At 50.1% G+C, this 280,806-nt stretch overlaps 11 protein-coding genes, 1 long non-coding RNA gene and 2 pseudogenes across 31 annotated transcripts in view; 6 read left to right on the top strand and 8 right to left on the bottom strand.

The window, feature by feature from the left end:
- Window positions 1-33,502: 33,502 nt before the first annotated feature.
- TSPAN17 (tetraspanin 17) lies at window positions 33,503-44,852 on the bottom strand. 3 transcript variants are annotated; one of them, XM_069473918.1, is made up of 9 exons: window positions 44,632-44,852; window positions 41,145-41,195; window positions 40,908-41,054; window positions 39,892-40,062; window positions 37,988-38,113; window positions 36,467-36,514; window positions 35,721-35,837; window positions 35,579-35,641; window positions 33,503-34,907 (listed from the first exon to the last, which is right to left on the bottom strand). In XM_069473918.1, the coding sequence occupies exons 1-9, from the start codon at window positions 44,716-44,718 to the stop codon at window positions 34,806-34,808; spliced, it is 912 nt and encodes a 303-aa protein (XP_069330019.1). In that variant the 5' UTR covers window positions 44,719-44,852; the 3' UTR covers window positions 33,503-34,805. The 3 variants fall into 3 exon arrangements, with proteins under 3 accessions (XP_069330019.1, XP_069330020.1, XP_069330021.1); XM_069473919.1 differs by having other exon boundaries at window positions 34,859-35,641; XM_069473920.1 differs by having other exon boundaries at window positions 34,859-35,641; window positions 39,892-39,993.
- Window positions 44,853-46,587: 1,735 nt separating this feature from the next.
- On the bottom strand, window positions 46,588-49,479 carry EIF4E1B (eukaryotic translation initiation factor 4E family member 1B). Its single transcript, XM_069472065.1, has 7 exons — window positions 49,462-49,479; window positions 49,193-49,395; window positions 48,756-48,851; window positions 48,068-48,131; window positions 47,270-47,383; window positions 47,016-47,155; window positions 46,588-46,702 (listed from the first exon to the last, which is right to left on the bottom strand). The coding sequence occupies exons 1-7, from the start codon at window positions 49,477-49,479 to the stop codon at window positions 46,588-46,590; spliced, it is 750 nt and encodes a 249-aa protein (XP_069328166.1).
- A 10,250-nt stretch (window positions 49,480-59,729) lies between these two features.
- Window positions 59,730-69,380, top strand: SNCB (synuclein beta). 5 transcript variants are annotated; one of them, XM_069473913.1, is made up of 6 exons: window positions 59,730-59,974; window positions 60,566-60,695; window positions 63,552-63,593; window positions 63,801-63,919; window positions 68,179-68,268; window positions 68,643-69,380. In XM_069473913.1, the coding sequence occupies exons 2-6, from the start codon at window positions 60,575-60,577 to the stop codon at window positions 68,673-68,675; spliced, it is 405 nt and encodes a 134-aa protein (XP_069330014.1). In that variant the 5' UTR covers window positions 59,730-59,974; window positions 60,566-60,574; the 3' UTR covers window positions 68,676-69,380. The 5 variants fall into 5 exon arrangements, with proteins under 5 accessions (XP_069330014.1, XP_069330016.1, XP_069330018.1 ...); XM_069473915.1 differs by lacking the exon at window positions 63,552-63,593; XM_069473917.1 differs by lacking the exon at window positions 68,179-68,268.
- Window positions 69,381-86,914: 17,534 nt separating this feature from the next.
- On the top strand, window positions 86,915-90,089 carry GPRIN1 (G protein regulated inducer of neurite outgrowth 1). Its single transcript, XM_069473912.1, has one exon. It carries the CDS (start codon window positions 87,078-87,080, stop codon window positions 90,087-90,089), a length of 3,012 nt encoding a protein of 1,003 aa, XP_069330013.1. The 5' UTR covers window positions 86,915-87,077.
- A 1,054-nt stretch (window positions 90,090-91,143) lies between these two features.
- CDHR2 (cadherin related family member 2) lies at window positions 91,144-126,490 on the bottom strand. Of its 3 annotated transcripts, none has more exons than XM_069476155.1 (32): window positions 126,424-126,490; window positions 115,080-115,146; window positions 114,772-114,843; window positions 111,908-112,047; window positions 111,754-111,804; window positions 110,594-110,683; window positions 108,845-108,934; window positions 108,001-108,126; window positions 107,781-107,927; window positions 107,630-107,705; window positions 107,418-107,533; window positions 107,022-107,255; window positions 106,180-106,335; window positions 105,936-106,097; window positions 105,626-105,687; window positions 105,119-105,362; window positions 102,415-102,654; window positions 100,613-100,682; window positions 99,871-100,476; window positions 99,018-99,089; window positions 98,551-98,600; window positions 96,932-97,083; window positions 96,671-96,779; window positions 96,492-96,580; window positions 96,010-96,078; window positions 95,832-95,909; window positions 95,684-95,744; window positions 95,475-95,599; window positions 94,842-94,955; window positions 94,683-94,760; window positions 94,021-94,083; window positions 91,144-91,393 (listed from the first exon to the last, which is right to left on the bottom strand). In XM_069476155.1, exons 2-32 carry the CDS (start codon window positions 115,129-115,131, stop codon window positions 91,234-91,236), a joined length of 3,954 nt encoding a protein of 1,317 aa, XP_069332256.1. In that variant the 5' UTR covers window positions 115,132-115,146; window positions 126,424-126,490; the 3' UTR covers window positions 91,144-91,233. The 3 variants fall into 3 exon arrangements, with proteins under 3 accessions (XP_069332256.1, XP_069332258.1, XP_069332259.1); XM_069476157.1 differs by having other exon boundaries at window positions 91,144-91,371; window positions 94,026-94,083; XM_069476158.1 differs by lacking the exon at window positions 94,021-94,083 and having other exon boundaries at window positions 91,256-91,371.
- Window positions 126,491-133,492: 7,002 nt separating this feature from the next.
- Window positions 133,493-150,586, top strand: RNF44 (ring finger protein 44). 6 transcript variants are annotated; one of them, XM_069476149.1, is made up of 11 exons: window positions 133,493-133,661; window positions 144,728-144,878; window positions 145,043-145,262; window positions 145,665-145,832; window positions 146,331-146,504; window positions 146,598-146,759; window positions 146,854-146,978; window positions 147,412-147,499; window positions 147,587-147,708; window positions 147,852-147,951; window positions 148,160-150,173. In XM_069476149.1, the coding sequence occupies exons 2-11, from the start codon at window positions 144,772-144,774 to the stop codon at window positions 148,220-148,222; spliced, it is 1,329 nt and encodes a 442-aa protein (XP_069332250.1). In that variant the 5' UTR covers window positions 133,493-133,661; window positions 144,728-144,771; the 3' UTR covers window positions 148,223-150,173. The 6 variants fall into 6 exon arrangements, with proteins under 6 accessions (XP_069332250.1, XP_069332251.1, XP_069332252.1 ...); XM_069476150.1 differs by lacking the exon at window positions 133,493-133,661 and adding an exon at window positions 133,680-134,416; XM_069476151.1 differs by lacking the exon at window positions 133,493-133,661 and adding an exon at window positions 139,077-140,446 and having other exon boundaries at window positions 145,073-145,262; window positions 148,160-150,586.
- Window positions 150,587-160,854: 10,268 nt separating this feature from the next.
- FAF2 (Fas associated factor family member 2) lies at window positions 160,855-211,979 on the bottom strand. The gene is made up of 11 exons (XM_069476148.1): window positions 211,894-211,979; window positions 187,897-187,965; window positions 180,363-180,497; window positions 178,414-178,490; window positions 175,788-175,926; window positions 174,119-174,204; window positions 173,938-174,029; window positions 172,374-172,551; window positions 169,774-169,945; window positions 169,070-169,213; window positions 160,855-164,078 (listed from the first exon to the last, which is right to left on the bottom strand). The coding sequence occupies exons 1-11, from the start codon at window positions 211,954-211,956 to the stop codon at window positions 163,896-163,898; spliced, it is 1,338 nt and encodes a 445-aa protein (XP_069332249.1). The 5' UTR covers window positions 211,957-211,979; the 3' UTR covers window positions 160,855-163,895.
- A 142-nt stretch (window positions 211,980-212,121) lies between these two features.
- On the top strand, window positions 212,122-220,387 carry LOC138388289 (uncharacterized). Its single transcript, XR_011234108.1, has 3 exons — window positions 212,122-212,435; window positions 216,212-217,546; window positions 220,030-220,387. It is a non-coding gene; the product is annotated as an uncharacterized lncRNA (long non-coding RNA).
- A 527-nt stretch (window positions 220,388-220,914) lies between these two features.
- Window positions 220,915-221,932, bottom strand: LOC138387051 (palmitoyltransferase ZDHHC6-like; annotated as a pseudogene).
- Window positions 221,933-223,919: 1,987 nt separating this feature from the next.
- Window positions 223,920-224,848, bottom strand: LOC138387050 (glutaredoxin-3 pseudogene; annotated as a pseudogene).
- Window positions 224,849-235,306: 10,458 nt separating this feature from the next.
- Window positions 235,307-255,079, top strand: CLTB (clathrin light chain B). Of its 4 annotated transcripts, XM_069476144.1 has the most exons (6): window positions 235,311-235,947; window positions 241,109-241,155; window positions 249,100-249,217; window positions 249,438-249,549; window positions 251,733-251,786; window positions 254,601-255,073. In XM_069476144.1, the coding sequence occupies exons 1-6, from the start codon at window positions 235,761-235,763 to the stop codon at window positions 254,770-254,772; spliced, it is 690 nt and encodes a 229-aa protein (XP_069332245.1). In that variant the 5' UTR covers window positions 235,311-235,760; the 3' UTR covers window positions 254,773-255,073. The 4 variants fall into 4 exon arrangements, with proteins under 4 accessions (XP_069332247.1, XP_069332245.1, XP_069332248.1 ...); XM_069476146.1 differs by lacking the exons at window positions 241,109-241,155; window positions 249,100-249,217 and adding an exon at window positions 240,583-240,596 and having other exon boundaries at window positions 235,307-235,951; window positions 251,733-251,828; window positions 254,601-255,079; XM_069476145.1 differs by lacking the exon at window positions 251,733-251,786 and having other exon boundaries at window positions 235,317-235,947; window positions 254,601-255,069.
- Window positions 255,080-257,305: 2,226 nt separating this feature from the next.
- HIGD2A (HIG1 hypoxia inducible domain family member 2A) lies at window positions 257,306-258,232 on the bottom strand. Its single transcript, XM_069473911.1, has 2 exons — window positions 258,048-258,232; window positions 257,306-257,709 (listed from the first exon to the last, which is right to left on the bottom strand). The coding sequence occupies exons 1-2, from the start codon at window positions 258,199-258,201 to the stop codon at window positions 257,543-257,545; spliced, it is 321 nt and encodes a 106-aa protein (XP_069330012.1). The 5' UTR covers window positions 258,202-258,232; the 3' UTR covers window positions 257,306-257,542.
- Window positions 258,233-258,407: 175 nt separating this feature from the next.
- On the top strand, window positions 258,408-263,138 carry NOP16 (NOP16 nucleolar protein). 4 transcript variants are annotated; one of them, XM_069473909.1, is made up of 5 exons: window positions 258,408-258,589; window positions 258,677-258,785; window positions 260,173-260,242; window positions 262,036-262,142; window positions 262,823-263,138. In XM_069473909.1, exons 1-5 carry the CDS (start codon window positions 258,483-258,485, stop codon window positions 262,844-262,846), a joined length of 417 nt encoding a protein of 138 aa, XP_069330010.1. In that variant the 5' UTR covers window positions 258,408-258,482; the 3' UTR covers window positions 262,847-263,138. The 4 variants fall into 4 exon arrangements, with proteins under 4 accessions (XP_069330010.1, XP_069330008.1, XP_069330009.1 ...); XM_069473907.1 differs by having other exon boundaries at window positions 262,794-263,138; XM_069473908.1 differs by having other exon boundaries at window positions 262,703-263,138.
- Window positions 263,139-277,808: 14,670 nt separating this feature from the next.
- The window catches only part of ARL10 (ARF like GTPase 10), a 6,766-nt gene continuing 3,768 nt past the window's right edge, over window positions 277,809-280,806 (bottom strand). The window contains exons 3-4 of the mRNA XM_069473906.1: window positions 280,413-280,588; window positions 277,809-278,682 (exon numbers count right to left, since the gene is read on the bottom strand). Of these exons, the coding sequence (XP_069330007.1) occupies window positions 278,512-278,682; window positions 280,413-280,588 (347 nt within the window). The 3' untranslated portion in view covers window positions 277,809-278,511. The remainder of the gene's footprint in view (window positions 278,683-280,412; window positions 280,589-280,806) is intronic.

Raw genomic sequence — 280,806 nt, 5'->3', positions numbered from 1 at the left:
GAGTTGGAGACCAGCCTGAGCAAGAGTGAGACTCCGTCTCTACTAAAAATAGAAAAAATTAGCCGGGCTTGGTGGCATGTGCCTGTAGTCCCAGTTGCTGGGAAGGTTGAGGCAGGAGGATCACTTGAGCCCAGGAGTTTGAGGTTGCAGTGAGCTATAATGATGCCACAGCACTCTACCCAGGATGGCAGAGTGAGACTCGAAGGAAGGAAGGAAGAGAGAAGGGAAAAGAAAACTTGCCTTCTTCCCCTCTCTGTCGAGGATCAGACCCTGGCCTGTGTGCCATTCCCCAGTCCCTTCCCCAGGCTGGAGGGGACCTTTAAATGCCTGAATCCTTGTTGCCTCTAGACTCTCCCATGATGCCAGCTGTTGCTGCCCATCCACCTGCCCAGGGGATGCCCATGTTCTCCGTGGTTGGGCATCATCAGGGCCTCCCAGCTCCTGCCTGTCCCATAAGTGAGCAGGTGACATTCCAGATTGAAGCACCATCCCACCCCATCCCAATTCCCACCACTCCACGCCCCCAGAACAGCCCCTCCCAGGGCCCAGGCAATTATCATTTAGTGGCACCATGGGCTTGTGCAGCCGCTTCCCCGGAGTCCCTCAGAGCACATTCCCCACATTATTTTTCACTTGCTATCCATTGAGGAACCCTTGAGAGCGCTGAAGGACATGGCTTAGCCCTAGTTTACAGATGGGCTGTGCAAACAGAAAGGATTGCGCATTTTTCAAGAGCACCAAGGAACAGAGCCCATGTTTACTGGATCCTAAACCAGCATTAATCACACATGGGCACGGTTAGGGGAAGACTTGCAAGCCTTGTAGGGAAATGAGGATTGGGGCCTTGCTGCCTGCCTGTGCTGGGGAACAGGCGCCGCAGAGCCCCGGGCATGCCCGTGGGGGATAAGAAGAGAGCTTTCTCTGGTCCCTCAGCGTGGCCCAGGACCCACAGACAAAACAGTAAAGACCCTGCTCCTTAAGTATAACTTAAGGATAACCGGGAACTATGTTCTGGTTCCAGGGCAGGAGCAAGGACAGAGTTAACACAAGAAGGAGAGAAAGAGAACAGAGGGCATGTGGGGTTAATCTTTCCACCTCCCTCTGCCTCAACTTCCCCATCTGTAAAACAGGAAAATATGTTAATAATTCCCCCCTCCCAGGGAAATAGGTGAACTCATAGATATGGCACATTTAGGGAGCCTGGGCGAGAGCCTGCAAGTTACCCCCATATCTATTCTCTCCTCCCTCTGAGCTTTAGCTGGGCCCATGGCTCCTGGATCAAGACTCTTTCCAGCCTCCCTTGGGCCATTTTGGCCACATGACTGAGCTCTGACTGTAACGCTGTCAGCACCAGTGTAGCGTGCAGTTCTGGGAAGTGTCCTCAAAGGGAGGACATGTCCTTCTTAGTGCCTGTCTCCTTCGGGCAGCTGGAACTCAGCAGCCACCTAGGCCTGTGAGGTGGAAGCCGCAGAGACGAAAGCTGAGCAGGCGGTGGCCCTGGGCTCCGAGAAGGCTGTCTTCCAGTCCCAGACTCCTGCTTGTAGGTCTGATTGTTCTAGAAAGAAATCAACTTGTATCTTGTTTATGGCACTGTTTTTCTCTTTGGGGTGGTTTCCATCACTGTAGATGAACCTACAGACTAGAACCTCGCTCAGTCTGTCCCCAAAGCCCGGGCCCATCCCCTAGCCACTGCTTCCCACGTGCCGAGGCACCGCTGCGGAGCACGCATGAGCGGCCCTGGCTCGGGCTCACCTCCCAGGCTGAGGTCCACCGGAAGGTGCAGGTTGTGGGCCCGCACGGGCTGGACAAGTGTGGTTTTTGAGGATATGGAAAGAGCGTGAAGAACGGGGAGGCTGGGGATGGCGTGGGGGTTGGATGGGGGCGCTGACTGGAAATTGCTTGCTGGCTGGCTCCATCCAGCCTCCCGCAAGCAAAGAGGAAACTCCCTGCCGGCCTGCGAACAAGCAGCAGAGCACGGTAGTGAGGTCTCGGACCCTCCCTCGCCCCAGAGAGCCTGGTGACTCGCTCCCGTGCCCCTCACGTGGGAAGTGACCAAGGGGCTCCCCTGCCACCGCCCACGGTGGACCACACAGTGGGCATCATCTGTGCTTCCTTCCTCAGCCCGCATCCCTGCACCACTTCACTGCTCACGGCCAGCCGCCATTTTCTCTCTGGGAATCCCACCCTTGCTTCCCTTTCCGCCTCGAGCTGACTCCGTCCCAGGGGCGTGGCTCCGGCCTGGCCAATCGGAGTGCTCAAATGCCCCCGGCCAGCCTGATTGGCCAGGGAGGGACATGTGACCCAGGAAGCCTCAAGGAGACTTGAGGAGACTTTCTCTTTCCCTGGATTTGAACCTGGGAGGGTGTAACCCTTTTGCTACCACACGGAGCCTCAGAATTAAGCTAACGGGGAAATGAGCGGAGCCAAGAGACAGAGGAGGCATCCTGGTTCTAGAAGGCTCCGAGCCTGAAGCTCTTCAGCGCCGGACACGTGTCTGTGGATAGACTGCTTCCCCGTCACATCTGGAACGCTTAGCCTGCGAGCCTGTGCACATCCCGGCCTCTCTGGCTGGGACGTCGTTTCTTCCCCAGCTGGCAAAAGCCCCTCCAGCGTATCCAGGCAAATGTAAACTGCCCCTGCCCTGAAGACGCCAGCTCTCCTCCCCTGCACCAGTTGAGCAGCGGTCACCCTGAATGTGAACCGTTTCCGAGTGTGCTGCACCTCCCGCATGGGGATCTCTCAAAGGCGGGACCTACAGCTCCTTTAACTCTGTATCCCGCGCCCAGCATCCAGCAGGCGCCCACTAACTACTGGTTGAATAAATAAATGAATGACTGCAGAGAAGCAAGCTAAATCGTTCATCAAGGTTATGGATGACATGAAATTGGGAGCAGTTTCTAGCCAGAGGTTAGAATCGTAAAGCAGATTGGCTTTCGCAAATGAGACTATGGCAAGACAGGCTCGGAATTGGATGACGTTCATTAAGTAACTAGTTTGAGGAAGTCGTCGTGGGGAGTGTGGGAGCGCTGGGGAGATAATGGTTTCTGTGCATGTTCCAAGACAAGCTGTGGGTAGCAGGCTGGACATGGAGGGGAAGAAGTTGGCCCTCGAGGGCTGGGATTAAAATGGGGTCGAGGTCGATTCATAGGCTTGACAAGCAAGAGCCTGGCAAGCCCTTCTGCTACCAGAAGCCACCCCTAGCTCCGTATTCTGGAAAACACAGAAGACGCAGGGGAAGCAAGAAAAAAGCATTTAAAATAGTGAAAGGGAGGGCACATTGGTTTCTGAAGTCAGGTTAAAGAATCTGGGGTTACTGCTTCTGAAAAGAAAAAGAGGAAAAATCACTTCCCGAAGTGTGCTTTAATGAGGGGCGCCACTCCCCAGAGTGAGAAAAGCATCTCTCCTCCCTCCTGGAAGGGCCCTGTGCCCCAGAAGGAGGTGAGAGACAGGAAGGGGGTGATGGGCAGGGAGGCAGTAGCAGCCTGCCCCACCCCCACTGCAGCCTCCCAAGCTGCTGCCACCCCTGCTGTTTACGCTTTTATCGTTTGCAATGAAAGACGATGATGTGTGTGCACTGTATTGATTGTGCCTCTTAGATTTTTATGACATTGTGGAAAGCAGCAATTATACTCCCTGCTCTGGAGGGAGCAAATGGCCCCCGGGGGGGAGGACGACGCAAGGCAAGGAGGACTTAAAAGGTAGCCCAAGGGGTCCCTGCTCAGGAGCTGGGGGCATGAGGCAGGTGAGACAGGGAAGGGACTGGCTGAGGCTGAGAAAGACAGGATGGACGCACCCTCTACTCTAAGCTATAGACATTTATCAAGCACCTGCAGTCTGCCAGGTACTCAAGTCATTTCCCCACACTGCTCTGAAAGACCCGAGTGGCTTCTCTTCTGGGTTTAGAATATTACAAAACATAATGTCACTTTGCTTACCAAGACATGTCATCTGACCCCAACCACCTCTCTGGTTTCACCTCCATCCTCACTCTCTGCCCTCCAGCCACCTGGCCTTCTTCCTGACCTGTCCACTCACCACACTTTACCCTGCCTCAGGGCCCTGGTCCTTGCTATTCCCTCTGCCTGGAATGCTGTTCCCCACATTCTATCTCTGTCCTCTTCAGATTCAGGTCTCAGCTCAGGTATCACCTTCTCTCAGAGCTCTGTCATGAAGACCCTGTGTCAGGTCTGCCCCAGTCTCTGTCTATCATTTCACGTTTTTTCTTTTCTTTCTGGGACTTTTTACTCTCAGATGTATTCTTGTCTGTTTGTGGGTTCATTGTCTGTCTCTCCCACCTAAATGTAAAATGCAAAAAGAATAGGGGCCTTATCTCTTGTTCACTGCTTTGCCACCAGCACCTAGAGGCATTCCTGGCACACAACATGAGTAAAATAAATATCTATAGATCTTATTAGCTCCAGTTAATGGTAGAGAAAACTGAGGCTTAGCGAGTATATCAATTAGGACTGTGTAAGTAACAGAATGCCCAACTGGTACTGAGATGTGAGTGATTGCTGACACTGGTCCAATTGATCAGTGATATCCCCTCAAGCCGAGGGTCTTCCCAGCCTTCTGCCTAGCCTTTCCCAGATCATTACTCTTAGCTTCCCCTCATGGTCACAAGGTGGCTGCTGCTGCTCCTGACATCATTTGGCATTCAAAGCAGGAAGAGGAGGAGAAGACCAAATTTTGATCTAGCCAAGCCTGTCCCTCTTTTTATTGGGCCTTTCCCGTTCCCAGAACACCCCTCACAGAGATTGTACTTCTAGCTCATTGGCCAGATCTGTGCCACTTGCTTCAAGGCAAACTGAGAAACTGAGCTCTCTGCAGGCTCCATAGTAAAGGAAAGCAAAGGAGAAGTGGGTTGGGCAGGAGTGTTGAGTAAGCCAACCTCAGTGACAGCCACAAAGAGGTGAGGTGACTTGCTCATGGCCACAATTATGAACAGCAGAACTGGGATTTGAGCCCAAGGCTGTCTGACTCCAGGGCCTATGCTCTGCTTGTCACACCCTGGTGCTTTCCTCCTGGCACCTGGATTAAAATAGAAGGCACTAGAGCAGATAGCAGAAGCACCATGACATCCATGGTTTGGCCATGCGCAGTTGTGTCTAAGCTGGCCTTTCTTGATCAGCTCCCAACATCCCCCTCCCTCCCATGATACACCCCAGTGCTCCAGCCACAACAAGCCACGCAGGGCCACCTAAACCCACCCAGTCCCGACACCCTCTTCTGTCCCTTTATACATGCTGTTCTTTGCCCAGCATACCTGCCGACCCTGCACCACTCTGCTCATCCACCAAGGACCAGCTCAGATGTCACCTCCTCCAACTGTTCCTCTTTCTCGCTCAGTGATTTGACACCCACAGCATACCCTAGACAGTTCAGGGTGCTCCAACATACCCTTATATAGCTGACGGTCCAAGGAGGGAGACGCAATAAACAACAAAATAAGTAAGACTATTTTATAGAGGCATCAGTGTTGTGATGAAAACAAAACAGGGTACTTGTGTTAGGGAGCCACTGAGGAGTTGTGCCCAGCAGAATAATGACCCCCAAAGATGTCCACATCCTAATCCCTGGAACCTGTGACTATATTAGGTTACAAAGCAAAGGAGAACTAAAGTTGAAGATGGAATTAAAGCTGTGTGTAATAAGGAATTTGGCTGGCCTTTGTCCCCAGTTTCTGGGAGGGAACTTCTGACTCCTTGGAATTTCCCAAGTGATAAGTGTCCTTGTGATTTGTGGTGGGTCCCTCTGACCACACCTGATAGTTTATGCTAATGAAGTGACTCAGGATGGGGACCGGACATGCCAGGAAGACCAGCCATGTGACTGGAGGGTGGCACTGTGCGCCACATGGTATCAGCCCAACCTCCATGGAGGAGGTGGGGCTAGAGGGTTCAAACTTGTGGCCACAGATTCAGTCAGTTCCATAAATCCTGCCTACATGGTGAAACTCCAATGAAAACCCTGGACACCAAAGCTTGAATGATCCTCCCTGGCTGGCAATACCCCAGGAGGGTCCTGACTCCACAGGGAGAGGACAATGGAAGCTTCATGCCGAAACCCTCTGAGACCTCACCCTATGCGTCTCTCCCTTTGGCTAACTCAGATTTGTAACCTTTTATAGTCAGAAGTCTAGCACTTTCCTGAGTTCCATGAGTCATTCTAACAAATTATCGAACCTGAGTGGGTGGTGAGAACCCTGAGTTTGTAGCCAGCTGGTCAGAAGTGAGAGTGGCCTGAGGACCGCTGACCCCGTGCCCTGTGTCTGAAGGCAGAGTAGTCTTGTGGGGGACTGTGCCCTCAACGATGAAGTCTGGCCTCATTCCGGGTAGTAAGGGTCAGAAGTCATTGCAGGTTGCTCATCAGCCGGCCTTGAGTTGGGGGAGGTTATCCTGAATTATCTGATGGGCCCAGTATAATCACAGGGGCCCTTAGAAATGGAAGAGGGAGACAGAAGAGAGAGCGAGAGAGACAGCATGTGGGAGGGACTCAGGCCGGCACTGCTGGCCCTGCAGATGGAGGAGGGGCCGCAGTGTAGGGGAAGAAGGGCGCCTCTAGGCGCTGGAATGGCAAGGAACAGTCCCCCCGGGGCCTCCAAGAGAAACACCGTTCTGACACCTGATCTTAGCCCAGTAAGACCCAGTTTGGACTTCTGACCCCCAGAACTGTAAGATGGCACTTGTATTGTTTTAAAAGTCCAAGTTTGTGGTGATTTGTCACCGTGGCAGTGGGAAACTAATACGAGGGTATTATTTTGTGGGGGGAGGGTCAGAGAAGGCCTCTCTGAGAAGGTGGCAATGGCCATGAAATCTGCAACTTTTTACACCCCCATACTGTCACATCGTGACTGGCTTTGTGTGTGCGACCCTCACAAGTGCAAACCTCACCTGAGGAAGCTTTGTACACCCACCACTTACCAGAGACCCCACAGGGACTCAGTCCTCAGTAATTTTTTTCCTCACAGCATTTTTGTTTTGTTTTGTTTATCTTTCAAATACTGTAAAATTGAGCCAGGCGCGGTGGCTCACGCCTGTAATCCTAGCACTCTGGGAGGCCGAGGTGGGCGGATCGTTTGAGCTCAGGAGTTCGAGACCAGCCTGAGCAAGAGCGAGACCCCATCTCTACTAAAAATAGAAAGAAATTATATGGACAACTAAAATATATATAGAAAAAATTAGCCGGGCATGGCGGTGCATGCCTGTAGTCCCAGCTACTCGGGAGGCCGAGACAGGAGGATCGCTTGAGCTCAGGAGTTTGAGGTTGCTGTGAGCTAGGCTGACGCCACGGCACTCACTCTAGCCTGGGCAATAGAGTGAGACTCTGTCTCAAAAAAAAAAAAAACCAAATACTGTAAAATTGTCTTTTTGTGTGTACATGTATGGCCTATGAATTTTTGCACACATGTAACCACAACAGTGAGAGTACAGAATAGTTCCGTCGCCCCATAAAAAACTCCCATGTGATCCCCTAATAGTCACACACTCCCCACAGCCCTGACAACCACCGACCCATTCTCCATCACTGTAGCTTTGGGGGTGGTGAGAATGTCACATAAATGGAATCCCATAGTATTTAACCTTTTGAGACTGGCTTCCTCACTTTGCATAATGCCTTTGAAATTTCATTCAAGTTGTTGGGTGTACCGATAGTTTGTTCCTCCCTTGTGCAGAGTGGTATTCCACTGGGTGGAGGTACCACAGTTCATCCGTTCATCCATTGAAGGACGTTCCAGTTATTGGCAATTACCAACAGAACTGCTGTGAATCTTCATGTACCAGTTTTCATGGGAACATAGTTTTTTTTTTTTTTAGAGTAAATACCCAGCAGTGGGATTGCTGGGTCATATGCCATGTATATGTTTACCTTTATGAGAAACTGACAACTGTTTTCCAGACTAGTTGTGCCATTTTGAACTCCCACCAGCAATATATGAGCATTCCCATTGCTCTGCCGCCTTGTTAGCACTTGTTATTGTATTTTTTAATTTTTTAATTATAATTGTTGCCCTAATGGCTAATGATGTTGAACTTCTTTCCATGTGCTTGTTAGCCATCCTTATATCCTCTTTGGTAAAGTATCTGTTCAAATCTTTCAACAAGTTTTTAATTGTTTGTTGTTGTTGTTGTTTGCTTGCTTGTTTTCTTACTGTTGGGTTTTGAGAATTCTTTATATAGTCTGCACAGAAATCTTTTGTGGGATATGTGCCTTGCAAATATTTTTTCTAAGTCTAAACATGTCTTTTCACTCTCTTAACAGGCTCCTCTCATAGCAGAAGTTTTAATTTTGATGAAATCCAATTTATCCTTTTATGGATTATGTTTATAAAGTCATGTCTAAGAACTGTTTGTCTACTCCCACGTCATAAAGATTTGCTCCTATGCTTTCTTCCAAAAGTTTTATCTACAATCAATTCAGAGTTAATTTTTGTATAAAATATAAGGTTTAAGTCAGGACTTATTTTTTTTGCCTATAAATGTATTCTATTTTAATTTATTTATTTTGTTTTTCTACTATATCTTTTTGAATAGTTTTTTTCAGTGGTTGCTCTAGGAATTACAATAGATACACTTAATTTTTCTCAGTCTACTTATAGTTAATATTATTGAAGAACAGAAATTGATAGTAGGAAAATGTGTGCTCTCTTTGATTCTAACTGATGCTATTCGCTTCTGTGACTATGCTTGCTTTTAGTTGTTTAATAAATATAGTTAATCAGAATGAAAAACAGAGATAAGAACAAAGGTAACTCCATGATAGGCTAGGCTTCCTGGATGTGAGAAGCCTAGTTCTGCTTCTGTATATATGGCTTGCTGGCTTGGTGCTTAGCGTACGGCAGGCTTCACTAAAGTAAAGGAAAACAAAGCCCCCAGGGAGATAACCGTAAGTTATTTCCTGATAAAGGGCTGGAGAGTCCAGGGGCCCTCCAACCAACTAAGTAGATAAGAAGAGCAAGACATGATCAGCACATGAACGGCTTGTGCAGGGCGTGTGTTCCCAGTATCGCTTGTAACCAAAAACTAGAAGGTATGCAACAACAGATCCCCCTCCCCCGTCGGAGACCCTCCTCTTCCCCTGGATGACGTTAACTACAACTGGCACCAGCTCGAAAAGCCCGAAGCTTAGAGTCAACAAACCAGAAGCCAACGCGATCAGCCACTTCTAAAAAAGAACAAATAAACTGAAGGGGGATGATGTGCCGACTAGTGTTGTGTGCAGACTAGTGTGTCGTGTACAGACTAACGTGTCGTGTGCAGACTAATGTGTCCTGTGAAAACTAGCATACAGAAAAGTATAAAAGCTTAACCTTTACCTCAGGGTGGGGTCCTAGTTCCTGGAGAGGCCACTGCGTTGGTGCTCTGGAATTTGGACCCTGGCCCGGGCTAGTTAATAAACTCCTTTGCCTTTTTGCAGCCTCAGTGACTCTGCCTCTCTGTTCCTGGGGCCAAGGGGAACCGGATCTAACATTATACCACTTCATGTGAAATGTAGAAAACTCTTCACTATACAGATCCCTTTATCCTCCGCCTTTTATGTTATATTTGTCTTCTATGTTACATCTATATCCATTGAAAACCCTATCAGACAACATTATATTTTTTTGTTTGTTTCAATCGTCAGACATATTTTAAAGAGCTCAACAGGAGAAAAATAGTCTCTTATGTTTATCCAAATATTTACCATTTCTGCTGCTCTTCATTTAGTCCTAAAGTTTCAAGCTTCCTTCTGCCATTATCTTTCTGTCTAGAGTGCTTCCTTTAGCAACGTTTTAGTGCAGTCTCCCAGCAACAAAGCCTCTTAGTGTTCCTCCATGTGAGAATGTCTTCATTTTACCTTCATCCCGAAGGATATCTCCCAAGAGTTATGAGCTGAAAGTTCTTTTCTTACAGCGCTTTGAAAATGTTGTTCCACTTCCTTGTGGCCTTCATGGTTTCTGATGAGAAATCCACAGTCATTTAAATCATTGTTTATGTGTCACTTTTTTTCCAGTTGCATTCAAGACTTTGTCTTTAGTTTTCAGAAGTTTGATTATGACATGTCTAGGCATAGAGTTCTTTGTATTTATTCTGTTTAGTATTTACTGTGTTTATTAAATCTGTAGGTTTATGTTTTTCACCAACTTTGGAAATTTTCTACCATTATTTCTTCAAATATTGTCTCCAGACCTCCTTCTTTCTCCCCTCCTTCCAGCATTCCAGTGACCTGAATATTAGACGTTTTGGTGTTGTCCCACAGGTCCCTGGGGCTCTGTTCATTTCTTTACCAATCTTTTTTTTTTTTTTGTCCCTGTTATTCAGATTAGATGACTTCTATTGGTCTGTCCTCAAGTTCACTGACTTCCTCTATCATCTCCATTCTGCTAATTGAGCCTATCCAGTGGCTTTTTATTTTTGTATTTTTCAGTTCTAAATTTCCATTTGTTTCTTCTTGATATGTTCTGTTTCTTGGCTGAGACTATGTATTTCCATTCATATCAAGAATGTTTGCCCTTACACACTGGACCATTTTCATAACAGCTGCGATAAAGTCTTTGTGTGCTATCTCAGCAAAGCCATCTCAGCATTGCTGTCTTTTCCTGAGTGAGCTGAGATTTTCCTGGTTCTTCCTATATGGAGCAATGTTGGTATTTTTCTGTTAGCAGGCAAATAACCCAGTTGAGTTTAGGTCACAAGTTCCCACTAGCCTCCTGTGGGCTGTGGTTCCCATGTCAGTTTGATTTTCAAAGCTTTCGAGGTGCTATTTAGCTCTATCCCATCTGCATACCACCGCGTGGCCACTGCTGAGATTTGGGGAGTGGATTATTCCATAGTTCGGTTCTCAAGGCTTAAGTATGATATTTAGGGTCAGATCATGCACAGATCATGTACAGTTTGGGGGGTGAGCCCAGGATTTCATAAACAAATGTAAGGGGTCACCTTTCTCAGCTCTTCCCTCTCTGTGACCTCTCCTGTACTTTCAAGTTCACTGAGGTTCCTCTTTCCAGTCCTCAGGCCAGAAAGCTGGGGCTTTATTTACTTCTACTCTCCTGTGTACCTCCTGTGGCTGCATGTGTTGAGCCGAGCACCAGCGACAGCAAAGCACCACGGCTTTGCCCCGCTTCATGGACAGGGCTTGTCCTCTTGGAGAGGAAGTTTCCCTCCCTCAGAGTTTGAGGTTCCTGCCAGCCACCTGCTGCTGCTGCTGCTGCTTGCTACTGCCATCATGTGACTGCTTGGGGGCTGTGGTGTGAGAGAATAGAAAAGGGGAGACAGGAAAAAGAAGACAAGAAAAATAGGAGACTTCTGCACTCTCTCTGAGCAATAGGAGACCCTTTCTTGGTCCTCAAGCCAGAAGCAGAGCGCTTTCTCCAGAGCTCTCTTTGTAGACGCTATTACTCACTCCAGGCTGCAGTGAACTTAGCCCAGGGGATATAGGGGAGGGGAAAATAGTAAATTTACCACTAATTTGGTGTTACTTTGATATCTAGTCTTCTTTTCAGGGACTTAAAATAATTAATCCACGCCTTCTGTCCAGGTTTTAAGATGCATTCCGTGGGAGAGACGGTGGAGTACATTTACTTCATCTCATCTGGAATTAGAACCTCCCCAGTCATTTTTTTTTTTTTTTTTCCTTAAGACAGGGTCTCACTATGTTACCCAGGCTGGTCTCAAACCCCTGGGCTCAAGCAGTCCTCCCACCTCAGCCTCCTAAGTAGCTGCAATTACAGGCACACACCACTGTGTCCAGCTACTCCCCAGTAATTTTTGACGGACGTGTTGCCTGCATACATGGTGCTAAAGGCACCATTTAGTAAACACATATTATGTCAGACACATCAACAGAGTTTTATGCTCACAGACTTATGCTCAAGCAGCTCAGGCTTTGAACCCACCAGCTTTTTGTCTAGCTGTGTGGGACCAAGCACAAATCCAAATGTATTTGATCCTCAGTCTCCTTGCTTGTAAAACAGGGACAAATGCAGGGGTACAGAGAGGATGAGACACTATTATGTCCATAAACCTCTTTATTTCAGGACCCGGTACATAGCAAATGCTCAAGATAGCTACTTTTTGGTGGATTAGTATTATCATTCATTTTGTTGCAGGCAGTGTCCTGGGGTTGCAAGTCAGCGATGGACTCTGCTCATATTAAGCAAAAAGGGAAGGTATATTTGGGGCTCCCTAAATCCGTGGGAGACTGGAGGACCAGGGCTAAGAACACCAGGGACTGAAGGCTGGGCGGAGGTCCTCAGCTAAGTTCACTCTCAGCCCCACAGCTCAGGAAAAACTGCCCTCAGGCTTCTGCCAGGCAGGCGCCACCGCTGCCCTCCTTGAAAACCACATTCGATGGGGGAGCTTTCCAGAGGGAAATGGGGACTAATAAGTGTGTGTAGGAGGGTGGTTCTGGAAAGCTCTCACTCCACCCCATGAAAAAACCTTTTCCCTCTGTTTTCTCTTCTGTAAAATAAGGGGAATAATAGTATGAACTGAAGATTTCATCTGATACTGTCAGAAAAGAACTAAAACTCGGGGCCAGGCAAGGAGCAAGTGCTCGGTTATAATGCATTGTCATGCTGATTACATGTGGCTGCCCGTTCAGTCCTCAAAACCACGCCTGGCTCTATTAACCTTGCTCTGCAGGTGGAGAAACTTACAGGGATGCAATGATTTGGTCAAGGACACACCTTGGCCCTGATCTATACACAGGGGGACTTCCTTTAAAGCTGGTTTGATTCCCAGCAAACCTTACTGGTCATCAAGGTGGAGAGTGGTCGGAGTGCCACCAACGTCGGGCAGGTGCCCAGTGTGTGCCACTGATGGGAATGGCTGGCAGCCACGCAGGGGCAGAACTGGGGGAAGAGGTGGTACATAGACAGTGGGTTCGCTTGTGTGTGCAGTTTTTCTGTCCTCCGCATACACTGTGTGTTTTTCTCATGAAAAACATCAGTTATTTGGGTGAGGCTGTCAGGAGGAGAAATCTGCTTGACAATCCACCCACCTGTGGGCTGGGGATGGGATGGGGTCCCCACAGAGTCTGTGGGTCATAGGATCTGGCACGCTGGTCTCATCTGGAGGGCACACATGGGGCAGGGGCCAGGGCTGGACTGACAGCAGGACAAGAAGGCTGGGGTAGGGGAAACAGGGTCCCGGTGGGACCTGTTGTGGGGCAGGAGGTGCTGGTGCTACAGAAGGCATTCATTTTATTTCCATTTCTTCTTTCTCTTTTTTCCCTTTCTTTGTTTCTTAAGAAAAAGCTCTAACCAGACAGCCCATGGAACAGCAAGATTGATTGTGTCGCTCCGGCCTTTGAGGGAAGAAGGGGGAAATCAAATTATTGGACAGGGTCCTTTTAAGAAGCTGCTGCTTTAATTTCTTTTCTTATATTTTGTCAATAGCTGTTGTTTTCTTCTTAAACAAGTGCTGCACTTTATAAATGGATTTTGCTTGGGCAAAACAAACAGTCAGTTCATACTTTTACTTCTCTCTAAAACTTACTTAAAACATGGTGAGTAACTAAGATGGACCCACAGGGCGTGACCACCACTTGGAAGGGTGACATGTGGCTTGAGAAAGACACCCAGCCTGGGAGGGTGAGGGCAGGAAGCAGGGTGGACACAACAGTAGATCTGTGGCAGATGATCGCCTCTGACCACACAGCCTGCAGAGGCTCCAAAATCATCTGATTTGGTGATTTTTTTTTTTTGACAGGGTCTTGCTGTCACCCTGGCTAGATTGCAGTGGCATCATCGTAGCTCACAGCAACCTCAAACTCCTGGGCTCAAGCGATCCTCTTGGCTCAGCCTTCCCAGCGGCTGGGACTACAGGCACGTGCCACCATGCCTGGATAATTTTTCTGGTTTTTGTAGAGACAAGGTCTCACTATGTTGCTCAGGCTGGTCTCAAACTCCTGGCCTCAAGCAGTCCTCCCACCTCAGACTCCCAAAGTGCTGGGATTACAGGCATGAGCCACTGTGCCCAGCCTGATTTGGTGATTTTTTAAAAAACACACATTGCCCACCCACCCTTGAAGAGTCTGATTCAGTGGGCATGGAGTGGGTCCCCAGACTCAGGGTTTTTAAAGTTCAGGTGACTGAACAATAATGCAGCCTGCAGGCTCAAATCCCAGCCCCTCATCCTGGCCTTCCTGCCACCTCCTGGGGGACTGCCCTGCCCTCATGCCCACCCTACCCCAAATGCCCTGGACTCCTCCAGAGCCCCCAGCCTCTGCACCTCTGCTTCCTTGTCCTGCAATTTGGACTCACCTTTTCAAAAGGCTTGATCCCGTGCAGCCTCATAACTCAGCAGTCGACACCATTCACTGATTCATTCATTCATTCTTTTTTTTAATTTAAAAAATGAATGAAAATTGGCAGGGTGTGTTGGCTCACACCTGTAATCCTAGCACTTTGGGAGGCAGAGGCAGGAGGATTGCTTGAGTCTGGGAGTTCGAGGTTGCAGTGAGCTATGATGACACCATACTCTAGCCCAGGAGAGAGAGCAAGACCCTATCTCCTAAATAAATAAATAAATAAATAAACAGGTAAGTGAAAATTTATTGAAAGTGTATTTATTCAACACCTTTATACATATGCCCGCATTGTGCTTGGCATTACAATGAGTAATATGCAAAGATACAGAGAAGGAGAGTCCTTGCCTTCCAGAAGCTCACAGAACAGCTGGGCCACAGACTGTGCAGGCCTCTGCTGTGCCACACACGGAGCAGGGGTCTCAACCCCAGTGTCCCCTGGAGTCCCGCAGGCCCCCAGGGGAGTGAAGAAGGCAGGCAGAGCCCTTCTAGACGGGACTGCAGCCCAAGTTCGCCTTGTGGAAGGCCGCCCTGCGACGACCTCCAGTTTTTCGGGGGAAGCCAGCAATCCAACCCGGGTAGTTCTATGAAACCTGTTTTTTTTTTTTTTAGTGTAACTGGTTTTCTTTAAATCCGCCCTCTCTGGGGCACACAGACCGTCCTGCCTGGCGCCCTCTGCTGCTGGGTCCCTGCGCGTCTCGGGCCCTCTTGGATCCCCAGGGCCGGGACGCGGCTGGGGTGCGCCCGCGCTTCCAGGGGCCACGTCGGCGGCGCTGCCCTGACCCGACGGCCGGCGCCTGGGACCCGGCTCTGCCCCTGGGCCTCGGACGCCTCCCCGGAACACCCGCTCCGGCCCTCGGCCGCGCCCCAGGAGGCCGGCCCGGGCGGGGTCTCTTCGCCGCCCGCTTCACCGCGTTCGCCCTGCGGACTCGGATCACAAACCGCAGCGGGGCAGGGGAAGTCAGGCGACGCGGGGCGGGGTGCGGCTCGAGCCCGCGGCCGCGGGGCACCTGTGACGCGGAGGGGCGCAGCCGGGAGCGGCGGGCCGCGCCGGCCGGACTGGACCCGCCGCCGTCGCGGGCTGAGGCGGAGCTGCCGGGCCTGGGGCAGGGCGGCCCTGGGGCCTCTGTCGCTGGAAACCGGGAACCTGGTGGGCCCCGCCGCTACCTAAAGCAAGACGAAGAAGTCGGTGCCTGCCCCTCTCGGCCTCTGCACACGCGGCTCGCGTCCCCGGAACCCTCGCAGTGCGGGCCTTGCTCACGCACGCTTGGGACCCGGGTCCCCCTCACACTCGTCCCGCTCCCGGTCTGTGACATGCGGAGTGTGAGTGGAGGGGCCCCTGGCAGCGGGGAGAGCTCTAGAGTTGGGGGATCGTGGGGAAAGCTAGCCTGGCCCGTGTGCAGTTTGGGGAGCCCAAACAGGTGGCTGTGCCTGACTTCTGAGGGGAGCAGTGAGGCCCACAGAGACACCCACTTCATCTAGTCCCCTGCCACCAAGACGACCCCTCCACGCTCCTTTTGTAGGGGTCTGGACAAACGGGCCGGGGCCAGCTCGGAGAGTCCACATGCGCTCCAGTGAGGCAGAATGTATGTCTTCAAATGAGATGGTCACCCCTGGGAAGTGACCAGGGACCCCAATGGCCCAGAAGGGGCATGTGGCAGGGATGGACTCTGGACCAAGCCAGACTGGGACCTCAGCGGAGCCAGTGTTGAGGGCCAGAGCCCTCGGGAACATGGACGTGGGATGCCTGGGAGCCCTGCCCGTACCCCCCCCCCCCCCCCCCCCCCCGCCCAGGGCCTTGACCCTTCATGGGCCCCTCCCCCACCTAAACGCAACCCTAGTGAGGATGGAGGGACTTGACAGAGACTGAGGAGACCCCAAACTGACCAATAACACCCCAAATTGACTAAATTTATACTGAATTTATTATATCTTGGGGGGCCTTATAGAAATTAAATTTAGTTTCAGCAAATCTGAGAATGATCTTTGCACACCTGGGACAGTTTTTGTAACCCTGGAGATTTTGCCCTGGGCTTGGCACAGAGTTCTCAGTAGCCATGTGGTGCCCAGGCGGGGACTGTACTGAGTGTCTGCTCTTTGCTGGGCTCTACCCTGAGACTGAGGACGCAGCAGCGAGCACGACAGGGTCCCTGCTCTTGGGGACTGACATTTGAGAAGGACATGGTCAATACAAAAACTGAAAGTCACTGTGGGAGCTGATGTCAGAGAGCAGTGAGTGCTAGGACAGCAAGCACAGGATCTTGGGACAGTGCTCCAGCTGCTTTGGAGGGAAGCAGGAAGGCCTCTCTGAGTAGGGCACTGGGCTGAGCCTCAAATTCGAGAAGGACTGAAGGTGAAGGTCGGAGGAGAAGGCATTGAAGGGAAGTAGAGGGCAGGTGCAAAGGGCCTGTGGTGGCCTCAGCTTATCTCCAGGAGATCAGGAAGGAGTGGCCCAGCGAGTATTTGCACTCACAGCTCAGCCAGCCAGCCAAGAGCTTCTTTTGGCCAACAGTTTCAACAAGGTGCAAGAATACAGTCTTGTTGGCACGGCCTGGATCACCTTCCCTGCCCGAGGCCAGAGGCCAGGGTCAGGCCTGCCTGAACCACCGGGAGACGAAGGTTTCCCAAATGAGAATCACGCATGGGGAAGACGTGGGCCAGGCCCAAACTGCAGAGCCCACCATGTTTGGGGTGGGGTGAGGACCCGAATGCCCAGACGGATGGGTCCCAAGGAGGGAGGGCGCATCCAGGGACATGCTAGCACCCATCACATGGCCCAGTGAGGGGGAGGAAGAGCCACCCTGCCTCGGCTGCCTCTGCCATCCTGTGGGAGGGCTCCAGTCATGGTCCTGGATTGAGCCATGGATTGTGGGCGTGAATATTCAGGCCACACACCCCGGTGTGCCAAAACCACATTATTTTCCTACTGTCTGTATTCTTCTCTATTTCCAACCTCCGTTTTCCACTGACCAGCAGAAAACAAGTTTTGGCAAGTTCAGTGCTTATGGCTTGAACTCAGTTGACACAGGAACCCCTCCCCTCCATCTCCTGGCCCCGGATCCCAGCAAATGTGGGTGATGTCATAACATCAGGGGAGGTGGCAGATGGGTCATTGGTCAGTGTTGTCCCCGCTGGCACCCCCAAGACATACACTGGGACATCTGGCTCTTGGCTGTCATCTCCCTTCCTCGTTGGCAGCCTATGAGGTGTCTATGTCCCCATCTGGTCTCTGCTTGGAAGGGCCAAGAAAGTTTTGGCTGTGGCCTCCCCTCGTCATAACTGGGACAGCCCTCCAAGCCCTCCTTGGCTGCTTCCCCCAGGGCTCTGGGGCCAGGAAGCTCGATAGGCTGCCTCAGGCCCTCACTGCAGAGCCACCACCGCCTCCCTATCTACTGTCACCTCTCCTCCTCAGGGCACAGGGTACATGGGGGCCACACCCCTCCCAGGAAACAAGATCCGGGTGCTCCCTGCAATTAGCTCCCCACTCCAACCCCCACTCAACATGGGAGTGCTCCCACAGGACCAGAACACTCTTCTCTCCTTCCCAGCCAGACGCGATTTTAACCTCGTCTATCTGTGCTGAGGGGAAACACTCCCCGGGCAGAGGGCATTCCAGATTCACCATTTATGATAGGACTTGGGCTTTGGAAGCTCCAAAGCTAAGATTAACTTCTCTTGTTTCTCTTGTTTCCCAGCCTGGGATGACAAGGCCCCACTCTGTGCTGAGAACCGGAAGGGTCCCCCGCTGGGGCAGGTCCATGAAGGCATCAAGATGGCTGGTTGGGGGGCTAAGGGCAGAGGCCAGGAAAGGCTGCTCTGCCCCCCTGAAGGCAAGTGGATGTGAAATTTGGGAGCCCGGCCCAGCAGTGGGTGCATGAAGCCCCAGGGCCTTTCGGGTTCTCTGTGTTTATGTCCCAGTTGCTGTCCCTGCGCACTCAGAAAAGCTTTAAGCCCCAGCAGTAACAAAGCTGTGCTCAGGGGACCCAAGAAAAAGGTTGTTCACACCAGAGCCAGGATGTCTAAAGGGGCACAGACCCCCTGGGTGGCAGGAATGAGGGGAAGAGACCCCAGGGAGAGAGGAAGCCGTGGTCCCGGTTTAACTAATGCAAGCGGGAGTCCTCACAGGTCTCGCCATCCAGGAAGAGCTTGCAGAGTTCAGACAACGGGCTCCTTTGCCTACTCGTGTCAGGAAGTGTGACCTGGCCCCTGGCAGGCTCCCAGATTCTGAGGTCTTCAGAAGGACGGATGGCATCAGTCAAGTATCTTTCAGTTCCAGGTGACCAGAGCCCCCCTGTGACTGTCTTAATCACGAGGAAATGTGCTGACTCACAACTGAAAGCCAAAAGAGCCAGGCCAGCCACTCCGAGCCGCCTGGGCTTTGCAGGAACTGCTGCCCAGGAGGCTCCGAGGCCCAAGGTCAGATCAGGAAGTGGCTGAAGCTGCTCACGTGGCCAGAGTCTGACTGAGACAAAGCCAACCCAGACTCTTGAGGGTCCTGGAGCCCAGAGGTACACCAAGCTCTGCCGCCAGCTTCTGAAGTTGTCTCAAAAAGCAACCCCTCCCACGAGAATGTTCAGAATCAAGAAGTCAGATAACAAGTGTTGGTGAGAAGTGTGGGGCAGCTGGGAATGTACAGGGGCGCAGCCGCCATCTAAAACAGTCCGGCAGCTCCCCCAGTACGGAGTTAGCAAACGGCCCAGCAATTCCATTCCTAGGAAGGCACCCAGAGAAACGAAAACATATATCCCCACCGAAACGTGTACACCAATGTTGACAGCAGATTATTCATAACACAGATGCTCCTCGATGTACGATGGGGTCACATCCCAATAAATCCATTGTAAGTGAAAATTTAAGTCAAAAATGCATTTAAGACACCTAAGCTACCAAATGTCGTAGCTCAGCCCAGCCCACCTTAAACATGCTCAGACACTGACATTAGCCTACAGTTGAGCAAAACTATCTAACACAAAGCCCATTTTATAATAAAGTGTTGAATAGCTTGTGTAATTCACCGAATACTGCCCTGGGTGTCGGAGGCAGAATGGTCGTCTGGGTCCTCGAAGTGTGGTTTCTCTGAGTGTGCGTTGCTTTCACACCATCTCAAAGTCAAAGATCGTAAGTTGAACCATCATAACCTGGGGACTGTCTGTGGTCAAAAGAAAAGGTGACAACAACTCAAATGTTCATCAGCTAATGAATGGGCAAACAAAATGTGGTCTGTCCACACAATGGAGCATCGTTCGGATGCAAAAGGAATGAAGCGCTGACACGCGCTCCAGCATGAATGAGCCTGGAAAACATTATGTGGAGTGAAAGGAGCCGGCACAGAAGACCACTTACCGCGTGACTCTGTTCATACGAAATATCCAGAACTGGGAAATCGACAGCAACAGAAAGTGGGTTAGTGGTTAGAGAGATAGGAGGATGATAGCTAAAGGATTTCTCTTGGAGGTGACCAAAATATTCTAAATTGACTGTGATCATGGTTGCACATATCTGTGAATATACCAAAACCATTGAATTGTATATGTTAAGTGGGCAAATTGTATGGTATATGAATTATATCTCAATAAAGCTGTTTTTAAAAAAGGAACTCCTTGTAATCCTTGCAACTGGACTCCTAGGAGGGTTCAGGAGCCAGAGTCTCTCCTAGGATGGAGAGCCTAGTCCCCACCAGGCCACTGCCTGGTTCCCCTACCTTGTCCCCCACTCCCCTACCTCGTCCCCCACATCCCCGAGGGCTAGGACAAAATGCTGCCCCACGGCCAGGGGCTAGAGTGGGAGCCTCGGCCCCGTACCCCGTGCGCTTGGAGATGAGTCTCCCACGCTCAGCGGGATCTAGTCGGTCTCTATGCAGCCCTCAGAGATCCAGGGCCCCTGGAGGACTCTTCTACACCCATGCTCTGCACACCCTGCCCTGTGTTGGCACCACCCAGAGACTCAGGCTTCGCCTTCACCGCACCTCCTTGGCCTTGCTGGCCTAGCCACCCTGCCAGCCACGCAGTGCACCTCTGATTCTATCCCCTCTCCGGCCCGGGCCTGCGGCCCCACCATCGCCTGCAGGATCAGGCCTGCTTGCCCTTCGCCAACCTCACTGGAATCCCACCCTCCTGCACCTGGTGGGGTCACGCCTGCAGCTCCTGGTCTCCCACTTCTGCTCTGACACCCTATCCAGCCAGAGTGCCCCCTCTTTGCCACCCACTTGCTGCCCAAGACAACCACAAGGGTAACCCTTGTGTGTGAACCTTTGTGTGCTTCCACTCGAGGTCACCAGCCAGCTGGAGCCCTGCAGCGGGAGACGCTTCAGACAGCGTGGTGACAGCACTTAGGCAGTGTCCGCTCCAGCTGACAATGCCCCGTCTCCCCAACAGGAAGTACACAGCTCACCTGACCTCAGGAAAGCTTGGCCCAGGTGCCCAGGAAGAGGACAAGGATGCCCCTGCAGCATCATTTGTAATTGTGAACAGCTAGACGCCATCCCAGTGTTCATCAGGGGGGCACTGGGTGGCTAAGCTCGAGATGGGAGAGACAGCAGTGCAGGGCAGCTTGGGGATGGCCCAGACCCACAGGGGTCTGAGCAAACAGGCTCAACAACATATTTGAGTGAAAACAAAAAAAAACACAAGAGGCTGAAGGACACAGTATAGTAACTTTTAAGAGAGGGGGAAAAAATCCACACAGAGGATTCCTTCTTTTAAGATATCTATATATTTGTAAAATCAAGAGGGAAAAAAAATCTTAATAGTAGTTACCTCTGGGAAGGGTGGAACATCCTGGGACTGGGGCTGGTGGCTGCATGAGGCTTTGCCTGTAATGTCCTAATTTTTTCAAAAGCAGAATGAATGCTTGAGTGACGCGTAATTTATCATAACTGGAGAAAGACAAAGAATTCCCATAGCTGGGCCACATGCCCTGTGCCAGCCTCGCTGCGGCCTCCTTGGAGGGCCCCTGGCCCCCACCCCTCGGGCCCCCTTCACAGCTCTGCCCCTCTGTGGACCCCGAGCTGCAGGCTGTTAGATCTTCCATTTAAAACTCCTCTTCCGCACCGCACTGGGGAGTTCCTTATTCCCTTTCAGATGTACCTGTCTGTCACCAATAATAGTCTTTTTCGATTTCATTTCCTTCAGCTCCTGCCAGCCACTCTGAGAGCTTCCTCCCCATCCCTGCTGCCCCCCCCTACCAGCCCCAAGTCAAGAGAAAAAAATACATTTTTGCCTTTACTATGATGTATGCGATCCCATAAAATAGTGAAACAGATATGAAAGGTTGAGAGAAGGTAGATAAATGGCTCCTATTATTCTACCAATCAAATGAAATACCTCTCCACGTCCTCATTTGAATGATAATAAAACTCGGAGAGGCTGCTGGTTCACCGTTGTCGTCGCTGGCTGCAGCTTGAGCCGCGGAGCCACAGGCCAAGGTAACCTTGGGGTGTCCTCTGCAGTCGGCGACGGGGCCTGCGTTCCCCCTCCCGCACCCCCAGCCCACCCTCCCCTTCCTGCCCCACCTCCATCTCGCTGCCGTTTGTCCAGCCCCCACTAGCAGAACAGCCCCCAGCCCCCGCCCAGGTCCACAGGGCAGAGCCTGGGCCCCAGAATCAAAACCCACGGTCCCCCTGCCCCCAGGAATGCTCTCCTCTCTGCCACAGCCTTTCACTACCAGGCTCAGCCTTCCTGGTCCAGACCTCTTTTGAAAGCCCCTGCCTGCCTGGCTAGGCGGTCACCTCCCCCGGCCATTCCCACAGCCCCTGCTGCAGCCTCAGTGAGGGCACCGTGGCCTGTGTCTTCTTCTGTCCCGGCTACTCCACTCTGCGTTCCTGGCAGGCAGGGGCCAAATGGGACTGCCCGAAGCCCCTGCGCTGTTTCATTCGTCTCCTGTACATTTCGGGTACGTGCGTGAAGCCCCTCCTGTGCTCAGATGCCGGGTCAGAGGAGGAAGAGGTGGGAAGAGGAAGAGGAAGACGTAGCAGCCGCTCCACTGCGGTAGCTGCTAGCTGCGGGCTGCAGGTGAGGCCACCGCCCTTTCTGAGATGACAATAGTGAGGACTTACATGGTTTCTCCCTCTTGGAATTCACAGTTCCGCTTCCCTGGGTTGGAGGCACCTCCTGTAAGGCCCTTGCCTGACACCACTCCCCGACCCCACCCAACGGGGGCACGCCTGTGACTTTTGCCTTCCCTGAACTACCCCCCCTTTTTGGAGAGCAGCACGGGAGGACTCACCCCTTGCCCACCACAGGCTGGGTGGCAGGCTGTCAATCAGGAGCGCCCTGCCCGTGGGCACTGCGGGGAGGCCAGGCACACCCTCTCTGCGATTCTGAATCTTCAGTAGAATTTCTCCTGGGGGCCACACCCAAAGAGACATCCGTTCAGTTCTCACTACTTCGCTCCCCAGCGTTGCCCTGACTTCTGCCCTTTCCTTCCCATGAATTCCCCTTTGCTTAAGGTGGCCAAAGTCACTTTCTGGCACAAGGACTGACCAGGTATGAACAATGCCCCAGGTTGGTCTCCAAGGCATCGGGACTTCCCCTATCATCTTACAGAGCTGCAGCAACTCCTTGCCCACCTCCATTAGGGCAGGGGCTGTCTGCGCCTCTCTCCTCCCCCAGATCCCCAGCCCCAGGGATGCAATCAGTGACAGTGGATGGAAGAGGAGTAAGGTACCCATTTTAGAGATGGGGAAGACGAGCCCCAGAGGGCAAGTGACAAGTCAGGACCCCAAGACTCTTCCCTCTGCACTGGTTGCTCTCATGCACCAAACTGTCCCTCTCCTGGGCTTTCCCCACATCAAGAAGGGGCAGGAAGCAGAGTCCAGGGTAGAGTCTCCTAAGAGACAAGCTGGTGCTTAAGCCTCCGATCCCTGAAGGCCAGGAACACCAGCCACGGGATGCAAGGTTAACCGGTTGCAAGCAACAGAAACCTTCCAGAATACACTGGGAGGCTGTCAGGAGGCTCACGGAATTGACAGGAGACACAGAAACCCTGCCCTGGGAAGGATGAGGAGCACGGCTGCTTGGATCCGGCTCCAGCCATTTCTCAGGCCTTGTAACAGGACTCTGGTCAGGGCACAAGGCCCCAGGCAGAGCTGGGCTGGCTAGCCACGCCCCAGACATGTGGCTCTCCTTTAGGCAGCATAAGGCCTTGGGGGATAGTCCCCACTTTCCATACTCTGCACATGATGGAGGAGGAGGAGCCCCCAAAACAAACACAGGTGGAATGGATTTGCCACAGCTGAAGCCCTGGAAGCCAACCAGCCAGGCCACCAGTTATTCCAGGTTCTAGCCTGGCTTGGCCTCCAAAGGGCTGCTTTGGGGCTGGGGACACAGCCCACTCCCACTGCTCAGGCTCACAGCAGGGTTAGAATCATGGGCTTGGAGAGCTGATGGGTCTTGGTGGGGACTGAAGCTGCACACTTTGCAGCTGGGGACCTCAAGGCCCGCGGAGAGACAGTGACAGAGCCCAGGCCTTCCCACCCCACCAAGGAGCTAGCTCTGAATGCGGACCCCAGGCCTCCACCAGCAAGGAGGCAGTGGGCGCCAGTGACAGTTGCTGTGAGCTGCGTGACATTCTGCAGGGCACCCTTATGTATAAAATGAGGCTACTTCACAGGGCTATCATAAGCACTAAACAAATACTAAATTTATTTATTCATATGCAAATACTTGGAATGGAAATGAAAACATATGTCCATGCAAAGATTTGTACATGAAAGTTCATAGCAGCTTTATTCGTAATCTCCCCAAACTGGAAACAGCCCAAATGCTCCGTCACCTGGTGCATGAATAAAGGGACTGTGGCATCTGCGCATGGCTGAGCACTACTCAGCAATAAAGGAGCAAATGCTGATCCTCCCGACAACACGGACGAGTCTTTGAAGCATCACACTAAGTGACAGAAGCGAGACTCAAGGGGGTACATCCGTATGACTCCACATGTCATTCATTATTTGCGGTAATGTTCTGTGAAGTCCCCGGGAACACCGAACTCGCCAGAACTGGAGCATCACCCCCAGGCAAATGCAGGGTGGGGTTCCTGCGAGCCTCTGGTCGCCACATTCTCGTCAACTGATCAATCCATACTTTGGTGGTATGTGTGTTTCTGTTTAAAGACACCCTATTTAATAAATATTGTTGATTTATTGGCACTGAACTCATGGCCAGCGGCACTCTGACACATGCCTAAACAAAGCTTCTCTAACTCATGCATTTTCTCTGTAAGGTGCACACGACCTCCTTGCGTTTAGGACACCAGCCAGCGCTTCAGCCCTATGTTTGGGGCCATTTTAACAGCAAAATTCCCAACAGAAAACACAAAAATGTGGAAAAAGTGGCACTAGACAGACTGCGAAAAAGATACCTGTTTTGTCTGAGAGCTGAAACGCGGAGGCAGAGTGTCTCTTTGTTCAATGTCAGCTGGAAACGCACATTGAACGAATCAAATTTTTCAGAGATCTGCAAATGTCCATGAATGACCACAAAAGCACCCTGAGTGTTGATTTTGGAGTTACAAATAAATTTTTGCAGGTGGGCAAATTTGCAAATATGGAATTTGCAAATACAGAGGATTGACTGCATGTGAAATTCTAGAGAAAAAATCTAACCTGCAGTGCCAGAAAGTAGCACAGTGGTTGTCTGGCATCAGGGAAGGAGCCACAGGACACCGTCTGGGTGATTGAAATGTTCTCTATCTTGATTATAGTGTTTATGCAGGGAAATAAATTTATAAAACTCATTGAAATATGCACTTAAAATGGGTATATTTTATTGTTTGTAAATTATACTTCAATTAATTTAACTTTACAAAAACTACTTGGCATGATGCCTGGTCATTCCTCTGCTTCTCTTGGGATCTTGGGACCAGTTCCCCTGGAAGGGTCAGTACAGGACAGACAAAGAGGGAGGGATGGCCAGCCTGGGCCACATTCGGAAGTGGTTTTCATCTCGCCCCGCCCCTGGGAGAGCATTTTGGACCCAGGCCTTCAACTTCTCCCCCTCTGTCCTGCTGTGTCAGTCAGGGCTGTTGGTTGCAGATGACAGAAACCCAGCTCAGCCCCCTTAGACAAAACAATAGCTCTGCCATAAGGCATGGCTGCACCTAGGGAGGGGCTCAAGTGACGTCACCAAGCCAAGGTTGGCCATCCTGTCCTGACAGTGTTTCTCTGTGTTAGCCTCACTCTGGGACTATGGGCAGGAAAGTGGTCACCAGCAGCTTCAGAACTCCAAGGGGAGGGAGTGTCTCTGTCCCAGCAAAGACCCAAGAGCAGGCATTCTTTGCCCACCTCTCCACGGCCAACGACATGGAACATGCTGCTGTCAGGCCTGAGTCCTGTGACTGCTCCCCTTGAACAATATGGACCACGAGTGGGGGAGGCTCCTTCCAAAAGGAAAATCCAGGTGCCATCACCAGAAGATGGAGGGAGAGATGGGGGCCAGGCAGAAAGAGTGGGTGCCTGACACCCAGTTTGCCTTGAGCCAGGCCTACTTTCCTGAGTGTGTCATATACACATCTAGAACCCAAACCTGGCAGAGGATAGACAGGAAGTGGAAATGAAACTTCTGACTCTGAGTAGCCCAGGGGAAAGAGCAAGGAGATTTCCTGCGGCCCAAGCCTCTTCTCCCTGCACCTCCCACTGGCTAGAAGACACTGCCTGACTTGTTGCCCAACTCCCTGGTCCCAATCCAGAATCCAGGAACCATCTATCCCCCTTGCCATAGAGATTCCACTGACCTAAGCATCTTGTCCCTGTTTTAAGGTTAACACCAATTATTGTGAAAACTGTTTTCCTGGCATCCCAAGAGCTTGCTCATTCCATTCTGGTCTTAGGGAAGTATTGTGTGTCTGTCTTTTAGGCAGGTCCATGATCAACAAAACATCTTGAGCACCAGTGAATTTCTTCAGACTGTAGCTATTATAGGATCAGTTCTGTCCCTGCCTCCTTCAAGAATCTTCTTTGTGAACACAATGAATTTTTCTTCAATTTAGTATCAATAAAATATATTAAGTATCTGCTTAACTGGAAACAAGAGGAAAGAGATAGTCCCTGGCTTTGTCTCTTCCCTTCTAATCTCTATACTTCTTGTTTATTTTCTTGTGTTATTGCATTGGCTAGCACTCCATTACAAAGAGTCACCACCCTTGTTCTATTTGTGCTGCTAATGTTTCAACATTAAGTATATTCTGTGTGTCCGGTAGATGCCCTTTGTCAGGTTAATGAAATTACCTTTTATGTCTGGTTCCTAAGAAAGAGTGATTTTTTAAATCATAAATTGATGCTGAAATTTATCAAATGCTTTTTCTAGATTATATTTTACTGGGCTCTGTAATCCAAAAGCTATAATATACTTTTCCCTAGTAGAGGTAGAAGCTTAGAGGAGGGGTCAAGAAGGACCAGGGACAGCTGGGAAAGGAAGACACATTTGAGTAGGTCCCCCAAGGATGTGAAGAAATGACCCGGAGTCAGTGGGGGTGGCATTTTGGGTTGGGGGAATCCCTGGGGGACTCCCTAAGCAAGGACACAGGATTATGACCATGCCTTCTGAGATGGGACTAGTCTGGTGTGGTCCTCGCTCGTGAGCCCCTCTCCTGGGTTGTGAGCACCTGCGTACGGGGGGTCCAGGGCACACCTCAGCCCCACAAACCATAACGGCAACATCCACTCTGGGTATTCCACAGTGAGGTCCGCACATGTGGCAAAAATCGAAAGAATAGTCATGATCACCCTTAAAAATTACTTAAAGTGCCCATAAAAAACATACGTGGGTTTTATGTCTAAAACCCTGAAAGAGTTCTAGAGTGCTCCAGCTTCCTGCCAGGCTGACTGTATCCTGCTTCGGTTCTGAGCTTCATCGTATAACTTTAACACCCCTTAACAGATTTCTTAGCTGCTGGGAAGATTACCTGAGTTGGGCTCTCAAGTCAGCCAGAAGTTAGACGATGCAGGAGGTCGCTGTGCCATGCGTGCGGCAGGGACGGGATGCTTCTCCCAGTGTCTCCTCTAGGTCTGGCTGAGGCTGGCCGGGACGCCCGGGGGCCTCCGCTGCCCCATTTGCATGCACAGTGACTAGGCAGTGATGGGTGTCTTCCGCGTCTGGCTCCCGGGTCCTTGGACCCAGCTGACCCCGGCAGGACCTTGCTCTCTGCCTTTGTGTGTGGCCAACACCACCTCAGGAAAGGAGTCCTGTCTGCCAAGACCCCTCAGGCCTGGCAACTGGGCTCTGGCCTCGACATGACTCTCCTTGCGTTACGGCCACCAGTTTCTCAGTTCATGTGTTCCTTGTGGGCCACCCGCCAGCCACAGTGGCCCTTTCTTTTTCCTAAAATGCCCAAACTCATTCCTACCTCAGGACCCCGGCATTGCCTGATCCCTTTGCCTGGAATGCTTTTCTTTCTCACCATCCAGGCCTCAGCTCACATGTTGCCTCCTTGGAGAGACCTCCCCAGAACTCTTTTTAAATAGTACCTCAGTTCTGTCACCTGCATCATGTCACCATCTATGTCCCCTACCCATGGAAGAAGATCTTGGCTGTCTTGGTCTCCTTGCATGGGCACCAGTGCCTGGCAGTGTCTGCACATGGTAAGCACTTCATGCCTACTGCCTGCCTGAACAATAGAGTCCTGTCTGCCCATGGCTGCCCAAGCCGGCCCTGGAGTGTCTCCCTCCCTGTCCACACTGACTGACCAGGGCACTGCCTAGCCTTCTCAATGCCATCCCAGAACTCCAGTCCCACCTCCTGGGCCAGCCCCTGGCCCCACGGCCTGCTCCTTCCCTAGTGTCAGCTGAATTCCAGGGCCACTCTGTCCACCTGTCCACTTGTCCTGCTCTCTGCACCACCATCTCCTGCCCACCCCTCCGCCCAGTGTGGGCCTTGGGTGATCCTCCCTCAGCGGCGCCTCCAGCCCCATTCATCCCCATTAGCCGCTGTCCACGCCGGGCCACAGGGAGATCAATTACCAGCGCAGGGTGCTGAACCGTGCTGATGAGGATGTACGCGCAGCCGCTGCGCCGGGGTGGGAGGGGCAGGAGGGCCGGGTGGAGAGTGAGTGGGGGCTGCTTCGCCGGATGCTGGGCAGCCAGCCTGCCTCTGGGGGTCATGGAGGATCCTCTCCCCCAAAAACTGCAGTTTAGCTCAGGCTACGTGACATAGCTGAGGACACCACCTGGCTGGGGGAGAGGCCCGGTCCCTCCCTGGCTCCCACCCCTCTGAGCCGCTGCTCAGGCCCTTCCCTCTGTCCAGAGTGCCCTGCCTGTGTCTGCCCCACACCCCAAGGACCCCAAGGCTCCTAGACCACCAGCTCCCTCACCCCAGACAGAAAGCCACTCTGGCCTCTGGCTCCCCACCCACGACCTGGCTGTCTGTAATCCCACCCATACTAGATTGTTCTGATCTATATGGAAAGATGCTCGACCTCTCTCATAATAAGAGCCATGCAGAGGAAAACCACGAGGAGAGATCGTGTTCTTCTACCAGATTGGCAAAGATGAAACGGGTGGGTGAACACAGAGCCAGCCCTGGCCACTGCACGCGGGAGGGGAAGGTGCGGCCTTACGTTACCCCTTACCCCTGCGCTGTGGATCGTCCGACCTCTGCGGAGGGCAATTTGGCAATAGCTACTTCAATTAAAAATGCACATGCCCTTTAACCCAGCAGCTCACTGCCAGGCATTTATCCCATGGAGATACAAGTGCCCAAAGATATAAATACAAGGGCATTCACTGCCTGGAAACATCTTGCATGTCCCTCGGGAGGGCTGAGTCAATCCCGCCACGTCCACACAGCTGGCGGCGCTAGTACCTGTCTCCTGGAGTTGCTACAAGGAGTATATCAGTTACGATACATCAAGCATTCCTAGGAGTGTCCAGCACACAGTAAGTATAAATCCTTGCTATTATTATTGGTGTGCTGTTGTTGAAAAGAACTGGGTGCATCTATACATACCGATATGTACTTATCTCCCAGAAGTGCCAGCCAGTGAAAAATGTGGACAGCAGAGCGTCGTGTACAGAGCTCCGGTGAGCATGCAGGTTCGTGGATTTTGTTCTGACTCGCTTTGATTCTCAAGATCTGCTTTCTAATGCGTAGGCCATCTCTGGGTGGGCACAGACAGGACTTGGCCACTGCCGCTGTCCCGGGGAGCTGGAGGGAACCAGGGGACAGGGGTGAGAAGGGATTTGCACTTATCTTTCCATGCAATTTGCAGTTTTAACACCTGCCTGTACCAACTATTTGAACAAATACATCACCTTTAAAGACTGGTGACATGCCGTCAGCATCCCCCAGGCTCCGAGCCCCTTGAGGACAGGGATGGATGTGTTGGAGTCACTACCGAATTCCCAGAGCCCAGCATGACCTGGCACACAGAGGAACTTGGCAAATGGTGGCTTCTGGGGGAACCGGCTGGAATTCCACGTGACCCTTCTGCAGGGGACCCCCACCCCAGGAGTGATTCTGGGGAGAGTCCCACAGATTGGGAGTGGAGCACGCTGGAGCAGCCTGGGAAGGGTCTGGCCACGAGGAAAGCAGCCCTGTGGGGGGACAGACCTAGAGCACCACCTCCCAGAAGGGACGATCCCCAGAAGGCCCAGGTGTGCAGGTGCGTCCAGGCCTCCGGGCACCTATGGCAGCCCCCAGTCAAGGGCTGGATCCCTGGGCCACAGCAGAGGCCCCTCTGTGTGCAGGTGCTGACGTCCCCGTGTCTCCCCATAGCTGCCAAGGGGACCAAGGAGACACTACCATGTCAACAGCCTTGGCAGTGCCATGGGGCTTTCTATGGCTTTCACACCTCTGATGGGCTGAGGTGTGGGTCCCCAGCTCTGTGGCAGTGCTGCCCTTCGAACCAATGCCTGGGCTGAGTAGCAGAAATGAGGACCCTGGGCCCAAGCAGGGACCTGCTGGGGCCACCTCTGCCGTCAACCCTGACTTGGGGCCACCCTCTCCTGTATCCCTCTTCCTCCTGCCCAGCAAGGCAGTGGCCACTCCAGCCAGAACCCCAGAAGAGAGGGGTTGGCCGTATCTCGAACCAGAGCCTTAGCACGGAACAGCCCACCTATACCCCATCCATCGGGTGGAGAGGCAAAACCCGGCTCCTCCCTGCTGGGGATACCCCTGCAGTCAAGACGTGAGCCAGCTGGGCTTGCGTAGGCATGGCTAGGTCTTCAAAACACATCGTGGGGAGGCGGAAATGCAAGCTGCAGTGAGATGGGGACTGCCCTGCCATCAGAACACACAGGCAGCGACACTCAGCGTTTTCTACAGGGACACCAGATGAGCACCAAATTTTGAAAATATATAAGGTCCAGAAAGATATGTAACATAGCCCACAACTGCGGTGGCACACTGGGGTGGGGAGGACAGAATAGGGCAGAAATGGGAACCCTAGTCCCATCCATTTTCTAAGTAGAATGGGCTCTTATTTTCCCCGTGCTATCAAAAATATTTTAAAATTCAAATTCTCCATCTGGCGCTCTCCATGGGAGGCCCCCCCCTGAGCGCCCCCACCCGCCCCGCCCCCCTTGCCGGCTCCAGCGGTCCCACAGCGCCTGCCCCTCCGACAGGTGTGCCTCGCCCCTGCCTGCTTCGCCCGCCGGGTCGCCAGACTCCAGTCCATGAGGCAAGTCCCACCCACTGCCTGGTTTTATATAGCTCAAGAGCTAAAGATGGTTTTATGTTTTTTGATGGTTAAAAATAAAAAGAGACCTGGTGGGGTGGCTCACGCCTGTAATCCTAGCACTCTGGGAGGCCGAGGCGGGAGGATCACTTGAGCCCAGGAGTTTGAGGTTGCTGTGAGCTGGGCTGACCCCACGGCACTCTAGCCCTGGCAACAGAGTGCGATTCTGTCTCCAAAAAAAAAAAAAAAAGAAATGAAAAGAAAGATGATATTTCACGACACATGAAAATTACATGAGGTTCAAATTTCAGGGTCCCTACGTACATTGTCGGGACATACCCACTCCTGTTTGTTCTCATCTCGCCTGCAGCTGCCTTCTGCCCTGAAGGTGAAGCGGGGCCTCGCAGGGCCCTAAAGCCTAACGCACTTACGGTCTGGCCCTTTGCAGACAGTCTGCCATCCCCTGGTCTGGACTGTGGGCTCTGTTTTGTTCCCATGTGTATCCCAAGTGCCTACAACATGCCTGCACACAGTAGGTGCTCAGTAAATCTGGCTGAATGAGTGGGTGGAGGTGTATATGGGGGAGCACGTTGCTTCTGCCTCCTAGAGAAAGTGACGCAAGGGCGCTACCCCCCCTTCCCCATCTCTTCCTGGCAGACAGCACCACCTGCTGAGCCCAGGTGAGCTCAGGTCCCGCTGAGCACTGGGACAGGTACCCATGGGGCAGGCAGTGTCGTGTGCTCCAGGGTCTGGGGAAGAGAGGGCAGAGGGTGGTAAAGCCTGGATTTGGCACCAACATGGTGGGCCCCAGGTCTCTGGAATGGGGGCACGGCCTTGCTTGGCCGTAGGGGTTGCCCGTAAGGAGCCTACCCCCACAGCCCTAGTCAGCCTGCTGTGCTTGGGGCTGCAGTTTAGTGCCCTCTGGTGGTCACTGGGAGTGGCCGCTTCCAAGGCACACGTGGCCTTAGCCTCCCTGGCACCCCAGCCTGGCCTCTACAATCCATCTGACCACCTCACCCAGAGATCCAGAAGCCCGCCAGCTTGGGCTCTTGGCCTCTACCAGTTCCTCCCCCTCTCCCTCTCTCCCTCTGGGGTAGCCTGGTGCCACAGGATGGCCTCCTACCAAGCTGATGGGGGAGCTGCTGGTAGATGAGGCAGCCCAGGGCTCCTGGGGACTCTCAGGCTGCCAGACAATCCCCACCCCTGCCACTACCAGTGTGCACCCTATCCTAACAGAGCAGGAGAGTGGCCGTGGTCCCCATGGCCCAGGGACCCACCCAGAGGGATGAACAGGGGACAGCCTTACAAGCTTCCCTGTGTTTCTTGCATATCTGAAGGGGCTGCATTATCTGTGGGTAAGGGCCCCTTGGTACAAAGAACTGCTCCAGGTTCTACTTTGGGGACAAGAAATTTGTCTCTAACCATGCCAGAACTCCACCTAGCAGTGATCATGTGCTTGTCACCACAACACACTGCACCACTAGCAACTGTTCCCTGTCTGCTTCCACCAAGAGACTGGGCCCTGGAAGGGCAGGGACAAGCCTGAGTCTTCTCAGTAACTCCAGCCTGGGGCCAGAGCCTACTTGGGTGAATGATAGTAGATGGATGAACGGAGGATGGATGGGTGGATGGATGGTATGGATGGAGGATAAGTGGGTGCGTGGATGGATGGATGGGTAGATGGGTGGGTGGATGGGTGGGTGGATGGAGGATGGGGGATGGATGGATGGATGGGTGGGCGGATGGATGGATGGGTGGGTGGATGGATGGACGAGTGGATGGGTGGGTGGATGGATGATGGGGGATGGATGGATGGATGGAGGAGGAATGGGTAGATGGATGGATGGATGGGTGGGTAGATGGAGGATGGAGGATGGATGGATGGAGGAAGAATGGGCAGATGGATGTCCTGTAGCAGGACTGAGCTCAGGAGAACACAACCTCTGGGTCCCCAGCCAAGGCCACAACCACTCCTCCCCATCAGCCCCATCCTGTCTTGTCAATCTTGTCTCCAAATATATCCTGGTTCCACTCCTGCCCTGTATCCGTGTCCTCTGCCCCTCCCCCCCCCTCCCCAGCCACCCCAGGTCACCTCATGCGGAGCCCAGCCTGGCCTCAGGACCTCTATGGAAGCTGGTATCAAAATCTAGATCACTGTGCCCACAAAGTGTCCCAGAGATGGTTCCCTCCCCTCCTCCCAGGCTCCCCACAGGCATACGTTACTGACCAGAATGCTTGTTTGTCTTCTGTGCCCCCTACAAGAGTGCGGGACCTTGCCCTTCTCTCTCTTCTCCCTCTCCACCCCCAAGCTGGTGCTTAGCTCCCGCTGGGGAACGATTGTTCCACGACTGCCCTTCTGAGGACAGAGGTTTCACCCGATCCAGGAAGGCAGGGTGGCGTGGTGCACGGCTGCAGCGAGGGGGTCAGACGGGTGCACCCCCCCCCCCAGCTGTGCACTCTGGGCCACCTGCCTGCCCTCTCTGAGTGCCAGTTTCCTCATCAGGAAAAGAAACTCCACCTCACAAGGGTGTTCTGTGGCTTAGGGAGAAAATGAAAGCAAAAAGCATTTAAAATTAGAAAATGCAAGACACGTGCAGGATATCGTGAGCTGAGTTTATTGTTGCCTGTATAAACCACCCACAGCCAGTGCCTGCCAGGGACCCCAGCACGCTGTGCAGCCTGTGCCAGGGAGCCACGGCACAGGTACATGCCCCACACCTGCCCAGCTGGCACAGCACCCGGCACCCCTGAATGCAGAGCAGCCAGGGCCCCTGTGGGCGACTGTCCCAGAAGGACGTATGGTGGTACAGGGGCCAAAGCCAGACCCTACACCCTTTTTGGTTTACAGAATTAGTTGCCAACAACTTAAAAATCAGGATATTGCACATAAAAATCTGTATTTCTGGCTTCTCCAGATTTCTGACATCAGACCTGCGTTCCCACATCACAGCAATTAGCTACAACTGACTGTGGCAGCTGCCACCCTCAGGTGGGATCTGTGCTCCGCTGCCCCCACCACACCCCATCTCTCAAGGCAAGCTGCCATCATCAACTAGATTGTGCACGTTTCTCTCACCACAGAGCAATGTCTTCTCTCTCCAGTAACAGCTGGAAAGTCACAGGAAGCGGGCCCACCACTGGAAGGACAGGACACACAACTGCGCCCGGACACCCAAGCTGCAGACCTCTGCTGGGCCCGGCCCAGCCAGGTGGGGCCGGGTCACTCCACACACACCCCTTCATGTAGCTGTTAAGAGGCAGAGCTCAGGACACAGCCAGGCTTCCCCAGCCTGGGCTAATTCGCTCTTGAGGAATTTCCCAACTCCCGGAATCCCAAGCGCTAGTTAGCAGGGCAGGCACGCGGCCCTGCCGGGGCGAGGCTGCAGCAGGAGCGACGCAGGACCGGCAGTGCTGTGCTGGCGCGCCCTCTGGTGGCCACTGGGCAGCTCTGCAGCCACCGGAAGATCCTGAACTTGATTCCTGGGAGTCGGCCATCCACAGCCCCCCTAGCAGGCTCCCCCACAGCCCACCCCTCAGCCACTTTCCTGGGTGCTCTGGCACCCACCTCAGTCCCCTGAAGGGCTGGACCTCTTCCAGGCTGCACCCTCTTCAGGGTAGGGTTCAGCCTCCCCATCCTTCATGTCTCTGTGCCCCTTGGGGTGCAGGGAATGACCCCCGAGGTCGGGGGGAGCCAGGCAGGGCACTTAGGTGAGCCGACCCGCCAGGTGCCCTCAGTGACCAGGGAAGCTTGTGTCCTGGGTAATGTTGCCACCGCAGAGCCGGTGTAGCCAGACGGTCCTTTGTCAAGAGAAGTCGTGGATGTGGACCTTTATGTGAAATACACCAATTTTTAAAGGTTGGCTCAGACGTGTAAACTACCCAGGTTGGAGAAACATGTTGGCAGGGCAGGGTCAGGCCAGGAGTCCCAGCGGAGAGTTCTGCTGAGGCCTCACAGCTGGCAGAACCTCTGAGATGGTGGGCGTGAGCCAGCAGTTTTCAAAATTTTGTTTATTTGAGCAGTTTCTAGCCATCATCATGTTTGCTCCTGAGAGGCAAGCAAGAGAAAGAAAACTCTGGGGCCCATTTCAGAGTCTGGGACACTGAGGGTGAGGTGGGCTCCTGGTAGGCTCGAGGTCACAGCCAGTAAAGAGAGCTCTGGGGCCGAGTGAGACAGTGGCCTGGGCAACAGCAGTGTCCGCAAGCTGCCCCACACAGCCTCGCACAGGGAAATGTGTCCCAGGGCCGGGCGGGGGATGCAGGAGGACACTGGCAGCCCCCCACAGCAGCACCTCCCACCCCACCTGGCCTGCACCCTCCGAGCTGCGCCCTTCCTAGTCCCCTCGAGAGCCCACCACCCCAACACCACCGAGACTGTGGCTCCCCTGTACATGCGTATGCATGTGTACACACACACACACACACACACACACACGCATGCACGCACACACGTATATGCCCTCCATGCACACAGCTCCCGGACAAGCAGCCCAGGCAGAGCCACAGAGGCTTCTTGGTCGGCAGGCAGCGCAGGAACAAGACGGGCCCCCCTTGGGGCTCGGGTTTAAGCAGGAATGCCTCCTGCAGCCTTGTCCGTCCATCAGGAGCACAGTAGGAGGGACCAGGGCAGGGGGGCCCCCAGAGGCCTGTGTAGGCCAGGCACGTGGCCATGACTGGGGCAGCCTCACCAGTTGGCCTTCACTGCCTTGATGTCACTCACAAGGTTCTGGGCCAGGCAGATGCCAAAGATCTGTAAGATAGAGGGCAAGTGAGGGCAAGGTCAGGGCAGGCCCCGGGCAAGGGCAGGGGCATCGGAGCCATAGCAGTACCTGGAGGAGGGCAATGCCCACGAAGACCCCGGCCACGACGACCAGGTTGTCCTGCAGCCACTTCTCAAACTGGCCCACGCAGCCTTTGGTGTGGATGAAGCCCTGCTGCTCCAGCTCCTAGGGACATGCAGGCACCAGGCTCGGCCACCTGCCACTGCAGGCCTCCTCTCAGGCCCGCTCCTTCCCTCCCCGGCTTGCCCCCGGCCCCCCCGGCCCCCGACCTCCAGCTGCAGGCCCACTCCCCAGAGTACTGCCATGACCTCCAGCTGCAGGCCCACTCCCCAGAGTACTGCCATGGGGCCTCTGAGGAGCTGGCTCATGGGGTCTCAGCACGGACGCCCCTCCTCTGAGAGGCCTTCCCTGGCCACCTAGCCCCTCTCCCATCACCTCCCTTATTTTCTTCCAAGCTCTCAGCTTAAGTTGTCACCTGACTGGCCACATTTCTTCACCTATGAGCTACGGTCTTTCTCCCTCCACTCCTCGGGGGCAGAGACTGCCATCTCATGAGGGCTGGATGCCCAGTGCCTAGCGCAGTGCTGGACACCTGGCAGTGCTCAACGGAGTGGGAACGCGCACACCTACCCATGGCCGGGCCGCAGCACCGCACCAGCCCGGCGTCCGGCAGGCTCCCAGGACTCGGCTCCCTCTCCCCAGAGTGCCTGAGGCCTCGCACAGCAGCTGCGGGAGAGCCCTCCCGTCCCTTCCCAGTATCCCCAGCTGCCCCAGCCCTGTCCCCACCCTCTTACCAGTTTGAGCCGGACATCATAGCCACACTGGGTGTTGAGGACATCTTCCTGAGAGGAAACAGGCCAGTTAGCGACTTGGCAAGGGGGCATCCCACAGGGGTCTGTGGTGCCCAGGCACCGCGACAGCGTTTCTTTCTCAGAGGAAGTAGGTGGAACCACGGACTCTGTGCATCCACCACTCAGGGGTTTATTTTTGGTTTTTTTTTTTTTTTTTTTTGAGACAGAGTCTTGCTTTGTTGCCCGGGCTAGAGTGAGTGCCGTGGCGTCAGCCTAGCTCACAGCAACCTCAAACTCCTGGGCTTAAGCGATCCTACTGCCTCAGCCTCCCGAGTAGCTGGGACTACAGGCATGCGCCACCATGCCCGGCTAATTTTTTCTATATAGATTTTAGTTGGCCAGATAATTTCTTTCTATTTTTAGTAGAGACGGGGTCTCACTCTTGCTCAGGCTGGTCTCAAACTCCTGACCTTGAGCGATCCACCCGCCTCGGCCTCCCAGAGTGCTAGGATTACAGGCGTGAGCCACCGCGCCCGGCCTTATTTTTGGTTTTTTTGAGACAGAGTCTCGCTCCGTTGCCTGGGCTAGAGTGCCGTGGCATCAGCCTAGCTCACAGCAACCTCAAACTCCTGGGCTCAAGCGATCCTACTGCCTCAGCCTCCCGAGTAGCTGGGACTACAGGCATGCGCCACCATGCCCGGCTAATTTTTTCTGTATATTTTTAGCTGTCTAGATCATTTCTTTCTATTTTTAGTAGAGACGGGGTCTCACTCTTGCTCAGGCTGGTCTCGAACTCCTGACCTCAGGCGATCCTCCTGCCTCGGCTTCCCAGAGTGCTAGGATTACAGGCGTGAGCCACCATGCCCGGCTAACATCCACCACTCTTAAACAAGGCTCCCAGAGGCCCATGTGCCTCTTTCCCAGTCACCCAGGCACGTGGCTGCAAACACCAGCTTGGACCTGCCTCCTGTTTAGGAATCCTGCCTGCTGGAGTTTTATAAGAATGGGGAGAAACCTGGCCCTTGGCACCCCAGATGAACTGTGACTGAAGAAGTGTCACTGAGAGGTTTCTGCAATGAAAAAAGCCATAAAAGGGTCAGAGCCCCCCAACCCCTGCCATCCCAGCATGGTGGCACAGTCGGGTGGTGACTGGTGGTGGCCCAGACAACCCCTGCCACATACACCCATGAATGTGAGGGATGCCAGCCCCTGGCCAACCTTCCAGCCAGCCAGGAGCAGACATTTAGCTGGGAACACAGGGTGCAAGGAGGCCTCTGGGCCAGTCCCCATCCCCTGTGTCCTGCTATTTCCAAATCACCACAATCAAAGAGACAGGTCTTGCTGAGCAGGGAGAGCAGCACCAGCTCCAACAGGCCTCAGAGCCTCCATGAAAAACGATGGCTCCCAACACTCACAGCCCCAGGGTAGAGCTGAGCAGGGCCCTTGGGGGTCAGCACGGGACGGGTCCTAGATGGGGTCTGCACATGGCAGCACGTCTACCCCTCCTCCCCCAGCCCCACTTACCGCAGGGTCCCTGACGCAGCAGGAGAAGGGAACCCCGCAGCGCTCCCGGCTGGGGTTCAAGTCAGTGCAGTTGAAGTAGATATTGAGGTTCCAGTCGTTGGGCCCTCGGGCTCCGCAGCAAGACCACTGGGGGGCAGGGGAGAGCTCTGGTGAGCTAGGACTGCCCCAGGAGCCTCACCCTCTCTGGGGACCAGCCCAGCTGTGGGGAGACAGGGCTGTCTGGGAGGGGACCTAGAGACAGCCAGGCAGGTGGGCACCTCCCCCATCCACAGCAGACAGGCCGGGCCTGGGCCCAACCTCTGGCCGACAGAGGTCGAGGGGTGCTGGGAAGGGGTCCTGAGATTACCCCCGACCCAAGAGGCTGGCAAAAGGGAAGGAAGGGGCTGAGGATATGCGTCAAGGACTGTGGCTTCCTCTGGCCCTCACTGAGGGGTGGGTGCTGGGCCCAGCCCTGTGGGATCAGAGATACCACTGAACTTTGTGTCTGCACCGGGTGTCCCCACACTTGCTCAGAGACTTTACAAAGACCTCTCTTCTTCAGTGCAGGGACAGGAGGGGACTCTTGCCCACCTCCCCTCCCTGCCACCCCACAGCTAGCCCATCCACATCCTATATGCCTGCTGGCATCAGCCCCCAGCCCCATCACCCCGACCCAGGATGTTCCGAGCTGCTCCCCGGGCAGGGGCCATGGCGATGACCCAAGGAGCTCACGGTCTAGTGGGGGACATGGGGCAGCCCACAGCTCAAGCTCGGGGCAGGCCTGGGCCGTGAGCCGGCCGGAGCACAGCTTGTTCTGCACTTGCCTCCCTGCACCTGCTCGGCCCCAGCTGCTCCCACAGCACAACACTCCCCTCCCCCTTCAGCCCCTGCTCCTCTTCCTCCTTTGGCCTCAAGGTCACCACTCAGAGGCCTTCCTCTCTCCACCCTTCATTTCAGCCCTTACCTTACCTCATTTTACAATTTTACACATGCACACACACACGTGCACACACACATTTGTTTGTTTGCTTATTTATCATGTCTCTCCCAACTGCCATGCCCATGAGGACAGGTCCCAATTTTTTCACCACTGAATCCCCTGCACATGGCCCAGGGCCTGGCACACGGTAGGCCCATAACAATCCTGTGCTGAATGAATTAATTAATCACATCATAACCCCCGGCAACATGTCTGGGTTGAAAGCTCCTCGAAGCAGGCAGGGGCTCTGGTTCACTTCTGGACCCCAGAGCTGATTCTTGGTGGTGAATGGTGCCAAAGGCCTGTGACCGTGAGTGGGTGTGATCAGGTGTGACTGTGTGTGGATGTGAGTGTGAGGCCGTGGGTGGGTGGGGCTGGGTGTGAGTGGGCAGGAACGTGCAGGTGGAAGGCATTTTGTATTTCACGAGCTGTTGCCTGGCTGCTTCCTCACAGGGGTTAGGTTTGCAAGCTTGAGGGCAGAGCTCCAGTCAGGGACCTCAAACTCGAATATGTACAGAGGCCAAACACATAATAGAAAAGAGAGAAAGGGCTGACATGGAATAAAATACACAGTGCTGGGGACAGCAGCAGAGAGCCCCCTGTACTAGCCTAGCTGATATTGTGGGCCCAGGATCTAGTAGAAGGAGAAATGTGTATTTTTATGTCAAATTTCCTCCACTTAGGTTGTGGTAAGGCCCAGCCTGGGAACTGCCAGTTTGGAACCTCTGGCCTCTGTTTCCCAAGGCTGTGTTTCCACAGGGCAAGGAAAATGGGGACCCGTGGGGATCGCCAGGGGCTGGCTCTCCTCGGACAGGGACACTCTTGGGTCTCCTCTCTGGGGCCTGCTGGCCTGGGAGATGGTCCCAGCAAGCAGGGAACTTGCTCCCTCATTCATCTGGCCAGCGGGTGCCTCCTACATGTGGCCCGTGCTGGATGCTGGACTCACATATTCCTGAGCAAAGTCGATGAGGTTCTGGAGGTCGATGTCGTCCCGGTAGGCCTTGACGTTGTTGTTGATGAAGAGGTTAAGCTGGTCTCGAATCCAGTCCTTGAAGACAAAGGCCAGGATCCCTGTTGCCAGCTCCAGGAAGAAGATGAGGCCGAGGAACACAGAAAACTAGGGTTGGGGCACACAGATGGCGGGGGTTGGAACGGCAGGGCTCTGGCAACCTCCGGGGGCCTGGGGGTGCCACAGGGAAGAACTCCACCCCCACCTCCACCAAGACCAAGGGAACCCAGAGTCCCCACCTTCTCTTACTTTGGTATTGTTCTGTGGTGGTAGAAGGCAGAGCTGCTCTTGCCTATCCATCCGTCCCCCTTCGTCTGGTAATCACACCCTGATTTCTTTGAAAAACCACCCTCCATGCAAACCTTTAGTTCCACCTCTCCCCACTCCCGGATATGGGAGGGTGTGTGCCACAAGCCCACCAATCAGAGCACTGCCTCCCCTCTGCCCACAGGGATTGGTCCAGAGACAGCCAATCAGAACCAAGGGGATACAATTAAAGGCGAGAGGAGTCCGCAAGAGAGCCCTCTGCCTCCAGCAGAGCTCCTGGGAGGGCAGGGGGAGGCCAGCCCTGTTCCTGAGCCTCCTGCCACCCCTTGGGAATGGAGCCAACTCATGGGGAACAGAGCTGAGAAACAGAGAGACCAGGCTGAATGACTCTGTGGTGGCCCCTAGATCAAAATGCACCTGTGGCCAGCACAACCCTGGGCTTTTCTTGTGTGAGCCAATAAATACCCTTTTATGCTTAAGCCACTGGGTTTCAGTCATTTACTATACCACAGAAAGGATCCTAATAAATACAGATAACACAAATCTAATAATTATCACTGTTATTACACAATAATAAAGCTCCCCATTACTAAGCACCTATAATATTACAAGAACTAGTCAGTGCTTAGTCGGTGGCCAGGAGGTAGCTGGGGTCCCAGTGGATCTCGGAGGGCAGGGGCACTCACAAACTTGAGCAGGAAGGTGTTCTCTCGGAGGGCCCCGATGCAGCCAGCAAAGCCCAGCACCGACATGACACCTCCAACTACCACAAACAGCCACACAGGGTCAAGGCCTCCCAGATCTGTCAGCGCCGAGATGTTGGAGAGAACGCCCTGTGCCAGTGGGGGCAGAGGCAGGTGTGGGGGGCCGACCTTCCCACCGCCTTGCCCCACAGCAGTCCCACACCACACCCACTGCCTTACCTTCTCACCCCAGGCCCAGATGCCAATGGCCAGGAACAGGGCTCCCAGCACCTGCAAGGGCAGCAGTGAAGAGCTCAGGGCTGGGCACCAGCACCAGGACCCTCGCTCATCCCTCCCAATGCTCGGGGCTTCAGGACGCTGAGGAGAACGGAAGAGGCACCAAGGCTGTGAACAGTATCCAGGGTACCTTCCACCTTCCCAAGAACACATATCAGTGCTTCTTCCCCGCCCCCGCCCCCCAACACAGCCTGGAGGACTGACCTTCCCCTAGCCTTGGGGTGGACGTCAGGGGCTCCTTCCCAGAACTCAAAACTAGAATAGACAGTGGCCAAGACACTCCTGCCAAGTAGCAGCAGTAGCAGCATCCTGAGCCTCTGCTCCTGCCTCCTGCCCACGCTGGGGTTCCAGGCCACTGGCCTCCTTTCTGTCCCTCCCCAATTCCAGCCCTCCTGCTGCCCTGTAGCCCTATGACTGTCACCCCATGCCCCTCAATGCCCCTCCCTGCCCTGTTCCACCACCTTGACCTCCGTCTGCCAGAGTCAGTTTTGTGGCTCACAACCAAGCACCCCTGCATGATGACCAGTCTCATGCAGAGCAGGGTCCAGTTGAGGGCCTCTGCCTGGGCCAGTGGCTTTGCCCTAGACGACACGTGGCCACAGCTCTGTCTGGACCTCCTAAACACCAGCTACCGACTCCCCACCAGGGCAGCCCGAATGCCCCTCCACTGTCCTCATCTTTCCCAGCATCCTGCCTCACTTCCTTACTGGGAAGAGCCCTAGAAGTCAAGGATGGCTACCCTCATGCCTGTGTGCCCAGTCTCAGGGGCGGAAAGCCCCCTCCCACCCAAGCCCAGGGCCATGACCCCCATTCCTCAGGCCACCCCCATCTACCTGCTTTCTCTACAGGCTCCTTCCCCTCAGCAGCATCCACAGTCACAGGCCCTTAACGCCTTCCCTTCCCTGACCCTGGGCTCCTCCCACTGCTATACTCTTTCTCTGGAAACAGTCTTCCCCTTCCTCCCCCATGCTGGGTCTGCTGATGTGAAACCAAACATCACTTTTCCTGCCTCATGCCCCTGACCTGTCCCGGGCCTTTAGACAGGGCACTGACCGCCACTTTCTCCTTCTTGAACCCCTTCCTGGTTAACTCAACCCCATCCCCTCCCCCAGGATGTTGCCTTCTCCTGCCCTCCCTACAGGGCACTGCCCCGGGTCCACCCTTGGCCTCCTCCTGCCCTTTCTCCTCACGCTCATTCGCCACCCCATCAAGACACCAGTGTCACCGGATCTCCACCCAAACCTTGCACTAGTTCCAGACCCCTACGGCTACCTGCCTGCTGCAAACACATCCCTGTTCCCAGCACCGTTCTGTGCCCTGGGATGACTTTGGCGGACGGGACAGACAGGCTCTCCACCTTCACGGAGCGCCACCCTGGCGGGGAGACGGGCCGTGAGCGAACAAACAGGGAAATTTCAGACCCTAACCTATCCTTTAAAGAAAATCAAACAGGGTGACACAATGTGGAAGTGATTAGAGGCTGGGGGCGTGCTTTAGAAAGGGCAGCAGGGAGGGTGGTGGCATTTTAGCTGAGGTTTGAATGATGAAAAGGAACAGGAGGGAGGCGAGTATTCCAGGCAGAGGGGCCAGCGAAGGCAGAGGCCCTGAGGTAGCAGGACCATGTCTGGTGGTGCGAGGACAAACTGAAGGGTGGCAGGGCCAGACCCCACAGGGCTGGAAGTCGTGGGGAGGAGTCTGGACAGTATTCTAGGAGCCGTGAGAAACCACTAGCAGGTTCTGAGTGGGGCTGCACCAGGGTTTGCTTGACATTAAAACAAAAATATCTGTGGGCCTGTGTCATAGGTACCTGGCTTAGGCCACCTTGACCCAAACCTGAAACCTTCCCCTACCTCCTCAAGTGGGCCAGCCCAGTCAACTCAGCCTCAGGACTTTCCCTGGAGCCTTCCTTACTCTCCCCACCCCCACCATCCCAGCTTTGCCAAAGCCCTCCCCCCTGCCCCACAACCTCTAGACCCTGCCCCTCACCCACCCTCCCCATGGCAGCCAGACGGTGCTGCCTCCAGTACAAAAGCCAGATAAGATCCATTACTCTGAAGCCCTCACTGCGCCACGCTGCCTGACCATAAAACCCAAATGCTCAGCTCCAGGCCCCTGGCCTTCTAGTTCTAGCTCCCTACCCCTATTCCCCCACCCAGGCCCTGGAACAAACCTGGGCTCCAAGCCTGCTCCCTCGTGGCACTCAAGGTTATCTCTGCTCACTGCTCTGCCTCACCTCTAGTCGCTGCCCACTGGGCTGTCACCTTGGCTCTGTACTTTCTAGCTGTGTGACCCTAGATAAATGACTTGACTTCTCTGTGCCTATTTTTTTCAGTTTCCCCATCTGTAAAACTGTAGATATAATAAGGCAGTGTGAGACTACAACAAATCAGAACTCATTTAATCTGCTTAACAGCCCTGAGGGGCAGACTTCATCATCCAACCCACACAGGCAAGGAAGCTGAAGCCCAGGGAGAGGTGACTTGCCCAAGGTCTGCTACACTCAGGCCTTCTGGCTTCCTTCCCAATGCTCCCAGCAACTTCCAGAGCTGAGCGCTGCTGGTTCGAGGACACCCACCACACAATAACCTCGGTGGTGGCACGTGAGTACAGGGCAGGGCCATGAGTCCTGCTGGACACAGGTGGAAGGGCCCCTGGCATTTAGACCCAAGGCAATGCAAGCAGAGACTGCAGAGGCCGCAGGTTTGGCAAGATGGGAAAGATGACTTGGCAGGGCCCAGATGCCACCCTGGAAGGGGCACCAGCAGCTCCCTTCTCTGGGCAGCGACCGCCCAGCCCTGGAGCCCCGGTTCTGACAGCTGTGGAATGTTGAATTCTGTTCCCCAGGGCCAGCTCCGAGGCTCTCAACTGGGGGCAACCCCTTCCCTGCTGCTGAGTACTAGATATTACTCCTCCCTGCCAGCCAGCCTCCTAGTACCGGAATGGAGCGAGAGGAGGGCTGGCACCCACCCCGCTTTGCAGAAACCAGATGCTAGAGGGGTAAGGAGGCCGAGAAGTGGGCCTGGCCCTTCCCTTCCAGCCAGAATTTCCTCCCTACCAACTAAACCAGGGGTGGGGCTTGGCGCACACCCCACCTCCCAGGGTAGCAAGGGGGCCGGGCAAGAGACGGGGCGACCCGCACCTAGCATGCTCCTGGGGTCCTCAAGGAAACACCTCCCCTTTCTCCAACGGGCCTCGGAATTACACCGGGACATCCCCGCCGTAGGTGGGGACCTGCCCCCCAGCAATCCGGGCCTCTCCGTAGCTCCCTTGGGAAGCCCAGGGAGCCGCAGTAGGGGTGGGAGGAAGGAGTAGGGGGGGCCAGTCCGAGCCCCAAGCTCTTGAGGCAGGGAGTGGTCCCCCCCAGTAGGGGCCTGAACCTCCCTCTCTGTCCACCCCAAGCACAGGGCCCCGCGCAGACCCCAGCGCTCACCCAGAAGACAATGTTGAAGCCAAACAGGAAGTATTTCCCGCAGCAGCCGACCTCGGGTTCCTGGAAGTGCTGGTGCTTGCCAGGCATGGTGAGCGGCCGCCCACCGGCCAGGGAACCGGAGCCGCGGCCCGGGCCCAGCCCCCCGCGGGCCGCCCTGGGCTAGAGCCGCCCGGGGCCTAGCCGGGCGGCTGCGGCTTCATGGCCGCGGCCACACAGAGCGCCGGTCGGACCCCGCCCGCCCCGCAGGGACCGCCCTCGGCGTCCAGACCGCCTAGCCCGGAGCCCAGCTCTGTCCCCTTGGAGCCCCGCCCCCGGACCTGGCTCCGCCTCCGTACCAGACTCCGCCCCTGGAGCCGGCTTATTCCCTCGGAGCCCCGCCCCGGACCTGGCTCCGCCCCCGCAGCTCGGAGCCCCGCCCCCGGACCTGGCTCCGCCCCCGCAGCTCGGAGCCCCCCTCAGGGCTCCGCCTCCGCCGTCCGGCCCTGCAGCTCCTCCAGACTCGTTCTCTCCGGCTCCGCCCGGCTCCCGCCAGGCTACGGCCCCAGCCAGACCTCGTTCCTTCGGGATCCCGCCCGTGGGCCCGACCTCGGCCCCTCACAGGCTGCCGCCCCGAGCTCCCCAGCGTCCTTCCTAGACCCGCGGGAGACGCCTGCTGCTGGCGCACAAGACCGCGGCCTGGAGAACCCCCACTTCCTCCAGCCCCGCAAGACTCAGTGGAGCCACCCTGGACCCGGGCCGGCTGTTGGAGCCCATCCCGGGGGAAGAGTGACTGCTCCAGTGAAGTGGTGGGGATGGTGGTCGGGATGGAACCGAACGCGCGTGCAGGACCTTTTCTTACAGGGGAGTCGAGTCCGAGGCGCTTTTCACGCTCTACCTGTACCGGCTCAGACTCTGGCCAGACGAGGACCTGGGTCTCATGGGGGCCACGCCTGCTGCTCTCTGCCCCTTCAGTCTTGCTAGGGGCATATGCCCCAGCCCCTGGCTGAAACCCCCTTGATGGCTGCAGTCCCCCAGCCATACCCCTCTCCCCTCTACCAGCTTGGGCCCTGATCAGGCTTGTTAGTACCCAGGAATCTCACATGAGTCCCTTCAAGGAAGGACAGGGGTGGATCGAGGTTTAGGGGAGCCCTCCTTAAAAATAATTCCAATTTTGTTCAGAAGTATTTATTTAGAACAAGAATACAAAGGCACTTAAGCTTCATCACGTTAGTCGACCTCGACCAGGACCATGGTGTGGCCTAGACCCCCATCACCCCTCTCCTGGGGGCAGAGGCTCATCCACCCACTTCCATGTCAGTCTGGCCCGGAGTCAAGCGAGGCACAGACATCCCTGGCCACAGATGACAAGGCAAGAAGCCATGCAGGGCTCCCCACACAGCCTTCTGTGCAAATGGTGGCTCTCCCTCAAACCCTCCAGCCTCAGGCCACGGACCCAGCCACAGCACACACACTCTCACACGGGTGTGGGTGAACATTTCGGTTGTCACAGGGTAAGCCTGAACAGGATCCAGGGTGGGCACCGAAGCTACAAGGTTTTTAGGCAGAGGGGTCACAGAGAAGCTCCCCCCTCTTGTCTTTGAACTGTACCCCTTGAAGTGTCAGTGGCCTTGAGCCCCTGCCCCTTCAATGGAAGAGCCTGGCCTGCAAGCCACCTAGCCCCCTTCCCAAGCAGGCACAGAGTAAATGCTGGTCCCCTCCCCCCATGACTCACCCACATCCAATGAAACAAGCAACCCCAGGAGTTCCCTCCACCCTGCCCATGATGTGGCTCCAGGAAAAGCTAGCTGCCACCACTGCATTCCTAAGCCTGGGCCCCAACTTATGTTAAAACATACATATTCCTGTTCGATTGACTGGTAAGAACCAGGCTGTCTACACCCAAGTCTTGCTCCCCACGCAGCAGTAAGAAGCTTGGGTGACAGCTGTCCCACTAAACAGGAGAGGTGCCAAGGCCCCTCACACCACCAACTTGTTCTTGGCTAGGGAGTTGCTCTTGGCGGCTGTGTCTGCATGGGCCTGGTAACCAATGACGGTCTTTGCAGAGAGGCCCAGGCGCTCTTTGTATACACGCCTGGGTGGGGACACACAGGGGACAGGAGACACAAGTAGTCAGCAGAGGGTGTCCTTTGCCCACCAAACTCCTGCCCTCATTCCAGCACCAGCCACTCTTGTTTTGTATCTTGCCTATGTGGAAACCCAAAAGCAGAGTTCTACTGCTAGAAATAGCTGAAAATCTAGATTCCAAACCCCTTTTATACAGATGAGTAAAGAAGAAGGGAGAGAGGGTATGTAGAGATCCAGAGGTCTCCCTTGCAAGCCAAGCCACCTCCCCACCTTCCCCCAGAAGACCCTCAGCCCCCACCCTGTGCCAGAGAGCCCCTCACCCGATGTGCAGGACGGCCACCTGGTTTTCCGCCTCCCTCGTCCACACAGCGATCTTGTCCCCCTTGGCACGGATGCTGATGACGGCCCCACACACCTCACCGCTGTGTTCCTCAAAGCTCTCCCCTATCAGACACAGCAGCTAGGCCGAGGGGTAGGGGTGGATTGGTGAGACCTGGGGCAAAGAGACTGTCCCCATTCTTGAGACCACTGCCACCATGAGACCTGCCCCAGCTCCTCCCCCTCCCCCACTCACTGTTTCCAGCCACAGCTGGTCCAGCTCACTATGGCGCTGCTGCTTGGCCAGGCTGACCAGCCAGCGGCCACCCCGCCTATTCCTGCTGTCTTCCCACATGGGCTCGATGCCATCCTGTGAGGTAGATGGCAAATCAACTGCCACCCTTTGTTCAAAGAGAGGTGGGGACCCAGCTACCTTCCCAGTCTAAATAGGCCAGGTTCTCTCTTAACTTCCTCACTCTATTCAAGCAGGTCCCACCACCCAGCCCACCACACAGATACTCTTCTGAACTCCCACAGGGCCCTGAGCCTCAATATTGGCCACCTGTTACAGCCATGTGTGTATGTGTCCTTTACCAACCCGAGTTCCTTGAGACAAAAGTTCAAATGGGGGTAGATCAGACCCAAGGTGGGCAAGGGTAGACATCCTGGGGTTGGCTGCATGGTCCCCATACGTTGCTGGGCAGAAGTCACCTGGGAAATCTTTAAAACTAAGGTCAGCACCTCTAGGAGTGGGTGTGGACATCAAGGAGCATCCTGGTGAAGGAGCCAGGCCAGAAACCTAACCTGGGCTCCTTCCTTAGCCTCTTCCGACTTCCCCTTCCCCACTCAAATGGCCTTGGATGTGCAGCTAGCTCAGGCCTGACGTGCTCCATATGGGCTTCTGGGCAGCCTTTCCTCCAACCGGAAGTCACATCTGGGCTCAGAGAGGCTGTCTGTGGCACCCCACGCCCTCTGTGAGGGATTAATGCAGCAGCCGCCAGGAAGGATCAGCCCCTGTCCGCGTGGGAGAGGAAAAGGGGAGAGCGGAGCTTGCCTTGAACAGGGCGTAGTCACAGCCGGAAGAAAGCTTGCTGGCCAGCTTGATGTGACCGTACAACCTGGAGAGAGCCCCCACCCCATGCTGAAAGTCAAGGCTTTTTAAGGCCTGGTTCCGGTTGGCTCAGCCACCCCACTCCTCACCAGACCCAGCTTCCCACCCACCTTTAGGCCTCAGCCTCCAAGCCTTTGCCTACACCAGCCTGCCACCTGGGATCCGCTCCACCTGCCCAAGCCCTCCAGTCCCCCTTCTCCCTGGATCCCTCACAGTGAAGCCTGAGTCCCGGGGGCACCCTCCAGCTACAGTCCCAGGCCTTCTCATGCTCCTCCATGGTCTGTGCAGCCCTTTTCACTACCCCTGCCTGGAGCACCCAGGACATCCTCACTTTGTGGCCGAGACAGGTTCAGAGAGGGGAAGGAGCTGGCCCAGGTCACAAAGCCATGGAGTGGCAGAGTCAGTCAACTTTCCGCTCCTCCCCCTTGCTAGGCTCTCTCCTACGCCCTGGAAGGTGGTGAGGGGTGGCTGTGCCCCAACCCCAGTGCCCTCTGGGAAGCACCCACCAACCCCAGCCCTCCCCCAGTCTTGGGAGGCCCTAGGGAAGGCGGGCAAGGCTGTGTAGGAAGCAACTCCCCCCAGAAGGAGTCAGGCTTCGGCCCCTCCCGCCCTCTTAGGGGCAGACACTTACGCCCAGAAGTCCTCCACGGTGTCAACCTTGGTGACCAGCTGCAGATTGTCCCGCCAGGCCCGGCTGCGGTCATTCTTTAAGAACCACAGGGCCCACCTAGCGAGGTGGGGGAGGTGGCCAGGAAGCAGAGAGCCTCCCATGTCCGCCCCCAGCAGCACCTGGGCTGACAAGGAGGTCCCTCCCTTTCAAGGGCAAACTGGGAGATCAGATTCGGGGCACAGACTCCTCCCAGGTGTCTAAGTTATCCAGAAGGGCCAGGGCAGGAGTGGGGGTGTTAACTCAGAAGGGCCAGCAGGACTCCAAGCTCAGGCCAGCTCTGGTCTCTCACAGATGAGCTAGGGCCCAAGAGAGGAAAGGGTAGGCCAAGGCCACTGCCAGCCAGCACGGGGGTGGCCCGATAGCAGGGATCTGTGTTCAGCTTGTAGTCCCCTGCCTACCTGTTCTGCAGGGGGTGCAGTTCAGGCTTGACCTCTGCAGGGCCCTCAGCCCGGGCCTTGCCCGCAAGAGGCGGCCTGGGAGAGCTCGCAGCCTCGTCTCCTGCGGCCCCCACTGCTGTCTCCTCTTCCTCCTCCCCTTCTTCCTTTTCCTTTTCCTTCTTCTCCTTGTCCCACTTTTGGATTCCACCCTCAGCTTCACTCACCTGACCAAAGAAAGGAGTCAGGGTGGGTTGCGAGCCCTGGTCCCAGCTGTCCCCATGTGGACTTACAGGGCTGGCGGTAGCCATGCTGGACTCAAGCTCCACGGAGGACTTGGCACTGAGGGCCCCCAGCTGCCAGCTTTTAACCCACCAGCACCTGCCCCCACCTGCTTGGGGCAGGTGAGGGGGAGGAGCTCAGAGGTGGAGAGGCTAACCAGGTTCTTGCCATCAGCAAGCATTTAGTGAGTGCCTTCTGCGTGCAGTGCCCGGGCTGGGGATACAGCTGTGGCCAGGCAAACCCAGCCCCACACAGTGGGGGCCCAGAGGTAAGAGTCAATATCTGGGGTCTGCAACCCACTAAGGGTAGCTCCTGAATTAAAGTGGACTGCTTTGCAGATGGCAGAAGGCAAGGCATTTACCTGGTCTCTGGAAGGAAGAATCTGAGTTTTTAAAAATTTTAATCATTTGCTACATTTGGACACAGGAAGTTTTATATTAAATTCCACATTTTTGGTTTCTCTTGAGGTCTGGCACCACTGGGCCCCCTGCTTCCCAGCTGCACAGTCCGCTGTGGCAGAGGCTGCCCTTGGGAAGGCACATGTGGCCCCACACAGCCCCTGCGTTACCCCCGGCCCCATCTGAGTGTTCTCTGCCTGGCATCGATGGCAAGGGGCAGCGCCACAGCCACACAGCCCAGGTGCAAATCCTGGCCTACCCTGACCTCAGCCAACTTACTGAACCTCAGTGAGCCTCAGTTTCACCATCTGTAAAATGGGAATATTAATCATATACAACTCAGAAGCTTGTTGTGAGTATTAAATGCTATAAAACACATAAATCCCATAGAACAAGGCCTGCCTGGGTGCTCAATAGAAGCCAGCTGGGGGCTCCCCAGGGTGGGGAAGGACGCGGAAGGGAAAGGAAGAGGGGGAGCCCTGGCCCTGGACACCCTTTCCCAGCCTTCTGATCAGCCCCTTCTCTGCAGATGCTGAAGCCTCCCTGAGTTCTTTCAAGTTTTGCATCCGTCCCTTTGCCACTTTTAGGGTCCCAGACCTATAAAAGGACCTGCTGCTTCCCCATACCTGGGGGATCCACAGACCATCTGGAGGCTAACAGTCAAATCTGTGCCACCCACAACCTTAAGACCCTGGAACGTGTGAGGCCCCGGGCTAGGTGCTGGGATGCAATGGTGACCAAACATGAGCAGCCCCCGTGCTTGGGTATATAGGCAGCTGGACGTTCATCAGTCTCACAAAGACCTATGTCATCACCAACACAAGCCTGTGAACTGAGGGATGGGAGAAGATAACAAAGTCCATGACCTGACCGCAACTGGGGGCTTTAGAGCGGCGTTCTCAAGTGCCTGGATCACACTCACCTGCAGGGCTTGTTAATCACAGACTGCTGGGCCCTGTCCCAGAGTTTCTGACTCCTCACCTCTGGACTTGGGCCTGAGGATATTTGCATTTCTAACAAGTTCCCAGATGATGCTGGTTAGGGACCCTATTTTCAGACCCCTGGGTTAGAAGCAGTTCACCGAAGAGGTGACATTTGAGCTGAGACCTAAGGCATGAGCGAGAAATAACTAGGTGGGTGGGGGCGGGCATCTCGGTGATAGGGACCAGGATGTGCAAAGGCCTTGAGGCAAAGCGCACATAGGTACTGGAGGAAGAGGGGACAGACCAGTGTGGCCAAAGCCCAAAGGGGAGAGTGGTCGCAGGGGCAGCGGCGAGCATTGAGCACTGCAAGTGGGCACAGACTGGCTCAGGAGGTAATCAGATATGCTTTCCAGCAAGTTCTCTGGACTGCTGTGTAGGAAACAGCCCTGTGGCTGCAACAGTGTGTGGAAGGACATCAGTTAGGATGCTAATGTAGTTGTCTAGGGGACAAATGGGGTGGCAGAGAAGATCATGGATTTAAGAGGAATTTAGAAGGAAACCCCATGATATTTGGTGGTAGATCGGCCCCAGGGAAGTGACGCACGGCGTTCCAGTTATCTATTGCCGTGTAACGAACCACCTCAAACTTAGTGGCTTAAAACCATGATAATCATGTATTTTGCTCACAACTCTGCAATTTGGGCGGTGCTCAGTAGGGACAGCCCGTCTCCGCTCCAAAGCAAGATCAGCTGGGGTGGCTGACAGGTTGGGGCTGGAGTCCTCTGGTCACACACATGTGGGGCAGCTGTGGGCGTGGCCTCTTCACGTGGCTGCCTGGGCTGCCTGGCTTCCTCACAGCGTGGTGGCTGGGTTCCCAGGCCAAGCATCCCAAGAGACGGGAAGCAGAAGCTTCCAGTTTCTGAAGGCCTGGGCCCGAAACCTGGCACAGCGTCCGACCCGCTGCATCCTATGAGAGTCACAGGCCCAAATCCAAAACAGGGGGTATAATCCCACTTCTCAATGGGAGGAGCGTCAAAGAATTTTGGACAGAGGGAGCACTGGCAGGATGACCAGGCTCTCAGGCAGATCCTGAATCTAGATTTGATGGAGAAAAAGGGAGGAAGGACTCCCCCCACTACTGGGCATGGCCTTAGCTGCCTTAGAGGCCTGGTCCAGAGCCTGGCACAGAAAGACCCTCCCGGCCACAGCACGCCTTCCCACCACCTTCCACATTTTCCAGCCTGGGGCAGCCCCTGGAGTCTGGGACTGGGGTGACTAAGGGAGACGCTAAGAATAAACCCCCTGCCCCTACTAGGGTTCTGGCCCCTATCTGAGGCCCCCAAGTCTGCCTGTGGGGGACATCTTCACTGTGGGATTGAACAAGCAGGGGCTCTTGAATCTCACCCCTGCCATTCTGTTCCTAAAATGTCTTGAATCTGCCCATTCATCTCCCTCCCTACCCACCCCATCCCAGGCAAGCCAGCTCTGGCCTTGGCCATTGCATGAGTCTTTCCTAACATTCTCCTTGCCTGCACTCTGCCCTCTACAGAATGTTCTCCACACGCCTCAGATGGGTCACCTATTAATAAAATGTCTATCTGATCACTTACCTCCTCTGTTTAACACCCTCCAGGACACCCACAATGTGATCCAAAGTCCAGGCTCTGAGCTTGCAGGTTCCTGGGTGATCCAGCCTCACAGCACCCCGCGCACACTGATCCTCCAAAGGCCAGCTTCATTCCTGCCTCAGGACCTTTGCACCTGCGGTTCCCTCTGCAACTCTTTACGTGATTGATTCTTGTTCTTCAGGACTTGGCTCAAATGTCACCTTCTCAGAGGTCGTCCCTGACCACACTATCTAAAGAAGACAACTTTCCCTCATAGACTAACTCATCACACTGGTTTATTTCCTTCTTAGCACTTAGCACTACTCATTCCTTGATTCAGTCAGCTATTCATTCAACAAACGCTGACCTACCAGTTACTTTGTGCCAGGCATGGTTTTAGGCTCTGGGGAGCACAGCTGTGAACAGAATTGACGGTTCTTCCTCTTTGCTTCAGAAGGTCCCAGGAATAAGCCCTGGGACCTCCTCTCTGTTCTGTTAACATTTGCTATTTCATGCCCTCACCCAGTCGTGGGCATTAGGTGTCACTAATACAGTGATATTTGGCCCCCACCTAAAATCCAGAAGAGCATATCCACCTACCTAATGTGCATCTCAGAGTTATCACCTCGGACGCTGAATTTCTGACACCTCACCCCCCAGCCCCAGGCCTGCTCTTCTCATGGTCGTCTCCATCCTTCTAATTGCTCAGCCAAAAACTTTGGAATGGTCCTGAACTCCCGTCTTTCTAACCCATCAGCACATGCTATCTTCAGTTCCACCTTCAAAACATACCCAGGACCCCACCACTTCTCTTCGTCTCCAGTGCCACCACTCCAGTCCAAGTGATGGTCACCTTGCCTGAACTGGTCTCCAGGTTTCGCCCTTGCCTAAGAATGGTCTGCTCCCTACATAGCAGCTGGTAAAATGAAAGTTGGATCACGTTGCTCCTCTGTGCACAGTATGAGAGTCTACAAGGCCCCATCGTCCCTCTGGCCTTCCTCTCCCTCCCCCTGCTCCAGCCACAGTGGCCTTCAGTCACACATGTCTTCCAGCGTGCTGGCAGGCTCCTGCCTCAGGACTGCCCACCAGGTGTCCCTGGCTTCCTCACCTCTCTCAGGGGTGGCCTCCTTGTGTCCTATTTAACTGTCCACACTCAGCCCCACCCCAGCAATTCCTGTGTCTTCCTCCTCTTCACTCTCCCCAGCATTTGTTACCTCCTGACACACCGTATAGCTTACTAATCTATTTCACTTATTGTCTGCCTTCCTCTACCAGAAGGCCTCTTTCATTCCCAGCTGTGTCCCCAGTGCCTACAGCAGCGCGTGGCTCCTAGGAACTTCTCAGAAGTCAGGATGAGGAGGGAGAATTGGCCATGATATTTAGCAAGGTGAGTGTCACTGATGACTTTGACAAGAGCAGCACAATCTGAAGCATCTTATGTGGTTACCAGCTCACTTGTTAATTGTCCGTCCCATCCTACTGGAATGTTAAGTTCCAGAAGAGAAAGGGCTTCATCGGCCTTGTGTCCTGCTGAATCTCCTCTACCTAGAATGGTATCTGGCATCCAGTAGTCACCCAGGAAAAACTGATTGAAAAGAACAAATGCCAAGAACTTCCCCTCTCTGGGCGTCAGTTTCCTCCTTCATAAAATGGGAATGAAAATGCCTGCTTTGAAGGATTGCTTTGAGGACTTAATGATATAATGGACGAATGCCTGGCACACAGAAGGTATTCAGTAAATGCCACCCGTCCCCCTCCCTGTCCTCGGCTCCCATCCTGCCTGCCCTCCAGGGGGCCTGCCCACCCTGAGGCCTCTGGACAACAGGAATGTGGCTGAATGGTTAATCACACTGCCAGGTGCCACACGGAATTATGAAGGCACATCTGGATTTTTGCAGAACCCAGGCAGGGCTGGGATCCCCCAGATCCGCTTAAGAGAACTCTCTGCTCCAGCTGCTCCAACCGGGATTTCCTCCAAAACCCTTCCCCACAGTCTGCCACCTTCCCTCCCCTGAAGCTGCCATGGTCATTCTCCTCAGTAAATTCTTAGGAGGAGGAAAGGGAAGAGCAGAACAGAGAGGTCCGTGGTGTAGGGGGTGGGAGTGGGAGGGGGGCGGAAACAATGGGAGGTCCTGAGACCCACAGGTTTAGGGCCTGCCCACCAGAGACACAGGAGCCTGAGCTTTGCCAGCCTATGCCCTAAAGGGGCGGGGGCACGTGGCATGCGGAGAGAATCCATCCTGCTAGAAAGTGGCAGCCCCAGATCCATGCCCCCTTCTGAGGATAGCACACATGGAGAGAGAGGAAGAAAAGGTAGGGGTATCCCCTCTTCAACTGGCTAACACTCGTGAATCTAGGTCAAGGATATTCAGGTGTTCATTGTAACTAATACTGCAACTTTTCTGTAGGTTTTGTTCATTGTACTATTCTTGCACCTTTTCTCTGAGCTAGAAATTTTTTGAAATAAAAAAGTTAGGGAAAAGAAGAAGTAGTGACAGAGATGCTAGTGGCTCACTCAGTAACCTTTCTCCCCTCCTCATGATTTTATTCTGGGAAGTCTTATGCCCAGCTAAGTGACCACACTTTTCTAGCCTCACCGAAGCTAGGGGTAGCCAAGGAGAGAGAAACTGAAGTTGTCGGCTTTTGGGAAAACTCTTTAAGAAAGAGACAGACAATGGGCAGGTGCTCTGTTTACCCGATTTCCCCTCCTGCTGTCTGTCTTCATAGATGTGATGACCGCAGCTGCAGCAGCCATCTTGGACCATGAGGCGACCTTGAGGATGGAATCCCTGTACTAAGAATGGTGCATCAGAAAGTAGGAGTCTGGGTTCCTGACGACTGTGCGGTCCACACCAACTGCAGACTGCTTACCACTGGACTTCTCCAAGTGCAAGAATAAATGCCTGCTTCACCTAACCTTTTGCACCAGCAGCCCATTGAACTTAACTCGGAATTTAACCTATTTTCTGTTACCTCGACACTCTGGACTTTTCCACCTGCCAGAACCTGTGGTGGGAATGCTGACCACCACTTGTAAGGTCTTTCTCATCTTTCAAAACCCAGCTTAAATGTCACTTTCTCCTGGAGGCTTCCCCTTGATGCCCCTTTCCTCTTTGGGCTCACTGCTTTTAAGCTCCCAGCAGGCCCCTTCCTGCTAGTGGAGGACTCCTCACCACTCATCTCCTTTGGCCCCCTCCTCACTCTCTGCTGTGCCTTCTCAGTGTTTCCCCAGGTTCCTCTGCCTCTGGCCACCCCGAAGCTCACAGCATCTCAAGATTCTGTTCTCGGCCCTTTCCTCTTTTCACTCTCCATGTTCCCCTGGACAGTGGCAGCCATCCCCATCGCTCCGTCTCCATCTCTCTGCTAATGACTCCAAACCCAGTAGTGTACTGATCTTGCTTGGCCTGACTCATGAGAACAATTGTTAAAGGTTCAGGAATTGCGCAAAACAGTTCTTATGGCCATTATTAAAAATTAAATCTGGCTGAGCATGGTGGTTCATGCCTGTAATCTCAGCACTTTGGGAGGCCGAAGAGGGAGGATCACTTGAGGCTAGGAGTTCAAAACTAGACTGGGCAATATACTGAGACTCCATCTCTTCAAAAAATTTAAAAACTTAGCCAGGCATGGTGGTGTGTGCCTATAGTCCCAGCTACTTGGGAGGCTGAGGCAGGAGGGTCGCTTGAGCCCAGGAGTTGGAGGTTACAGTGAACTATGATGGTGCCACTGCACTCTAGTCTGGGCAACAGAGTGAGACCCTGTCTCAAAAAAAAAAAATTAAATCATAAAAACTTACAATTAAATAAATTATGTTAAAAACAAAGATGACAAGCCAGACACGGTGGCTCATGCCTGTAATCCCAGCACTTTGGGAGGCTAAGGTGAAGGGATTACTTGAGGCCAGGAATACGAGACCAGCCTGGGAAACATGGTGAGACCCTGTCTCTCCAGAAAAAAATTTAAAAACTAGCCAGGTGTCATGGTGCACACCTGTAGTCCCAGCTACTCGGGAGGCTGAGGCAGGAGGATTGCTTGAGCCCAGGAGTTTGAGGTTGCTGTGAGCTGTGATTGTGCCACTGCACTCCAGCCTGGGAAATGGAGTGAAACTCTGTCTCAAAAAAACAAACAAAAACAAAGGGGATAAATATTCAAAATTAATAAATTTTTAATTATTTTACTATTATCTATGCTCTTAAGATTATTTTTATCTACATTATCTATGTCATGAAAATACCATCTAACCAATTCTTTGTTCAATATCATCACACTGATAGGTTGAAATCAACCATGGTGGGAGTATTTATGCCACAGATATTGGCAAACTCTACAAATCTAGGTGTTCCTTCCCACTCCCGACCCCTCCCCGACCCCAACTTTGGAGAGCCGCTGGTACCATTTGCTAAAGACTCCCTAGTGCACCATGGCTCAAGTCTGCCTAAAGCCGATCTGGAGTGCTCTCCTGAGCTCTGGGCTCAGATAACATACTGTCTGCTGGACACCTCCTCCCCCATCATGCCCCAACAAGCTCATTGTCATCCCCCCAAGCTGCTCCACCTGCTCAATGCCCGTTTCATTTTGCAGTGTCATTGCTCACCCCATTGTCCAAGCCAGAAACCTGGGAATCTTCCTAGACTCGTCCCTCTCCCTCTTGCCCAACACCTAATAAGTCACCTCCTTAGTGACACCCAAATCTCTCCCTGCAGTCCTGTTCCAGCCTCTCCGTGGCTTCCCTGGTTCAAGATTCCTTGTCCCTCCTGTGGACTCTGCCCTAGCTTCTTACTGACCTTTCTACACCAGCCTGGTCCTCCTCCAACCTACCTCCATTTGGCCCATAAAATGCAAGTCTCATTAGGTTGCTCTTCTGCTTCTTTCAGTGACTTCCCATTTCCCACAATACGACATAGACAGACACTCTTCTGTATACATCACCTCTGGTCTTTCTCTCTTCCTCCTCTCTCCTCCCTCTTGGTCAGTCCTTTGTCCTTCATCCTTCATCACATACTCTGATACTCAGGGGTTCTTAATCTTAAGCCACAGAAATCACCCCCAGCTGATTTAAGCAGTTGAGGAGTTTATTAACAAATACTGGGCAGCTCAAAGAATCTCCAGGATGGCCAGTGAATCCACCTTAGAGACTACGCAGCCTGTGATGATGCCCCAAATCCCACTGCCAGGCACACCCGTGGGGATTTCCCTGACACTGTGGCTGAGCATGAACAGTGCAGCTTGTCCTGTCAGTGCTGGACACTTCTAGAATGAGTGTCACTGTTGCCACCACCACAACCATATCAGACTCCCCGCTTCCCAGCTGCTGCCTGGCACCAGCTTCAGGTTCCAAGTGTGGGGCTAGGGAGTCTGAGGTGCAGCCTGTCAGTCACATGTCCTGGCTGCAAGGAAGACTGGGAAAGCAAGTATTTGGCAGTGTCAACTCTTTAGAGGGGAAGATGGGCTCTGTCTCATAAGGCGGGGGGGGGGGGGGCTGCAAATATAGAAAAGGGAAAATTCCAATGCCAAGAGGCCAAAAATAATTCCCATATTACTTTTTAAAATTATACAAGTAAAATACTATCCAAACAAAATAATCAAACAGCACAAAGAGGAAAGGTGATGAAATGTAATACTTCCCTCCCTGAGCCCTCTCAGTCCCATTTCCCAGCTACCGTCAACAGTTTTTTGGAAGTCCTTGCAGATGTGTTCCTTGTATATCTGCCTATAAATAAGTATGTATATATTTGTATATAAGGAGTTTGTGTGTAATGTATATAGTGTGTGATAAGTATGCATATATTAATATATAATCTATATTTTGATACATAGAAAATTATGATTTTCTATGCATCACATTGGCTCATTCCACAGATTCCAGTTTGGCACCTTGCTTCTCCCACTTAACACTATATCTTGACATGTTGTCACATCAGCCCCCATGGGCTCATCCTTTCTAACCACGGCATAGCATTTCATTGGGTGGATATACCACAATTAACTAGCCAGTCCTCTACAGTCATTTAGATTATTTTTAGTTTTTTGCTACAACAAGCCATGCTGCAGTGAACATCATGTACAAATGTCTGTGCACGTGTGTGTGTAGAGATCCATGGATCAATTCCTGGAAGGGGAGCTGTTGGCTCAAAAGAAGCATGCATTTATGCGTTTGGTAAACATTACCAAATTGCCTTCCAAAAAGTCTGTGTCAATTTGCAGTCCTACCAGTGGGCTGTGAACACTTTTTTCCCCAGGCCCTGAAAACTCTGGCTGTAGGCTGCCCCCTCACCTCATTACCTATCCTTTACACACCCTGTGTTTCTGGCCACATTGCCTTTGCCCATGCTATACCCATGGCCTAAATTCCCCCTCCCCCCTTGTCTGCATGATGAAATCTTACTGGTCCTGCGGGGCCCCAGCTCAGATGTCACCTCCTCTTCATGGCCTTCCCTGACTCCCTCAAGCTGCCAGCGTCCCTTTCCTCTGGGATCCTGCAGCTTCTTGGGCATGGTACTATCATGGCACCAGCTGAGGGACTACTGACTACCTGGCCTTGTATGACCATTTTGACAATCTCCACCATAACCACACAAAAAACATGATCATCTCCTCTTCCTCCTTCCATCTGTACTGCCTTCTGTTGTTCCTAAACACTGTCCTGCCTCAGGGCCTTTGCACTGGCACGCAGTTCCCTATGGATCTTGCCCTCCCCTCATCTTGGCCTTGGTGGCTCTCTGGGGTCTCTGCTCCCATTCAGCTCCTCACAGAGGCCTTCCCTGACCACTCTGTCTCAAGCACCGCTCCTCTAGTCCCTCTGTCACCGCACCGTTTTGTCATCTTCATACCACTTCTCACAAGCTGAAATAACCTTGTTTGGTCTAAGTGTCGATACATTCATCTTCTGTCCTGCCTCCCATCTCTGCACACACACCCTTCCCATGGCAAGCTCCCCCAGAGCAGTGACCTTGTTTTTCCTTTTCCCCTGCCTCTAGCCTCGAACCTGCACCACCTGTCTAAGCGCTAAATAAGCAATTCCTTAGATTAGCCACCCATGTTCCACAGAAAAGGAAATTGGCATTCAGAAAGCGGAGCTGAGTGGTCCAAGTCTCGCAGTCAGTAAAAAGCAAAGCTGAGATCGAGCCCATGTGAACCCTAGAGCCAGCCTCATTTCTTCCCTACTCCTGGCACGTCGCCCTGTCACTCTTCCCCCATCTCCCCAGAGACCACGCGGGTCTCACACCCCTGGGTCCCCAGCGGCGCGCCCGGGCCCGCCCCGGGAGGCTCGTCAGCGGCTCGCGGTCACCCTCCCCGCCCCCTGTCAGTCAGGCCGAGGGGGCGGGCGGCCGCCAGGGGGGGCGCTGAGCTCAGAGCTGCCGCAGCGCCCGAGCCGGAACCGAGCGCGCGAGCTGGCAGGGCGCGAGGAGCGAGCGGTGGCTGGCGACGCACCCCAGACCCGGCACTGCTGCGCCCCTGCTCAGGGCCCGCGCCCCGAGCGCCTGGCCACGGCCCGACCCCCTACCGGCCCCCGAGTCCACCCCAGCCCCGCCTAGCCGACCCCGCGCCCGCCCGCCGCGGCCGCCGCTCCATCCCCTGCCCGGGCCCCGCAGCCAGGTGAGGCGGCCGCGCGCCGGGGAAGAGGAATGGGCTGGGGATGGAGAGGGGACTGGGGTGGCAGGAGGAAGGGGATGGGAAATGGAGCGGGGCCTAGGGTGAGGGGGCGCCGGTGGGCGCGCCTCAGTGTGCACCCTGGGGTATGTGTGTCTGCAGCTGTTTGGGTGGCCGTGTGGACGTGCGTCCGCGCCCGTGTGTGTCGGGGTGTTCGTGCGCGTTTGAGCATCTGCGTGTCCTGTATGTACACGTGAGCGTGTCGGTGGTGTATGTGTGCATGACCGTGTGACTCTGTCATGTGTGTACAGGCAGTCCCGGGTCTTCGCGCCGAGCCCAGCGCTCCGGTTTCGCGGGGCTGCAGGTTGCAGGGCTGCGGATAACCGAGGCGCTGGCCCCTCCCGCGTCCCCGGGTTTCAAGGACGCTAGGACTCGCCGCGGCCCAGAGGCCTCTCCCTGGGGAGTGGGGGCGAGGCGGGCTCAGAAGGGCGCCGCGGTCTCGGGGGGGTGGGGAGGGGGCACCCACGTCCCTCGGGAAGGGCTGGGCAGAAGGGTGCGGGGCCAGCGCACCGGTGCCCGTGTGTTCGCCCTCCTCAGGCCGCCAGGATGGACGTGTTCATGAAGGGCCTGTCCATGGCCAAGGAGGGCGTTGTGGCTGCCGCGGAGAAAACCAAGCAGGGGGTCACCGAGGCGGCAGAGAAGACCAAGGAGGGCGTCCTCTACGTCGGTGGGCCAGGCGCAGGGCTTCTGGGGTTTGGGGGCTTGGGTGTCCTCTGAGGGTGTGGGGCTGGGCCCTCCCCGGGAGTGGGGGGCCTGGGCAGGAGAATATGAGTCAGCAGATGGGGCCGGGTCAGCAGGGGTCACTGGGGACATAGCCAGCAGATAGATGGAAACCTGGGTTGGTGTCAGAAAGGTGGACAGGGTAGGAGTTGGTGATGTTGGGGTTCAGCTGAAAGGCCAGGGACCAATGCAGTGATCAAAGCAGAGAGCTTCCTTTTTCTTATTATCATTATTACCTGGCGTGGAACCCTCATTCTAGGCCAAGCACCGTGTGAAAGGCCATGACATCCATCACCTCATTTAATGCTCCCAGCCCATTCTACAGATCAGGGAAACTGGGGTTCCCAGAGGTCTAAATACCTTGCCAAGGTCACACACATGGCAGAACCTGAAGCTGGAGTTTGAACCCAGCTTTATAGACTCCGAAGCCCTCCCCCTCCCCTTGTGGGCCCTCCCTCCACGCCTCCTCTCCAGCTACCTGCAAGGCTCAGGTGCTCTCCAGGCTTCGCTGCCTCCAGTGCCTGTGGTCCCACTGTTGCCATCTCTCCTCCAGGTCCACCCTCCTTGCGGTTGCCAGCTGGTATCAGGAGAAAGGCCAGGTGGTTAAAATCTCTCACCCTAAGTGTGAAAGGAGATTGAGCCTGCAGGGTCATTTGCATTAAAGGGAGAAAAGGCTGGAAACTGACATTTGCTGAGCCCATATAGTGATTCAGGACTTGCTTATGTGAAGCAGATATAATTATCCCCAATGAAGGCTCAAGAGGGCTGAATCACTTGCCCAGGGCCGTGGCAGATTTGGATTGTAGTAATTTGAAAAATATTTGGTGGCCACTTACTATGTGCCAGGCATTGTGTGGATGCTGGGGACATAACAGTGAACAGGAGGCCAAGGTGCCTGCTCTCTTGATGGTGATGCATACGGGTAGGGTAGGGTGAAAAGAGGGAGCTACCTGAGGAGGTGGCAAAGAGCCAGGTGGGGGCTGGGGGGGCATGCTGAAAAGGCACGTGCAAAGGCCCTGAGGTGAGCTGGAGAATGGAGGGAAGGAAGCAGCTGCAGGAGATGAAATCAGAGAGGTGGGCAAGAGCCAGGTCACAAGGGACCCTTGTCAGCCCAGTCAAAGCATTGTTGTAACTGCCGTGTGAGAGATCGTAAGCAAGGGACTGCCATGATCTGATTTCAGTTTAGAGAGGTCCCTCAGGCCTCTGGGGACAGAGCAACTTGCCCACTGGGAGGAAGTGTAGCCCCCAGATAAGGGCAGCTGAGGTGAGGGCAGTGGCGATAGAGACCAGGAGACAGATTGAGCTCACATCTACTTGACCCCAGCTCCGGCCTCCCCTCTTCCCCCTCTCGAAGGCCTTTCGCTCCTGTTGGCCACTGGCACCCTGACACTGTCTCCACTATAGACTCAACCCCTCCAAGCTTTGCTTCCCTCCCCTTAGATTGGCACCACCTCCCCCTTCCCCTGCCTGGGAGCCCCCATGGCCTCTAGTTTCTACACGTTAATGCTCAGGGCTCCACACCCTGGCACTCAATGCCCTTCATGGGCCCACCTCAGTCTATGTTTCTTACCATACCCATGGCCGTGGCATGCGGATGGCCCTGGAAGCACACCTCTCCGTGCCTTGCCTGCATGGGTCCTTGAGCCTGAATCTCCTCTCTGATAGCCACCTGCTCCCCGTTCCTCGAGGCCCGGGGAGTCCCCTCCTCACCCACACAACCCCTGGAGGCTGAAAGTCCTTTCCCCACTACTTGAGATCTAGGAACTGAATCTGCTCTGCTCTTTCCCTCTCAGACAGCGTGCGAGTGCCCAGGGCCTGGCACAAAGCTTGTGCAAACACATGTTTGTGGGAGGAATGAATGGGGGGCACACAGCCATGCCCTCCTGGCGCTGGGTTCTGGCTGGCCTTCGCCCTGAGAACCCTGTTTTCGCATGCTGGCCTCAGCCTACCCAGACACCCGTTTCAGGCTCTATCCGCAGTTGTCTGGGTTGCCACATTGCCAGATGGGAGGCTCCCCACTCCTTTGAGGACCCTCCAGCCCAGATCAGGCCCGCTGGCCTTTACCAACAGACCCCCATTTTGATGTGACCAAGTTGCTACGCTCCTGGGAAGGACCAACCGTCAGTCACAATCTGCACATCACTTTTAGTTCCACCCTGCACCTAAAACACCTCACACTTTGGCCGGAAGGAGGGTTCTGCACCTCTGTTAGAATCTGTAGAGGAGACGGAGTGGGGGGCAGTGAGATGTGGGCATCAGGGCCACCAGGGGAACCTCTGAAAGTACACAGCCTTGTCGCCCCGCAGCTCTGCCCCCACTCCCACCTCCTCCTGCCTCCCATCCTGGGCTGTGTACTCCCAGAGTGGCTGGTAGCTGAAGTGTGGGACTCAGAAAGACCTGAGCTGGAATGCCAGTTCAGCCACTTCCTAGTGGTGGGCCCCTTCCTGAGCTTCTGTTGTCCGTCTGTGAACCAGGACAATGACACCACCCACCTCCCAGGGCTAGGGGAAGATGAGCTGAAACGGAGTGCAGCGCTTGGCCGGGTGCTGGTGTGCAGCCAGCATCCACTAGAGGGGTGCGGGTATCACATCAGGCGGGGAAGAACCGAAGTCCTAAGGACGTGGGCATGGGGGGCTTAGTGCGGCAGGGGTTGTGGGATGTGGGCATCCAAGGAGGCAGTCATGGGGCCAGGATGCCCACTGCCACCCAGGATCCCTCTGCCCACTCTGTCACCACTGTACTATGCTGGAGTCTCTGTTCCCTCAGCTCAGAGCCCTTAAATGTGTTCTTTTTCTCCCCGCAGGAAGCAAGACCCGAGAAGGGGTGGTACAAGGTGTGGCTTCAGGTACCAGCCCAGACATGGTGCAACCTCATTCTCTCACCCCAGCCTGTGATCTGGCCGGGAACCTGAGGGGAGGGGCAGGGCAGGGGACTCCCAAGGCTTTGTGGGGGATGCACCATGGGGAGGGCTTCCCGGGATACTGCACGAGGCGCATCTCTGCCGCCTTCACCCTGGCCCCCAAACCTCCTCCCCACCCGCTCCTTGCTGCAGTGGCTGAGAAAACCAAGGAGCAAGCCTCACATCTGGGAGGAGCTGTGTTCTCTGGGGCTGGGAACATTGCAGCAGCCACGGGCCTGGTGAAGAAGGAGGAATTCCCCAGTGATCTGAAGGTGAGTGGTCTTCCCACCACACATGTGCACTCACTAGGCACACAGAGAGACCTGCCGCCATCCTCCCCTGTGCCCCCACCCCTCAACGCCACCAGCCTGTGGCATGTTCTGCCGAGCTGTGCTAGATGCAGCTCAGAATGAGCTGGAAGGAAGGTGTGCATGGGAGTGATACTTCCTGTGACAGGGACCCGGACCTGGCCGTCTGCGTGTATCCTGCTTGCCAGTGTGACCCAGACCACTTCTGGCCATGTCTGCATGTGTCACTGATTGTTCATTCATTTCTTTTCATTCAACAAATATCCATGCTAGAGAGGAATAGTTCTAGAGGTAGCCGCAATGAGTCGGTTCCTACATTCATGCAGCTGACATCATGGTGGGAGCAGACAGGTAGTAAAACACAAGCCCGTGAGCAAGATGGTTCCAGACAGGGATGAGCGCTGGGGGAAGAGGTGGCGGGGGTGAGAGGCTAGAGTCAAGTGGGGGAGGGCTACTTCAGCTGCGGGGCCTTCTCTCATGTGGTGCCATTTGGGCTGACACTCAAGGGATGGGAGAGATGCACATGTGAGATATGACGTTTGGGAAGCGTGTTTCAGGCAGTAGGAAAGGCAAGTACAAAGGCCCTGAGGCAGGTGTGAGCAGGTGTGAGCAGTGTGAGCCATGAGTGGGGGTGGTCTGTATACCGCACGTTCGTGCAGGCATGTCTCCCCCCGGGAGCGCGCTGGCAACTCGTGAGTGCATAGAGACAGAGGTCCCCCTTAGGACTCCCCATAGGGTAAGAGCTGTGAGCTCTGGAGCCCCCAGAGCTGGGTTTCAATCCCAACTCTGCCACTTGCTGGCTGCGTGACCCTGGGCAGTGCTGTCATGCCTTTGGGTCTGATTGTTTGCTCCTAAAGTGGAAGATGGACACGATAGGATTCTTCTGCAGATTGGAGATAATACAGATTAGAGGTTCTCAAAACTGGAGTGTTTATCAGAATCACAACGAAGCTGGGTTAAAATACAGATTGTGGGCCCCATCCCTAGAATTTCTGATTCAGGAGGTCTGAGGTGGGGCCCGAGAATTTGCATTTCTAACAAGTACCCAAGTGATGCCAATGCTGTAGTTCCAGGAAACATATTTACATAAAGAGCCTGGCTTGCATACAGTGAGTGCCCAGTACGAGATCATGGCCACACAATTGTGCAAGCAGTCCGTATCTGCCCCTAGGGACTCATATGACCACGGTTGTGTGTGGAAGTGTGCCACCATGACAGTGTGCTCTGTGGACCTATACATGTGTGTACAGACATTCCTCTCCTGGGTGCTCTGTGTCTGTCCACTGACATGTGCAGACTCTGCCTCCGTGGGAGTGGGGGCCCTTTCTTCAACATTCGGTTTGGGTTATTAGTATGCATTCAGCATGAGTGTATCCACCAGGCTGTGGGAGAGCCCACACCACCCTCCGCTCCAGACATTTTGTACAGTTGGTTCTTTCTACTGTCAGAAGTTTGGATCTTGACTCAGAAATTCTAGTTCAAGTCCTGCCTCTGCATTTTACCATCTGTGTGACTTCCCATTTCTTATAATCGTGTTACCAGCAATCGTTCCTGTGCATTGATCTCTTGTCTGAGTAGGCACTGTCCTAGACATCTTACGTGGAGCAACTCATTGACTGTTCACAGTGGCCCTATGAGCAAAGCACTGTAACAGCCCATTTTACAGATGAAACTGAGGCTCAGAGAGGAGAAGTGACTTGCCCAAGATCCCAGTTCCTGCCTGCCTCCCTTATAAGGTGGAGCCTAGCTAGTGCTGGGCCCCAGGCGCCCCTGCCCAGGAATAGCTAAATTGTCCCCAACTTCCAGGTTCCTCCCCTGCCCAGGGGGAGGAGCATGCACTATTCTTCTTGAGGGGGAGGGATCTCAGGCCCAGGGCTTGGCCACGGGTCTCCAACCCCCCTCCCTTTTGCTCTTCTCTACTCCACCCCATCCCTCTGATGCAGGAGGAGTATCAGGAGTATGAGCCAGAGGCATAAGGGCCCAGGACGGCCCCCACCAGCAGCACAATTCCTCCCCTGCCCCGTCCCCCAGAGCCAGGGCTGTCTTTCTACCCCTTCTCCCCAAACACGAGATCTTCCTTCCGCTCTGAGGCGCCCCCTCGGAGCCTGTGTTGGTGTCTGTCTGTCTGTCTGTCCCACCTGCCCGCGTCCAACCCTAGGGCGTGGACAGGGCCGGGGCCCATCCTGTCTAGTGTCTGCGTGGATGTAGCACGCAGGATAAGCTCAGGTCCACATCCCTGGAGTCCCTTGTGCTGACCCAGGGCCGGGCCCTGTGCTGGGAGGTGGTGTGCAAACAGAGGCAGGTCTGGCCTGACGTGTTGGCCTTGAGGCTATGTGTGATGGGCCTTTGCACAGAATCATTTTTCTCTGGCCGCCTGCCTCCTACCAGTGCTTGTTGACACCTCAAGGCTGCTCTCTCAAGGGAGCTCAAGCTCACAGAGTTATAATCCAAACAACAGCCCTTTGGGGCCCTGGGATGTGGGGAGCCCATGCAAGCCCAGGGTCAGCATTTCTGAGAGTCTCTGCCTTCCAGCTTGTTTTCCACCATCGTTGTGGAACCCTCACCGTCCTCCCACGGAGTAGAGAATACTGTCCTTGCTTCCCAGCAGAGGCTGCTGAGATCAGAGGTGAAATGACCTGCCTCATGCTAGCTAGCTAGTGAGTAGCATGGCTGGGATTGTTTTAAGTGAACTTTTTATTGAAGTACAACCTACAAGCAGAAAAGCTGCAGCCACATGACATTTTCACAAAGGGAACTCCCCCATATAGCCAGTGGCCAGCTCAAGATTGAACATCCTACCCCCAGGGCCAGGAGTAGGGTGAGACAAGGGAGGTGTCTAGGGACTCACTGTGGGGTCTCACGTTCATGGCCCCCAGATCAAGTGCCTCCCTAACATTTGCCCCCTAAGTGCCTTGCTCTGCTCCCCTCCAAGTGCGTCCTGACTTCTGTCACCACTGGTCAGTTGGGTGTTTTCACTGCATGTCATGTTATTATACAGCATGTGCTCTTCTGTATCTGGCTCTTTTCATTCTCGCTAAGTTGTCCTCTTGTACATGTTGTCATTCTTCATTCCTGTATCACGTTCTATTGTGTGGTTGCCCCTCAATGTCCACATCCATTCGACCGCTGTTGGACATCTGGGTTGTTTCCAAACAATGTGCTCAAGCTGGGATTTTGCTGGGCTCTTTAACACTATGTTTCTTCCCTGGGTTCTGGACATAGCTGGGTGACTTAGGGACAAATTAACATCCCCCTACCTCCTGGACCTTGGCATACCCATCTGTGCAATGGGGGAAATAAGCCAGATCAGGAGCTTCAAACTCACGTGCCCACAGGGCCCACCTAGACAGGTAATGTGAAGGAGCTGGAGCTGTCCACATGGGGTTGGGGCAACCAGAGGGCAGACGTGGTCAGCACAGGCCTTCCCAGTGCCAGCCCTCCAGAATCCCAGTTGTGTGCCAGACCACATGAGGCTTTGTACAGCCATGCATGTACCCCAGGCTACCTTGTGTGCAGCTAGCTCAGTCCTGTGATTGTGCACATACATGTGCTCGCCTGCAGGTGGCCGGCCATGTGTCTGGCAGCGCCCCCACATGCATGCCCACTGGTCTGTGCCTGTCTGGGCAGCAGATGCAGGGGGGAGGGGAGAGTCTTAGCTCACACATCCAAGCAACACCATGAGCTGTTGCTTCCAGCTTATCTTAAAATAGAAACAGCTGAAGAAACCAGGCCACACAGGGCCCTGGGGGAGGGATGGGTGGAAGGTAGCAGCGGAATGGCTCAGCGCCCCTGCCCAGCCCTGTCCCTGGGCCTCCATCTCCCTTCAGCCCAGGGGAGCCCCCAGAGCTATCTCTGGGGTCCCGATGCCCAGCACAGAGCCTGACACAAGGGAGCAACGGATAAATGGGTGGCTGAGTGTGCCATCTCTCCCGCCCATCCCATCAGGCCAAATGCTGGGAGCGCAGGAGGCTGTCAGGTGCTAAGGGGAGGGGTATGGAGAGCCCAGCTCTCCCTCTGCACCCTCAACTGATTGGGGGGGGGCTTCACCCTTCACACCTCCATCCCACTTCCAAGGCACTCCAAATAAACAATTAAAAATTCTCCTTGCACTGCCAACCCACCCTAGCCTTCCCCACTCTTCCAGTCAGCCAAAAGCTTACCAGCATAGGAATCTGGGGGGCATCCTGGCTGCCCTCACCAGCCTTGCCCTTCTCTGCCCACAGCCAGAGGAAGTGGCCCAGGAAGCTGCTGAGGAACCACTGATTGAGCCCCTGATGGAGCCAGAAGGGGAAAGTTATGAGGAACCACCCCAGGTGAGGAGGCAGCGGGGCTGGGTGGGGCTTTGGGCATCCGGGAAGATTGCTGCCGTCACTAGCTGGCGTGGGAGGTCCCTGGCATGATAAGGTTGGGCCAGGGAGCTTCAGGCCCCCTATTCTAGAACCCAGGGCCCAGGAGGTGGGAGCAGGGAGGGGATGACAGATGGAGCCTAGCTAGTGCTGGGCCCCAGGTGCCCCTGCCCAGGAATAGCTAAAGTGTCCCCAGCTTCCAGGTTCCTCCCCTGCCCAGGGGGAGGAGCATGCACTATTCTTTCTTGAGGGGGAGGGATCTCAGGCCCAGGGCTTGGCCACGGGTCTCCAACCCCCCTCCCTTTTGCTCTTCTCTACTCCACCCCATCCCTCTGATTCAGGAGGAGTATCAGGAGTATGAGCCAGAGGCATAAGGGCCCAGGACGGCCCCCACCAGCAGCACAATTCCTCCCCTGCCCCGTCCCCCAGAGCCAGGGCTGTCTTTCTACCCCTTCTCCCCAAACACGAGATCTTCCTTCCGCTCTGAGGCGCCCCCTCGGAGCCTGTGTTGGTGTCTGTCTGTCTGTCTGTCCCACCTGCCCGCGTCCAACCCTAGGGCGTGGACAGGGCCGGGGCTGCGGCCGCCGCTCGCCCCATCCTGTCCAGTGTCTGCGTGGATGTAGCATGTTCTACGTGTTTTTCAAAGAAGATGGGAAAGCGATGGCTCCTCCCCTACCCCCGACAGAGGCTCTCCCAGGGGCCCCCGGGCAGCCCCAGAGCACCCCACCCCACTCCCACATTGACCCCAAGAGCTTTTTTTTTTTTTTTTAACCAAAACCAGGAGCCAGCCTGTGCCATGCCCCCTCCCTCAGCCGGCCCGGTCCGAGCGAGGGCGTCCTGTGTTGTGATTGTGGCATGGAGAGTCCCCCACCGCCCCGTGTGAGCGTGTCCTGGGCGGGCGGGCCCGGCCGCCCCCCACGTGTCCATGAATAAAGCAAATCTGTCTGTAGCCAGCGCCGCACGGGCTGGGCTGGGCCGGGCTGGGCCGGGCTGGGGACCGCGGCGGCGGCGGGTCTCACAGGTCCGAGTCCGCCTCTCTTAGCTCTTTGGAGTGTGGCAAGCTCAACCCAGGTACAAGACGCGTGCCTCCGCTTCTCCATCTCCAGCCCTCCCGCGGGTGACAGGAGAGGGAGGCCCCGGGGCTGGGACGAGCAGTTGGCGGGGCGGCGGGAAAGTGGCCTCGGGCGCCACCTGCTGGGCCGTAAAGTGCCCGCTGGGAGCGCAGGACGCCCCCCCACACCCGCGCGCGCGGACCCGGCCGGCCGCGCATGCGGACACGTGCGGCCACCGCGCGCTCCCAGCTGGACGCGCGCCGCGGAGACGGCCTCGGAGACCCGCGGTGCAGGCGCCGGGAGCTCGCCCGAGGGGAGCGGAGGCGGGCGATTGCCCCAGCTTCTGGGGCTGTCCCAGTCAAAGGCGCCCGAAAGTTTGGGGCCTCGGTGGAGGGCCCGCGGAAACCTGGGAAGCTGGCCGGGAGCCTGGAGCTCATCGCGACCGGCACTAGGGGTCCTCGCCGCCGCCTTAGCGCGGTTCCCGTCGGCTGCGCCTACGTCGGCGCAGAGGCCCCCGCGAGCCCCGCCGCCGCAGGAGCTGGGCCTGGTCTGCCTCGAGTCCGTGCCGGAGCCCTCCCTCACCCTCCAGCCCCAAAGCTGGAAGAAGCTTGCTCTCTACTCACTTAGCCCCCAGCGTCAGCACCAGCTCCTTCCCCGAGTTGCTGGGGGCAAGGGGTGGTGCCAAGCCTGGGAAGGCCTCGGAACGCTGCTGCAGAGAGGGCTGGGTCACCTTGGCCTGCAGTGTAGAGGCCTTTATTTCCGGAAGTAGGAGGCCGCTGGCAGATGGGTGCATACGGAGAACAAACCGGTGGGCTTGGTTGGACTCTCTGACTCACTTACGTGAGGGTGCCCTGAGCTCCAGATCCCTTTGGCTGAAATAAGACACAGCTCACAATCTGCAGAGATTGCAAACTCATAGCCCTCAGGCTGAATTTGGCCTGTAGATACGTTTAATTTGCTAGCACATGTTTTTAAGTTGTCAAAATTTGAATACCTTTGAGTTGGTCAAACCTTTTCCAGTTGGCCAAGGCCTTTTCCCTCCCTTTTGTATTACACTCATCCACTTCAGTCTTTTTCATGAACTGCTTGGCCTCTAAAGACTGAGTTTTGCAACCTCCTATCCAGCTACCAGCACCTGATCCCCATTTTTAAATGCCAAAACCAAGTTCACCATCTGGCCTGTGGGGAGATTTATTCTTCCTTCCTGGGTGCCAAACCCCACACCTGGCCCCACTGAGAACGGTTCTGTTCAGAGACCAGTGTTCTCATCTGCCAGGGTCACTTTAAATGCATTCCAGGCACTGGCCCAGAAACGTCAGCAGAAGATGCCAGCCCTGTGTCAGACAGCAGGCAGCCCTGACTGCATGAGTCTGTGGGTTCACACGGCTCGTGAGCTCCTCCCTTGTGACAGGGACCGAGCCATTTCCCAAGTGCCCAGTATATCCCAAGCACACAACATTTATCTCCAGTAATTTCACTTGAAACCACCCTCGTGGCTTCCTTATTGTTAGCCTCAACTTACAGATGAGGGAATGAAGGCCAGAGAGGCAGTCACCTGTCCTTGGTCACATTACTGGGAAGTGGCAAAGGCCACATGCAGCCAGCCCCAAGCCTGACTCCGAAACCTAACTCCTTTGGAATTTCCAAAAGGGGCTTTCTCTGGCTGTGAGGGGAGACAAACAAAAAACGCCACCAATAGGAAAATGTGGAAGCAGCAGCGAGGAGTTTACAGACCCTAGTACAGTGTCATGGAGACTGGGAACGAGACCGTGTGTGTGGCGGGGTTGAGTTGTGTGTGCACACTTACATATGTTGTATGGGCATGTGGGCATGCTGTGTCTGTATCTGTGTTCACGCATGTACACAGATGTCCACGTGTGTTGTGTGTGTTCATTTAGTCATCCAACAGTGTGCACTGCACACCTGCTCTGTTCTTAGAAGTGAGGGCTGCAGGGGACAGCCTTGCAGGTCACTGCTCCAACAGAGCTCACCTTCCAGCGATCACAAAATGACCAGTAAACACAGGGGACAGGATGATTTCGAATTTCATGAAGAATGTGAAACAGTGATAGGATAGACTGTGACAGAGAGGCGGTGGCAAGCCACATTAAAATAGGGTGGCCAGGTCAGGGGCTGAGGAGGTGGGGCTGGGGCTGAAGGCTGAATTAGCAGAGGGTTGCGTGGGAGCATGTGCGGGAGGGCTGCTGTGGGTGGAAGAGGAACCCACCTCTCTGTGTCTGCCTGTCCTAGGGTGGTTGTCGAGGCTGAGCCCTGCCAGGCCACCTCGCCTGACCTACGCTTTCCCTTCCTTTGCCTGCACTTGTTCCTCCATCTGGACAGCTGCCCTCAACTCAGCCTGGTGACATCTTCCCTCTTCGAAGCTTTCCCTGGGCTTCTGACCAGCAGGGACTTTTTCCTCATCACCCCCATCCCACCCCTGGTGGCACCCTGGGGCCCTTGCTGGGTGCCTAACTGGAAAACGGCCCTCTCCCCCTGAGGACGGGCTGGGGGCCATCCCCATGTCTCCCCACCCCCAGCCCCAGTCACACTGCTCTGCAGCTTTCCCTGGCACTTTATTTTTGTTTTCTCCCTTCCCTATTTATAGCTCTCTCCCCTCCGAACCATCCCTGCAGCCATCTCGTTGCTTGGAGACCGGCTCCAGGCTGAGGGTGGGGAAAAGCCAGGCCGAGCCCAGGCAGGGGAAAAGGGAGAGCTGTCACCCACGTCCCCCTCAGCACCACCCCTGGGCTCCCAGAAGCCCACCCCTCCCTCTGCCCAGCACCCACAGTGTTTTTTCAAAGAGAAAACAAAATGTGACAAGCGGTAGCCTTTGTGAAGTCCTTCATGGCTTCTAAAGCACATGGTGAGCGTGATTGCACACGTGACTCTCCATAGCCTGCCCTGCCCGAGGCCTGGATCCATTTTTTCAGATGAGAAAACCGAGGTCTCAGGAAGCAAATATCTCACAACCAAAGCCTTCTCCGCAGAACCTTCATGCTCTGGATTTGTTAGCCTTGTGATATTGCCTTGAAATACTGAAAAGAAGACTTGAAAGCATAAATAATTCCATAATCCATTAATTGCAGAAGAGAAAAGAGAAAAATTTTGTGATAGTCCTGCCACATACCAAGCCACTAGTCGCCTCCACCATGCCCTGTGCCATGTACCCTGCCATGCTCCATCAATGCACCCACCATGACCCCTCCATACCCCAACCATGCCGCTCCACTGTGGCCCCACCATGGCCCCCACATGCCTCCCACCTTGTTCCCACTATGCCCACCTGCAGCTTGACTAAGTACTTCCACAGATTGGACCAGGAGGCCTGAGCTTGCTTTCTGGTTCTGTGATTTCACCAGCTGTGTGGCACTGGACAGACAGTTCACATAACCTCTCGGAGGCTTGGTTTCCTCAGCTGCAAAGCAAGGACGCTAATTTCTATCCCATAGGACTAGTAGGACAATTATATGCAATACTGATGAGAAAGAGTAAACTTTGTAAACTGGAGTGCTGTAAAATGTGAGTGATCAATTAGAATAGTTAATGTTGTTGGCTAGGTGTGGTGGTTCACACCTGTAATCCCAGCACTTTTGGAGGCCTAAGCAGGAGGATCACTTGAAGCCAGGAGTTGCCACTATGGGCAACATAGTGAGACCCCATCTGTAAAAAATTTAAAAATTAGCCAGGCCTGGTAGTGCACACCTATAGTCCCAGCTACTCGGAGGCTGAGGTGGGAGGATTGCATCAGCCCAGGAGTTCAAGGCTGCAGTGAGCTATGATCAATCACACCACTGCACTCCAGCCTGGGTGACAGAGAGCCACCCTGTCTCTAAAAAAAATATATATTGTTGTTGTTATTATTAGGGCCAAGAGGTGGGGGAACCAAAATGGGCCCTGGGATTAGAAGGGCCCTGGCCAGTGTCCAGGCAGAACAAGGGCATGAATGAGGGCCACCTGAGAGCACCTGCAGAGTGCCAGGGAGTAGTGGGGGTCACAGAGACCCTCTTGGGCCTGATTGCTCCTTCATAAGAGCCCCATTCCCTACTGCCCACCCCCAACTCTCTGCCCCCACCCCTCCTCCAAGGCCCAACTCTGCCTTCCAAATAGGCTCTCTGGGCAGAAAGGCGGAGGGGGCTGCCCAGAAGCAGCTGGGCCATGATTCAGCCTGAGTCACCCACCCAGATCCTGGGGCCGCCCCCAGCCGGGCCAGGCCTGCAGCTGCTGCGGGTGAGGGGCTTGCAACGAGGGAGGGAGGGGGCCTTGTGTGGCCAGCATGTTGTGCTCGTATGTGCCCAGGCCAGGAACTCTCGTGAACAACAGGGCAGCACTGTGAGGGCCTGGAGTGGTGCATGTGAGGTTGGGATGCAGAAGGCGACCCCATGGGCATCAGTTATCCAGGTGGACAGAGGAGGTGGGGGGTGTGTGTGTGTGTGAAGGGGTGTGCGCGTGCATGGGGTGTTGCGTGTATATCTAAGTAGGGCTAATAGTGTGGCTGCAGTTTGACTCCCAGCTTTGTTACTTTCTAGTTGTGTGACCCTGGCAAGTTACTATACTTAACCTCCCTGAACTCCAGCTTCCTCTCCTATGAAATAGGAATAATCATACAATTGCCTCAGACGATTGTCTTTAGGAATTAAATAAAATGCGATGATGACTATAAAACACCTAGACAGTCAGTAATGGCATACTGCTATCACCATCATCATCCACTAGGGTATGTTGGGTTATACATTGCGCACACAAGGATGGGTATATATCTGAGTGTCTGTATTCAAAGATGTGTCTGTACAAGGCTAGGGAGTGTGTTGTCTGGGTGAGGGTTTCCTGGAGGAGTGTGTGAATGTATGTCGTATGTGCACCCTCAAAGCAAACAGAAGAACTTTACAGAAAGTTGGGTTTATATGGCACTGCCTGCCATATGATACCCCCCAGCCACCCACACATGCAGGGCACACCCCTTCTCTACAGTCTGTAATTTGCTGAAACTAGGCCTAGAAGAGGACCAGTGTCCAGGCAAAGGGGTCAGGAACCGTGGATGCTGTTGTATGGAGAATCTCAGACCTTCTTAAAAGCCTTTAGCCTCAAGCAAAGCTGGAATGGGGGTAGCTGGCTGGACTCCAAGGGAGGGTGTGCCTGGGTGTGAAAGGGAGATTGTGTTTTATTGGGGAGATATGAATATGATATGGACATGAGAGAGGACAAGATACACATTGTGTGTGTGTGTGTGTGTGTGTGTGTGTGCAGGGGTGGCAATCAGGGGTGCCTGATGTCTCTGCTCTGGTACAGTCTGCTTGTCTCCATGGCGCCTGTTGCCACACATGCTTGCTTTTCAGAAAGTCACTGGGATTGTTTATTCCACCCCCGGCCTGGGCGCCAGCCAAGGAGCTGCAGGCACTTGTTTATCTTCTGGTGCGTATGCGTGTGTGTGTGTGTGGCTCCCCAGCAGCAGGCCAACCTGAGATATGCCCACACGCACTCACTCACACCGGTGTGGGTGAACGTTTTGGTTGTCACAGGGTAAGCCTGGACCCGAGGATGAGCCACAACCCAGGACCAAACAGTCTCCACACGGGTACAAAGATGACCCCTAGCAACTCCAGGTCCATGAATGCACCACCAATTTAGCAACCTCCGAAGTTCCGAGAAACTCTGAGAACCAGTTGTCTTGGTTTTGGTTCCATTCTCTACCCTTACCCTCCAAACGAATCACTGACAGTGACTGGCCAGGCCTGGGTCACCATCTGGCAGTGGGGTCCACATGGACTGGGGTGGGGAGGTGGCCCCCCAAGGAAAATGGAAGTGCTATGGTCACAACAGGGTGCACGGTGCCAGGCTTGCCCTAACACTGGCATCCACTGCGAGGGCCTGCACTTTGCCAGGTTCTTGCTGTATTTCTCCCTACATCCTCCTTAGAGTGCTGAGAGTCAAGCATTACGTATGAGGAAGTTCAGGCTCACGGAGACCTCAGCCAAGGCCATGCAGCTAGTAACTGGCCAAGCCAGGACTGAACCCACACTGACTGCCTCTGTGCCTGTTTTAAGCTCCTCCTCTACTTTAGCAAGTGCTTTATTTTGTTGTCTGGAGATTCTTATTTTTTTAAAAAAATGTCTTTTATCAAGAAGCCCTTATGGAATAAGAGTGGTCACAAAGTATGGCAGAGGACACAGATGAAAAGAGGCCCCACTGTGCCCACAGAGCAGACATTGCCAGGGCTCCCCCACATCCCCTCAGATGCCCTCACCATTTCTCTGCCCACAGCAGGACAGCCAGTACCTGCATCTTGGCCAGGCATCTCTCGGGCTGGTGGGACCCGCTTTGCCCACATGCACTGTGGGCCAGAAGTGCCTGGGAATTAACACACAGCCCCACGCAATACACCCAGGGAGGCCCTTGGCCGATGTCTGCCAGGTGTTGGGATATAAACACCCCAGCTCCCTTGCCCTCAGCCAGGGGCATTCTCAAGTGTGCATTTGCCCAGTTGCCCAAGGCTTCTCTGCAGGGTTAAGCTTCACTCACCCACTGTGGTAGATGACCTTGTACTGGCTGCCTTCCCTTCCTCGGCCACCTTCCCACTCCCCTGCTGGTGTCCTTGCACCTCACAAATAAACCACACACCTCAGGGTCTGAGAGCTGCCCCGGGCCTCTGGCTGCCATCCCCTCCTTCCCCCTGAGCCCCTGGGCCCAGCTCTCACGCTCTCTCTTGCTGGCATCTTCCCCTTTCTCTGCACTGGGCCCTCCCATCAGGATTTGAATGCCTTCAAGTCTCCTCCTTCTTAACCTCCTATTCCCCTGTAGAGACTGTCACTCTCTTTCTCTCTCAAAGCCCAGACTTTTTGAGGCAGTTGTCTACTTGCTCCCTCCACTTCCTCACTCCCATTTTCTCATCAACTCCCCATGACAACTTCTGCCTTCCACCCCAGCCCTCCACTGACTGTGCTCTCATCAAGTTTCCAACTGCCTTCTTTTCACGTCCAGAAGACACCATCAGGCAACATCTTGCCTTCCTGATGCTGTTGCTACTGCCCTCCTTCTGGAACATTCTCTCCCCCTGGCTTCTGAGATGTCACACTCTCCTAGGTTTCTTCTGGCTTCTCAAACTACTGTTTCCCATTTTTCTCTGCAGCCTTCTTTTCCTGGCTGATCCCTTAATGTTGGTGTTCCTCTGGGTTGGCCTAGGGCCCTGCTGTCTCCCTCTCTAGTGTACAATCTCCTCCCATGTGCCAACACCCCCACACACACCCTCCATCACCAGCTCTCAGGTGAGCGCTCCCTAGTCTGTCCCCAGCCTTGGCCACTCTGGAGCTAATCTCTGAACTCATGTCTCAATGTGGACATCCTATGAAGCCCTCCTTTCCCCAGGGCTCATCAGTTGTCTGTCCTCCATCCACCTGGCTCCCCCAGGCAAAACCCCAGAGAGACAGCAGAATCCCCTCTCCCCTCATGCCCACTCCCACCTCTCCCAAAGCCTATTGATTTTACCCCTGACAGGTATCCGATTCGACCCTCCTTTCCATGCCAACAAACACTACCGAAGTTCAGGCAACATCGGCCCTCACCTGAACAACTGTCACAGCCTCCCCACTCATGCCTCGTCCCTGCTCTTGTTCGCCCTCGTCCTGCCCCAGGGGGACCTTTTACAATCACAGATTGGTTTTCACCACTTGTGAATTTCCCCTGGCCTCGATGTCTTCATCTGTATCATGGAGCCAATAATGTTTACCTTGAGGGGCTGTAGGGAAAGTAAAATTAAATGAAGAAAGTGGAATAGGGTTTGCAAACTCTGAAGCGAAATGCCCCTGTGGGCAGTGAATGAGCAAATTTCAGAACCGGAAATGTTAGCAAGCAGCCCTGGTGGGCGCTGTCCGCGGTGCTGAAACTGGTCCCACACGCTGAGGTTTTCTCCTTCCCTGGGATGCTAGATGAAGATGCTGGTCCCATGGGTTTTCGTCATTTTCCATCTAGTTTTTTTATTTTTATCTTTTAAAAAAAAATCATGGTGACTTATGGGTTACCAAATAAGAAAGAGGAATAAAACGTAAGAGTTAAGCGTGAGGTTTCAGGAGGTAGACTGCATAGGTTTGTAATCCCAGCTCCACTACCAACCGGCTGGTGACCACAAACAAGTTACTTATCGGCATCTGTTTTCTTATCTGAAAAATGGGGATATAATACATTAATATTAACTTACTCCGAAGCGACTGGAAATTGAAATTAAGTGAAACCTATAAACAAAATCGTAGCACAGTGTCTGTCTCTAGTAAGCCTTTCGTTAAACTATTTTTAGTAACCGGTTTCATAGAATAGGCGCGAGAGGGTTTGTCACCTCTAGGACAATTACAGAATTATTTTTATATCCTCTGGGAAGCCGAAGGGGAGAGGAGCAGTTCTCTGCCAGCAAATGTGGGGAGAGTGGGCAGCAAGTCCTCATGTCCTGGGCGATTCAGATTTAACTGGAAGCCCCTGAACACCTACTTCAGGCTCCTTTATCCTTCTAAGGTATCTATCTACAAAGTGATCAATGTTAATCCCATTTTACAGATCAGGAAACTGAGGCTCAGAGGGTAAAATGTGCCAGGGCGCCCAGGGGGAGGAAAGTGGAGTTTACGCAGACCGAAGCGCGGCCCCCGGGCTGGGGAGGCCCCAGCGGGAACGGAGGCTCCTCTCCAGCACCAGCCCCGCGGGCGTCCCCACCGCTCGCCGAGCGTGAGCGTGAGCGGGGAGACAAAGGGCCGGGGCGGGGCGGGCTGGCGGCGGGAGAAGGCCGGAAGTACGGCCAAGAGGGAAGCGGGAAATTTCTTCGCAGGCGGAGCTCAGGGATCGCGCCGACCTGGGTCTCCATCGCAGGGGCTCTCGGATCCCCAATTCCCTCCTTAGTAAAACAGGACGAGGGTACTCGCGGGGCTGGGCTGGTAACTCAGACACCGCGCCCCGTGCCTGGCAGCGCGTAACGGACGGGCAGCCGCTCTGCGCCTCAGTCTCCCCATCTGTGAAATGGGAACCCGGCCGAGGACGGCGGGGAAGCCCGGAGCCCGGAGCAGCGGGGACAGGAGGCCGGCGCGGGGCGCACCCCCTCCTCCCGCCCCGCTCCCGCGGGCACCGCCCCCTCCCGCATTCCAAGGCCGCCAGCAGGCCAGCGCGCATGCCCGGGGCGGGGCGCGGGCGGGAGCGCGGAGCCGGCGCGGGGGACGGCGGCGCGGAGTCTGCGGGTCGGCCGGCCAGACCGGCCGGAGGCAGCCGAGGCCGCTCGGGTGGTGGCGGCGGCGGTGGCGGTGGAGGGAGCCGGAGAGCGGCGCGCCGAGGAGCGGGAGCGGCGGCACTGTTGGGTAAGAGCCGCGCCCACACCTGTCCCCTCCCGGCGGGCGGCGGCAACCCGTTGGTCCGCTCGCTGCCGCCTCTGTCCAGGGTCCTCGAAGCCCCTCGGCGGCAGGGCTCGGACACGGCGGCGCGGCGTGTGCCCGGGCGTGTGTGTGCGCGCGCTGGGGGCGGCGGAGTCCGGTCCCCGGCTCCTGGCCGGCCGGGGCGGGGTGGGGGCGGGTCCCGCAGCACCCGACCGAACACCTGAGGGGCTCTTTGGGCCAGGCCACCCTGTGTGGGGGGGGACCAGCTCGCTCCCGCTCACCACCGCCTGCGGCTTTGTTCGGCATGGCCGTGCGGGAGGGGGTGCTTCCCGCCACGGGGGGAGGGGGAGGGCGTCCTCCCGCGTTGATTCATCTCCTCCCTGGGGCGAGCTCAGCGCTCCAGTGGCTCCACTCACACTACTGAACACACTCGCCGTCACACACCCAGTGTAGCACACACTGGGACGCGATCACACACTGCGTTCAAGCACGGGGGCCTCATTTCCCTGGGAGAGGCCACAGGTCTACCCACACCCACACAATGGCTGTTGGTCATTCCATCAGACTCATACGCACGGCCGGCTGTGCACCCACCCAGTCCACCGGGTGGGAACCTTGCGTACACACCCAGCCACTGCTACGCACTCACGCCAGCCATCGAGGATCACAGCATAGTCAACTCAACAATACCCTCTGATCACAACACACTGGCAGCCACCCTGCTCTGGCCTGCTTGTGTCTGTTAACACCTGCTGTTCAGGTGGGCTGTCCTTGCACCCTGGACCCTGTAGTAGACTGTCACACTTGTGCACACGCTCCCTCACACGTACTCTGTTAGCTTGCTGCCCACTCCCAACCACACTAGCCCATGTCTGCACAGCCCTGAACGTCCATTCTCTCCCTTCTGTGGATGCGTGGACGGTCTGGGGCTGTGTCCAGAGAAGGTCTGGCTATCACCCTTGCTGGATTCCTTCTCCTCCTACCGCCCCAGGCAGGAGGCTTTGCTGCTCTGAGAGCACTACAAGAGGAGGTGACAAGGGGCAGCAGACTGGGATTCTGAGACACACTCACAGGTACACATGCCTGCCAAAGCTCCACAAGCCTTTGTCGATCTTGTCACCATGGGAGGAGGTGTTTGCAGGTGCCTGGCAGCCCTGCCCCTGATTAGGTGTGTAAGGGTGGCTCCACTCTGGGAAGAAATCCTAGATGGAAAGGCATGGGCTGTGAGGTCTCCGTGGCCTGAATGGGCATTCACAGGGGCTGCTCTACCCAGGAGCAGGACACAAGCACCTGTACACACACCTAAGCCAGCTCTCCCATAAGTGAGACTGTGAGGCCTTGTGGCCACACATGTGCATACCTACAAGTCCAAGTGGTCCCCATGAGGCACAAACACACAACCCCTTCTGCACGTACAGGGTGTACATAAGCACACCTGCATTCTAGCAAGAACGCAGGAGCCAGGTCCTGGCCCCACATGGGCCCGAGCTGGTACAGACGTCTACAAGCAGTCTGCTCACTCCTCGGCACTCCAGGTGAGCGGACCCACACATCTAGGCAGTCATTACTGCCTCTGCCTCAGTCGAGCCACACTCACGTGTTTGTGCCCAAGTGTGCAGGCTCATCTGCTCATGGTGTGTGCGTGTTCCCGCAGGTGGGTGTATGTATGCAGGGACACTCTTGCTGCTTCTACTGTATGCTCCCCAGTACTGTTGCCTGTGAGGTCCACGGGATAGATCGGGAGGAATCTTGGCCTGACCCCAAAGAGCAGAAGGGGTTTTTATGAGCCAAGTGTCAGTGTCCAAGACCTTAGATGATATGAATGGGAAGAATCCAGGCTTCGGGCTTAGACACAACTGGCTTTGAACCACAGCCTCCCCTTCCTCCCAACTTTGTGCCCTTGGTCCCTCTGACTTCAGTGGTCTTATCTGTGAAATGGGGTGATAATGCCCTCCTCATGAGATTGTTGTGGGGTCCAGCCTGAGAGTGTTGGGCCAAGACGAGGGAGCTGGGTCCTAGTGGGAGAGTGGGAAGGGAGAGGAGGTGAGGCCCCAGGCCTAGGCTGCCTCTTGGAGAAGTGGCTAAAGGATACTGAGGCCTCGTTACAAGCCAGGAAGGGCCTGGTGGAACTGTGAGGAGTGGAAGGTCTTGGGGCAGATCTTAAACCCAGGGCTGTGCTGGATCTTCTAGATAACTATGTCCCCTCTCCCATTTCACAGATTGGGAAACTGAGGCCCACAGAGTACAAAAAATCATCCAAAGTCATGGAACAAGACAATGGCTAAGCTGGGGCTTGACCCCACATCTTTCTGCCTCCCTGACCAGGCTCTCTGTCCCTACCCCAGGCCTTATCCCATTGCAGAGGCTGAGAACAGCAAGATGGGAACAGAAAGCTGGCCTCTTCCAGGGGGACTTTCAAAAGGGACATGTTACCAGCTGGACCATGCTTGTCCTCTCAGAACCTCTTTCTGCCTCTTGAAAACAGGACTACAACACCTGCCTGGAAGGTGTGCGGGATCTGCACACAGTAAGGGCTCGGCCTGTGTGAAGTCACCCCCACCTTTCTTGGCATCTAGTCAGGGATCAAAACTCAGGTGGCTGTAGGTCAGGAAGGTAACATATGTGAGGAGCTGGCTGTAAGAAAAATGACAACATAAATTCAGCAATTGACGACAACAGTCAGCCTCAGCGTGCAGGACACCGTAGGGAAGGGTGGGGAGTGCGGCTAATTGGAGAGTACACCCCCAGCTCAGGAGGCAGGCCCTGCGCGGTTCCAGCTGACTGTTGCCATGCAAGATGCACGCTCAGATTGCCAAATTTTAGTTTTCCAAGAGAAGCTGGAAATCTGATTCTCATATGAAATCTTCAAATTTTTAAATGTTCATTTGATTTGAAAATTTGTTTAGCACTCTGGGTCAAACAAGCACTGTTTGGGGGCCAGATTTAGCTGGTTTGTGTCTCTGCTGCAGCCCTTCTCTCCCCTGCCCCCTCCTGGGAGCACAGCTGGGCTCCGACAGGCTGAGTAGATAAAAACAGGCCTTCCATGTACACAGCCCGGCCCTAAAGTGAGCAGAGCCAGGCACACCCCTCATTTTCTTTAATTCTCACCACAGCCCTGGGGGAGCAGGGAGTGGGTTCTTCAGGGTCCCCAGTGAGGAAAATGACCTTGCTGGAGGTCTCTGAGCTGGTAAGTGGTCAGCTGTCCTGACTTTCTGCCTAGGCCTCACCCGGGGGAGGTGCTTTGGTGTGTTGGGACCCTGGGGCTGGGCAGGGCTGAAATGAGGGGTGGCAAGGACCCAGAGCACCGCTCCTAACTGGAAGGCTGACTCCTTCCAGTTCTAGCCTAAACTCCCCATACACCTGCTAGGCAGCTGTTGAATTCCTATTTTCCAGAGGAGGAAACTGAGGCAGGCAGATCCTGGCTCTTTCTTTTGCCCATCTCCCCAGTTACTCCAGCTTATAACATCCTTTCCTGTAGTCCAAGGACCTAAGGGGTTGCAAGCAGGTGACCTAGAGGTGACAATTGGCTCACAAAAGCTTTTGTTTGGCCTGTGTGATATTTTTTAAATACGCCAATATTTAAAATACAGATATCCAGATTTAGGACTTTGCTCTAAAATTAGGAGACCTGGCCATGCAGGGGCCATGTTCACTGCCCTGCTTAAAACACTTGCAAGGATTTCCCAGTACCCTCAGGATGAACTGCCCCCCATCCTCCTCCCCCTCCTACCCCTCCTCCCTCTCCCCCTTCCAACTCCACTCCAGCCACTCAGGCCTCTTCACAGCTGGCTCAGATGATGACCTCCTCAGAGGGGCCTTTCTTGGCCACGTGTCTAAACCAGCTGCCCACTCCTTTGTCTTCACAGCACCCATTATTTGAAATTATATGATTTATTTGCTATTTGTTTAATATCTTTCTGCACCTAGAAGGCAGGGACCCTGCATTCCTTATCGACTGCTGTATCCCCTGTCCCAGAACAGGGACATTGCCTGTGTGCTCAATAAATGTTGAGTTTATGGACGAATTCCTAACTGGCCACAATTGGCAGGAATTGAGTGCAGTTGTCCCTTCGGAATGGGCCAGTGCCCTCCAATTTGCCACAGCCCCCACCACTCCCTATTGTCTCCTCACTCTAGGACATCAGGAGTCTCAGGTTGGAGTGCAATCACAGCTCACTGCAGCCTCAAACTCCTGGGCTCAAGCGATCCTCCCGCCTCAGTGTCTGGAGTAGCTGGGACTACAGGTGTGCACCACCACACCTGGCTAATTTTTCTTATTTTCTTTTAGAGACTGGGTCTTGCTATGTTGCCAAGGCTGGTCCTGAACTCCTGGCCTCAAGCGATCCTCCTGCCTCAGCTTCCCGGTAGCCACAGGTGACAGCCACCATGCCCAGCTCAGGTGTCAGGAGTCTTTAATCATCTCCCTTGCCCTACTATTTTCCTTGTGGGAGAATAAATGTATATCTGTGCCCATATCAGTACCAAAAGGCAAAAAATGAAGATGGACCCAGTCCATACCACGCAAGCCTGACGCCTGCCTGAGCCCTGCAGGCTGGTGACCATCCAGCCCCTCATATTTATGCTGATGAAAACCAAATCCAAAGAATTCCAGCCAGACCTCTCCTGTGCTCCCGACCTATCTCCCACCTACTCCCGGATGTCCCCGTGTAAATCCTATGGGCAGTCCAGTTCAGCTTCCCAACCAGTGGCCCATGGTCCTCTGCAGAGCTGCTCCTCCTCCTGTGTCCCCCATCTTAGTGGGGACTTAAAGCACAAGAGACCCAGTGGTGAGCAGTGTCCGTTGAGTCCCCCTCCAGGGACCTGAGGCCTGGTCAGGGACCCAGAGGTGTGAACGATGACATGCAGAGTGACATGAGTCTGGTTAGGGGGAGGCCTATTCTCTGGGCAGGAGGCCTTGGGAAGCCCCGGGAAGCTGGAGGTCAGAGAAGGCTCACGAGAGTAGGAGGCGCTTCCACTGAGGCCTGAAGGTGCAATAAGACATAGCCAGGCACACCTCCTCCAGCAGAGGGTGTGTACAGGCTGTGATGGGGCAAACATGAAGCCCATGGATGACCGCAAAGAGGTCGCACTTGTATGTGTGTGCACGCGTGCATGTGTACATGCTTCAGGGGTGGGAGTGGGTCGTGAGAGAGAAATCCCAGCAGGTAAGTATGTTCATGGGGGCTTAAAAGCACATAAAAGAGCTAGACTTGACCCTAAAGGTAATACGGACTCATTACAGGTTTCAGGTTTTTCTCCCCATTTTCAAAGAAAGCACTATGGGCATATAACCAAATTCAAGCAGCACAAAGGGGCACACAGAGAAAAGCCCCTCCCACCCTCAGATCTCCAGTCTCGCTTCCAAAAGGCAGTCACTGCTAGAAGTTTCACAGGATTCCTTCCAGAAACTTTCTCTTTATCAGTAAACCCATGCATGTGTGTCTGTCTTTTCCTTGGCTATGGGATCCTAGCAGCCATGCTGTCTCCTGGCTTTTTTCCACTTAATTTATCTTGGGTGTTCCTCCTCACTCCACACATCCTGGTGGCTGTGTGGTGTCCATGTGGTCATCCCACATTTCACGGAACCTGCCTTCTGGTTCTCTTCTCAGCCCCTGCTGTGCCCTCGGGTACCCCACTGCACCATCAGTCTGTCTTCAGGACCACCCGGAGGTGGGCTTGCCAGCTCAAATGCTGTGTGCGTTGTGAACTTTGACAGATCGATAAATGCCCTTCCAAAAAGATTACAGCCAATTTACTTTTCCAGCAAGAATGAGCAGCACTTTGAGCCAAGGAGTAGCACAGTTGGATCTGTACCTTAGAAAGATCATCCAGTCATTCATGTCACAAATACTTATCAGGATCTTACTGCGTGTGTGCCCGTCATTGTTCTTGACTCTGGGGTGTATGAGTGAGCACAGCCAAGTCCCCACCCTCCTGGAGCCGGCATTCTAATGAGAGTGACAAACCATAAACAATAAACCAATATATGTGATATGTCAGATGGTGACAGGTACTGTGGAGAAACATGGAGCCGGACAAGGCGGTAGAGAACGCCTGCCAGCCAGGGTCAGGAGGAGGCTGTCTCATACAGGGTGGGTCAGGGAGAGCCGCAGGGAGCAGACCATGCAGGTATCTGGAGGGATAGCTTTCCAGGCAAAAGAAAACAGCCAGTGCAAAGGCCCTGAGGCAGGGGGTGTTTCAAGATTGGAGAGGCAGCCAGTGGGGCTGAAGAGTGTCATAGAGAGGGAGATGAGTAGGAGAAAGGCTAGAAAGGGTGATGGGCTGGACAATGCAGGGTCTTGTGAGCTGTTGTCAGGAGTTTGCTTTTACTTTGCAGAGGATGGGGAGACACTGCGTGGTTCTGAGCAGAGGACGGATGTGATCTGCCTTGGGTTTTACTAAGATCCTTCTGGCTGCTAGATTGAAAGTAAACTGTGGGGTGAAGGAAAAAGCAGAGATAATCTAGGTGAGAGGTGCTGGGGGTTTAGCCCAGAGTAGTGACCAGATTTGGGATATAGTTTGAAGGTAGACCCATTATGTTTTGCTGATGGATGGGACATGGGATGTGAGAGTCAAGGGTGACTCTCGGGGTTCTGGCCTGAACACTAGGGGGACGGTTTCGGAGCAGATTGGAGGGAGTCAGGAGCTCTGCTCACTTTGGTGGCTGAGTGCATAATGGAACGTGTTGCTCTTGGATCCAAGCTGCCTGCCAGACCCTCTTCCTGGATGGCCCCCGGGCACCACAAACTCAGCTTGTCCAAGATGGATCTCCCCCTTTCCCCAGATTTCCTGCCCAGCACCGTTGCCCAGCAACCTAGCCCCTGCAGGCCACCCCTCCTCTGACCACTACAGCCAGTTGGTACCTGTCAGTTTCCTTTGGATCTTTCAGTTCTGCCTTCAGTGCTGTCTCTTGTCTAGACTATTGCAACTGCTCAGGGGCTGAGAAGGAGCTAGGTGAATGAATGAAGGATTAAATGAATGATTTACCGGCCTCCTGATAGGTTTCGGCCAACCTCTCTCTTTCAGCCCAGCCTCCACACCATCCCAGAGGAATCCTTAAAGATACACACATCTGACTATGGCCCTTCCTTGACTATAAACCATTCACCGCTCCCAAGGCCTACATAGACTTAAACTGGTGGCCTATAGACATGTTTTGTTTGGCCCACATAGTGTTTTAGGTTTTTCTAAAATCTTGAATTAATTAGCATATTATACATTAAAGTCTGGATTTCCTAATTCTCTTAAGAACCTAGAAGAGCTGGTACTGCCAGGTGGTATTTCTCCAGGGCAGCACTTGGCTGATAGATTAAATGACCCACCTGACCCCTGGCATAGAGCTGCAGTCCCCAAGCCAGGGCCACAGACCAGTATCCGTCTGTGGCCTATTAGGGACTGGGCTGCAGAACTCTGCCCCCCCACCTGCTGTGTCTGTGGGGAAAAAACTGTCTTTCATGAAACTTGGTGGGGGTGGGGGCGGGGCGCGCACAGCAGGAGATGAGCCACAGGCGAGCAAGTGAAGCTTCATCTGTATTTACAGCCACTCCCCGTCGCTCTGAGCTCCGCCTCCCCGCCCCCGCCACCAATCCATGGAAAAATTGTCTTCCATGAAACCAGTCTCTGGTGCCAAAAAGGCTGGGAACCGCCGGCCTAGAGGACAGAAGCATAACTTCTGGATAGTGTGTTGCATGCGGTGGGGCTGAAAAGGGGCGATGGTAGGTAAAGTTAAAGTTATGCTGTGGCCAAGTTGTGAAGGGCCTTGAATGTCATTTTAAGAAGTCTTTATCGGCCGGGCGCGGTGGCTCACGCCTGTAATCCTAGCACTCTGGGAGGCCGAGGCGGGTGGATTGCTCAAGGTCAGGAGTTCGAGACCAGCCTGAGCGAGACCCCGTCTCTACTAAAAACAGAAAGACATTATATGGACAACTAAAAATCTATATAGAAAAAATTAGCCGGGCATTGTGGCGCATGCCTGTAGTCCCAGCTACTTGGGAGGCTGAGGCAGTAGGATCGCTTAAGCCCAGGAGTCTGAGGTTGCTGTGAGCTAAGCTGACGCCACGGCACTCACTCTAGCCTGGGCAACAAAGTGAGACTCTGTCTCAACAAAAAAAAAAAAAAAAAAAAAAAAAAAGAAGTCTTTATCATTTTAAGAAGGGCCACTAGGAGCAATGAAGCAGGGGAGTGACATGGTTGGGTTCGTGTTTCCAACCCAGGCCCTCTGGACAGGAGGGGACCAGGCAGGGGCAGAGTACCCAGTGAGAAGGCCAGGCTGCTAGGAGGAGTGGGTGGAGGAGGAGGCCGGATGGAGTCTCCCTAAGTCTGAGTCTACTCTCTCTGTTTCAGAACCAGACAGTAACCCTGGACTCAAGCATGGTCATGAGGGCAGATGGGCAGTGCTAAAGACCCAGCCTGGCTCCAGCTGCTTCAAAAGGACTCCAGTGCCCCAGGACCCCGGCCCACAGCCCTCTGCGGCCCACAGGATGGGAGCCTGGGGGATGGGGGCCCAGCCATGAAGGATTGCTGCTCCTCCCAGCAAAAGGCCAGCCCTGCACCCCCCAGGCACACCCCTGACCAAAGCCCAGGCATGGACTCTAGACACAGAAGCCCCAGTGAGGCTGGGGAAGGGCCCTCCTACCCTGAGGGCCCTGGTGGGAGCTTGGTCTGTCCCTCCCCAACCTGTATCTCTCCCCAAGAGGCAGCCTCCAAGGAGACATTGGGGGCACGTGGAGCCCCGATCTCAGGGTCACTAGAAACCACCTTATCTGGGAAGCCAGAGCCTGTGTCCTCAGTGAAAATTCATCCCACATCCTCGGAGAACAGAAATCCTATGTCCTTGGAGAAGATGGATTCCAAGTCCTCAAAGCAGGCAGAGTCCACTTCCATTGGAAAGGCAGATACGGGGTCCTTGGGGAAGGCAGAGTCTGTGTTCACAGGAGACACAGAGTCTGCGGTCTTGGGAAAAGGGGGTCCTGTGGCTCCTGGGAAGATGGATCCCATGACCCCAAGAAAGGAAGATCTTGGATCCTTGGGAAAAATAGATGCTATGTGCAAGGTGGATACAATGTCCCCAAGGAAGGAGGATCCTGTATCCTCAGGCAAAGTGGCTTCTGTGTTCCCAAGAAAGGAGGAGCCCAGGTATTCCGGAAAAGAACATCCTGTGTCCTCAGAAAAGATGAGTCCTACATCTGTGGGAAAAGTAGATCTTGTGTCCTTGGGAAAGAGAGATCCTGAGCCTTCAGGAAAGTTGGATCCTATGTCCTCGGAAGACACAGATTCTGCATCCACAGTAAAGATAGATCCTAGGCTCCCGGGAGGGCTGACTCCAGGATCGTCAGGCAATATTGAGCCTGTATCCCCTGGAACAGTGGCTCCTGGGTCCTCAGGAAGGGTGGATCCTTCATGCTTGGGAATGGCAGAACTTGCATCTACGGGAAATGTAGAAACTGTGTCCTCCACAAAAGAGGACACTCAGTTCCTGAGAATGACAGACCCTGCCTCCTCAGGAGAGGGGGGTCTTGTGTCTACAGGAATGACAAAAACTGTGTCTGCTGGACATGCAGATCCCATGTCTTCAGGAAAGACACATCCCACATCTTTGAAAAATGTGAACGGCCCGTCTTCAGACAAGGTGGATCCCAAGTCCTGGGGAAAGCCAGAGCCCTTGTCCCCTGGGCAGGCAGAATGTGTGTCTGTCGGAAAGACAGAAACGGTATCCTCGGAAAAAGAGGACCCAGTGTCCTCCAGAAAGGCGGATCCCATGTCTGTGGGAAACATAAAAACATTACCACCTGAAAAAGTGAATCCTGACTCTTCAGGAAAGACAGAGCCTGTGTCCACAGATCCAGGGAATCCCAAGTCCTTGGGGGCAGCAGGTCCCCCATCTGCAGTGAAAGCTGCGGCAGTGACTAGGGGGAAAGGAGACCCAATGTCCCCGGAGAAGGCAGGTCCTGTGGCCTCCGGAAAGGTGGGTCCCACAGCCTCAGGGAAGGCTGATGCCCTGGCCGTGGGCAAGGTGGACCCTGTGGGCAGGGGAAAGGCAGTCACTGTCCCCTCTGGAGAAGGAGACTCCTTCATGTCTTTAGGTAAAGTGGTCTCCACAACTCCAGGAAAAGCAGTCCTGGTGTCCTTGGGGAAGGCGGATCCAGTGTCCTTGGGAAAAGCAGAAGCTATCCCAGAGGGAAAGGTGGCTGCTCTGCCTCTAGAGGAGAATCCTGTGAACTCCACAAAAGATCCCAGGGCCTCAGGGAAAGCAGAGCCCAAGTCTGGGGCCACAGCAGAAACGAAGCTCCCTGGGCAAGAGGGTGCCGTGTCCCGAGAAGCAGAGGCTGTGTCTTTGCAAAAGGAGCCGCCTCAAGCCTCAGAGAAGGTGGATCCTGGATCTTCAAAAAAAGCAGACCCCATTGCTTCTGGGAAGGGAGAGCCGGTGCCCCTGGGGCAGGCCGACTCTGCATCTTCCAGAAAAGCAGAGCCCCAATCCTTGGGGAAGGTGTCCCCCCAGGCCAAGTCCATCCCCTCCTCCAGGCAGTCCGATGGCAAACTCTGCGGTTCAGCCCTGTCTCCTGAGGGTGCCGGCAGCAGCAAGGACCACGTGGAGCCAGAGCCGGAGCCCGTGCCCAGCGCCGAGGCCTCCACCCTGGGCCGGAAAGACCTGGCAGTCGCTGGGGCCGAGAAAAGCCCCCGCCCAGAGGCCGCAACGCCTCCACCCGGGCCGCGGACTCGCGACAACTTCACCAAGGCGCCGTCGTGGGAAGCGGGCGCCCTGCCCCCTCCCCGCGAGGACGCGGGCACTCAGGCGGGCACGCAGGCCTGCGTCTCGGTGGCCGTGAGCCCCATGTCTCCGCAGGACGACGCCGGGAGCCCGGCTTTCAGTTTCCAGGCAGCGCCCCGTGCTCCCAGCCCGGCGCCCAGGCCGCCCTCGCGCCGTGACGCGGGCCTGCAGGTGTCGCTGGGCGCTGCTGAGACGCGCTCCGTGGCCACCGGGCCCATGACACCGCAGGCTGTAGCGCCGCCCGCCGCGCCGCCCGCCTTTCCGGAAGTGCGGGTGCGGCCCGGCTCGGCGCTGGCTGCCGCTGTGGCACCCCCGGAGGCAGCCGAGCCCGTGCGCGACGTGAGCTGGGACGAGAAGGGCATGACGTGGGAGGTGTATGGAGCCTCCATGGAAGTGGAGGTGCTGGGCATGGCCATCCAGAAGCATCTAGAGCGACAGATCGAGGAGCACGGCCGCCAAGGGGCACCCGCGCCACCGTCAGCCGCCCGAGCCGGCCCGGGCCGCGCGGGCTCGGTGCGCGCTGCACCCCCCGACGGCGCCGCCAAGCGCCCGCCTGGCCTCTTCCGCGCGCTGCTGCAGAGCGTGCGCCGGCCGCGGTGCTGCTCGCGGGCGGGACCCACGGCCGAGTGATCTGCCCGTTTTATACGCCCGGGTTTTCAACCTTCTCAGGCTCCCTTCCTGGCCCCAGGCCCCTAGAAGGGGTCCCCTCTGCGTGCACCAGGCCTCCGAGGGGTGGGTGGCCTGTAGAGCCTTCTCATCCCCATCTTTTCGGCCCCTCCACTCCCCAACACAGAAATGAACCCCTCTACCAAGCTCTGTCGTGTCCATGAGCCCACGAACCCGGCCAGCCCTGATGCCCTGTTGCCCCCTCAGCCCTCAGCTCGACTCCCTGCCGGTCACACTAGGTGACCACGGGGACCTGCTCAGCACCCCCACCTCCCACCCCTGAGAGCTGAGTCAGGCTCCTGAGATGTCCAGACTGGTGCGTTGAGGTCTCCAGTGGGGCCAGGTCCCCCGAACGGGAGAGACTGCATGCAAACCTGAGTGATAAGCACTCAGAGTTGTCAAGGATCAGTGTGAGCACTCGAGTGTGCAAGGCTCTGCATGTGAGGCCCTGGGCAGCATGGCGGTAGGATGGAGCGTGTGAGTGTGTTTCCACACAGTGGTGGGCCCCATTGCCGGGGCATCTCTTGCATGCTGTTGGTGGTCCTTCCCCCCAACTCCTGTCTCCCACCACCTACCTGGCCCGATCCCCCAGCCCATCCCCTGGCCCGATCCCCTAGCCCATCCCCTGGCCCATCCCCTGTCCCACTGGGTCACTGGTTCACAATTCCCAGAGAGGCCAAGGGCAGCTGCAGGACGTGCCCTGGGGGCTCAGCTGAGACAGAGAAAAGCCAGAGGGTCTCAGACTGGTCTGGAGGTCACAGCCAGCCTCACGGAAAGTCTTGGGGCCTTGGCAGCCTAGAAGACAAGCTGGTCTTGGGTATTGGGGACAGGACAGCGAGCTCATTCTACAACCACAGTTGTCCTTAACCCTCTCCAGCCCCTCCTGTGCTGTGAGCCCCACAAGTCCCTTGTGACCACTCAGTGCCCCCGTCCCACAGTTTTTGGCTACAAAGTGTCACAGTATACATTGGTAATAAAATCTTTCCCCAATCCCTGTCGGCTGTGATTGGCCAAAAGCGAAAGGAGGCTGAGCAACAGGATATATTATTATCTCTAGTTAGGGAGTGGTAGGGCCTCCTAGAGGGGGTCTGGAAGAATGGGGGGCCCCTCATAGGTCTGTGGTGTCCAGGCCGGCATTGGTGAAGGACGACTCTTGCTGCTGCCGTGTCCCCACGCCTGCCTGCCTTCCTGCCAGGACCACGCTCAGGGGCTCTGGAGCTGGCCCCTGCTGACTGTGCAGCTCCTCCTGTGGGGAGAGGGGAGGACACGTGACGGGTGGGATGAGATGGGCCATTTCCCCAGGCCCTGGGGGCACAGGTGGAGCTTCACACCCATGACCAGATGGCTCCTTGGCTGGGGTCCCACCGTGCTCCTCCCTGGGCCTCAGCTCCTGGCTGTGTCCCAGCGGTGGCCATGCAGGCAGTGGGCGGATCAGCTGAAGGGGTGGGCCTGGGGATCTTCTCTGGCCTTTGCCCCACCCGATGCACAGCAGCGTTTTGGTGTCCTGCCTAGTCCTGCGTAATGCCAGGCCCTGCGTCCCGGGCCAAGGGCCCAGTCCAGCACAGTTCCTGCCATCTGCACCCCACAGCAGGTGAGGTCCATCCTTCACTTCAACCACCCACAGAAACTCTGAGGGAGGGATCATGTCCCCTCTTCTAGAGATGTGGAAACTGAGGCTCAGAGAGCTCTCCTGGCCAGGAAGAGGTAGACCACTGGTACTGCTGGCTCTAAAGCATGGCCATGGTGTGATGCTGCTCCTGGTTGAACTTGAGGTCCCTTTCTGCCACCCTTAGAGGGACGCCACCCTGCAGGTAGGTCCCACCTGCAGTTCATAATGGCATATGCTCACTCACTTGTCTCACCTGCCCTTCCTCTTCCTCCTCACCCTGTGACATGCTGCACACTCACACACAACTCACATGTACACCCTTCTGATCCCCCCAGAACAGCTACTCTGCTGCAGAGACACCCACAGGGCCAGGGCCCCGACCACCATTGCCCTCCCCAGAGCACTCCAAGGGCTTTTTCCAGACTGGGGCTGTTCCAGTCCCTGGTAAACAGTGGAACATCTGAGGGGCCCCAGAGGGGCTAAGCATTCTGCCCGTGCTCCGCAGAGCCCTGGTGACAGAGGCCAAGCGGGGACTTGCCCAGGATGATGTGACCCGGTCCCAGAGACTGGAGACCTGGGTTCTGGTCTGTTCCTGCCCTGCAGGCTGTCGGCCTTGGGCTCGTCAGCACCTTTCTCTGGCGTCAGTTTCCCTGTTGGTTACTTGGACAGGTTGGAGTGATTGAGCCCTCCAGTCACTCATACCTTCCACGCAAACATTTATGAAGCTCTTGGATAAGTCATGGCACCAAGGGTTTCCTGGGAAGAGGCCACACCCATGTCCCCCACCTAGCCAAGGGAGCGGAGGGGCAGGCAGCTCCCAAGAAGGCCCATGGTCTCCCCTGCCCAGCGGCCCCCAAGGCCCACTCACTGCTGCAGGAGACGGGGTGGAGCCTGGGGCAGCTTCTTGGAAATACATCAACCCCTGCCTTCTAGGACAAGGGCTGAGCTCTTTTCTGGCTTTGAAGACTCTCTGTGTCCTGTCCTCCCTCCCTCCCTCTCCATACCCTTCTCTCAGCTCCCTGCCCCTCCCCAGCCCAGAGCTCCAGCGCCACCGCAGGGAACCCTGACTCCATTCCTCTGGGGAACAGCATCATCTTCCACCAGGGGCCACAGGCTCCAGCAGGCAAGACTATTCCCTTTTCCCCTAGACAGGTTCATTGGAGATTTTGCCTCAAACCATCTTCCAACAGAGAAGCACCAGCACTGCCTGGCTGCGTGGATTAATACCCACAGCCCCCATCCTGGGGGCCTGTCTGGAGGACTCTACACCAGATTCCCTGCACCAGGTAACACCAGGACCCTGCAACATTCTGGTATTTTAAAGCCCAAGAGAGGCTTTGGCTGACCAAATCTTTCCAAGTAAGGAGTCCCCAAGGGAAAATAAATACTGAACCATGAGGTCAGGCTGGGAGCCCCTGGCCGGCGGACAGAAACTGGGCCAAGCCCAGGATGCAGACTGTGGGTGGATGGGGGTGGATGGCTCCTTGCAGCGTGTGTGTGTGCGCGCGCGCGCGCGCGCGCGCGCACACACACACACACACACACACACACTCACTCAGACTATTACAGCTCAAATGGGCCTTAGAGAACTTCTGCTCCAGTGGTGGTTTTCAAAGTGGGAAGGAGAGAGGTAGTTCCGCTGTTTCCGGAGACACCCCCACTCAGCTCAGTAACCTGCCCCTGTGGTTCTCGGTCCCAGCTGCATGGTAGAGTCCCCTGGGGCAGCTTTTACAGCATATCCAAGCCCAGGCTCCACCTGGGTCAGCAGAATCAGAATCTCTGGATGTGATCTGGACATAGGTATTTCAACTCTTGGTCTAATCTAACCAACTATTCAACAAATGACAGTGCTGTTGTTTATTTGCACCCACCTTCTCTCCTTTGCTAGATGTTCCTTCATCTCCAGATCTCTTCCCCGCCCCTGCCAGCTTTTATATAAAGGCCATAAAGGGCGGAACTCGATTGTCCAGCACTTGTTTGTGCCGGGTGGTTTTTATGCCTGCTTTTCTTTAATCCTCACAATGGCCCTGCATGTTGATGTTCTGACCACCATTTACAGATGAGAAAGCTAAGAACCAGAAGCAAGAAATCACCCACCCAGGGTCACACAGTGAGCCAGTGGAAGAGCAGGAATTGGACCCCATTCTAAAGCCATAGGGCTTCCTGGGGCTTGATGCTGAGAAGCAAGGCTGCCTGTGTCAGTAGCAAGTCCCGCCAGCTCTACCCCACCACGCTTTCAGAGAAGGACCCCAAGTCAGAAGCCCCAGGTACCAACTCATCCCACATCTTGCCTTCATTTCCCGATGTTTCTTGTCTAAATCCACAGAGTTGTCATCTAGGGAGTTGAGGCTGTGGGAGAGGTGATGGAGTTCAGGTTGTCGGCAGGCCCAGTCTTCCCTGTCTGTGGCTAAGAACTACCACCACCATCACCAGCATCACCACCGTCACCACCACTGCCACCATCACCACCACTGCCATCACCACCACCACCGCCGCCATCATCACCACCGCCGCCACCATCGCTACCACTGTCACCACCACAACCATCACCACCACCACCAATCACCACCACCATCACTACCACCACCACCACCACTGCCACTGCCACCATCACCACCGCCATCACCACCACCGCCATCACCACCACCATCACCGCCACCACCACCATCACCACCGCTGCCACCATCACCACCGCCATCACTGCCACCACCACCATCAGTGCCACCACCACTGCCACCACCCCGCCATCACCACCACCACCGCCACTGCCACCGCCACCACCACCACCACCACCACCATCACCACTGCCACTGCCACCACTGCCATCACCACCACCATTACCACCACCATCACTGTCACCATCACCACTGCCATCACCACCATCACTGCCACCACCACCACCTCAACCACCTCCACCTGCTAGCCTGGCAATGAGGGGCACTGCTCACCTGATGTCATCCAAGTTGCCAGTGGAGAAGTACTCTAAGTCCAGGTCATTGGTGGGGAGGTTCAGCATGGGGTTGGCCCTGGAGAGAAAGCCTGGTCAAGTGGCCATGGCCCTCAGCCACCCTATAAGGTCTTTTATCCAACGCTTGACCCTTGCTCACCGCTCAGTGTTGTATATGTTAGTCCCTGGGATGGCAGGGCCTGAGGGCATCACCCCCGCTGCTGTCTTCCGGGCCTCCTTGGCAGCATTCGTAGCCCGAAGTTTCCGGTGGTAGCTGTGGGGAATAGGGGGTAGGAGGTCACACTCTCACTGCACACTCACCCTGTGCCCAGTGGAGGCCCTAAGAGTGTGGCTTCACCATGATCCTGGCAGGTGAGAGGGTTAGCTTCCTTTTACAGAGGGTAGAAGAGCAAGAGAAGGCAAGTGATTTGCAGTGGGCTGCACAGCCAGCCAGTGGCGAGGCTTGAAATCAAACCCAGATACAGCTGCTGACTCTACACATGTTGGAAAAAGCATTTATTACATGCGTAGCATGTGCCAGATGTCTCGCTGGGTGTGAGATGCATGTTGCTTCTCTGAGTGCATTGAGACTCTGGTGTCATGCCCATTCTGCAGATGAGGAAACAGGCTCGGGGAAGGGAGGTGACTCGCCCAAGATCTCACAACAGGTCACAGGGCATTGAAAACACATATACGTGATACTTAAACCCAAGCTCTTTCTAACGCCCCGCCCCAGTGTTTCGGGTGATGGGAAAGGGTGAGGGTTGCAGACACAGGGCAGCAGGAGCAGTACCTCTTCCGCATACACAGGAGGGCCACGGTCATGATCACAAGGGCCAGCAGCAAAGCTACCCCCAACGCTATGATGACGCTGATGAGCACATTGGGCAGGTCTGACTCCTGGCTCTCCTGGGATCCCTGGGGAAGGAGGCATGTGTGTGAGGGGGAGGCCGTGGGCTCGGCACCCTGCCCTGCCCATTTCCCTGCCCTGCCCGTGCTCACCAGCACCACCAGCCCCAGCTGCAGCAGCTGCGTCAGTGCATCCTGGTCGTTCCGGATCATCCTGGCCACAGAAGCCCACTCAGGCCCGAGGGACACTGGCATGCCCCAGGCTTCCCACTCAGCTCACCCCCAGGGCAGCCCCACTCACACACTCAGCTCATTAAGTGTCAGGGCTGACCCATTGGAGAAGACAAAGTAGGCGTCCAGGTAGGAGTGGGCTTGGGCGCTGGAAGGGGGCAGGGTGGAAGAGTCAGCTGCCCAGACCACCAGCAGGCCCCTCCTGCTGCTTCTCCTCCTCACCCACCCCCTAGCCTGTGGGCACTCACCGAGCCACGGAGCCTATATCCTGAATATTCACAACATAGACAGTCGTCCTGGTCGCCTGGGCGAGAGCCCTGCAGAGGGGGCAGTGTCACAGAGGCCTGGGGTAGGGGCCTTAGTCCGGGCCTATGGCCAGGGCTCTGCCAGTGGCATTAGGAATTGTGTGAATGAGAGAGGGGCACCTCCTCTGGACAGCACTATTGGCTAAGCAGGTAGCATGTCTGTGAAAATTAGAAAAGGAAATTCCTTCTCCTGGGGCTGGGGTTATGGTTTGGCAGGCCGAGTGCCATTGTGCAGTGCAGTCTTCACAATTGTACATGGCAGCCCTGTTTAGGCCTCCCTCTGCCCTTGGCTGGGCATGGGCTTCTGGGAACACGCAGAAAGGGACAAGGTCAAGTGTCGGTCAGGGGCAGGGTTGAGAGACATCCCATCCAGGCTCCCATGCCCCCTTCTTCCCACAGCCTGCTCCTGGGCTCCCCAGACCTACTCCTTAATCGCCACTGTGTTGGCGCCCACCTCCTCCCTGGGCGTGGAGAACTGCAGCCGCACACGGTAACTCTGGTCCACAGTGAAGAGCTGGGGGAAGAGTGCGTGGGGGAGATGAGGCACTTGGGACCTGGCAGCTGGCAGAGGGCACTAGGGGCTGGGGGCTGGACTGGCACTCACATTCAGCGTCATTTTGGCTTCCTGGGCAGAACCCACAGAAGGTCTATCCTGGGCCTGGACCATCACTTGGTAGGTGCCTTGGAGAGTGGAATCAAGGCTAGTTGCCAGCCTATGCAAGGTGGGAGGGCACAATTCAGTCTTGGAATCCAAGCTGACGTCCTCTGGAACCCACTGGTATGCCTCCCAGGATGGGAGACTCACTGCCTTGAAGCCCCCTTTGGTCCCCTCCCTGGCCTCCATCCAGGGGCTGCCCACAGTTACTCAATGTTGCCAGTAAACGCGTTGGCCTCCGAGGAGGTGGAAATCCGGAAGAAGCCCTGGAAAGGGATCGTGGCCCCATCCTTAGAGATGAAATCCACTTGGAGGATGGAGAACAGGATGGCCCCATTGTTCCCTGAGTCATCATCTCTGGCCTAGGAGCAAGAGTGGACAAGATCTGGGGGCCAGGCCAGGCCAGTCACCCCTATACGCCAACGGGGATCAGGGGCAAGGGTGGCCTGGGAGGCTGGTCCCCATCATCTCCATCAGCCTTCCCCAGGGTGCCCCAAATAAGCAAAGCCTTTGGAAACACAGTGTGCTTGCTCTGCAGATCCAGGTTTGGATAACTCGCTGCTCCTGCCCCCACAACTAAACAGATCCCTGCCCCAAGTCCCTCCCACGTGGAGCTCGTGCCCTGCTTCCCCCACCCCTCCACTGCCACACACATGCACGCACACGCACAGCACAGAGATGCTCAGATTGCCTAAGCACCCACTGTGCGCCAGGAACCTTCCCCTGGATCCTCATGCCAGTGCTTAGCAGTGTGAGTACCGGTTCCCCTAGTGGGCCATGGAACCAGTGGTGGAGCGGCCCAAGCAGTTTTACTCATTCTAGTGCCTTTAGAGGAAAACACAACCAACACACAGAGCCGCGAGTCCACTGACATCACTGTTCAGGATGGGGCCAATGCCGGTGTTTACGTTTCAAAGAGATGTCTATTTAAAGAAAATTGTTCAAAGCCATGGCTAAACTCATGACATTGGAATGCAGTTGGCTGAAGAATGGGAAACTGACTGGTTTAAGCTTGAAAAAACCTAGGGATGAAGTATTACTATCCCCGTTTTATAAGAGGAAACTGAGGCTCCGAGACAGAGAGAAAGACCCTGTTCTAAGGGCACCCTCAGCTCCAAGTGGGGAAAGCCGGTTCTGTCCATCTCCTGTACACATGTCCTTTCCGCAGCATAGGGAGTGGCACCCAGATGCCACCTGCCAGGATCTGCCAGCTTCTTGTCACAGAGGGAAACTGACGCTCAGAGAAGCCTGGCCAGGCCTGGCCCCAGGACTGTCTGGAAGGCCTCATCCCACGTGGCATAGCCACAACCCCTAATAAACATACACACCCAACACCATAAAAAGCCAAAAGCATTTTTATAATTTGGCTCTGGAAATTATTTAACTATAATGATCTTGTTTAATTTCTTTTTTTCGGTAGAGATGGGGTCTTGCTATGTTGCCCAGGCTGGTTTAGAACTCCTGGCCTCCTTAAGTGCTGGGATTACAAGCGTAAGCCACCGTGCCTAGAACTTGTTTAATTTACAAATGACTGTGAGTTCTCTGTAATACTCAAGAATTCTGGTGTAGTAAGAAAAATCTAGACTGCAAGTGGTTTTTATGGTCATGAAATTTTTATGAATACTAAATTTAATAATTAGTGAAGTTTGATTATATTGATTAAGCAGGTATTTATTTCCTTTCTAGGGTTTTCTTTTTCAAATGTTGGAACCCAAACATTTTCTTTCTAGTGTTAAAACATTTTGGGGAGCAGCTGAAAGGCTTGAAAGCCTTAGTCCTATGTCCTTCATGGCTAATGTGACCAACAAAAGCTAGAGCCAGAGACTTACCTGGACAGAAGCCACCTGCTGGTCGGGCATCACAAGTTCTGGGATGATCACTACAGGTGTGGACGGGAAGGGTGTCAGTGGGTCAGGGAAGGGCCTACCTGGACCACAGCTGGCTACAAGCCCAGCTCAGGCTCATCCCCTAAATCTGCCCACAGCCTCTGCACCAAAAGAGACCCCTGTTACAGCTGCACTGGGCCAGTAGTTAGCAAGCCATCCACCTCCCATTGTACAGACGGGAAAACTGAGGCCCAGAGAGCGAGGGCCTGGCCCAGGGTCAGACATCAAGTGGGACAGAGCTGGAATGAAACCTTAGGTGTCCCTTCCTGTTGCAACCCTGGGGGAGGCAAGATTAGAGGCCTTTCTGCCTTTCTAAGGGACCCCCGAGGCCTGAGGAGGGTCTGTGGGGGCTGCTCCAGGGTAGTCCCAGTGGAGCAGGGGGTGTGTGTGTGACCAGGCTTACTGCTTACCGAAAGTCTTGTTCTCAGGCAGGAAATAGGGTGCATTGTCATTCACGTCCTGGATGGTAATGAGGAGGCTTCCTGGGGAAGCAAGGTCCGCTGGCTCTGGCTCTGGGCAGAGACCTGGCCCACAGAGCCTGGGCCCCACCACGCCCCCTGCCGCCTCCTCCATGCAGACCCTGCGCCCAGCACGAGCCCCTCCCCACTCCTGAGCCTGGTGGAGCCACTCAGTCCTCTCTGGGCTGTGCGGGTGCGGGTTCGACCCCCAGACCTCAGCGAGGATAAGCAGCTTCTCAAAGCCACACAGCAAGAGTGGGCCCAGCCTAGGTATAGCCCACCTGGCCATGACATTATTCTGACACCTTTCAACTGTGTAAGCTGCTATTCAAACGCCCGCTCTCTGCCTCAGTTTCCTCACCTATAAAATTGGACAGGGACCACCTACCTCATGGGTTGTGTGGAAGTAAAATGAGGAAATGCTCACAGGGTACCTGGCGTAGCCCCTGGCTGTGGTGAGGGCTGGGTGTGTGCTAGCTGTTGACGCGGTCATTGTTGCTTATGGTGGCAGAGGTGGGGCATGAACGTGTGTGAAATGTGACCCTCTTTCACACCGCCTCGCAAAGCAATAGCATCAGTTAGGTGCCACTGTATGCCAGCCATTGCACCAAATGCTTTTTCCCATTTAATCTTCCCATTTACTACCCAACTCTATGGGACAGATGGGGAAACTGAGGCTCAGAGAGGGGTTGGGACTTGCCAATGCCATTCCTGGGAAGGGATGGTGCCAGGATCTGAACCCAGACCCTGTGGGGGTCGCCCCTCAGCCACAGCTTGCCAAGCCCTGCGGGCCAGGCTGCCTTACCATTGCTGCTGTAGGCCTGGAAGCCAGGGTCCGTGGTGAGGTCCCAGGCACGCACGACCAGTGTGACCAGGTCACAGGCCTCGAAGTCGATGGCCTCACTCTGATTGATGTACACAGAGCCGTTGGCCACCACAGAGAACCAGCCATGGCACAGGCTGCCCACGTCAGCCCCACCTTTGGTACAGATGACGCTCACAAGCTGGATCTCCAGCTGGGCCTTGGTGTCCACGTCCCAGGCAACCACCTCAGCCACCTGGCCATGCTGCGAGCCATTCTCAGCCACAAGGATGCCCCCGAGCGAGGCCGAGTCCAGGGTGGGTGGTTCGTCATTCACATCCTCCACAGCCACGAGGACTTCTACCGTGGCCTCACCCGCCTGGGGGTCTGGGTTCTCTGCACTCACTGTCAGATTGAAGAAAGGCTGTGCCTCGTAGTCCAAGGTCAAGTCTGGGGGCAGCCAGATTTGGCCCTCAGCCCACCCAGACCCCAGCACCAGGCCTCGGATCATGAAGCTGTTGGCACCACTCCCCGACAGGCTGAAGCTGATGCGGTTGTTGGCTTCCGTGCCGTCTGCATCCTGGGCCTCCACCACGCCCACCAGCACTCCTGTGCGTGAGGGACAGAGCTCAGAGGGACCCCTGGCCCGGCCCGTGGGAGTGTGCTCTGCCCTCATCTCTCTTGGGCACTCCAGGCCACACTGGGCCTCAGCCCCAGGGCCCCGCCTGGCCGAGGGAGGACGTACCTGGACGTCGCTCCTGCACCAGGAAGTGGTAGCTGGACTGGTTGAAGACTGGCAGGTTATCGTTGATGTCCTGAGGGACAGTCAGGCCTGAGTCCCAGCTCCCTCTCTCCCTGAGGTTCACTGTCCCTGGAGCCACTCTGAGAAGCCAGTAATCCCTCTGCCTCAGGCTTGGACTCTACCCCGTCCTCTCAGACCTGCTGCCCACTTCCCCATGAGGACACAGGCTTTGCGAGGAGGGAAGTTGCCCAGGTCACACACAAACCAGGGGCTTGGACTGTCAGGAAGCTCAGGACTGCTTTAGACACTGCTTTCCGGAAGGATGGCTCTGGGGCCCTGTGTCCATCTGGCCTGACTCCCCATCTCTTGGGTTTACTGTGTTGGCACCAATACCGTTATGTGTCTACAAAGGGCCCGTGGCCCATGCTTTCCCTCGTCCCCTCCTTCCTGCTGTCCCTCCTACGCTCCAGTGACCCCACAGCTCCAGCTCTGTGCTCAGGCAGAGCTGGGCTCTAGGACCCCGTGAGAGCTCAAACCTGGTCCTGCCCTTGGAGGCCAGCTGTTTTCCCTTTTGCCTTCCCTCCCAGCACTGGCCTGTGCTTGGAGGGCACCAAGCGTTCTGGCCCTTCCCCGGGGCTCACAGGTAGGGGACATCACAAGCATTTGTTTTTCTGAATAACCCTAGAATGGACATCTTGTAAGACAAAGCTCTCTCCCCCTTGCTACAAGTCTTTTCTGATGGTGGTTTCCCAAAGGGCCTCAGCGGCTCCGTGCACACACACCAGCTGCATTCGCAGGGTGCCCTGACTCACAGGTGTGGCTAAGGGTGCAGCTCTGAGTCAAAGCCCGCTCCACCTATGCCTCATGTGTGACCTAGCCCTCTCTGGCCTTAGTGTCCTCATCTGGAAAATGGGGTAGTAGTCCCCACTCGCAGGGCAATTGTGAGGTCTGTTCACAGGGGTGAAGGGACCTGCTCGCTCAGAAAATGCTGTTCTGCTTGATTCTTTCTTTGAAGCTCACCCCTGCTCTGAGGACAGCCAAGAAGTCCTCATTCTGCTTCTCTTTTTCCATTTTCCCTGAGGTCTCACTCTCTGATCCTTGTAGGAAAGTGGCGTATCACAACCCAGTGGGACACAGGGCTGCTATGTGTGGTGGTGCAGGCTGTGCACTGCACAACCCTAGGGGGTGTGGTCCACATCACGGACATGGTGTGGATGCACATTTGTTGCACTTTTCCAAAGGAAGCTGACTGTGGGCTGGTGGCTGCCTTAGAACCAGATTGACTGGGTTCAATACCTCATTCTGCAACCCTAGGCAAGGTATCAACCTCTCTGTGCCTCAGTTTCTTGATCAATAAGATGGTAATAACTATTTCCACCTTGCAGGGCCAGGTGTGCAGTAGACACTGTCAATGCTGATTTTCACCCCGTATATTTGCCTTCGAATTGTGCTGGATTTCAGGTAGGACTTTGTGACTGACAATTAGAGCTGATGTTTACCGATACCTTCTCTGGGTCAGGCACTCTTTGAAGCACTTTCCCTTAATTAACTCACTTAATTTTTATGCTGTTCTCATCCCCATTTTACAGATGAGGAACCTGAGGGCCCAGGGAAGTTGAGTAATTGCCTAGGACCACACAACTAGTGCGCCAAGGTCGTAACCCAGGCAGCCGCCATATTGCAAAGGGCAGAACTATGATGTGAGCCGCTGGGGGCCTGCCCATCTGCTTGGGAGCCCCTAACCCAGGGCCAGCAGGCCCTCAGACCCATCCTGGCACCGTGCCCCCAGCTGAGCCAGGCCATACCTCCACTGTGACGGTGACATTGACTTTGGTGCTGTGGACAGGCACGCCACAGTCAGACACAAGCACGGTCAGCACAATGCGGCCGCCCAGGGCGGGGTCGATGGCTTCTCGGTCCAGGGGCCCCAGGTTTCTGAGGAGCCCAGTGTCAGGGTCCACAGAGAAGTTGTGGCTGTAGGGGCCAGGCAACAGGCTGAAGAGCAGACGGCTATTGTTGGTGCCAGGCTCGTCGTTGTCATGGGCCTGTGCAGATAAGTAGGGGTTGCCATTGGCTATCGGGTGCCCCCAGCCCCCGGCCACTTCCCCTTGGCCTAACCCCGCACCAGTCCACATGGGCAGTAATCGGGCCTGGAGCCAGTGGCACACTGGCCAGCCTCCCAGCCTCAGTTTCCCTTCTCAGAGGCTCAGATCAACAGCTTGCAAGAGCTCTTGAGGCCTTAAGCACTGAGGCTATTCTTTTATCTCACAGATGTTTACTGTGTACCTACAGCAAGGCTGGCCCTGGTCTAGGTACTAGTGACAGAGCTGTAATCAAGACAGTTCCCTTGTGGGGCTGATATTCTCGTGGGAAGGGGATATGGGAGAAATATATTGTAGACATTCAAAAAATATTAACATATCAGGTAAGTGTGAAGGCCAATAAGATTATGATTTTCCCATGATAACTACTTCAGAACTATATTTTTATTTTATTTTATTTTATCTTTTTTTTGTTTGTTTGTTTGTTTATTTGAGATAGGGTCTCTCTGTGTCACCCAGGCTGGAGTACAGTGACATGATCATAGCTCACTGCAACCATGAACTCCTGGGCTCAAGTGATCCTCCCACCTCAGCCTTCTGAGTAGCTGAGACTACAGGTGTGTGCCGCCACCCCTGGCTAATTGTTTTACTTTTTGTAGAGATGGGGTCTCACTATGTTGCCCAGGCTGGGGTACTATAGCTTTTAAATAGCTACTTCCTCACCCAAGTTGTGTGTGAGTGTGTGCGGGGGAGAGAGAGAGAGAGTTCCTGTCCTGCAAGGGCCCCCAACATGCGCTCGGTCTGCCTTTGGGGTGACCCAGCACAAATAACACAACAGGTTCTTCCATGCCACCAGGCCTTCGCACGTGCCGCTCCCTCACTCGGTTGCCCTCCACACCTTCTCCGCCCAGCTCCAGGCCAGATTGGTGCCTCTCTTGGGCTTCCACAACCCCTGTGCTACCTTCAACATAGCACAAGTGACACTATTGGGTAACTGGCACCCTCCTCCTAACCGAGAGCCACCTGGGGACAGAAATTATAGTGGATTCATCTCTGAGGACCCAGGTCCCAGCAAAGGACCAGGTCCATAGTAGGTGCTCAGCAAATGTGGATTTGAACCCAATGTGTCACCTGTGCTACTCTGACCCAGAACCAGTTCTTTCCCCTTCCTCCCTGCCCATCCCACCTTCATCTCTTTCATTCCAATTCTGTTGGGATCTTGTTTATTAAATGCATCCTCTGTAAGCAGCCAGAGATGGCGTTTCCAAAAGCCTGGTCCTGTCTGCTCATCCCCTGCTGCTCTGAACTCAGGCCAGTACTTCCCAGGCCTGCGCTGGGCCCCTTGGTCACAGCAGCAAGTCTAAGGAGCTCGCAGACCAGGGCGACAAGTACCAGGCAGGAAGGACAGGCCCAGGTCTCGGGGCCAGAGAGGTCTGGACTGCAGCCCCGGCACTGCCACTTACTGTCTGTGCAACCACAGAAAAGGCACAATGTTTCTGAGCCTATTTCCACCTGCGAAATGGGAACCATTAGGCCACCTGCTTTGCAAGGTGGGAACATACTCTGGAAACCACAAGGCCCCGGAAAAATGGGAGGGCTCTGTGGCCACCAGACTGTCCTCCTGGGGACCTGGTTTCCCACTCCTCGTAAGAGCCCCTTTCAGACATCTCGGGCTGAAGCTTCTGAACTCGGGACCGGGACAGGAGCTTCTCCAGCGTGTTGCTCTGGAGCCGCCAGTGGCTTTTCGCCTGCCAAGCCCTGGGAGCCTGGCCACTGACCTCACTGCCCCTTCTGCTGTGGCCACCGCAAAGCTCAGCACAGAGCTCGCAGCCCACTCCTAGATGCCACCCAGCTCCGGTGCTAAACCCGCCTCTGCGCCCTTCAGCAGTGCTGTCTCTATTTTCTCCTTTTTCTTATTTCCCTCATCTTTTTATCAGACTTTTTATCTAAGCTACCTCAGTCCTTTTTGGAATGAGGCAGGGGTGTAAATAAAAAAGAACAGCCAAGGCAGGATGACCGCTTGAGGCCAGGAGTTTAAGATCAACCTGGACAACATAGTGAGACCCCGTCACTACAAACGATTTAAAAATGAGTTGGGCATGGTGGTGTGCACCTGAAGTCCCAGCTGCTCGGGAGGCTGAGGCAGGAGAATCGCTTGAGCCCAGGAGTTCCAGTCTGGGTGACAAAGTGAGACCCTGTCTCTATTAAAAAAAAAAAGAAGAAGAACAATATGCCTTCAAGGGCTTGCTCTGTGCCAGGCCTGTGCTGAGCACTTTACATGCTATCTCATTATTCCGCAATGACCTGTGAATAAGGCTACGACATTTTCATTTTCCAAAGGGGAAACAGAGGCCCAAAGATACTGAGTGACTTTCCCAGAGCCACACAGCCAAGGCCAGCAGGACCACAGAGCCTGGCTTGGTCCCCTCTCCCTGCCTTGCCCACCAGGTCCAGGCCGGGCTCACACCTGGATGGTCACAGAGACATTGCCCTCCTCTTCCTGGACAAAGATGCTGTAGGAGCCGCTGACCACAGGCGCGTTGTCGTTGATGTCCAGCAGGTGGATCTGCAGCGTGGCGGAGGCGGACTGGTTCCCGCCGTCCGTCGCCTGCAGCGTCAGGTAGTACACGGCCTGAACTTCCCGGTCCAGCAGCTCGCCATTCTTCACTGTCACTGTCCCCGAGACTGGATCCACCTCAAAGAGGTCTTCCCTGCTCAGGGTGGCCAGATTCAGCAAGTGAAAATACAAGATGCCCACTTAAATGTGAATTTCAGATACACAAGAACAAATATTTGGGTGTGTCCCCTGCAATATTTGCAACATACTTATTCTAAAAAACGAGTCATTGTTTCTCTGAAACTGAAATGTAACTGAATGCCCCATGTCCTCTCCAGCTCCCCTATTCCAGCCACCAGGCAGAGGTAGGCCTGGGCCCCGCACGCCGGCCGCCCTCGGCCCTCTCCGAGCCCTCACCCGTTTCCTGGGAGCAGGCTGTAGGAGATTCGGCCCCTCTCCCCCGTGTCTGGGTCTGTGGCCTGGGAGGCAGAGAGACGACATGGAGGCGACACGCTCACAGCCCCCCATACAACTCCCGGGGACAGGGCTGCCATGTTTCCTGATGCGAAAGGACAATCCCCACACACCACACTCACACTCACACATGCATGCATGCTGAGACCAATGACATCAGATGCTACAGAGACCCAGACAGGGCCATCACCCCCCGGTCTGGCCCCGCTGTGTGTCCCTCCCAGCCTGGCCCAGCTGTGTCCACATCACTCACATGGATGCTGCTGGTGACCACAGAGCCAGTGGCAGTGTGCTCTGACACAGTGAGGACGTACAAACTCTGGGGGAATGTGGGCCTGTGGTCGTTAATGTCTCTAAGGTGGATGGTCACTGTGGCGATGGAGGCATTCTGGCTGACCGAGTCCGTGGCCACGACCTGAGGACAAAGTAAGGGGCTGTGGCACTGGTGCCCGAGCGCCCCCGGCCCCCGCTCCCCGGTGCTCCGGAGCAGCGCTCACCTGCACCACCATCACCGTCTGCTGCTCGTAGTCCACCAGCGCCGACGCCCTCACCAGCACCTGCACGTCGGCGGAGCCCACCGCCCGCTCGGGGGACACGCTGAAGGCTTGCGCGTCAGGGCCCCCCAGGGAGAGTAGAAAGGTGCCGTTGCTGCCCTGTAAAGTTGGGCTGTGTAGCAGGGTCCCTGCCCCTGCAGTGCGCCCGCCCGCCTGCATCTTTCTCCGGTCTCTGACCCCAGGCTCCTCCCACAGGAAGCCCCGCTGATGAGGTCCCAGGAGGGGGGCTCTCAAAAAACCGAGGCCAGAGGGCCCCCGAAGGCCGGGCTGGTCACTAGTCCCTGCAAATGTGTGCTCACTAAAAGAGGACTGCCCCGGCACTGTGGGGCCTGGCCTGCGCCAGAGAGACAGAGCCTGGGCACACGCCCCTCACCCCACAAAGCCAACCCATCCGCACTCTCCCGCCCACTGCACCACCAAACACCACCCACACCCCACGTCACCCCCATGGCCAGTGTCACCCCTCAGCAAACGCTGCCACCAGCTTGACACACCCACCAACGTAATGCCACCCAAGGCCGTCCTCCACATAACATCTCATACCAACTCAGTGCACCTAACACCACCCACAGTTATTCGTTTTCCAGTGAGACCCAAGTCGCCCCCCAATGCTGGCCTCCATTTAAAAGAGTGCCCCCCAGCCTAACACTCACTCAGACCACGCTGTGCCCACGCTGCCCAGCACCCCAACACCCGCAATTGCCCCACATCACCTGCCACCCATCACCCCCCTGCACTCAGCATCACCCACCATTCACCCTCCCGGCCCCGCCACCCACGCCTGCCTTGTCCGGGTCGTAGGCTGCCATGGTGAGGCCGTCGATGGGGATGCGCGGGGAGGCGTGCTCGTCCACGTAGCCAGAGAAGTTGGTGCAGGCCTCTGGGGAGGTGAAGGTGCAGCTCTCGAGGCTGCAGTTGTAAAACTCAGGTTTGTGGTCATTGACGTCCGTCACCCTCAGTGTGACCCAGGTGCTGACCTTGGCCTCCTGCCCATGGATGTTGGGGTGTTCCTCGGTGGCCTGAGGTGCAGAGCAGAGGCCAGAGGGCAGAGGTCAGAGAACCAGGGCTCAGAGAGCGAGCGATCAGAGGTCAGAGGGCAGAACCAGTGCTCAGACAGCAAGCGGTCAGAGGTCAGAGGGCAGAGAGTGGGGGGAGGGGTGGTGGAGCCCTCGCTTGCTCACCGTGACCTGCAGCTGCACCTCCTCGTCCTCTGCCAGCAGCTGCTCACGGTCCAGGGGAGCACTGACTCTGATGACCCCGTCCACCCCAATATCAAACCAGCCAGGCCTCGTGGAGTCTGGTGAGGAGACAGACGGGGCAGCTGCTTCCGGTGGCCCTGACAGCCGCACACCCGCCCTGGCCCAGCCCCAGCCTGGGGACACCCTGTTCTCACTGGTGATGCTGTAGATCACAGGGTCATTGATGCCTTTGTCACCGTCCACAGCCTCCACCTTCAGCACTGAGGTTCCCTAGAAGGAAGCCTGCTCAGGGCCAGTCCTCGCCCCGCCCATTGCCCCTGCCAGACCCGCAGGTCCCTGGCACACCTTGGCTGCATCCTCGGATACAGTGGCCGAGTAAGACTCCCTGACAAACTGGGGGTCCAGGTCAGCCTGGTCGACCACAGAGATGGACAGGAAGACGGGCGAGGAGCACTGGGTGATGATGCTGCCTTCGTACGTGCCACCCGAGTCCTGGGGGAGGTGGCCTCCATGAGCCAGGGCCAGGCCGGGAGCCCCCCCTGCCTCGCCACTAGCACCCACTCACGCAGGCCTTCAGCTGCAGCTGGTAGAAGGCGCTCTTGTTGTTGTAGCTGAGGCTGCCATTGAGGACGATGGAGCCATTGGCCAGGATCCGGAAGAGATGCTCACTGTCCCCAGTACTAGGGATGACCTGAGGCAGAGCACACTCAGGCCAGACTCCTGGGGACAGCCCCACCCTGGGACCCTGCTCTGAGAGATGGGGCGGGTCCCAGCTCTACCACTGGCAGCCGAGCCACCTCCACCAAGTCATGAACCTCCCCGAGCCTCCGTTTCCCTCTCCAGGAAGTGGGGCTGCCGGCGGTGCCCCAGTGGGCTGAAAGGAGGAGCCAGCGAGACGCAGCTGTGGGTTCCAGGCCTGCAGGGGCTGCATCTGTACTGAACATGCGCGGGCTTTCCCTGTCCTTATTCTCTGAACAACACAGTGTAGCAACTGTTAACACTGTATCGGCTTATGAGTGGTCTAGAGATGATTTAAAGTATGCGGGACGATGTGCGCAGCTAATTTGCAAAGACAACCCCATTTTATATCAGGGACTTAGCATCTGCAGATCTTGGTGTCTGAGGGGGTCCTGGAGCCGGTCCTCCTCGAGGATACAGAGGGACAACTATAAAGTATGTGCCAGCCACATAACTGGTGCTCAAAAAACGGAGCTGTCACAGCGAGTGGGTCTTCCGGAGAACTGGGCTCACAGTCCCTGCACCTCCTCAGGCGACCCCGCAAGGGGGGCTCGGGGCTGGGCCTGAGGTTGGCCTGGGGACCGTGGGTTGCCCGTGGACATGCTGCCCCCTGGTGGCCACGCGGGGCGGCCAGGGCACCCGCTGCCCCTCGCCCGGCGCCGCACGCGCACCTTCTCTATGGAGTAGACCACGGCGCCCGCCGAGCCTGTGTCTGCATCCACGGCCAGCACGGAGAACACCACGCTGCCCACGGGCAGGGTCTGCAAAGAGGCACTTGTCACCTGGGGGCTCAAACCCAGCGTTTCTCTCGCTAGTCGGCCACCGCCCTCCTGGGGGGTGGGGGTGGGATCTCCCTTTCCTTCCCACCTGGGCTGCGCCACTGGAGGAAGCTGGGGGTGGCGCAGGCCAGGGTTCCCCCTTCCCGATGTGGCCTCACCACCACTGAGCACCTGCTGATTTGCAGAGCCCCTCAGGACCAGAATGAGGATCATTCTGTAACCCAGTCTCACTGTGCCACTGCCCTGCTCAAACATCCCCATGAGCTGTCTCTGGCCTACAGCCGGGGGTTTCAAACACAGCCCTATAGCGCTGGAAGCTTCTCCTGGGAGGCCTTTGCTCCTGGAGTCCGGTCCACGGCCTCAATACTTCTGAATGGCAGCCAAAGTGATCTTTTAAAATCATGAATCAGACCGCATCCCTCTTGTGCTTAAAACCCTCCAAGTTTCCCCCGTTCTGGCCAGAATGTGGTGCAGACGGCTTCTGTTGCCCTCCGAGGTCAGGACACTGCCGAGCTCTCTGCCCTCAGCTCCTCCTCACCTTCTACCTCTGGCCACGCTGGCCAAGCTCATGCCCACCTCAGGGCCTTCGCCCCTGCTGTTCCCTGCCTGGAACATCCTTTCCCCGGAGCTTCCCACAGCCGGCTCTTTCTTGCTGTTCAGGTCTCTTTTCAGATGTCACCTACTCAGAAAAGCTTTTCCTGACCACTCAACCTAAAGCAGCCCCTCTGCCGTCACTTTCTGCACATTGCCTTGCTCCGTGCTCGTCAGCACCGCCTGAAATAATTCTCGCTGCTGCCTGGCTGTGCTCTTCACTAGATATGACTAAGGAGAGTGGTGACCAGGTAAGTTCAGCACCTAGGACAGTGCCGGCACACAGGTGCTTGATCAGAGCCTGTAACGACCACCTGGGCCTCACATATCTGCCCCCACCTCAAAGGTCCTCACAGCCGGCTGGTAATGAAGTCTCAGGAGAGGCGCTGTGCTTGCCGCCTCGTCCCCACCTGTTTGGTCCTGGTGGGACCGCCCTCCCTCGCTTGCTGAGGGGAAGGCCCAAGGTGTAGACCGTGCCAAACAGAGTCCTTTGTACCCCGAAATTGGTTCAAGGATGGGCACATGACCCAGAATGAGTGTGAAAGTCAGCCCTGGTGTTCGGGCTGGAACCACACTGAGAAAGAGACAGTCTTTCTGCTGAAGCTGCAAAGCTGGCGGGATGTGAGCCCGAAGCTGCGGGAGAGCACTCTGATCCCCACATGGGAGAACTGCCTCCCCCACCCCCCCAGGATGGAGGCAAGAGAAAGAGAGGTGAGGGCTGGAGAGAGACATCTTGATGACCTGGTTTGAGTACCTGGATCCAGCCATGCCTGAAGTTACAGGTGCCTCTAAACTTTTCAGATACATGAGAAAATTAATACTTTTTGGTTTTTTGCTTTCATAACTGAAAGAACTCCAGTCCAATCTGAGTGAAAAATGTTGTCATAACTACTGGGGGGTTGTATCCCCCTGGATTTGGTCCCTGCAGCTGCCCCTTCTAGGAGAGGCTTTTCCCGGTCCTGGATGTCCCACCAGCTGCTTCTGGCCCTTCCCGCTCTGAGAAATGCTTTGGGATGCCCCTTGCCCCCACTGAGTTAAGGCAGATGTCACCTCATCAATGCTGGTGGAGAATGCAGTGTTCTGGAAAACAGGTGCGTTGTCGTTTCTGTCCTCCACGATCACGTACATTACCCTCTGCACCTGCAGGTGAGAAAGCCCAGGTGAGCCCAGAAAATGCAATTCGAAATGCCAGAAAAGTTGCAAGGATAGCACAAAGAACTCCTGATGCCTTCCTCCAGATCGACCCATCCTTTGGTTTCTCTCTCTCTCTCCATGTTTTCTGAGCCGTTTGAAAGTAAGCTGTACACATCATGAATTAATCTTTTAAAACCTAAAATGTGCCTTCCTTATTACAGGAATGTCCATTTTAGCTCTGTTTGCCAAAGTATAAAGGTGTGAACAACCTAAGTGTCCATCAAAGGGGACCAGCTATAGAGCCATGGTATCCCACACCAGATGCAGATGTTACAAGAAATGAGGGCCTCGTGTGTGCAGACACCCAAAAACATGATCTTTCTTCCATGGAGGCAGAGATGTACCTAAGCACTTAGTGCTATGAAAGGACAGCCACAGTGCTCACTTCAGTGGAGTGGCTGGGAAGGGCTGTCCAAGGCGACTTTAGCTTTATCTGCAGTTTTTGAAATGTTTACAAAGAGAATGTATTCATGATTATCCAAGTGACTAAAACAATTTTTTTAAATGGATAGAGTTTAGGGAATATTTTAGAGACAAAACCCTCAACTTCCACAGATACAAGACACAGTGCCATAAGCATGTCATTTAGAAATAAGAGGGTAGATGCCAACACGTTCAGCCAAAGCAGTTGGAAGTGATCACCTTGGAGGTGCCAGGGTGAGGAGGTATTTGACATGGTTTTCTAATTAACATTTGTATTAATAACAATTGTATTAATACTATACTTAATTGTGTGTTTATAATTTAAATAATATATATGTAATTATATATAATATGATATAAACAAAAAAGCTTTAATGCGATATAACAATATATTGATATAATTAAATTAAATTAATAATAAATACTAAAATATTGGTGATATCGTATGACACAAAAAAGACAAGTCTAATTTTGATATAAGTGAACATTAATTCATTGTTAACTGGGGTGCTCTCTGCTTGCTCGAGGTGGGGGACACAGTCAGGCATAGGCTCTCCTGGGGCCACCCTCTGCTCCCCCACGTTCCGACTCACTGAGTTGTGGCCGTCGCTCACGGAGATGTTGATGCTGAATGAGTTGAGTGTCTGCAGCGGGTGGAGAGAAGGGGCCCAAGGTGACCCCCTGCCAGTGGGAGCACTGGCCAGGCGCCCCGCACTCCTAGGCCGGCTCCCCCTCCCTTTCCTTTACCTCGAAGTCCAGAGGGCGGAGCAGCCTCACTTGCCCAGTGTTCGTGGTGACAGTGAAGAAGGAGGCATAGACGCCACTAATCCCATACGTGAGAGGGTCATTGTCCTGGTCTTCAGCTACCAACCAGAAGGCCTCGGAACCTGGGGATGGAACAGGAGCTGTCTAGGGTCCATGTCCACCTCTTTCAGGGCCGAGTTGCCCATGAGGCTTGGGCTAGGCGCTTGGCTTCTCTGCACACAGCTAGACCTGAAATCTGGAACCTCCTCAGTCCTTAGGGCTCCCACTCCTGTGGTCAGGACGTTATTACTCAGCAGCCATTTAGAGGCCTTTTGATAAGTGTCCTGGTTTCCTTTAGGGGAGTCACTCTGACTGCAGCAGGGGCAGTGGGGTGGGCAGCCCCCTCGCCTGCCCTCCCTGGAATCGCAATCCTGAGCTTTGGTAAGAGAAGACTAAAAATGGCAATGATCCCAGTGTCTCCAGCTCCAGCTCAGAAGGTTTGGTCCCAATTCCTCCCTGGCATGGCCACTGGGCCAGTGTTCTGCTGAGATGTCAGTGTCCACATCACATTTCCTAGATTTCCACGTCCCAGGAAGGCTGGAGAGGGAGGAGTGTGCAGGGCCCCAGGGCATGGGTCAGGTAAGCCTTGGGCACGCGTTGGCAGGCCTGGCCCTCAGCAGCACCCACGAGGCTGGCATGGCCGGTGGACGAGAACAGCAGTGGTGACAGTTTTGTGCTGTGTGCTGTAATCTCTTCTCTTATCCCCAAACCTTCAGTGCAAGCTGTGACGTACAACAGAAGACGCAGCCCAGCCCGGTGCAAGCTCGGAGCAAGATGAAGTGGGGAGAAGCAGCAGGGTGGCAGTGGGAAGAAGCTGCCAGAAGGGGGTGGCAGGAGAAGGTAGTGAGCCACAACCCCCGAAACAACACGCACAGGAGGAGTCTCTGAAACTGGGAAGGGGACTCAAGTAGTTGCATTTAATTATTAAAGGGTTGCCCAGGAGGATGGTGATTGTGAGTACATTTGGGTTACATGTATTTATGACATTTGTTTGGAGATGTGTGTGTGTTCACTTATTTTTATTTTTATTTTCCTTTTTTTTTTTTGAAACGGAGTCTCATTCTGTCACCTCTGATAGAGTGCAGTGGTGTCATCGAAGCTCACAGCAACCTCAAACTCCTGGACTCAAGAGATCCTCCTGCCTCAGGCCCCCCAGTAGCTGGGCCTACAGGCACTCGCTACCACGCCCAGCTAATTTTCCTATTTTTAATAGAGACGGAGTCTCGCTCTTGCTCAGGTTTGTCTCGAACTCGTACCCTCAAGCAATCCTCCTGCCTCGGCCTCCCAGGGTGCTAGGATTACAGATGTGGGCCACCGTGCCCGGCCTATATGTGTTTATTTTTATCTAGGACAAAACAGCTGTGAAAATATATGTAAATATCACTACCATACATACAATACTTCTCTGTTCTACAAAGATTATTCATAGATATCAAATCATTTGACCTGAGCCAGTCCTCCAGGGACGATTGTGCCGTCTCAGAGTGAAACTATCTCCTCTCTCATACTGGGCTCTAAACCTTTACTAATATAACCCTTAATAGGCTTTGCTGTCCCAGCAACTACATCCAAATGGACGAAGCCTTCACGACTGCGAAGCCCGTTCCCCACTCTTTCCTTGTGTACTCAGATGCTGGCTCCTGAATCCCAGGGCAGACTCTGGGCTTCACCTTTTATGATACAGTCTCTTGCTTCGTCTGGTAGCTTTAGATATTCCTGGATCCCATTCTGACACTGGGACAAAGACTGTGAGTTGTCCCCCAGCAGCCACACCCTCCCTTTCTCTCAGAGCCGTAGAACCCGTGGATGTGGAGCTGGCACAAGGCCAAACAGAGTAGAGTCCACATCTCTCAGGCCCTGGCAGCTTGGTATGGGCGTGTGGCTAGTTCTGGCCAATGAGATGTGAGTAGAAGTAAGTGTGTAAAATCTGGAGCCTGTGCTTAGGAGAAAGGGACAAGCCCTCCTGGCCCCTTCCACCTCCCACTGGCTGGAATGGGGTCTCATGAGCCCTCCTGGGCCGTGGGGCGGGGGCGCCCCCAGGGAAGGCGGAGCATGGAGGTGGGAGGAGCTCTGTCCGGAGGCGATGGCCTGAGGCTGACGAGGCTTCACCTTGTCTACACCTCTGTTATCTGGAGGCCCAGCGACTAGGGTCCCCTGTTGTTCCTGCTTCCCCAGCCTATGTCCCGCCCTCTGGAAATGTGGTATCCAGGCGTCTGGCTCCATCCAAAACCGTGTCCCTGCACCATCGCTGTGACCTCTGCCAATGGCCATTGGCGTGTCTGCATAACACTATTTATGATCTTCTCTAAATCGGCTTATTATTCTATTTCATGTAAATATATTTATTTCAAAAGCAAACTTTAGATTGCAAAACCCATCTCACTTGGCAGAGATAGACTGTAACTCTACAAACACCAAGAACAAGGCGGAGCAAGGCGACCGGCTGCGGCCGAAGGCTGTCGCTGCCGCCAGGCGGAGTGTGCGTGCGGGAGGCCAGCACGCGGGGCGGGCGGAGAGAATGGCCCCGGCAGATCCTTTCTCCCTGCGGAAATCAGAAAGACTGGAAAACGTGGGAAACAGGGCGATTCCTGATGACGTGGCGCTGTGTGAGGGTGACATCTCACACCCCCGGGGACACTGCTTTTGACCCAAAAGCTGAAGAGGAGAAAACAAACTTCTGGAACTGAACAAATTCCCTCCGTGCCACCGTTGTCCCGTGAGGAGCCGTGGAGCTGCAGGGACGGTGCTCCAGGACTTCCTTGTGGGTAAGGGCTTGGCACAGTCCGAACGCAGGGACCACTACTCACCCACCGGTAGGTCCTCGGGCAGCGTCACTACGGTCATGTTGGCCAGGAACTTCGGGGCCACATTGGCTGCCACTGTAGGGACACAGAGTGTTGCAACATCTGGATATCCCTGCCAAACCTGACTCCCACCTGCTCCCCTGGGAGCCCACGCCAGTCCTGTGGCCAATCCGGCCCACCCGCCTAGGCCTGGATTCCTCCGCAGGCCGCCCCGGGGGGTGTTTGCTGATGAAGGATGGCCCCCCTTCTGGAGGGCCCCACTGAGGGTCCCCAGTTTAGTGCTGCTATGGTGGGGGAGGGGAGGCACCCACCAGACACCACGAGGGCAGGAAGCAGGAAGCAGGACAGCCATGGCTGGGCCATCACGTCCGGAGGGACCTAGGGGAAGAGGTGTTAGGGAAGGGGCCCCTGGACCCAGGCCTCCATCCTTTTGGCAGACCCCCAACTGCCTGGGTCTGACCCCGAGCCCACCTACCACCACCACTCAGAAGGTCCCCATAGGGCCTCTGTCACCCTCTGTCCATTTTCCAGATGCTCCAGGGTTGGGGCAACCAAGGGGGAAAGTGGTGGGGTGGGCAGGATAGCTGAACCTGAACTTGACCCCAGAATTTGGGACCCACTGTGTACCAGGCACTGCTCCAGGCAGTAGATGTGCAATCTCATTATTCCTACGACTAGGAGGTGGCTGTTAGGAAACTGAGGCTGAGAGATAAAGGAGCCGGGGCCTGCGGCCACACAGAGAATCAGTAACAAGGCCACGTTTGAGCACAGGCCTTCAGAGTGCAGAATTCAATCCCTCAACCGCTACCCTATACCTGCCTGTTTGAAGTGTCCAAGCTCATAGCACCCTTCAAAATTCAGGGCCTGCAGAGGGACTGTAATTTGTCCAGGACCATCCAGAGACTCTGTGGGTTCGCAGGGTCCATAGTCCCCATTGCTGATACGTTTAATAACTGCGGCTGGGCGCAGTGGCTCACACCTATAATCCCAGCACTCAGGGAGGCTAAGGCAGGAGGATCACTTGACCCCAGGAGTTTGAGACCAGCCTGGGCAACATAGCAAGACCTCATCTCCACAAAAGATTTAAAAATTAGTCAGGCGTCATGGTGTGTGCCTGTAGTCACAGCTACTCAGGATGCTGAAGCAGGAGGAGCATTCTAGCTCAGACGTTCAAGGCTGCAGTGAGCTATGATCGTGCCACTGCATTCCAGCCTGGGCAACAAAGTGAGACCCCTGTCTCTGGGCGGGGAAAGCTGCCTTTGCAGCCTTTCCCAAAGTTCTCCATGAAACTGTAGCCCTGTAAGATGCCCCACAGCAGAACGGTTCCCTGGACAGGTCAGTTTGGGGAGGGCTCATACTCTGCGCTCTGCTTGTTGACTGATAGCTGGGCAGGGACCCTTGGAAAATCCTGCCTGGGCCAATCTTCTTGGTCACCTTACATTGCAAGCTGTCCCTCATCCAGGAAAAGGGAAAAGGGGAACCTTGATCCCTGCCACTAAGAGCTCTGAAGCCCTAAGTCTCTTTCATCCCCAAAGACAATTCGTACATCACACCACAGAAAGGGAGAGAGCAGGACAGGTTCCCCAAATATCTTGTTTCTTATTCTCTGTCAAGAAAGTTTTCTGCATGCTTGCTATGCTACTCTGTAATCATTCTGCAAGACAAGACTTTTACTGTATACTTTTTTTTTTTAGGGGCAAGGTCTATGTTGCCCTCGAACTCCTGGGCTTAAGCAATCCTCCCTCCTCAGCCTCTCAAGTAGCTGGGACTACAGATGTGTGCCACCACACCCAGCTTTTTACTGCATACTCTTGTGATAGGTAAATGTATTCGCTTTTTCCAAAATAAATTACATTTTAAGTCACTTGCTAGATCAAAGAAAAAAAAATAAACTACAGCTTTAAAGCAAACAAAGGAATGCAGCCACCAGCACCTGGTCCCAAGCACGTTCCCATCCGCGTCCCTTTCCCTCCGCCTCAGCCATCTGCAGTGAGGGCGGCCCTGCCAGGGCAGGCGGGTGCAGGGAGAGAAAGAGCAGGAGTGAGAATGGCTTCCGGAGCTGACCTGTGACAGTGAAACTGCATCCAAAACCCGAACTCCTCTCCCTCGCACCACCTACTCCTCCTCCTCCCCCACCTCAGGATCCACCCACTTGCCCACGCCACCCTGACACCCTCTTTTCCTGAATGCTCACATCCAGTCCGAGCCACCTCCTTTTTTTTTTTTCCTTTGAGACAGAGTCTCGCTCTGTTGCCCGGGCTAGAGTGAGTGCCGTGGCGTCAGCCTAGCTCACAGCAACCTCAAACTCCTGGGCTCAAGCGATCCTCCTGCCTCAGCCTCCCGAGTAGCTGGGACTACAGGCATGTGCCACCATGCCCGGCTAATTTATATATATATATATATACATATATATATATATATATATATATTTTTTTTTTTTTTTTAGTTGGCCAGATAATTTCTTTCTATTTTTGGTAGAGACGGGGTCTTGCTCTTGCTCAGGCTGGTCTCGAACTCCTGACCTTGAGCGATCCACCCGCCTCGGCCTCCCAGAGTGCTAGGATTACAGGCGTGAGCCACCGCGCCCGGCCCTGAGCCACCTCCTTGGGGACGCCCTCCTCTCTGCCCTGGCTCACTGTCCTCAGCCTCCTTAAGTCCTCTCTTCCTCCAACCCCTCTAATCCACTCCACTCAACCAAACGAATCCTTCCTCAGGCAATCTGCTGACCTCCTTCTCTCGCTCAAAACCCTTCAATGGCTCCCTATTACCAAAGTCCAAACTCCATAAAAGGGCTCTCCAGCTTCATCTCTAACTGCTCCCTGCTTCACTACCCAGCCCTGATGCCTCTCACGACCATTGACTCACTCTGCTTTCCTGTTCTGCTCTCCCTTTGCACATACTGTTCCCTCTCTTTGAAATGCCCGTCCTTGCTTTGCTGTCTGGTGACCTCCTATTCATTTTTTTTTTTTTTTTTGAGACAGAGTCTTGCTCTGTTGCCCGGGCTAGAGTGAGTGCCGTGGCGTCAGCCTAGCTCACAGCAACCTCAAACTCGTGACCTCAAGCGATCCTCCTGCCTCGGCCTCCCAGAGTGCTAGGATTACAGGCGTGAGCCACTGCGCCCGGCCCCTCCTATTCATTTTTAAAACCCAACTCCAGATACCCCCTTGATGCTCCCACTGGAGGGACTGCTTCCTCTGTCTGCCTGCATGACCTCACAGGATGCTGCGCAGATACTAGAGTACAGAGTACAGAGTACCTCTGTACTCTCAGTGCCTGCTGTCTCCCTGCAGGTCAGCCCCTCCCGCCAGGCCAGCGGAGATGTGAGGGCAGGGTCTAGGTCTGATGCATGTCCATGACCCCAGGACCAAGCACAGAGCTGAGCCCAGTACAGGCTCAGTGAGCTTTCTGAAATGAATGAGTGAATGAGCCAGTGAATCACTGTAACCCCAGTAGGCTAATCTAGAACACCTGTGAGATGGAGCAGAGTGTAATGGCTAAGTATGTGGACCAGACAGCCTGGGTGCTAATCCAGTGTAATCTCAGACAAGTAACTTAATATCTCTGGGCCTCAGCTTCCCCATCTGTAAAATGGGAATAATAGCACCTATACCATGGGGTTTGTGTTGAGGCTTAAATAGTTCCTAGTTCACAGTAAGTGCATAATAAATGTTAGCAATTATCATGGGGAAGAAAGTTCTGTCTGTTGCCCCCGTCATCGCTTGAGTCCCCATTGCTGGTCTCTCTCTTCTCCTGAACTCTGCACTGGCCGGCACTGATCACCTCACAGGCACCCTCAGTCAGTGTCCCCTGGACAGTCAGAGATCCTGCTCCCGCCTGGCCACCTGCCTCCTGGGCTTGGCTTGCCCACGGCCTGGTAGCCCCACATGAACAAACATTCTCCCTTCTAATTCAAGTTCGTCTTGCCACCATTTCCCCAGACCTGCTGGGGAAACTCTGGGGTATCAGGAGGGCTGGTAATTTTAAATATCTGCTGACATTTCCTAAGCACCTACTATGTGCTGAGTACCCTGATTCATTCATTTGTTCCCTTAATAAATATGTATTGGTGTCCATGAACCGCCATGTGCCAGACCTTGTTCCCAGCACTGGGGATGCAGAGGTGAGCAAAACAGTCAGGGTGCTGCCCTCCCCGGGCTCCTGGTGTACTGAATGAGACAGACTCTGAGCAAGTGAGCACAGTCCCGCCTGGTTGCCCTGGTTTCGTACTGCATTAGTGCTGTGAGGGAGGAGGATGTCGGCATGGTGAGGGCGGAAAGAAGGGAACTGCTTCAGCTGGAATGGCAGACGAGGGCTACACATCTTTTGACACTCGTCCCTGCAAGAGCTACAGACGTTTTCTGCTCTCCTTGAATCTGGTGTATTAATTATGTTTTTCTTAATTTTCTATATTTTATGATGCTTTGACGTCTTTGGGGCCTTACTGGTGGAGAGAAACTGCCCCTCCCAGTGCTAGCTAATTCCTAGAGACAGCAGACAACTTGCCTTCAAATATGCCTTTTGTATACAAACCAACCAATCCAAAGCCCACACTCCCAGCTGCCTTCTTTATCTAATACTAACACACCAGCCAATGTTTCCCTTGCCCCAAATCACCCCAGGGCCAAGTATTGGACAACTAAGGGACCACCATGATAGCCCAGAGCCCCCTGAAATTATTCAAACTAGCTGATTCTAACCCTACTCAGCTCCCTAACCTGCAGCTGCCTCCCCATGGAAAATGTAACAAAGGCTGTGGGCCAGTGTTTCCCTTCACTCCTTCTGCCTCCTGACCAGCCCTCATGCTTCCCCTCCTGGTGCTGCCTGGCATGGCATGTCCCCTCCTCTTGGGAATTGTGAGTCAACAAACTTTTCTTTCAATGGTATTAGCCTCTCTCTGTGATCACTCAGCCACCTCCGTACATTAAAAATCCCTCAGGTACAATTAAGACCTCTGGCAAGACTCTGAGACTGATCAACAAAATATGGCAGCAGATGTGTCTTCCAGGCCTCCACTGAAACAGACTGGCAGTTTCCCCTTCCTGTCTCTTGGAACACTGATTCTTGGAACTCAGCAGCCATGCTATAAGGAAGCCCAAGCAGCCCCTCGAAGAGGTTGATATGGAGAGGATCCAAGGCCCCTGGCCGGAAGCCCCAGTGAGCTCCTAGATGACAGCCAATACCCACTTGCCAGGTATGTGAGTGAGCCATCCTGAAATGGATCCTCTACCTCCAGATGAGCCATCCCTGCTGAGCCCTTCCCAAATTGCAGATTTCTAAACATAATAAGTGGTTTTTGTTGTTTGCCAATAAGTTTGAGGGTGGTTTGTGTTACAGCAGTAGATAATGGGAACAGGCTGGGTGTGGTCTCTGAGGAGGTGAAGTTTCCCAGAGGCCTGAAGGATGAAAAGAGGGGCTTGTGTAAGGAGTGGAAGAGGGAGCTTGCTGTTAAACTGGGAGGATCCAGCATTTATCTCCACTGCCTCCCCCTTGAAATCCCACTAAAATGACAGTAAGGATTTTGGAAGCTAGAAAGAATTGATGAGAGATTATCAACTTATCAAGTTAAAGACAGTTGAAATCAGAGCAGGGATGGGAGTAGGGTGCACCCACAGGAAGCAAGCTAAAAGCCCCAGGAAGACCAAAGGATGGAAGGTTCTAGAACTCTCTGAAAACAGAGGTGTGGGGTGGCCTGCATGCAGGAAAACTAGTCGAAATTTTCTCGGAGAAGCAATTAGACTCCCAGATACCACTTCCCCACCCATGTAATCGGCGGCTGCCCTATCCCAGAGAATACAAATGTTGCTTCCTAAAAGGTTGGATCAGAGAGACCTGGACTTGGGGACACTAGGCCTGGTGGAGATGAGGATACCATGGTAGAAAGTGAAAGACTGCACACCAAATGGTGACTCTCTCAGTCCCTTTCCTCACTCAGTCCCAAGAGCATTGGCAGCCAGATGATATGACACCCACCCCCAACAACCAGAAATAAAAAACTGCGAAAACTAACCTACCTACAAGGAAAACACCCCTAGACTCCAAAATGGGGGGCGGGGAGGGGCAGCTCCAGTGCATCACTTTTTGGTGTGGCCTCCAGGACAGAAAGCCCCGCTCTCAACCCAGGGGCCCCAGGCAGCTCTTTAGAGCCTCACCCTGTATCATAAACAGACAACAGGGGTCACCAGATGCTCAGGGAGGACAGAGACAGTGGCACGCTGGAGCTGCCAAGCTTGCAGGAGTTCTGCCAGCTGCTGGACCCCACGTAGCTGGAAATCAGCCATGCGAGAAGTATTCGCACCATGGAAATGGGTGAACACAACAATCAACGCTTTTCTTCTCCCCTAGAAACCTGCACACCAATGGCCAGATACTGAAAAACTCAGACTAAATCAAACAAAAACATGAATAAAAGCAACTCAGAGGAGAGAGAGACAATGAAGAAACTGAAAAAGATTATCATTTATACTCTCAGAAACAAAAGAGAAGCTACTGGATCCATGAACACAAATTGGATGATGATATAAAAACAGCATCCAAAGAGCAAGAGACCTTATCGATCAGGGCTTCTCCACCTCAGCATTATTGACATTTGCGCCGGAGAATTCTTTGTCGTGGGCTGTCCTGTGCACTGTAGGATGTTCAGCAGCATCTCTGGCCTCTACCCACTAGATGCAAGTAGCAACCCCAAGTCATGACAGACAAAAATGTCTCCAGACATTGCCAAATGTCTCCAGACATTGCCAAATGTCTCCTAGGGGGTAAAGCCACCCCTAGTTGACAGTTGTTATAGATTAAAAATGTACTGGAGGGATAAGAATATAAAGTTGAGAAATGGAAACTAGGAGAGAAAATATAAGAAATTAGAAGACTAATTTAGAAAGTCCAATGTCTGATTAATAGAAGTCCCAGAAAGAGGCCAGACATAGTGGCTCATGCCTGTAATTCCAGCACTTTGGGAGGCCAAGGCAGGAGGGTTGCTTGAGGCCAGGAGTTTGAGACCAGCCTGGGCAACATAGCAAGATCCTATCTGTACAAAAACTTAAAAATTAGCCAGGCGTGGTGATACGTGCCTGTAGTCCCAGATACTCAGGAGACGGAGGCAGGAGGATTGCTTGAGCCCAGGAGTTCAAGGCTGCAGTGAGCTCTCGGCCTTAGTGCCACCATTCTAGAAACCTCCATGCCATGAGAGCCAAGTGGAGGAAGAAGAGAATGCACAAGTTGAAGTGCAAAAAAAGAAAGATGAGGCAGAGGTCCAAGTGAACCGCTTGCTTGGCACACGTGAAGACCACAAGAGCAGAAACATGGAAAGCCCAAGTCTGGGGACGTGGTACCAGTTGCTGGACTGCATGCTACTGTCTAGAACTTGCCTCTCAGTGGATCTAGAACTTCATCACTGTCTGATCACCAAGGCTGCCTCCGAGAGACTTGTCTTGCTCATACCAAAACAGTCCCCACTGGTCCTTTGCCCTGGACCTGACATACTGGACTAGCTCTGTTCTCAGCTGTGACAGGGTGTGACAGGTACACAATAAATCATCTTCTGCTGTTTCAGCTGAAAAATAAAAAAAAAAAAAAAAAGGGGCTGCAGTGAGCTCTGATGACGCCACTGCACTCCAGCCTGGGTGACAGAGTGAGAGCCCGTCTCTTAAAAACAAAAAGTAGCAAAATGACATTTATACCCCATGAGTATGTACAATCAAAAAGAAATTAAAGAAAAGAAATCAACAGATAATGTCTCAAATGAGAAAACAGAGCCGACAGCGAGAGCCTGCGATTTGGAAGCGGATGTGCTCGGGCAGTGGGAAGGGCGGTGGAAGCGCCGTTTCCAGAGTGGGCACTGGGCATGCGGAGGTGGGGCGGGGGGAAAGGCTGGTTCTGTGATAAACCTTGTAGAACTACTTGATATTTTTTTAAATGAAATACCCAGTTTGCTTTGATAATGTGAGCACTGTCGCAGGGCAGTCCCAGCTAGCAGGGGCAACATGAGAGAAGACAGGTGGGCAGTGGGGCGCGCATGGCACACAGCAGGTGATCGGCAAGAGCAAACCCCTTCCTTCTGCGCCTTGTGGGGCCATCTTCACCTTGTGCCTGCTCTTCCCGCTGTGGTCACCATGGAAACTGCTTGCATCCCTCCCTAGTGACCAGCACTGCCGGCTCCGGACTGCGTGTAGAGGGCAGCAGAGGAACTGCTAAGCCCTCAGCGCTCAGAACCACCTGCCAGCTGAGCCGCAGTCCTCAGGGGCCGGGGGATGGTGCTGTGGGTACAGCAATGCTGGTGACGGTGGCAGTGACAAGGGCCGATTTGTGACGATGACGGCGGAGCTGCAGGTGGGCCAGGCATTAGTGACAGGGGTGGGCTGCAGGCATCCACTGTGTGAGGAAAATCCAGGACGCCTTCCCAGGAGCTGGACACTTCTATCCCTGGTGTCCCTTTGGGGGTGTGACCTGGGACCTGACTCCCTCCTTGATTTTGCTCTCTCATCTCCCCATCCTTCAGAAGTGAGTCAGTCGCCACAGCACGGTTAGTCATTCTGTGCACAGCGGACAGGCACGCCGGGTGTGCCCATCGCAGTGCAGCTGCCAGACAGGCGAGTCCCCGGGTCCCTCCACCCAGTCCCCGAGGGGACAGGGAGCTGGCCAGGCAGGGCCTGTGCTGTGGCTGGCACTTTGCACTCCCTTTAGGCGTCAGCAAACCATGGTCCAAGGGGGAAGGGGTGTGGCCCAGTAGGTAATGGAGTCAGAATCCACAGCCAGGCAGTCTGTGCGCTCTCTCTTTTCTAGGCTTCTGATTTTTTTCTTCTTTTTATTTTATTTTATTTTATTGGAGACAGAGTCTCGCTCTGTCACCCAGGCTATAGTGCCGTGGCGTCAGCCTAGCTCACAGCAACCTCAAACTCTTGGGCTCAAGCGATCCTCCTGCCTGAGCCTCCCAGAGTGCTAGGACCACAGGCATGCGCCACCGTGCCTGGCCTGGCTTTTTCTTCTTGATCTGCCAGATCCCCACAGGCTGTGCTGAGCCCCCAGACAAGTGGAGTTGGGGGAGAACAGCCTGAGCCAGGACCTTCACTCTTCAGGACCCTGGAGGCCCCCATAGAGCCCCTTCCTATACTTGGCTACACTCACCCTCGTGGGAGTTTCTCCCAACTCCTCCACCCCCATTCTCATCGGGGCCTCAAGAAGCTTGCTGACCCTTACTCAGAGCGACAAAGGTGACCCCTCTTCCATCTGCATAAGGCGCACACAAAGTCTCTCCCCTGCATCTGGGCCTCACCGTCCCCTGGAAGGAAGAAATGGCTCTTCAGCCCCCTGATAGACAGGAACCTCGGGTCTCGGGGCGGCCAGGTCTCCCGCCCTGCACCCCAACGCCTGTCAGAGGCAGGGTTGAGACGCCCCCTGTCTGGCTGCCAGTGCAGGGCTCCTTCCTGCCACATCCCTGCCTCTCCTCCCTCCGGCGCTGCTGGCTGGCCCTGGGTTCACAGTCTTGCCTTCTCTTTGTCACTGAGACTTACAAACACTCATCTGATCATAACGAAGCCGACAATCTACAGTCCAGGGCACCGTCCTCTGGCTTCAGTTACTTGAGAAGAACGTGCAGCTCCCTTGTGAGCTGGGGAAGGCACAGGCTGAGTCTGCCCCGTCATTGAGCCTGCCACCCCATTAGGGGCAGTCACTCCCAAGCTCAAACCTCCGCGATGGCTCCCACTGGCTGCCCCTTGGCCTGTTAGGTGACATCCTCACACGTCCTGGGTCTCACTTGCCACCCAAGCTGTTCTCTTCTTTTCCTGTGGTCCAGTGGCATTAAATGCTCCTGTTCTCAGTCCACATGCTACATTTTCTTCCTCTGTGCATTTGCATAGACCGTCCCCTCTGTCCAGAATGCCTTCCCTCGCCTCTGTATATGTGCAAATTCTGTCTCTCCTTAAGGCCCAGGTCAGGTGTAGAGCTGTGTTCAGGCCATTGGCGGCCCCTCCTTAGGGCTCTGGGGTCACTGGTGCCCACGCAAGGCGCGAGTGGAAGGCCCAGAGGAAAAAGGGAATGGAGCTGCCCGTGGGCCAGTCCTCGGGGCCTTGACAGTGCCGGTTGAGTCCCTCTCCAAGGGCCCCTTTCTCCCTGCTGGGGGCAGCCTCAGGCCAAGGCCTGGGTCTGACTCCAGCCCCAGCCGCCTCAGGGGCTGCTTTTGCTCAGTCTGCACCGCTAGAAACCCGGGACGTTCCACAAACTACAGCTTCCTCACCCCAAGCCCTCCCACCACTCTTGCTCTTTCCCTGTTCTCGAAAAGTGCTTAAATAATGGTCAAAAAGGACACACAGGAGAACTGGGTGGCTTTGGACGTTCACCCCATGAGACGTGCAGACCCCTGGGAGTCCTTCCTGGTCTTGTCTGGCCCAGGAAGTGCTGGCTCCTCCACCTCAGCGGGGAGCAGTCCATGGCTCCAGGGCTTTCTCCAGGAGTGAGGACGCCGGGTCCTCCCAGGGCCTCCAGGAGGGCCAGGGACCGAGGCGCGGCCCTTGCCTGTGGGGCCACTGATGCCATGGGCCTCCCTGCCACAGCCACCACCTCCGGCTCAGCACACGCTTTCACTTCTGCTTTCTCACCTCCTCTCATAGCTGTTCCCAGGTAAGCAATTAACATTCACGTCACATTACTCTGAGGACAGCAAGGCGCAGAGAAGCTCAGACAGGGACGCCCAGGAGCAAGGGGCAGAGGGCGGGGCCCAGACTGCCGCCACATCCAGGGGTCCCGGGCGGGCCTCGGCCTGGGCTCCGCTCGATTCCACGTGCCCCGCCTGCACCCCCAGAGCAGACACCGGCCCAGCCAGGTGCCCGGAGCAAGGCCATGGGACCCAAGGGTCTGGGCTCCCTGCCACGGCCCCGGTGTCCCTCGCCCAGGCTGCTTTGTCTTGCACACAGATATGGAGGCAGATGGCCCTGGGCTCGGATTCCAGCATTTCATGTATTCGCAGCACAACTCCAGGCAAGCCCTTTTCCCTCACTGGGCCTCAGTTTCCCCACATGCCTGTTGTGGCCTCTTGGGTCAGTGGGATCTCAGCGCTCACTGACCCTGCCTTGTGCCCGCTGCCCCACCCAGCAAGGCCTGCCTTAGTGGTGAGGCCTGGCCCTGGCTCTCACCTGGGTCTCCACCTTGCCCCCAGGGCAGGGAGATGTGCCAGGGCTGAGAATGGGCCAGAGCAGGGGCCAGCCTTTTTTGGTCCCTGCCTGACACTTCCTAGTGCTGGCTGAGGTGGCACTGGACTTGACCATTGGCCCCGGGCCCAACTCTGTCTCAGGGGCTCTTCAGGTTCTTTCTGGCATTGTTATCACCCCCATTCTATAGATAAGGAAACTGAAGAGTTAACAGCCCACCCACAGTCACGGAGCTGGGCCGTAAACACAGCAGGCGGGCAGGAGCCCAGGGCAGCTACTCAGCACCGTCAACCACACGTTACAGAAGAGAGGCTGCACAGCGGGCTGGACTCCAGCTCAGGGCTTTCCAACCCAGCGCAGTCACCCCTCTGCCCAGCGCTCCCACCCAGCTGCAGGAGGGACTTTAAAGTCCCCAAAGCTCACCTTGGCCCCAAACCCCACCCTACCCCTGGTGCGTAATACCCCTGGCCCGGAGACACCCATGCCCAGCCCAGCTGGACTGGGCAGTCCCTACCTGTGCCCCAGAAGGGGCCGCAGAGGCGGCAGATGGGCACGGTGCACAGCTGGGACAGTCTGAGGCCTGTAGCAGCGCAGTGGCAGACTTTGGCACCATCTCCACCTCCCCTGAGCAATCATTAACCTGCCAGAGGCCACACCTCCTGGGACAGAGCGGGCTCCTCGGAGGCACTTACCACAGGTGGGATGGGCAGGGGAGAAGAGCCAGGGCGATAGGCTCCCACACTCCCTCCGGGGACTGGAGGCCCAGGCCAGAGGAGAAGGGGCCCGAGGACCCACAAACAAGGCTGCGCCCTGCGGCCAACCAGAGTCGGGGAGGGGGACCAGTGGAGGTCTGTGTCAGAGCCCTCTGTCCCCTCCCCACTACAAGTTTCTTCAGGGACAGGGAACCCAGGGACAAGGTGAAGTGGCTCAGGTCAGGAGAGGGGACTGGTAAAAGAGTGTGACAAGCAAACACGAGACTCCAGGACGAGCCCCGTGAGGTGCAGGTGCGCACAGGAGTGCGGGCCGCCGAGCTTGGACCACGAGCTCTGGAACCTGTTGTCCTGTGTCCCCTCCACTCAGACCCACAGAGGGCATCTACCCTCCCCCAGGGCCTTCGCTCACCCCCAGGCTGGCTTTAAACGCTGTCTCACGGTGGCTCCCAGCAGGGACTGAGCCCCAACTCCCTCTTGCTCACCCTCAAGGCCCACCCATCCCCACGCTGACACAGGAGAAGGGGGCCCTGGGCACAGTTTTCCTGAGGTGCACGCCCACTGCCTTGCCGCCCACTGCCTCGTGGTCCACTGGGCGGGGCGCAGGTGTAATCCTCTGCTGCCTGCGCCCGCACCCGGGCTGCCAGTGCCTGCTGGGAGCCTGTGAGGCCCGAGGCGCCCAGTAAGCCCCAGATCCACCAAGAGACCATGAGATGCAAATCCTGAGATGCCAGGCGAGTCCCGGGGACCGCTGTCCTCAGCCTCCCAAGAGGAGTTGGAGTCAACATTTATTGAGCACCTCTGTGGCCGCTTTGGGGGCCCAGGTAGGGACTGCCCAGGCCAGCTGGGCCGGGCACGGGCGTCTCCGGGCCAGGGTTAGGGTGGGGTTTGGGGCCAAGGTGAGCTTAGGGGACCTTCAAGCGTGCTGGACATCATGTGCTCACTGAAGCCTGATGTCACCCAGAGAGGCGGGGACTGGTAACATCACGCCCACTCTACAGTGGAGAAACCTGAGGCTCAGAGAGGGGCAGTGGTTGTGCCCACGTGCCCCAGAGAGCGAATGGCTGAGCTGGGAGCCAACCCTGGCCAAAGAGCACTGTGACACGGGAAGGGTGGGGGAGCAGCCGCCCAGTCCTCCCCATCGCCCCTGGTGGGGGCGGGGCACCTTCACACTCCTCTCCCTGACTCCCCCACCCCTGGCAGTGGCACCTGATGTTCCAGTTGCCCAACAGCCCTGCCCCTTCTCCTGGTAACAGCCCCTAGCTTTCCTTCTGCGAACCTGCACACCCTGCCCTCCCCCACTCCATGGTGGGCACGAGCTGAGGCCTGACTGGTCAGATCACAGCATCCCCCGGGCCAAGTGGTTGGATTGGGTTTGGACAGGTGACAACGCTAGACCAATAAGAACCAATGGGACCCAAATAAAGGACTTTTGTTGGAATAGGTGAGAACCTCCTTCCTCCCTGCTGGGATGTCTAAATTGTAAGAAAGTAACTCTGGGGCTTCTGACGGCTGCCTTACTACCATGAGGGTAAAGTATGACTGAGAAATAACCTAAGACTAAGTAAAGCAGAGCAGAGAAATGGAAACACATGGATTCCTTGTGACCGTGTGTGAGCCCCTGGATGCAGCCATGCCTGAAGCCATTGCCACTGGATTCTTCAGTAATTGAACCAATACATTCCCTTTTCTGCTAGACCTGATTGAGTTGGTTTCTGCACTGACTACAATCCCCCTTGGGGCAGGAAGACCCTTGTCTCTACAATACCACACCCAGATGCAAAGGAAGAGGCACAGACAGTTGAGTTAAGAGAGGCCAGGGTCTGAACCTGGCTTGGCCATCTCCAAGCTGTTAAACCCTTTGGAGCCCCTATTCCTCCCTGTTGCATATCACACATCCCCATTTGTAACTCAAAGAAAATAATATTACCTACTTCGTGGGATTCCTGTGAGGCCAAAATGAGAGGCTAGAGAATGACTCCTGGCATGGGGCCTGCACGTGGCATGGACCCCACCAGCACTCATCCAGGCTCCCATAGCATTGAATCCACAGCTTTATTAAGGCACACACCCACTGTCTCGTCGTCACCACTGGGTGGCCCTCTCCCCCTGGACAGGGGACATGTCCAATTCACACTCAACTGACACACAGTCATGCACCACATAATGATGTTTGCATCAACAGCAGACTGCACATACGGCAGTGGTCCCGTAAGGTTACAATAACATGCTTTGATACTTCATTTCCAGCCAGGCTTCCTTCTTTCGTCACCAACAGCACTCCTGCAACCTGGTAAACGTTCCTAAAACCCGCCAGACTTTCTGTAAGAAGTGTGGCGGGCACCAACCCCACAAAGTGACACAGTGCAAGGAGGGGAAGGAGTCTGTGCACCCATGGAAAGCCCGGAGAAAGCGCATGGTGGCAGGAAGCAGGGCGGCTGTGCTGGGTGCACCAGGCCGATTTTCTGGAAACAGGCTAAAACTGCAAAGAGGACTGTGCTGGGGCCAGTGCGGGGCCCAGCTGCGGACCTGAGGGAGCGTGTTTTGAAGTGGCAGGGGAGGACAGACAAGGCCCAAGGGAGCCAGGGATCTTTTTGCTTTATTATGAAGACAATAAAATCTTTTTTTCTCTTGCTTATTTCAAAGAAAGACAATACAATCTTGAGGTTATGCTCACTTCCACTTGGTTGCATTTGGCCTTTTGGGAGGGAATAAACTAGAGCCATCGATAAAAGTCCCCTTGTGGGGAAATTTACGCTTCTTGAAAAAACACTATTTTTACTGTAACTTTTCCACGTTTAGCTGTTTAAAAACACAAATACTTAACCCGTGTGTTACAGTTGCCCATAGCGCTCAGTCCGGTACCGCGCTGCACGGGTTTGCAGCCTAGGAATGTAGCAGGTTTTCCACCCAGGGCTGCGTGAGCACACTCCCTGATGTTCACACGACAGAATCGCCTGATGGCACATTTCTCAAAAAGTACCCCTAGGCCGGGCGCGGTGGCTCACGCCTGTAATCCTAGCACTCTGGGAGGCTGAGGCAGGTGGATCGCTCGAGGTCAGGAGTTCAAGACCAGCCTGAGCAAGAGTAAAAAGAAATTAGCCAACTAAAAATATATAGAAAAAATTAGCCGGGCATGGTGGCACATGCCAGCTACTCGGGAGGCTGAGGCAGGAGGATCGCTTGAGCCCAGGAGTTTGAGGTTGCTGTGAGCTAGGCTGACGCCACGGCACTCTAGCCCGGGCAACAGAGTGAGACTCTGTCTCAAAAAAAAAAAAAAAAAAAAGTACCCCCATTGTTAAGTTACAGGCATTTTAACAGGGTAGTTTGTTTCCCAACCCACAAAATTTAAAACAGAGTAACAAAATATATATGCTATAAAAAGCATTAAAAGGTAAAGAAACCTAGATGAAGGGTAGACAAGTGAGAAAAACAAAGGGAATCTAGGCCTGAATAAAGTTTCTAAAATATCCGCCTTGAAGCAGGTGCAGCGGTGCACGCCCGGAGTCCCCGCTACTCTGGACGCTGAGGCAGGAGGATCCCTTGAGCCCAGGAGTATCTGGGCTGTGGTGCACTATGCCTATCGGTGTCCACATTAAGTTTGGCATCAATACGGTGACCCCCCTGTGCCCGGCAGTGGGGAACCACCAAGTTGCCTAAGGAGGTGTGAACTGCCCAGGGTGGAAATGGAGCAGGTCAAAACTCCATGTTGCTCAGCAGTGGGATCACACCTGTGAATAGCTGCTGCATTCCAAACTGGGCAGCATAGTGAGAACTCATCTCTTTAAAACAGAATCATTGTGAAGTTCTGAGTGATTGCAGAGGTGGGCCATAAATCAGGTTCTGAGCTTCCCAACAGGCAAGGCAAAAAGGGAAATGGGATTCATTAAGTTCAGCTCCCATCCATATACAAATATACATACACAGCCAGGTTCAGGAAGCTACAATGCAATTGTGAGCTTTGATACTCACGAGGCATTTCCTCTTTTCAAGAGGCATTTCTGAGGAGAGGGTGTTATAGAAGGTTGGAAAACACCTGACGTATTACAACGTCATGGTTAAGAGACCAGGCTCAGGGGTCAGACTGCTGGGTTCAATCTTGGTGGGGCAAGTTACATAACCTCTCGAAGCCTCAGTTTCTTCATCTGTAAAGTGTGGGTAATGTATGACACGTACCTCAGAAGGTGGTGGTGAAGATGTAACGAAGTCATGGATTTAAAGTCCTAAGCACAGTGCCTAATGCAGAGTAAGGTCTCAGGGCATGCTATGTTCTTGTTGTGGTGTGGTGGTGGTGGTGGTGTTACTATTACTAATATTATCTCATTTAATCCTCACAGTGAGTCTGGGGATGATTATCCCTCTATTACAGATAAGAAAATAGATACCTGGGCAGGTTAGATCACTACCCAAGACGCGGCTGTCAGTAGTGGCAGAAGCTGGATATTAATATGTCATCTGTGCAACCGTTCTTGCCACTGGCTTTCCTGCCATGCCAGATCACACTCTGAAGGAAGCAGCCACTAATCATTGCTAGTGGAGGAGGAGAGGCGGGACTGGAAGGAGAGCCAGGAACCCCACCCAAGGCTCCAGGCTCTCTCTCTCTCTGCCTCAGACCAAGGGACTCAGCCTGGTTTCTCTGCCCTTCCCCAGAGTGGCATACCCCAGACCTAAGCCCCTGCCCTTTCTCCATGCTCTTGTGGTTGGGGCCAACAGCTCTAAGTCAGTGCTCCAGGTGTCAGAAGGTGTGTCCTGGCCTACCCAGACCTTTGGACAGCATTTAGATGAGCCAGGTGTGGTCCCCTGCCCAACTCAAGGGGCACCTGTCCACAAGGTAGCCTGGGAAGGCTGAGTAACAGGTCCAGGTCCAAGGCTGCCTTCAGAGAGTGGCAGGCAGCCAGGCAGAGTAGAGCTAAGAGCTCAGGAAAGGGACTCAGATGACCTAATCCCCTCCCCATCACTTGCCAGCTGGGGGCCTTAGGCAAGGCACTTCATCCCCCTGAGCCTCAATGTCCTCATCCGTAAAATGGGCATAATGCAGACTCCAATTCATAGGTTTGTTATAAGGATTGATGTAATGCATGTTGGCACTCAGCACAGGGCAAGTAACAGAGCAATGTCCACATGAGATAACAATTTAGATACACGTCAGCATTCTTTCATAGCTAGTCTTAAGTGTCTGTTGTTGTCTGTTTGTTTTAGAGACAGGGTCTTGCTCTGTTGCCCAGGCTGGAGTGCAGCAGTGCAATCTTAGCTCACTGCAGCCTCAAACTCGCAGGCTCAAGCGATCCTCCAGCCTTGGGCTCCCAAATTGCTGGGATTACAGATGTAAGCCACCACGTCAGGCCGAGTGTGTGCTTTTAAAAACATTTGATCATAAGAACTTCTCATTGCCTGTCTTTGCTATGGGAACCCGCTATGTGCTAAGAAATTGACCATGTTGAAACCAGTGTTAGCTTGCCCCAGACTAGCTGTATGACATTGGTTAAGTCATTCCTTCCCTCTGAGTGACCACTTCTTCATCTGCAACGTGGAGACACCCTGGCCCCCACCCCAGCGTACAGCTCGGGGGTAGCCCGGAGTGAGGTGAGAGTCTGGGCTGAGGGTGGGTCTTCGGTGACTATGCGTTCAATCCCTCGACTTCCCAGTCAGCCCTCCACGTTGCACTTTGCAGGGTGCAGTCTCTTCACTGCTGTTTTACAAAGGACAAGCCTGGGAACAGCCCTTTGGTGTCACAGACTCACAGCCTCCCGCCCTAGAAAGAACTTAGGGACCCATGAAACCTAATTCTCCCCATTTCCGCCCCAGAGACCCCTTCCAGGGCACACATTCCTTCAAATGCGCCCCTTCCAGGTGGCTGTTCTGCCAACAAATGAAAGCTTTAAAAACTAAGTCGGTCTCGAGGCAGCTGTTCAACTGTCTCATCGGCCCTCCGCAGAGGAGCTAAACCCTGGGCTGAGAAGAGGGCCTCGTGGGCCGGTCTCCGGGAGGCGCGGTCAGCAGGGCCCGCTGACGTTGCAGCCCTCGCTGCCTCAGACGCCCAGGGATGGGGGCGGCGGGGCTCCCCGCTGGGACCCGGCCTGAGCAGGTACCGGCAGGCTCCGGTCCAGGCTGGCTCTAGCGAGGGCACACGGGGTGCGAAGGAAGTAATCGGGGCCAACAGCTCTAAGTCAGTGCTCCAGGTGTCAGAAGGTGTGTCCTGGCCTACCCAGACCTTTGGACAGCATTTGGATGAGCCAGGTGTGGTCCCCTGCCCAACTCAAGGGGCACCTGTCCACAAGGCAGCCTGGGAAGCTCACTGTGCTGTGGGCTGTGACGATATAGGGCTGAGTAACAGGTCCAGGTCCAAGGCTGCCTTCAGAGAGTGGCAGGCAGCCAGGCAGAGTAGAGCTAAGAGCTCGGGAAAGGGACTCAGATGACTCGGCCGGCCGCCTCGCTTCTCGTCGCTGGGGTCGCCCAACCTCCACCTGAAGAAGGTATCATCACTTCCATTTCGCAGACAACAAAACGGAGGCTCAGAGAATGGCCCAAAGCGGGGAACCAAGAGCTACCGATCCCAGAGCCAGTTCATTGTGCATCTATCCGAGGCTGGGGAGGAAAACAAACTCTCCGGGAAGCGAAGTCGTATTATTTTCCCCATTTCACAGACGAGGAGACTGAGTCAGCCGCTCATCCAAGGTCGCGGACGCTGTAAGTGGGCGGCGGGGACGCCGCGAGTCGGGCGTTCTGCCCTTACGCGCTCTTTGCGGCCCGACGCCGGGTGGGCGTTGCCAAAAGACGCCCCACCCCGTCCCCCCTGCCACCCCCACGCAGGAACTTGGTGCAGTCCGGACGGATCCATTCGCGCGGAGCCGGGTGGGACCGAAGCTGCGCAGCGGCGCGGGCCCGCGCGCGCCAGGTGGTGAGGTCCGCGGACGGTTCCACTCCGCAGGGCCGGAGGGGCCGCGGCAGGCGGCGCGCGGGCCGCAGCGGACCGGGACTCCGGGCTGCAGCTGGAGCGACGCGCCGGCCGCCGGGTGGGGGTGGAGCCCCGCCGCGGCCCCAGGTAACGCCCGGCCCGGCCCCTGCGCCGAGCGCCCCGGACCCGGCCGGCGAGGACGCACCGGGCGGCCGCGGGCCGGCAGAGGAGCGTCGGGGCTTCCGCGAGGCCTCTGCCTGCGCCCGCACGGCCGGAGCTCGCTGTCCCGGGTCCGGGGACCAGAGCCGCGCCTCTCTCCTGCATGTCGCTAGTCCAAGTGCCCCAGTGCGTGAGCCCGGGGAACTACAAGTTCCGGCGTGCCCCGCGCATGTTGCGCTCGAAGCCTCCGCGGGTCGCGGCTTAGCTGGGACCCAGGCGTCCGGGACCGAGAGCCGGTGCTGCGCTGCGGTTCTTTAGCCTCGTCATGTCGGTCCCAAACATTTTACCGTCGCCCTCTCCCAGCCGCTGGGAAGCCAGAGGGCTCCGGCCCTGCCCTGGAGCGGCTGCGGGTCCAGGAAACAGTCCCCCTGCACCCCGGCGCGGTCGTTACTGCGTTCTGGATGTCGCAACGCCGAGGGGTCCTGGGAGGATCTGTGTCTTGCCCAAGGTCACACAGCTGCCGTTGCCTGGGAGCCACTAAGCTGTAGTCGAGTTGGTGCGGGGGTCGGGGGCGCGGGAATTTGGGGGCAGGGGAGGATGCTTAAGATGGAAGAAAAATGGGGAATTCAGTTGGGCTCATCTCCCTAGGTCTGCCAGGCACCGCACTCCCGCAGCCCCCGGTTTTCTTCTCCGGACAGTGTTGGTGGTTCTTGCTCGCTTTGCAGACCCTGGGGGGTCCAGTGGTGAGAGCTGCGGGGGCGGGGTGGGGGGTCAGAAAGGGGACCTTCTCCAGGCCACACCCACAAAGCTCACACATCCAAATGCAGACCCAGACCCCGGAAGTGGAGCAGGTACAGCCCGAGGCACACACAGTGAGACCCACCGTTGACTCACCGAGGTAGGTGGGTGCTCTCAGCCCCGTATTACACCTGGACAAACAGCTTCACGGAGGTTAGTGGCTTCCTCAAGGTCACAGAGCTGCTAAGAGGCAGAGCAGGCTGACTTTGGAGGCTCTGTATTTAACCATCAGTGCAGCCCTGGCCCCTCAGTAGCCGTGCTGGGCACGTACTAAGAGCTCAGTAAATGTCATCCGTCACTAGTTATTGTCGTTGGCCTAATTTTACAGAGGCGAGACTGAGGAGAAGAGACGCCAAATAACTTACCCACGGCCTCAGAGCTGGAGGCGGAGTGCTGTAGACACGGGCCCCAGACCAGGACACCTCTACAGACAGCCTGCCCTCGTGCTCTACAAACACAGCCACTTCTTTGTAGGGGAGTCAAAGCTGGGGGTTGGGGGCTCAGATGTGTTGAGGCCTGCCTTGAGTGGACAGGACTTGGCAGGGGACCGTCTCCACCCTGGTGTGTGAGGCTCTGGGCTGGGGTCTGATGCTCTGTCGAATCTGGGAGGTTTGAGTCCCAAGCTGGGTCTACCAGGCTGGACTGGGTGTCCCTGGTCTCTATGTTCCTCGGTCTCTATGTTCCCACAGCTCCATCCTGGGAAGGTTACAGGACCCTGCCTCTTTGGAGGAGGGCCTGAGGGGCTTTGGAAGAAAGGAGTGGGGTGCTTTCTGACCCCGAGAGAGGGAGCAGCAAGTTGTCCAGGCTATTGGGGAGGAGGGAACCCTGGCTAGGCAAGGCCCCAGCAGGAAACGATGACCACAACCTCCTCTTCCCCCTCAGCTGCCCAAGTCCCTCCCATCTGCAGAGGAGGCCTGGGGGAGGAAGCTGGAATGTAGCATCAAGTGCTTAGAACCCTCTCTGGCTCTCACCCACTCTGTGTGATATGGAGACACCTCCTAGTGCCTGAGCCTCTGCAGTGTCCTTTTGCTCCGGGGACTTCTGTGCTTCTGATTATTGATTTGATTATGGGGGCTCCTGTGTTGGCATTTGCATTGCACAGACCAAGCAATGTGAGATTAGAATGTGACCCCAGGTTTGCCCCTCAATGGCTGTGTGATACTGGGGGAGTTTATCACCTCTCACCTCATCTGTAAAATGGGGCAACACTGGGATCTAGCTCTTAGGTCATGGCGAGAGGATGATCAGGGTAGGATTTGCCCAGACTTACAGGAGACCCTAGGACCCCCATTTCTCCACAGAACGTCACAACAGATGACAGAGCAGAGGTGGGCCACTCCATTTGTGGTTTCTGGAGCCCACAGGGCCACACTTCCAGGTTCTGTGGTGACGGGAGCCACTTCCTGACTCTGAACCACTTTCCTCTCTGTAAGATGAAAGTAAACAGTATGTGCCTTTGGGGGGGACGGGAATGAGACACACAGTAGGTATGCAGGCCATATCCCTATATGGGGGTTCAAAGTGTAAGACTTTCTGTGAACCTGAAGAGAGAGTCAAAGAAACATTCAGATTTCTGGCTTCTCTTGCAAAATTGGAAAATCTGGGAAAATTGTGTCCCCCTTCCCACTTGCTCCAGAGTGTTTTCGCATGTGCCCACAAAGGCCTTTCAGGTGAGGGGGACAGGTTATTATTGGCCTCTGGCCTGGGGGAAACCCTGGGGGACTGTGGGGATTTACTGAGGGCTTCCTGGGGCCAGGCCCAGGCCCGAGGAAATGAATGAGGGTCATGCCTGAGACAAGACAGGGCAGGGATTCCCTGGCCCTGTAGGATCAGGGGCAAACCCAGACGCCCTCCCCTGGGTATCTACCATCCAGGATACGCCAGGCCCTGAAGCTGGGAGCAGGGGTAGCAGTCCCATGGCGATAGCCTCCTGCTATCATGATGCAGTGTGACAATAATCCTACCGCACTGAGGAAGCCAGAGCAAGCTAATAAGTCAGGGAAGGGAGAAGTCTCAAAGCGGGCAGTTTTTGAGTTGGCCCCAAAATTTGAGCAGGATTTTTGCCAGAGGTGAGTCAGGGATATTGAGGACATACTAGGCAGAGAGAATGGCACAGTCAGAGGCTTGGTGGCTTAAAAGCACATAACTAGATTGTGACTAGCGGGTTGCTTTCTGAGGATGGGAGTGATAAAGGTATTTTCACCATGTGGCCTTGGACAAGTCACTTCCCCTCTTTGACCCTCAGATACTCATCCATAAAGTGAGGCTGGATTACCCTAACTTCCAGTGAAGCCTGGTCGTCAGTGCACTTAAAAACATTGAATCCCGGGCCGGGCGTGGTGGCTCACGCCTGTAATCCTAGCACTCTGGGAGGCCGAGGCGGGTGGATCGTTCAAGGTCAGGAGTTCGAGACCAGCCTGAGCAAGAGCGAGACCCCGTCTCTACTAAAAAAATAGAAAGAAATTATCTGGCCAACTAAAATATATATAGAAAAAATTAGCCGGGCATGGTGGCGCATGCCTGTAGTTCCAGCTACTCGGGAGGCTGAGGCGGTAGGATCGCTTAAGCCCAGGAGTTTGAGGTTGCTGTGAGCTGACGCCACGGCACTCACTCTAGCCCGGGCAACAAAGCGAGACTGACTCTGCCTCAAAGAAAAACAAACAAACAAACAAACAAAAAAAAACGTTGAATCCCCTCAGCAAGGAGGGGTTTATTGAGTGAGACGTGCAGTGATCGTGACAGAGCTGTGTGCACATTAAATGGCATGAGGTGAAGGTCAGGGTGCATATAGCCCTGTATTCAGAGATGGAGAAATTCAGTACAAGCTGGAGACATCACAAACAGCTTCCTGTAAGTGGTGAGATGGGAGGAGAGCCTCAAACAGCAGAAAAGAGGAATGGGTTGGTAGAAAGGAAGACACAGGGCATCCCAGGCAGACAGTCCGGCCTGAGCAAAGGCAGGAAGGTGGCAGGTGAGGAACACGAGAGGAGCACCACCATGATTGTGGAAGAGGGGATAGGGAGAGGTGACCCCTAAAGATCTGGTCAGGGAGAGCTTGTTAAGTGCAGCCCCCAAGGCCAGGTCTACATGCATTTGACAGGGAGCCACTGTAGGCTCTATTCCTATAAAGGAGGCAAAGATGATTTGGCATATGTAGGTACCTTCGAATGTGGGGTTTTCTAATTGTTTTTACGTGGCAGGGAAAATAAAATGTTGAAAACCAATTGAAGAAGACGACATCACCTTGTATATTCACAATTATTCTCATGCACACATAGTTTTAACTGTGATGGATAGAGTTTGGCATTCCAGGTAACATCTGTAGCACTGTATCATGAACCTGATCTTGTGTTGCTTAGAGATCTGCAGACAGTCCACTAGGTACTATTCTCAGTCATTGTGTTACTGGCCGCACATCCACAGTGATACTGGTTGTTTTCGATCTAAACATTGCCATAAGTATGTCTGTTCCCCAAACTTCCTTCTGGGTGGTTTCCACTGGATACCTTTTCTGAAGGGGGATTTCTGACTCTAAGGGAACAAAAGTTTTTATGGCTTAAAAGATGTAAAATCTACTCTTTGATAATAGTTTTCTTTAAAATTTTCAATAGGTTATACTGCATAGGACTTTTAAAAAAGCAAATGGGCTGGGCGCGGTGGCTCACGCCTGTAATCCCAGCACTCTGGGAGGCCGAGGCAGGAGGATTCCTTGCGCTCAGGAATTCGAGACTAGCCTGAGCAAGAGCAAGACCCGTCTCTACTAAAAATAGAAAAAATTAGCTGGGCGTGGTGGTGCATGCCTGTAGTCCCAGCTACTTGGGAGGCTGAGGCAGGAGGATTGCTTGAGCCCAGGAGTTTGAGGTTGCTGTGAGCTAGGCTGATGCCACAGCATTGTAGCCCAGGTGACAGAGCAAGACTCTGTCTCAAAAAAAAAAAAAAAAAAGCAAAGGTACATATCATATACCTATAGTCTATCCTCCTGACTCAGTTCTCCTTTCCAGTACTCCCTGAAGACAATTGTTAATCAGTTTCTTGTATGTCCTTCCAGATATATTATATGCAAATGTGGCATATGCCCAATTAAAACAAACAACCTGATACTGTTACAGCTGTTCAGCATCTTGGTTTCAATTTTATTTTTAAATTTGGAATTATGAAATATGTTGAAGATGCATAGAAAATGAACCCCTCACCCCTGCCCTAGTAGCCCACCATACAGGTTTAACAGATGTTAACATTATGCATTGGTGACTTTTTTGTTATGGCTGTCTTGGAGGTAGCCCCATGTCACCTCCAGCTGCCTCTTTGTGGTAGCTGCACAGGAGTCCAGTTATTAGTTATATGGGTACACCCACCATTCTTTATCAGGCCTATATCCAGCTCTTGCATATTCAGGGTATTACTGATTTTTTTTTTTGCTTATATAATACTCAGTTCATTGGGTAATACTCCACTCTGTATAATGTCTGCCTAGGGAGGCACCGAGGCACAGGAGAACAAGGCTTTGGCTTGGGGTCAAATTTGTGCTCCACCATACTTCCTAGCTGTGTGATCTGGGGTGAGTGAAGGCCCTCACTTTCCCCATCTGCAAAATAGACTGGCTATGGTAATCCCTGTGTCTCAGCTGCTGGGAGAAGTAGAAAACTAAAATATAGAGGCTTCATTGGGTTTAGCTCCCCAGTTTCCCCTGGGAAGGGAGCTGTCTGCGAGGACACCCAACTCTCCCAGGCCCAGCCTTGAGCGCCAAGAGCCCGCAGCATCTGCAATTTTGCATTAAACTACTCTCTGTTCCCCACCCCTTTCCCGTGTCATGCAGGGGGCGGGGCGGTTAAATGTCTCTGTGACGTCAGGGCGCGTCGGACCAATCTTCCTGCCCGGCAGGCGTCAGCTTGTTTGCATGGGTCGCCCGCCATTGGTCTGTTGGGCAATCCAGGCCGTCCCAGCTTTTTAAAGACTCCGTATAGTATAAACAAAGAGCTATGGGGCGGCCAGGCCATGATGTCATCGCGGTGCTGCAGCTCTGGGGGTGACGTCATCTCTGGGAAAGTTGCCGGCCCAGGGCTATTGGGGCCATCCTAACCACTTGGACCGACTTGCGAGGCCGCTCCCGCCCCGTCGAAGGTCAGCTCTATTGCACTTCAGTGTACCTGGCGGCGCCCGGTCCCCCAGGAGGGGACTATGACACAGTAAGTCTGTGCTGCGGCTCTCCCAGCGAGACCCATTTCTCTGGCAGGGAAACTGAGCCCCGGAGGCGCGAGTAGTTCGCAAGTTTGCATAGCATAGTCTAGTTGTAGCCGATAGGTCGTGCCCACCCCGGGGTCTCCTCATCTTTAGGTCGGGCCACGTTACCCCGCCCCTTGCCTTGACTATTGCTGCGGTCACTTTAAGGCGAAGGTGGGAGGTAAGAGGTGGTTTTAAAAAAAAAAAAAATCTGTCTCAAGATGGCGGTCCAGTGGTCACGTGCCTGGCAGAGGCGAGTGATTGGCTCTCGGAGCCTCCGTGGGGCGGGGCTGCCGCGGGCTCGGAGACTGCTACTGTATCCTGGAGCCTCCAGGCGCGCCCCCGCGGGCCCCCCTCCCTCCTGGCGCGCGACTCCGCCGCTTCGAATGTTGTGAATCAAATGTGGGGTTTGTTACATTCCGCAGCCGCCGCGGACAGTTCTTAAAGGGCCAGCCGTCAGCAGCCGCGCAAACCCAGCCGCGTCCTGCGCTGCCTCTGGCTGCCGGAGGGCCTGGGCAGAGAGAGAGAGTGAATGCGCGTGGGCCTCGCGAGGCAGACGCTGTAGGGCGGACAACAAAGAGAGAGGGCCCCGGAAGGAGCCGGGCTGCCCTCGGACCGGGGGTGGGGAGGGGAGCACATCGTTCCGCAGGGCGGGGGCTCTTAAAGGGTCCAGGCAGCGCCCCCCCGCCCCCCTGCCCAGTTTGGCGGTTCTAGGTCGGGAACAAAGGAGTCAACGTGTGGCCGGGCGGCCAAAGGTGAGTCGGTGCCAGGGCCCCCAACTCCCGATTCCTGCACTCCTGAAACTCCTGTTCCCCTTCCCGGGGAATGGGGGCCATGATCCAGCTGGCTCCGCAGGGGTTAATCACGGGCGGTCACCTGCACTAGGGGTGGTGAGACCCCTGGGATCAAGGACCCCTCCCCAAAACCCCCCAGGCCAGGCTGGGTCTTCCTTCTCCCAAGGCTGAGCGCTGCGGTTGGAGAGGAAGGGCTGAGCCGCCCCCTCCCCCTGCGGCCGCCACTTCCTTTGTTGTTGCTTTTGTCTCACGCCGAGCACATGGTCCGGGATCCTCGGCTCTTAAAGTCACAGCGCTCCGGCCGCGGCACTGCAATCTGGCCTCCCGCCCCCAGTGTACCTCCAAGCGCGGCACAAAGGAATGGGCGGGGGACTAGGGAGGCCCCTCTCGGCGACGGTGTCCGCGCCTCGGCCCCCCCCCCCCCCCGACCCATACCTAGGGAGGGGTTACTGAGGAAGCATCCTGTAACCCCATAATCTGCTCCTGGCCCGCTTTGGGTGGGGACCTGCCCCTCAGGGACAGTGGTTTCCTCCCCCACTAATGTGATCTCTTGGTTTCTTCTTGTCTCTTCTGGTTTTATTTGGGCGCTCTGGGAAGGAGAAATTTCTGCCCCCATTTTACAGTTGTGGCAACGGAGGCTCATATACAAGTGAAGGGATTTCCTTGACCAAGGTCACTCAGGGAGTCTGGGCTGGCCACGGACTCCTCGCTCCACGTATGTTGGTCTATCCCTCAATGGCCTCCAGGCACCACGCGTTGGAGAGCTCTTTTTGCTGGGCCTCTTTTGGGGTGGGAGGGGCAGGAGAGGAGGACTTCTTTCCCTGCCTGAATCTACTCATGCTCCCAGGGTCTGACTTTGATCATCTCCAAAAGGAAGTGCTTCTTCCTGCAAACAGACCACAAGCCCAAACGACATGTGAGGGGCTCCCTAGACCAGAGTCAGGGCAGCTGCTTGGGTCACTGGATTTAAGAAGTTGGCTAGGGATGGGGGACTGCAAAGTAGGGTGCCTGCCTCCAGGCAAGATTAGACTTACAGATGGGGACTCTTAAAGACCCCTTTACACCCACCTCACTCACAGCACAGCACAGAGGAGGCATGGAAAGGCAGAGCAGTTAGGGGGTGGGCACCTGTCCGCCCTTGCTGTTTGACCTTGAGCAAGTTGCTAGCGCCTACTCCGAGTCTCAAAGGCTTCTTTCCACAACAGAGCTAATCACGGGTGTCTGAAAGCAAATGCTCTCCCAACCTCCTTTATGGCTGAGAATATAGATTTGAGGTTAGGTGATTTCCTCACACTACTAGTGCCAATGAGTTGGGGACTGGGGGAGTCTGGGCCTAGGGGGCCAGCTGGGTCCAATTCTGTTCCTCTCTGAGTTTGTGGCCTAGAGCAAGTTACTGCCATAGACTGGGCCTCAGTTTTCTCAACTGCAAAGTGGCTGTGCTCCCTCTTTGCTATCTCTGTTCCTGGTAGAACTTAAAGAACCAAGAGCCACTCCCTTCTCAACTGGGGTATTCCCCTGTGCCAGCATATTTCCCTGCTGCCCCCAGCAGAGCTTGAAGTGGCGGCATCCACTTTCTGCTGGGGGGTTGGGGATGGAGATCAGTATATCATGTTTTCTGATAATGATCATTCATACCGAAGCCGAGTTCAAACTTTATAAATCGCTTCTGCTGTTGCCTTGGAGCAGTCCATGACGTTGCACTGGGAGGTAGTTATTGGGCTGTTCCCATTTTAAAGATGGGGAAGTTGAAGATCAGAGAGGGGAAACCATATGTGCAAGGTCTTCAGCCAAGACTCTGGCCAAAAGTCAGGGGTGTCATGTGTGAGACTGAGAGTTGGCACTGTCACCCACGGCTGGAGGCCCTTCTTTCCGCTGGTTTGGTTTCTCAGCTCCTTACCATCTTCCCTTCCTTGAGGAATGGATGCCCTTGTAGGGAGCTGGCCACGGAGCAGATCCCCATGGGCCTGGGCCTCTTTGGGAATCCCTTGAGCCTTGGCACTGCGTAGCCATCAGCAAGACAGACAGCCTGGCACAAGGGGAGCAGTTGAGGCCACCGGCTCGGTGATTAATCATGGGTGCTGTATGGTCACACTGCCTGGGTCATGTCCCAGTGCATTCAGTTCCAGCTGACTGGCCTTGGACCTCACCTCTGTGCCTCTGTGTTCCCCTCCAAGGGTTGCTAGGAAGCTTCCACGTGGGAAATATCATAGTTACTACTGTTAGTGTTCCTCATCAGCAGAACTGTGGGTTCCCAGGATCTCTGAGGTTAGCTGGGCAGAGGTTCCCAAACCCAGCTGTGCTATAGAGACTTGTGGGGAATTTGATAAAAACCTTGTTCCCCAACTCTCCAAAATTTCTGGCCCAGAAGGTCTGGGGTGGGCCAGGAGTGTGTCGTTTCAGTTATTTGGGGATTCCCTCCGAGTCTCCTTTGGCCCTGCTTGCTTGCTTGGATCGTCAGCAGGATTCAGGTAAGCTGTGTGCCAGGATGTGCGCTTGGCCTTTGCCAGGGAGCACAGACTCAGTCACCTGTGGTCAGTGGGCAGAAATCGGACCTGGGGTGACCTGGAGAGAGAGCTCTTGCTCCAGGCGAGGGGGCCAAGCAGAAATAAAGCCCACCAGGACCAGATTTTCCACTTTTCTTTCCCCTCTGACAAGAGGCCAGGTCTTTTTGGTAATCTTAATCATTGCTGCCAGCCTGTGTGTGGCCTTTGGCCTGTATGAGCGGCTCTCTTCAGGGCACAATTATCACATCAGGCCTGCCCTGTGCTAGACACCAGGTGGTCACTGGGCCCTGGAGTTCCCTGGGAGCAGTGTGAATTCCAGCTCTTACACCTCACACCTCTGTGGTCTTGGCCTGGCGCTGTCCTAAAACGTGGGGAAGATCCTCCCATGCAGGCTTCTTTTGAGAAGTAGGACCCAGCTTATGGCCCAGCACAGCGGAAATGGTTCTTGCTGCTGTTGGCAGGAAGGAACAAGGTATTGAGCTGCCGGGCGCACTGGCTCCTGGCTGTGTCAGCAGGGAGGTGACACTGAGAGCTGGGTATCAAAGATGCGAAGGAGTTGTGTTACATGGAGACGCGGCAGAGGGGTCCTCCCTGTGGTAGGAGGAGCAAAGGGCTGGTTGTGTTTGATGTACCCTTCAACTGTGCAGGGCCTGACAGGTTCCAGAGCTTTCCCTGCCAGTCCTCATCCCAACCTCTGGCGTTAATGAACGGAAGCCTGGGCACAGCCAGGTCCCCCGTCTTCCACCACCTGGCCCCTCAGCTCTAACCTGAGGGAGGTGACCCTGTCCCAGCCCATTCCTACTCAACTTCCCCTCTTAGGTTCTTGCTTCTCCTTTTTTCTCAGCAGGCCCCGCCTCCTGCTTTGTAGGCTGGGTGGGGCCCTCAGAGCAAGGGCCTGGCTGTGTGCCAGACTGCAGTCTACTCGGGGACCGCTGCCTTCATCACCTCCTGTGAAGGTTTGGGCCGGTCCTCCCTGTTGGCAGCAGGGTATGCGGAGAAGCTGTAGTCGGCCCAGCTCCCAACTTTGGCACTTACTGTGGGGCCTTGGGCAAGTCTCTTCCTTTCGCTGAGCCTCAGCTGTCTCTGTAAAATGAGCTAACGATACCTTCCTTGAGGGGTAGATGAAGGCGCACTAGAGTAGGCACTGTGGGAACAGGCTGAAGAAAGAATACTATCTTGCCTTGGACTGGAAGCCCTGAGGGCAGGAACCAGGTTAGAACCTCTTACCTGGCAATAGTGGGCGGAAAACTGGGTCTCAGGCCTGTTTGGAATCCTTCCTAAGCCTACCGGATGAAAGGGAGGAAGCTGGAGTCTCCCCAGGAAGCCCCAGCTACCTAGAGCCCACGCTGTGGCCCTGGCATAAGGCGGAGGAAGGCCCTCGTCCGCAGCCCCCATAGCAAGACAGGGCGCCCAGGAGGCCCCACCCAGCAAGAGCTTTCCTGGAGCCGGCTGGTCCGGAAGCGTGCTGGCCAGCCCTGAGGGGGCTTCGTCCCACTCCACAGAGCAGGAAGGTGAGGTCTAGGCTCCTGGCAGGCCGAGCCTGTCCCTGGTCTGTCAGCACTGGACCTCAGTGCCCAGGGGAGGGCCCGACCCAGAGTGCACATGTAGCACAGGGCGTGGTGAACATCACTGGCCCCTGGAATCACACTGTAGGGGTTTGATTCTGTCTCCCCAGCCCCTAATGGAACAAGCAGCTAGACTCTCTGTGCCTCAGTTTCTTTGTCTACTTGCCTCCTAGGGTTGTGAGCCCCAGCCCAGCCCCTCTGCCCCTCGACCCACCTGATGCAACCATGGGCTCTGGCAGTGACTAGGTGGCCACCCTGTGCCCCCGTGGGTCATCGGCGATTTTCTGCAGCACCTGGCAGCACTCCTGGCCAGCTGTGGGGAAGGTAGGAAGGAGCCTCCCTGGTGCTAGGGAGCTGGTGCTAAGCCACCAGCTAGGCTGGGGCAGGGGCTGGGAGGTGGGCACAGGGCCCTGAGCTAGCTTCCCTCCTCAGTGGGGGCAGTGACCCTGGCTTTTCTCCTTGCTCTGTGAATGAGTGGCCCCCCTCAGGCCTATCAGGGCCTCCTCTCTGTGGTGCAGCCCCGGCCGTGAGGGCCCCCTGGCCAGCCTGCCTGCCCAGCATGAGCGCTTACCCTCCCAGCAGCCGCTGCCCCGACCACCACACCTCCCTGTAGAGGAGCACCGAGCCTCGGCTCCTGCCGGCGGGAGCCCCCGAATGCTGCACCCAGCCACCCAGCAGAGCCCGTTCATGGTTGATCTTCACGAGCAGGTAGGCAGAGCACCTCCCCATCCCTGCTGCCCCCAACCCTCTGGAAAGCCAGTCTGAGACGCAGGGGCAGCAGAGGCCTAATTTCACCTTGCTTAACTTGTTTCATGCTCTAGGGAGGCATTAGTAGCCCTGTTTTACAGGTAGGTGAACTGAGGCCCAGAGAAGGGGGAGGGCCTTCCCTGGGGCCACACTGGATGACTGGCAGAGCTAAGCCCCTCTCAGATTCCCAGAGGCCTCTGTCTGCCCTGGCGGGCCTGGAGCGGGGGCACAGTCTGGTCTGTACCTAGGTAGGACCCTGCTGGAGAACGGAAGGGAGCTGGCCCTGGCAGGGCATTTCTCCTGAGAGCGCTTGCATGGCCAGGCTTCCTCCCTACACTTCCCTGGCTCTCTCTCCACCCACAGGTGCACCAGGGACCTGTCCCTCTGTCCTACACAGTCACCACAGTGACGACCCAAGGCTTCCCCTTGCCTACAGGCCAGCACATCCCTGGCTGCAGTGCCCAGCAGCTCCCAGCATGCTCCGTGATGTTCAGTGGACAGCACTACCCCCTCTGCTGCCTCCCGCCCCCGGTGAGTGAGTGTTTCCACCTCTTACTCTGCCCCGCCGCAAGCCCCAGGCACAGGCCCCCAGCTCTCCGTCCCAGCAGGGTAGCTCGGCAGGCACAGGCCACGCCTGGACTGGGCTGAGCTGAGGATGCCCATCCAGGCCGTCAGCGTACTGCCCGGCCTCCAGGCCATGGCCCTCCCCAGAAAAGCATATGTATGTTCACATACAGTGATAGAGTGTTTCAGGATTCACGGACCTTTTTGCACCTTCTGCCTTGTCGGGTGGCACAGGCATGGAGTTTAGGCTAGGGGCCTTAAGTGACTGCCTGTACAGCCCAGGGCAGGGATTGGACTTCCAGAGGGTTTCTTGTGCAGGCCCTGGAGCTGGTGGGTATGTGTGTGCAATGGAACCTTTTGCTGTATAGAATGGCCCCTGGCCCTCATCACAAGCATAGGCCTGGCCCAGAGCCCAGAATATTCTCTAGCTCCCCCCAACCCCCTGCCCACCTTGTCTCTTGGCAGCTGATCCAGGCGTGCACCATGCAGCAGCTCCCTGTGCCCTACCAGGCCTACCCCCACCTCATCTCCAGTGACCACTACATCCTGCACCCCCCACCGCCAGCCCCACCCCCACAGCCCACCCACATGGCACCTCTTGGGCAGTTTGTATCGCTGCAGACCCAGCACCCACGCCTGGTGAGTCTGGGGGTGGGTCTGATGCTAGAAGGGCTAGCATGGTGGGGGCTTCCCTGTCTCACTGACTGGCTGATCTGTCCCTGCCTCTTCCAGCCCCTACAGCGGCTCGACAACGACGTGGACCTGCGGGCGGACCAGCACCCCCTGGGTGGCTTTACCTACTCCACTTCTGCCCCCGGCCCCACCCTGTCCCCGTCGGTTCCCCTGCACTACCTGCCCCACGATCCACTGCACCAGGAGCTGTCCTTTGGTGTGGTGAGTACTGCCTCCAACGCCCACCCAGGCTCTAGGGCAATTAATTGGGAGGCGGGCCGGCTGGGCTGACTGGCACCTGGCCCCCCTCTTGCAGCCGTATTCTCACATGATGCCACGGAGACTGAGCACCCAGAGATACCGCCTGCAACAGCCGCTGCCCCCACCGCCCCCACCACCACCCCCACCACCTTATTACCCCAGCTTCCTGCCCTACTTCCTGTAAGTACCAGCACATCTGCCCCAGAGCGCAATGCCCTGTTTTCCTGTCTCCAGTGGTTAGACCCAAACACAGCCCCAGGTACCCCAGGGACTCCAAAACCATCTGGCATCCCCACTAAGCCGGACGCGCGCGTGCGCGCATACACACACACACACACACACACACTCACGGCAGTTGGACTCCCTGCCCCTCTACAATGTCCTGGAACAAACATCAGGGGCCCGGAGTTTATGTTTTGTGTGACTCCTGCCCATATGCATGTAATAAATTTTTATGTTTTTTTCTGCTGTTTAAAAAAAAAAAAAGAACCACCAGGGTCCCCCGCGTGAGCTGTGTAGAGCTCTGGGCTTTGTTTGCATGGAGGAATCTGAGGCAGCTCTGTGCCCCACCCCTACTGACCTTGACCCTGGGCCCCGACACCTGTCTCTCTAGCTCGATGCTGCCAATGTCACCAACAGCAGTGGGGCCCACCATCAGCCTGGATCTGGATGTGGATGACGTGGAGATGGAGAACTATGAGGTCCGTGGGTTCCGTGCTGAGGGCTGGGGTTGGGAGACCTGCAGCCCTGCGTGCTGCTGACCGCCGCCCCCTCCTGCCCATCTCTAGGCCCTCCTGAACCTGGCCGAGCGGCTGGGAGACGCCAAGCCCCGCGGCCTCACCAAAGCAGACATAGAGCAGCTCCCGTCGTACCGCTTCAACCCAGACAGCCATCAGTCAGAGCAGACACTGTGAGTGCTACGCCCCATCTCCGGCCCCTCTGAACACGGCGGGGCTGCAGTGGGACACCCCCACCTTCGGGGAGATCACACTCTGCAGTACACCTTCTTCCTTGGCCATCCACGTGGAGGTGATGCTCTGTACCCCTCCCCAGGTGTGTGGTCTGCTTCAGTGACTTTGAGGCGCGGCAGCTGCTCCGAGTCCTCCCCTGCAGCCATGAGTTCCACACCAAGTGTGTCGACAAGTGGTTGAAGGTAACTAGCCTGTGGTGGCTCCCAGGTGTTCCCCATGTCCTCCCCCGGGTGGGTGGGGGTGCACAGGCCTGCAGGGTTTCCCTCCTCATCCTTACCGCCATACAGAAGTTCTGGCTCCAGAGAGCCAAGTCCCACCAGGCAGCTGAACAGATGAGAGTGGGATGGGGGACAGGTGAGAGTGAAGCCTGATGTGTGCTGCTCCCCCTAGGCTAACCGGACGTGTCCCATTTGCCGGGCCGACGCCTCCGAGGTGCCCAGAGAGGCTGAGTGAGGCCCCATAGCTGCCCAGGAGAACCCTGCCCAAAGCTCTGGAAACTCGGGGGGGTAGGGGGGCCCAGGGAGGACGGGGAGGGAGTGATCCAGGCCTGCCCCGTCGTTCCCACCTGCATCTCCAGAGCTGGTGCCAGGGTCAGCCCCGTGAGAAGCCCCTGCAATAAGCCCCTGCATTTGCCAAGCTCCAAAGACTCCTTGCCCGATCTGCCTGCCTGTCCACCCGCCGCGGAGCTGCCTGAGTGTCCCGAATTTGGTTTCCCTCCTGTTTGCCTTCAGGTCCCTCCCCTTTTTTCTCCTGGCACTGCGAGCCGGGGCTCCATTGCCCCAGTGTGGCTGGTGGAGATCCGTGGCCCTAGGACGGGCAGAGGAGTCGCCATCCTGGGTCATCTGGTCTCTTGCACTGACATGGCATGCCCTCTGCTCAAGTGGCACTGCCAGGTGCGTGGACAGTGTCATGAGGCCATTCCTTGAGCCCCAGAGCTGAGTCCTCCCGCCTTGACCAGGCAGACTCAGGCAGCCACCTCTGCCTAGGCTGCTATGAGGAGTGGGTCTGGCTTCCTGGAGGACCGTCACCCCAGGCACAACATTCCAGCCCCACCCCCAGGCTGGATGGCGCCCCCGCCGGGCCTTTTGAGGATGTGGGAGACCAGCCCCGAGCTGAGGCACATGTATCCTTAGGGAGCCTGGGGAAATTGAGCCTCTGTTCCCGGTGGCTGCCCCACCACCAGTGAGGGGACATACCCATGCTTGATTTTCTCCCCTCTCTGTCGTTTTGCATGAATGTGAGGAGCAGCAGTTTTTGTTTATTCATTTGGCCTAAAATCGTGTGTAGGATTTGGGGATGTGGATACTTAAGACAATTTTTTTTCTTTTGGTTTAATGGGGTTAGGGTTAGGGACCAACCAGGATTGAGTGCCCAGGGGGCAGAGAGTCCAGTCCAGCCGCCCGGTCTGCATGCACGTGTGTGGCTGGGGCTGGGCCGGGCTGGCGGCTGGCGGTCATGGGCAGGGTTAAGGGGTCTGTACTCAGCTGATAACTGCCATGCACTGTACTGCACACCTCCCTAGAGCCTACCGGGACCGTACGTTTTCAGGGCATTTCTCCCTCTCCAGCCAGGGCCCGTCTCCCACCTGCGTGGGTGAGTCTCCTCCAAGGAAGTCCCAGGAGTATGAGGACCAGGGAGGGTGTGGACTCCCATCTCCAGGGCTCCCTCCCAGCCTGATCCCTGCCCTCTGAGGTCTGGAGGAGGCCCCTGTACGGTCTGGCTGAGCTCCCCACCCTCCTTCCCTGGTCCCATTCTTTTCCTTTCCTACCCCTAGCTGGGGTTGCTGCCGTGAACGAACCGCGTGTGGGGCGGCACATCCTAGCAGGCAGCCCTTGGCGCCTGCTGCCTCAGGGATGCTCCAACCACCCTCGTTCTCCCCGCAGCAGCCCTGGCTCCCGCCTCCCAGCCTCGCCTCCCATGGGGCCCATCAGCCTGGTCCCACCCCCACGGAGAACCCAAAGTCTTACTGTATATAACTCCAGGTGACGTTTCTATATTTATAGCAGTGTTGAAAACCCATGTGTTTTACACAGAGAACCACTCTCTCTAACCCCCCTCCCTTCCCAACCCCAACAAAAAGTTTTCAAAACCCTTACGGTTCCTTGGGCAGGCAGAAACGGGCTCACAGGCTGTGTGTTGGCTGCAGCAGGGATTCCAACAAGCAGCTATTGGGGGGAAAATACAACATTAAAAGAAAAAACATCATCATTAAAAAAAGGTTTATAAAACAATTACTTAGGATGTTTGTGATTTGCCGACCTTGCTATAGATGCCATGTTACCAATGATTTACTGTGGTGGGGGCTTGTCATTGTTTACTCTTTTATTTACCAACTTCTGGCCTAGGCATGACAGTGGGCACCTTCCCCCAGCCCTGGCTGGGCCCAGCACCTGTATTCTGTGTTAGAAAGGTTTTTTTAATATATATATATATATATATATATATATAAAATTACATATATATATATAAATACATGTAATTTGGGGGGCCCTGTTCCTTGCACATTTTACAGTTACCTCATTTTTCCCATGTATGTATTTGAGAAAATGCTAATATATAGAGAAAAAAATGGTTCTTAAAGCTTAAATGTGTGGTTTTTTCCATTCCATTGGATTCACATTGGTTTGTAGCATTTAACATAACTAGTATGTTGTATTATATATATGTGTATACTGATTGAAATTTTTAACAGATTTGTACTTTTTTTAAAATGAAAGTTGCTAGTTCTGCTTGACCAAGTAGTGCAATCATTATTTTTTTTAATATTGTTGCTGATTTCAGAGGGATATTCACTAATAAATGTATGATGTATACCAAGTATCGCCCAAGCTGCCTTTGGCTGCCTGTGTTCTTTGGTGGGAAGCTGAGGGTGGGGAGGGGCTCGGGAAGATCGTTCTCGGCTGCGGCACCGTGGAGCAGTCCTTCCTGCTGATCACGCGGGGCCACGCCGGTTCAGTGATGACTTACTCTGGCCATCTGCTGTACACATGAATTGGGTGGGCAGGATCCTGTTAGTGAGTGACAGAATTTCATCTAACTGGTTTGAGGAAACAGTCACTTACTGATCTCCTGTCATTGAAATTCTAAGGCAGGTTCTGTCGTGGCTCAGGCCTGTCATGAGGAAACAAGGTCTCCATCTCACAACTTTGGGTGGTTTTCTTGTTTTGGATTTTTTTTTTTTTTTTTTTTTGAGACAGGGTCTTTGCTCTGTCACCCAGGCTGGAGTCCCCCAAATTTCTTTTTGACAAAATTCAACATTCATCCACGATAAAAACTCTCAGCAAGCTAGGAATAGATGGTAACTTCCTCAACTTGATAAAGAGTGACTACCTAAAACCTTATAGCTAACATATGTAATAGTTAAAGACTAGATGCTTCCTCCCGTGATGAGGGCAAGGCAAGGATGTCCCTTGTCACTCCAGTTCAACATTGTACTGGGGGCCAGGTGCAATGGCTCACACCTGTAATCTCAGCACTTTGGGAGGCCAAGATGGGTGGATCACTTGAGACCAGAAGTTTGAGACCAGCCTGGGCAACTAGCAAGACCCCATCTCTACATTTAAAAAAGAAATTAGCCAGTGGTGGTAGCACACACTGGTAGTCACAGCTACTCAGGAGGCTGAGGCAGGAGGATCACTTAAGCCCAGGAGTTTGAAGTTGCAGTGAGCTATGATGAAGCCACTGCACTCCAGGCTGGGCCACAGAGCAAGAACTTGTCTTGAAAACAAACAAAAAAAACTCCTAGAACTAAATGAGTTCAGAAGGTTATAGGATATAAGGTCAACATAAAAAAATTATGTTTCTATATACTAGCTATGAACACATAGAAGTTGAAATTACAACCACAATAATACTATTTCTAATCACCCCCCAAAATGAAATACTTAGATATAAATCTAACAAAACATGTATAAGACTTGTATGTTGAAAACTACAAAACACTGGTGAAAGAAATCAGACCTAAATAAATGGAAACATACCATGTTCGTGGATTGGAATACTCAACAGAGTAAAGATGTCATTTCTTATCAAATTGATCTGTAGATATAATGCAATTCCTATCAAAACTCCAGGAAGGTATTTTTTTTTTTTAGGTACAGACATGCTTATTCTAAAATGTATACGAACAGGCAAAGGAACTAGAGTAGCTACAACAATTTTGAAAAACAAGAATAAAGTGGGAAGAACCCAAGTGTGCCATATTTTAAGATTTATTTAGGACAGTCATGCGCGTCTAAAATTAAAGAAAATAGAAATCCAAAAAAAAAAAAAAGATTTATTGTATAGCTGCATTAGTCAAGACAATGTGATATTGGCAGAGGGAATGACAAATGGATCCATGGAACAGAATAAAAAGCCCAGAAATAGACCTAACAGAAGTATAGCCAACTGATTGATTTTTTTTTTTTTTTTTTTTTTTTTTTTGTGACTAGGTCTTACTCTGTCACCCACCCTAGAGCACAATGGTGTCATCATAGCTCACTGCAACCTCAAACTCCTGGGCTCTTCCTGCCTCTGCCTCCCAAGTAGCTGGGACTACAGGTTCGTGCCACCATGCCCAGCTAGTTTTTCTGTTTTTTGTATAGATGAGGTCTCGCCCTTGCTCAGGCTGCTCTTGAACTCCTGACCTTAAGTGATCATCTTGCCTCGACCTCCCAAAGTGCCAGGATTACAGGTGTGACCCGCCGCACCTAGCCAGCCAACTGATCTTTGAACATTCAGTGAAGGGCAGTCTTTTCAAAAAATAAATCGCACAATTTATACAGAAATGAACTCAAAATGGATCACAGATTTAAAGGTAAAACATAAAACTAGAAAATGTTAAGAAAAAGGGTGAGAATCTTCAGGACCTAGGGCTAGGTGAAGAGATCTTGGATATGACACCAAAAACAATCCATAAAAGAAAAAATTGATAACTGGACTTCATCTACAGTCAGACTTTTAAGTAGTAAGCCACATAGCTGACAAAGAACTCATGTGTCAGATACATAAAAACTTAAAACGCAACAAAAGCCAAAAGATCAACATACATTTTACCAAAGAGGATATTTCATGTACTTACAAAAAGATGTCCAACACTTTTAGCCAGTAGAGAAAGGCAAATTAAGCCACAATGAGATATTATTACACACCTATTAAAAGACTAAAACAAAAAAGTAGTGACTATCACATTCTGGCAAGAATGTAGAGAAACTAGATTTCTCATTGCTGGTGGGAATGTAAAATGGTACAGCCACTGTGGAATATAGTTTGGCAGTTTGTTTTAAAACTAAGCAATTACTTATACCCTCCTGGACATTTATCTCAGAAAAATAAAGACATGTCCACGCAAAAAGATGTACACAATTTGCTGATGTGGTACCTTTGGGAAAAAGAAAAAAAAGAGGCCAGGTGTAATGGATGGCTTGTGCCTGAAATCCTGGAGCCCAAGGCGGGGGAGGGTAACTTGAGGCCAGAGGTTTGAGACCAGCCTGCACAACATAGACCCCTGTCTCTACAAAAAATTTAAAAATTGTCTGGGCTTGGTGGTGCATGCCGGTAGTCCCAGCTACTCGGGAGGCTGAGGTGGGAGGATCACTTGAGCCCAGGAGTTCAAGGTTACAGTGAGCTGTGATCGTGCCACTGAACTCCAGCCTGAGTGACAGAGCAAGACCCTGTCTCTAAAAAAAAGAATAAAAAAATATACATATACAAATGTTCATAGCTGTTTTATTTGTAATAGCCCCAAAATGGGAACAACCCAAATGTCCTTTGCTGGGTGAATGGTTAAACAAATTGTGGTATTCCCAGACCATGGAATACTCAGCAGTAAAAAGAAATGAGTTATTGATACATAACAACAACTTGAATGTTTTGCTGGGAAATTATGCTGAGTGAAAAAAGCCAATCACAAAGGTTACATATGTCTCCATTTGCATAACATTATTGACATGACAACGTCAGAGAGATTGAGCACAGATTTGTGGTTGCCAGGGGTTAGGAATGGGGGAGCAGGGAGCGGTGTGCCTATGAAGAGGTAGCATGAGGAAGATCTTTGTGGTGACAGAATGTTCTGTGTCTTGACCATGGTGTGGGTGCACACATCTACACATGCGATGAAACCGAAAGAGCCACACACACCACAAATGGATGCATGTAAGACTGGCGAAATCCATAGATTGTGCCCATGCCAAGTTTCTGATTTTATACAAGAAGTTAGAGCCAACATTACAAATGAGATTAAAATTCTATTGTCTTTGGGCTGAAATTCTGTTATTTTAAAGTGTGGTGGTGTTAGGGGGTAGGAGGTAGGAGGTCATTCTGGTTACTTCCTTTCTATAAGAAGCTCTGCCTGCCAGCAACTACAACAGTACCTGACCCATGTGGATGTTTGTGAATGAATGAATTGGCAGTAAAGTGTGTTTTTATTTTAATAGAAGTTGGCAACATCTTTCCAAAGAGTAAACACTACAAGTTGTCCTCAGAGGAAGGAGGTTGGTGTCCAGGACTGGATGCTTTCTCATCACTTTTGGCCTTTCAGTTCTGCCTGTTGACAAGAAGAACATTCCGGTTCTTCTCTGGGCACAGAGAGTGTAAACACACTCTAAGGGCAGTTTAACAGCCACTGGATCCTCAGTGGCAAGTGGTGGGGTGCTTGGCATGTCATTTGTGCCAAATAAATTCATTCAACAAAACTGGCTGTGTGCTTCTGCCCGGAGCCAGGCACTGTTCTAAGCATCAGGCACACCCTAATGAATGAGACAAAGTTTCTGCCTCCAGAAAGCTGGCATTCTAGGAGTTAGGGAAACATACAAGTCAACGATGACTTCAAATCGTAACAAGGGCCATGAAGGAAAAGATAGTGATAGGGCACCCTGACATAGGTGTGGCCTCTCAGGGGAGGTGACGTTGAGATTAGTGAGACCTGAATGATGAGAAGGAGCCAGTCAGGAGAAGAGCACTCCAAAGAGAGGGAACAGAATGTGCAAAAGCCCAGAGACAAGGATGAGCTTGAGTGGGAACATGGGGAGTGAGGCGGTTTCAGAGGAGGGCAGAGGCCTATCCTGGGCGACCTTATAAACCACGGTGTTTCATGTGCTTCTCAGCATCCTGAGTCGAGCTATTATCTTCAGTTTCCATTAGAGAAACTGAGGCTCAGAAAGGCCTGGGTTCACACCCAGCTAGAAAATGGGAAAATCAGGTAGTTTTATAGTCTCCACTCCTGCACTCTCCAAGTCAGAGAACGCACTTCTGAAAAGACCAGACAGGCCCCTGGGGCTGGCTGGCCTCTGAAGCTCGGAGACCTCTCCTCCGTCTGTCCTGCCTCCTCCAGACTCCGGGTTCACCCTGCCCCACCCACCACCTACAGCTTCCCCATGCCTCTGTCCCTTGAGGGGTTCTTGGGGGACCTGTGGCAACAATTCTGTTTCATTTTTCTTTTCTAGTCCCAAATATAAACCTCCTTTGTTATTTCACAGGAAAATGGAGAATATCAAAGGAAGAGGTTTCCATGCTTGCCTTTCCTTCCCCTCCCTGTCTTCTCCAGCTCCCCTGGGAGGGGATGGACGCAGTGGAAGAACCAGTATCCCAATCTAGTCTCACTTTTGTCAGCTTCCTCCTTCCTTTTCTCTTCCAGCCACCCCCAAAATTCTCATGGTTTCCCCAACAACCCCCCCCCTTTTTTTTTGAGACAGAGTCTCCCTTTGTTGCTGTGGCATCAGCCTAGCTCACAGCAACCTCAAACTCCTGGGCTCAAGTGATCCTCCTGCCTCAGCCTCCCGAGTAGCTGGGACTACAGGCATGTGCCACCATGCCCGGCTAATTTTTTCTCTCTCTATATATATTTTAGCTGTCCATATGATTTCTTTCTATTTTTAGTAGAGGTGGGGTCTCGCTCTTGCTCAGGCTGGTCTCGAACTCCTGAGCTCAAACAATCCTCCCGCCTCGGCCTCGCAGAGTCCAACAAGCCTATTTCTCCCCCGTGTTGTGCACGTTGTTTGCACTACCATGCTGCCAAGTTATCCCTCGCGGGACCTTTCTGTTTTCTTGACGGTAAAACTACTATTGCCTTCCTCCTAGTTCCCACTGAGGAAACACAGGCTCAGAGAGGGAAGATAACTTGCCCAAGACTGCAGAGCAAACCAGCAGCAGAGCTGGGACGCAGCCCCAGGTCTGCCCGCCTCCTGCACCCCTGTGCCGGTGAATCACACTACGTTGCCTCGAATCATCTAACTTCTCTCCTCCTTCTGGTAAGCATGCTCCTATCCCAAAGCCCAGCTGAAACGTCCTCTCCTCAGGCAAGTTTCCCTGACCCCTCCCTCAAACCAGAGCCAGCCACCGTCCACTCTGGGCTTCCACAGCACGCGGAGCGCAGGCTCTCCTCTGTGTGCCTCACCTGCCACGATCCATCCTGCTGGCTGCCCACGTCTCCGCCTCACCAGACCGAGGGCCATCACATTTGCCACAGTCCCAGACCCTAGCAAAAGGGCAAGGACACAGTAGGCATCAGTATTTTCTGAATAGATGATTGAATAAGCAAACAAATGAATGAACGGCTGGGAGAGAATGTGTCTGGCCCCAGGGCCCAGGTGATCTTGCTCAGGCTCTGCCCTTTCCATTCTTTGCTTAGTGAAATTTCCTGTTATTCGTCCCACTTCCAATTATGTTTTGTATGATGACCACTCCTCCCCCACACTCCAGCCCTCACCCCCTGCAGTTCTGACAAGCTGGGACAAACCCATCTACAGGCCTCTGCTGCAGTTTCTGCCTTGGGTGGAGGCTCACAGAGAGAGGCGCCGCCTCCTGGGAAGGCCCTCGGAACAGCAGCGGACTCACAGCTGGGCAGTGCCCCGGGTGGGCAGGTCCCCCCGAGGGGCCAGCACTAGAGTGTAGTTCAGCCAGATGTTAGCCACATCTACTGAGCATGGATGTATTTTAGTGTATGAATAGACATATTTGCGATTTTAACCAAAGTGTATCCACAGAAAAAAGCTGGAAGCATATGCCAAAATATTAGTGTTATTCATTTTGGATGGTGGGAATAATGGTCTTTTCTTTATGCTTTTCTCCAATTTTCTACAAGGCTCTGCCTCATTGTATTAGAGTACAACTGAGCACAGAAGCCCGTCTGCCTGTTGATCATGTTCCGTCCCAAAGGTAGGCTCTGATGACACTGTCCTCCACAGCTGGCAAGGCCTCCCCATAGCTGGGCTCAGCTCATTCTTTCTGAGTCTGGCTTTCAATTCTGGGGACCTACCCCATAGTCTCCCAATACATCCATTTTTTTTCCTTAAATTAGCTAGAGTGGGATTCTGATTTGATGCTTGTAACAAAACCCCTCTAATACGGGCACCAGAATGTAACAGTTGGGTGAGAGGACATCCAGGTGTGTGCAGTTTGTGTCTGAACTGGCGTAACAGCCACTTAGGATTTACACCTACCCTCCTTGCCAGTACCTGGGTTCAAGCAGAATCTATGTGATTCTGGGAAGACCAGAGTCACATGGTCTGGCACCTACCTGCCTTGCTGATAACCAGAGGAATTTGAGAAAAGACATTTAAACCACTTCTCTTGAATATCAGTACAGTTTTAGGCAGGAAAGTGCATGGTGTGTCTAGGGAACAATCAGGAGACTCATGGGGCAGATTAACGCGACCACGTGAAGGAACAGAGAAAAACGAAGCTGTGAAGCTTGGCAAGGGCTCCGGTGCTGAGGCCCCTGACCTCTGGCTGGGGAGCTGGACTTTGCTCTTGGACAAAGGGGGCGCTAATAGTTTCTGAATGCTGCACGTAACCTGCTTTCAGAAAGAAACTGGCAGCTGGGAGGAAGGTAGAGTGGTGACAGCTGCCTACCTTTTTGTGACTGCTCCCCTACACACTCATGGTATGTCTCACCTGGGTCCTCAGTGTTGCCCAGAAAGCATTCCAGTCTTCCCAATCTCTTAATCTCCAAAGCAGCTATTTCAAATCTTCCCCATGCTTCTTAGATCTCTGACCCTATTGCTTCCCCTAGCCTGAGAGAGAGGACAGAAGCTGTCAGAAGGGGACACCCTCAACTTCTGCCTTGGAACCTACAAACGCACCAACTTCCCATTCCTTCCTCCAAGACCACAGCCCCGGTGACATCTTTCTCTGCCTATCTTCAGCCTCTTCCTCTAACATCTCATTGCCTTTATTTGATCTTAGTGTATATATAGTTAAAATTTTACCCATCAGTGGATTTAAGATTTGGACATTTTACTGTATGTAAAATACATCTCTTTAAAAAAATACACCCAAAAGACAGAAGGGAAAGAGGAAGCAGGTGGTATCACAAAACAATTTTGAGGTGAAAAAGGAAGATGAAGTTCTGTGACAAGACCTCAGTTTTTCTCAGGAGGTGGTGGTTGTAACAACGGGCCTAGAGCGGGGATGCAGGTAGGCTTGGGCTCGAGAAAGGTAGACACGCTGGGGCAGTCCCTGTGCAGCAAAAAGGCACAGAAGTTTCCTAGAGCTGGGTTTAAAGAATGGGCACCAACATCCAGGGCCCCTCAGTTTGCTCTGATATATGCTGGGATCCCGCAGTTTAAAGCGCAGGGGAAAGAAATCAAGTGGTTGAGTTTGCTTCGGGAATTGCAACAATTGGTATGGGCATGTAACGGAGAGGGGAATGAAGCCAACAAGGTTCTAGTAAAATTCAGACAACTGGAGACACAAAAGCTTTGAGGAGGGCAGAGCAGGACAGTGGCGCTGGAGAGAGTCTGTGCTCAGAGGGATTGGTGCTGAGGTCTTGAGGGTGAAGCACGGCAGAGGGATAGCAGGGAAGAAAGCTAATACTTACTCAGCATTGTGATGCCGACTGCCAGGCTCTTCACAATCGGCTCATTTAAACAGCACCTCAACTTTACCAGGATGTGCTACTATAACATTTACAGATGAGGTCTGTAACTTGCCCTAGATCATAGCAAGAACAATTCCAAATCTAGATTTGACTCTTAGGTCTCTTTTCACCACTCAGCTGCTATACAACTTAAATCGGGAACAGCAGAACCAGAATTTCAGGGAATCTACATATGTAGGTGTGGAGGTCATCTAGGTTGCTAGCTGCCAACTCCTGGAGAATGGCTAGCAGCAACCATAAGAGGATAAAGTCATCCAAGCAGATGGCATGTGCTTCAGCGCTCTCCTTCAGGACCATGCGTCAAAGTGGTAGAACAGAAATACAGATCCTGCTTCCATGTGCCAAGATTCCTGGGAAAATGAGCGGCCTTTGCTTGAGGGTTTCTTGAAGTGGCGTCTTCAAGGGAAAATCAGGTTTCAACTAAAGGGGAAGAACCCTGGGAGTTTTGGGGTGTCATTTGGAGAGTTAGCAAGAGGGACAGAAGGCAAAGGGAGGAGGGCTAGGAGAGGCTCAGCACATGTGGTGGCTGAGCGCACGGGCAAGAGGGACTTGGGGAGCTAGAGGCTGCACCAGAGTAAAAGTGCGCATGGAATTCCAATCGCAACGCCAGACAGAGTGTCAAGAAGAGTGCCAGGCACTGTCTGCCAGTAAGTAAAGCCTAAACTTCATCCCCTCTTTTTCTACTCTTCCCTTACCCACACCTAGGGTAAACCTTCAGTAGTGAGTAAACTGCAAACTGTTTTGAAGAGGCCCAGTGTGGTGGCTCACGCCTATAATCCCAGAACTTTGAGAAGCTGAGGTAGGAGGATCACTTGAGGCCAAGAGTTTGAGACCAACCTGAGCAACACTGCAAGACCCTGTCTCCACAAAAAATAAAATTGCTGTGTGCCTGTAGTCCCAACTACTCAGAAGGATTGCTTGAGCCTAAGAGTTCGAGGCAGCAGTGAGCAATAATCCTGCCACTGCACTCTAGCCCGGGCGACAAAGCAAGACTCTGCCTCTTAAAAACAAAAACAAATAAAAAAACCAACCAGGAATAGGAGGTATTCCAAACACCTACAGTGTGTATGTGCCAGGCGCTATGCAATAGCAATTCATTTAATTTTCACAGCAATGCTACAATCACCCTATTTTACAGATAATAAAACTTAGGCCTAGAGAGTTGAGGTCACTTGGCCAAAATCATGGCCACAGCCAGGATTTAAAACCAGGTGTATCTGGCATCAGAGTTGAATTTTCCTTGATTGTTAATCACAAAATTTTTATACATAAGCTTCAGAATCAATTACGACATACTCATTTTTAGTGGCTTCTTAGGTGAATAAACTCCTCTTGCAGACTTACTAGACTGAGCAGATGTTCTGACTTACACTTAACATGTACATTTCAAAAAAAAAAAAAAAAAATATATATATATATATGAATGCCCTACTTCCGTGGACAAACAGGGCAGACTCTGAAGGTGACAAGAGTATGTACTCAAAAATGAGTTATTTGCACAAGGACAGTGGAGAAGAGAAAGGCAGAGAACTGAGACTTAAATTTCCTCTCAGAAATGAAAACTTGAGCAAAACTACCCTAGGAGGGGAAGTCCAATGGACCAAAATCTATTAGATTAGAAGTGACTCTACTCTAGCCACTCCTTTGCAAGTACATAGGTCTGTTCTAACAGGAGAAATGAAAAATTCCTTAAGAAACTGAAATTACTGCAGGAAAATATTCCTTCAAAATATACTCCCATGGAGAAGGAACAAATACTTAACGACATCTACTATGTGCCAGGAGCTTCATATACATTTATTTGATTTAATCCACAAACCTATCCTGAGGCAGATGGCTTTATCTTTATTTACAGGTGGGGAAGCTAAAGTTCATGGAAGCTAAAGAACTTGCCCAAGGTCACAAAGCTGAAAAATGACAAAGCCCAGTTTTGAACCCAGATCTGTCTGCTCTACCACATCATACTGCCTAAGTTGCTAATTTTCAAAGGAATACAAGATAGAAGAACTATTTTAACTCCTTGCTTCTCAGCACTGCAAAATTCCCTGCTCCCTCCTCCAGCATTTTTCAACCTTTCCTTCATACATAGAAAAATATCTACCACATCTCTCCTAGAGAGAAAGACCCACAGCTTTTTACAAAATTTTTGTTATAAAACATTTAATGTTAACCTACAATACAATGTAAACTTTTATGAAAAAAATGTAAAGTACACTAGATTTCTGCAGTAAGTTATCGCATAACCACTCAGGTGCAGTGCAAGTTGGGGCGCTGCATCCTTAATGGATGGATTTCCCGTTGCTGTGTTGCTTGCAAGTCCTAAAAACACCAGTTGTAAAGGGGAGCTCCTTGTTCAGGCACCAGATGATAATACTCCCCTGATTCTGCATTCTGGGGGTTATCACTCCTTCTCACAGTCATTTTCTGAAACTCTTTCCTTGGCCTTGGCACCATTAGCAATTTCCATAATAACTGCTCATTTGAAGATTATAGGTTCGTTTTAGTTTTTAAACAGATAGGTATTCTCCTCTGGCTATCTCTTATCATGGTAGAGGCAAGCAAGGAGAAAGAAATGTTTGCTGCAGGAAATTCTGCAGAAGTGGGAGAAAAGACCAGAATGGCCCACTGAGGCTGCAAAAATTCAACTGACTCCAAACCGGTGTCTTTGCTTGGTCATTTCCCATGGTTACGCAGCTGAATCTACAACTTCAGTCTTGGGAGTACAGAACAAAATTTGAAACAAGTGTTTTTATTTAGTTGGTGACTTGGCATTTGGAAACAACAGCTGAAATATCCCAGAGGTGATTTGGAAACAAGAGCAAATGCCTGCAGATCACCAGCTTCTCAGTGTTTTCTCCCTTACAGGTCCCATCAATCTCCCAGAGGTCTTTGGGAGTAACATAGAGATTGTACTGGCATTAAGTGACAAATGTGCAGCCCATATTTCACTGAGGAAAGGAAATGGCACCAAGTCAGCAGCACTAGGGTCAGCAGAGAGACAGGTACAGGGTCTAAGAGCAGAACTGGTCCAAAAGGGAATGGGAAGGGCAATGTGCTGCGTGTGAAGCCTCTTGAACCTACAGGAAATGGGTAGGCTGTTGCAAGAGTCGTATTGACAAAACGATTAGAGACCTTTTTTAATACTCTGGCATCTGACCTCCTTTACTGAGCAAGTTATCAAAAGTCAAGAGGCATAAAGTGCACAGTGTAGAGTAAGATGAGATTGAATTATGGAGGAAAAAAAATCACAATTTCCTCAAAGAGGTGTGGGCAGGATACTTATGCAGTACACCCAGCCCAGCAAAGGCCCCCAGTAGCCTCCTGTGTGCCACCAGGGAAGCAGCTGTGCATTCCAGACAGGGAGGGAGGCTCCGAGTTAAGCGGTAAAAGTCCTCTATGCATGGTTGTCAGAGGGAAGCAGATTGCCCATAAGGTTCAACGCAGAACACGGTTTATCCTGGCGTTCACCCCAGATCCATTTCATGACAACAGTCAAATGGCAATTTCCCACTCATCTGGACTTGGGACAGCAGAAAACAAAGTGGAAGGACAATAGGCAGTCAGGGACAGAATTATATTTTCCCAGAGACGGTGTTCTAGTCACCTGTGCCAAGGCCACCGGGAAATTTTCAGACTCTTCAGGCGATATCTGAAGGTGCCTCACCCTGCCCCATGATGTTTACTCCAACAACAGGGCTGCAGAGAACAGTAACCATATTACTGCTACCTCAAAGACTGGTCCTTAGGTTTTAGTTAAGCACAAGACAAAGCCTTTGGAGACTACAAATCTAGCAAGTTACGCTTTATCTGAAGCCCCTGCCCTCACTGCACGCTAGGAACTACAGTAACTTCAGTGGGTTGTGGTGTTACGACGAGCCGGCACCAGTCCAGCTATAGAAAGCTTTGGAATGCTTGTCAACACACACTGGCATCTGTTAATACATGGCCTGACCCATGTACCCATTACCATAAACTCAACCACAGACGAGACATCCAGAGGTTTAAAAAAACCCCTGTTACTTCAACATAGTAATAGAGGGAGAGGATAAAAACTGCCTCCAGAAGGTGGCTACATCAGAAACTGAAACGTGCCTCCAACAGTTTACAGGCTGGGAGTCCTGTCTTGGCTTCCTTCAGGCTTCTGGTTCCTTCTATCTTTAAAACACACACCCACCAAGACAGGCAGGGCACTCTCATGTGGCTCTGCTGGCTCCACCACAGGCCCTGCTAGTCCTTTGGAAAGGCACCAAGCTTGGCAATTCAGGAAAGCTTGGGGCTAGGAGGAACAGTATGCACACGTGAGAAGAGGAATGAAGAGCTGCTATCCTTTGGTTCACACCCCGTAACAACCACCTGGTACAGATTTCAAGAAAAGGCTGCACTTGTGTGTAAAGGTGAGTTCACACCACATACTTGGGTGTATCTGTACGTACACGGGCCTTTGTGGGGCTATAAATCCAGATTTCCTCCCACTGCTTCAAGTGGGGTACATAGATGGCAAGAAAGGACAGTAAGAGTTGGACCAAAAAGAATGACCTCTCTGGGAACATGAGAGGGACAATGGCAGAAATAAGCACAAACCAGCCCGGGGCACCTTTATTACACTACTATGGGCTAAGGAGCCCAGGGAATGAACTTGTGGGTTTAAGAATTGGCTCTTTATCAGTTAAATTAATGAAAAAAAAAAAAAAATACACCTATGTCAGCCTCATTCCTTTGGTCATTACAAAGCAACAGAAAGTTATTTGTAAATTGTGGGCAGTTCAAGGAACATCTCTGTTCTGTGCTTTCTCTTCCTCTCTTCTCCTGAGGTGGGAGAAGCAAGTCCTTAGGAGATGCTGCAGTAAGTAGCTGGTTGGAGGTTTTTCACTTTTATTTTCCATAAAAGCAAGAATGAATGAGAACTAATGGGAATGTCCCCATCCGCAGCTGGGACAATGGATGGGTTGAAGATGAAGAGTCTCTGCTTGCTGGAAGGTGCATGTGCAGAGGCCGTAGGGAAGGGTGGGCTTGTTGAGGGGGATGGTCACTGCTAACTTTGCGCGCGCACATGCGCACACACACGCACACACACACACACACACACAAGTTCTGACTCTTGCAGGCAGCATGGTTTCTGATCCTTCCTTAGGATGCAGCAGTCTTTTTAAAAAAAATATTGTATAATAATAATAATATGAATTTCTCTCTCTCTTTTTTTGTTGTTTGTTTTCTGTTTTTTCCATTTCTTTTAGGGATCGGGGTAGGAATGGAGAGAAAGAAAAAGTGTCATTCATCTGTTAGGTCCTGAACAAAGAGAACTTCTGTGTGGCTGAGTCCAGCTTCCTGCAGTGTAGGGGGACTGGGCCACTCCTCTGAAGGGACACAGGGCAGCACCCGCCTGGGAAAATTGGCTTCAATCTGAAACTTTTCAGGGCTTTCCTTCAGGGAGAATAAGAAGTCGTGGATTACCTGCAGAAGTCACATGAAAAAAGAAGGGCAGTGAGAAAAAGAGAGACACACACATGACCATAAAGTCAAATGTCCCCCAAATCACCCTAGGATGACTCTGAGATACGAAATAACTATACTACATCGGAATTCTACTTCGAGTTCTTTCCATTTTCCAGGGCAAACGTGGGGAAACCCTTTTAAAAGAAATTACACAAGCCCAAGCTAGTACTATTCTAAACTGATTCATCTGTATCTTCTTTGACAACTTGTCTGATTTAATGCTGAAAAATTTTTACTTAGAAATAATTACAAAGTTACAGAAAAGATGGAAGTATAAGACACAGAATTTTTTTCTTTGACCAGTTGAGAGTGAGTTGCCAACCTGATGTCCCATCACCCCAGAATACTTGAGGGCATATGTCTTATAAACAGGACAATCTTCTATATAACCACAACTCAGCACTAAAATCAGGAAATTTGATGACCGGATGGTGTGTGCCTGTAATCCCAGCTACTTGGGAGGCTCAGGCAGGAGGACCTTTTGAACCCAGGAGTTCGAGTCCACCCTGGACAATGTAGCAAGACCCTCATCTCAAAAACAAAAGCAAAAAACAAAGCAAATAAAAAAATTTAGGAAATTTAACTGACACGTTATTACCATAATATATAGTACATTATACTTTAAGCCTCATTCAAGTTTTACCAGTTGTCTTTTATAGCAAAAGGATCCAGTTTTAAATCAATTCCTCAGTCTTTCCTTGACTTTCATGACCTTGACATTTTTAAAGTTATTGGTCAGTTACTTTGTAGAATGTCCCTCAATTTGTCTGATGTTTACTCACAAATATTACAGAAATATGCTGCCTTTTACTCAATGCATCGCATCCAAGTGGAGTGCAACTACAATTTGTCCCATTACCTAGGGTCACTTTGATCGCTCAATCACAGTGGTGTCTGCTAGGCTTCTCCACTGCAAGTCATTCTTTTTCTCTTTATGATTCATCAGTATTTTGTGGGGAGATACTTTGAAACTCTAGAGATATTCCGTTCCTCAATCTTTCAACTGATTTATTTATATCAATGTAGATTCATGATTTTTTGCTTTATTCAACAGTTTATAATTTATTTTAATATTCAAATTATTCCAGATGGAGTCAGCCTGAATAACTCACTTCTGTGTCTTTCTGACATGTCCTCATCATTCTCTGAACAATTCCTTGCTTCCTGGAATAAGCTGTTCCAGGCTGATCTTTTATTTTCCCTGCCCCAGCCCTAGAATCATCCATTTCTTCAAGGAGCCCTGGTTCTTTTTAATAGACAATGGTATTTAAAAGTCAAGCTCTAGGTGCTAGGTGTGCTTATTGCTACTGGGGAGTTGCTGCTTCTAGGCACTTTTTATGGATAGGGTTAGAGAATATGTGTGTGTGTGTGTACGTCCCTGCACCTATGTGTACGTATAAAAAATATATAAAAATCATGACTTCACCCTCCCGCCACACCCTGCCCATAAACCTGGGACTTCCTATGTATACCCTCCTTACGCTGTTCTGGCTTTGCCACCTCCACCCTGGACCAGCTGGGCTGGTGTCCCTGCATATGCCCCCATGTGTGGACATACTCTTTAACCTGATCAAGATCTGACAGCCTTACATGGACTCCCCGTGTATGGGAATGCCCTTCCTACCCTACTCTGGCTCTGACAAGGCACAGGTAAATCCTTAGTGAGAAGGAGGCAACACCAGGAGAATTTCACACTGCTGAAACGTAAACTGTGAGAGAAATGCCTGTGTACAGGCCACTGTTGTCTCTCCCTGTCTCTTCATACTACACATTAGGAATAGGCATGCCCTGCCCTCTCCATCTAGCATGCTACTTCTAACAAAGACTCAGCTAATCTTTTTCAGGTCAACCTCAAAGATAAGAAAAACACCATTCAAGTTATCCTTCATTTTTTGGAGGAATCTACTTCTATTTTCTTTCAATTATACCTGTCAGAATGATGCATTCTCTGGGTTTATTCTTCTCTGTGTGAAGTAGTCCTTCCTTTATTTGTCTTAAATTTACCTCCTCAGGGATTTTTAAGGGACTACAATTCCAGAATTTAAGGAGTAAATCCATGTTCCTCTTATCTAATCCATTCATGATTTTATAAACCTCTCACATTTTAGTCTATCAACCTCAGTCATTTTCAGTTCCCTTCTCTGACCCTCTTGCAATTTCCGTTAATGCTCACTCTCCTTCTTTTCTTGGGGTGCTTCAGTTAGATCTGCACCAAGTATTCTTGGTAGGCAATCAACAAAGGTTTTATATAAGACTGAAATAATAACTTTCTTTTTCAATCATTGCTTGAGAATTCCAAACACTGGTACAAAACTGCATTTTTTTGTTTACCAATGACAAAGGGCTGACACCACCAGACGTCCCTTTTAGTTTGTAATGGACAGAAAAATTAGTTCCAGGCTGAGTATAATTTGCATTTCTCATTCATATTAAAGAAAGCCAGCTGCCACTTTTCTGCCCACTCATGGGACCTGGAGATTTTTCTGTAGTTTATCCTTTTTTATCTTAGCATTTAACTCAAGAGCTGAGCATCATCTGCAAATGTCACTCCTTGAGATTACTTATGAAGGGACAAGTTCACAGTAGGATGACACAGGTCTGTAAGAGTCCTACAAAACACTCAATCACGATTTGGTTCTATGTAATTTTCTCTGCGAGTGTTAAATTCCAGGCCAGCACCACCAGTGTACTTCTCCTTTACACTTCTTTCCCAACTCTAAGCCTCAATTATGGCCAAGCATTTCTCTCAGTCTCATGTGGTCATGGTGATCTTTTTTTAAGAAAACAGCTTTTAGCGAAGAATCTATTTAAAAGTCTTCAAAGACTAAATAGTTAATGAATGGTTGGTTCCTGTGGCCACAGGCCTATTTTTTTTTTGTATTTGAAAATATCAAGGGGGCATAAATGTTTTTGTTAATGGACACACTGTACAATGCTGAAGTCAGGGCTTTCAGTGTGCCCATAACCTGGATAGTGTTCACTGTACCCGATAGGTAAGCTTTTAATCCCTCACCCCTTTCCTATCTTCCCCACTTCTGTTTCCAATGTCCTGTATGTCTCTTTATGCCCCTGTGTACCCATCATTCAGCACAGGCCTATTGTGTTCCACAATTTCTAACACATTTTTTCCTTCAAAACTCTCAGGAAACTTTGGTTAGGTTTTTCACATACAGTTTTATCTATCAGAGTAGTGGGAGTAGAAACTTCAAGAAGTTCCATAGAGCTCAGCTGTACAACAGCACAATTGCTAGTGAACATGTAAGCTAAAATCCATATGCAAAATCCATAGTTGGGAAACCCAGGGGAAGGGAATTTAATTTACTAACCACCTAACCACCTACTGTATGAGGCACATTCATATTAGCCAATTAAAAAAATCCAAAGTTAGTGGCTGGACACAGTGGCTCATGCCTGTAATCCTACCACTCTGGGAAGCCGAGGCAGGAGGATTGCTTGAGCTTAGAAGTTCAAGACCAGCCTGAGCAACAGTGAGACCCCCTCTCTACTAAAAACAGAAAAAATTAGCCGGGCATGGTGGTGCATGCCTGTAGTCCCAGCTACTTGGAAGGCTGAGACAGGAGGATTGTTTGAGCCCAAGAGTTTGAGGTTGCTGTGAGCTAGGCTGATGCCACAGCACTTTAGCCCAGGCAACAGAGCAAGACTATCTCAGAAAAAAATAAAAAAAAAAATCCAAAGTTGGAGACATGTGTACTTCCCCCAATATAAATAAATGTATAAATGAAAGAGAAATAAAACAAGGAAGCTATTTGCTTCTCTCTTACCAGGATGCCTCATACTTTTATTCTTTATTAGTTCTTTGAGTCTTACATTCCCCACTGGCCAGGAAGCACCATGAATTCCAGAACCACGTCTCACTCATCTGTAGAATCCCTCCAGTGTCTTGCTCAGTGCATGACATATCTCTAGTTTAAAGTTATTAGAGGGCAGAGTATATTTCTGTTTTACAAATAGGAAGTCTCAGGCCCTATAAAAGATTCTGTAACTTGCCCAATGTTCTCCAGTTAAACAAGGAGAAGCAATGAATGTGCTACCCAGCCTCACTTGACTACAGTGCATCCTCATTTCTATAATCAAGTTTACTCTTGATTATTTCAAGTGATAAGGGAAATGGCAGAATCTAATATAGCTGTAAATTTGGAAAGGCAACATACCAACTCTCAATATAAGCAGAAACTTTCTTTTGGTTATAAATACCAAAGATAATAATTAGCATTTGAGTGTTTACTACAAGCCAGGCACAATGCTGAGTATTTTATTTTATAGATATCAAACATACAAGGTAGCCTCAGAAAGCTGAGTGTGGTGGCTTACACCTGTAATCCCAGGTACTTGGGAGGCCGGGGTGGGAGAACTGTGTGAAGCTAAGAGTTCGAGACCAGCCTGGGCAATGTAGCAAGACCCTGTCTCTTAGGAAAAAAAAAAAGTGGGGCTTTTTCTTATGGGGTAAGTGGGTAGGAAGGGAGAGACAACTGCATCCCAACTGCAAATGCACTTATATTCAGATGTGTAATTCCAGTGCTTCTGGGTTACAGGAGATAGAACTTTCTCTATAGAGCAGGAGTTCTGGTGGGATTCCGAAGCCAAGGTAAGAAGAGAGCATGGAAGAGAGCCTCCCACCCTCAAACACAGAAATCTTTTGTGGGACTTTTTTGTAAGGTACTTTTTTTGTTAGCAGAGCTCAAACATTATGATTAAAAAACCTTAAAAACTGCTTTGAATTGGAAGCTGGAACCCAAGGAGCCTACAGACAGTTCACTGTACTCTTCCTGGTAGCCACTGATGTCAAACCCATCTCTCTGTCTCCTTCTGTTCCTCCTCTGCTCATCAGAGCAGCAGATACACCAACAACACTCTCAAAAGTCCATAAAAGCTTCCAAATCTACAGCCCAGATGCTACATACACTTCACACAACTTAGGTGGTCCTTACTGTTAGAGACTGTGAAAAGTGGAATCGTCTCTCTACTCGAGAATCATTGGGTAATTTGAAAATGATCTTGACACTTTCAGGGTCATCAGGGGAAGGCTCAGGGGGCAGGCACTCCAACTTTCTTTCCTTTTCCTCCTGTAAATTCTGTAGAGACACAAAACAAAGGTGAGGCTATGGCACAGATAGGGAAACAAGAAATACAATGACCATGTAGGTTTATGGTATAGTCAGAAGAAAAATTAAAATTAATGACTAAATGTATAACAAAAACCTCTTGGTAAAAGTCAGAAACAACCTAATTCAAAATACTATTGCATCTTATGTATTATTTATTGACTATGTTTAGGTATTTATCTGAGGAAAAAGAGAATGGGAGCTGGGTGTGATGGCATATGCCTATAGTCCCAGCTACTTGGGAGGCTGGGGAAGTAGGACTGCCTGTTGCAGTACACTAGGTGGGGGGGTGGGGGGTGGGGATGGCTAAAAGACACCAGTTAGATTAGAAGTGGCAATACATAGTCAAACATAATCAAACAAGATCATAAGTAAAATGCCATATTGGCTAACACTAAGAATGACTATTTAAATAGTAAGGAAAATTTAAATCACCCACAATCCCAACATTTAGTTTTTTCCTTTCACACTTATTAAGACCAAGATGACAAAGTCTCAGCAGTCTGGGAGCCATGACACAGGTTCGTTACCCGCCGCCGTCTCTCCTCTGCTAGCTTTTGCTGTTGCACCTCCTCCTCCTTCCGCCGTTTACGCTCCCGCTCCTCCCGTTTCTTTCTTTCTTTCTCCTGGTCAGCCCTGAGAGAGGCCAGGTAGGCCTCATCTTGCTGTTGTCTCAGGACCTGGGTCTGGTTTCTTTCTTCTCTGTGAACAGATCAAAAGCATAAAAGGAAAACAGCAATCTCACAAAGTTCTGTGTTTTCTTATATTGAAATTTTGGGTTTGGGCGGAGGAGAATAAAAATGTTGCTAATCTTGGCAAATGACTATTTCACACTACCATAAGGGATCCCAAAAGCAGAGCATGGCAGAACCTGAATGGGCTGCCTCTTTTCTCGGTTTAAATTGTCAGAAAAGAAATAGCAAGCTTTCCTCTCCCCTTTTAACTCTTTTTTTTTTTTTTTTTTTTTTTTGAGACAGAGTCTCACTCTGTTGCCCAGGCTAGAGTGAGTGCCGTGGCATCAGCCTAGCTCACAGCAACCTCAGACTCCTGAGCTCAAGCAATCCTCCTGTCTCAGCCTCCCGAGTAGCTGGGACTACAGGCATGCGCCACCATGCCCGGCTAATTTTTTTCTATATATATTTTTAGCTGTCCATATAATTTCTTTCTATTTTTAGTAGAGATGGGGTCTCGCTCTTGCTCAGGCTGGTCTCGAACTCCTGAGCTCAAACGATCCGCCCACCTCGGCCTCCCAGAGTGCTAGGATTACAGGCGTGAGCCACCGCGCCCGGCCTTCCCCTTTTAACTCTTAAAATAAAATTTCATCTTTTTTCCAAATTCTAATGAAGGTAACATAGTATTATTATGAACTGATCATCATCATCATATTTTACAGGTAAATACCCTTTTGGGTTACGCATTTTTGTCTTTTTTTGCGACAGGGTCTCACTCTGTCACCTGGGCTAGAGTGCAGGGGCATCATCATAGCTCACTGCAACCTCAAACTCTGGGGTTCAAGTGATCCTTCTGCCTCAGCCTCCCAAGTAGCTGGGACCATAGCCACAAGCCACCACACCTGGCTTATTTTTCTATTTTTTTTGTAGAGATGGGGTCTCACTCTTGCTCAGGCTGGTCTCAAACTCCTGGCCTCAAGCAATTCTCCTGCCTTGACCTCCAAAAGTGTGAGGACTGCAGGCGTGAGCCACTGCACCCAGCTTGTGTTGCTTTCATAAAACCAAAAATCCACACATATACACTAACACACACATTGTAGAAGATGTGAAAACTGTAGAAAACATTATTCAGAGTTCCACAAATCAGAGAAGACACTAACATTTTGGTTTATTCCCTATTTTCTCTCCCACAAATTTTTGTTTATCCTTACAAAGAATATTTAGCCAATCAAAAGGGTTAAAGAGATAAGATATTCCTGTTTTATACTTTCTTTAAAATTAAGGTAAAACTTACATGCAGTGAAATGCACAAATCTTAAATGTAGAATTCAATGACTTTTGATAAAAGTGGCCACGTAACCACCACCACTCCAATTAACACAGAACATTCCCATCCCTTCAGCAAGTTTCGTCTCCTATATGTTCCTTACGTGGTTAAAATCATATTATATTTACAGAGTTTTTATCCTGCATTTTTCTAATACATAACAAACATTTTCCCATGTTATTAAAAGAGTCTCATAAAATTTAAGTTTGTATAACTTTCTTGAGGGCATTTTGGCATAATAAATACAAAGTCTTAAATACATTTATATTGTCTGACCCAGAAATTATACTTCCAAGAATTTGGCCTGGTTTAATTATGGTGCAATTTGATAATGGAATGCCATGCAATAATTTTTAAAAAGGGGCAGAATAATATTTAATGATGAGGGGTATAACTGTGACATATTATGCATTTAAAGGGCTTATAAAATAGTATTATTCCAATTTTACAAAAAATGTGTATGTATATAGGGGTATGAATATGTATAAAATCAAAAGGAAATATACCAGAATGTTAAAAGTGGTGGTAGGCAGCCTGAGCAAAAGTGAGACCCCATCTCTACTAAAAATAGAAAGAAATTATCTGGCCAACTAAAAATATATATAGAAAAAATTAGCCAGGCATGGTGGCGCATGCCTGTAGTCCCAGCTACTCGCAGGGGCAGAAGGATTGCTTAAGCCCAGGAGTTTGAGGTTGCTATGAGCTAGGCTGACGCCACGACACTCACTCTAGCCCGGGCAACAAAGCGAGACTCTGTCTCAAAAAAAAAAAGTGGTGGTAGGATTACGAGTGATCTTTAATTTTTTTCTTGTGCTGTGGTTTTCAAATTTACTATAATTAATGTGCATAACTTAAATAATGGGATTTATAACTATTCCATATTAATTTCTTTATATCATGTTCAGATATTCTAAATGATACAATATACATCTTGAGCATGGAACCCTATCTTTATTTTGATTCACATCTCTAAGAACAGATCTGATATACAGTAATTTAGGTCAAAGTATGTAAATATTTTGACACTAAATGAGCAAAGCTTTTAAAGTTGCCTGGGGCAGGAAAAAAGTCAGGATTTGTAGAGCCCCAGGTCAGCCTTCCAAATTTACAACTGGAAGGAACTCCCTTGTACCTTTCTAGGCGTTCTGACACCAGGTAAGTCTGGTTGGCATCCATGATAAATGTCAGTTGGTTAATGAGGTCATCAGGTTGAATGAGGCCTTCTAGTCGTCCCACCACAGTCATCCTCCGATCCTTCAGCATAATCATGGCCAGGAATGGATAGGTGTTCTCTCGTAAAGCCTGAGAAACTGACAAAAAGACCCAACAGATCAGGATAGTACTTGAGGATACAACAGATCAATCCTTAGACTTTTCACCAAGACCGAGATAAAACTGTTTTAATCTTGGTTGGGAAAGAAGGGAGGTATCATTTACTCTCTGCCTACCCTTTTTCCTTCCTAATTTCTTAAGTCTTTTCTTTTTGTTACACATTAATGTCTCTATCTCTGGGAGCAAGGTTTTCTGGTGGAGGTGTGGTTGTTGTAATGATGCTGGGGAAGGTTGAAGAGTTCAAGGATAATGTCTACTTGGTGGTAGGAAAAGGATCTATAAAGAATATGGCTACTGCTTAGCATAGTTTTTGCCTAGATGAGGGGTCAAGCCTAAAAGGGGTAAGACTGCAAGTGTCAGCCCGATGCTACTGGTGATGACCGCCATCATCATCTTCTGACTTTCTTCTTCTTGCCTAACCCCTTCCTTACCCCCTTTCCCTATATCTCTTTTTTTCTACCTGTAAAAAGACTAGTTTCTCTGCTCCAAAGGAGTTTAAAAAGTTGGTCTCCAAATAACCACTATTTTACTGTAACAAGAGTTTCCTTATGGTGAAAGGAGAGATTTTATAAACTTTTCTAAAAAATACCCTTAGTCTCCTCCTATTCTATTCACAACCCCCTCACCTCCACAAAGCCATATTAGAATGGCAAAACATGCTGTAGGAACTCGTCACATGTTTAAAAACAATTAGTAAAGATACAGATTCTGGAATGCAGGGAAAACAACTGCTGCATCTTTGGTTCTCAAGATCTGGCACAGTGCCTGGCATGTATCCACTCAGTGTTGCTAGATAGAAGTAGCTGTAAAATGAATGCATTTTCCTTGATCTACCAACTTCTAAAAATATTTAAGTCCAGTTAAGACTTACTGTGAGCAAAGATCTGAATTGCTGCATCCATATCAACACTCAAGGTACTCAAACAACTAACTCACTGTGCCAAGAAGCTCTATTAAAATTGCTGATGAAGAAAATAAACTCTTCAGTAAAAAGCCCATCAAGATAAGGCAAGCTGCTGGCCAACACTGGGTACTTTTAAAAATACAACAGTCTCTGGCAATGGTTAACTGTAAAGAATGGGCTTTAGGATCCATTTAGACTTGATAACACTCCAAAACTTGCTAAGTATGTGATCTTGGGCCAGTGGCTTTAACTCTGAGCCTGATTCCTAAACTATAAAGTGGAGGTAATAAAACCCTTATCTGTCAGGACTGCTGAGAAGATTAAATGAGATAATATAAAAACAGCAACTAGCATGATGTCTACCAAAGAACAGTCACGTAATAAATGGTATGGTATGTCTTTCCAGATCATTCCAAAGATATTACAACAATCTCAATGAGGCAAAGAGAACACAACTTACCCCTGTATCCCTCAGGTTTGTTTGTAGAGCATGCCCAGAAAAGCATCCTAGTGTTTATTAGTGAAATAACGTCAGGTGCACAGAGTGTGTTGCTGTGGAAAGGGATGAAAAGGACATGAGAATAACTTGCTGACTACAAACCGCCAGCAGAAAAGGTCAGAAAAGAGAAGGGTTTACTTACCGACAAAACTCATCAGAGTCCTGGTGATCATCTCCATGAAGATAAACCAAAAGAAAGCGAAGTTCCCGCTTGGCATCATTAAGTGCCTGTGAGAAACAGAAGATCACTAATTATTACGAAGACTGTGCCTTGAGCTTTCAATTAGGCTAAGGGTCCTAATGGATACAGCTATGTATTTACGAACAAAAAGAGAAATAAGGAAAAAAGGTGAGCAAGTAAACAGATAATTCCTGGGCTCCTACCTTCACACCCCTGGCATTTTTCCCCCCATAGAAAGTCCATGCAAACAAGCTTTAATGAAAAGATTTTAGTGTTGTTAGGATTTAAATTGTATCAGGCACATGAGAGTAGACAGGCTTACAAGTACAGGTCCCCAACAAATCACAGAAAAGTCAGCTGTTCCCACAGTCTAAAGGAAGATAAAAACAGGAGAATCTGATCATACAGAAAGGGAGGTGATAATCTTGCCACTTCACAGCTGCAACATCCTTATAAATAAAAATAACTGTGAAGATGAGCCTGATTCCAGGCTACAAACCAAGCAGGAATGGGGGACTGTAGGACCCAAAGGCATTCTAAAGAACACAGGGTTCAAAAGATCTCCAAAGATAAAGCTAGTGTCCAAGACTGCTGTGTATGCTTCTGCATGTGCACATCCCTGGGCGTATTACACTCTGAGATTTCCTGAATGGCCAGTGGTGGTCTACCCTCATGATCATAGTAAAGAAGATACATGAGAGGTGCTCATTTTATTCATCTCTGTATCTCTAGCACTGAGGACAGTGCCTGGTATATGGTAGGTACTTAGTGTTTGCTGAGTGGGGTGGGAGAAAAAGCAGATGTGGGAAAATCAAAGCAGGAAGCAAGGGTAAATATTTTTCTCTTTCTCCAGACAGATTCAGGAATCCTGGAGGCTGCAGAACAGAACCATCCTTTTGCCTATTCCCACAGTTAATTCTATATTTTTCTCTGGCAAACTACAGATATGCCTAAACACCTACAGAAATCTTAATTTTTCCATCCCTGTGGTAACAGTCAAAAGTCTATGTGGCTTAAGTTGAATGGTCTATGTGCTTATTCAATTCTGTGAGAGATCAAAGGAGATTTAGGCTTTACCTTCAAGGGGCTTATGGTCTGGCAGAGGAGATTAGACATGAACACAAATAACTATAATGTAAGGAAGAATGTGAAACTGCTATAAATTTTTTAAAAACCATGGAAGAACGAGAGGAAAGATTAATATTTTAGATTGCAAGGTAGGGCAGGATAGGGCACAACAATCAGCAATGGTTGTAACAGGAAAGTGACATGAAGTGGTTGAAGGATGGGCAAGATTCCAATTAGCAAAAATGTGAGGAAGGCATTCCTGGTGAAGGGACCAGCAAAAGCAAAGGCACAGGGGTAGGAAAGTACAGAGTGTATTCAGGGAATGGTTTAGCTGGAACCTAGGGTATGAGAAAACAAGTTATTTAGAAAAGACCTCAAAAGAAGGTTGGGATTAGATCAAAAAGGGCCCAGCTAAAAGATTTGGTCTTTTTTTCCCTGTAAGCAGTGAAGAGCTATTTAAGGTTTTTGAGTGAAAGAATGACATGATCTGTGCTGGGCTATGATTTCCTTTGAGGACAGAATCATTTCATTAAGTTGGCATCTATATGGTTGTGGCACTGACCTGGCTGTACGTTCCCTGGTAGAAGACAGGGTGTGCCCTCCCATATTTCTCTTCAAAAGAGTGCATAAATGAAACAATGTCCCCAACAGGGTCAGTGACCCGGCTGCGAGGGTCAGGCCGTATAAAACGAAGAGCAAACCTGGGGAGGAAGGAATAAATATCACATGAATCCAGCTTACTGTAGTGAATATGGAGTGGGCCAGTTTGTACAGATTCCTATAATAGAGCCAGAGGAATGGCAACAAAGGGAGGTGAATGGTCTGTGAGTAGACCATCAAACCTTAGGGTCTGACTTAAAAGCCACAAAGTAGCAAGTGTTGGTCCACTACCTGTTCAAAAAGAATGCAGACTACTAGGATTACAAATTCTAACACTGGGCTAAACTAATCCTGAATATTTTTTGCAGAAAAATTTAGGGCCAGAAGGGTCGGGAAGGGAAGATATAGTATCTAAAAAGATCATGGGTTAGGCTGTGCACCCAGGCTCTCCCAGAATGGCACTGCCTAATACAGGAGCCACTGGTCACATGTGGCTATTCTACATTTAAATATAATTAAAAATTCAGTCCTCAGTCACACTAGCCACATTTCAAGTGCTCAACAGCCATATGTGTTTAACGGCTTCCATATTAGACAGTGCAGATACAGAATGTTTCCATCATCAAAGAAAGTTCTACTGGACAGGGCCGCTCTAGAACAGAGATCTCTTTCTGGGTGTCCTACTTGCTTCTCCTCCTTTCTGTTTTCCTGGGATTTTGAATTTTTAGTTCATACTCCCAAGCCACTCAGATTATAAAAAGGAAATTTAAACCTGAATTTGTAGTCAGGACTTACTTGGTCTTCAAAGGGACAAGTAAATTTTGCTGATGGCATCTATGGAGGAGGCTATAAAACTGATCCAGAGGGCACTGGCAGATTTGCAATACTGGCAGCTACTATAAAGTTAAGAATGCATTGCTTGATGGTACCACACATCTGTTTCTAAAGAGCCCATCCTATGGTATTCGTCTAGCACCATTCATCTATCCTTTGGGTTTCCACAGAAGGCAACGAGGCAGAGGCCAATGTGCTACATAACATTAAACAAGTTGCTTGGATGATACAGCTGCATTTAAATTAGTAACACACGCCATGCACATTTACCCTAGAAAAGCAAACAATATTCATTTACTTGCAGAATTTTCAGCACAGAAAAGGTGACTAAACTATGACATTTTCCTTATCAAATCATGAGCCAATTCCTTATCCCCTCAACAAATTCCCCATGTGTATACAATTCCATTTGGAATTTCTCCCGAGTAATCAAATCAAATTCACTGACACAAACATTCCAGAGCAAATTAAAAACACAAAATGTAAGAAGTTGTGTACATGGGGGAGTGGTCAGAAATCCTTTAGAAGACTGATGTTTTGGCTACTTTTTAAGAAATTAAGTATTTGGGGATTATCTCTTTAAGTTTTCAAATTCTGGTGAATGGATAAAGGCTTTAACTTTTTTGTTTCTCACTATAATGTATTCCCGTGGCTTACACAATGTAGGACAATCAGTTTTTTTTTTTAAAAAAATAGAGATGTCAATTCAGTCATCATCTTGATTTTAAAAGTTTTAACATGCCCATTCTTAAATAAAACAGGGATGGAAAGAGTACTAAGAGGTTAATTGGTGACCATTAAGAACTTCGCTAAAGCCAGGAAGCCATTAAGTAGGTGGTCTCATAAAAAGCCAATGTAAAAGGTATTATCTGACCTTGCACTTCAGCTATGTTGTCTTTAGCTCCAGCCTCTGTTCCCTAGAGCAGGGCAAAGGTTGTCCCATATTTGGAGGGAGGTAAGGTTTCCCTGTATGCAAGGCCCAGGTCACATATTATAGCTCGATCTGCTGGCCTGGATGCCCATAAACATTTTAGTTCTCCATAAAGCGAGGTGTGACTCTAGACCAGATACCCTAAGCCTGACGTGCCAGGAAGTTGGGCCTGACTCAATATTTTCTAGCCTTGGACACTCCGTAGCTTCCAATGATGGGCTCTTTGAATGGTAAACGAAGGAAGCTAGAAGATAAGTGAAGGTATGAAGCAAGTGGGTGTATATACAAAAAGGTTTCGGTGTCAGCAACCTAGGGGCTGCCAGGGCAAAGTGAAAAGGTACAGAAGGAGTGTCTAGAGAGGTGCAACTACTGTGGGAGGTGGATAATCACAGAGCAAGAGAATTTGTTGGAACTGTGAGCAGTCAGATCGAGGAGTAGCGGTTTTAGGAAAAAAGTTCTAAGGAGTGTAAAGCTAGGAGATAATGGTGGTTAGAAAGGAAAGGGTGTGGAGATCAAATAGAAAATGTAGAGGTGACAAACATGGTGGGAGAAAGAGGGGGAGACCAATAAATGTATGCAGACTGATTCTGGCAAACAATAGGTAAGACCAGTTTAAAACAATTCCATTTCACAACACCTGCCACAACACTTGAACAATTTAAAATATTTTTATACAATATTAAAAGACAGTTCAGGGAGAGTATTCAACCTGATGACAAACTGGCAAGTCAAAATTGATAGAACATAAAACTTAATTCTGGTCTAAGTTTCAGCTCCGAAGTCTACCCTGTTGCAACTAATACATAAATGCAAAGGTACATACCTAAATATATCAAGTATTGTATAATAGGTAAACCGGAATGGAAGCATTATCAAGTAATAACCCCATCCAAGCAGCCCCTGAAAAATTCAAAAAACAAAGTTAGAAACAATTCCCTCAATCCTTAATACTTTACCAAATGGCTAGTTCATATTTTCTCACTCTTTTTTGTCCTTTCACTTGGTTTCTTCTACAACACAGTTCCCTCTTCCTGGCCACCTCATCTTTCTTAAAAGCCACGGCCTTTGATCTTGATCAATTTCATTTAATACTATCATTTTTCTTTTTTTCACCTAATTTTTGTATTAAATCTGCTTTGGTATTTTTTCTGCAGCCACCTGTATCAGTTCTCAAATTCAATTGTAAGTTAACTTCCTCAAATGTTAAGTATTAGTTCTTTCCTGTTCAGATATACACATCAAAAGATGGTATACAGAAATAGCAGGGGCCGCGTGCGGTGGCTCATGCCTGTAATCCTAGCATTCTGGGAGGCCGCACTCTGGGAGGCCGAGGAGGGAGTATCGCTGGAGGTCAGGAGTTCGAGACAAGCCTAAGCAAGAGCGAGACCCCGTCTCTACTAAAAATAGAAAGAAATTATATGGACAATTAAAAATATATATAGAAAAAAATCAGCCAGGCATGGTGGCGCATGCCTGTAGTCCCAGCTACCTGGGAGGTTGAGGCAGGAGGATCGCTTGAGCCCAGGAGTTTGAGGTTGCTGTGAGCTAGGCTGACACCACGGCACTCTAGCCAGGGCAAAAAGAGTGAGACTGTCTTCAAAAAAAAAAAAAAGAAAGAAAATTGAAAAAAGAAAAAAAAAGAAAGAAAAAATATATAAAAAAAGAAAAAAATAGCAGGAAAGATAACCACTATTACTATCCTTGGACAATTGTATATAAATGATAATTATATTAATCACAATGACAAATCCTGATGTAGCTGCTAATCTTAGTAATAATGCCAATTATTAACAATATTGATTTAACTAGTTATTAATTAATTATTAAAGCTAGCATACATACTGGCTCTATAGTTTACAAAGTGTTTCTTAGACATCATATTATATGAAGACCCTTTCTGTCAGGCAGCTCTGGAGTCCCCTGGCTGACGTAGGAATCTGCTCTTCTATAGTATTTCAGAGTACCTCAAAACAACTACTTAGAAACATTTTTTTAAAATGTCAAGTACTCCACAAAAAGGTATAATGATGCAGTAAATTCTAACTGCTGCAAGGTTAAAGGGAATGCTTTCTTAGGATTCTAAGTACAAGTGTAAGAGGTGAGTATAACACCAAGGATAAGAAAGAGAAACTCCAAGAAGTTCTTTAGAGGTCATTATCAGTATACACATCTGATTTCCCTAACTAGACTGAAAGAAATTAAATTTGAAATGGGAAGACTGGCTATTCATGTCTGGATCCCCAATAGCAAAATACCAGGTTATTTTGTTTTTCTTTCTTTTTTTTTTTTTTTGTTGCGTGTCCTTCCAATAAAAAAATAACAGGCTATTAGAGCACTCCTAAATACCTGTTAAGTTTAGGTGAACCACTTCTTGCTACTAGCCCTTCAAGGCTAATTTTCCTCAGCAGTAGCTCAAGATTAAGTAAAGTACAGCACCAAAGAACCTAGTAAACAGATTCTAACTTAACAAAGCACAGAAAACACTCTCCAAACAACTTGCAAAGAATGGAAATGGAAAAAATGATTCAGTGGTGATAGAAGTGACCCCGCCCCCTCAAAAAAAAAGAAAAGAAAAAGAAAAAATGCATAGTTTCTAAATCAATTCATTGAGGAATCAAGGCAAAATTATTATATATACCCAACAGGCCAGGTCTAACCAACAGGTTACATTCTGAATATTTCTTTTACTCCTACCATACAGAGATCAATATAACCAAGCAAATGAACTTATAAAATAAAAAAGGGGGAAATTCAAGCTACAAAATAACTTGCCCTTGGTTGTGGTCTTGAGACAACATAGCTGTAGATCCTGTGGTCAGCTGTATTAACCTGCAGGGGGCGGGATGGAGGTGGGTTGAAAACACTCGGTACACCCTCTTGCTCATTCAATCTGTCCTGCACAGCAGCCTGAAAAGGAAAACAGTAGCAAGAGTTTCGATGATGCTCAAATCAACCCAGAAGAGATGAAGCTGCTTGGCATTCCAAAACAGGGTGATCATTAATACACCAAAAGGACACTTGAGGAGTGTATCTTCAAGGACCTATTAACCTGCTGTACTGGGAGGCAATCTGCGGTGACGGCTCCAGAACGTATACACAGTAGACAAGACCAGAGAATTTGTCTGGAAGCTACATTTATGCAGCAAGCACACTGATTTTATTCAGATGGTATGTATTATTATATTTAGGGTAGTTGGGATATAAAGTGCTTCACTGCCGTCCAGAGAATACAATGTGGACAGTGCCCCTGAAGTTATGCAATGAAGCCGTCCTGACGCGTGGTATCTGATGAAGGGCACTGGGAGTAGAGAAACTTTGGTCTGAATCCTACCTCCATCACTCAAAAGTTACTCAACAAATGAGCTTCAGTTTCCTCAAATGCAAAATGAAGGAAAAATATTTCTCAGAGTTCATTTGAAAATTTAATGAGTCAGCCATAGATAAAGATACTAACAGAACTTCTGGCAGACAGCTCATACTCAGTTTAAAAAACTCATTCTCTTCTTAACTCTGTCTCTGAAAATGGATATTTGTCCCAATGTAGTAAAAAACTTGCCCTTATCCAAAGAGATGTCTGGCCTTTGCCTTTGGCTTCTGGGAGGTAATCTGTATCATGCCTGATAGGAATGTCTTTGTTACTATACTGTGGGTTGGAGCCGTGACACTCTATAGTCTTAGGGTGAAAGCTGGCCACACCAGAAAGATAAAAATGGGCTCTCGTGGAGGCTCACACCTGTAATCCTAGCACTTTGGGAGGATTGCTTGAGCCCAGGAGTTCAAGATCAGCCTAAGCAACTTAGTGAAACCCTGTCTCCACGAAAAATAAAAAAATTAGCCTGGCGTAGTGGCGTGCACCTGTAGTCCCAGCTACTCAGGAGACTGAGGCAGGAGGATCACTTGAGCACGTAAGTTTGAGGCTGCAGTGAGCTAGGATCACACCACTGCACTCCAGCGTGGGCAACACAGTGAGACTCTGTCTCAAACAACAACAAAAAACAAAACAAAAAAAAAAAAAAAAGAAGAAGAAGAAAGACTAACCATGTGGTCTAGGGTGGGAACTTTGAGTAACTTAGTATCTGTTGACTTGAAGATTTGAGTTCAACCATGAGGGCAGCCAATCAAATCAATCATGCCTATGTAATGAAGCCCCAGTAAAAACTCTGGACACACGAAGCTCAGGTGAGCTTCTCTGGTTGGCAATATAGTAGTTCCCCCTTATCCACAGGGGTACATTCCAAGACCCCCAGTCGGTGCCTGAAACCACAGATAGTACTGAACCTGACTGCCGTCCACCGCAACACATTTCTGTTTGTGTCTTCTACCCACAGATTTAATGCCTTTTCCAACTTAACACTATGGCTGTAATTTTTGCAGTTTGAGGCAGGACAGCAAAACTAGCACGCATTTTCTTTTTCCTTCTTCACAATTTCAAAGATAGAAGATTCGTTCTCACTGTAGATCTTAGCAACTTCAGCATACAATTTTTTTCTCTTCTTACTAAATTGAGATCTTTCACCTTTTCACTTAAAGGAAGCATTTTATGGCTTCTCTTTGGCATATCCAAATTGCCAGCATCACTACTCTTGAGCTTTGGGGCCATTATTGAGTAAAACAAGAGTTATGTGAACAAAAGCACTGCATTATGACAGTTGATCTAATAATGGCTTAGGCTACTAATCGGTGGGTAGTGTATACAGATGGAGACACTGTATAAAGGGATGATTCACATCCTGGGCAAGATGGAGTAGGACAGCACAAGCCTTCACCATGCTACTCAGGATAATGTACAACTTAAAACTTATGAATTGTGTATTTCTGGAATTTCCCATTTAGTATTTTTGTACAGTTGACTGTAACTGAAACTGCAGAAAGCAAAACCACAGATGACAGGGGACTACTGTACTTTATGCATATTGTCACAAATCTATACCAGGAGGGTGATGTGTCCTGACTCCATGGGAGAGGAGTATGCAATCTTCATGATTGAAGCCCTTTTGAGACTCTGCCCTGTATGTCTCTTCCTTTAGTTGATTTTAATCTGTACCTGTTCCCTGTAATAAACTGTAACCATGACTATAGCAGCTTTAAGTAAGTTCTTCTAGTGAACTATCAAACCCAAGGGTGGTTTTTGGAACTCTTTGAAATTGCAGTTGGTGTCAGCAGTGAGGGTAGTCTTTGAGAAGGCTATATGCCCTCTCAACTTGGTAGCTGGCTTTAAACTTTGTGGTTTGGCTAATTTCAGGTTGTCTCCTAATTTTACAATTCAATGAGGAAAGAATAATCTTTCAACAAATGATGCTAGGGCAAATAGACATCCACATGCAAAAGAAAGATGATGAACTTCTAAATCACACTATACACAAAAATTAACTCAAAGTTCATCAAAGATCTAAATGTGAGAGCTCAAATCATGAAAGTCTTAAAAGAAAACAATATGACCTTGGAGCAAGCAATGGCATGTTAGAGACCAAAAGCATAAGTAACAAAAGAAAAAAGTAGATAAATAAGATTTCATCAAAATGAAAAACTTTTGTATGTCAAAGAACACTATCAAGACAGTAAAAAGACAACTCACAAAATGGGAGAAAATATTTGCAAATCAAGTATCTGGTAAGGGTCTAGTATTCAGAATACATAAAGATCTCTTGCTGGGCGCGGTGGCTCACGCCCGCAATCCTAGCACTCTGGGAGGCCGAGGTGGGAGGATCGCTGGAGCCCAGGAGTTCCAGAGCATCCTGGGCAACATAGTGACACCCCATCTCTACAAAAAAAAATAATAATAATAAATTGGCTGGAAAGAGTGGCATGCCTGTAATCCTAACTACTTGGGAGGCTGCTTGAGCCCAGCAGCTTGAGTTTACAGTGAATGCTATGATTATGCCACTATACTCTAAGCATGGGTAACAGTGTGAGACACTGCCTATAAAAAAACAAACAAACAAACAAAAAATCACATCTGGTAGCATTTGTTATCAATATAAAATTAAAACTTTAAAGCAAAAATTAGAGTTTTGGAAAACTTGTATTTGCCACTGTAAGTCTTTCAGTCTCCTAATACTTAAAGGCTATTCTGATGAGTCTGGTGGTGCTATTAACAAATGATACTATTTATGTATCAATATTTGGAAGACCTGTTTTAATTCAGTGAACCAGGATTTTCCAGATAACTAACGTATGAAGTTATGAAATCATACACTGGTAAAAGATCCTTTCAAAGTACAAGATAGAGCAATAGATTTTAATGTAATGGAATATAAAAAGTTCACTGATACAGTTTTAAATTCCATATTGCAAAATAAACAAACAAAACATTCCATATTGCAACTAACTTTTAAGAAACTACCACAAAGAATATCCAAGAAACTACCATCAAAGAATATCCACCGTTATTTGAAAAGGCTAATGAAATATTCCTCCTGTTTCCAACTACATATGTAGATAAAGCTGGATTTTCTTCACATACTTAAACTAAAACTACACATTAAAACAGCTTAGGCCGGGCACAGTGGCTCATGCCTATAATCCTAGCACTCTGGGAGGCCAAGGCAGGAGGACTGCTCTAGGTCAGGAGTTCAAGACCAGCCTCAGCAAGAACGAGACCCTGTCTACTAAAAATAGAAAGAAATGATCTGGACAGCTAAAAATACATATATAGAGAAAAAAATTAGCCGGGCATGGTGGCGCATGCCTGTAGTCCCAGCTACTCGGGAGGCTGAGGCAGAAGGATTGCTTGAGCCCAGGAGTTTGAGGTTGCTGTGAGTGAGGCTGACACCACGGTGCTCTAGCCTGGGCAACAGAGCGAGACTTTGCCTCAAAGAAAAAGAAAAAAAAAAAAAAACAGCTTAAAGGCTGAAGCAGGTATGAAAATCCAGCTGTTTTCTATTAAGTCAGCCCTTAAAGAGATTTGCAAATATATAGTTATTTTTTATGAAAATGTTATTTTGGTTAACATGTAATGAGGTTTTAAAAAATGAATAAACTTTAAGAAATTTTTCAGTTTTAATCTGTAATATGGTAACAAATATCAATAGATAGAACCCATAGAAAAAGCAGCTCTTTGGAGAGTCTCAATAATTCTTAGATGTAAAGGAATTCTGAAATTAAAAAAGTCAAGAAAATTATATATAAACCTATATAGTCATATTAAAAAAACAGAAACATTCTGAAACAATAGACACTAAAATATCACACTAGCTATCCATGAAGTGGTGGGATTAAGGGTGATCATTTTTTTCTTTATGCTTTTTGGAAAGCTTTTCTCTAAGTGGGTGTGCCCATGTGCATGGGTATTTTTGCAACAAGCGTGTAATACTTCTATAAGTTATTTCATGTTAAAAGTTGACATTACACTAGATAATCACAAAGCAAAAATAAATAAATATAACAGGGGTGGTAATATTTAATAAATCAAACTAGAATTCTAAACAAAAAACATCATCTGATATTAAGAAAAGATATTATTACAAAAAAGTCCTAACGGCTATGTGTCTTTAGGTGTCAATAAAATTTTGTCAAACTATATAAAGGTTAGAAAGTGTCTCCCCCCAAGATACACAGAAAATTTATTAACATATTTAATTTGCATCATGTACTACCTTTCCACAGCATGTACAAAAAGTAAGCATTCTCTTTGATGTAATTGTAACTAACACTGGAAAGCTGTATACGTATTACTGGCAGGCACACTAAGCAGAGTTATACATATAAGAAAGTCTAGAAGGACATATAATATACTAAACATCAAACGTGGTTATCTCAAGAAAGTATGATTATCAGGAACTTGTAGTCTCATCAAATAAACAGAGAAAGAAAGGAAACAGCACATTTTAATTGTATGTTTAAAAAGCTTGACTGAATACAGACATCAAACCTTTATTCAACAACATTCCTTGATAAACACCTAATTGTCAACAGCGGTCACTTCTAGAAACAAAGGAAAAGAAAGGGAGTGCATGAGATGACAAGCAAACACCTTATAGGAGGTTTCCATTTTATCTACATTTGCTTAAAAGAAATTTGAAGCAAGTATTGCAAAATGTCTGGCTTTCAGGAGCTGGATGGTACATACATGGTTGTCCCCTTTATAGTTTTCTCTAAGTTTGAAATATTTAATTAAAAAATATATGTATATAGATTTTACAATGTCAATGGGACATTACAAAAATCACAAAGAGATCTCACTGGATACCTATATAAAATAACATGAAAGATTAATACGGAAATGATAAACAAAAACGAAAAAGCAAACTACTAGAAATTCCAAATATGCTTCGAAATAATTCTTGGGCCAAAGAAGAAAATCAAAACCTTTAAAATACATTTTCAGGGCCGGGCGCGGTGGCTCACGCCTGTAATCCTAGCACTCTGGGAGGCCGAGGCGGGTGGATCGCTCGAGGTCAGGAGTTCGAGACCAGCCTGAGCGAGAACAAGACCCTGTCTCTACTAAAAATAGAAAGAAATTATCTGGCCAACTAAAATATATATAGGAAAAAAAAAAATTAGCCGGGCATGGTGGCACATGCCTGTAGTCCCAGCTACCCGGGAGGCTGAGGCAGTAGGATCGCTTAAGCCCAGGAGTTTGAGGTTGCTGTGAGCTAGGCTGACGCCATGGCACTCACTCTAGCCTGGGCAACAAAGCGAGACTCTGTCTCAAAAAAAAAAATAAAAAAAAAAAATACATTTTCAGAAGAAAATTCACAGCCTTAAATGCAAAGAAGAGTACAAATAAATTAACCAAGCTGTAAAAAAAGCAAGATGCTAAAAAAAGAACATAAACCTAAAAAATTCTGAAAATGTACTAAAGATATTTTCTTGGCTGGGAGTGGTGGCTCATGCCTGCAATCCTAACACTCTGGGAGGCCGAGGCAGGAGGATTGCTTGAGCCCAGGAGTTTGAGGTTGCTGTGAGCGAGGCTGATGCTACAGCGCTCTAGCCTGGGCAACGGAGCAAGACTCTGTCTCACAAAAAAAAAAAAAAAAAGAAAAAAAGAAAGATATTTTCTTAATAAATAAGAAAACAGGAAAAAAAAAAAGCCCCACAAGATTTTTTTTAACAAACAAAACAAACAATAAAACAAACCAGTCTCTAGTAAGTCTCATTTTTAATAAAGGAAAGAAAGTAAACATCATAGAACGGGAAGAAAAAGAATGGGACGACAGCACAGATGCAGAGTGAAAGATAAGCTTTGTATAGCTCTATACAAAAAATTAGAAATTTCAAAGAAATAAGCATTTTCTAAGAAAGACTATCAAGAAAAGTATAGAAAACTGGTTATGAATGATGGGGAGGGGAGACCTGATAAAGTCAACAGAGAATAGGCAGAAACATGTTTTCAGGTACTTCCTTTCAAATCTTTAAGGAATAGATTAATTTCTACGTTATTTAACCTTCTCAACTCATTTTATCAAGTCAGTCATTTTATAAAGCCAACAAACATGTGCAAGGAAAGCAAAAAAATATCACATTGAACAACACCATTCCCTCTGCCCAAAATGCATTTCTCCCCCAAATGTTCCTACTCATCATTTCTTTTCATTATCTAGGTGTTAGCTCAAATGTTAACTTCTTCAGAACAGCTGTACTTGACCACCCTTATTTAAAGTAACTCCCCACATCCTCTCTATTACATTTCCTACACAGACCTTATTCATCATTTATTACAAACTGAAATTATCTAGAAGTAAGTTCTATAAGAATAAGGACTCCTGTTCACTGGTAGAATGCCAGACCCTAGAATGTAACTGCTCAAAAATATGTGTTGAATAACTAAATATCACTTAGGAATATGTTTTCAGGAATCCAGCACGCTATGCAAATAGTACGATAATTAAAATAGTAATTCCAGAGATCAAAAGGGTATCTGATAAAATTCAACATCCTTCTTTATATAAACTATTAGTATACTAAGAATGGAAGAACAATCAACAGAAATTTATTGAGAACCTATGATGTACCAGGTTCAGTGTTATATGCTGGGAATACAGCAGTTAAAGCTAGAAAAACAAATCTCTTGTCTCATAGAGCTTATACCTTAGTAGATCTGTCTGAATGCAACAACCAACATCACACTTGATAATATAACATTAGAGGCATCACAGTGAGGACAAGATGTCTGCTATCACCATTATAAATTAACACTGTTCTAAAATCAATAGTTTTCCTAAAACCCACACTTTTCTTTTTAAAGAGTCATAACTCTGAAAAAAAAAAATCTGTTGAGGGAAAAGATTCCTGCTGTGGAAAAACGTATGTTTTTGATTCTTTATTAGACCAGAGAAAAAGAAATAAGCTCAAAATCAATCAATACCTCTATGTTCCAGTTATGCTGTTCCAAGGTATGGCGACATTGATCCATAGATTCTATGCCAGTCAGATCCTGAAAGAAGACAAAAAACCAAAGTTACTTAGAGAAAAACCAACAGTACACAGGTGAGTATTTTTACCCCTAATAGAATATTTATAAATACTGCTTGGAAAATACACTAAAAAGTATTGAAGGTATATGTTAAAGTATGGTAAAACTTCACTGATTCAGAATTTATCCTGTCAGCTAACTATTCTAGACTCCTACTGAATTAAAAAATGATAATTCCTTTTAAAATTTCAAGGCTTTCAATTAACAGGACGACTGATTAAAATCAATATTCTCCTTTCAAATTCAAATTTAAAAAGTTAAAGCTTCCTCATCTTCTGGGTTTAGCAAAATACTTTTTAATGTTAAACAACTATTCTATCTATAATACAGGCTGAGCATCCAAAATCTGAAATCCAAAATGCTCCAAAATCTAAAATTTTTTGAGCACTGACATGAAGCCCAAAGGAAATGCTCAGTGGAACATTTTGGATTTTGGATTTTCAATGTTCAACCAGTACAATGAAAATATTCCAAAAAAAAAAAAAAAAAAAAAAAAAAACCAACCCAAAATGTGAAATTCTTCTGGTCCTAAGAATTTTGGATACAGGGCAATTAACTTATGTACTTATGATGAGCTTTCCTGAAAAATCTCATGCCTTTCTCCTTAACTTATATCACTTTTTATCTATTGGTGTATATTGTAGCTTATAATACGAACTGTGTAAAACTTTTTTTAAAAGAGTCTGAGGCTAGGCGTGATGGCTCACACCTCTAATCCTAGAACTTTAGGATGACGAGGCAGGAGGATCACTTGAGCTCAGGAATCACCTGAGCCCAGGAATTTGAGACCAGCCTGAGCAAGAGCTAGATGACGTCTCTACAAAAAACAGAAAAATTAGCTGGGTGTGGTGGAGTGTGCCTGTAGTCCCAGCTACTCAGGAGGCTGAGGCAGGAGGATTGCTGGAGGCCAGGAGTTTGAGGTTGCAGTGAGCTATGACGACACTAAACTCTAGCCCCAGCAGCAGAACAAGAAAAATAAAATAAAATAAAAAATCTGTAATTCTGATATTTCCCTACATTAAGTATTTTCCCCAGCCCCTTCTCCTTCTTCAACTGCTGACTGTTCTAGGGTTTCACCTTGTCTCTGACCAAAGCTCCTTCTCTGGCTCCTCTTCTATATCTATAAGTGTATAATAGGAACTTCCCTGAGGATGTACCCTTGATTTTAGTCTCTCTCCACCTACCTCCCCGACTATTTCATTCAATCCCCAGTCTTCAACCACCCTTTCAATGCAGGTGACTCCTAATTTAATCTCTTCTTAAGTATAGCAGCACATTTTCAACAGCCTATTCAACATTTCCCTCTAGATATGGAACTAGTACCTAAAATTCATCATTTAAAACCACAGTTATCTGTTAATGACATCACAACACTCCAAAATATCCAGGCAAAGATGACATCCGGAAGCTCAACCTCATCTTACAGTGCTCTATCCCTGGAACTCCACAGTTCATCAGTAATCGAGTTCTGATAGTTCACTTTCTATCTTATCTTACATCTGTAACTGAATTTCCCATTCCTTCAACCAGAATCTTTAATCCTTTCATAACACTAAGTAAATTCAATAATTTAATTTCTCCCTGTCCTTTTGGCTCTTCTTCCCATGTGTGTGTGCGTGTATGTGTGTTACTCCTCTGCTCAAAACCTTTCAGTTGACTGGATAACAAATCCTTAGCCTGGCATTTAAGTGTTTCTGTAATATAGCCCCAACCTGGCTTTCTGAGTTATTTTATATTTCTTCTCAGGTGTCCAATACTCAGCAAATCTAATAGTTCATGTGTACATATCATGCCCAGAATTTCCACAGAGCTAGACCCTAGCCTTCCTTCAAGGTCTCATATAAAAGCTAAATTTATCCATCTATCCATTCATCCAACACAAGCCTATGGCATTCCTATTCTGTATATTACTTACTATGTCCAAGGGATAGAAAGATGAATAAGATACAGTCTCTATCTTCAAGAAACTCCTCTCAACAACCAGCAAGCACCAGGACAAAGAAACTGACCTTAACCTGAGAAGAATGTGGTAGCATGAACTGATGTTCAGAAGACTAAAGTTTTTGCCTTGATTCTGCACCCTATGGCCATAAAAAGGTACATTTTAACTCTGAATTTAGCTTTCTTTATGTGCAGTATGAGTTTATTTGGACTGGATAGCGTTTCCAGAGCTTAAAAAATAAAACAAAATCCAAAAACTGAAGTTTGGATTCTTTAGATAGGCAATTGTTTATTTTTAAAAATTACAAGCAATACAAAAAAAAAAAAAGAAAAGAAAGAAAAAAATTACAAGGAGTACATAAACTTGGTGATAAAACCTTTTTAATGTTTAAAATACTATAAAATTGTGACTACTGAAATTGAAAAGCTCTGTTAGGAACCACTGACTCTGATAGCTCTCACAGTCTGGATTCTAGTTCCTGACCATTCCAGGCCTCTTCCCATTTTGGCTATTGCCTTCTGGCTTGTAACAGCCCCCCCCCCCCAACTTCAAATTTCCTACATTACAGCCCTGCAGAGGACTGGAATGTCCAGGGTTCCTCCTCCTCACTGTAGATTCTCTTTAAGGATCGGACTCTTACCTTACTTCTTCTTAGGTAGAGAAATGACTACTCTCTCCTCTAAATATCAAAATTGATTTTTACCTATTTCCTGCCTTCTATTATGATTATTTACATTCATGCTACTACCTTCTCAGAGGGTGTAGGCTCCTTGAGAACAGTGTCTGTGATTCATTATAACATTCCCTAGTACCTAGTACACAGTAAGGGCTTAAACAGTTGTAGAAAAAAGTCCAAGTTAAAAAGACCTTTTTGGCCAGGCATGGTGGCTCACACCTGTAATCCTAGCACTCTGGGAGGCCGAGGCAGGAGGATTACTTGAGCTCAGGAGTTTGAGACCAACCTAAGCAAGAGCGAGACCCTGTCTCCACAAAAAACAGAAAAAATAAATAAATAAATAAAATAAAATAAAATAAAAATTAGCTAGGCATAGTCACACGTGCCTGTAGTCCCAGCTACTCGGGAGGCTGAGGCAGGAGGATCTCTTGAGCCCAGGACTTTGAGGTTGCAGTGAGCTATGATGACACCACTGCACTCTAGTCTGGGCGACAGACCAACGCTATGTCTCCAAAAAAAAGAAAAAAAGGGTGGGGGTTTAAAAACATTGTAGGAGTGATTGCACATCCTTAATATATTGAAATATTTAACCTAATTTGCAAGCAAAACCCTTTTTTAAGTAGTGAAGCAGAGTAAGCTGGAAGCCCAACTGGACAAGCTTGCTTTCAATCATTACTGATCACTATGAAAAGCATGCACTAGGAATAACCAATGCTGGACACAAGACAGGATTATTCATTCATGCATCAATAGATACTCACTGACTCAGTATTCTAGATATCCAGCATAATGACATAGTCCTTGCTCTCATTAAATGTGCATTCTAGTCAAGGGAAACTGACCAAAACAAAACGAGTGCGCACGCGCATACACACACACACACACACACACACACACGAAAATAAATGAACAATATCTCAAGGAAGCCCTCCCAAAGAGAACATTTGAGCAGAGATCTGAATTAAAGGATCAGTCACGGGGAAATGTGTAGAAAGAGTATTCCAGGCAGCAGGCCAACAAATGCAAAACCTCTGAGACAGATGGATATGTAGTACTATGCATTTATTTAAACCCAGAGAACTTTACAGCAGAGTAATTCTTTTTTTTTTTTTTATGTTTACTTATTTATTTTTATTTTTTTTTTGAGACAGAGTCTCACTCTGTTGCCCGGGCTAGAGTGCCGTGGCATCAGCCTAGCTCACAGCAACCTCAAACTCCTGGGCTCAAGCGATCCTCCTGCCTCAGCCTCCCGAGTAGCTGGGACTACAGGCATGTGCCACCATGCCTGGCTCAATTATATATATATATATATATATATATATATATATATTTTTTTTTTTTAGCTGTCCATATAATTTCTTTCTATTTTTAGTAGAGACCAGGTCTCGCTCTTGCTCAGGCTGGTCTCAAACTCCTGAGCTCAAACAATCCACCTGCCTCTGACTCCCAGAGTGCTAGGATTACAGGCGTGAGCCACCGCCCCGGCCTCAGAGTAATTCTTTTTTTTTTTTTTTTTTTTTTTTTGAGACAGAGTCTCACTCTGTTGCCCAGGCTAGAGTGAGTGCCATGGCATCAGCCTAGCTCACAGCAACCTCAAACTCCCAAGCTCAAGGGATCCTCCTGTCTCAGCCTCCCGAGTAGCTGGGACTACAGGCATGTGCCACCATGCCTGGCTAATTTTTTCTATATATATTTTTAGCTGTCCATATAATTTCTTTCTATTTTTAGTAGAGGTGGGGTCTCGCTCTTGCTCAGGCTGGTCTCGAACTCCTGAGCTCAAACGATCCGCCCACCTCGGCCTCCCAGAGTGCTAGGATTACAGGCGTGAGCCACCGCGCCCGGCCAGAGTAATTCTTAATGTATGTAAATTTTAAAAATCATTTAGGAGGTCAGAGGATCCCTGGATGGAACACACACTGTCACAAAAGAATCTAATTTCCCTAGAAGCAGACTGACAGCAAAAAAAAAAAAAAAAAAGGAAAAAAAAAAGAATCTAACTATTACGAATATACGAAACAATCTCAACTAAAGAGGGTGGGGAGGGAGAAAAGAGTAACCTAAGCAACTATGGAAGTAAGTGGAGTCTGTAAGACTAAAGGGAAAGGAACTACACATAAGCACTATCCTCTAGTTGAAACAGTTGTTTCTCATGGGAGTACATATTATTTCTGAAGGCACTATGTCTGTGTATGTATACCAGAATTGAACAATTAAGTAAACAGATGGTGCATGGTGAAAGCCAGTTTTCTTAACTGTTGAAGTGGGTGGTTACAGATAATCAAGGGGAGAAGGCTAGACTGATCCATGTGGTAATGGATTAGACTTGGAGACATCAATGCACATTTAGCTTAATATCAATACAGATGTTTACATATAGAAAAATTTAGTTTAGTATATACACATGGATGTCCTTGGTCTGTCAGCTGAGAGGGCCTACAAGCAACAACACCCTAGTAGCAAGCACACCTAATGCTCAGATCTTGGTTTCTAATACCACTCTCCAATAAAAGGAACCAGGGTTCCTTGGAGAAATGGCTGATTCTAGGACTGGGGCAGGAAATATATGAGATGAGCCCGGAGAATCTTGTAGTACAAGCAAGTAAGAAGTACTCAAAAAGCAAAATAAAATCCCCCACAATGATGAGGTTATGTCAAAGGGATACAGAAGTCAACTTAAAAAGGTCCCAGTGGCCAAAACTAGAACAATTTAAGCAACAAAATAAACATCCATGATATAAATACATGACCGAATAAATAAATGGAGAATTCAAAAATATCCCATGCAGAAGAATTCTGAATAATTTATGTAGATACTCTACCATCAAGAAGGCAGACCATAACTTCCTACTCCTTCCCAGTATGAGCTAGGCATAGTGACTTTCCTCCAAAGAAAACAGCATGGAAAAAGGGGGTGGGGTAAGATTAACTTTATAGTGGAGAAACCTGATAAACAATACCTCAGCCAGATGATCAAGGTCAACATCAAGAGCAGTCAACATCAGGAGCAGTGGTTCAGGCCTGTAATCCCAGCACTGTGGGAAGCCAAGGCTAGAGGATCACTTGAGGCCAGGAGTTAGAGACCAGCCTGAGCAATATAGCAAGATCCTGTCTCTACAAAAAAGAAAACAAGGCTGAGTGCAGTGGCTCATGCCTATAATCCTAGCACTCTGGGAGGCTGAGGCAGAAGGATTGCTTGAGCCCAGGAGTTTGAGGTTGCTGCGAGCTAGGCTGATGCCACAGCACTCTAGCCAGGGCAACAGAGTGAGACTCTGTCTCAAAAGAAAAGGAAAAAAAAAAAAGAAGAAGAAGAAAGAAAACAATTAGCTAGACTTTACAAAAAATTTAAAAAGCTAGTGCATGCCTGAGGCTAGGAGGATTGCTTGAGCCCAGGAATTCAAGAGTTCAAGGCTGTAGTTAGCTATGATGGTGCAACTGCACTCCAGGCCTGGGTGACAGAGTAAAACCCTATCTCAGGAAAAAAAAAAAAAAAAGAAAGAAAAGATCATGTTGATAGTACCCTTGATATAATATGATGTAATGAAAATAGCACTTTACCTCTGAAGCCTTCCTTCCCCAAACCCAAAACCTCAAACCCCAGTCCCCTCATGACAAAAACAACAGATAAACTCAACAGAGGGACATTCTACAAAAGACCTGACTAGTACTCCTGAAAATTGTCAAGGTCATCAAAAACAAGGAGAGCCCAAGAAACTGAGTAAAGAGGAGCCTAAGATATGACTACTAAATGTAATGTGGACTTCTGGATGGGATCTTGGAACAGAAAAGGGATATTAGGTAAAAACTAAGGAAAACAGAATAAAGTAAGGACTTTAGTTAATAGCATACCAATATTGGTTAATTGTGACAAATCAACCATACTAATAATGTAAGATTTTAATAGGAAACACTGAGTGTGAGGTATATGGGAGTTTTCTGTATTATCTTTACAATTTTCCATAAACCTAAATCTATCCTAAAATAGCAAGTTTATTTAAACAGTAAAACAAAATGTAACTTGGGGGAGGGAGGAGACCTCTGAGGCAGAACAAGTTTGGCAGGGCAATGTTTCTTAAGATTATCTGCTTATCAGAAGCACATGAGGGGACTTTTTAAAAAGCCCTACAGATGTCTAGGCCCCCCAACCCAAGCAATTTAATCAGATTCTCTGAAGGAGGAGCCTAGGTGTAGGTATTTTCTTTCTTGTAGGGGAGGGGACTTCCAGGTGATTCTAATGTACAGGTAGGGAACAGAATCACTAATCCGAGCTTGAATTGTACAATTCTGGGGGAGTGACATGATCATACGTACATTTTTTAAAAAGTCATTTTGGTTGCATATGAATTAATTGTAGAGGGCATGAAAGAGAGCAAGACACCAGAAGGAGACTAAAGTCCAAGGGAAAGAGAATGGTGACTCAGGATAGGATGACAGCAGTAAAGAGGAAAAGAAGTGGACATGTTTAGGATATATTTTAGAGGTAGAGCGAAAAGGACCAGATGACAGATTACAAATATGGGGATGGAAGAGAAATATTAAGGTGAACTCATAAGATTAGGCAAATGGGACTGTAGTGTCATTTACTAAAAATGAAGAAAACTGTTGAAATAATTTTACTTTGTGAGAAAATTTTATTTATGGTAAAACAAAAGTATTAAAAAGAATACGGGGCCAGGCGTGCTGGCTCACGCCTGTAATCCTAGCACTCCGGGAGGCCAAGGCAGGAGGATCCCTTGAGGTCAGGAGTTCCAGACCAGCAAGAGCAAGACCCCATCTCTATAAAAAGTAGAACACATAGCTGGGCGTGATTGGCACACTCCTATAGTCCCAGCTCCCTGGGAGGCTGAGGCAGGAGGATCTCTTGAGCCCAGGAGTTTGAAGTTCGTAGTGAGCTATGATGACATCAGTGCACTCTAGTCAGGGCGACAGAGTGAGACTCAGTCTCAAACAAAAACAAAAACAAACACTCTGGGAGGCCGAGGCGGGTGGATCGCTCGAGCTCAGGAGTTCAAGACCAGCCTTAGCAAGAGTGAGACCCCGTCTCTACTAAAAATAGAAAGAAATTATATGGACAACTAAAAATATATATATACAAAAAATTAGCCGGGCATGGTGGCGCATGCCTGTAGTCCCAGCTACTCGGGAGGCTGAGGCAGTAGGATTGCTTAAGCCCAGGAGTATGAGGTTGCTGTGAGCTAGACTGACGCCACGGCACTCACTCTAGCCCGGGCAACAGAGTGAGACTCTGTCTCAAAAAAAAAAAAAAAAAAAAAAAAAAAAAAAACAAAGAATAGGGGAAAAAGTGGAATCAAACCACCAAACAAAAGTGAATACAGTCTTACTTATTTCATCACATTAAACGTGTTGTGCAGGAATGGACTGCCTGATCTCAGTCTAGCCAGCAGGATGGCTCCCAGTGATCTGTCCAAAAGGTCAAATAACTAGTAAGCTAAATTCATGTAGGTTACATTCATAACCCAGACAGGGTTGGCTACCTGGATTTTCTCTCCATTTTTTGGTATTTTTGTATTATTTTTTTAAAACCTAGTGTAAGTTAGGTAAAGAAAGTTTAAATACTGGAGAAAGATGTGGGGAAGGGGCTCTAGAGGCTGCCCTGTGGTCCCAACCATTATAATACAACTGGTTTACATTTTAGTATATTTCCTTCCAGTTCCTCACACTCCAGGAAAATGCTTTAAGGTTTTGATTCAACCTGCTTTCCATATTTTTTCAAAATTATAGAGGAAACTGATTAATGGTCTTTGCTTCTCTTTTCTAGATTGTAAGCATCCTGAGAAGAATCCATTCATCTTTGCCTTTTGATCTTTGTAGGACTCTTCTGGTGTTTTCTCTCCTGGTATGGGAACCAACTTTTCTACCCTACTTTCTGCATCAACACATACAGGTTTGGGGAGCCTTCTCTATTTTCTATTCTCTGTTGAGATCCTTCTCTCCTAGATATGTACAATTTTGCACACTCTTACTTACTTTATCCAATACTCCCTTCTGTGCTTGCTTTTGGCAGCACATATACAAATATTCCCTTATGCATTAGTCTTCATAACCATTTTAATGGTTATACAATATTTCAACCCGCTATAGCAATTTACATATATGTTACAATTGCTTCCAATTTTTCACTATTAAAACAGCACTTTAATAAACATCTCTATTTATAAAGTTTCTCTATATTTAAGATTTCTTCCTTAGAATCTAGTTAAAATTCGGGGCCAAGGAATATGCATATTTTTTAACTTCTTGGTACATGGTGCCAAAATGCATTTCAAAAGGACTATTCCAGTTTACATTGGATACGGCTGGATCCAGTGTGAGTCAAAAGATAAGTATGTCTCAATCCAATATTCATTTCCACTTCAGTGCCAACATAAGTTTTGCAATGCCAGCCAGCTTTGTTCAGAAAAAAAAAAAAACAAACCTGTAGTTTTGGCTGGAAACATTCCATCAGTTTTGCTACCAATTCTTTCCTCAGCAATAAAATAATGTTTGGCTATCAGCACTTCCATAACAGTGGTAAAACAGAGCACAGGGAATGTCAGACTTAAACCTCAGTCACAGGTTTCAAGCTCCTCCCAAAGTAATTTCTTCAGAACCCAAGAGGCTGTAATTATCTTCAAAAAAAGGACTTTCTTTTCAAGAACAAACCTGTTTACTTCTATATTCCTAAAACCCAGTACAGTAACTTAGCAAACAGTAGAAAATGTTTGACTGAATAAATGAATGAATCCTCGCCCTAACAATCACCTTTTGTTTTTTCATCTCTCTCTAGTTTCTTAAACATTGTTCTTTCCATTATTACCTATTTATTCCTACTGTGTCAGTAACTAAGCCAGCAATCTTTATTACATTTTCTTTTCTTTTAATTTTTTTTTATTTCAGCATATTAGGAGGGTACAAATGTTTAGGTTATGTATATTACCCTTGCCCCACCTGAGTCAGAGCTTCAAGCATGTCCGTGTGCACCATACCCATTGGGTGTGAATATGCCCATCCCCTTCTACCTCCTCCCATCTGCCCGACACCCGATGAATGTTACTATTATATATGCACTTAAGTGCTGATCAGTTAATATCAATTTGATGGTGAGTACATGTGGTGTTCATTATATTTTCCTCAACAATCCTGGATTGTTGAAAATTAAACCTCCCAACTTCACACAGGGGAAAGTCTTTTTAAAAAGAACACTATTGGCTGGGCATAGAAGCTCACGCCTGTAATACTAGCATTTTGGAAGGCCAAGGCAGGAGGATCGCTTGAGCTAGATCCTGACTTTACAAAAAATGAAAAAAGGCCAGGCGCGGTGGCTCACGCCTGTAATCCTAGCACTCTGGGAGGCCGAGGTGGGCGGATCGTTTGAGCTCAGGAGTTCGAGACCAGCCTGAGCAAGAGCGAGACCCCATCTCTACTAAAAATAGAAAGAAATTATATGGACAGCTAAAAATATATATAGAAAAAATTAGCCGGGCATGGTGGTGCATGCCTGTAGTCCCAGCTACTCGGGAGGCTGAGACAGGAGGATCGCTCGAACTCAGGAGTTTGAGGTTGCTGTGAGCTAGGCTGATGCCACGGCACTCACTCTAGCCTGGGCAACAGAGTGAGACTCTGTCTCAAAAAAAAAAAAAAAAAAAAATTAACCAGGTGTGGTGGCAAGTGCCTGTAGTCCCAACTACTTGGTCTCAAGTCATACACATGGCTCATTTTCAAGATTAAAATCAACAGAATGGAATTTCTCAAACCATTGATATACTGTGCGTTCATAAGCCACATCCCTCCCAAACACTTCGTTGATATTTCCAGCTGTCTGAGCTACACTGGTTCCACAACAGAATTCATATAAAAAAATAACATGAATTTTTGACTTATCCATGGTTTCACAAAAATTGCTCTAAAAAAAAATGTGAAAGATAATCACAAGCCAAAATGTGCATTTGAAAGAATGAGGATATACCTTCACAATAAAAAAAAAAAAAAACTGTCAAAGTGAAATGTCAGAGACATAAACTGTCAAACTTAGTACTTAAGGAAATCAGACATTCCATACTTAATAACCTAGTATCTTATAAACACAGATGCCAAAATCCTCAACAAAATATTAACAAATCAAATCCAATAATGTATAAAAAGAACCAGTGGAATTTATTCCAGGTATGCAAGGCTGGCTCAACATTTGAAAACCAATTAATGTAATCCATCAAATCAACAGGCTAAAGAAAAAATAAAAAATCACATGATCAATACATGCAGAAAAAGCATTTGACAAAATCCAATGCCCATTCATTACAAAAACTCTTATCAAACTAGGAATAGAGGGAAACTTGTACAAAAAAACTATAGCTAACATCATACTTAATGGTGAGAAACTTGAAGCTTTCCCACTAAGATCAGGAACAATCTCACCGCTGCTTTTCAACATTATACTGGAAGTCCTAACTAATGAAATAAGAAAGAAAAGGAACAAAGGTATACAGATTGAGAAGAAATAAAACTGTCTGTAGATGACATGATTGTCTACATAGAAAATCTGAAAGAGTTAACCAAAAAACTCCTGCAACTAATAAGCAACTAACTAGCAAGACTGCAGGAAAAAGGGTTAATATACAAAAGTCAATCACTTTCCTATACACCAGCCATGAAAAAGTGGAATTTCAATTTAAAAATGCATTACTACTTATAATAGAACACCCACAAATGAAATATTTAGGTATAAATCTAATAAAATGTGTACAAGATCTATATAAGGAAAACAACAAAACTGATGAAAGACAGCAAAGAAGAACTAAACAAATGGAGAGATATTCCATGTTCATTACAGGAAGACACATGATGTCAGTTCTTCTCAACCTGATCTATGGATTCAATGCAACCTCAATCAAAATCCCAGCAAGTTATTCTATGGATATTGGCAAACTGATTCTAAAATTTATATGGAGGCAATAGACACAGAATAGCCAACTCAATGTTGAAGGAGAATACCACAACATAGATGAGAAAAAAATTTTTTATAAAATATTAAAGGAGCAGAACAAAGTCAGAGGACTGACACGACCTAACTTCAAGACTTCCTACAAAACTATAGTAATTGTGACAATATGATACTGGAGAAAGAACAGACAAATAGATCAATGAAACAAAACAGAAAGTCCAGAAATAAAACCACATAGTCAACTGATCTTTGACAAAAGAGCAAAAGCAATAAAATGGACAAAAGATAGTCTTTTTAACAAATGGTGCTGGAACAAATGGACATCCACGTGCAAAAATAAATAAATAAATAAATAAGAAAAGCATCTTGACACAGACTTACATCCTTCACAAAAATTAACTCAAAATGGATCATAGACATAAATGTAAAATACAAAACCATAAAATTTCTAGAAGATAACGTATGAGAAAATGTAGATGACCTTGGGTATGGCAATGACTTTTTAGGTACAACAGCAAAGGCATGACCTATGAAAGAAATAACTGATAAGCTGGACTTCATTAAAACTAAAAACTTCTGTTCTGTGAAAGACAATGTAAAGAGAATGAGAAGGCAAGCCACAGGCTGGGAGAACATATTTGCAAATATGTTATCAGATGTGATAACATCTGATAAAGGACTATTATCCAAAATACACAAAGAACTCTTAAAACTCAACAATAAGAAAATGAACAATTTGATGTAAAAACAAGCAAAAAAAGATTTCATGCAATAAATGTTCTTGTTTAAAAAAAAAAGAAAAAATAGAGCAAGGCCGGGCGCGATGGCTCATGCCTGTAATCCTAGCACTCTGGGAGGCCGAAGCAGGTGGATTGTTTGAGCTCAGGAGTTCGAGACCAGCCTGAGCAAGAGCGAGACCCTGTCTCTACTAAAAAAATAGAAAGAAATTATCTGGACAACTAAAAATATACAGAAAAAATTAGCCAGGCATGGTGGTGCATTCCTGTAGTCCCAGCTACTGGGGAGGCTGAGGCAATAGGATTGCTTTAGCCCAGGAATTTGAGGTTGCTGTGAGCTAGGCTGATGCCATGGCACTCTAGCCTGGGCAACAGAGTGAGACACTGTCTCAAAGAAAAAAAAAAAGTGCAAAAGTTTTGAAGAGATAACTCACCAAAGAAGATATATAGACAGCAAGTAAAAATATAAAAAGACATTCAACACTACATGTCAATAGGAAATTGCAAATTAAAAAATGAGATACCACTACACACCTATCAGTATGGCCAACATCAAAAACACTGACAACAAATGCTGGTGAAAATGTGAAACAACAGGAACTCTCATTCATTTGTTGCACAAATTATCAATTCTACCCTCTATTAAATATTCCCCAGAAAAATAGAAATATAAGAGAATAGTTATAAAATTGAACATTCTCCAGGATTTTCCTTTTGATAGAGCACCTCCAAAACTAATAAACGAATTCAACAAGGTTGTGGGGCACAAGACCAATATACAAAAAATCAGGTGTTATTTCTGTGCACTAGCAATGTACAGTCTGAAAAGAAAATAAAGAATAAAATTTTTAGGAATAAACAGAAGTATAAGACGTATAAGACTTGTACACTGAAAAGTACAAAAGATCACTAAAAGTGACTAAAGATGACTTAAATAAATGGAAAGACTTCCCATGATCATGGACTGGAAAACTTAATATTGCTAAGATGGCAATACACCCCATAGTGACCTATAGAGTCAATTCCCAGCTGCCTTTTATTTTTCAGAAATTGACAGGGTGATCCTAAAATTCATTTGGAAATGCAAGGAACCCAGAATAGCCAAAAAATTCTGAAAAGGAACAAAGTCAGAGGATTTACACTTCCTGATTTCAAACTTATACAGCTACAACAGTCAAGACACCGTGGTACTGGCATATGGATAGACACAGAATAGTGGAATATAAACGACAGTCCAGAAATAAACCCTTTGTTATGGTCAAATGATTTTCCAAGTCATTCAATGGGGGAAAGAATAATCTTTTCGATAAAGCATGGAAAAACGGATATCCACTTTCAAAAGAAGTCAGACTCCTACCTCACATCCATTAACTAAAAATGAACCATAGACCTAAATGTGAGAGCTAAAACTACAAAAGTCTTAAAAGAAAGCATAGGCATATATCTTTGTAACTTTGGATTAGGCTGTGGTTTCTTAGATACAACAACAAAAGCACAAGCTAAAAGATAAAACAGCTAAATCAGACTTCATCAAAAAAGTGAAAAGACAATCCACAGAATGGGAGAATGTTTTTGCCAATCACTTATCTGGTTAAGGACTTGTATCCAGAATATATAAAGAACTCTTACAACTCAAAAAGACAAATAACTCAATGAAAAAATAGGCAAAAGATTTGAAAAGACATTTTCCCAAAGATACACAAATGGCCAAAAAGCACATGAAAGATGCTGAACATCATTTTAGTTTTAGGGAAATGCAAATCAAAACAACGAGATACAATTTTCCACTCATTAGGATGGCTACAAAGAGGGAGGATAACAAATGTTGGCAAGGAAAGGAGAGAAACTGGAACCCTCATCCTACTGGTGAAAATGTAAAATGGTGCTGCTGCTTCAGAAAAGTTTGCCAATTTCTCAAGAAGTTAAACATAGAGTTACCATCATGTGACTCAACAACCCTGCTCCACAGTATATACCAAGGAGAAATGAAAATGTGTTCACACAAAAATTTGTATACAAATATTCTTACCAGCATTACTAATAGCCAAAAAGTGGAAACAACACAAATGGCCATCTACTAATGAATGGACAAAATGTGGTTTATCCATACAATGGAATATATTTCTCAGCCATAAGAATGAAAGAAATACCAGTACTTCATGAACAAATCTTGAAAACATGTTGATTGAGGCAGGGGGGAGTGGCTCGTGCCTGTAACCCTAGCACTTCGGGAGGCCAAAGCAAGAGGATCACTTGAGGTCAGAAGTTCAAGACCAGCCTGAGCAACATATTGAGACCTCATCTCTACAAAAGATAAAAAATTAGCTGGGCCTGGTGGCACACACCTGTAATCCTCAAGCCCAGGTGTTGGTGGTTGCAGTGAGCTACATTGATACCATTGCACTCTAGCGTGGGCAGCAGAGCAAGACACCCCCCCCCCATCTGTCTCACAAACACACACACAAACATGTTGACTGGAGAAGCCAGACAAAAAAGGTTATATGGTGTATGACTCCACTTATACAAAATGTCCAGAATAGGCAAATCCACAAGAGACAGAATATAGATTAGTGGTTGCCAGGGGTTGGGGGAAAGGAAAATTAGGAGTGACTGCTAGATAGGAAGTTTCTTTTTTTTAAAAAGACACATTTATTCAGCGTCATGATCAGACTATTACATTTAGCAATCAACAGCATGAGTGCAAAAAAAAAAAAAAAAAATCTACATTAAAACACTTTGTTGGAATGCTTTACACTTTCCACAGAACAGAAACTAAAATAACCTGTTATACAATTAGTCACAAATACAGTCCTCGAGTTTTTTTGCCCATACACATGAGTATTGTCTAAAACATGTCTTCTTTGTAGCAGCTAGGCCCTGCCACCACTGTGCTTGGCTAGGAAGTTTCTTTTTGGGGTAAGGAAATGTTCTTGAATTAAATAGTGGTGATGACTGCATAACTCTGTAAATACACTAAAACCACGAATCGTATACTTCAAAAGGATTAATTTTATGGTATTTTAATTATATCTCAATAAAGTTGTCATTTTTTAAAAATAAAGAGACCAAACTAAAAAACTGTTAGCAATAATCAGAAAATGTGATAAGAAACTAGAAAGAGGATATTAAAAAATCAAGATAAATGTACAAAAATCAACAACACTTCTATTAGTAACTACTTAGAAATAAAGAAATATCGCCGAGGCGGGAACATCACCTGAGGCCAGGAGTTCAAGACCAGTCTGAGCAAGAGTGAGATCACGAGAAAAAAGAAAAAAAAAAAAAAAAAATGAAGAGTATAACATGTTAGATGGTGGCCGGGTGCGGTGGCTCACGCCTGTAATCCTAGCACTCTGGGAGGCCGAGGCGGGTGGATCACTCAAGGTCAGGAGTTCCAGACCAGCCTGAGCAAGAGCGAGACCCCGTCTCTACTAAAAATAGAAAGAAATTATCTGGCCAACTAAAAATATATATAGAAAAAATTAGCCGGGCATGGTGGCACATGCCTGTAGTCCCAGCTACCTGGGAGGCTGAGGCAGGAGGATCGCTTGAGCCCAGGAGTTTGAGGTTGCTGTGAGCTAGGCTGACACCATGGCACTCTAGCCTGGGCAACAGAGTGAGACTCTGTCTCAAAAAAAAAAGAATAAGGTTATGTGTAAGGCTGGTGGTGGGCACCCCTCCCCTCCCTAATGAAAAAAAGAAGAAGCCCATGAGACCTGCCGAGATCAATGCCTGCAAGGCCCAGCTAAGTTAAAGAGTAGCCACACCTGGATGGTTACCCTGATAAGGCTCTGGATTCCTGGAATCCATACATACCACAGCCCCTCCTAGTTCTCAATACCCACCATAAAACTGTAACGGAAGATTCCTAACTCTTCGTGCCAAAAAATCCCCATCCCCCAGCTCTAAAACATATATAAGCCCACACAAAACTTCTGGGCGGCACGACTTCTCTGGCCCCTCTCCCGGGACCTGCCCCTCTCTTGGGACCTGTTACCCTTGCCCAGAAGCACTCAAATAAAGCCTTGCTGCTTACCCCTTTCAACTCTTTCTTTCTCTGGCGCCGACCATCCGAAAACCTTACAGTATGCAAAAGCTCTAAGGCATGGTTTCATCTATGGCCTCAAAGGACCTCGTTCAGGAATGGCAAGATGGCCAGTGTGGCTAGAACCCAGAGAGGCAGGAGGAAAAGTAGCAAGAGATGAGGTCACATTATTGAAAGCTTTATATAAAGGCCATTGTAAGGATTTTGCTTTTAACTCTAAGGTAAGGTGGGTAGCCTTGGTAGGGTTTTGAGTAATGACAGCATTTATGATTTAATATGGTCATGCTGGCTTTTGCCTTGAGGATGGCCTAAAGGAAGGTAAGGGAGAAAGTAGGGATCAATTAGGTTTTTGCACAATGATCCAGGAGTGCTTGGACCAGGATGAAGGACATGGTGATGATGAGCAGTTGTTGAATTCTGATTGTGTTTTGAAGGTGAAGTGGATGGGATTTTCTAAGGATTATATGGGGTGAGAGAGAAATGGAGAAATTAAGGATATCTCTAAAATATTTAACCTAAGTAACAGGAAGGATGGAAGAGGCATTAACTGAAATAAGGAAGACTGTGGGAGGAACACATTTGGGTGTGCAGGTGAGATCTGGAGCTCAGTTTTGGTCCTGTCAAGTTTGAGATTTCTATTAGACACCCAGGTGAAGATGTTAAGTAGGCACCTGGAGTCTTGAGTGCAGGGGAATGATATGGGCTGCCAATACTTAGGAATCGTTCACAAATACAGTTAATACGTGGTGTCCTAGAAGTGAAGTGAGGTAACTTGAGGAATGAGAATAGACCTCTGGACTTACATTGGTCTTCGGTGATCATGACTGGAAGTTTTGTTAGAATGTTGCAGGGTGAAGTCTTGATTGGTATATTAGGCAGGGTTCTCCAGAGAGAACCAACAGGAGATGGATGGATAAGGGATTTATTAGGGGGAATTTGCTCATGTGATTATGGAGGCAGAAAAGTCCCATGAAAGGCTATCTGCAAGTTGGAGACCCTGATGGGCTCAGTTCAAGTCTGAAGGCCTCAGACCCAGGGAAGCCTATGATGTAACTCTCAATCTGAGGTCAAAGGCCTGAGGACCAGGGGCAGGGGGCAGAGCTGGTGTAAGTCCTGGAGTCCAATGGCTGAGGAGCCTAGAGTTGTTCAATGACAGGAGAGGAAGACGCTATCTCAGCTCCAACACATCTGCTTTTTCTCTGCTTTTTGTTCTTTCAAGTGTGGGAGAGCACCAGCAGGTTGGATGGTGCCTGCCCACAATGAGGGCGGAGCTTCCTGACTGAGTCCAATCAAACTCTCATTTTATTCTCTGGAAACATCCTCACTGACACACCCAAAAATAATGCTTTAGCAGGTTTCTAGGTATTCTTTAATCCCATCAAGCTGACATCTAAAATCAACTATCACGACTGGAGTGAGTTCAAGAGAGAATGGCTTTCCTTGCAGGACTGAAAAGGAAGAAAAAGAAAAGAAAAAAAGAGAGAGAATGGCATGAGAAATTGGAGATTTCTGCAGGTTTTTCTTTAAAAAGGAAAGAAATTAGGCAGAAAATGGAGTGGGGAAGAAGTTTTATTGTTTTTTTCATTGGCGTCAACATAGCTCACTGCAACCTCAAACTCCTGAGCTCAAGCAAACCTCCTGCCTCAGCCTCCCAAGTAGCTAGGACTACAGGTGTGTACCACCACACCCTGCTAGTTTTTCTGTTTTTTGTAGAGATGGGGTCTTGCTCAGTCTGGTCTTGAACTCCTGGCCTCAAGCAATCCTCCCACGTCAGTCTCCCAAAGTGCTAGGATTACAGGTGTGAGTCATCACACCAGGCCCATTCTATACTTTTCATTATTTTAACGCTTCTGTCTCTTCCCACTAGAATGTGAGCGCCACTGGGGAAAAAATTATGTTTAATGTACTGCTGTATCCAGTGCCTAGAACTGTGACTTGCACATAGTAGGTGCTAAATAAATAAGAGTTGGCTGAGAATGGAATAAATCTGCATGTACAAGGATACTCAATGTAGCATTATTTGTATGATACCAAAAAAATGAAAACAATCTGTCCATCAATGTTTTATAAAGTTACAAAGTAATAATAATGTTTAACATTTCAGCACTTAATATTTGCCAGTGCTTTAAATAAGTTAACCATTAATCACTGAAACAAGCCCATGAGGTAGTTAATTTTAGTCTATGGATAATATTAGTCTATAGATGAAGAAACTAAGGCACAGAGAATTTAAATAAATTGTCCAAGGTCTAACTGGAGAAGCTAGCATTCAAATGCAGGCAGTCTTACACCAGTCAGTCTTCAAGACCACTTATTATGCTATGCTAACTAAGTATAATATGATCACGTTTCTATAAGACAAAGACATAAGTTCTCATACCCAATGAGAATAAGACCCATAACTAATTAATTGAAAAGTCACTTAAAGCGAGGAATAAAAATATTCTATATATTACTTAAATAATTCATTTTAACATAAAGTATACACATTTATGCAACAATCTTTTGATAAAAGCCTACCCATTTTTTAGAGAGTGGGTTCAATGGCATTCCTTGGATCTTTCTAGTATAAACCACACCAATGCGATTTCTTTAAGTGGAGTGCACTTGCCTTAAACACTTGCCAAGCAGTAAGTGCACAATCCTACATCTCAATGATTTTTCCCAGTCATTTACAGTTATCTTTCCCACATGTAACTGAATGGCATTTTGTTTTGTTTTAGCAATTTTCTCCATAGAGCCTTTCTAAAGCATTTAGTTTTCACATAAATGAAAACTCTTTGCACTGATATTTTATTGGCTTACGTAATAGTTAAGTAAATTTATGTGACAAACATGACCAGCACACACTGGTTTTTTGTTTTGTTTTGTTTTTTCCAACCAATATCTGAGGAGGTCACACACTGGTTTGGAAGCAAACATAATTGGCTTTTTTTTTTTTTCCTGAGACAGGGTCTCACTCTATGGCCTGCTAGAGTGCAGTGGTATCATCATAGCTCACTCCAACCTCAAACTCCTGGGCTCACACAATCTTCCTGCCTCAGCCTCCTGAGTAGCTAGGACTACAGGCACGCACCAAGATTCCCAAATAATTTTTAAATTTTTTTTAGAGAAGGCATCTCATTATGTTGCCCAGGCTTGTCTGGAACACGTGGCCTCAAGTGATCCTCCAGCCTCAGCCTCCCAAAGTGCTAGGATTACAGGCTGAGCCACTGAACGTGGCCATAAATGACTCTTGTCAATGGTACAACTCTGCACTCCAGCCTAGGGTGACAGAGTGAGATCCTGTCTCAAAAACAAAACAAAACAAAACACAACACAACTCAACTGGTAAGAGCAGAAACACTTGAGCATAATAGAGAGAGAAGACCTTAGGAAATAGAAGATATCTGTTCCAACTAATCAGTCAAGTGAAGGTTAGGATAAGAGAGCTTCAACATTAGTTTGTGTATCTGTATATACAAAAGAAAGGCCAGGCATGGTGGCTCATACCTGTTATCCTAGCATGAAAGTATACAAAGACATATAACAAACTTGGAATTAGGATGAAGGAATAAGATTCAATTACTTTTTTATACAATTTTATGTTGCTAATTTGCAACAATCATGTATAATTAGGTAATTTTTTTTTTTTTTTTTTTTTTTTGAGACAGAGTCTCACTCTGTTGGCCAGGCTAGAGTGAGTGCCGTGGCATCAGCCTAGCTCACAGCAACCTCAAACTCCTGAGCTCAAGCGATCCTCCTGTCTCAGCCTCCCGAGTAGCTGGGACTACAGGCATGCACCACCATGCCCGGCTAATTTTTTCTATATATATTTTTAGCTGTCCATATAATTTCTTTCTATTTTTAGTAGAGATGGGGTCTCACTCTTGCTCAGGCTGGTCTCGAACTCCTGAGCTCAAACGATCCGCCCACCTCGGCCTCCCAGAGTGCTAGGATTACAGGCGTGAGCCACCGCGCCCCGGCCAATTTTTTAACATAAAAAAGAAAAAGAATGCTGTGAATTAGATAATACTATCTCCATCTGATAGATGAGGAAAGAGATTCAAAGAAGTCAGAACTTGCTCAAGATTGCAGAACTCACCAGAAGCTAAGCTGAAAGGCTAATTCATGTTTGCAAGAAGTTTCAAAGCTCATGTTTTCTTTACAATGCCAAACTCCCTGGCAAAAAAACTCAGATTATAACTTTTTAAAAATACATGGAGCACCCTGTATTTTTTTCCCTTTAGGTAATAATGTGATGAAGCCAAAGGAGGATTTTCAAAATGAGTTATATTCTATAACTCAGAGTTCAGGCTTTCTATAATTTAAGAGAATGGGGATCATACACTAATATCCATTTAAAAGTAATTTCTTACTCCTGTACAAGCAGTAAAGGGATCATGTCTTCCTCCACTTGCCATGCATAGCTCCTTTAGTCCCCTTTCTCTCTGTCCATGTCATCCTTCTCCAGGCGTTCAAGCATCAACCTAGAGGCAGTAAACCAAAGCACTAGGGGAGTTTGCTATATTTGGAAATTTGGAGAAATGGACTCCAATAAAAGTCACCTTCCATCTGCATAAGTCTTCTTAAAACCTATGTCTCTATTCTTTCCTATTTGAAACAACTTAAGTCTACAACAGTTATTCATATTCAACTGGTTCCAAAATAAACAGGAGAAATAGAGAACCACAGAAAAGCTTTAAAAGACATAAAATGGACTGAGAAACATGATAAATATGCCTTCGGGAATTGCAATCAAATCATATGTCACAAAAATGTGAAACAGAGGAAACCTAAGATTTCCCAAATATTTTACTTTCACTGATTTCAATATAGCGAATTAGGAAACATATTGAGAAACAGCTCCTAGCACTATCACCTTGTTCTGTCCTGACACCTGTGGAGATTCCAAGCACGTGCTCCATACTGTTAGTGAAGCAAACCTGAAACCTCGTGTTGTTACTCCTTAGTTGAAAACTCCTTTGATGGCTTCCCACACCTACAGGATAAAGCTTTGAAAGGCCTCAAAAATCTGCCTCTAATTCACCTTTCTACTCTTATTTTCTAAATCCATCACTACAGACACACCACATTTCCATCTCCATACCTGTGTAAGCTATCTCCTCGGCTTTGACTGTCCTCCTGTTCAACACCTGTTGAAATTCTATTCCTTCTTCAAAGTAGCAAGATAGTGGCAAGAGCCCAGTCTTTAAGCCCAGATCCAGACCACTAGAATTCCACTAGAATTGAGCAAATCCATCAATAGATCTGCTTCCTTACGTAGGAGCAGGCAAACCACCTATGGTACTTCACATGGTTACTGTAAAGGATTAAGCATAATAGTTATAAATTATCTAACACTGTGCCTAAGACATGGTAGATACTTAACTGTTAACTGCTAAGCCATTCTTATCCCCTACATCAACACTCCCAACCTTCCCTAAGGTCCCACAGCACTTTTTTTTTTTGAATCACATTACGCTAAGAGCACTAATATCTTGCAGGATACTCATTATCCATGTATGTTCCTGGCTTCTCCATTGATTAGACAAGATGGTTATGGATGTGGATTTCTAAATCTCCACCACTTACTACAAGTGCAAGTTATATGACCTCTCAGAACGTGTTTCTTCATTAATAAAATGAACAAGGGTTAACCCTTTACAGTGTTACATAAAGAAGTTTGAAAGAGTTCATCTATATCAACTGCCTGGCATAAATGCTTGACACCTAGTAAGCTTTAAACAATGTTTAATGGCAATCTAGATGATGAATCTATCCAGCAATTCCTTCTAGAACACAAAAATGTGAAATGTATTTCCCTCAATAAATCCAATTTCATAAAGCAAACTTAATACAACTTGAACCTGCTACCCACCTCTCTTCTAATATAGACATCCACTGAAGACAAAAATGGAGATTCCTGTGCACATTACCTCAGAAATGCTATCATATATTCACACTCATGTTCTTCCCGTACAGGACTAAAGACATCATGATTTATAACTCATATCACTTTATTACACTCAAACAACATAGTGGCTTACCTCTGAAGAGTTTTAAGGAGTAAAATAATCTGCTGAAGTTAAACAATTCTCTGAAATTGGTCATCTGCCAGGAAGTGGAAGCTGGCTGCCTGCTGTTCAATCGTTCTTTAATTCTAATTTGCTATGTCATCAATTTTCTCTACTAAAAACTCCAATCAAATGTCCACTAGGTTCCTGATAGCATTTTTCCATTTATATGCTTTCAACCCATTGCTCAATTTCAGAGGGGAAAAAAAGCACTTTGAAATTATAGTGAAATCTAATCAAGGAAATTACAGAAAAGAGAGAACTCGCCAAAAAAAAAAAAAAAATCAGATTTATTATCACAGCATTGTATTCTACCCTCAGCTGTACACTTATCTAAGTTGTACAGCACATAAGTCAAAAACCTGGGAGAGGTTCTGGAAAGATGGATCTGGCTTTAAATCTGACAGGCTTATTTCTTAAGCCTGATATCCTTCATCTGTAAAACAGGGATTGTAACAGCAGCATGAACCTCTTAGGGTTGTTTAGGGTTGTTGTTGAGTATTAAATGAGATTATGTATGCTAAGTGTTTAGCAAAGTACTTACAACATCTTAAATGGTAGATGGGACTCTACCTACCAGTGCTTGAGCACTAAGGTTCTTCAGATATATTGCTAAATAAAGGAATATTTAGCACATTTTACACAGTTTACAAAACCCTTCTGACATCCATATGCTCACTGGATCTCCAGGACATCCTCAGGGAGTAGATATTTTTAAGACATGCATTTCAGAGATAAGGAAACTGTTAACAAAATGCCAGAGTTACCCACCCTCCAACCAGATCCTCCAGCCCAGTGATTAGTGCCAAACGTTCTTAACACAACATCCTGCATAAACATAACATTCCCGCAAGTTTCCACCCTCCTCAACTACAATCAAGCACTGGAGTCCAGGGATAAACCCAACGTAATACACCCTGTCGGGAAGCCACTGAGGATACCCACAATCGTGCATTGTTTCCTCACATGGTGTCCTCCCACAGCTCTAGGGCTGGGACCAGGACTGCGTGTAGGTGCTCCCTCCCCCACCCCCAGAGCCCCCAGCACGAGACCTGGTACCCAAGTAGCTCTCAGTAAATGTTTGTGGAAATAGTATAGGAGGCTTTCCACAGACTCGAATTGACGCTAACTCCGCAGTGGGGATTAAGCGTCTCCGGCAGATAAAGTCATTGGGCGGAGAGAGTCCGACTAGTAACCGAGCTGGGAAGGATGGTTGAGGACTGACGCCGCTAAAGGAAACCAGGGAAGCTGACTCGCTGAGGCTACCCTCAGAGGGGCACAGGGTAGGCGGGTCAGGCCGCAGCGATGGCTGGAAGGCTAGTTAGCAATAGAGGCTCAGGGGCCGGGGGAATCAGGGCAGTTGGCGTCTGGGGGGAGGGGGTCGCCCGCTGGTCTGAGAAGGATCCAGGCCCAATCTGAGGAGGGTTCTGCGCTTTTATAGGGGGCCACTCTCTATCCTGCGGCGGCACTTGCTGCTCCGAGTATTCGCTGCTACCTGAAACTGCAGCAGCTTCTCTGTCTGCTCCTGGGTTAGATCCCGCTCCTCAGGCGCCGCCATTTTGCCGCCGCCTCTACGCTCCTGACCCGTCCGCACCGTCACCCGCCGGAACTGACATCAGCCGCAACCACATCCGGTCTGAACGACGGCCGGCAAGCAACTGCGTCTGCGCGCGCAGGCCCACTCTCCGGAGCCTGCCGTCAAGGGGACCGGCCCGAACACTTCCGGAAACTGCCGAGAAACTGTCAGTACAAGTCGCCGTTACCATTTAGGCGACTAACGGATCTACCAGAGACCTAAGATTCAGGACGCGATCGCAGAGCCGAGAGGGTCCGAAAGTGCCTCGAGAAGCTCCGGAATGTCCGGAATGGCACTCGGCCGATTTCGACTGTCCCTAGACCATTTTCCGGTAACCTCCGATATTCCTCAAGGTTTCTCAGGAAACTGTGGCCGTTCTGAGATATCGGCCATTTGATGTTCCTAAGTTTCCAAAAGCTCCCGACCATCCCTCGGGAGGTTCCGAAAGTCCCCGAATGCTGGTAAGGCATGTCCTACGCCGCCTTCGAATTGGAAGCTGTGGGATGGCTTTGGCCACGTTTAAATTACCGCTTCAGGGTCACTTGCTAAGAAAGCTTGGGCGCGGCTCCCATGGTCTTTGAAGGTTAATGGCGCTTCCAGCCTTCCGCAGAGCTTTCCATGCACCTGGTCGCCACGGTGCTGGAGCCTCGGCCCAGCGTCTGCTCACCCCTCTCACATCTCTCCATACTTAGTGCCGGGGGGCCTGCCCACTGGCCCCTTGTCTCTGTGGCAGGCCGAAGAAAAATCCCTGCACTGGGATCCAGAGACTTAGGTTCGGGTTCTAGATGCCACCTTGCAAAGTGCTGGACATCCCTGGGCAAACCACTTGGGCTCCGTTTTGCCATTGGTGAATGAAATTCCCCAGCGGTCCCTGACATGCCGCCTCTCCTCCTTCTCGAGGGAAGCTGTCCCTTACCTTTTCCATATTATTTCCACTGTCTTATCACCACTCCTCAATCTCTACCTTCCTCTGCACTTTCCTTGCCCCATCTAGTCTGCCACTTCCCTTTATTAAAAAAAAAATTTTTTTAAGACCATAAATAAGAGACAAACCACTTCCCTTTAGATCTCTTTTTCATTTCCACTTCTTCTGTCATCTGCCTCCTCTGTCCACTTTCCAGAAGGCCTTGGAGAGGCAGAGAGGTCTGGGTCTGGTACATGCTTTTCCACTGACTGTGACTCCCAGCAAGGCAGTCGGCCTCCTGGGTCCCACTGCCCAGTGTAGCCCCCATCTGTGGAATCCCACCCCAGGCCACTTCATAGGGTTGATCAGGCGAGACAGAAGACAGGAAGGGCTTTGAAAACTGAAGTTCTGTGACCAGTAGTGGTTTCTGCCTTCTAGCGGTAGCTGATGGCTTCCATGTAAGATCAGTATTGCCAGAACTGCCCATTATTTTTAAGAGCATCTACATTCTCGGCCGGGCGCGGTGGCTCACGCCTGTAATCCTAGCACTCTGGGAGGCCGAGGTGGGCGGATCGTTTGAGCTCAGGAGTTCGAGACCAGCCTGAGCAAGAGCGAGACCCCATCTCTACTAAAAATAGAAAGAAATTATATGGACAGCTAAAAATATACATAGAAAAAATTAGCCGGGCATGGTGGTGCATGCCTGTAGTCCCAGCTACTTGGGAGGCTGAGGCAGGAGGATCGCTTGAGCCCAGGAGTTTGAGGTTGCTGTGAGCTAGGCTGACGCCACGGCACTCACTCTAGCCCGGGCAACAGAGTGAGACTCTGTCTCAAAAAAAAAAAAAAAAAAAGAGCATCTACATTCTCATCACAAAAAATGATAAGTGTGTGAGGTAATACATATGTTAATTGGCTCGCTTAGCCGGTCCACAAAGTATGCATTTAAAAAATCATGTTGTACATGATAAATATAGACAATTTTTATTTGGGAAAAAAAGCACATTGTACACCTTAAAAAATAAATGTGCTAATTTGAAAAAAAGAGCACCTACAAATTTGGATCTGCATATGAAATCTCCCCATTTAAAAATGGTGGCAACTAATTCATTTCTTAAGAGAATTTTACTCTGCCAGTCAACCATAATTGCTAGCCACATTTCAGCTCAGGAGCTGCCAGTCTGCCCCCTGTCCTAAGCAGAATTCTCATGGCTTCTGTTTGCCATGGGAGAAGCAGAACTTGGAAGAAACTTAAGCTTTTTTTGATAAGTTTAAAATGAAAAGTGTAGAAAGTATCACCTATTATAGGCTTGCCCTTTCCTTTAAAAGCAATTTTTTTCTGACCTTTATTTTGCCTTCTAGAGCACTGCTGTCCAATCAAAATATAATGTGAGTCACATGTATAATTTTAAATACTCTAGTAGCCACACTGAAGACAGGGGAAGTTAACTTTAATAATAGATTTTACTTAACCTAATATATCCAAAATATTATTCCTTTTTTTCATACTAAGTCTTCAAAATCTGGTGTGAATTTTTCACTTATACCACATCTCAATTTGGACTAGACACATTTCAGATGCCCAATTGCCAGATGAGCATAATGGTAACTATATTGGACAGTGCAGTTCTAGAGCATTGTGAATGTCTTTTTAATAGATTTGTTAGTTACAGTTATCTACAGATTTTAGGAATTTATTCAACAAATATTTATGGAGCACTTATTCTGAGCCCAGCTCTAGACCAGATGCTACTAAGAGAAACAGGACACAGTTGTTGCCCTCTGAGAACACAGTTTAATGGAAAATTAAATGAATTTTATCACTTCTCTAGAAGGATTTTTATGTATGTGTGTGATAGGTTTTTGAGTCCCAGTTTTCTACCTATGGCACACTGGGACTTGTGACTGAGAGCTATCTCAGAGAACCTAATGGATGAGTGTTTCTCTAATCCTAGTAGTAAGGTTTTGCTGATGCCTTACCATTTTGTTCCTGATAAAGGACAGATTCTGTCCTGCTAAGTCATGAAAATCCTTGAACAAGCCCTAAGTTTCTGAGTAGTGGAACATAAGATATTTTCTGTCAGTTAGGAACACGGCATCTTGATTGCTGAGTAAAACAGACCATTGAGATATCAGCAAGTTTTTGTTTGTTCGTTTCTGCCCTTCTGCCTCATCAAATTATTCATTATAAATTAAATGAGGCCAATAGGAATTAAGGTGACTCAACTAGATTCAGCCAAAAAGTAAGAGAAGGAGTGAGAAAGGTAGTACCTGTACCCAATAGTATATTATAGATCCTCAGGCTTCTGATAAGGATATCTGGACTGATGAAACAAGTTAGACTTGGAGGCAAAGTTTTACTTTATGAAAGTCAACAAAGTACATCTCATGTTCTCAGGGAGACCTGAGTACAAACTTTGATGTCTCCATTCATTGGTTAACTATGTGACTTTGTCAAGTTCGTTAACTTTCCTAAGCCTCACTTTGCTCATCTCTCAGCTGTAAATGTACTAACACTACACGTATCTTACAGGGTCATGGCAAGGATTAAATCAGAGAGGATATGAGAAGTTTATGTCCTAATCACAGGTACCTTGCAGACTTGTTGAGAGGATCAAATGAAATAGTGAGTTGAGGAAAGGCTTTGCCATTGCTAAAGCCTTTCACAGAAGTTAGTTTTTGCTACAGATTCATTCAACATGTGTTTGTTACTGTCTACTAATTCATTCTGGGTGTGACCTTGCCTCAGGAATCTCCTTGTCTAGCAGAAAGTCGACTGCAGTAGCAGGTGGGAAGTGACAGAGACCTAGAGATATGTGGTTGGTAACAGACTGTGTCAGTATCCTTAGCTCCCTGTCTCATCTCTCACCTGGACCACCACGGTTACCACCTACCTGGTCTCCCTGATTTCACTCTTGTCCAGTGCAGTCGCATCACAGCTGCCAGAGAATCTTTTTAAAATCAGATCAGATCCTATCATGCCCCTCTATTGGCTGCTGCTGTCCTTAGAATAGAATTCAAGCTCCTTACTGTGGCCTAAGATGCCCTATGTGATCTGGCCTTATTGCTTCTCCGACCTCATTAGTGCCAAGTCATTACTCTCAAGCCTTCACCTCATTATTCTCATTCGTACCTTTGGGACTTTATATTTGCAGGACCCTCTGCCTGGAACACTCTTTGTTTGAGCCCTCACATGGCTGGCCCTGTTAACATTCAGATCTCAGTACAAGAATAATGCATTCTCATAGAAGACCTAAACATGTTGTGTTTTCTTAAAAACATCACTAGATAACATTGTCTTGTTTACCTGTTTATTGTTTCTCTCTCCACTCTGAGTTCTATGAAGATTACAGAGACCAAGTTGGCTTTGGCTGCCACTGAATCCCCAGTGCCTAGAATGATGCTGGTCACCGAGTACAAGCAGTATAAATATTTGGCCCAGGCTAAAGCCTTAGCCAAAGCACCTCATGAATGTGGATGGACTTACAGGAGTGAAGCCAGGGGAACTAAATTGTGGAATAAAGCTACTGCCTGTGGGATATTAAGAAATGTGCTTTTATTAGAGCATCTCAAAAGACAAAAGAAGGATCACCACAATTTTGGGTGATGGGATAAGGAATGGTGATAACAGGTAACTTTAAGGCAGAGATGTTTTATTGCTCTTTTTAAAAAGTTCTGTTTATAAAAAAGTACATGATTTGTGAACAAGTTCAAACAACACCTAAGTTGGCAGAATGTGGAAGAGAAAAAAAGCAAGAGACCTATTTACAGATGGTTCACATAATCCATTTTCATTTAAATTGTCCCCACAATCTTAGTTTCTACCTGGTTGTGGGGAGGGCATGTTTCCCAGAGGACTTAGTGTGGGTTCCATTGAACTGGATGCTGCAATTATCATCTGTGCACTTTGGGCTCCTCAGGCTGTGAACCTGCAGGTGGAAGTGCTATGATTCCAGCAGGGTAATTCCTCTGATAGGGTTGCTGTTACACCCTATGGAGTCAGAAGGCATATGTCTGGATCCCAGGTGATTCACTGGCACTTCCATGCCCAGTAGTAACAGAAAATCAGCAATTGCGACAACTACAACCTGACAAGGGCAAGATAACTAAAGGCTTAGACCCTTCAGAAATAAAAGCCTGGATCACTCCACTGGAAAGCAATCAGGCCAACCAAAGTATTAGGCGAGGGTGAGGGAACTCTAGAATGAGTAGTGGAGGAAGTAGATGATATGATTATGGATTATAGCCTTGGGACCAGTTGCAGTTGCAGAGAACTGTGGTTTGTTTCACTACTTCACTGGCCTTAAGCCTACAGAGATTGTGGCTGCATTAAAGGGAATTTTTGTGCATCATTGGACTTGTACCTTTCCTCTTAGAAGGAGTGGAGGCATTTTGTTCCCACAATAGTGGAGGACCCCTACTAATAGTATGGGACTAGATATGGGAGGGAGGGAGCAACATTGAACAGCCCAAGGGAGGTAATGTCTCAAACATTGCTTATGTTCCACCTCAGATCTTTGCAGTCTTACCTATCTCCAAGGCCCTTGGTCATTTGTTTCACCCTCAGCCACCTCTGTGGTGACCAACTCAACTTGGATGGATCCTGCTCAGCTACCAGCATGGTGACCAACTTTACACAGACTCAACACAACAGCATCTCACCTCATGCACGTACCACAAGCCTCCTGCCTCCCCCCTAGAGCTTTCCTATTGCTACTGAAGCATGAGACTCCATGGACATTGCCTACACTTGCCGAACCCAGAAGTGCAGGGGAAGTAATGTCCCCTGGGGTAAACCCTTGACCAACAAGAGATGGGAGCCACCAAAGAAATCTCATTTCCTGCAATGGTGATAAGGTGTCTTGAGATGCAGTAGCTCATATGGTCTCTCTCAGGACAGGCCCATGGGATTGGCCAGTTCTCCTGCCAGCAGGCAGTAGCTAGCCCCTTGTTCCTGCCTTTCCCTTCTGCTGCCTCACTTCTGTGTCCCCTTGGGCCTGATTCCCTGGGATTGCACCCCCCAGGAAAGGATACAAGCTTTTAAGTCAGGCTATATTTTTTGTAGAACCTGGGCTGTGATACTGTATGTCAAGTGAGTGGTGCAACCACAGAGAAAATAACACATTCAAGTGAATTTAAAACAGTAGTGTCTGTATGTTCCCTATAGGTTATGGTCTAAGAACAAAAAGAACAAAGAGATTTTAAATGGTTTTAAGTAATCATAGTGTCAGTAATAATATTGATATTGTTATTTTAAAACTGTATATACAGCACATATATATATGTGTATATATATAAACACACATAGTAGTCCCTCATTATCCGTGGGGATCCATTTCAAGACCCCTAGTGAGTACCTGAAAACTGTAGATAGTACTGAACCCAATTCCCATCAATCTGGAACATGTTTTTGTTCATGTCTCTCACAAATGTAAGGCATTTTTCATCTTAACTAAGCACTTAACACTCACTGTGGCTGTAATTTTTGCAGTTTGAGGTGCGACAGCAAAACTGTCATGAATTTCTTTTTCCTTCTTCACAATTTCACAGATAAAAGATTAATGCTTACCATAGATCTTAGCAACCTCAGTGTATCATTTTTTTTCTTTCCTTATTAAGTGCAGATCTTTCACCTTTCCACTTAAAGGAAGCACTTTACATCTTCTCTTTGGCATATCTGAGTTGCCAGCTTTGGGGCCATTATTAAGTAAAGTAAGGGTTACTTGAACACAAGCACTGTGAAATCACGACAGTCACTCTAATAACCAAGATGGCTACTGAGTAATGGGCAGGGAGCACATATAGTATGGATACCCTAGACAAAGGAACAGAGAGCGGCCGGGCGCGGTGGCTCACGCCTGTAATCCTAGCACTCTGGGAGGCCGAGGCGGGTGGATCGCTCAAGGTCAGGAGTTCGAGACCAGCCTGAGCAAGAGCGAGACCCCGTCTCTACTAAAAATAGAAAGAAATTATATGGACAACTAAAAATATATATAGAAAAATTAGCCGGGCATAGTGGCGCATGCCTGTAGTCCCAGCTACTTGGGAGGCTGAGGCAGGAGGATCGCTTGAGCCCAGGAGTTTGAGGTTGCTGTGAGCTAGGCTGACGCCACGGCACTCACTCTAGCCTGGGCAACAAAGTGAGACTCTGTCTCAAAAAAAAAAAAACAAAAACAAAAAAAAAAACAAAAAACAAAGGAACAGAGAGGGACAGCATGAGATTTCATCACACTACTCAATTTAAACCTTACGAACTGATTATTTCTGGAATCGTTCATTTAATATTTTTGGACCACGGTTGACTGTAGTTAACTGAAACTGCAGAAAGTGAAACTGAGGATAAGGGGAGGCTACTGTGTATATATGGATACAGCCAAAGAGTGACTATGTCATGCATTAGAACCAAGATTTTCAGTGAAAGAGAAAATCTATACATCTAAAATCAAAGAGGTTAAGCAAAAACATTATCTTAAATTTGAATTAGAAATATCAGTAAGAATACATCATATTTTTCTCTTTCAAACAAAAAGTATATTTCCTAGTTCTGTTGACTGAAGAGGTCCATAAGAAATAATTAACTCCTGAGGTGCCCACATAGTGGTTTCTAAATATCACTTCCCACTAAAAGGTTTCAGAATTCTTTGAAGAAATGACTGAGTCCAGTCTGGGCAGGAATCATACAGGATGAGCCAAGAACATCTTGTTGTATCAGAAAGCAATCAAATTGTTACATCAAGCATCAAAACAAAATGTTTATGACTTAGGAACAAATTTAAGAGGCTCCCACTGGACAAATATAGGAAAAGTTAAATACAAAAAGTATAATGACTGTCCCTTCTGCACTGAATTGCTTTGCAACTTTGTGTATATGCACATAAGTCTTCTTCTAGACTCTGTCCTCTTCCATTTATGTATTTGTTTGTCATTTTTTGAGACAGTTTATTAAAATATTACAGCATAGCAGAAAGATTCAAACGGCTCTACGTGGTGTTTTGAAATTTATCCCAATTGTAGGCTGAGTGATCTGCAGGTTGGACAAAGTCCAAAAGTTTCAGCATTTCCTTAGTGTCAGGATCTACTTCAATGATCTCCTGATCTAGGGCTGAGACCTCTGGGACATAATTATCTCTCCTTTCTCTCTCCTCCTCTTGCAGCTTGATGGAGATACCTCTCACTGGGCGTCTCTGAATCCACTTCGTCAGATGTTCTGTTATCTGGGCTGGAGCACAGTGGTGCCATCATAGCTTACTGCAACCTCAAACTCCTGGGCTCAAGCAAACCTCCTGCCTCAGCCTCCCAAGTAGCTGGGACTACAGATGCATGCCACAACGCCTGGCTAATTTTTCCAATTTTTGTAGAGATGGTGTCTCACTCTTGCTCAGGCTGGTCTTGAACTCCTGGGCTCAAGCAATCTTCCTGCCTTGGCCTCCCAGAGTGCTAGGGTTACAGGCGTGAGCCACCACACCTGGCCTCTATTTGTTTATCTTAATAAACTTAATAACTCTGTCTTGACTACTGTAGGTATATAAGAAATTTTTTTTAAATAAAGAACATCCATTGATCTTTATTTGATTTGACAAAATCTGCATTATTAAAAGACAGGTAACAAAATTTGAGCTTATAGTGAATCTGACAAATTTAGTTCTATAGTATCTAGAATATCATGTAAGAAATATCAACTGAAGAGAAAACAAAAGTATCATATGCAGATGCTCCTGGCAAAGGGGGAACTGTATCTGCAGGTGAGGTCCAGAGTGTAGTGCATAAAAAATCCTAGATAAAATGCAATTAACTTACTTGGATGAATTGCTTTTCCTTTTGGGAGGAAGAAGAGGTGGTAAAGGCACGAATTCAAAGGCATATACAGAATGGCTTCTCCACTTCAAAATGGTAACAAAAATATTTAAATCATGGCACTAGGGTACCTCTGAGGAAAAGAACACCTTAACCAAAGTAGGCTCATCACATAATTCTTTAGTAATATGTATGATTTTCAAGTAATGGAGCAGACTTAAATAATAATTTGATTTTCACAGCAGCTATCTATTTTTCTTTTCACCCTCTGGGGCTTGATCTGTTTCAGTATCACAGGGACACTTTCCCACACAGTTTCTAGGAAACCATCCTCTTATTCTTGAAACACCTTCTATAAAGGAATCATCAAGAATTTTGTCTCTATACAATGAGTATCGTAAGCCTCTTGTGTCTAAAATGAACTCCTCTTTTTGTAAGCTGTATTCGAGGCTCTTCAGTGCAGGGGCTTGTGAAGAAGGTTTTGATTCCTTTATTCATAGGACAGCAGGCACCACTATAATCTATTACTTTATATTGAACACTTCTGACTATCTTATCTGCTTTGTGCTTCAACTGTTCTATTGTTAAGCTGTACTAGTGACAGCCTTCTCTTATGGACCACTCCAGTCCATCTCCTTCAGGGGCCCCTGACCATGTAAATACCTGTTTAAAGTTCCTCCAGCAACTTCCCATGTCATAAGGAAAAACAAATACTTCATCTAGTTGATAATATTGAATTCAATCTTTAGCCTTTTCAATCGTGATTCAATAGAAATTTTATTTCTGAGAATGATTTTCATCTGGATAAAAAACAGCATCCCAACAGCTATGGTTGTTCCTAAAGCTAATCCCAAGGCAAACAAGGTGGCAGCAAATGCAGGTGATCCACACGGAACAATTGAAACCGGTTCTCTCCCGGCTGCACTCATATCAATCTTTACTGTGTTCCACCCAAAGGAGAGCCAATTATAAAGCTGTGTGTACATAGTTATAGCAAAAATGAAAGCAGCGTTTATCACCAACCCAGTGCTGCTAAAAGGAGAAACAGTGTGAATGAAGCATGATTTTGGTAACCACAACAGTTGTTGATCCAAAGACACTGATGGTCCATTTTCATCACACATCTGTTACACTTTCTGCAGTGATGAGAACATGGTGCCGTGTATGCTTGGCAGACTTTACGATACTGGAGATACGTGATATCCTGAGAGTTTTCTGGTTTCCACTCCAGAGGGACAAATCCAGGACCGACAAACATTGCATTGAAGTAATTATAAAGAATCATGACAGTCCAATTTATCAACGTGATGAAATTCACACTTCCTCTAGTTGTATGTAAGGGTCAACACCAGAACACAGAGTCAATCCTGGCCATTGTAGAACATACTGCTATAACACCAAGGGCTATGAGGGGATCCCAGTGACACAGTCTCTTTAATTCTTGGAGATTTTCAAACTTGATAACTGAGCAGAATGTACCCATTTTGGAGAGGAAGAATGCCTCCCTACTTTTAAATAATTTACAGATTTCCTTTTTGTGTGCACACATTTCCATGTGCCACAAGTCCCTGTGTGTTCTTTAATTGTCATGCCTTCAAGTTGTTAAATGTTAATACAGATTATGCCATTTTCATTGTTAAGCTCTCAAAGCTCTTCACTAGGAGAATCCAGTATCTTGCTTTGAAACTCAACCTCAGTCTGGTCCCTGGTGCCCGCTCCTCAGCCATCGCATATCCGGGCCACCTGGGCTCACCCAGAACAGATTTTCTCCTCCTGGGATGACTCCGTCTTGGAATCCTCAGTCCAAGGCAAGCAGAAAGCAAATCCTGGTTGCGGGAGGCTGGAATGCGGGACCTGCTATGACCCGTGCGTCTCTCCGCCAGCGCCCACACCCCCTCGAGGCTGCTGTATAAGAAATCTTGAAATCAGGGCCCAGCGCGGTGGCTCACGCCTGTAATCCTAGCACTCTGGGAGGCTGAGGCGGGAGGATTGCTTGAGGTCAGGAGTTTGAGACCAACCCGAGCAAGAGCAAGACCGCATCTTTACCAAACATAGAAAAATTAGCCGGGCATGGTGGCACACATCTGTAGTCGGAGGCTGAGGCAGGAGGATCTCTTGAATTTGAGGTTGCTGTGAGCTGGGCTGACGCCATGGCATTCTAGGCCAGGTGACAGAGCGAGACCTTGTCTCAAAAAAAAAAAAAAAAAAAAATCTTGACATCAGATAGTGTTAGCTCTTTTTTTTTTTTTTTTTTTTTTTTTTGAGACAGAGTGTCGCTTTGTTGCCCAGGCTAGAGTGAGTGCCGTGGCGTCAGCCTAGCTCACAGCAACCTCAAACGCCTGGGCTTAAGCAATCCTACTGCCTCAGCCTCCCGAGTAGCTGGGACTACAGGCATGCGCCACCATGCCCGGCTAATTTTTTTTTCTATATATATTTTAGTTGGCCAGATAATTTCTTTCTATTTTTAGTAGAGACGAGGTCTCGCTCATTGCTCAGGCTGGTCTTGAACTCCTGACCTCGAGCGATCCACCCGCCTCGGCCTCCCAGAGTGCTAGGATTACAGGCGTGAGCCACCACGCCCGGCCAGTGTTAGCTCTTCACTTTGTTCTTTTCTATTTATTTATTTATTTGAGACAGAGTCTTGCTTTGTTGCCCGGGCTAGAGTGCTGTGGCATCAGCCCAGCTCACAGCAACCTCAAATTCCTGGACTCAAGTAATCCTCCTGCCTCAGCCTCCTGAGTAGCTGGGACTACAGGCATGTGCCACCATGCCCGGCTAATTTTTTCTATATATATATATATTTTTTAGCTGTCTATATAGTTTCTTTCTATTTTTAGTAGAGACGGGGTCTCGTTCTTGCTCAGGCTGGTCTCGAACTCCAGTCCTCAATTGATCCTCCCTCCTCAGCCTCCCAGAGTGCTAGGATTACAGGTGTGAGCCACCGTGCCCGGCCCACTTTGTTCTTTTCTAAAGTTGTTTTGGCTATTTTAGGTCCTTTGTATTTCCATACACATTTTAGAATCAGTTTGTCAATTTCTTTTTTTTTTTTTGTCATTAATAATTTGAAGATGTTTTTTGCATTCTATTTTTGGTGGGAAAAAACCATAACACATTTATTTAGGACAACCTTGTGAAATACACAAAGCATAACTTGGTAAGAAGCATTTTTCTATTCCTAGTCCATTTCTAGGACTAAATAATGAAATTCTCCCACTGTAATTACTTCTTGCAATATAGTTGAGCACCAAGTTTAATTTTCTCCTCTCAGTATATACAGCAATTCACCATTTTCTTTCAATTCCTTAACAATATCCAATCCTCCAGTGAGCTCCCCTTTCACATGCAGTTGGGGGTATGTCGACCAATTTGAGTAAGCTTTTAATCCTTGCTGAACTTCTTCATCCTCCAATATAACAAATATTTCATGTTCAACACTTGTAGTATTTAATATTTCCAGAATTTGTTTGCTGAATCCACGTTTTGCTTACTGTTTGTTTCCTTTCATAAAGAGCATCACAGAAGCTTTGTCAGCACTTTGAGCCTTTCCTCTAATTTGGGAGCTTTGGGGCAAATTGTATCTAGTTCTTAAGATGCTTCTAGCTCCTTAATTATATCAAGTCCTCCTATGAGCTCTCCAGAAACGAAGAGCTGAGGATAGGTAGGCCAATTGGAATAGGTTTTGAGCCCCTGTCGAACTTCATCTGATAAGATATCAAAACTGCTAAATTAAATATTATATTCGTGAAGAATCTGCACCATCTCCCTGCCGAAAGACCGTGGTTCTTGAGGAGTTCCTTTCACGAACATGCAGGGGGCAGCACGAGTTAGTTTCTTCAGGCGAAGGTTGCGATTTTCTTCCAGACGCTCATTAGCGCTCTGTGAGAAGGCGCTAGAAGCACGTTGCTGAACTTTTTTTTGTCAACTCTGGGGCATGTGCACCATCTAATCTGTCGATTTTCTGAGAATATTTGAAAAAACAGAAAGGTAGGAACAGAACTAATTTCATATTTTTCAAATACTTCAGGACAAAAGGTGAGGGTGTTGTTTGGCTAACTCTGCCATTACATCGTTCATCTGCGTGCACTAGGGTGCCCAGAAATGGACCACAGGGAGGGACTTGGCTTTGAGGCGCAGCAGCTCCTCATCCTGCCTGGCTGAACTGACCTCGACCTTGGCCATGCCCGACCCCGCCGCGGTGCGGCCGCCAGACGGCAACTGAGTGCGCGCGGCGGGGTAGGAGCGGGCAGCCGCGCACAGTCTGTCGATTTCTTATTTTTAAAAAAGGCTGCGGGGAGTTTTATTGTGATTGCATTGAAGCTATAGATCAATATGGAGAGAATTTACATTTAAATTAAGTCTTCTAATCCACGAACAAGATATATTTCTACATTTATTTAGATTTTCTTTAACTCCTCTCAGTAATATTTTGTAGTTCTTAGTGTACAAATCTTTTGTACTATTTGTTAGATTAATCTCTAAATATTTAATATCTTTGTTTCTTTGTTTATATATGGGTGGGGTCTTGCTCTGTCGCCCAGGTGGGATCACGCAGGCGATCATAGCTCACTGCAGCCTCGAACTCATGGGCTCAGGCCATCCTCCTGCCTCAGCCTCTGGAGTAGCTGGGACTACAGGCGCTTGCCACCACGCCCAGCTAATTTTTAAAACTATTTTAGAGATGAGGTCTTGCTATGTTGCCCAGGCTGGTCTCAAACTCCTGTGCTGAAGCAATCTTCCTGCCTCAGCCTCCTTGAGTAGCTGGGATTACAGGCCCAAGCCACCAAGCCTGGCAATATTTAATATTTTTGAAGCTATTGTAAATGGCATTTTAAAAATTTAAATTTCCTCTTGGTCATTGCTAGTATATAAAAATACATTTCATTTTAACTGTTGATCTTGTATCCTACCTCTTGTATCCTTGCTAAACACACATTAGTTCTAGTAGCTTTTTTGTAGAATCCATTTTTCTACATAGACAATCATTATCATGCAAATAAAGATAGCTTTACTTCTTCCTTTCAAATTTGGATTAATTTTATTTCTTTTTTTCTTATCTTCTTCTCTTCCTCTTTCTTTTCTTCCTTCCTTCCTTCCTTCCTTTCCTTCTTTCTTTCATTATTGCACTAGCTATAGTATAATGTTGATTGAATAGAAATGGTAAAAGCAGACATCCTTGTCTTATTTCTGATCTCAGAGGGAAATTGTTCAGTTTTTCACCATTAAGTTTAATGCTAGCTGAAGGTAGGCCAGGCGTGGTGGCTCATGCCTGCAATCCCAGCACTTTGGGAGGCTCAAGTGGGAGGATTGCTTAAGGCCAGGAGTTCAATACCAGCCTGGGCAACATAGAGACCCTGACTCTATAAAAGATTAAAAAATTAGCCAGCCATATTGCCTGCCTGCTGCAGTCCTATCTACTCAGGGAGGCAGGGGCAGGAGGATTGCTTGAGCCCAGAAATTTGAGGTTGCGGTGAGTTGTGATCATGCCACTGCACTGCAGCCTGGGAGACAGAGTGAGACCCTGTGAAAGAAGGAAAGGAAGGAAGGATGGAAGGAAGGAAGGAAAAAGTTAGCTGAAGGTTTTTCATAGTTGTCCTTCATCAGCTATGGTTGAGGAAGTTCCTTTCAATTCTTAGTTTGTTGAGAGTTTTTATTAGGAATTGGTGTTGGATTTAGTCAAATACTTTTTCTGTGTTATTGAGATGACCATATGATTTTTCTCTTTTAGTTTGTTAGAAGGATGAGTTATATTGATTGATTCTTAAAAACTGTGGTAAAATATGCATAACAAAATTTATCATTTTAATCATTTTATGCAGTATAATCCAGTGGCATTTAGTAAAATGCTGTGCAACAATCACCACTATCTAGTTCCAAAATATTTTCATCACCCCAAAAGGAAAACTTGTACCGTTAAGCAGTCACTCCCCAGGTTTTCCTCCCCTAACCCCTAGCAAGCACTAATCTACATTCTGTCTCTAAGAGTTTGCCTATTCTGGGTATTTGATATAAATGGAATAATACAATATATGGTCTTTGTGTCTGACTTCTTTCACCTAGTGTGGTATTTTCAAGGTTTGGCTACGTTGTAGTGTATATCAGTATTTCAGTCTTTTTTATGGCTGAATAGTACCCATTGTATGGATATACTACATTTTTAATCCATTGTGAGTTGATGGGCATTTGGGTTGTTTCCACCTTTTGACTATTGGGAATAGAACTGCTATGAACATTTGTGTACAACTTTTTGTTTGAATACTTGTTTTGATTCTTGTGGATGTATACCTAGGAGTGAAATTGCTGGGTCATGTGGTAATTCTATTTTTAACTTTTTGAGGAAACACTAACCTGTTTTCCATAATATCTGTACCATTTTACATTCTACCAGCAATCTGCAGGAGTTCAATTTTTCAACATCCTTGCCAACACTTATTTTTCCTTTAAAAAAAATTATAGCCAGCCTATTGAGTGTGAAGTAGTGTCTCATTGTGATTTTTTTTTTTTTTTTTGAGACAGAGTCTCGCTTTGTTGCCCGGGTTAGAGTGAGTGCCGTGGCGTCAGCCTAGCTCTCAGCAACCTCAAACTCCTGGGCTTAAGCGATCCTACCGCCTCAGCCTCCCGAGTAGCTGGGACTACAGGCATGCGCCACCATGCCCGGCTAATTTTTTCTATATATATTTTAGTTGGCCATATAATTTCTTTCTATTTTTAGTAGAGATGGGGTCTCGCTCTTGCTCAGGCTGGTCTTGAACTCCTGACCTTGAGTGATCCACCCGCCTCAGCCTCCCAGAGTGCTAGGATTACAGGCGTGAGCCACCACGCCCAGCCTCATTGTGATTTTGATTTGCATTTACCTAATGACTAATGATGTTGAGCATCTTTTCATGTGATTGCTGGCCATTTGCATATCTTCCTTAGAGAAATAGCTATTCAAATCCTTTGCTCATTTTTTTTATTGGATTGTCTTTGTTGTTGGGTTGTAAGAGTTCTTTATGTATTCTGCATACCAGACCCTTATGAAATATATGATTTACAAATATTTTCTACCATTCTGTAGGTTGTCTCTTCACTTTCTTGATAGTGTTCTTTGATGCACAAAAGTTTTTAATTTTGATGAAGTTCAATTTATATATATTTTTTCTTGTGCTTTGGTGTCAGATGTAAGAATCTTGCCAAATCCAAGATCATGAAGATTTATGCTTATGATTTAAGAATTTTATAGTTTTAGGTCTTACATTTAAGTCTAATCTATTTTGAGTTAATTTTTGTGTATAGTATGAGGTAAGTATACAACTTCATCTTTTTGTGTATGGATATCCAGTTTTCCCACCACCATTTGTTGAAGAAGCTATTCTTTCCCCATTGAATGGTCTTGGCACCCTTGTCAAAAATCAATTAACCATAGATATATGGGTTGCCATCCATGTCTGCAAAAACTGTCACTGGGATTTTGATAGAGGTTGCATGAATCTGTAGACCTCTTTGGGTTGTTGCTATCTTAACAATATTAAGTCCTTCAGTCCATAAACGTGATGTTTTCCCATTTTATGTAGGTCTTCTTTAATTTCTTTCAGCAATGTTTTGTAGTTTTCAGTGTACATGTCTTATATGTCTTTTGTTAACTTTTCCCAAAGTATCTTATTCTTTTTGATGCTATTACAAATGAAATTGTTTTTTAATTTTATTTTTGGATTTTTTATTTCCACTATATGGAAATAAAACTGATTTTTGTGTGTTGATGTTATATCCTGCAACTGAATTCACTTATTAGGTCTGATAGTATTTTTTGTGTGTGTATTCTTGAGAACTTTCCATATATGAGATCATTTCATCTGTGAATAGAGATCATTTTACTTCTTTCTTTCCAATTTGGATGCCTTTTATTTCTCTTTCTTAACTAAATGCTCTGATTAGAATTTCCAGTACAATGTTGAATAGAAGTGGCAAAAGTTAAAAGTTAAAAATCTTGTGTGGGAAAGTCTTTATCTACAAATTCTAAAATATATATATGTTTTCAGGTAGCTTGTGTCCTTCAAGGAAAATAGATCATAGACGTAAATGTAAAACATAAAACTATAAAACTTCTAGAAGAAAACATTAAAGCAAAAATCTTTGTGACCTTGAGTTAGGCAAAGATTTCTTGGATATGATATAAGAGCATGATCCATAAAAGAACAAATTGGTAAATATTCTTATATTTCATCAAAATTTAAAACTTCTCTTCCAAAGATACTCTGAAGAAAATTTACAAAAACAGGCTGGAAATGGTGGCTCACTCCTGTAATCCCAGCAGTTTGGGAGGCTGAGCCTGGGAGTTTGAGGCCTGAGCAATATAGTGAGAACTCATCTCTACAAAAAAATAAAAATTAGCTGGGCATAGTAGCACATGCCTGTAGTCCCAGCCACTTGGGAGGTTGAGGCAGGAATATAGCTTGAGCCCAGGAGTTTGAGGTTGCAGCGAGCTATGATGATGCCACTATACTCCAGCCACGGCAACAGAGGGAGACCCTGTCTCAAAAAAGAAAAAGAAAAAAGAAATAAAAAGAAAGAAAGAAAGAAAGAAAGAAAGAAAAAAGGATAAAAAAGGCAAAGAATGGGAGAAAATATTTGCAAATTATATTCCTGATAAGTGACTTTGGTCAGAAAACATAAAGAACTATCGAAACTCAGTAATAAGAAAACAAATACATCAAACTAATGTAAAATGTTAACAAGGGAAACTGGGTGTGGGGTATATAACCTATATGATAAATCTCTGTACTACTGTATATCCAAAACTCTTCTTAAAAGTTTTTTTTTTTTTTTTTTTTTGAGACAGAGTCTCACTCTGTTGCCCGGGCTAGAGTGAGTGCCATAGCGTCAGCCTAGCTCACAGCAACCTCAAACTCCTGGGCTCAAGCGATCCTACTGCCTCAGCCTCCCGAGTAGCTGGGACTATAGGCACGCGCCACCATGCCCGGCTGATTTTTTCTATATATATTTTTAGTTGTCCATATAATTTCTTTCTATTTTTAGTAGAGACGGGGTCTCGCTCTTGCTCAGGCTGGCCTCGAACTCCTGACCTTGAGCGATCCACCCGCCTCGGCCTCCCAGAGTGCTAGGATTACAGGCGTGAGCCACCGCGCCCGGCCTTAAAAGTTTTTTTAAATGATAAACATAAGTTAAATATACACCTCCTCTATGATCCATCTATTCCACTTCTAGCTATTTACCCAAGAAAAATGAAAATACATATCCATACAAAGACTTGTACACAAATGTCTATAGCAGATTTATTTGTGATATCCAGAAAGTGGAAACAACCCAAATGTCTATCAATGAATGGATGAACAAATTATGGTACTCAGCAATAAAAAGGAATGAACTATTCATATATGCAACAACATAGATAGATCTCAAACTAATTGTGTTGAGTGAAAGAAGTCAGATTAAAAAGAGTAAATACTGTATGATTCTATTTATATAAAACTCAATGAAAGGCATAAAGCAGATCAGTGGTTACCTGGGGATTAGATGGGGGCAGGAAGGCAAGAGGGAGAATTCCAAAGGGCACAGATTTTCCAAGGTATTGGATATGTTCATTATCTTTATTGTGGCGATGGTTTTCTGGGTGTACACATATGTCAGAATTGATCAGGGGCACGGGGAGTAAAAAAAAAAAAAAAGAACAAAAAAAATAAAAGATAAAAAAAAAAGAATTGATCAGGTTGTAAACTTTAAATATGTATAGTTTATTACATGTCCATTATACCTACATAAAGTCATTGAAAAAGTATAATGACTACAAGTGCATTGAAACACATCAAATATGTATAAATCCAGGAGTTCATTGTGATACCAAAAAGAAAACAACCCACAAACAAATGGCTCTCTAATAACTCATGGAGATTACTAGCACATCATTTTACTTTTCTGAAAGCTGGTGAATTAAGAGAAATAATCAAACATTTACTTTACCTTTCCTCTATGAATACTACCTCTGGGTAACCAAATAGATAATGAGTGAAAGTTCTTTAAGGATTTCCAGCTAATGCAGAAAGACTGAAGAAAACAGATTCACCACAATTTTTCAGCCTGAAACAAAGTAATTGGTTTAGATAATGATCACAAATGCTGTAATAACCTGAGGGGGAAGGCTGACCTGGAAGTTGAGTATAGATGGGTCATGCTGACAATACCTGTTGATCAATCTTAATGCCACAAAGAGGCAACTAGACATTATGTGCCATCATGTAATGCAATGGGAATTGCTCAACAGCATGTATGAAATTTTTTGCAAAACAATTAGTCTGGACTCCGATCAAGCCTCTGGATCAGTTTCTCAACCTTGGCACTACTGACATTTAGGACTGAATAATTCTTTCTTTGTCTGAAGCTAAACAAAAAGTGTTTATAATGCAAATATTGTAAGATGTTTAGTAGCACCCCTGGCCTCTACCCTACTAGATTTTTTTTTTCATTTTATAAATTTAAGAGATACAAGTGCATTTTGTTATATAGATATATTGCATAGTGGTGAATTCTGGGCTTTTAATGTAACCATCACCTGAATAGTGTACATTCTACCCACACTAGATGTTAATAGCATCCCTTCAAGTCATGACAATAAAAAAGTCCTCTAGACATTGCCAAATGGTCCCTGGGTGGCAAAATTATCCCTGGTTGAGAACACCACTCTAGATCTGACTACCAATTTACAGGAAGTTCAAGGTCACAAGAGTATGTTAAATGCCACTACAGGAATGTGAACAGAAAAATCCACACTGAGATTAAACTCTACAAGACAAACAGTAGGGTTTCTTCAACATCAACAACAAATCACAAGTGGGGCAGGGAAAAAGAGGAATGTGTCAATTAAAGATGATTTAAGAAAGAAATAGTCTTAAATCTAGTGAGCTGGAAACTGCCTGAAATGAAATTTCACCCCATCTGGAGTGAGTGAGGCCCCAAGGACACCAAACCAGGAGAACTTTAAGGAGAGGAAGTAGGATTGGGGGTCTCCTATACCATAGGGACCAGCTACCTGCCTGGGACAGGGAATTCACAGAGACTACCATGCGGGAAACATCCCAGTTCCCACCAGAGAAGAGACAGGCTCCTCCAAAAAGTGAATTTAGAACTAGGATTCAGAGTTTGTCTCACTGGCTTCTACCCCAGAGAAAAGGCAAAGAGCAGGAAGATCCTCCACCACAGGCATGTCACCTACACACAGTGCAGCCCAACACAGGCCCAGGTAGTGGGGCCACCTTTATGGGCAGTAAAAATGCTGAAAGTCAGGAGAAGAAAGCCATTGGATAGAGTTTAGAGAAGAAAGCGTCAACTTCAAGCTTGAGTATCAGGTTGGGAGAAAGCGAGTCCAGGCACAGGACATCCTTTTGAATGTCCCTGCAGCCTTCATGTAGCCTCAGAGGGCCTGAATTTTCTAGGCAGAGACAAGTAGATCAGACACAGACACAGACATACTACAAAAATTGTGAAATCCCAGGATCAACAACAATGGGAATCATCTTCCTCCCATGCCTCCCAGGGACACTGTACCCCATCCAGCAACAGCCAGGATAGAGCAAGGGTGCCAGGAACCTCAGAACCAGAACACCATCTCCATCTTCAGAGATGTGGGTTCCATCCACAAAGTCCTCCTCCAATCCTTTCTGAGAAGAAAAGTTTATTCAAAGAAACGTCTCTGTCTAGTTTCAGCAACTCCATGAATTCTCATAGGAGCATATCCCTTGATGGGCATAAACTCTGCCTTTTATACTCAGTGGTATTTATCCTTCACAAACATTTATTTTTTCTGAAAAAAGAAGACTTGGGAGATTTCTACTTTCCTACTCTGACCATGAAGGAATAACAGGGTTCAGAATTACTCTCCATGCTAGTTCTTATGTAGTATTTTTTAAAAAAACAACTCTCCAATTGTAAGCAACTAGAAATCTGGATAAAATATGTGGTATAGCTTTTTTTTTTTTTTTTTTTTTTTGAGACAGAGTCTCGCTCTGCTGCCCAGGCTAGAGTGCCATGGCATCAGCCTAGCTCACAGCAACCTCAAACTCCTGGGCTCAAGCAATCCTGCCTCAGCCTCCCAAGTAGCTGGGACTACAGGCATGCACCAGCTTGCCTGGCTAATTTTTTCTATATATATCTTTAGTTATCTAGCTAATTTCTTTCTATTTTTAGTAGAGACGGGGGAGGGGGGGAAGTCTCGCTCTTGCTCAGGCTGGTCTCGAACTCCTGACCTTGAGCGATCCTCCAGCCTCGGCCTCCCAGAGTGCTAGGATTACTGGCGTGAGCCACTGGACCGGGCCTGACACAGCTGTTTTAAACACTGGCAATAGGCAGCACCAAACTGTGACTCCTGAGAGCTCAAAGAATAGAAACAAACAAGGTGAGCTCTATGATTTTGCAGGCTTTCTGCCTGAAGGAATTTCTAAACTGCTGAGTAGGGGAGGGGAACCCGAACAGAGCCCAACAGTCTCATAGCATCAAAGAGACAGAAGACAGAGATAGGAGTTTGGAGAAGTTGAAGCGGCTAGGATTTGCAGGGTAAATACTGGAGAGGAGGGAGCTCAGCAGGGGCAAGAATTCCAGAAATATGCATAGGGATTACTTTTGGGTCATTGGCCAAATGATAACCCATATGTGCATAGAATGAAGCCCCACTAGTCTGGGGGAAAAAAGTTTATGAGGGCCAGGTGCAGTAGTGCACACCTGTAGTCCCAGCTACCTTGGGAGGCTGAGGCAGGAGGATCGCTTGAGCCCAGGAGTTCGGGACCTGCCTGGGCAACATAGCAAGACCTCATATTTTTAAAAAATTATAGTAATTTATGAGGATAGAAAGTTGGTTCTTCAAAAAGATCAACAAAATTGACAAACCTTTAGCTAGATAGACTAAGAAACAAGAAAGAAGACAAATTACTAAAATTAGAAACAAAAGTGGGAGCATTACTACTGATTCTACAGAAATGAAAAGGATTATAAGAGAATACTCTGAGAAATTGTATGCCGAGCTAGATGAAATGGATGAACTCCTAGAAACACAAAACATACCAAGACTAAACCAAGAAAAAGTAAAAAATATGAATAAACCTACAACTAGTAAGGAGATTGAATCACTAATCAAAAATCTCCTGACAAAGCAAAAGCCCAGGACCTGATGGCTTCACTGGTAAATTCTACGAAACAGTTATGGAATAACTAATACCAATCCTTCTCAAACTTTTCAAACTGAAGAGAAGGGAACACTTCCTAATTCATTCCATGAGGCCAGCATTACCCTGATACCTAAGCCAGATAAAGACATTACAAGAAAAGGAAACTACAGACTAATATGCCTTGTGAACATTGATGTGAAAATCCTCAAGAGAATACTATCAAACTGCCCCAATTTAAGCATTATACAAGGTATCCATGTAACAAAATCATTTGTACCTCCTTTTTGAGATTAAAAAAATACTAGCATACTGAATTCAGCAGCACAATAAAAGGATTAAATACCATGACCACCTGGAATGCAAGTGTAGGTCAACAAAAAAAATCAATCAAGGTAATACACTACATTAACGGAATTAAGGAAAAGAAAATCACATGATCATCTCTCTTGAGCAGGAAAAACATTTGGCAAAATTCAACACCCTTTCATGACAAGAACATTCAAGAAACTACAAATAGAAGGTAGCTACATCAATGTAGTAAAAGCCATATCTGAAAAATCCACAGGAGATATCATACTCAATGGTGGAAGAAGACTGAAAGCTTTTCCTCTGGGATCAGGAGCAAAGCATAGGTCACTGTAAAGTAACAACAGAGAGAGTAGCTCTACCAAAAAAAAAAAAAAAAAAAAGAGAGAGAGTTTATTTGGGAAGGAATGATAGGTTGTTAGGTTGCAACCTGGGAATACATGTGGCATGGCCAACCATGGTGGGCCATAGGTTCACCACCCCGCAGCTTGGGGCATATCTTTCTTTTTTCTCTTCTAGTTCATAATTCATAGTTGACCTTCAAGTCCCACGTCAGAAATAGGAAACAGCCCAAACCCCATGTGGTTCTTTGGGGCTACCTGTACCCTGTACTTAAATGTCAGAGCACCTAGCACACAAATGTTGGCCATTTGCCATCTGTTGGACTCGCTAGATTGTAATCTCCCCATGGCCAAGGCTGGATTTTGCAAAATGTTGTTCTGGTGCTTATCAAAGCCCTGGCAGGGAGGAGGCATTCAGAGATTGTCTACTGAAGGCAGCGGGTGGACAGTGGCAGGCTGCCTGGTTAAATTAGATCTGCCTTTCTCAGGCCAGTTCACATCTAAAGGATATTTAAGGGGCCCAGTTTCTAAGTAAGGGCCCGGTCAGGCCATAGGAGCTCTGGTGATATGAGCTGGAGTTCCCTCAAATGAAGAGAAACACACAAGAAATGCACTAATGCAACATGGCCTACTGGGGAAGGCCCTGGACTTGTACGAAAAAATGCAACGAAGCCTTTCCCAGCCTTGTTTACAGAGGAGGAGGCTCATATAATGGGATTCATAATATTTGCCCAGCTTAAGTGAAGAAACTTTTGCGGAACGAATCAGGAGCAGATCTGCGCGGCTACCACCCACTCTGAGTTCCCGAGGCCAGGCTGCCCGCCTGTCATGGCCCTGTGCACGGTGGCCACTTTATCCAGTCCTCCCCGCCTCTAGGGCGGGCGGCAGCTGTGCCTTATCCCGATGTTCTGGAAAGGAGTGCCGCTGAGGAAGGAGCAAGGGAACGCTGCTACGGCCGCCAGACCCCTCGGCCTGCGCCACGTCCTGCTGCCGCCCTCCTGTGGCCGCTGCGAGGCGACCTCCCGGCCGTCCTGCCGGGCCCCCTCCCTCGGCCGGTGACATCACCGTATTCCGGTCCCCGACTCCTCCCGCCGCCGCGCCTGCAGCTGCAGTGACAGGCGAGCCCGGCCCGGTGGCGGAGAGGAAGTGCGGGGCCGCAGCGCCTAGCCCGTCACCGCCGAGGCCGGCTCCCCGCGGCGGCTCGGGTGACAGCGTCGCGGCCGCCGCGCACGGCGCGGAGCGCGCGCGGGGCAGAGCCGAGCGCCAGGCAGAGGCTTCAGCAGGGACGCGGGGAAAATGGCTGATGACTTTGGCTTCTTCTCGTCGTCGGAGAGCGGGGCCCCGGAGGCGCTTGAGGAGGACCCGGCGGCTGCCTTTCTGGCCCAGCAGGAGAGCGAGATCGCGGGCATAGAGAATGACGAGGGCTTCGGGGCACCTGCCCGCAGCCAGCTGGCCTCCGCGCAGCCGGGACCCGCGAGTGGGGGTGAGTCAGCGCGGTGGCCTGCGGGCTGGTGGGCTCGGGCTCGCGCCGGGGACCCCGCACGCGCTGACCTGGCCGAGGGGCCCTGCCATAGAGTGAAGGCCTGCCGTAGGCCGGCCAGGAGCAGGCCGGGCCGTGCGTGTGTGTGATCGAGGGCCTGGGGGAAATGGGTGGAATCTTCCTGCAGATCCCCATCTAGGACCTCTGAGCTGGGGGATGAGCCAAGGCCTCTCCTGGGGCTGTGGATTTGGTGACTTCAGGACAGGAATTCCGTCATGACATTTCATCCCCAGGCCAGCTCCATACTGCCTGGCCCTGGAACCCAGCCCCAGCCTAGTCTGAGAGTCCCTCCTGAACCTCTCAGTACCCTGGCTGTCCCAGGCTCCCAGTTAAGTGGTGCGGGAGTGGCCTGCTGACCCCTCAGGCTTAGCTCTGCCATACTGGGTGCTCCAAGAAGGCACAAACCTTCCTTGCGAACTGCCAGCCATTGCACAGCCACTGGGCTAAGCATGTTAGTTACATTTAATCATTTCATACACACCATTGAAGCATTTCAGAGATGGCAAAACTGAGGCTCGAAGAGGTAAGGTACTCTATTGAAATAGCTAGTAAGTGGCAGATCAAAGATTTAAACCTGTTTCTGTCAGTCTCTTTGCCCTCTCCACCTGACCTGCTGTCTTCTATGTGCCTGGCTCTGAGTTTGACACTGGGGTGGGGGTGGGGGCCTAAAGGGGCCTGAGTCAGATGCTTCTTGCCCTTCAAGGGTTTGTAATTGTCTACTTAATGGTTTTCCAAAGGTAGTCCAGGGCTATTTCTGACCTCAGCGTTCAGGGCCTGCTTCCTGCAATATCGTGTTTATCAACAGTGTTCTTGCTCTGGTTCTGGCTTGAAAGAACTATTTTGTAAAATATCTAGTAAAAAATAGATATCACCTTTATGAATACATCCAAAATAGACTTCGCTTCCTGGTAGCGTCCTGTTGGAGGGGCTTATGGATCTGTTGTAATAAGTGCTGGTGCATGTGCACACACACACACTTGCACACTCGCGTGTTCACAAGGCTCTTTACAGTCATACATTTGCTGAGCACCTACTGCATGCCGGGCCACAAGGGACACAGAAATGAGTAAGATAGTCCTTGTGACTGAGAAGTTTGAAGCAAGTCTGTGTCCCCTCCGTATGAGACATGTAACAAGCCTTCTGTAACATGTGAGCAACTGGAGGCCCAGAGAATCTAAGCCTCTTATCCAAAGTCACACAGCCGTGCATGAGTGATGGATCTAGGGCTTGATCCCAGGCCTCCCGGCTCTGGGCTCCATCTCTTTCAATGTTGTGGCAGTCTCCCTGGGAGGTGATGTGCGTGGGAGTGAGGAGGTGGGGGTCTTTTGCCACTTGCCCAAGCCAGCAGTGGAGGTCTTCGGAACAAGCAGGTTCCAGCTCCGCAGTATGGATCCTCCCTCCCATGTCCCAGGGAATTCCTGGGAAATAGCTGCTCAAGTTAATGCTCTGGTATTCATTTGTCCATACCTCCTCCCTGAGACCACCCCTTTCCCCAGTCTGTCTTGTGAGGAGCGGAGGAGGGTATGGCGAGGTCAGGGAGGCCCTGCTGAGAGGAGCCATCATTGGAACCCCAAGGGAGAGAAGGGCAGGCAGAATTCAGACCGAGGGTAGGCTGAGGTGGGTAGGCAGAGGCTCCTGGGAGTTTAGCAAGTTTTGGCCTCTCCCAGGACAGTGGGGCTCCAGGGGCTTACAGCCTGGACGGGAGGTTCCCTCTCTGGCCAGGGTGGGGCAAAGATTGGCCTCAGACCCAAGGCCACAGGGAGAGAAACAGCGACATGCTCTCTTCCTCCAGGGAGCTGCCAGGGACACGGCCCTCTGAGGGTCTCCCAGATTCACAGACACTGAAGCTGCAAATGCTCAACTGCCCTCCTAGGTGGCAGTCTGGGGAGCAGGGGGGTGTTGCGGAGTGGCAGCTCAATGGGTGGCCAGACAGGACAGAATTGATCCGACCCTTCTCAGTCTAGCAGTGCTGAACAGGTAATCCTGCCCTGAGCAGGGATGAGTGCCAGGAGCCTGGATGGGGCGGAGAGTAAGTGCCTTGGCCTGCTGGGAGCAGAGCGGAAGCTGGCTCCAGCAGCAGCCGCCAGCCAGCCACTTTGGGTCTCCTTCTCTTGGACGTGGGTCCTCATATTAGCAGTCCCTGTGCCGAGTGCGGTGACACTGGGTTCCCAGACGGCCCTGGTGAAAGAGGTGTCTGGTGTGGACCTGAGCCTGAGCCACGCTGAGTCTGTCCTCTCGGGCTGGATCCATGGCTTGCCCGAGCGAGGGACACTTTGTTTCCATTCATCAGCCTTGGGCAGGGCCCAAAAGGTTTACATTTTCACACCCAGTTTTCTGAGCACCAGCCCTGGCTCTGACTTGCCCATCAGTTCTGGGCAAGCCCATTTCCCCTGTTGGGCCTCAGTAAGCTCATAGGAATGTTCTGGACCATTTCTGCCCTTGTTCCAAAATGGGTCAGGCAGCTGAAGGAAGCAACACACCCAGGGGCTTGTCCCTGAGACTTGCATCTGCCTCACTTCTGTTCCTCCGGCCTCAGCTTGTGGACTCATGACTGTAATCGTGCGGTAGGCTGAGCAGAGCACTGTGGGAACAGATACTCGTAATTCTGTGTGTGGGTGTATGTGGATTCCCAAAGAGGCTGGAACCTCATCTGCAGAGGAATACTCACAAGTCTGAGACACTGGGGCGGAGAGACATCCCGAAGGTCAGAATGGGCCCTGGGCAGCTTCCAGCAGGTGGGGCTGGGGGCTCTGTGACTGGGGCTGGTCAGGGCGGAGTGCAGTGGTGCCACTTCTCCAGAAGGCCAAGTGTCCAGACCAGCATCACTGTGAACGGACGCTGGTAACGTGAGGTCCTGCTAGAGGAGATGGCCCAGGAGAAGAAGCCCTTTTGTAGAAGATGCTGCCACTGAAACCCAGTTGGTCCCACCTGATTTAGGGACCAGGACACCTATGCAGGAGATACCCTATATGAATGAATAGGGGTGACAGCTGACAGAGTTGGTCAAAATCAGTCACTGTTTGACTCTGAAAGCAAAATCAATTATCATTTATGTCACTCAGGGATTATTTCCATGGGATTAAGTATCCCTCCCTTCAGTCCCCAGGCCAAAAGCATTGTCACTGCTGCTTACATCCCTGTCTGGCTAGTGAAGAGATATTTGTCCATCTGTGATAGCCTTGTGTGGCCTCCCCTGGCTCTTTGCTGGGAGGCATCGCAGTTTCTGAGAGGCATTGCAGATGAGAGGGCTCCACAAGAGCAATTCAACTTCCATTCAGCCAAGTCGCTGCTCACCCGCTCCATGCAGGCGCCCTCAGCAGCTGAGTAGGATACAGAGCTTGGTAAGGGAGCACGTGGCTGCTAGGGACACAGGTAATTGCACAAGAGGGTGGAGGGAGGCTGGACAATTTTCTGGGACCCCCCAGAGGGGAGACCTTCCCCAGTGCCTAGGCAAGTGGAGGAAGAAAGGGAGGGCTGCCCAGAGGTAGTGACCTGTGAACTGGATCTTGGAGCATGAATGGATCCAAAAAGGCATTCTTTAGAGAGGGCAGCGGGAAGAAAGGCATTGCAGGTAGGGAGTGGTGTGTTTGGGAAGGTGGAAACCAGAATTTAGGGTTTGTAGGAGGGATGGGTGGAAAGTGAGTCAGGAAGAATGGGCAGGGTGAGACTGGAGATCCCCATGTCCTGTGCTCCGGGGTGAGATGTCTTCACCTGGCAAATATTTATGGAGTCCCTGTTATGTGCCAGGCACTGTTCCAGGTGCTGAGCCCCTCATGGACAAAACAAAGTCCCTGCCCTCATGGAGGGTCCATTCAAGTGGGGAAGACAGACGATAAGCACAGACGCAAGTAAACCTGTCCGGCTATGGAGAGAGAAGACGCTGCTGGAGGGCGGCTGAGGGCGTGGTCGGGGAGGACCTCTAATCAGGCAGCGTCAAAGCAGAAGCTGCTGGGGGTGAGGGATTAGCCTTCCAGGCCGAGGGAATAGCACATGCGAAGTCCCCAAGGCAGGAGCAGGCCCTGCGGGTCCATGGGATCCTGTGGTCCTTGGGAAGTGGATCTCTTTAGGGTTTGTTTCCATTATGTTTTGAGTCAGAGGAGTGACACAGGTTACTGAGTGTTTTACAAAACATCTGCCCTGGCACTCGGTCTGAAAGAGGGACAGGAGAGGGTGCAGCTGCAGTCTGGGAGACCTGTGAATGGGCAAAAGCCATGCATTCATCCTTTCTTTCTTTAATGCATTTATTCATGTTTATTCAACAAATAGTTACTGAGCTCCTACAGAGTCGCAGTTACCATTTCACAGCGCTGGGAAAGGCAAAGAGGAGGAGAGAGAGACCCATTTATGGCTTTCCAGGTGTTCGCCACTAGCAGGGCAGGCAGACCAAAGCACCCGTGCAGGCACGAGGTGGTGACGGCCTGGGCTGGAGCTGGGCGGCCAGAGAAAGGAGAGGCAGCTCTGTTGCAGCAGATGCCCCCGGAATTTGTGACTAGTCAGAAGTTAGGAAAAGGAGTGGGAGGAGTCACTGCTGAGGGCAAACTCAAATCCTTCTGGGAGGGGCACAAAGAGAACAAATAGGCCAGGTGGGCCTGGTGGGAGTTGCAGTTCCTGCTCTCCCGGCTGGAGCGGCTGTGCAGTTGCTCCAGGTGCCACAGGGACAGGTGGAGGTGTGCAAGCCCTTCTTCCTTATGCCTCTCAGCCCCCGCCCCCACCCTGTAGCACCTCTGCCTGCTCACCAGGTGGGGGCTCCAGGGATGATCAGCCACTCCCAGCCTTGGCTGGCGGTCCTTTAGTTTTAGGCAGGTGAGGAGCTATTGCCGGCTGGGTGATCTTGGGCAATCATGTAGACTCACTGAGCCTCAGCTTGAGAATCTGTAAAATGGGTTGATAACAACTTCATCACAGAGCTGTGGTGAAAATCAAATGTGATAATGGCTGTGAGAGGCTTTGTGAATAGTGAAGGATTGAGCCCAAGTTATTTTTGTACCCATTATGTCTAAGTGTGGGGGGTGATATGTAGTGGGTGTACACAGAGGTTGGTTCAGGGTGCTAATGTAGGACCAGCTGAACAATGAGTGATGCTGTCTCCTTGTTGTCTTTCCAGCTGGTTCTGAGGACATGGGGACCACAGTCAATGGAGATGTGTTTCAGGTAAGCAAGGTTCTGTCTCAGCAGTGGGGAGGACCAGCAACTTAGGTCTTGGTAACTGACGGCCCCATCATCGTTGGCGTAGGCTCCACGTTCTTCTGTCCTTTGTGTCTGATGCATTGTCATGGGAACACAGAGAAAGGTTCTGACATGTTTTCTTGTCATGTAAGGGGAGGGGATGAAGAATAAGGACCGCTAGAGACAGGGATTGGCGGGGAGTGGCCTCAGTTGCCCATAATGATGTCTAGTTTGGGGAGGGAGAGAAAAAGTGGCCCACAGCTGCACGGAAGGGAGGAAGCACAGGCCCTGCCTGAGCATGTGCCTGCTGTGAGGCTGAACCGAGTGGTCACCTCCAACACGTGTGAGCATTTTAACTGGACGAGCCCTTTGATCCAGAGCTTCCACTTCTTGGAATTTTCCCTAAGGAAATAGTTTAACAAGGACATGCAGATTCTTTGCGGGATTATTTATAATGGCAAACTGGAAACAGCCTAAGTCTCCAGCATCAGGGACTGAGTGGATAGATTGGAAAACCGTGCTGTTGTTAAAAAGGGCAGTCAGAGCTTCCTGTATTGACATGAAAAGATGCCCACAATACATTAAGTGAAGGAAGCAGCTTGCAGAATAGTATGCACAGTATGGTCCTGTTTTTTATTTTAAAAATATGTTTGTACAAAATATCTCAAAGGAGGTGCACCAACTGTTAACAATGGTTATTTATCTCTGAGGGTGGGTGTGGGGTGGGCTTAAGAAAAGGGCTTTCACTTTCACTGGATTGTTCAAAAATCTTTACAGTGATTTTTATACCAACAAAAGGGGGGGGGGACCTAGTAAGGATATTTCTAGTTAAAGACTGCTTCTCTCCTTACCCTACTGACCCTCCTCCCCTCATATACACACAAATCGGCTTGAGAATTGAGGCTGAGAACTCAGACCACAAGTGGCATCCCTGGGAACCCACAGATGCGACAGCCCTTACCTGCCTCCCCAGATGCCTGGGTAGGGTTAGGCCTCCACTGAATGAGCCTTCCTTCCCACTCAGATTGGGTCAAAGACCCTGGATCCCTGGGGCGGAGGCAGCGGGATCTCCTGAGCCCCACCCTGGGGAGGAGCTGGCTTCTTGAATCCTCTGGGAGAATAAACAATACTTACTTATGTAAGAGGGATGGGCTGGTACCTTACACAGGGAAACAGGCCAAGTCTTGTTTCTGGAAAATTACTCAACTATCAGTAAGCTACAAAAGTCGATCTCTAGGACTTTAGCAGCTTGATGTCTAGTTGGGCCTGAGAGAGCCAAAGAATGAGCATTTATTCCTGTACAGTTTGGTAGATGATTGAGACTTAGCTGCCCAGGCCCTGGACACACACAAAAGAACTTTGCTTGACCCATAAGTCCTAAAGTAGGGCCAGGCGTGGTGGCTCACGCCTGTAATCCTAGCACTCTGGGAGGCTGAGGAGGGAGGATCAATTGAGGTCTGGAGTTCAAGACCAGCCTGAGCAAGAGCAAGACTCCATCTCTACTAAAAATAGAAAGAAATTAGCTGGACGACTAAAAATATGTAGAAAAAAGTAGCCGGGCATGGTGGCGCATGCCTGTAGTCCCAGCTACTTGGGAGGCTGAGGCAGGAGGATCGCTTAAGCCCAGGAGTTTGAGGTTGCTGTGAGCTAGGCTGACGCCACGGCACTCTAGCCTGGGCAACAGAGTGAGACTCTGTTGCAAAAAAAAAAAAAAAAAAAAGTCCTAAAGTAGACCTGGAGCTAGAGGTACATTTGGAACCACAGAAGTACCTAGAACACTATTAGCAGGATAATTTGCCTTTTCTATAGATTAGGATCATAAAGCTCAGAGAGGTAAAGTGACTAATGCAAAGTCACACAGGAAATCAGTCAGTCTCGGAGTTTTCCACATTTGGTGGACTCGTCCCACCCCCCACCACTGCCTTCCTCCCCATCCCTTGGTCCCGCTTTGCACTTGGTGAACCTGAGGGCCCGGGGCTTCCTTCCCAATCTCAGTGGGGGCTCTTAGTCTCACTGTTGCTAATAACAACCCAGGTGTGTTTATTTGTAAATCATTTCACATCAGTGCCCTGCTAGAAGCCTTAGAGGCAGGGAGGATTCCCAGATGAGGCGGTCACACAGAAGCTTAGTGGCAAAGCTCTGGCTCACCTACATCTCCTGAGCCCTGATCTGGGGTGCTTTTCGTTACCCCGCTGTTGCTGGGACTGGCCGGGTGGCTGGGTGGCAAGTGGAAAGCCTTGGCAAACACTCCTTAGGACTGAGCATGGCAGGGTGTGGCCTGCACCTGCAGGGGGAGCGGAAGCCTGGGCCTGGGCCCGCCCAGTGCTGTCAAGGATCCCAGGCAGAGCTTGTGTGTTCCATTTCCTCTTTTCTGCAGCCTGTGGGCCACCAGGGTGTACCTGCCCACACCTTGTTCAGCTCCACCTAGCATTCCAGGGCAGGGACAGAAGGCCTCCAAAGGACCCCCCCAGCCCCCGCACACTGCCATCATCGTTCTCTGAGCTGCTTAGAGGAATCTACAGCTCAGCTTGGCTTAGATTTAGCTGGTCAATCCCAAAGCCGGATGTGCCTCATCCTCTTTGTCCCTGGAGTCACAGCACAGGCCTGGCCACCATAGCCCCTGGAGGCTCTGAGGGCCATGCCCAGCGGGGAGGAGGCCCTCCAGAGAGGGATTCCAGGGAGCGGGGCTGAGGGAAGCCTGGAGCTGCGGTAGCTTCCTGCCTGCTGGGTCCTGCTCTTCCCCGACCCCTCCCTCTCTGGAGCATGTCTGTATACACTGAGCCCTCCTGGGCTGTCAACCCTCCTGGCGGTGACCCAGTCTCCCCACCGGCATGCTCATGTGATTAAAGAAGAGCCCAGCTGTGGCTCCCGACACTCGCTGTCACTGGTAGGGTTAGGGGCAGAGCATCCCAGGGAAGAGGAGCAGCAAATTGCTTCTCAGGATCCTGCCCGCCGGCACCACCACTGTGCTCTCCTGGTTGTGGAGCCACAAGGGCCAGCAGGTATGGGGCCCGTGCCACATGACACAGTGAGCCACAACCCTGTGCCATCCCTCCTGCATCCCTCCTGCGTGCACGTCCTCTACGGGCTGCGGAGCGTTCCACAGCAGTCATCTCATGTGAGCCTCACTTCCCACCTTGAGTGGCATGCTGTCACTCTCATCTAACAGGCTTGAAATCCAAGCTGCCCAGGGAGGGGACTTCTCAGAGGACATGCATCCAGTGGATGGCAGAAGGGGGACTCAAAGTCCAGTCCCCTTGATGGCATGTCCAGTGCTTTTCCCGTGCCCCCTACACTGCATTGTAATCGGCCATTCCTTTACTCATTTCATCAACGCACATTCTTTGTGTGCGGCGCACTGTACTCGGACAGTGGGTATGGAGGCAAGTCTACTGGGGAGCTTGTCCTTGCAGAGCTCTCTTCTAGCAGAGGACAGGGTCCTGGACAGAAGTAATGGGAGTCCTCGGACATGGGTGGGCATCGAGAGCTTAGAGCCTGAGCTCCGCCTGTGTGTCAGGCATTGTCCAAGATTACATGTATGACTTCATTTAACCCTCCAATTCCCTGTGATGTTGGCTCTCTCGTTACTCCCATCTTACACAGGAGATGTGACAGCTTGCTCTAGTTGTGCAGCTAGTAAGAGAGAACTTGCATCTGGGCTCAGGCACCACAGCCTATGCTAAAGTCAGGGGACACAGCTGGGAGGGGACGCTGGAACAGGGTTTCAAGGCTGCCCAGGGGGATGTGGGTGGTCCTGGCTGAGGGAACAGCACGTGCAAGGGCACAGAGGGTAGGTCACTCAGTGCAGGGCTCACCCGCAGCCTGGGATTTGCACACAGAGGGATGTGTCAGGAGACCTGGAGAGGCCAAAGGTGCAGGGGCAGCTGTGCACAGCTCCCAGACAGGGTGCGATTGTGGGCCCCGCTGCTGGCGGGCACGTGGTGGGGGCAGTGGTGCCAATTTGGCCAGGCTTCGCACCCTAGGCCTGGGGCAGGGCCGCCTCCTGACATCAGGTGTGGTGGAACACCCTGAGTGATGCCTGGGTTTGGGGTCTGAATGTTCCCTCATGGCTGTTCCCACACCCAGACTGCAGGCCGCAGCGACAATTTGGGTGGAGTCAGAAGACCTCATTTTCTGGTTGTTTCCCGCCACGGAGCTGCGCTGAGCCTGTAGAATGGGGAGTGGCAGCCCTGCCCTGTGCCCCGCAGGGCTGTTGAGAAAAGTGCTCCGCAGCCCTGGGAGCTCTTTATAAACTGCCCAGCCCCTGAGTGAGCTGAGGGTGGTGTGTGGGCGTGTGGCAGAGGGAGGGGGCACGGGGCGGGGAAACTGGAGGAGGTGCAGCCTCTAATCTTGGGAAAGTAGATTTATGGGGAGACAAAGGTGGGCACACAATCGTGTCCCAGAAGTGACTTTGGTCCCTATTAGCTACTGTGTGGTGAGTCTGCTCACACCCAGTAATTCAGTGTGAATCCTGGCTCCGCCACTTCCTGGCTGGGGGACCTTGGTGCTTTGGAGCTGGAGTTTCCCTACCTGTAAAACAAGGAGAATAAAACTCACCATATAGAGTTGTAAAGATCAAAGAAAACCGTTCAATTGCAAGTTCTCTGGAGTCTCATTTTAGGGCAGGCTTTACAGAGATGCACCCGAAGTATGCAAATGGCAGGAGATTCCTGCCCCAGGGCCCGTCTTCCGCCCACCTCTCCCCTCTCCCTCGGTATCCTCTCTCACATCTGGTGACATCTGTGTACCCTGAGTTTCCCAAAGGAACCGGCCCCATGTGGTCCTCACGCATGCTGTCTCCTGGCCTGGAATGCCCTTTCCCGGCTGTCCTCGCTCTCCTGTTTCCCCAGGCAGGAATGGTCAGGCCCTCCGTGTGCCCTGTCCTCCTTCTTACCTGGCCTGTGTTGTGGCAAGCTCCCCAGCCATGGTTCTCATGTGCATGGGACTCCCCATTCCAAGCTCCTGGAAGATGGGCTGTCTTATTCATTCCTGTCCCCAGCATCCTCTCCCGAGCATCTGTGAATTCATTCAGTAGATATCCTTGAACTCCTCCTGCAGCCAGGCCCTCCTTGTCCTGGATGCTGGATGGGACGGGCAGTCTCTGTCCTTTGTGGGGCTTGCTTGCTTATTTCGGGGTGGGGAGAGACAGACAGTAAACATGTAAACAAAGCAGTCATTTTAGAGAGTGATCAGTGCTATGAAGAAAATGAACAGGGCAATTGCTTAGAGAGGTGGTCATGGTGGGGGAGGCCTCTCTCAGAGTTGAGGCCTCAGTCAGAAGACGAGGGGAGCCCTAGGAAGCTGTAGGCTCTAGATTTGAGGGGAAAAATGTTCCAGATAGAGACCCCAAGGGGCCACAGGATGAACCTCCCTAAGGGCCAGTGTGGCACAAGGGCACGGATCAAGGACAGACATCAGAGGCCAGGGAGAGACCAGATCGCTTGAATTGTATTCTAACCGTAGTGGGGAACCTTTGGATGTTTTCTAAGTATGACATGATAAATCTGATTTAGGCTTTGAACAGGTCTTTCTGGCATTTTGTGGAGAAGGGGCTGCGGGAAGACCAGCTGTGGTCCAGGCCAGAGGTGCAGGGCTGGCAGGGAAGAAGGTGGGAAGTGGTCTCATCAGGGGCACATTTTAGAGACGGTGGTGATGGGAGCAGCTGTGGCTTGCACGTGGGCTAGGAAGGAGAAATCCAGGGTGATGTGAGGTTTGGGCCTCAGCAACCAAGTGGATTGTGGTGGCTTTTCCTGAGACTGGGAAGCTGGTGGGGGAGGGGCAAATCTGGGGAGTGAAAAGTCAAGCGCTGGCGGAGATGCCTGTTGGACGCCCACGTGGCCAGCACGGAGAAAGGGCTCAGCACGTGCTTGCTAAAGGAGTGGGGATGGGGTGGTGGTCATTTTATTTTTATTTTTATTTCTAACTTCTCTGACCTCATAGAAGGGGGAGACATAGTCAACACAGAAACCAATAAGTCATTTGAGACGGATAAGTGCTGTGAAGAAAATAAAATCCTGGAAAGGCCCCTCGGGATGTTGGGAGAGTCTGTAAATCGAAGTGGAATGCTGAGCAGGAAGCGGGTGAGCCGCCCCACCCGAGGGCTGGACCACCCTGTGCTGCCCGCCCTTCCCTCCGTCCCCAGGAGCTAGAGGCAGTGGCCTGGGTGTTCCGTCTGCCAGCACCCACGGCCCCGCCGCCTCCTCTGAACCAGGCACCTGCTGACTTCGGGGTCTTCACTCATTCGATCGCTGCTTACTGAGCACCACTATGTGCTGGGACAGGGGTGGGTGCCAAAGGACAAAGGGCATGCCAGACACTGTCCCATGGGGAGGAGACATTAAATAACATAGCAATCATGACAGTTTTGATAAGTGCTTGAAGGAGGAGGACAGGGAGCCCTGAAGGGGTGGAACAGGGCCTCAGAAGCTATAAACAAGGTATGGCCCTGCCCACTAGAGCCCTTGTTTCCTTGGGGGAGACTTACGCAAGGTGGAGAAGGTGGTGGCAGAGAGGACAGAGAGGAAGGGGCATGAAACGTGCTTGGGGAATTGGGAAGTACCCCTGAGCTGGTGACTCTTGAGCTGGAATCTTGAGGGAGGGAGAAAGATTTCACCAGCTAAAGCAGGGAGGGGAGACAGGTGCAGGCCAAAGACGCCAGGAGACAGAGGGCAGCAGCTGGAGTGTGGGAGGCAGCTGGAGTGCAGCCAGGAATGCCAGGGCCCTGGAGTGCCCGAGGGGGCGTGGCAGGACCTGGGGCTGGATCAGAAAAGGGCTCTAGCTTTGCCAGAGCAGAGGGTGTGACATCGGCTGAGCTGAGCTCACAATTCCCAACGCTTTAAGTGCAGGGGAGAAGAGGGCAGAGCCCCCGCCTGGAAGTCAGAGGCCTGGATTCTGGCCCCGGCTCTGCCACTACGGCGTGCCATCTCTCCTGGCTCAGTTTCCTGCCCTGTAAAATGGGAATGAATACTAGTAATAATTCTAGCTACCGTTAACTGAGCTGTCACTCCGTGCCCGGCACTCTTCTAAATGTCTTACAAATATTGTTGCAGTAAATCACAACAGCACCTCTTAGAGGTCGACTTGCTATTGTTCCCATTTTCAGGTGAGAAAACAGAGGCCAGGTAAGGTTAAGCAACTTGCCCCAGGCCATACGCACATCTGGTAGCATCAGAAGTAGGATCTGGACCCCGACAGCCTGGCTGCAGAGTCCACACCGTCCACCATGGCGTGGTCTTAGCCACGGCCGTCCTGTATGTCAGGGCTGCTTGCCCACTCGGCCAGTGTCCACTGTGTGCCCGGCACTGTGCTGGGCTCTGGGGACACAGAAATGAATGGGACAGATAGGGTCCCTGCTGTCTTAAAGGTGACATTCTGATGGAGAAGACAGACAATGGACAAATAAACACATTATAAAGTGAGGTCCGTTCAGACTGTGTAAGTGTCGTGCGTTAATACAGCTATGACAGAGAGTGACTTTACTCATAGTAAACAAGGGACTCACTGTGTGCCAAGAAGTTTTCTAAGTTCTTTATTTTTCTTTTAACTCATTGCATCTTTATATCAACGTTGTGGGGTGTGTACTATTATTTAGCCCATTTTATGATGAAGAAAGTGGCTGACACCATGCTTTCTTGAGTCTCCTGCTTTTGAGGTATAAATGAGTGTGGCTGTCCTAGGGGCAATGGTCAGGCACAGAGAAGTTGAATAACGTGCCCAGGGTCACACAGCAGGAGGAGAGTTGCTGGCAGAGGGAACAGCAAGTGCAAAGACAGGGTATGGTCAGAGGACACGGTGGGTATGGGGTAGTTTGAGGCTGTTGAGTTATCCAGATGTGAGGGCTGCTTTGGTACTTGGTCCCCAGCAGAGGGGGCAGCAGAGACGGGGAAGGCGTGACAGGCTGTGTATGTGTCCTGTCTGTTTGTGTCCTAGGAGGCTAACGGTCCTGCCGATGGCTATGCCGCGATTGCCCAGGCTGACAGGCTGACTCAGGAGCCCGAGAGCATCCGCAAGTGGAGAGAGGAGCAGAGGAAACGGCTGCAAGAGCTGGGTGAGGGCAGGGCTGAGGCAGGAGCTGGGCTGGCTGTGTGGGACGTGGCGGATGGAGTGGGGAGGCTTTAGGGTGCGTGGCCCCCACGCTGCCTCACTGTGGGACTGGCTGAGGGTGGCCCTGGGCTGCCTGGCAGGTGCCAGGGGAAGAGCAGCCAGGGCAGCTGGGCCTGTGCCACCCAACTGATAAGCTGCCTCTCCTTTTCCTGGTGGGGTCACAGATGCTGCCTCTAAGGTGACAGAACAGGAGTGGCGAGAGAAGGCCAAGAAGGACCTAGAGGAGTGGAACCAGCGCCAGAGTGAGCAAGTTGAGAAGAACAAGATCAACAACCGGTGAGAGGAGCTATGGGGACATGAGGATGCTGTGGGGACAGGAGGATGCTGTGGGGACAGGAGGGGGCTGTGGGGACAGGAGGAGGCTGTGGGGACAGGAGGAGGCTGTGGGGACAGGAGGGGGCTGTGGGGACAGGAGGGGGCTGTGGGAACATGAGGATGCTGTGGGGACAGGAGGAGGCTGTGGGGACAGGAGGGGGCTGTGGGGACAGAAGGGGTCTGTGGGGACAGGAGGGGTCTGTGGGGACAGGAGGGGGCTGTGGGGACAGGAGGAGGCTGTGGGGACAGGAGGAGGCTGTGGGAACATGAGGATGCTGTGGGGACAGGAGGATGCTGTGGGGAAAGAAGGGGGCTGTGGGGACAGGAGGAGGCTGTGGGGACAGGAGGGGTCTGTGGGGACAAGAGGGGGCTATGGGGACAAGAGGGGGCTGTGGGGACATGAGAGGAGCTGTGGGGTCGTGAGGGGGCTAAGCAGTCATGAGAAGAGCTATGGGGACTTGAGGCAATCCCTGGGGACAGTGAGAGGAGCTATGGTAGGGAGGACTTTCTTGAGGACAGGGCAGTTGGTGGCAGGAGCAGGAGAGGAGAAACCATACCCCAGGGCTGCGTCCTCAGGTGCCCATGGAGTCCCGTGCCTTTGGCGCTGCTCCACCACTGAGGCTCGGCTCCTCTGCACCAGGGAGAGGAAGCTGGCATCGCCGCAGCTGACAAGGTCCAGGGTCCCGTCACGCAAGCCTGCTTTCTGGGGGCCCAGCTGCCACAGAACCACATAACCCGGGGCCATGGCCAGGGTTAGGGCGGAGAGAGCACTGGCCTGGCTCCGCGAGGAATCCACCTGTGCACAGAATCTTCCTGCTTGTACAAATGCCATTGCGGCTGCCCATAGTGGCTAAAGGTTAAACGGAAATAGTGGCTCGTGGACCTGAAAAGGCTGCGGCTGGGACTGTAGGCACAGGGGCAGTATGGCTGAAACAAAGCCCATCAGCACTCACTTTTGCTGCCGCTCAGCTCTGCTTTCCATGTTGGCGTCACTCTTGGGCACATGCCCCTGGTATGAGGGACAAGGATGGCCATCAGCAGCTCCATAGTTTTGCCCTATTCTCTTGGCAGCTCAGGTGAAATTAGGTCTAGCCAAAGTCCTTGGCCTGGCCCTCACTGGTCTGGCTCGGGTCATGTGCCCGTGCCAGGCCATGACCGGAGCCAGGGCAGGCATGCTCTGATCGACCCATCGTGGGCAATAGTCCCGTTCCTTGGGCTGTGCACGGGGGTCAGTCCCACCCAAACGTCAGGGACTGAAGTGAGGGCGCCTCATCCAGCAGAGAACAATCCGGAGAAAGGGGTCGGATGGCGGGTGGACAAGGACAGCAGATGCCCACCAGAGAACACCTTTGTGGAAATGGTCTCAGACTGGACACTGCCCAGGGCCCCCTACCTCTGAGGCTGTGCCCTTCAAGGTACAAGCTTCCAGGAAGGGACAATCTTCCAGGAAGGGACGGACAGGCCCCCTCTGGGAAACCGCCACTCTTCTGTTCAAGAAACTGCTGCGTGCCAGGCTCTGGGCTGGGCACCGAGGAGGTAGAGATAAGGAAGACCCAGTTTTATGTCCTCCAGGAGCTGGAAGGAGAGTCACAGGTACTGCTGAGCTGGAACACAGGAGGCCGTGGAAGCAAAGGAAGCTAGGAAGCCGGTGGGGAAGGCACCTCCGTGTCTGGGGACTTGGGCTTTGGAGGATGACTAGGAGTTCATCAGGGAAAAAAGGACAGGGGGTGGAGGAGGGCATTCTAGACCTAGGAACAACATGTTACGAAGGAAAGGATGTAGTGTATCGGGCCACAGGGGTCAGGGAGTGGTAGCAGAGAGGGGAGGAAGGGGGGTCACAAGGTGAGGGCCTTGGATAATAGGGTTGGGTAGAGACACAGGCAGTGGGGAGCCACTGAAGGTTTTTGATCAGGAGCAGGAATATGGTCAGGGCTGTTTTAGAAAGGCACTGGGGCCGGGATGGAGGATCCCCACTCTCCCCTCTGGGGCAGGGATAGCTGCTGAGCCTCCAGAACTGTGCTTCCTAACACCTCTCCCACTGGAGGTATTAATGCCGTCTCTCTTTCTTTTTAACCCTCTGCCTGCCTGTCTGTCTTGCTGTCTGTCTTCCCCACCTAACCCCTTCCCCTGACCTGTCCCTCAAGGATCGCTGACAAAGCATTCTACCAGCAGCCAGATGCTGATATCATCGGCTACGTGTATGTGTCCCTTTTGCTCCTCTGTTGGGGGGAGCTGGAGCCGTGCAGCCCGTGTGTGGCCGGCACACAGTTTCTTGAGTCTCCTGCTTGTGCAGTATAACCAAGTGTGGCTGGGCTCGGGACAATGGTCAGAGCAGGAGGCAAACCTCTGGGCGGGTGCAGGCACCAACCCTCGGCTCCATCCCCCCAGCAAATTGGAGGCAGCCTGGTGACATCAGAGCCCTGCAGGGTGGAGACACGGAGAATGGGTGGCCATTCCCGCGTGGGAGGGGAAAATGGCAAAGCAGCCCCAGCGCCCTCCCTCTGAGGTGCCTGTTGCGGGTGGGTGGGTGGGTGGGGTGAAGGGGTCTTTTATTGAGCAAAACAAACACGGAGCACAGGATGCTGGAGGCAGATGGAGAGGAATGAGACGCCCTTATGTGCACATCTGTTCCTGTCCACCCCTGCCTCCAAGTGCACTGACGTTGGCCACGAGCCCCTGCCCAGGCCTGGACCATGTTCCAGGCTTGGGGTCTAGTTGGTACTATGACTAATCTAGACCTGGGATGGCAAACAGGTTTCATCTCATGCCACTTACAGTTGATGGGTAGTGACAGCCTGGAGGGTGGTGTTGGGAACCCGGAAACTGCAGGGAAAATGCAGTGAGTGGCATCCACCATGTGTGTGCCAAGTGCTTGCTGTTCCTCACTTGGGTTGTGCCCTCTCGACCTCTGATGCAGCCGGGGCTTAGCCTTCCCTCATGGAGGGCAGGGCACACCAGGGTCCTCCTCTCCCCGCTCCCATCCACTCTGCCATCCATCCAGCGCCCGCTGGCGCTTGCCCTATGCCAGGCTCTGGCCAAACAGGAGTGAGATACACACAGACTGTCCCCCAAGGTGGTCATGGTCTGGAGCATGTTGTGATAAGAGCCTTGTGGAAGGACACAGCAAGCTCTGGAAGGATCCCTGGTGTAGACTCTCCCTCCCTCCTGGGGGGGGCCAGGGCAGGCTTTGGAGATGTGGGACCTTCTGCTGGACCTTAAAGTGTGAGGAGTTTTTCAGGCTGGGGGGTGGAGAGGGAAGGAGGGGGAAGCAGCTGGGGCAAAGGCATGGAGCCAGGAACGACCCCACTGCCTGCAGTGGCCAGGGCTGAGGGGATGGGTGGGAGCTGAGGCTGGGAGGTGGTCAGCTTGGGGCCGGTTGCAAAGCTCCAGTTGTGCCAGGCTAAGAAGTTGATCCAAGCAGTGGGGAGCCACGGGAGGTTTCCAGCAGGGGATGAGGATACCAGATGGGCATGGGTGCTGTGGAATACCACAGGGGGATTGGTGCTCCTATTCAGCCTGAAGAAATGGCCCAGGAGGCACCCAAGACGACCCTGAAGAGAGGGAGAGTCTACACCAGGGCTTCTCAGACTTCCATGTGCCTGTAAATTACCAGGCGAGCTTGCGAAACCAGATACAGATTCTGATTCGGTGAGACCCAAGATTCTGCATTTCTCATGAGCTCCATGGTGATGCTGATGCCACTGGACCACGGACCACACCTTGAGCTACATGGACGGAAGGGAGCCTCTTGACCCTGAAGAGCCAGCTCCCAGGATAGCTCCTCTCACTCCCTCACCGTCCAGCTCCACATACACACTTTGCATTTTCCCGAGCCTGCACCCACTTGCCACCTCAGTGGATTCTTCGGCAGGGTGGAGGCTGTGGTCCTCATATTACAGGTTAGGGAGTGAGCACACAGCCCGTAAGCAACATCTTCCTTGGCGCAGTCTGTAGTGATCACATGGGGAGGTACCTGCCATCAGCCTGGCATGTGGCACAACTGGTCCTGCTTGAGCTGCAGAAGGGGCTTCCAAGAAAAAGGGACTTTCTAGAGTCCCTTGCTGACCAAACAGGACACAGAGCCAGCCCTCCCCACCTAAGAATCCTTTATTATCTTTCTCTTACTTCCATGTTTAGCTTTTGCCCACTATACTGTATTTACTATACTTTGTTGCCCCATTGTCCCTTAATCAGTGGCATCTATAACTGTCAACCAGAACTTCTGATGATAAGGCCACCAGTTTTCATCCTAACTTGATTCTAACCAAAAGCAAAGTCTCCAGTGGAGCATTCCCCAGGCCGTGGCTCCATGGAGACAACAGTCATTTCAGGCTAAAGAGGGCTCTGTAGTCACATACACTCGGGACGTGGTGGGTTCTCTACCCACACGCTCCGCCTTGGAGGTTCAGGATGCACATTAGCACGTTAAAGGCTTAGAAAGTCTTGGTACAAAGATCCTCTTTAACTGATTTTTCCATATATATTTGACCACAATCATTTTCTGGAGACTACTTACACAGAACATTTAGGCAATGCTGAACTAGGTGCTTCAGGTAGTTAGGTGGTGAGTCAATGTCGTATCTGCCACATTTTTGGAAATGTTGAAAATAGCTACAGTTCTGCATTAGTTCCTCCAAGAGCCTTTAGGTGTCAGGAGCCCCAGGTTGGGAACTCCTGATAGGGAAGTAACCTGGGCCGGGAAGACCCTTCTGAAGAGGTGAATGAGACCTGCACTGAGACCCGAATGACAAGAAGAGGCAAGCCACGGGCAGGTGTGGGGGAAGAGCATTCCAGAAAGAGGTGATAGCAAGTGCAAAGGTTCTGAGGCAGGACCAAGCTAGACTTCCTTTTATGCCAAGGAAGTTTTTATGTTCCCAGGTAGCCGAGGTCGGAGGGCACAGGGCTGGGGAGGAGACCTCTGGACAAAGTGCCCCAGGTAGGCTGGGCAGAGCAGCACTGACCCAGGGGGAAGGTGAACAGCTGTGAAATCTCTGTCCTACTTCCACCTGCAGGGCATCGGAGGAGGCTTTTGTGAAGGAATCCAAGGAGGAGACTCCAGGCACAGAGTGGGAAAAGGTGGCTCAGCTATGTGACTTCAACCCCAAGAGCAGCAAGCAGTGCAAAGACGTGTCCCGCCTGCGCTCGGTGCTCATGTCCCTGAAGCAGACGCCGCTGTCCCGTTAGTTAGTTGCCTGTCATGAGCATGGCCACAAAGCATGGGACAGGCCTGGGCAGAGGAGGGGCAGCTGCTTTGGCCGGGGTGGAAACCATCTCCAGCAGCTGCTGCACACGGCCCATTCCGTTCCTCTCCATCTCCCGGGGCTGGAAAGGGGGACCTCACCCCTCTGGCCCCTTACTCCCACCTGGCCCTGTGGTTCAGCCCCTCATGCTTCCTCTCAGTCCACTCAATTGTGACTGTCCCTCCTGATGTATTTTTTTTCTTGGCTTAAAGGATGTGTTGTTAACTCTTTTTACACTTACTTATTATCATTCTCATTTCTCTGGAAGCCACAGTTGGTGTCAGGGCTCAGTTTGTACTTAGAAGTTTCCCAGCTTCATGGCCTTCAGAGAAGGTGAGGATGTTTGCCTGGAAACCCAGGGGCCCCCAGCCAGAAGTGGGTGCCCCAACCTGCCTGTGTCGGCTGCCTCCACCCCCAGGAGGAAAGACAACCTCTCACAGGATACTTTTGCTAACTCGATCATTTCTGGTCCTTTCACAAGCCTATGAGGTACAGATTCTGTTATTCTCATTATAGAGCCAAGGACACCAGGCTCCCAGGGGGGAAGTGGCATATAGTGGGGAGGGAAGAGGCAAGACCAGAGGCTCCTGGTGGTGGCTTCCTCTAAGCCCGGGTGAGAGGCTGGTGAAGGTAGTCTCTGCCAGACTCCCTTCCTCAGGGTTGGCCGGGACCGTCTGGATGTGGAGGGCCAACTGTTCTGCATATTTCACCCCCTCCTTCAGCTGTGCCCTTCTGTGGATTTGGGACAAATAACCAGTGACCACACCTTCTTTTCCTTCAGCAGAGGCTACAAATAGGACATTCATGACCTGCACGGTGTTTAAAAAGATTTTAGTAATTGCCAATAAATATTAGTTTCCTAGGGCTGCTGTAACAAAGTATACAAACTAGCTGGCTTAGAACAACAGAAATTTATTGTCTCACAGTTCTGGAGGCCAGAAGTCCAAAATCAAGGTGCCAACAGGGCCGTGCTCCCTCTGAAGAAGCTGGGGAAGGAACTGTTCCAGGCCTCTCTCCTGGCTTCTGGTAGCCTGAGGTGTTCCCTGGTTTGCAAATGCATAGCTCCAATCTTTCTTCCATCCTCATGTAACTGTCTTCACATTGTCTGCCCTCTATGCATGTCTTTGTGTTCAAAGTTTCCCTTTTTCTAAGGACACCAGTCATTGGATTAGGGCCCACACTAAACCTCCTTTTAACTTTAACTCTGCAAAATCCCCATTTCCAAATAAGGGCACATTCTAAGGAACCAGAAGTTAGGACTTCAACATACCTTTTTTGGGGACCACCACAACACCAACACTTACAAAAAGTGCCACAGTCCTCACCACACCATATCCTTTCCTTGTACCGTGAGGCCAAGGGTCATCGCAGTGCACTGCTCTGCATTTGTAATCTCTGCCTCACAGCTGAGAGGCCACGGGGAAGACGAGAAACTTAGCTCGCTTTGGTCATACACATCCTCCACTACAAAATCTAGACTTTGTCATAGGGCTCAACGGGTGTGTCTTCTTCATTCTCCCTTTTCCCTTTTGCCAACCTGAAGCTGGTATTGAAAATGGTGGAATCACACATGGGAGGAGAATGGTCCCTGAATCAACACTTGAGGAGAGCTGACCACAGATCAGGAAGACTTTACATGAATGAGGAACTCACAGGCCACCTCTCTTCTAGAGTTTGCTCAGGTCCCCAGGCTCCTCTTCCCAAACCCTAAAACCCTAAGGACACAAATTGCTAGGGAGCTTCAGGACTGTGCACACCATGAGCTGGGAGCAATGACTGTGGCCCTGGTGGAAGTGAGGCCATAGGTGAGGGTGGCTGCCATGCCCAGACAACCTGAGTAGGAGACAAAGCAGCTGGGGAGGTTTCTTCCCTCTTTGGACCTCCCTTCCCCAAGGCCAACAGCAGAGGGAGGGTGAAGGAGTTGGTTGAGGCGGGGTCCCCCTAGTTCCCTAGTCTGCCCCATTCCAGCCCCCCAATCCCACCTCCAAACCCTGCCACTGTTCCTGCTCCAATCAGTTCTTCCCAGGACACCAGGCAGCTTCCCTGAGCCTGTTTCCTATTCTGTAATGTGTCAAGAGTCAGGATGGTCTAGAACAGTGGAGCCCTAGGGGTTCTTAGTAGGTGGAAGTGAGGTAAAGAGCAGGTGCAGAGTGGAGAGCAGAGCCCCCTGCCTCTGACAAAACCATGGCAGGTCTCATCTGAAGGAAAGTTTTTCTACTAAGTCTGAAAAACTGCTGGCTAGATCAGTTTTTTCAAACAGCATCACTCTAGGCCCACTGTCTAGAATCTCAAGGAGTGGCACCTGGGAATCTCTATTTTTAACACCTGCTCCAGGTGACTGTTACCAGGAAAGTTTGAGAATCACTAGACTACCTGATTCCTAAGGGCCACTCCAGTCTAAGCCTATTTCCTCCTAAAAACAAAGACCAAAACTAGGGGAGGGGGTGAGCCTGAGAATGAATTCACCAAACTACAAGTGGATTAGAGTTTATTAAGTAGGGAGTGGAGAAGGTGTGGCACAAATAGAAGTATGCAACATCCAAACTGAACAGAATCTGGGATTTCTGAAAAAACCTGTCGGTTAAAGGTTACATACACAATCAGCCACTTCCTCCCCCAGTGACACAGGGGCGTGTCAGGGGGAGAGGAAGACTGGTGGTTGCTCCTGGGTCTTGGAATCATCTCTGCGGAGCTTTCAAGGCCAGGACAAAGGCTCAGGGTCGAGACTTCATAGCTGATGCAGCTAGACCCAGCAAGATGGCTGTGACCGTGAAGCCCTGGGCGGCGATCCGAGTGCGCATCATGAGCTGAGAGCGCTGGCTGTGGCCCCGGTGGAAACTGTAGAGGCCGTAGGTGAGGGCGGCCGCCGTGCCCAGACAACCTGAGTAGGGGACAAAGCAGCTGGGGAGGTTTCTTCCCTCTTTGGACCTCCCTTCCCCAAGGCCAACACCTCCGGGCCACAGCGGAGGGAGGGCGGATGGGTTGGCTGAGGCCAGGTCCTCCCAGTTCCACAGTCCGCCCCATTCCAGCCCCTCCAATCCTGCCTCCAAACCCGGCCGCTACTTCCGCTCCCATCAGTTTCACCCTTCACCGCCCGTCCTTCGTCACATCTCTGGTCCATTCTCATCCAGCCCCCATTGGAGTCCCTGGTCCTCCCGTATTTCATTCCCTCCGACATCACAGTCCTCTCCGTCTACAGTTCCTAGAGCACCCACTTACCTATGGGTACCATTGGGTTCTCGCGGGTCTTGCGAAGGAACTTTTCCTTGAAGCCTTCTGGATTTCTGTACATGGTGGGGCTAAAGCCCTCAATGACTGGGGGCTGCGATGATTCAAAGGGTGCCTCCGGAGTCACAGGGCCAGGAGCCGCCATGTCTGGGCAACAGCTGTAGTTGATAACAGAGACGCTGAGCTCCACCTCCTGACGGAGGTCATGAAATGGGCGGGGAAATGACTATGTTGGCGTTGTACGCAGGCGCACGCGCTCATTGCATTTTGGGAGTCGTAGTAATTAGCACTGTAAGGCTACGGAAGGGACTACGTTTCCCAGAAAGCCTGAAAAAGCCTTGCGCACAGCCTCCGCCAGGAGTTTGTGGCACGAGGTTCTGAGAGTGAGAGGCGCCAAGTGCGAGCGCAGCTGCTGTGGTCAGCGCGATGCCCAAGGCCAAAGGCAAGACCCGGAGACAGAAATTCGGTTACAATGTCAACCGAAAGCGTCTGAACCGGAATGCTCGACGGAAGGCGGCGCCGCGGATCGAGTGGTGAGGAGGCGGGGGTTCGGGAGGCAGCGGGCCTCGGCCCGCACGGCCCGCGAGGTACTGATCCGCGATCTCTCTCTTTGCCGGTAGCTCACACATCCGACATGCCTGGGACCACGCCAAATCGGTGCGGCAGAACCTGGCCGAGATGGGGTTGGCTATGGATCCCAACAGGGCGGTGCCCCTCCGTAAGAGAAAGGTACTGACATGAGGGCCCCTGCCCTTGTCCTCTTCTCTCGTCACGCTTACCTGGCTTTCAGGACTTGATGCTGCCCATTACCTTCCTCACGCTCTTCCTGGGTTTTGGCCTCCCCTCAGTCAGCCTGCACTGACTGTGGTCAAGCGTCCGTTTACAACCTTCCTCATCCTCCCCAGCACACATTTGGACGTGGGTTGAGCTTCCCCTACTTTCCTCCACTCGGTCTTTTTCCTCTGAAATTAACCTGTTTGGGTCCTTTGGCATGTCAATGGTATTTTCCAGAATTTATCTTTTTCTGTCTTAACTTTCCTAATAAATACTCCCTGGAGTTTGGGATCTTTACTTACTGTTTCTTACACCTTTCCCTGGTCATTCAGTCATTCTTGGTCTGAGGCGTCCCTGGGACTAGTTTCTCTTGAATAAGTTTTTGTCTGGACGACCCTTTCAAATTTTCAAAAATTAGGGCGCTTTGGGGGGCCGAGGTGGGAGGATTGCTTGAGCCCAGGAGTTGGAGACCCCGTGTGCACAAAAAATAGAAAAATTAGCTGGGCATAGTGGCGTGTGCCTGTAGTCCCAGCTACTCGGGAGGCTGAGGCAGGAGGATTGCTTGAGCCCAGGAGTTCCAGGCTGCAGTGAGCTATGATGAGGCCACTACCCTCCAGCCTGGGCAACAGAGCGAGACCCTGTTGCAAAAAAAAAAAAACCCAAAAAACAAACAAAACTTTAAAAAATTGCATCTTTCACTCAGTAACCTCTTACCTGCTTTAATTTGTAGCGTTTGTAAGTACGTGATAGTATGTATTTATTTGCTTATCCATTTTCTGTGCTTCTTACCCCCACTCGTTTTGTTCTCTACTAAATCCCCAGGGTGCTTAGGATGTGACATGTGCTCAATAAATTATTAACCTCATAAATGGGCTCGCTGAATGAATTTGTCCCATTGCCTAAGTTTCTTTTTATCCCTTCTTGCGGAGGAAAATGGTACTGCTGTTTCTTGAATAAATGTGAAGCTACAGCCAAGTGTTGTCAGGTAACTCCTCCCCTAGAGAAGATATCTGACATCTCCCCCTCATTGTAAATTAAAAAGTGCTTTCATGTGTACTGTTTCTCTCAATTATCACACAACTAAGTGAGGAAGGCAAGGAGTGTTTTACCCATTTTATAGATAGGCAAAGAAAGAGAAATTGCTTGTGTTTCTTTTGGGAACCATGGGTTCTAGTTGTTGAAGCCTCCAGGCCATTAGTTCTCCTTGTTACCTATTCTGCCTGACCTTGGGTGGGATTCTTATGGGTAATGTAGTTGTATTAGGATGAGCAGGAGTCTAGAACTTTCCCTCATCAAAGATCCTTCCTTTGTCTACTGGTCTCATGGGCTCTTTTCTTTGCAGGTGAAGGCCATGGAGGTGGATGTAGAGGAGAGGCCTAAGGAGCTTGTGCGGAAGCCCTATGTGCTGAATGGTGGGTACAGGCCATATTCCTTTAGGTCACCATCCTGCACTGTCAGAGCTGGAAAGGGCCCTCAGATGTCCTCACCTTGCAGATGGGGAAACCAACGTTCAGAGGGGAGAAGGGAGCTGGTCCAGGGTTCACAAAGTTAGGACTGTGTCCCTAGCTGGGACATTTTCAGTCTACTGACTAAACTCAAGTATGTGAACTAAGGTCAGAGATGTTCAGGGAGGGTACAGCCAGGTGCCTGAGAGAACAGAAAAGAAACCATCAAGTCTCAAGCCTATGTTTGACTTGTCATGAATTTAAGGATGAACTGATTTTTAGAGATTCTGTCATCTCATTAAATGTTTCTAATGACAAATCAATTTCATGTATATTAAGGCTATAGATGCTGAATATTAAAACAGAGGAGAGTAAACACTGAAGGAAAGCAGGAATACTCTAGAATTCTTTACCTATCCTTCCCTTTAGCTGTCAGGGAGTTTTAACAGCTCTCCTGAAGGTAAAAGGATTTGAATGGCCAGACATCAGATACAGAATTCCTTGAGTTCCTCTCTTTAATTTATCTCATTGGTTCTTATAAGAACTGCATAGGACAGAATTGTATGTACAAAGCCATGTGTACTTATTGTAGTCAAAGACAAACATCTTTTCAGTTTTCAAAATTTTAAATTGTGGTTTAAAAATATATAAAATTTAACATCTTGGCTGGGTGCGGTGGCTCACGCCTGCAATCCTAGCACTCTGGGAGGCTGGGGCGGGAGGATCGCTTGAGCTCAGGAGTTTGAGACAAACCTAAGCAAGAACAAGACATGTCTCTACTAAAAATAGAAAAAAAAAACATTAGCTGGGCATTGTGGCATGCACCTGTAGTCCCAGCTACTTGGGAGGCTGAGGCAGGAGGATTGCTTGAGCCCAGGAGTTAGAGACTGCAATGTGTAGTGAGCCATGATGAGGCCACTGCACTCTAGCCTGCCTGGGCAACAGAGCAAGACTCAGTTCAGTATTATTACGTTTATTCACATACTTGTGTAACAGATCCCCCAAGCTTTTCCATTTTGCAAAACTGAAACTATCCCCATTAAACAACAACTCTCCATTTCCCCCTATATCTAGCCCCTGGCAGCCATGTCAAAAATAATTTTGATTATAAGCAACATTAGGACTTAACCCCTGGATAAGATCTGATAACTTCATTTCTATGAGGTAGGTATTTTTCTCTGTCTGGATGAGAAATGGTAGAGTATTTGCCTAGCTATTTTAAAAGTGAAGCCATTATTGACTCCTGGATTTTTCCTTTACCTGGAGCAGTGAGGTGCCTGGGCCCAGCTTCAGTCCCTGGTCTCTGCGCTTTAGAGTTCACTTATTCAGACCTTTCCATTTCATGTATTGGCATAATAGTTCAAGAAAAGAGGTTCTCTGGGAGTCTGATAGCTGGAAGGGAGCCCTGCCCCGTGGACAGGCAATCTCTTTTCATCTCTCTGTCCCACTACCGGACACTTCTTAGAAGTTTTTAGTTTCGTGCATTCCTTTGAAACCCACTTGAGGCCCAGAGAGAAATTACTTGCCTTTCAGGCAGTTGCTGTGTTGGAAGATGATTGAGTCATAGGAGGCAGAGCCTGGGATCTACGGGCTGAAGAATAAGGTTCTAGCAATGCACTTGGGGATGGGGAGGCAAAGACTATCAAATGGTTGGTGTAGCAAGTCTTATGGCTTGGGAGTGGGTTGGGGGGTAATTGGACAGCTCATATAGTGCAGAGAGCAAAGCCTTATTCCTCGTCTTCCGGCTTCTCTTACCCCAGACCTGGAGGCAGAAGCCAGCCTTCCAGAAAAGAAAGGAAATACTCTGTCTCGGGACCTTATTGACTATGTATGCTACATGGTGGAGAACCACGGGGAGGACTACAAGGTGAGCGGCTCAGGCCTGGCAGGAAGAACCACTGGGTGGTTGGGAAGGCGCCCTGGACCATGTGTGGTGATCTTGCCTAGCACCTGCTTCCTGAAACTGAGTGGAAAGAAAGGGAAGAAAAAGACTAGGAAATGGATCCTATTAACAGGGATCTAATGTGAACAGAATGCTTGCAGCAGGGAGAGACTAAATGGTCTGGTTCATATCCCACTCACAGATAAGTGCTTGCATGGTATTTTTTAAAGAACTTGGACTAATTGCCATGTTAATTATGGGAAGGTTCAGATAAAATTCTGTATTTTTGGCTGCTTTTAAAAATTGAAAGCTCTGGCCACACTGTGTCCAGGTGATATTAGTTGGCTGTGGATGGGGCATGGGCTCCTCATCTAGCCCCAGCTCCTGCCTGGTCCCTAAATGCTGAAGGGCTCCACGTACACCATGACTGTTGAGTGAGGAATCTAGACCTCAGGGATAGGAGGTGGTTTGCCCAGTTCAGCCACAGGTAGGATTTGAACCTTTGCCTGTGTAGCCCTCTTCAAGTAGCCTTTCTCCCTTCTTAGGCCATGGCCCGAGATGAGAAGAATTACTATCAAGATACCCCGAAACAGATTCGGAATAAGATCAACGTCTATAAACGTTTTTACCCGGCAGAGTGGCAAGCCTTCGTGGATTCTTTGCAGAAGAATAAGATGGAGGTTGAATGACTGGTCTGCATTGCACCTGCCCCAGGCAGAGCCTCCTGCTGGACCAGTGAAGCCAGAGCCAGGGTTTAAAGCAAGGCGGGCTGTGTACCTTCAGAGGGCTGGCCAAACCCCATGGAACCAGAAGGTTACACATACACTCTCGCACTTACACACATTCCCCTCTGGAAGGGACTGTCTCTGGGGTTCCAATTTACATTCTTCTGGAGGCTCATGGAAAAGCCAGAACCTGCTGTTTTCAGAGTGTGTAGTTTATTTGAATATAGTCTGTACATAATAAATCAAAGATATTTTACTCCTCTGATGGTTTTATATTTTCCCCTCCCAGCCAAGTCCTGGGGCTGCCCCAGCGAAAACCACCTCTCCCAAAGCTGAGAGGCCATCCAGCCTAACAGCATATGGTTCATTCACAAGCCCTTGTAGCCACAGCCTCCCTCTTCTCGATTGTTCTCTGCCTTTGCTTCCTGCAACAGCAGTTCCATCAGCCCTTCTACAGAAGCTCCCTGGGAACCCTGGGCTGCTTGGGAGGGGGCCTGCCTTGCCTGTGCTAGTCCCAGCCCTGGGCTGAGGGCTGGTCGGGCCCTAGCCTGAGGCCAGCGGGGGCTTAAGGCAGAGAGTAAGGAGCTGAACTCCTGGTCTTCCCTCCGTGTGAGCTGCCCTTTGCTTTTCTTTGGGTTGCTTGTGTTGGCCTTGGCCTGAAGTGAATCCGAGGCCCCCAAACCTGCCTTCTGGGACTATGGTGGGCTACTAAATATCACTCTATTGTGTGCCAAATACTGGCTACACACAGCATGGCCAGCCTCTGGGACCAGGCCTGCCTGATTTGATGGCATGTGAGGTAGTGATACTTGTGACATAGCAGTATCACAGGCAGGGTATGAAGTGGGCACTGGGCATTTTCTTAAGTCCTGATACTTTATCCCCAACTATTAGTAAAACAAAAACCCTCTCACTCCCAAGGTCTCTCCTAGAAGCACCTATAATCTTTCACCTCACTGCTCTTTTTTTTTTTCCTTAAAGACACCATCTTGCTCTGGCCCACAGGATCCTCCCACCTCAGCCTCCTGGGTAGTTAGGACTATAGGTGCATGCTGCCATGCCCAGCTAATGTAAAAAATTTTTTTATGGAGATGGGGTCTCACTATGTTATCCAGGCTGGTCTCCAATTCCTGGCTTCAAGTAACCGCCTCAGCCTCCCAAAATGCTGGGATTACAGGCGTGAACCACTGTACCCAGTCCTCACTGCTCTTGAAAAGGAGAAGAGCTTGGTATTTTTACACTGATCATTTCATGTGAAAGCCTGTAAGGTGCATGGTTTCATCCTCATCTTAACAGGTAAGGAAATAAGCTGGAGAGGTGTCAAAGTGGGGTTTGAAGTCAAGTCTGTCCAACTAAACCTCGGCTTTCTGTTTGCTATCTTCCCCTTTGACCCCTGAAGACAGCCCCTCCACCCCACACTATCAAGGCAGGCTGGGAGGGTCCCAGAACACACCCCTTATCAGACCCAGCCTTAGACTGCAACAGAGTGGCCGCTGCAAGCACTGAGAGCACAGTCTGTAGGGTCTGGTCTGTGGCAGAGCTCGAGGGGGCCTGTGAATTGGCCTCATAACTTAGGGGAAGCCTTCCCTTCCACAGTCCCCTGCCCCCAGGCTAAGTGCCCTATAGTCTCTACCCCCCAGAGTGCTGTAGCAATACTGACCACTGCCCTATCTGCCTTTTAATTCCCGTGACATCCCCTGCCAGCCAGCCTGAGTGCAGGCACCTTGCCTGGAGGTGCTGAGGGTGCTGTGGCGCGGCTGACTGCTGGCTCTGCGGCCTCCCTCCTGCCTGGCGTGGAGGCAGTCAGAGGCTGCCCTGCTCCCGTTTCACCCCGAGCTCTGGCCCCCTGTCAGCTAGAACTCCTCTCAAGGAGGGTGGCAGAAGGCTTTAGCTATCCCCAGAAGGTACTGAGTCAGGCCAAAGCTGATGTTCCTGCCGACCCGATTCTCGACCCACACGGGCTGAAAGGCTGGGGGACTGGGACTTGCTGATTGACAAGTTACCGTGTCACTAGGAACTGTTGTGGGACCACCCTCCACAGCTGCCCCAGCTTGTGACAGCAAGCACTCAGCTCACACTGCTCAAAATAAGAATTCAAATGAAACAGTATCAGAGTTTTGGCATTTATTGGGTGCCTCAAACAGCCATTGACACTCCGTTTTATGCAGTTTGTCCTTGGCAGCCCTATGGGTTGGGTCACGGGCTGAGACAGCAAGGCCCCTCCACTTCAGACCTTTGATTGGAATCCTCCCCTGTCCCTTAATGGGCCCCCTTTCCAGGGGCAGCAGACAGAAAAAGTTGGAAGTCCCCCTTTTCACAGCTACTAGAAAGGACTTAGTGTTCCAAACCCCAACGCCTGAGTATGTGTGAGCAGACGAACGTGAGGGGCAGTCTGCTCCGATCACCTCAGGACAGGTCTGGGGCAGCTGCAGGACGGCCACCTCAGGGGAGTTTCAGCAGCCCATGCAGAAGGCTGGCAATTCCTCCTAAACTAGCAGAACAACAAAATGTTTTGGAAATGGTTTTTGGAGAATCTGGTGTTTCATTTGGGCAGACAGGCAAGTGGTGTCAGATTTTCATCAGCTCGTCTCCATGAAACACCGTGAGGCTGTGAGGGACTGACTTCCCCTGCCAGGCCAACACCACAGCATCAGCACAAGCTTAAAACCTGCAGTTCTGGGCACCAAGGGTAACCACAGGTGGCTTCCTGGGAGGGGCAGCCAGTCCAAGGTGGTGGTTTCAGCAGCCTCAAGAGCCCTCTTTCCTGCCCATCGGAATGTCCAAGCTCCGGGCCAGGGTGGCCTTTCCTCAAAGGGATGGCAATAGGTCAGAGGATGGGAAACTAGAAGCCACAGTTTCATTTAAGTTACCTAAGAACAAAAACCCCCAGTACCAGGGGAAGGATCCAGGCAAGAACACATAAGTATAGTGGAGACGTCCATGTGAAGAGTGGACACTGTACGGTCCACTCCCTCAGATCCAGAGCCTGCCCTCCAGCCGTCTTTGTAAGAACATGAGAGCTGCCCAGACATTAACCCTCTGTTCACAAGCTCAGTTAGCTCAGCAGCTGTTGGCCTGGGGCAGTTGGGGGAATACAGTGCCACCCACGCTAGATCACTTTGAGATGAGTAGCTCCAGGTAACTGGGCTGGTTCCCAAGAGCAGGTGATCTGGGCTCCTGAATCACGAAGTCACATTCGGGAGCAGATGGGTACGAGCACCACAAGGCCAGGCAATTAGCTGAGGTTGGTAAGAAGGCCTGATCACCCACCGTGCCCAGGCTAGTCATGGTAGAAACCAGAGCAAATGAGCACTGTCTGGCACTTTACCTGAAGGACAGGCCAGCAGCCCCACAAGGGGAGCACAGCTGTTGACCCACAGGCTGCTAGGATGCTTATATTCTGTACAAATATCACAGGAGGGTGGCACTCGAGGCCTTCAGTGCCCTCCGTATGCCACTGGGACCTGGGATTCTAAGTGTTCTTGATGAAAGCAGCTCAAGTAGATACAGTGAAACTCTTACTCTTCAAGTTCCCCCCATCAGGGACTTTAAAAAAATGTACTACATAATGATAGTCATTAGACAAAGACAGATTTTAATTAGGAAAACAGGGTCCCTCCCTTTCAACAACTAATGTTGGTTCCAAAGGTAACCTTTGTTAAATTGAATTAAGTTTGGCCTAAAGCTGCCTCTGTACATAATGGACTATAACCTAACAATCTGCAACCTAACTGAAAGGACAGCATTGCTAATAAACTAACAGAGAAATAAAAAAGAGAAAACTCACAGCACATAATTGCCCCTTTGAAGGGAAAGATCACAGCACAACTTCCCCCTTTTAATTAGCCACCTGGGGCTTAACTTGGTGTCTATAAGATTAACCACCTGTGGCATTTGTTTTAAGAGCCTTGAAGAGCCCTGAACAGACAGCAGGGGTACAAGCTTACCCCAACCGCTGTTCTCACCAGACTAATTCCAAGGAGCTTGATAAAGTCAGCCTCACAGAGAAGAGGGGAAAAAGCGGGGGCGGGAAACAGACACAGCTGCTTTACAGCTGCCTTTTGCTATCAGCTGACAGCAATCACTTTTTTCCCCCCTTCACCCATCACAAAAACCCTGAGCTCCTTATCCTCGGGGACTTCTTTCTTTCTCTTATGCTGCACCCTTCCCTCCCTTTGGAAAGTAAAATAAACTTTCTTTGAAAGTGTTCTAATCTTTGTGTTGAGAATTCTTTCTCATTCTGCCCTACAAGTCCTCACCCTAACATTTGGTGGCCCATACAGGGAGTCATTTCTCTACCTCCATACGTACAGGGAACTCACTTTTCTGCCTCTGTCTCAAGACTGCTCCCTCCTCTGCCACACATCTCTCAGGACATCCTTCTCAGCGCCCTCAATACCATTTGGAATTCAGTAACTCCCTAGGGCTTTGGAAATGGTCATATACTCAAGAAAGAGTTAGCAGCTTCATGGTTATGGAAAACCTGGCACCAGGGCTGCCTCTCTCAGAGAGGTGCCTTGGAGGGACGCCTCCTAACCACCTCCTCCCAGCTTTGCCTAGAACCAGGGATGCCTGGCTTTGGGGGATGCTCCACCCTAGGTTTCAATTGGTATGGATCAGAACGCAAGGATGCCCACTTTCTGGCCAACACTCTAAGTTTCGTTTTGGTCTGACTCAGAACTCAGGGATGCTCGATGTCTAATCAGCACCCCAAAGGTCGTTTGGGAGGGCACCCCCTCAGATTCTCAGTGTTTTGATGTATGACTGTTCCTAAAGTCCTTCCCTTTTTCTTTCTCCTGGTTATCACCATGGGCAACGCTCAGTTGGCCCCACCTAAAGACTCCCCATTGGGATGTCTCCTTAAGAATTTAAAAACTTTGGGACTTACTGACCTCCATCCCAAACATTTAGTCTTCTATTACAATACAGCCTGGCCACAATATAAGTTAGATGCCCAGGAGATTTGGCCTCTTAATCATAACATCAGCTGCACTTTCCCCTGCTTCTTCCCCTTCTTCTTCTTCTTCCTCTTCTTCCCCACCACTCTCACTCAGCCGCCTTCAAGGTCTTTAATAACTGAGATGAGGAAAGGATAGAGGAAAAGAGGAGGCAGGACTGGCACCAGGTCCCGAGAGCAGAAGGAAGTTTTCCAAATGGTGGCTACTGCTATATAACAAGCTTTTCAGAGACAGAGTTAGCCTGGAGGCTCAGGCAAGAAGACACAAGGACCATACTCTTCTCCGGGAACTAAGCCCTACTTCCACTGCAACCAGGTGGGTCACTGGAGTGAGATATGCCCCAGGAGGCCTCTGCCAGGATCGCGCCCTCTACAAAAGGAAGGGGCACTGGAAGTGAGACTGCTTCCTCCTTGAGACAGGGGACCACACTCAACTTCTGGAACTGGTGGGCCCCCCTGAGCCAACATCCTCCAAACCCATGGATCTTCTGGGACTGTTTCAGTCTGACGGATGGACCCTGGCTTCAAAACTGACTCACTTCACACTGAGATGGCCGAACCTTAGGTAACTCTCTGTCACAGGCAAGCAGGTCGACTTTCTAATTAACACCCGAGCCACTTATCTGGCCCTTCCTGAATTTTCGGGACCTCTGCTTCCCTCTCCTATCTCCATCGTTGGAGTTAAAGGTAAAATACAAAACCCCGTGTATACTCCACAGCCTTTCTGCTCACTGGGAGATCATCTTTGCTCATTCTTTTCTAGTACTACCCGATTGCCCTACCCATTACTGGGAAAAGGTCTTTTGGTTAAGTCAGGCACCCAACTCCTTTAACACCACAGGCTTCCTTTCTCAAACTCTTGGGAAAGGCTTAACTCGGACTTTACATACAACCTTTTTCTCTTGGTATGAGCAAATGATGGTGCAATATTTAAGCCTAAAGTCCTAAGTTTGTGCTTTCAAAATATAAATTTTCCACCTTGTTTCACCTAAAAATATCTACTTCTGTCTGTATGTCTATATGTTTGTGTGTCTACATATGTCATGTCTATGTGATATTTTACTCCAAAATATGTAAAAGAGCTTTAATTAATTGGCTTAAAGAAAAAAGTAAGCACTTAAATAAAATGTTTTATCAAGAACATAAGAAAACTCAAATGCCTTTTAGTTCACGTGACTTTGGTAAACTTTGGTAAATAAAACTAATTTTAAAATTGTTATTAAAGTTTAGGTGTTTTAAGATCGTAATTAGTACATCAATAAAAGTAGCTACATCTGAGCTGCCACCACAAAGCAGGATATGCTATTGTCCCAACTACTCGTATAATTGAGAGTGCTCCTTTGCCACCTGGCACCTCCAACTCAAAAGGCAGAGAGCTAATCGCCCTTATTACGGCCTTACAACTAGGTAAAGAGCAAAGACAACATTTTCACTGACTCTGAGTGTGCCTACCATATCCTACACTCTCACACAGCTATTTGGAGAGGGTGGGGACTTCTCACTGCTCAAGGTACTTCTGTCAAACGTGCCAACCTCATCATACAGCTCAACTACCCAAATATCTGTTATCCACTGCAAGGCATGCCAATCCTGTCAGTCCCTAGAGGCCCTAGGAAATAACAAAACAGATACAGAGGCCAAATGGACAGCGATGCTTCCTTTTCCTAGCTGTTTGCCTCCAATGAAATCCCTATCCTGCCTCTACGCTGGCTTTTAAAACTATCTGATTTCAGCCACTTCCCCTTAATGACTCTGAACTGGATTCTCAGATAAAGACAAGGCTGTGACCCTAAGTCAACAAGAAACAGTTACAAAAGAACAGACCATCATCCAAACACCCCAGTTTCTGAGTACATTGGTAATATCAATTCTAACCAAAGACGGGAGGAATGAAAGTATGGCATTGCTAATAAACTATCTAACAGAGAAGGAAAAACAAGAAAACTCACAGCACATAATTGCCCCTTTGAAGGGCAAGATCAGAGCACAACTGCCCCTTTGTTTAATTAACCACCTTTGGCTTAACTTGTCTTTATATTAACCACCTGTGACCTCTAGGCGTGTGTTTTAACAGCCCTTAAGACCCCTGAACAGACAGCAGGGGTGCAAGCTCCCCCACCCCCCAGGTCTTGCCACACCACATTCCAAGGACCATGAAAAGCCAGCCTCACAGAGAAAAGAGAGAGGAAAAAAAGGAAAAACAGACACAGTCGCTTCACAGCTGCCTTCTGCTATCCACTGACAGCAATCACTTTTTCCCCCTTTACCCCAAGTTTTAACCCCAAGTCCCTTACCCTCAGGCCGACACTTCCGCTTTCCTTCTCTTGTGCCACACCCTGCCCTCTCTTTGGAAAGTAAAATAAACTTTCTTTCTTTAAAACTATTCTAATCTTTGTGTCAAAAATTCTTTCTCAGCCTGAGTCCCCACTCTAACACTAATCTAAGAGTACATTCTTGTAACAAGTAGCCAACTCTCAGCCAATCACAGCAGTCAAACCTTCAGCCAATCATAGGCTGAAGGCTGCCAAAACACGTTCAAATAAGGAAAATGCCAGACTACAGTCAAGCGGGTTATCTCTGTATGTCATATCTGTTTCTCTGGCTATAACTATAGCCTACAGACATTGTGGGATGGAACATTCTAAACCACTTTTGTTTCTGAGTGCTACCCAGTTTGTGAACTATTTTCTACTCAAACTGTGCTAAAGTTCACTTGTTCAGGATTTTTCTTTTAAAAGACTTGTGTCAGAAGTGGGATCCAAAGTAAAACTTCCAGCGAACCCCAGGAGCACTGAGTGACCAAGCAGAGATGCTCACCAGCACTCAGGATGCCCACTGGCCCCTCACAGTCACTGGAGGCCATGGTGAGTTCTCTCAAATTTCAGGGTCCATGAATGTGTGTTTTGAGCTTTTTGGCAAAAAAGCTTATTTGGGCAATTTTACTGTATTGGGTCCAGGATTGGATTGGACTCAATAATTAACTGGATTGGATCCAGTGAGAGGCATTGGGTAGGTGCCTTTTTGATAATACGTTTGTCTCAATCCAAGGAGTCTGAGATTCTATTCTTTGGGACTCCAGTTAATTTTATGCATAAGAATTATGGACCCAGAACTTGTGTATTTTTAGAAAAAGGGGTTAACCTTACTAGAAACAACTCAGAATTAAGATGGCCACAATGGGGAAGTTTTAATTGAGACAGAACTATTTATTTGTAGGGCATAGGAAATGGATCAAATCCCACAAAAATAATGAGATGCATTGCAGAGGCATCTAAAAGTTTAAAGGAATCAAAAATTGCCTCCCTAAAAAATTCCTTACAAAAAGCAAATGAAAGGCTTAAGCAGCTAACAAAGGACACGAGGAAAGAGGACTACCTGGACTGAATTAACCCCACTGCTCCTTTGCTCTGTCTGTCTTCACGTCAACGCTCTGGGTCCACTAACCCTATTGCACAGTTACCTTTTCACCTTGAGGGTAATGGAAAAAGGGAAAGCTGGATAAATGCCTTACAGAGTGAGACCCTCTGATCAGCCTCATGCCTGCCTAACCCCTTTTACTCCACGGTCTAAAGCTGAGCTTAAAGCCATCATAAAAGATTTAGTAATCCAAGAGAAAATCCTCAAAAACTTACTTAGAAATTTAGAGTCCTCATAGGAGCTTATGATCCAGGACTCCCTAATCTTTGCCAGTTTATTCATGTGATACTGGGACCTGGTAAAGCTCGAAAATGGAAGCAGCAGCAGAATGGAAAAAACCTGAGGAGGATGTTAAAGACCCTTCCAAAATCTCAAGAGAAGGGCCAAAGGAGCTAGAAGAATTGCTGGAAACCTTTTAATTCAATCCATAAGGTTTTTCCACAAAAAAATTGGTTGTTCCACAAAATCATGCAGGCAAAAGAAGGATGAATCACTTTCAGATTATAAAGCTCATTTCGAAACACTACTTGTGAAACCTGCATGGACTGAAATGGCATTAACTGCTCTATTTATAAATGGACTTTGTTTCAAACTTAGCAGTCTAATTGAGAAACATACACTGGGATTGAAAATTACAGATATGGTCACTCTAGGACTTCCAAATTATACTGAATGTTTCTATCTTGTTTGTTCATAAACATAACAATCAGGCATTATGGGTTCTTACCCAAGAACATGGAGGAAAACATAGGCCCATCACATATAATAGCAGGCAGGTAGACCCACTAGGCAAGGCATATCCTAATTGTTTAAAGGCAATGGCAGCAGCCAGACTGGTAGAGGGTTCATCTGAGCTGGTTTTAGGGAATGAACTTTTTTTTACAAGTTCCACATGGTGCGGAAAATCTATTAAATTCCAGTCAAACTCAGCATTTTTCAGCAAGTAGACTAACATCATTTGAAATTATTCTTTGGCAGGATATGCCATTACAACCCATAGTAAGTTAATAGAAAGGAGGACTCTCCCACAATTTAAGTCAGCTCAAACTGCAGAGCTTTTGCCCTCACCTGAGCTTGCCATATAGTTAAAGCAAATCAGTAGACATTTATATACATAGCAGACATGGTTTTGGAGTAGTTCATGATTTTGGCATGCTACAGAAACAAAGGTTTCTCACTTCTGGTGGACCTCCCATCAAAAACAGACTCTATGATCTTGTGTGATTTCATAAGCTAAGCAGGGTCAGGCCTGATTAGTACTTGGATGGAAGACCACATGGGAATACTGGGTGTTGTAGGCTTAAAAACAAACAAAACAAAACAGACTCAAAGTGCTTGAACTCCTTTCTACTATCCTGTTGCCATCCCAAACTGCTAATATTAAGACTGAAGCCCATACCTGTAAAACTGAATCTGAGTATCAAGGGAATGCCCTGGCAGATTTTCCAGCTAAACCAGTTAGTCCTGAAATGGTTAGAATATGCAATTTCAATGAACTCTGTAAGACTGATCCACATCAACTCCCTTATGATGACCTACCTAACAAATGGTGAAATGCACCTGATTTAGAAAAACAAAATTGGTATCTGGAAGGATATAAATTTAATGTTAAATATGGACACACAGAGGGCCCAGATGGCCACCTGGTACTTTCTGAGTCCTTAAAGCTTCTACTGTTAAAAGCTGTGTGCTCCATAATTTATCATGGAACAAACAAAATAATCCAAATTATAAAGAATATCGGTGGGTGACTGTTCTAAAATTGCTAAAATGGGTTATAACCAATATTTGGTTTGTCAAAACCCTAATCCTGGGAAGATGATAAAAACTCCACGTGGTGTATTTCCACCTAATGGACCATTTGAACATTTACAGATGGACTTCATTCAACTGGCACCTTCAATGTGGTGTCAGTATGTTCTTGTAATATAAAGAACAAAGCTTTCTGGTTGCATAGAAGCTTTCCCATGTAGGAAAGCTGATGCTATGACAGTAGCTAAGAAGTTATAGGAAAATGTGTTTCCTTTAAGGGGCATCTCTGGAAAAATCTCCAGTGATAGAGGAACCCATTTTACTGGACCAATTATAAAGCAGCTGAATAAACTGTTACAAACACAATGGCATGACCATTGTCCCTATCACCCTCAGTCTTCTGAAAAGGTCTAAAGGAAAAATGACATTTTAAAACTGAAATTGGCAAAATTAACCGAATCGATTGGATTGCCTTGGTATTAGCTTTGATGACAATCAGCTCCACTCCCACTGGGGAACACAGACAGATCCCTTATGAAATAGTCACTGGAAGGCTTATGATCCAAGTAACAGAACTTCGTGTAACTCCCACTCTCCTAAACTCTGATATGACTAAATACTGCAAGGCTTTAATGCATTATGTCAACATATATTTTCCCACGATGAAAGCTTTCCGTAACCCACCATCTGAGTACAATAAAACCGTTCATCATCTGGAACCCAAGACTGGGCCTTCTGGAGGTGACATCAGAGAAAAACTGCCCTTAGGGACCATATACTAAGTTCTTATTACTCACATTGCAATAAATTAAGGGCCTTGAACCTTGGGTCCATATCTCACAACTCAAGGGGTACCTCCAGACTCCTGGAACTGTAAACCTGTTGGAGAGTTTAAGGAAAAGCTGACCAGGGATGTTTTCCCCAGAAGCAGACAGCATCCCCGATGTGGACGGCTTACGGAAGGTCATGGGTCAAGACTTCTCTGCCAACATGAAAACCTTATCTTTTTTCCTACTTCCTGCCTCCCTAATCCTTTTCCTTTCCTTACAGGAACCATAATCTGGGGGTGGGTTTAGGAAAGGTTTATGCTCTAGTAAGCAACCAGAATAGCTGTTGAGTCTGTGAGCTAATGTCAAAAATATCAGGAAACAATTTCATTAATGCCAGTGCCTCTCCACATTCCCAGTGAGGATCATCCTGAAACCCCAAAGGAAGAGTGGAATGTTATTCTTGATATTCTAAACATCACTACTACTTGTTTTCCTATGCTTGCTGGAAGCAATACCCTGACCTCTCCAATTAATAACCGCCAAATATGGAAAACCTGTCCAGGTGTTGTCTACACAAGGTCTGCTGTGCTTCCTGGCATTGCACTTTCAGGACCTGGGAACTACCTGAGTGGCGCAAGCAGTTGCTTATATAACGTCACTGGATTAAATCCAGTAGGGTCTCTTCCCACTGGATGTGGCCACACATTCTTACAGCATGCTATAAAGGGACCACATAAGAGCAGGTTTCCCACTGCTCTTTGTTCAGGAGCTCGACAGACTTATCAGTGAGCATAACTGATCCCTGCTCCAACACCACTCGACAGCCCTTTTCCAGCTGCAGAGGGTACCTATTAGGTCTGAGGAGAATTTTCTCACTCTGTTCTGCTTCCTCCCTGATTCAGATCTTGCTATTTGGCCTGGCTCAACTCCTGCCTTCCGGATAGCTTTTCCTGACTGTTTCCATATTTCCCATAATCAGAGGTCAAAGTGGCCAATAACTGAGATTAGTACCAACCTTGAAATAAATGAAGATAATTTAATTTCCACTGAGGAAAAGTTCCAATGGGGCAGTTGGGGCTTCATTCTTGGTGGCAGTAGGGTGACTGCTGGTTGTATGAAATTTAAAGCTAATGTGTAAATTGGAAAAAGTTTTGGGTTTTGTAGCCAATTAGGCCTCCCAGGGACTCACACAGGTAGAGGCCACCCTCTGACAGATGGATGAGAACATCAGTATTCAATAAAAACACTTAGTTGAACCTCATGCAGCTTTCGTGCTCTCTGCTCAAGCTGGGGGCTTGGGTATGGTGCTGAACAAAACTGAATGCCGTGCTTATCTTCCCCCTGATTCACTACTACAGGAATCTTAATTTTAAAAATGGCGGGCCAGGCACGGTGGCTCACTCCTGTAATCCTAGCACTCTGGGAGGCAGAGGCAGGTGGACTGTTTGAGCTCAGGAGTTCGAGACCAGCCTGAGCAAGAGCGAGACCCTGTCTCTACTAAAAATAGAAAGAAATTATCTGGACAGCTAAAAATATATATAGAAAAATTAGCTGGGCATGGTGGCGCATGCCTGTAGTCCCAGCTATTTGGGAGGCTGAGGCAGGAGGATTGCTTGAGCCCAGGAGTTTGAGGTTGCTGTGAACTAGGCTGATGCCATGACACTCTAGCCCGGGCAACAGAGTGAGACTCTGTCTCAAAAAAAAAAAAAAAAAAAAAGGCTGATAACTGCTCTTTCTCTTGATACTGCCACGGAATATATTAAGGAAATATTAAGGGAAAAGGAATAAACAACATGTTTGCAGAACAGCTAGCAGTTGGCCTGTGGGCATCCTGAATGCTAGATAGCAAGCCTGACTATTCAGTTTTCCAATCTTTACGTTTCTTTTAGTGAGTCTCCAGATCTATGGCCTGTCTTACTAGGCTGACCACAAAAATGAAAACCTCTTTAAATCAAGCCACTTTACAGCAAACTATGGTCCTTAAACACCATTATACCCCAAAGAAAGACTATGACCAATAGAGCTTGAATACTGTTGAACTATTTTTATCGTCTGAATTTGAGTTGTTTGATTCTGATCAGTTTGGTTTGTGCAGACTCCTGTTAAGGAATGTACTTCAGCTTCTTGGTGTTATCCTCCTGAGAGCCATCATCATGGCCTCACTGATGTGTTGCAGTCTTAAATACTCATCTGCAGCCATCCTTTGTATCTCAAATGGTCTCATTTCAGTTAGAATTACAAAAACACAAAGACACAAAGAATCATCTAATTTAACATTGTAAACTTTGAATTCCATACTGAGATCAAATAAGTCCATGACGATGGTGACAGGAGGTGGTGTCAGTCAATCAAAATTGAGAGGCTAACCAAAAGAGGGGGAAATCATTAAACTGAATTAAGTTTGGTTTAAAGCTGCCTCTGTACATAGTGAGCTATCAACTCCTCTAAAAGCATGCTCTTATAGCAAGTAGCCGAGTTTCAGCCAATCATAGCAGTGAACCTTTGGACAATTGCAGGCCAGGCTGCCAAACATATCCAAGTAAGGCAAACTGCAGGCAATGAGGCTGTCTCTGTATGTCGTTTCCCTTTCTCTGGCTATAAATACATCCTGCACACATTGTGGAACGGAGCATTCTGAACTGCTTTGGGTCCTGCGTGCTACCCAGTTCATGAAATTTCTGCTCAATAAAGCTCCATTAAAGTTAAATTGTCTAAGGTTTTTCTTTTACGGTTTTTCTTCAAGCAATGGAGGAAAAGGAGGAGTTCACAGAACAAGGGTGTATAGTTTCTTACCCTTCCAATGACAAAGTGAAAAGTTGCCAGCAAAGTTTCAAAGGTTACTCTAAAACCCAAGTCATTCCCTAAATTTTTAACATAAAAGCAGATGAGTCATTTCTTACTGCAGAAAGTGAATCGGCATTTCAAAGAACAGCGACTCTACTCTGATGTACCTGCAGCCCAAGGAAGGGCGCAGCTGGCCACTCTTGCAATGATCACACTCTGGACTTTGGAGCTTCCCACCCACCTGCCTGCTCAGTGCCTCTTCCTCCACTGGCAGCGGTATGGAACTGAAGCATTCCAGGTAAACGTCGAAGGAAACGAAGGCACGCAATCTCTATTCTCAACTAGAAAGCAAATTGAGCTGGATAGCTCCTCTTAAAAAAAAATCCATTCGTGGCTGTTGATTATTTGGTGGCCCCTGACAGACAACAGGCTCTTTCTTTTGCCTGTACCAACACTGAGGGTCGATACAGAGACAGTCCTTAAACTGGCTTATCACCAAGCACAGGAGAACCATGGAATGTGCACTGACAAGAACCCCAGAAATTCAGTCCATCTTTGCTTTTGCTGGGGAATAAATGGGTCCAGAAAAGCTGAGTGATGTGCCCAAGGCCACCTTGTTGGCTGGTCTGCTATTCTTGTCCTTTGGAGTCACATGAAAAAACACTTTTTTTCATCTTTTTACCTGGATTCACGTGATGGAAAATTCCTCTTCCAGAGTCATTTGTTATCTATGCAAAAGAGGTCTGCGTCCCTTCAGCATACTGCACCAGCGGCAGAGTTTAAGCTCCCGTGAAGCAACATGAACTGTTAGGATATCAATTATAGCCTCAAAGGCTAGGGCTGGTCGGGGGAAGCCTACAGTTTTGTCCCCATTGACAACTGTAGGTTATCTCACTGTCATTCATGATTCCAGCTATTTTCCTCAAAGTTCCAAATTTTCTATGACAATCATCTGGGGTTTTGATAACAGCACCTAGAAACAAAGCCCAGAACTTTGGCCTGTTCTTTTTATAAATAAATAAATAAAATGCAGTTCTGAGGCTAACGCCAAGGTCCAGTTGACAGTCTTCTTCCCAGGGACACAAGCTCCTTTCTTTCCCAGACTTATGTAAACACGGGCATTGGCACGGTTAGTACAAGAGCAGCAGCTTGTCTCCAGGTTAAGGAAAAAAGAACCGGCCTTCGCCTGTTCTGTTTGGTGGATGAATACCACTCACTTACTCTGTAGTCAAGTGCAGCTGGCAGGCCAGGCCTCGGCTCAGGGGGAAGCAGGGAGGTCTTCAGAGAGCTCCTTGCTAGGATCTCCGGGTTCATCCTAGCACTGCATATCTCCATGGCTGGGAAATACATCTCCAAACTAGAAAAAAACGTGGCAATCACCTCCCTTTAAAAATGATGGCCCCAGGGCCAGAGAGGCAGAGATTGCACAAGGCCACAAGCCAGTTAGGCCGAGCTGGGGCTGTACAATGCAGGACTGGGTGCAAGGGCTCACTGTGTACCACCCAGAAGCTGCCCACGTGAGAAGGGCAGAAAGCCACCAGGAGGGAACAGTCTAGACTGGGAGACCTTGGGGCTCGAGGAGTATTTCTGATACCTACACTGGTTCTTCAACCACAAGGACCGGCAGGGAGGTGAGGCTTGAACCCATGGAGCATCCCGCTGTACAGACAAGGGAAGGGATCCACCCTCCAGCCTGGAACGAGCCAGACACCATCCTCTCCCACTCTCTGTCTCACCCGCCTCCCTGCTTCAGCCTCACAGCCACCTCCTCAGGAAGGCATCTGCACGGTTCTTGGCCTTGCCCAGGCCCTGCTCTTGAGAGGGCAAGAAGGGGAGGAGGGAAGTGCTGCCACCTGGCTTTTGCCCCAGGCCCAGGCTGGCAACGAAGCAGCAGAAGCAGCAGTGGATCTGCGGTCCCCAGGGCTGGGTGTGAGGAAGTAGACTCCGGCCTAGGAGAGAAGCTCCAAGAGCAGTTTCCAGATGTGTACAGTGCCGGGTGCTTCTGCAGGTCCTGCAGGGGCAATGCTGGCTCCTAGGAGGAAAACCTCCCGCTGGCTGGCGACAGCCTGCAGGCCCAGCTCCTGCTGCAGCTCCACCACACTCATGGCCTCGCTCAGGTCCTGGCGTGACACACAGAAGGCAGTCAGAACACAGCTGACAGTGTTTCCCAGCACAGTCCCAGCTGTCATCCACGAATAAACTGTTCTTAGGCCACCCCAGGAAACAGCAGGGCCCAAATTCCCAGAAGCAGCCTCTGGACCCCTTGGGCTGAACTCAGTGTTCTCTCCCTCATCTCTGACTCTCCTTGTACCAGCCTCTCCACTGCATCATCGGCCACTGCGGTAAGAAACAGAGCACTTCCTATGTGTCAGGTGTTGCGACAGGCACTTTTATACCTAGTCTGATTTAATTCTCACAGTCCACACTGAACTGGTGAGGAAATGAGGTCAGGGAGGTCAAGTTGTTAAGCCAAGGTAACAGTGGTAAGTGGCAGAGTCAGGTTCCCACCCAGGTCGGTCTGAGAACCAAGCTTTTGGTCCTTATAGGAATCCGAGCTCGGTTTCCTAAATGCAACAGTGGAGAGATCGCACAGCAGCGTCACTTCCAGACAAGAAGCTAGCTGGAGGAAAAAGAGGCCACTACACAGCATGGCTGGCGATGGTGCATTTTGATTTCAACCCTGGCCCAAGATTAAAATGATTCTTCTTGGAGCAATTCACAGAATACTAGACCTTCGGTGTTATCTCCTATAGGTTCAAAACTGCTATAGTTTATAAATAGGGATTTATTGTCCAAACCAGGGTACTTGAGGCTCAAAGTGGGCACTATTAAGAGTGATACCAGAACAACAGGCATACATGGGGAGTGTCCTGGGCAGACCAGGACATACGGTCACCCTATTTATAAATGACAGGCATGGGGAATCTGAAGTCGAAGATATACAGTTTCTCCCCAAGCCAGGCCAGGAACATGTCCCACAGCTCTCAGAGCCACACGGGCATCGGCCACAGGAGGTATGGCAGGGCTCTGTGGCTGCAGCAGTTTCACCTGGTATTGGGAGTGGGACCCAGGGCCTGTGACACTGAGGGCTGCTGGGCCCCAGGCAGCTCTCTGGCACTCAGGAGAGGCAGAGTGTGGTGGCTAAGAGCAGGAAGTCTGAGGAAGATCTGAGTTTAAGTCCTGGCTTTGCCTCACACTAGCTGTAACTTCAGGCATTTCAGGATAACAGCAGGGCCTCCCCTGGGGTTTCTGTAGGACTGCAGTGGGGTCACGACTGTCAGGTGCTCAGCACTGTGTCTGGCACACTGGAGCACACAACAAACGTTAGTTATTGTTATTAGTTAACCTGTTCTACTTCCCATCACTTCCCAGTTTTAGTCTTCTGGTATAGAGCCAAAAGTTGCAAAGGCACAGCAGAGTGGAAAAGGTGCAGGTTTGGAGTCAGACAACCCAATTCCACTACTCTCGAGGTGTACAACCTTGGCGAGGTCACAAAACCTCTCTGAGCTTCAGATTCTCAATTTGTGAAATGGGAATAGCATCTCATACCTTGTAGGGTCAACAGAAGCATCATAAGAAATGTCATTCAAACCACTCCTGGCATATAATAGGTACTTAATAATTATTTTTCTTATCTTTCCAGGGTGACAAGTAATAGGGAGGCAAAGAGGAAGGAAGACAGAGGCAGGGATAAGGAAACAGCACAGGTAGGAGAGGTGGGGACAATATCTCAGCCAACCTCCCCGGGCCACAGCAAAGACCCAAATCCCTCTACAGTGTTCCCCACCCCTGCCTAGGCAGCTCTGAGTTGAAGTCCAACTGGCCTGAGCTTCCCTCTCATGGCTGTCACCTGCTTGTTGGCCACCACGACGACAGGCAGGTCAGGATCCTTGTCCAGCAGTTTGTGTAGCTCCTGCCGGGCCCAAGGCAGTCGCAGCCGGTCCGCTGAGTCCACCACAAACACCAGTACGTCCACCTCATTCACAAACTCCTTCCAATAGAAGCGCAGGTTCTGGCTGCCACCAACTGAGAAGAGGCCAGGGGCCAGTTCAGAGCTTCCCTGGACCCTGGCTCTCTACCGACAGTCCCCCAACTCCACCCTACTTCCAGCTTCCCAAGGTTCTGCCAGCCAGGACATGGAAAAGACCACAGGTTCCAGAGCCAATCAGACCTGGGTTTAGCTCCAGCTCTGACAGCTGGGTCTCCTAGGGCAAGTCCCTATCTTTGAGCACCAGTCTCTTCCC

This window comes from Eulemur rufifrons, chromosome 7 (assembly GCF_041146395.1).
Source record: "Eulemur rufifrons isolate Redbay chromosome 7, OSU_ERuf_1, whole genome shotgun sequence".
Taxonomy (NCBI): Eukaryota; Metazoa; Chordata; class Mammalia; order Primates; family Lemuridae; genus Eulemur; species Eulemur rufifrons.
The sequence above is the reverse complement of the archived record's forward strand: the minus strand, read 5'-3'. Positions and strand labels throughout refer to the sequence as shown.

Coding starts and splice junctions, on each gene's coding strand:
- TSPAN17 (XM_069473918.1), bottom strand. CDS start 44,718: ATGCCTGGCAAGCACCAGCACTTCCAGGAACCCGAGGTCGGCTGCTGC. Junction 41,055..41,144: donor TCTGGGCCTGGGGTGAGAAG/GTAAGGCAGTGG, acceptor CCACTGGCACAG/GGCGTTCTCTCCAACATCTC. Junction 35,838..36,466: donor ATGATGTCCGGCTCAAACTG/GTAAGAGGGTGG, acceptor GCATGTCCCTAG/GAGCTGGAGCAGCAGGGCTT.
- EIF4E1B (XM_069472065.1), bottom strand. Junction 48,852..49,192: donor CTGCACCCCCTGCAGAACAG/GTAGGCAGGGGA, acceptor CCACCTCGCTAG/GTGGGCCCTGTGGTTCTTAA. Junction 47,384..48,067: donor GTGACTACGCCCTGTTCAAG/GCAAGCTCCGCT, acceptor TCTACCTCACAG/GATGGCATCGAGCCCATGTG.
- SNCB (XM_069473913.1), top strand. CDS start 60,575: ATGGACGTGTTCATGAAGGGCCTGTCCATGGCCAAGGAGGGCGTTGTG. Junction 63,594..63,800: donor GGTACAAGGTGTGGCTTCAG/GTACCAGCCCAG, acceptor TCCTTGCTGCAG/TGGCTGAGAAAACCAAGGAG. Junction 68,269..68,642: donor GTTATGAGGAACCACCCCAG/GTGAGGAGGCAG, acceptor CCTCTGATTCAG/GAGGAGTATCAGGAGTATGA.
- GPRIN1 (XM_069473912.1), top strand. CDS start 87,078: ATGGGCAGTGCTAAAGACCCAGCCTGGCTCCAGCTGCTTCAAAAGGAC.
- CDHR2 (XM_069476155.1), bottom strand. CDS start 115,131: ATGGCCCAGCCATGGCTGTCCTGCTTCCTGCTTCCTGCCCTCGTGGTG. Junction 96,079..96,491: donor AACACAGTGGCGATTAAGGA/GTAGGTCTGGGG, acceptor CCCCCTCTGCAG/GGCTCTCGCCCAGGCGACCA. Junction 95,600..95,683: donor AGCTGGGGCTGGTGGTGCTG/GTGAGCACGGGC, acceptor CTCCTTCCCCAG/GGATCCCAGGAGAGCCAGGA.
- RNF44 (XM_069476149.1), top strand. CDS start 144,772: ATGCAACCATGGGCTCTGGCAGTGACTAGGTGGCCACCCTGTGCCCCC. Junction 145,263..145,664: donor TGGTTGATCTTCACGAGCAG/GTAGGCAGAGCA, acceptor CTCCACCCACAG/GTGCACCAGGGACCTGTCCC. Junction 146,505..146,597: donor AGACCCAGCACCCACGCCTG/GTGAGTCTGGGG, acceptor TGCCTCTTCCAG/CCCCTACAGCGGCTCGACAA.
- FAF2 (XM_069476148.1), bottom strand. CDS start 211,956: ATGGCGGCGCCTGAGGAGCGGGATCTAACCCAGGAGCAGACAGAGAAG. Junction 180,498..187,896: donor AGCATAACTGGAACATAGAG/GTATTGATTGAT, acceptor TTTCCTTTTCAG/GCTGCTGTGCAGGACAGATT. Junction 164,079..169,069: donor ACTTTTCACAGTCTCTAACA/GTAAGGACCACC, acceptor TGACTTCTGCAG/GTAATCCACGACTTCTTATT.
- CLTB (XM_069476144.1), top strand. CDS start 235,761: ATGGCTGATGACTTTGGCTTCTTCTCGTCGTCGGAGAGCGGGGCCCCG. Junction 235,948..241,108: donor GCCGGGACCCGCGAGTGGGG/GTGAGTCAGCGC, acceptor TTGTCTTTCCAG/CTGGTTCTGAGGACATGGGG. Junction 249,218..249,437: donor GAAACGGCTGCAAGAGCTGG/GTGAGGGCAGGG, acceptor GTGGGGTCACAG/ATGCTGCCTCTAAGGTGACA.
- HIGD2A (XM_069473911.1), bottom strand. CDS start 258,201: ATGGCGGCTCCTGGCCCTGTGACTCCGGAGGCACCCTTTGAATCATCG. Junction 257,710..258,047: donor GAACCCAATGGTACCCATAG/GTAAGTGGGTGC, acceptor TCCCCTACTCAG/GTTGTCTGGGCACGGCGGCC.
- NOP16 (XM_069473907.1), top strand. CDS start 258,483: ATGCCCAAGGCCAAAGGCAAGACCCGGAGACAGAAATTCGGTTACAAT. Junction 258,786..260,172: donor TGCCCCTCCGTAAGAGAAAG/GTACTGACATGA, acceptor TTTTCTTTGCAG/GTGAAGGCCATGGAGGTGGA. Junction 260,243..262,035: donor GAAGCCCTATGTGCTGAATG/GTGGGTACAGGC, acceptor CTCTTACCCCAG/ACCTGGAGGCAGAAGCCAGC.